The 275,945-nt window shown below is 38.0% G+C and overlaps 4 protein-coding genes, 1 non-coding gene and 2 pseudogenes across 7 annotated transcripts; 3 read left to right on the forward strand and 4 right to left on the reverse strand.

The window, feature by feature from the left end:
* Positions 1-2,554: 2,554 nt before the first annotated feature.
* Positions 2,555-31,234, reverse strand: AAMDC (adipogenesis associated Mth938 domain containing). Its single transcript, XM_065937195.1, has 4 exons — positions 31,098-31,234; positions 23,266-23,415; positions 4,513-4,608; positions 2,555-2,729 (listed from the first exon to the last, which is right to left on the reverse strand). The coding sequence occupies exons 2-4, from the start codon at positions 23,395-23,397 to the stop codon at positions 2,589-2,591; spliced, it is 369 nt and encodes a 122-aa protein (XP_065793267.1). The 5' UTR covers positions 23,398-23,415; positions 31,098-31,234; the 3' UTR covers positions 2,555-2,588.
* Positions 31,235-31,414: 180 nt separating this feature from the next.
* RSF1 (remodeling and spacing factor 1) lies at positions 31,415-179,598 on the forward strand. Of its 2 annotated transcripts, XM_065937197.1 has the most exons (16): positions 31,415-31,807; positions 87,029-87,120; positions 115,135-115,227; positions 116,140-116,345; positions 127,358-127,512; positions 145,448-147,192; positions 148,911-149,117; positions 151,006-151,110; positions 152,339-152,418; positions 157,938-157,992; positions 158,998-159,107; positions 163,392-163,459; positions 164,997-165,204; positions 166,752-166,972; positions 169,141-169,329; positions 172,052-179,598. In XM_065937197.1, exons 1-16 carry the CDS (start codon positions 31,621-31,623, stop codon positions 172,612-172,614), a joined length of 4,284 nt encoding a protein of 1,427 aa, XP_065793269.1. In that variant the 5' UTR covers positions 31,415-31,620; the 3' UTR covers positions 172,615-179,598. The 2 variants fall into 2 exon arrangements, with proteins under 2 accessions (XP_065793269.1, XP_065793270.1); XM_065937198.1 differs by lacking the exons at positions 31,415-31,807; positions 87,029-87,120; positions 115,135-115,227; positions 116,140-116,345 and having other exon boundaries at positions 127,392-127,521.
* Positions 127,530-133,076, forward strand: LOC136169443 (ubiquitin-conjugating enzyme E2 N-like; annotated as a pseudogene).
* Positions 179,599-190,552: 10,954 nt separating the features above from the next.
* Positions 190,553-209,451, forward strand: CLNS1A (chloride nucleotide-sensitive channel 1A). Of its 2 annotated transcripts, XM_065937200.1 has the most exons (7): positions 190,553-190,744; positions 196,905-197,041; positions 201,572-201,673; positions 202,542-202,649; positions 203,789-203,962; positions 207,000-207,088; positions 208,681-209,451. In XM_065937200.1, the coding sequence occupies exons 1-6, from the start codon at positions 190,620-190,622 to the stop codon at positions 207,065-207,067; spliced, it is 714 nt and encodes a 237-aa protein (XP_065793272.1). In that variant the 5' UTR covers positions 190,553-190,619; the 3' UTR covers positions 207,068-207,088; positions 208,681-209,451. The 2 variants fall into 2 exon arrangements, with proteins under 2 accessions (XP_065793272.1, XP_065793273.1); XM_065937201.1 differs by lacking the exon at positions 201,572-201,673.
* A 4,486-nt stretch (positions 209,452-213,937) lies between these two features.
* On the reverse strand, positions 213,938-232,685 carry AQP11 (aquaporin 11). The gene is made up of 3 exons (XM_065937202.1): positions 231,742-232,685; positions 223,690-223,806; positions 213,938-220,943 (listed from the first exon to the last, which is right to left on the reverse strand). The coding sequence occupies exons 1-3, from the start codon at positions 232,358-232,360 to the stop codon at positions 220,864-220,866; spliced, it is 816 nt and encodes a 271-aa protein (XP_065793274.1). The 5' UTR covers positions 232,361-232,685; the 3' UTR covers positions 213,938-220,863.
* A 22,998-nt stretch (positions 232,686-255,683) lies between these two features.
* Positions 255,684-256,241, reverse strand: LOC136169844 (dynein axonemal light chain 1 pseudogene; annotated as a pseudogene).
* Positions 256,242-262,460: 6,219 nt separating this feature from the next.
* On the reverse strand, positions 262,461-262,567 carry LOC136170039 (U6 spliceosomal RNA). Its single transcript, XR_010663499.1, has one exon. It is a non-coding gene; the product is annotated as a U6 spliceosomal RNA (small nuclear RNA).
* Between the last annotated feature and the right edge of the window lie 13,378 nt (positions 262,568-275,945).

Here is a 275,945-nt window from a genome sequence, read left to right on the forward strand (position 1 = left end):
ATGACAAGACTTTTCTCAGGAACCGCTCAAGCTAGGAGAAATTAAGTGTGGGTAGAGCGAGGGCTGTGCACGCAACTTACAGATTGAATCAAAGGGTGTGTGACTAAGACATGGGACTCAGTATAGTGTCATGGAAAAAGAGCTTCTCTCCCAGTTCTTCGAATTTCCAGCACTGACCATGCAGAAGAGATTCAGAAGTAGGGGCTATTGCAGGTTTGATACGAAGTTTAATAACTTCACTGCCAGGTACTTCTGTCTTTTAAAAAGTTTGTACTAAGTTATGTTTAATGTAGAGACAACTCACTTAGGAACACCTAATTACACCCACACCTAATTCAACACCTACTGGAGCTGTCTTGTCTTACATTTGACAAAAAAATAAATTCTTTTATCTCATCACCCAGAAAAATAGTCTGAATTTTTATCAGATATAAAAATTTCTCATTATATGTATCTTGCTTTCCGAGCTGAGGGACCTGGGATCTAGAAAGACCCTGTCATCTGACACACGGTTGGTTGTGGAAAGGGCACTGAGTATGACCTTCTTAGACTCTAGGCTGGGTATTAGGTCTGTGAGAATCTATCTCCTATGGATCTCCTAAGGTGGTAGAAAGAGATCAAGACACAGCGTTGGATTCTAATCCTGCCTTTGCCACTTTCTTGCTGGGTAAACTTGGAAGGATCACTTTCCATGGCAATCATCTCAGCTCATGTTTTCTTGCCAAGCCACATCTTAAGTTGATTGGCTGTCCTTAGGTCGGATGCCCAGTGTGGCCAGTCAAGTGACAGGATCATGTGGAGCAAAAATGAACTTTCCGGGCCGTGTCTTCAACAAGGGTGGGGGTGGAGCAATTTTATTCAGCTATGGCCATGATCGATAGCATACCTAGTTAATGTCTGTTGAAAAGTTCCCAAATATTTGGTGAATAAATGAACCACTTGTTCTTTAAGACCTGTGTTACATTCTTAGTGATGTCTCCCCTAATCTTCCTCCTATTCTGGTAGGGTAAGTTAGTCCCCATTTGTGCCACCACTCGATGTTATAACTATTATAATGTTAACACACTGTATCATTGTCTTGTTTATTTCTCTCTCAGGTAACTCCTGAGGGCAGGAATTATGGCTTACTCATTCCTATACCCCTATTATCCAGCAATAATTGGTCATAAGAATATTAGTTAAAGACTTTGAGTAAATGAGTATGAAAGAGAATTACTGAATAAATGAGTGAGTGAAAAGAGTAGATAATTCCTTTGGGCACCAGCGTCCTAGAAATCTATGAAATAATAAGCTGCTATATTAAGAGCCATAAGATAAAACCAGTTAGCTTTACACAGCAGCCCCCTTAAGAGAAAGATAATGACAATGGTTTCAGTTTATTGAGTCCTTAGTACATGCCAGGCAGAGTGCTAAGACTTTCTGTGAATTACCCCACTTAACACCTGTGATGACTTCAGGTACTAATATTATTCTTATCTGACATGAGAACAGTGCAACACTGAGAAATTAAATAAATGCCCAACCAATGAATGGCATTGGAAGCCACAGGTCAAAGTCAAGGCTATTGGACACCAAAGCCAATACTCGTAACTTTTATTTTCAAGAGGGGGAAAAATGAAAAATAAGGCAATGCTGATAACTATTAATAATTCTATTAGTCTACTGTAAGGTTTTGGAAAGGTCACTTGGTATTTAATAGAACCAAGGCTATCCATGCCAGTAAGGGCCACTAGAAGGCATGTAGTCCAGCTCCATCATTTTATAGTGAGGGAATCTGAGGCCGAGAGAACTGGCAAGATTCAGGTTTAGTTAGTGGAACAGCCTGTCTAGAACCTGAGTGTCAAGGCATAGGTCCTTTCATTGTTACTGAAGTGTTGCTTCAGGGCTCTGCTCATGTTATTGCACAAAGAAATTTTCCCTTTCCACATATCTGAAATAGCCCCATCACTCTTTTTCTTATCTTTATTTTTCTTTAAACAGCTTTATTTTTATAAATAACTTTAAAAATTTTTTTTATTTTTTATAAATATATTTATAAATATGTTTATTTTATAAATAAAATAGCTTTATTTTTCTTGAAACAGATTCTATTTACAATAGGTATTTGCTCACTTATTTATTTGGCACACTAGAATAGAAACTTGATGAACGTAAGACTTTTTATTGCTGTTTCTTTGGAACTGTAGCATTGCCTGGTATACAAAGTACTTAATAAAATTGGTTGATGACTAAACATTCCAAAGTATCAATTACAATATGATTTTAATGTACTGAAACTTTGGCTTTCAAACTTCACATCAGAAGGCTTTCTTCATTTTTGGCTTTATTTTCATATATGCCTTTTTTTCATTTACTTCTGGCCTAACATTTACCACAGTATTAAACTTTGGTAAACATCTGTCTCCTCTGTCCCCGCCTCCCCGCCCCCTAGGACAGGGGCCTTGCCTGAGTCATACATGCATTGCAGAGCCTAGCCCAGGACCTGGTACAGGCAGCTGTTCCAAAGTGCTAGGGAGGCTGGAGTTTAGAGTGGTAAGAGTGACAGTCACAGGCATCATTGTTTAGTGATTTATTCTTTTAAGGCTCCATCAGCAGGTGGAATGGAAGACCCCTCCCACCCTGATGCCTTGGGTAACCAAGGCATTATACTCCTTCACTGCCTGCTCTGTCTGGAGGACCCGCACATCAATGCCTTTTTTCTTGAGGTACTCCACGGTTGATGGGGGTACCTGGGAAGAAGGGAAAAGATGAGTAAATCAGGGTGAAAGGCCCCCAGGGTTTCCTTTCCTGCTGTGAGGCACATATATTCCGCAGAATCGGACACTGACAACGGACACTCCCCAGTCCCCCAGCATGTCACCAGTCCAAAATTTGGCAGTGAGCCCAAGGAGTCACAGTGTCTTCTAAGAGGTTGACAGAAGTATCCTGCAATATGTGCACACAGCTCAGGTGAAATGGAAACTGGAAAGAGCATGGATTTTGGAGCCAGACAGTCTTGAATTTAAATCTTTACTAGCTGTATGACTTAAGTAAGTGAATTAAATATTCTGAGCCTTTTTTTCCATGTGTGTAAATAGAGGTAATACCACCTAATTCACTGGGTTTGGTATGAGAAAAATTCAGCTAAAGTATGTAAAATGTCTAGCATGTAAATGTTAAATGTTTGAGTCAATCCAACCTAAGTCTAAATTCTAACTTTGCCATGCAGTAACCAAGAGACCTTTTGAAAACCTGTCATTGCAATTTCCTCCCCTATAAAATGGGGATAATAATACTTAACACCACAAGGTTGGTGTGAGGATGAAGTTTTATGAATGTACATATACTGCAGCTCAAATGTGCTCTCAGGTCTTTCTTGATCACCTCATTTAGAACAGCCCTCAGAAGTCACCATTTTCTTCACAGCATTTACTGTGATCTGAAATTGTCTACATCTTTATTATTCATGAGGCCACGAACCTTTTTTACCTTATTGTCCCCAGAAACTCAAACAGTGTCTGACCCACAGAAGGTGCTGAATAAATATTTGTGAATGAATTTATATAAAAGATTCTCAATAGTGGCAGCTATTACTGGATATTTTCTCAACTCTGACTTGTCCTGAATATTATTTTAAATAGATTTTAATTCAACTCTGTTAGAAGGAACTCTCAGTGAAATGTTTTAAAAATGTCCTATATTACTTTTTCATATATTTGAACAGTTTTATATTAACAGTAGCCTTATGGATAGGAGTCATTTTAATGGAGGGGGAAAAAAAAATAGATTAAAAAATAGAAAGGCACCTTCATCAGTAAGGAACTGGACTTTACGACATGTCTATAAGGGACAGAATGAAGTAGATCTCTATAAACTTATGTGAAAGGCTGTCCATAATGCAATAACAAATGAATAAAAAGTTGCAGAACAGTCTATACAGTGTGATCCTGTTTATGTAAAAGCATGGATGTCAGTATGCATAAGTGAGTATATATTAGTAGATGTGTAGAGAGAATTGGCGCAGTTACATGTACATCACATGTGACTAGGAAGGGGGATCTTTCACCTTTTTAATACTACATTTCTGTGTTGACTCTTTTCCACAACACGCATGTATTATTTCTGTAAGTACAATAAAAACAAACTTTTTTCTGAAAAGGGGAAAAAAAACTTAACTTCAATGTGCCCAAGAAAAGAAAAATTTTAAGTACTGTAAGTAATGGAAGATACTATAAAACTCTGAAGAGCCAAATATTGATAGCTATAGAGCTTAAGAAATTTCCAAGATTGAGGAATTTCTAGAAAATGGTTGAAAACAACACCAGCCTTTGGTTACATCGAGACTGGAGAGTCCAACCATGATGAGGAAGAGTAGGCTCAGCCACTCCTTCATCCTGGGCCATCCACTGGCTCAGCAAAAATGGGGGTGCATGATACATAGATTGAACTTCCAAGAGAAAGGACGTATCTCTATGGTAAAGATCCGAGAGATTACTGAAAGTCCTCAGGAATGCTGCGCTCCCCAATACCAACCTTTAAGGCCTCACTCATCCCTCGGCCAATCACAAGGATCTGCACACCCTTCTCCACAACTTCCTCCACGTCTGCAGGCTGCACACCAGGAGAGTGCTGGATGTGGAAAGAGAATGTTCATCAGCTGCCAACTTTTCAGATCTTTCTTTGCAGTCAGCATTCATTCACTGAAGAAATGTTTACTGAGGTTTACTCTGCAGGGTATCACCTGGGCCCTGGGAATAACAGAAGCTGCCCTATGGAGCTCTAAGTCTAGTGAAAAAATGTGGAAAACTGCAAAGAAATTTCAGTAGTTTTACAAGTGCTACAAAGAAGTAAGTTCAGGGTATTGTGAGAACATAGAGAAAGGGAACCTAATTCAGACTTGGAGAGTCAGGCCACGGGGTCAGGGAAGACACCCCAGAGGAGGTGACATTTAAGTTGAGATGGGCTTTCCTGATAGCGCAGTTGCTAAAGAATCCACCTGCAATGCAGGAGATCCCGGTTTGATTCCTGGGTCGGGAAGATCCGCTGGGGAATGGATAGGCTACCCGCTCTAGTATTCTTGGGCTTCTCTTGGGACTCAGCTGGTAAAGAATCCATCTGCAATGCAGGAGACCTGGGTTCGATCCCTGGGTTGGGAACATCCCCTGGAGAAGGGAAAGGCTACCCACTCCAGTATTCTGGCCTGTAAAACTCCATGGACTATATAGTCCATGGGGTCACAAAGAGTCAGACATGACTGAGCAACTTTCACTTAAAGGAAAAACAGGAATTAGCCAGGTTAAAGGACATCAGGGGAACAAGGCCTACCAAAGACAGGGAACAGCGTGAACTAAAAGGCTCAGGGGAAAGAGCAACCTAGTGAACTACAAGTAGTTCCGTTTGACTGGAGTGTGAGTGATGGGTGAATGGAAGGAGAGGGAGTGGGGGGAGAAAGCACGTGCACACACCATGCCAGAAGTTGGAAGGTGCCATTCTGTTTCCGTGTGCTGAGCTGATTTCCTGCTTAACTCCAGGAAGACTTGGACTGATGCCTTAAAACCCACCAATACCTGTCACTCTGTAAAGTCTTCCCAGATTCTCCCAGGGGTTTTAAGGTAAGGTTATTAATGAACATTAAGCTAACATTAGAGGATGGTGGCTTCTGAACTGCTCCCACATCAGCCAGGGGGATACAGGAGTTAAAAGTTTGGTAAATACCAGCCCACTACTGGGGAGTGAATAAATATGAGTGGAAAACTGTCATGGAAGATTTGCTGTTCTAACTGCATTTTGAAGTATGAGTCGGAATATGCCTTGAAGCGGTGGCTGTGGAAGGGGTACATTCTAATCATAAGTTAGAGGTAGTTTAGAAAAGAGCTGCTAAAACACCAAGAGGACAACAGATTTGCCAAAGACAGAAGAGTTTTTCAGTCTAGAAAGCTTTAGAGGAGATAGGATTGAAATTTATAAAGGTATAAGAAGAACAAATAAGTATTTTTAAAATTAAATCTTGAAATAATATCTTACATGTTTATAGTTGCAGTTTTCATAAAACACCTATAGAAATTATTCCATGTGCTCTGCATAATAGCACAAAAGCATCTATTCTCCTTGTATAATTGATAAAGAAACTAAAGATCACAAAATATATACCAGATGACACAAATCACTAAGTACTAGAGTTGGGACTTGAACAGAAACAAGTTAACCTTCTAGTTTAAGGCACTTTATTAGAATACTATAAACTAAGGAGCAACTTTGTTGAAACTTGAAAGAACTAATCCTAATGACCACATGTTGTGGGGGAAGGATCAGTAGGATGAAATGGGAGATTGGGATTGACATATACACACTACTGTGTATAAATCAGATAACTAGTGAGAACCTACTGTGTAGCACAAGGAACTCTACTCCGCCCTCTGTGGTGACCTAATGGGGAAGGAAATCTAAAGAAGAGTGGATTTATATTTGTGAATGACTGATTCACTTTGCTGTACAGTGAGAAACTAACACAACACTGTAAAGCAGCTGCGTTCTTGTTGTTTACTCACCAAGTTGTCTCCGACTGTTTTTCGACCCCATGGACTGTAGCCTACCAGACTCCCCTGTCCATGGAATTTCCCAGGCAAGATATTGGAGTGGGTTACCATTTCCTTCTCCAGGAGATCTTCCCAACCCAGGGACTGAACCCATGTCTCTTGCATTGGCAGGTGGATTTTTTACCATTGAGCCACCAGGGAAGCCCAAAGCAACTATACTCCCATAAAAATTAATTTAAAAAGGAAGATGTGATACACGTATATACAATGGAATATTACTCAGCCATAAAAGAATGAAATAACATCATGTATGACAATATGGATGGATCTAGATGGTGGTATCCTTAGAGAAATAAGTCAGAGACCAGTACTATATTATTTTACTGATGTGTAATCTAAAAACATGAACAAACAAAACAAATAGACTCAGAATAAACAGAGTTGTCAGAGGGGAGGTGGTGGGGGAGATGAGTGAAATAAGTGAGGGGGATTATGAGGTACAAACTTACAGGGACTACCCTCGTGGTCCAGTTTCTAACACTCTGCACTCCCAACACGGGGCCTGAGTTCCATCCATGGTCAGGGAACTAGATCCCACATGCCACAACTAAGACCTGGCAGTCAAATGAATAAAATAGTTTTTAAAAAATAACTAGAAGTGAACTGTCCTTCGGTAAAGGACATTTAAGAAAAACCTACAGCTAAACATTAATGTTGAAATATTAAACATTTTCCCTAAAAGAGTGGACAGAATAATTTACTTCCTTATTATCTCATTTTTTTAGTTTTCTTTTTGGCAATACTGCACAGCCTATGGGATCTTAATTCCCTGACCAGGGACTGAACCCGAGCCCTCTGCAATCAGAAGTCGGATTCTTAGCCAGTGGACCAGGGAATTCCCCTTATTATCTCTTGGACCTGTCCATTCCTCTCTGTCTCTCCTGCCACTACCCTGGTCTAAGCTGCCATTACTTCTTATTTAGCCTATTGCAGTAACTTTCTAACTGGTGTCCATAAAACCACTTTGGCCCTTTCCAATTATCCATTCTTCAAGTTGCTCTAGAGGAATTGTAGGGCAAACTGTAGCTAGAGGAATCTTTGCAAAACACAAAACCATTCAAATGTCTCCTCTGCTTAATAGCATTCAGTGGCTTCTCCTTGCTCTTAGAATAATTTCCAAACTCCTTAACATGGTCCATCTGTAAGTTCTCAGCTGTCCCACCAGTCTGACTACATATGACTTTCTTCATGTTCTAGCAGGAAAACAGTCTGGCATCTTCTTAAATATGTGCTTATGTGATTCAGCAATCACATACCTGGGTATTTATCCTAGAGAAATGAAAACTAACATTTACAGAAAAACATGTACATGAACTCACAGCAGCTTTCTATGGGTGGGGGGCATTGTTAACTCTTATTTCCTAGTTAGAAGCAAGATATCTTACTCTAGATTTTTTTCTAGTTTTACTGAGATATAGCTGATAAATAGTACTGTTTAAGTCAAGGTGTATAGCATATGATTTGACTTACATGACATGATTACCATAGTAAGTTTAGTTAACATCCATCATCTCATATAGAGACAAAAAATAATTTTTTCTTTTGTGATGAGAACTCTTAGAATTTAGTCTTAACTTTCACATATATCATATAGCACTGTTAACTACAGTCATCTATAGAAGCTTTATTTGTAGTACTCCCAAACTGGAAGCAACCCAAATGCTCAGGAACAGATTCTGTTATAATCCAAGAATGGATTACTACTGAACAATAGAAAAGGAACAAAGTATCAATACCTATAGGCTTCCCTGGTGGCTTAGATGGTAAAGAATCCACCTGCAATGCAGGAGACCTGCGTTCCATCCCTGGGTTGGGAAGATCCCCTGGAGGAGGGCATAGCAACCCATTCCAGTATTCTTGCCTGGAGAATCCCCATAGACAGAGGAGCCTGTTGGGCTATAGTCCATGGAGTCGCAGAGTCATATATGACTGAGCGACACAGCACACAAAATGTACTATGCTGAGTGAAAAATGCAAGTCCCAAAAGACTATATACTGTATGATTCTATTAGTATGACAAATGTAACACGTCTATTAGGTAAACTGGCAAAATATTAATAAGGCCTGTATATTAGATAATAGTACTGTATCAATGTTAATTTCCTGATTTTCATCACTGTGTCGTGAGAAAGTCCTTGTTTTTCTTAATGTCCTTTACCTAAGGACAGTTCTCTTCAAATTTAGTTAAATACCTGTGTGTATTTACTCCTAAATAGAATACCTACAACAGTTCAGAAAAAAGTGTCTATTGGAGAAGAGGATGATAAAATATGATAAACTCTTGGAGAAGGAAATGGCAACCCACTCGAATATTCTTGCCTGGGAAATCCTGTGGACAGAGGAGCGTGGCCGGCTACAGTCCATGGGGTTGTAAGAGCTGGACACACTTAGCGACTCAACCACCGCCATCATCCGATTCCATAACTGGATATCAGATTAAAATAAAGGTTTATATCTATAAAAATATGATAAACTGTTAACATTTGGATCTGGGTAAAGTGAGTTTTTTTTTTCCTGCCTGTACCACACGGCATGTGGAACTTCTCTGACTGGAGGACCTGGGATTGAACTTGTGCCCCCTGGAGTGGAAGCATGGAGTCTTAACCATTGGACCACTGGAAGAGTCCAAGAATTCTTTCTAATATTCCTGTAGCTTTTTGTAAGTCTGAAATTATTTCCAAATAAACTTTTTTTTTTCTTAACTATAGGTAGGTTATAGATGAGCAGGAAAAGAACATATATAGGCACACAGATGTTCTCACTGCTTCCTGATTTATTTAGCCAAGGAAACAACGTTTAGCAGAAGCCAGGTGGCTACACAAAGCAGGAGCAGATGCAGCACATCCTTGCTGGCTCACTCTCTGTCTCTTGAGTCCCTGTGGGGTGGAGCAACTACTCCTGACACTGTTCACTCAGCCAGTGAGTGTTCCAGAGCAGATAACATAGCCAGGCTCTCACACTAATACCTTTTTATACCTTGACTGACTTCATCAACATCTTCCTAAGGAATTAACACTAAGACTTAAGAGAGTATCAGTGTTGTAAATTAGAACAGCTGCATGTCAAAGTGAACCAAACTGATGAGCAGCAAGGCTACTTCCTCACAGTGGGCAAAGATGCAGAGCTAGTGCCCAGGTGGCTCTGAATAGTGTCTCTGCCTCCAGCTTGCCCTGTTCTCCACAAAGAACAGAATAGACCAGGGATTAGAGTCTCTATTTCTGAAGTAATTTAGGTTTATACATTTTTAAAAGGCAAAAAAAAAAAAAAAATGGGGATTTTTTTTCACTTGATTACAAAAAAAGTGAAAGTACTCGAACAGTTGTGTCTGACTCTACGATCCCATGGACTTGTAGCCCGCCAGGCTTCTCTGTCCATGGAATTTTCCAGGCAAGGGTACTGGAGCAGGTTGCCATTTCCTTCAGGGGATCTTCCCAACCCAAGGATTGAATCTGGTCTCCTGCATTGCAGGCAGATTCTTTACCAACTGAGCTACTGGGGAAGCCCCTGATACTGGTTCTTAAAGAATGTAGAACAATTGGATTACATGCTCTTTCTAGTTCCACAGCTCTGTGATCAATCCTAGAACCATCCCGAGCTGAACAGTTACGATAGAAAGAACTTAAAATGTTTGTTCTGGGACAATGACCAAGGTAAATATTTAACAGAATTATTATTCAGAGTTGGAGAGCTTCACTTGCCTTAAGTAAATGCATTTATCTGAAATACTGAATGATTCCTTCATTTAACAAAGAATAGCATCTATTCTGAGGAGCACATGATTCCTAGGCTGTCAGAGCTGACCGTGCTAGTATAAGGAAACAAGCCCACTGCTCAGTGAAGTGAAAGGTCATAAAAGAGTGCAAAACTGTCATCCTTTGGAGATTCAGAGACTAGGGACAGCAGGAGCCCATCAGGGTTGCAGGATCAGTGGAACCCAATTTGGCTGCTGCGTGCTTTACTGCAGGCTCAGGGTGAAATGTACAGGGTGACATGAAAGATAACTGCAGCAGCCTGTGGCTCCAGGCCGTGGCGAGTGATTACTCACAGCCTTGTGCAGAGGCCTGTGACTGCAGCGTCAGCCTGTCACTGAGCCATCCTCTTTCTGCCACCAGCTCCCCCTCTGCTTCATCCAGTCTCCTTGGGCAAACCACTAAGGCTGTCTTCCTTCAGTGAGTGTCTGACTTTGTTCCTCTTCTTTAGGAGGCTTTCTATAACATGTTGATGTTATGGAAATTTTAATTGTTTTCCCTTGGAGGAAAGCTATTAGTATCTTTTCATGTGTCTGTTGGGCTCTCTTTGTGGCTCAGCTGGTAGCGAATCCGCCTGCAATGTGGGAAACATGGATTCAATCCCTCCCAGTTTGATTCCTGGGTCAGGAAGATCCGCTAGAGAAGGGATAGGCTACCTACTCAGGTATTCTTGGGCTTTCCTTGTGGCTCAGCTGGTAAAGAATCCTGCATTGTGGGAGACCTGGGTTCAATCCCTGGGTTGGGGAGATTCCTGGAGAAAGGAAATGCTACCCACTCCAGTATTCTGGCCTAGAGAATTCCACAATGCAATATCATTTTAGATCTGTCAGAGTGGCTGTTATCAAAAAGACAACAAATAACAAGTGTTGGCAAAGATGTGGAGAAAAGAGAACCCTGTACACTGCTGGGAATGTAAATTGGTACAGCCACTATGGAAAACAATATGGAGGTTCCTCAGAATATTAAAAATAGAAATACCATATGATCTAGCAGTTCCACTTCTGTGTATTTTTGCAAAGAAAATGAAAACACTAGAAGAATGAAATCTTAACCATTTGTGACAACATGGATGTACCTAGAGAGTATTAAGCTAAATGACATAAGTTAGAAGTCAGACAAAAACAAAGACTAAATGATTTCATTTATATGTGGAATATAAAAAAAAACAAATGAGCAAGCAAAACAAAAAACAACAAAAAACAGAAATTAGACACAGAAAATAAACATGTAATTGCCAGAGGGGAGGTGGTAGGGGAGATCAGTGAAACAGGTGAGTTACAAAATAAATGAATCATGGGGATAAAATGTGCAGCATGGGGAATATAGTCAATAATATAAAAACTTTGTAAGGTAACAGTTACTAGACTTATTGTGATCATTTTGTAATGTATAGAAATATGAAATCATTATGTTGGGTACTTGGAACTTGCATAGTATTATAGGTCAATTATACATCAGTCAATAAATCTGTGTACTGATAGACTAAAGAAAGATGACAACAAAATGCAGTGCATGAGCCCTCATTGGACCTTGGGTTGGAAACAAAAGCCAGCTACAAAAGATATTATTTTATTGGAACAGTTGTTATAACTTGATTATGAAGTTGATATTATTTTGAATTTCTTGAGTGTAACATTATGTAAGGCAGAATGCCTTTGTTTTATTAGATATAAGCTGAAGTATTCAGAGTTATGTGTCATGATGTCAGTACTTAGTTCCAAATGATTCAGCAAATACAGTTATTCAGAAAGAGAGAAAGATACTGAGAGACAAAAAAAGCAAATGTGCCAGAATATTAAAAACTGGTAAATCTAGGCTGATGGTTTACAAGTATTTATTATTTTTTTCAAATTTGTTATATAGGTTCAAAATATTTCAAAATAGAAAAGGGGGAAGGAGAGATTCAACATAGACTTTCCATGTCACCCAGGTTTAGAAGGCAAATGGGAAAACACAAGCAAAACAAACACAAAAGCAGAAAGGGTTAGGGACAGTTCAGCTCAACTATATTTCCTTAGGTAGCCATGTCCTGAGCACAAGAACCTTTAGTCTGGTCAAATGGACAAGACTTAGAATTATGTTACACTTTATACCTATTGCCTATATTATATATTAAAATAAAACCACAAAATCAGCAATAGTTATAATTATTGAGGACATTTTGGGGGAAATGAAAGTAGACTGTATACTAGTATATCAAGGAGAATATCCTTAGTTGTAAGAATGATATTGTGGCTATGCAAGAGAAAGTTTATGTTTTTAGGAAAGAAATGCTAAAATACCTGCCATGTACACTCAAATGATTGGGGGGGAAATGTGTGTATTTGTGTATCTGATGAGAGAGAAAAAACAAACATGGCAAAGTATTAACAACTTGAGGATTTTGAGAAAGGTTGTCTAGGTATTTATTGTAAGTCACATGACTGTTCTGTAAGTCTCATTTAAAATTGAAAGGTGCAGTAAAATCAACTATATTTCAATTTTAAAAAATCAGAAAAATAGCTTAAAGTTTCCACATTTCCTTTGGTTCTCTTCGGGTGCCTGCTAATTGGGTTTGGCTTTACTTATTTATTTTTGGCTGTGCTGGGTCTTTATTGTTGTACTCGTGGCTTTCTTGAGTTGACGTGAGCGGGGGCTACCCTCTAGTTGCTGCAGTGCTCAGGCGTGACTGCGGAGGCTTCTCTTGTTGCGGAGCATGGGCTCTCAGGTGTGCTGGCTCGGGAGTAGTGGCAAGGGGCTTAGTCGCCCCGAGGCATGTGGGATCTTCCCAACTAGGGATCAAATCCATGTTCCCTGTATTGGCAGGCAGATTCTTAACCATGAGACCACCAGGGAAGTCCTGGTTTTCTTTTAAATTTACATTTTTGTCCTATCTTCCTCCTTGCCCCTTTTCAGCCTAACATAAATGAAAGACATATGCATGTTTCCACATAGAAAACTCTTCTCCAATAAGACAGTTATTGGTTTAGGATAGAAATGAGTGAGGACAGTATGTAATAGGAAAAAAGTATAGGCTTTATAGTAAGACTCAGGTTCAAATCTTGGTTCCAAAAATTACTAGTGGTGTGACCCTGGAAAAACTATATTTGACCAGGCACTGCATTAAATAACAGCAGTTATTTAATGATTGGTAGAGATTGGGGACTAGGTGATAGTAATTATTATTTTGAGGACACTGGTTGAAGACAATAATTTTTTTTTATATTTCCATTCTGCAGTTACTATATAATCTGCTCCTACCCCCTTTAAACTGATCAAAACAAGGAATCACAGCGTTAACCTACCTCAGAGGGAATGTCACAAAGTGTAAAAAAGATTTTTAACAACATTTATTATGAAGAATTGAATGCAGCCAATGTTTGCTGAGCCCCTCCTTTGCAGGCACTGTGCTAAGTGCATAGCTCCTGCCCTCAGGGAGTTCACCACTTCATGAGGGAGGCAGGTAAATGCCCCCTCAGTACCACACAGCTGATACAACCCAAACACTGAGAATGGGGTAAGCAGCTCATTTTCACAAGGACTGTCAGGAAGTGCTTCAGAGAGGAGATGGAACAAAAGCTAGGAATTGAAGGATATATAAGATTTCAACAGGTACAAAGGGGAGTAGTTCATTTCAAGTAAAGGAAATGGTACTAGCAAAAGTACGGAAAATGAAAGATTATGGTAGGTTTGTTAAGAGAGTAGGTATTAGGTATGGAATAGGTAGGCCTTTACATGTGTTTTATGAACTATAGAGAATGAAATTGAAAAAAAAAATTGGAACTGTATCACTTTTTTTTTTTTTAATGGCCCTAAACCATATCCTGAGGAGTTTTTGCTTAGTTTTGAGGTTTAGGGAAAGCCTTGGAAGTTTTCTAAGCAGAGCAGTGACACGACTGGTTCATGTCTTAGAAATTATAATAGAAGACAGACCTCAAAAACATAGAATAAGAGGCAGGAGAATCAGGTAGGAGATTCATTCCACAGCCCAGGTGAGAGCACTGGGCACTAAGAGGGAACAGATTTGAAAGAGTTTGCCAAGGCTGAATCAACAAATATACTTCGTTGGATGTGGTGGAGGAGAAAGCTGGAGAAATAAAAATTGTATCTGATATTTCTCTTCTAGGTGACTGTGTAGATAGTAATTCCATTAATGGAATTATGGAAAAACATACAAGAAAGTTCCTAGATATTTTTGGGGCAGGGGGGGTGGTGGTAAGGAAAAGGAAATGAAATCAGCTTTGGATATGTTTGGCTTAAGTTACCCAAGGAACAACTCATATGCAGATGTATAACATGTGACTAGACATTCTGATAGTTTGGATGACTGTTCAGCAAATATTCACCCCTTTTGCCTTCTTACTGTAGGTAGAATATACTTCTATGTCCTACTGACATGGAAATTTTTATCGGTGAACCTGAGGCAAGCAAAGTCTTGAAATATACTTACTCAGTTAGCAATTATTTGTGAGCTTCAGATAGTCCCATGAAGAAAGATCAGGTCCTGGCTAGCTCCCTGGTCCAAGGTGGATAAGAGACAGATGGAGCACTCAGCCAACGCGCCAACTGTAGCTGGGGGTAGAGCTACTCCAGCTTGGTCTATAAGCCTGATAATAAATACTTACTATTGTTCATCACTAAGTTCATTAAAAAGAACAGCTGAACAAAGGAGTTCCCTGGTGGTCCAAAGGTTAGGATTCTATGCTTTTGGTGTTGTGGGCCCAGGTTCAATCCTGGTCGGGGACCTAAAATTCTGTAAGTCGAGTGGTGCAGCCAAAAAAAAAGAATAGCTTAGCACTACTACTGTATATTTAGAGTATAAAAAATAACTAGAGATAATACTTCCATCAGTTCATGGTATAAACAACTGAAGTAGTCCAAAGTAATAAGAAATCCCCTAAACATTCCTAGGCTCTTAATCCCCTCAAGGATTCCTTATTAAGCAGCATCTGATGTACAAATCAGAGTGTTTCTAAGACTTTTAGAAGTAATTTGATCATTTATGTAGTTATATTGGGAGAAACTAATAGTGTAGAGCACTGTTATGTGCTAAGCATATAATTTTCTGGTAACGAAGGAAGAAAAGAAAATTTTAGAAATTACAAAAAATCAAGTATCTCCTATGTGACAGGTACTGTGGCAGATGCTTTACAAAGATGAACATATTTAGTATTCAAACCAACCAAGTGAAATATATTATTTTCCAGGGCCCATCCTCAAGACATTCTGATTTAGTAGTTGGGAGGAGTGAGGGAGATCAGAACATGCCTTTTAAACAAACCTCTAGATGATTCTGATGTAAGAGATCCATGAATTACACTGAGAAATACTGAGTGGGAGAAAGAATGAATTTGCATGATGGCAAGTGGCATGCATTTTTAAAATTTATTCTTCCCAACCCATGTATTACTCTTTCATCAACCCATAACAAACAGACATTATTATCCTCCATTTTGAAATGGTTAAACTGAGACACAGTCAGGCTATATAACTTGGTTAAGGTATCTAGCTAAAATGAGACAGTGCCTGGACCTATACATTTAAATATTTGCTATAAGTCTCTATCTAGATGCCCTAATGTAAGTTCAAACTCAACATATTCCAAAGAATTACTCATTTTTTCCACCCAGCCTCTGTCTCAAACACAAACATACCTGTTCCTCCTCTTCATATACCCAGTCTCAATAAAGGGCACAACCATGTACCCATTTATCCATGCCAGACTTCTTTTTTGCCCGCTAAATCTAATAAACTGCCTTATTGTGCAAATTTCACCTTTTAAAGTTTTTATTGAAGTATAGCTGAATTACAGTCTTGTTTTAATTACCACTGTACAGCAATGTGATTCAGTTATACATATGTATATACATGCTTTTTCATATTCTTTTCCATTATGGGTTATCACGGAATACTGAGCATAGTTCCCTGTTCTATACAGTAGGACCTTGTCATTTATTCATTCTATATATACCAATTTACATCTGCTAATTCCAAACTCCCAATCTGACTCTCTCACCTTCCTAATAGTTTTCAAATTTGCTGTTTCATAGCCACCCACACTACTACTAACTTAACAATATACAGCTTCATTTATTGAATGCCTATACCATATCTAGCACAGTACTTGAATTCTTAGATCAGCTCTATGAGGTAGGTAATATTACTATCTCCATTTTATAGATGAGAACTCTGAGGTGTAATAAGCTTTGATTTGATGTCCTTTTGCTCCTATGCAGATGAGTTCTAGTCAACACCTCAGCTTTTCCTCTCATCTTTCCTAGTTCTTCTCTCTTCAACTAGTACTAGAACACCTCCTCTTATGTATTCAGCTGACAGATGAAACTTAACAAGATGAAAACTAAACCTACAGCAAACTTTTCCCATTTTGCTATTATCAACAATGGTACTGTCACAGTTTTATAGTCTTTAACGTTAAAGTTATAAGAATCATGATGGAGTAAAAGAAAGTTAGAATCTGACCTGAATTTACCATTTGATTTCATATTTTTCTAGCTCTGTACCTCTGCAAGTATATAACCTCTGTGCTTACTAAGCTTCCTTAAATGCAGAATGAGGTTAAAAGTAATATTAACTCATGAAGTCTTATATGGGAAAAATACAGTATATGGTGTTAAATCCATGTTTGAAGAAAAAAATCTCTCCAATGTGGTACACTCATAAATTGGTACTCCAATATATCTTAAATGCATAGTCTGGAAAATCATTGTCAGTCACATCAATTTCCTGCTTCAGTATCTGAAGTGGCCATGCCTTGTCCACTAAATAAATGTAAACTGAGCTCTGCAGACACCGCCAACCATACCACTGTCTACTCTTACACCTCTCTAGCTTTATGAAACAATTCAGTGGAGTCATTTGGTTCACAAGCATTATAGCTTCTTACTCCTCAGCCTTCTCTTATTCTGTCCCTTCTATATCTCAAAGCCCTCCCATTCCTTTTACCAGTCCAGGTATATTCCTAAGACCCAGGTAGGTAATAAACTAGGTGTCTGGATCACAACAATGAGTGCAAGCAGTTCAAAATGAAGGCTCCACAATGAGACCACTAGGAGGGGTGAACTCACAATATAATTGAATTCCGTACCTCCCCAGGTACACCACCCACAAAATGGAGAATAAATATGTTACACATCTTTACATACAAAAGTGAGAGTTCTGAGTGCCGTGTAAGGCCTTCCAGTCCAGGATTCCAGCACCATGAAGAGGACTTGGTTTTGAAGGTCAACAGGACTTGAACACAGAAGTGCCTCAAGATTGAGAGAAATAGAAATTTCACCCTTAAAGGGTGTACACAAAATTTCACACATACTGGGGCCAAGGGCAAAAGCAGTAATTTGATAGAAGACTGGCCCAGACCTACCTGCTGGTTTTGGAGGGTCTCTTGGAGAGTGGGGGGAGGGAGGCCCTGGGGACAAAGACCCTGGTGGCAGAAACATCAGGGAATATTCATTTGCATGAGCTCTCCTGGAGGCTGATACCTTCACACATCAAAACCTGGTCCCACAGAACAGCCTGTAGGCTTCAGTGCTAGGATGTCTGAGGTCAAGCAACAGACTGACTGGGCACACGGCCCCACCTCAGCAGACAGGTGCTGCCCATAGACTTCCTGACCCACAGGACATGCTTCTAGACAAAGCCTGCACACCAAAGGGCCAAGAGCCAGCTAACTCTCTAAGGGGCAGACATCAGAACTAAGAAAAACTAGTCAGTCCTGCAGCCTGCAAACTGAGTCTGTAAATGCAGGCCAGACACTACTTTGGGACCAGCTGGCCCCTGGCCCTTTAGAGTGGAGTGTACTTCTGGGACACAGGATTTATCCTATAGAGGGCCACTTTTTTCCCAAGGTAGAGAAACATAACTAACCTACGACGTACTTAAAAATACAAATAGCAATGTAGAAAAAATGAGGAGACAGAGGAATATGTTTTGGATGAAGGAATAAGATAAAACCCTAGAGGAAGAATTGAGATAAGCAATCTACCTGAGAAAGAGTTCAGAGTAATGATCTTAAAGATGATCAAAGAACTTGGGAGGAGAATGGATGCACAGAGTGAGAAATTAGAGGTTTTTAACAAAAAATTTAAAAATGAAAAAACCAAACAATTAATAAACAATAACTAAAATGAATAAATAAAAATATAAAAACAAAACAAAACAAAACAAAAAGAATTTGGAGTACATCTAAAAACAAACAAACAAAAAAACTAACTAAAATGAAAAACACACTAGAAGAAATCAATAATAGACAAAATAAAACAGATAAATGGATCAGTGAGCTGGAATACAGAGTAGTGGAAATCACCACCACCAAACAGAAAAAAGAAAATGAAATGAGGACAGTTTAAAAGACCTCTGAGACAACATTATACCCACTTATTGGCATTATAAGGGTCCCAGAAAGAGAAGAAAGAGCCTGAAAAAATATATGAAGAGATAATAGCTGAAACCTTTCCTAACCTGAGAAAGGAAAGTCACCGAAGTCTAGGAAGCAGAGTCCCATACAGGATTAACCCATAGAGGAACACACTAAGACATATTGTAATCAAACTGACAAAAATTAAAGATAAAGAGAGAATATTAAAAACAAGGGAAAAGCAACAAATAACATACAAGGGAACTCCCATAAGGTTATCAGATTATTTTTCAGCAGAAACTCCATAGGCCAGAAGGAAGTGGCACGATACACTTAAAGTGAGGAAAGAGGAAAAACCTACAACCAAATAATAGTCTACCCAATGAAGCTCCTGTTCATATTCAATGTAGAAATCCAAAACTTTACAGATAAGCAAAAGCTAGAAGAATTCAGCACCAACAAACCAGCTCTACAACAAACACTAAAGGAACTACTCTAGGCAGAAAGAAAGGCCACAACTAATAACAAGAAAATTATGAAACGGAGAAGCTCATTGATAAAGGCAAACATACAATAAAGGTAGGAAATCATCCACACACAAAGCTACTAGGGAAGTTAAATGGACAAAAATAGTAAAATTATTTGTATCCACAATAAATGGCTAACAGAGACACAAAACAATGAGATGTAAAATATATAATATCAAAAAAAGTAATTGTGGGACCTCCTTGGCAGTCCAGTGATTAAGACTGCACTTCCACTGCTGGCGGCACGAGTTTGATCCCTGGTTGGGGAACTAAGATCCCACATGCGGTGTGACATGGCGAAAAAATTAAAAAAACACCAAAAAGTAATTGTGAGGGGAGGAGAGTACAAATGCAGGTTATCTAAAATGCATTTGAAATTAAGAGGTCAACAATTTAAAACAAGCATAGATAAATAGATAGATAGATAGATAGATATGGGCTTCCCAGGTGGCGCTAGTGGTAAAGAACCCGCCTGCCAGTACAGGAGACAAGAGATGTGGGTTCAACCCCTGCGTTGGGAAGATCCCCTGGAGAAGGGCAGGACAACCCACTCCAGTATTCTTGCCTGGAGAATCCCATGGACAGAGGAACCTGGTGGGCTGCAGTCCATAGGGTTGCTAACAGTCAGACATGACTGAAGTGACTTAACAGTGTGTGTACATATATATATAAATATATAAAAGCCTTACAGTAAACAAACATCTCTGATATACACACAAAAAAGAAAGAGGAATCCAAACATAACACTAAAGACAGTCATCAAATCATAAGAGAAAAGAGCAAAAGAAGAAAGGGGAAAAAAGACCTCACTAACAAATCCGAAACAATTAACAAAATGGTATTAGGGACATACATCAATAATGAGCTTAAATGTAAATGAACTACATGCTCCAATCAAAAGACACAGACTGGCTGAATAGATACAAAACAGGACCCATATATATGCTGCCTACAAGAGACGAATCATTTCAGATCTAGAGACACATACAAATTGAAAATGAGGGAATGATAAAAGGTATTCCATGGAAATGGAAATCAAAAGAAAGCCAGAGAAGCAATACTTATATCAGAGAAAGTAGACTTTAAAGCCTGCTGGGATTTCCTTGGTGCTCCAGTGGTTAAGACTCTGAGTTTCCACTAAGGGGGTAAAGATTTGATCTCTGGTTGGGGAACACAAATCCTGCATACCACGTGGTGCAGCCAAAAAATAATAAAAATTATAAAAGTAAATAAATACTGTTAGAAGGACGTAATAATCAAAGGATCAACTCAAGAAAAAGAAACAACAAATTTAAAAACATAGGTATTACTCAAAATAGGGACACCTCAATATATAAGGCAAATGTTAACAGACATAAAAGGAGAAATTAACAATAACTCAATAATGGGGTCTTTAACACATCCCACTACCCCATTCTCACTTCTGTGGTCACCTTGAATAGCAAAAACCTGGAATCATAGTGAAAACCCCCAGTTTTGCAATCACCCAAGATAGAATAATGCATTAAAGCTTCTTCAAACACCCATTCCTAGAAAACTGTCATTATTTAACCCGTCTGGTGGTTCCATGGAAGACCCCACTCATAGACTTTACTTGATCTAAGTTGGAGCTCACCAGTGCAACCCATCTTTTCTCCTGGAGAAGGTTGTCAAAAACAGTCAGAGACAATTGTTTAGCAATGCAGCTGCCTGAGGCAGTAGACGACAGGGCAAGTGAGAGGTTCTAAAAAACTAACACGAAAAGAATAAAAAAATGAGATGTTTATAGGAGGCTTTGAAAAGCTCAGATATGAACCTTGGTATTGAAAAGGCCATACACATGTCCAGGGTTGTGCATATGCCCAGAAATGACCTGAGAAGGCCCTAAGGTCACAATCCTGGGTAACTTTGAGAGTCTTCATAAGCAAGGATCAAGCAGAATTTTAAACTGTCTGGCTAAATGTTGACTGCATACCCCAAATTGCATACAGAGCCCCTTAACCCAAAGTAGAACCCTTGCTGGTTTCAAGCATATAAGGAAACTTCTGTCATTGTTTTTCAGGAAAACATATTTAAAGAATTAAAGGATAGTGTAAGAGTGTATCTAAAAAAAAAGAAGAAGAATGTATCTAACTAGAGAATAACAATAAACAGAAATCATTTTTTAAAGGAAATTCTAGAGCTGAAAAGTACAATATTGAATGAAAATTACACTAAAGGGGCATAACTGTAGGCAAGAATCAGCAAAACTGAAAGATACGTAAATTGAGATGATCCAATCTGAAAAAAGGGACAGAAAAATGAATGAAAACAATGAACAGAGCCTCAGAGACCTGTAGGACACCAAAAACCTCTACGAAAAACACACAGAAAGCCCCCATAACATACTCCTAACAGTTTTCACAGATGAGGAAAGACAGAAGGGGCAGAAGGAATATTTGAAGAAGTAATTGGTGAAAATTTCCCAAATTTGATGATGAAAAACAATCTACACATTTATGAAGTTCCATACATTCCAAGCAGTATAAACTCAAAGAGATCCGCATGTATTGATAGATGTTATCATAGTCAAGTTGTCAAAAGCTAAAGAGAATTTTGAAAGCAGCAAGAGAGAAGTGACTTGTCAAGTTCAAGGAAACCTTAATAACATTTGATTTCTCATTAGTAATCAGTAACATCAAAAAAAGTGGGATGACATTTTCATAGTATTGTAAGAAAAAGACTGTCAACCACAAATTGTATATCCAGCAAAACTATCCTTCAAAATGGAAGGATCAACTTCCATCATTAGAGCATGAGGAGCTCCACTACCCACGCTTAAAATTATTAAAACAAACAAACCAAAAAACAACCTAAAAAGATTTTTTTTTAACCCCAATCATTCAAACACTATGGAAAGGGGCTTCCCTGGTGGTCTAGTGGCTAAGACTCTACCCCAGTGCAGGAAGCCCTGGGTTCAATACCTGGTCAGGGAACTAGATCCCACATGCTGCAACTAAGAGTTCCTACAACCAAGATCCTGCACAGCCAAATAAATATATAAATTTTTTTTTAAGACTTTGGAAAGGCCCAAAGAGGAAAGAGCAAACTAAGAAATAAGTATTTAAGAAAAAAATAGAAATATTTGGTAGGAAAGGTGAGAATCTGATACTTTAAGAAAGACTGCTACCTGCCTCCCCCTCCTAGTCCATTGAGGTGGAAACTCACTTCAGTTTGCTACAGTCAAGGGCTATTCCTTGTCTGTGCTACCAGCTATAAGACCTTCTTCCTGGAAGAATCAGTATATCAGTGCTTCTGATACTGCCTGCAGCTATCTATTGCTGAAGCCAAGTCCCATGTGAGTGTGGAGGTGAGTTGCAGGTTCCCTTCTTTTAACCAACCGCCACTCACAGAATGGAGACTACTTTGAGCATGGTACACTGAGAATACTGGAGGATGTGTAATATAATGGAAATGCAACTTCAAATCACAATGAGATAACACTTCACATTAACTAGGATGGTGTAATAAAAGCAAAAGCCAAGCAAATAAGAGTAAGTGTTGGTGAGGAGGAACTTAGAAAAATTGAAACCATCATACATTCCTAACATCTATAATGTAAAATGGTACAGTTAATTTGGAAAGCAGTCTGGCAGTTCCTCAAAAGGTGAATCAGAGTTACCATATGACCTAGAATTTCCAGTCCTAGGTATGTACTTAAGAGAACTGAATGAATTTGTTTATTTGAAATGTCTAGGATAGGTACATCTAGGGAAACAGAAAGTAGTAGTTGCCAGGAACTGGAGAGAGGGAAGAAAGGGGAGTGACTGCTAATGGTTATGGGCTTTCCTTTGGGATGATAAATATGTCCTAGAGTTAATAATGGTAGTTATGGTACAGGTTATGACAAAAAGTCTATTGTATTTCATATTTTAAAAGTTTAATGGTGATATTAATGGTATGTGTATTATATCGAGAGAAAAAGAGAGAGGGAGAGAATGAAAGAAATAGTTACTTTTCACTTGGAACTTGGTCATTAAGGCTTAGGAGTTTGGAAATTACTTGGCCAGCCTTACAGTTTCAACCAAACACTAATAGCTTACCTCAGTTCCTGTTTCTCTCCAATCCCAATCCCGACTTCCCCCTGGCCACACTTTGCAGTCCTTATAGATTTTTGTAGAGCCTTGTACTTTCATTTGCCCCCATGAGAGCGAAGAAATTTCAGGGGATGACATAAGGAACTTAACTGAACTCTGAAATTAAAGGAAAAATATAATTAATCAGTTTTAAAGTAAGTTTGAAATAGCTCCAAAATACTGGAGCTATACTATAAATAGAATATATTTTAAAATATAATGCTATATACAAAATATAGTAAGCCCTGGCCCTCTATGAGTTAAGAAGCATCTTTCTTTCCCATTTATGTGGCTGTCACTTCTTCTGTAAAGGCCTAAAAAAGTAAAATGTTATTCTTGGGATCTTGATTCATTCAACCATGGAAACTAGATACTACAATTACCTCTCAGACTCTGGAGGGAATTCTCAGGATATTTTTTGAAAGATAAAGGTGAATGGACTTCTCTGGTGGTCCAGTGGTTAAGACTCCACACTCCCAATGCAGGGGGCATGGGTTTGATCCTTGGTCAGGGAACTAAGATCACACATACCATACCATGCAGCCAAAAAATTTAAAAGTAATTAAATAAAATTAAAGGTGGAGATTTACCTCAGCATGATGGAATGAGGAGGTTGACAAATCCTTTCCCCCAAAGGAAGGAGAGCCGGACAAAAATGTCAAAATAATGATTTGGCACTCCAGAAATATAGACATACTTCAAACTGAAGAAATGCCTATTTGTGAAAACTAATGAATTTCAGATAAGAACAGTAAGATATTTTGTTGTTCTTGTCTGGGAGTACACCCATACCCCTATATCAGTTCTGTTGGCTTAGAGGTTCAACTTGACTGGGGCAGGACATGAAAACCAAGTCTTGCTGCTAAGGCAGAGGAAACTTACTTGATTTAGAGCATAATCAGTTAACCTGGTGATCTCAATGGCAAATAAACATGGATGGCAGGTGGCTCTGCTTCTACATTACTGTGAGCCTATTTGGAGCTAACAATTGGATTGTCAGACTAGGCCAGGATTGAAAGGAATTCCCAAAGGTGATCCAGCCCAAGGGTGCTGGATAAGCTTTCTAGTATCCAGAGTGGAACAAAGGCTGTGAGCATATGCATCAAAGACAGGAATAGGCCTAAATCATGGAAATGTCTGGGCTAATGGAGCCTACAGAACATACAAAGTGAAGAGGTAATGGGGCTCTGGAGGACTCAGAAGAATATGAGTACCAGGAAGGAAATGAAAACGGCCTGAACACTGAATGTACTCCCCAGCACACACTGATTAGATCAGTGGAGAGGGTAACTCTTATTGGCTTGAGATGTTTGAACACAATTTTTGATTAATCTTTGGCTGGACACTATGCTATACAGGCACATAGGAGACCCCTAGGAAGCCAAGATTAACAATGAAAACAAGGGGAATTCCCTGGTGGTCCAGTGGTTAGGGCTTGGTGCTTTCACTGCTCGGGCCCAAAGTTCAATCCCTGGTCAGGGAGTTCCAACAAGCCGCATGGCATGACCAAAAAAAAAAAAAAAAAAGAAAAAGAAAAAGGGAAAAAAAAGAAGAAAGAAAATAATATCCCAACAACATGAATGACACAGCTGACATTCAGATGGTGACTGTTCGTGAAGTCGCGTTATAGGGAACAAAAGTTGAAGCTGAAAGGCTCCTACTGTATGAACGCTGGGATTTCTTATGCAAATTGGAGATGGTAGGGGAAGAGGGAGCCTTCGTGATTGGGCGTGAAGAGGTACTGACTGAAGAGGAACTGGCCGCTACAATCAAGGTACTGTGCATGCCTGCTGAGGAGTTCAGAGAATTTAAAGACCAGAATGGATGGGAAGATGATAAAAGCAAAGACGACAGCCTGACAATCACAGATATCCCCAAACTCAAAGCATCATGGAGACAGCTTCTTCGGGATAGTGTTTTGTTGACCCTGCAAACCTATGCCACAGACTTAAAAACTGAGCAAGATTTACTCAACAACAAGGTTTATGCAGCACTTAGCTGGAGGGAACAGCAAGCCTTTCAGGTGCGTTACGGTCAGAAGATGATTCTACACTGGCTGTTGGAGCTGACATGTTAGCAGGCTCCCTTCTGCCTGAAGGAGTATCCGGAAGAGGAACTTCATGCTAAGCTGGTATGCACTGATGCTTGGAAAGAAGTAAAATTTGGATCTTCTGCTTTGTGTTTTGTACTAATACCAAAAGGAAAAGTAGCGAAATTGTTAAACTAGGATGAACTCCAAGGTAAGAGTGACATGCCGAGGACTGGGAGCAGCAGACTTGTGAATCGCTGCTGTTAGGAACACTGATCAAGTTTGTAGCTGTTTTGTTGTCAAGTTTGAACCAAAGCAGAAATATGATAGTGATACACTTTGTTGTAGTCTAGCATTTAAGAACATGGAGTTTGAAAGTAGACCTGGTTCAAATCTAGGTAGGTCTATTTTGAGCAACCACTTTCCCTTTTTTAAAAAAACTGTTGGAGGATTTAGTAAGCTGTTACTGGGACTCTGAGCAATTATTTTAATTCCTTAGCAGCCTAAGATACCAGTGACATACAAGCCCCCACGTAAGATTTCTATTTATCTTGTATATTCAAGTGGGATAAATATAAACTATGTACCTAGAAAAAAAAAAGAAGAAAATAAGAAAAAAAAAGAAAGAAAACAAAACAAGAAAAAAAGAAAAGCCCTTAATATAGACTTCAGTGGCTACACATTCCAAGGGAGACAGAATTCCAGATTTAGTTTAGGCAAGTGACTAAACAGAACCAAACTAAGAACAACAATGTAGGGGAAGAATCCAAATTCAGACTTTCTATAGCACAGGGAATCATAGCCATTGTCTTGTAATAACTGTTGGTGGAGTATAATTTGTGAAAGCACTGAATCACTATACTTAAAAACTAATGTAATGTTTTAAAAATTATGGTGACAATGACTCAATGAATATAGAATCTCAATAAAGAGACATTTCAAAAAAGAATCATCTAGCATTGATAAGTATAGTAACGAAAAGGGGCTTGTATCACTCAGGGTTCTCCAGAGAAACAGAACCAGTAGACCATATATATTAACAGATTTATTTCACAGAAGTGGCTTATGCAGTTGTGGGCGCAGGCTGGCAGGTTGCTGACTCTTAGGCAGAAATTGTCACTGCAGTATTGACGTGTTACTTCTTCCTCAAGAAAACCTCACTTTTCCTTTAAAGGTCTTTCAACTAATTGAATGAGGGCTTCCAAAAGTACTGAGGATCATCTCCTTTATTTAAAACTCAATTAATTGTAAATGTTGACTAGATCACAAAACACCTTCATAGCAGCACCTAGGTTAGTATTTGTTTGGATTAACTGAGTACTATAGCCCAGCCAGGCTGACACACAAAATTAACCATGTCTACCACTTGTTTCCCTGGTGGCTCAGAGGTTAAAGCATCTGCCTGCAATGTGGGAGACCTGGGTTTGATCCCTGGGTCTACTCCAGTATTCTTGCCTGGAGAATCCCATGGACGATGGAGCCTGATAGGCTACATACAGTCCATGGGGCCACAAAGAGTCGGACACAACTGAGTCACTTCACTTTCACCCCTTGTTAATTTGGTACCTCATACCTGTCCTTAAACTGTATTTAATCTACAAATAAAGACAATAACAAATGATATTTCTACCTAATATTAATAACTACTAATCCATTTTTAAATGCATTATATAACAAAGGACATAAACACACTGTTTTTGGTTCTATGGGAGGAAGACATAAGTTTATAAAACATGATTCTTGATGAACAGTTAATATTACACTAGAGAGAGAAGACATGCAATTAACTATAAAATTTTCTCTTTTTTTTGAAACCAGGAAGGGTGAAACCTTCAACTCTGTTGATCATTTAAAAAACTGTTTAGGATATTCTGGGTTCCTTGCACTTCCATATTAATACTAGGACAAATTTATACATTTCTACAAAAAAGCCAACATAATTTCTCTTTCAGTAAAAATAATCATTTCACCTGAGAAATAATTCATCAATTTCATCCATGCTTTTAAGAAGTAAGAATAGACAGATGCTAACTCTTAAGAAAAAAGATGGTAAGACACTTCCAAAAGTGATTCTTCAATGAATAGAATTCTATGCAACAGAGAATTCAGTTATCATTAAGAGAAAGAAACAGAAAATGGCTGGATTAAATCTTGTTTATATTACTTCTTATTTTCATATATTTTCCTAAGAAACTATTTTGAAGAACATGAGATTCTTACATCTGTTGATACTGGCTTTTTCATTACATATAACACATACTTTTAAAAGTATTGTTTTAAAAGTGAGTTTTAACAAACCTAAGTAAAGATCCCCTGGATAAGGGAAAGGCTACCCACTCCAGTATTCTGGCCTAGAGAATTCCATGGACTGTATAGTCCATGAGGTTGCAAAGAGTCAGACATGACTAAGCGACTTTCACCAAGTAAATTTGTTCATCACCAACTAGGAATTCCCAAACTGGCTCTATGATCGAATCCAATTCACCTCAATATACATTTGACAGGCTTATAATATCTGTTAAAAAAAATTGTGCAACAAATGCAAAGATAGTATGTTGGTGAGATGGAAATATGTGTAAATTATTCTGTTACAAGGCAGATTCTTATCAATGTAATTTGAGAAAATTGAAGGCTAAGTCATTAAATTTTAAAATTAAAGCATAATTATATTCAATTAAGTGCAGATATTATTGAGTTCAAAGACTTTCACAAATGTATAAACTTGCCAAACATGATACCGAATGTACCTCGAAATTTCCCTTGTGCAACCTTCTAATCAATCCCCTTCTAAGATCAAAAGTAGCTTTTAATTTCTGTTCCCACGTATTGGTTAGACCTTCATGTTGTTGAAATTAAGTACCTACTCTTTTGTGTCTTTATTCTTTCACCCAGAATGCTTCTGGGATTCATGAATGTTGTAATATGTATCAGTGTGTATCAGTCTGAGCAGTAGTCTGTTGAAAGATTATATCACAATTTACTTACCCATTCTTCTGATGAGCATTTGTTGTTTCTTTTTGGTATTTTGAATAAACTGGTTATTAATTCTGAATGAAAACTTAAGTGTTTTTTTTTTTTTTCCTTCCCCATAACCCACAAATTCTTTTGGCCCAAGGAAAGAAGAGATGTGGTATTATGGGTGCTTATTATTTATTTTTTTCTAAGAATAGACTTAGTGAACATCTGACCTAAACCTTGCTTTGTAATGAAACATCTCTTATCTTTTGGGTGGATATAACTTTTGATGCCCAAGGACTTTGTTCTAATGCCAATCTTGATTAGAAAAGGCAGAAACTCTAACCTTATTTATCAGGCCCCCCTTGAGTAACAGTGTCAGCATTGAGAAGAGAAAAAATTATATAAAGCTGTTTTTTGAAAGCTATTTTTACAATCCCAAGAGAGCAGGTAAGGTGCTGGAAAAGCTGAAAGTGAAGAAATAGGAAAGAGGCAGGGGTAGTGTTATTAAATGATATAAGTCTTTCTTTTGGTTTGAAGGTTTTTCTCCCCATCAAAATTCACTCATAAAGATTCAATTTTATTTAATATTGTGTACCTGCCTTTCATTTAAGGTCAATTAAGTTATGATCTTATGAAGATTTTTGTATCTTTGCAAAACTGATGAGTTCAGGAGCCCAGGTAGAGTTTGAGAGTTTGAGTTGGGAGTTTGAGAGTTCTATCAATATATTTTAGTTTTTTTTTTTTAAATTGAGGTATCATTGATGTATAGTTTTATATGTTTCAGGTGCACAACACAGTGATTCACAATTTTTAAGTTATACTACATTTAAATTCACTATAAAATACTGGCTATATTCCCTGTGTTATACAATGTATGTTTTAGTTTAGTACTGTTTCATTTTGGTGTTGCTTATAACATTTTACCACACATTAAATTAAAACTTCTCTTTTGCTAGGATAATTCATCACCATAGAAATATTCCTAAAGTGAGACTTTTCTTTTTTAAAAAACTTTTTTATTGTGGCAAAATAGATATAATATAAAACTTAACATTTTAGCCATTTTTAAGCACATAGTTCAATGGCATGAAGGACAATCACATTGTTGTGTAGACTTTATTTAATCAGTACTTCTTAAACTGGAATTCTCAAGAGTATTTGTAAATTTTAAAAGAACATTTTTTTCCTTTAAAAAGGGTTGGTATATTATTCAGGATTAAGAATCAGTATTCTAGTTAATAAATTCCTCTTATAATATAAAATTTTTCTTTGTCTTGATAAATGAGAATTCTTTCCTTAGTTAGTAGTCTGACATAGAACGTTATGGTTTTTCCCTTTTTTACCTAGAAATGTGGAAAATTTAATTTTTAATGTGGTAATCATTTTCTCTGTTCCCAATATAATTATTTGCCTATATATTTCTTTTTTTGTTGTTCAGTTGCTCAGTCATGTCTGACTCTTTGTGACCCCAAGGACTACAGCACACCAGGCCTCCCTGTCCTTCACTATCTCCCGGAATGTGCTCAAATTCATGTCCATTGAGTTGATGATGCCATATATTTCTTTATTTTCCTTTTAATTATAAATTGTCCTATGATTTATATTATACTTTGAAATTCTTTTATTAAGTAGATAATATATAAATTTTAAATGCACACTGCAATTTTTGGCTCAAAGTAGTAAACTATCAATTACAAACAACTGAATTCAATCTAAATTTTAGGAATTTTCTTCAATAGTAGCAAGCAATATTTTTTAAGTATTTACAATGTGACAGGGGCTTCCCTGGTAAAGAACCTGTCTGCAATGCAGGAGACCCCGGTTGGATGCCTAGGTTGGAAGATCCACTGGAGAAGGAAATGGCTACCCACTCCAGTATTCTGGCCTGGAGAATTCCCTGGACAGTTCATGGGGTCGCAAAGAGTCAGACACGACTGAGCGACTTTCACTCACAATGTGCCAGGGCATTGTGCTAATCAATTTATTGTGAATTATACAGTAAAATCTTATGATGTAGGTACTACCGTCACCGCCCCCCCCCCCCAACTTCAGAGGTTCAAAGAAATGAAAAAATCTTCCCCCATGTCGTGAAGTGGTTCTGTTAGGACAAGTCTTGCTGTACTCCAAGTCCAGACTCTCAACCATAATGCACATTATATCCCAAGCTGCATTCTGCTTTGCATTACTTATGGTTTTTCTGAGCTTCTTTGTGGGAACCTCTCCCACAAAGAAGCTCACTCCTTCTCCCAACGAAGCAGAACTCTGTCTTCTAACAAACTTTTTGCCCTTGCAACAAATTTCCTACCAGGTGCAGTGCAGTCCTAGTCCACCCTCGATCTTGGTTCCGCTACAGATATTGCTCCCTAAGATCTCAGTCCTTAACAGGGCCCCTCGCCCTTCACCCTGGCAAACTCAGGAGGGCCCAATCCTCTCAAACGTTGCTCCCTGAGAAGAGCCTGGTCCCTTCAAACCCCGGATTTCCTACCACGGCCCCAACTCCTCAGACTGGAGATCCCGGCAGAATCTCGTTCCATCAGGCCCTTGTCCCCCAGTTCTCAGACACTGCTTTCAAGCAGGTGCAGTACTTGTACCTCAGCAAACTTCACAGAGACTCCTTCATTACAAAGCTTCCATCCCAATTCCCAACTCAGGGCACGTCTCTACTTTTCCCCTCTCCAATTTTTCCTCAGAATCGTTTTTGTGTGTGTTTTTTTTTTCTATTCTGCTCTTTTTCTCCTCTTTATTCGCTCTCCTCAGCTTCCCGACCATCTGGTGGCCAGTTGCAGTCCCACGAGTGGCCCCCCAAACTTACCCGACACCCTCCGAGGAGCGGCGATCTCAAACCGCTCAGCGCTTTACCTTTCACCTTTGCTCAGGCGGTCTCCGCTAGACGCTCTCCCCCCCCGACTCGCCCCGCCCGGAAAAGAATGTTTCGGCCAGTCTTCAAGCGAAGCTCCGCCCCTTCAAGTCTATTGGTCATTGCCCCCCAAAGTCCCGCCTCCCGAGCTTCCAGCCCCGCCTCCCTGCCCCGCAGCCCTTGTTTTCATTCCCCCTGTCACACGAGGCAGTGGCAAGCCCGAAGTGGGAGGAGCGGGAAGAGGGAGGAAAGTGAAAGGCACGGAGCGCCTCTCTTTCCTCCGTCTGACTGGGTTCTCGACTGCTCTGGACCGCCGTTGTATTGTGGGATCGCGGCGCCGTGCCTGAGACGCCCGGATCCGCAGGGGCGCCCACTTGCTAGCGCCTCCTGTCGTCTGTAAGGTTGCCCTGCTGTTCCTCGGCACCCCAACTCCCCTCACCCCCCCATCGCCTCCTCCTCCTCCATCCTCCAGTTCAAAATGGCGGCGGCGGCGGCAGCGGCGGCGGCGATGGCTCCTCCGGGCTGCCCGGGTTCGTGTCCCAACTTCGCCGTAGTCTGCTCTTTCTTGGAGCGCTACGGGCCGCTGCTTGACCTGCCTGAGTTGCCGTTCCCGGAGCTCGAGCGGGTGCTGCAAGCTCCGCCGCCGGACGTCGGCAACGGAGAAGGTAAGCGAGGGGGCCCGAACGCCCGGCGGGAAGCGGCCCTGGCTTGCTCCTTCTCTCTGCTCCCCACAGACACCCCGGGCCTCCGCGGCTCTGTCCTCCCGCTGAGGCGCAGTTCCGCGCGGCCCGTCTCCTCCGCCCAGCCCCCGGGGGTCTCGGGCAGTGAGGAGGCGGGGCGGAGGCCCCGTAGGGCCAACTCCGCCCGTCGCCCAGCAGAGGTGGGGGCGTCGTGGTCTGGGTCTGGGCTGGGCGCGGGGGGTGGGGGGGATCATTGTGCTGGTCGGCCGCACCCGGGGCTGCTACCCCGCGGTGTGGGCCGGGTCCCTCACCCCTTCTCCCTCTCGGTGGCGGAGGAAGGGGAGCGCAGGTTCCGGCCAGCTTTGCGCTTTTCTCCTCTACCCCTCCCTCGCTCCCTCCCCTCCTCCCACCATCCTCCCTACTATCTCGGGGGAGGCTGGGCTCGTCTTCTCTGGGCGCCCCTTTCTCTCCCTCCACCTGGGTGGGCGGGGGCCAGAGGACACTTCATCTCTCCCTCCCTCTAGTGGGAACTCCCCCGAGAGAGAGTCGGCTCAGGTCTCCTTTCCCTTCCCCTCCAGGGCCGCTTTAACCCCCAAAACTCCTTCCTATGAGTCGGGAGGTTTGCTGCTCCTTCAGGGGAAGGGGGTCCTCTAACATTCTCACTTTGCGGGGGTGGTGAAGTCGCTTTTGCTTCTCCGCTTTGGTGGGCAGAGGGTTAATTTCTCATCCCCCATAGTTTTCCTCCTCCTGCCTCCCCCCTCCCCCCCCCCCCCCCCCAAATAATAGAAAAGCATCTTTCCACTTTTCCAGTCCCTTCCCCCTTCATTCTGGCAGTAAGGCTTAGGGGAAGAAGTCGCCCTCCCATTTGAAGGGTAGGGTGGGGTGTTTAGCATGTAGGATGGAGGAGGGGCTCAGACGGAGGGGGAAACAGTTGAAGAAGGTGCTTGTTGCTCATGTTTCTCTCTCTGGTGCCGCCGGTCTATTATTGGTGTTCGCAAGTGGTGCTCCTTCCACATAAGGCCACCGCGCGGGTGCAGGGCGCATGCTCCGCCCGGCCCATTGAAACTTCCTGCTGCTGCTTGCTGCTGCTGGTTCTTTTCGCTGGAGCATCTCCGCGCCGCGCCTGCTGCCTTCAGCCCTCACTGAGCGCGTACACTCACTCCCTGTTTATTCCCGATCTTTCCTCTCTTTTTCAGAGAAGGGTTTTTTGTTGTTGTTGTACTCTGAGCATAGCCTTTATCTGGGAACAGCCCGTGGCTGAAGAAGAAACGTTGTCCAAATAGGTCCTTTTTTCCCCTTTTTTATGCGTATTAGGTGGCCACAGTGTGGACTGGGTATTGTGCAAAACAGATAGCTATTTCCTTTTCAAGAAATCCGGGTGTTTTCAATTCTCCATGGGAATGGAGTTTCTGTTAATAGAATACATTTACATTGCTAGGGAGAGCCCAAGTGTGAAGTTGTCCAAAATATTACCTAGAGAGTAAATTATGTTGTGGCTACCAAAGACTCACATGAATACAACAATTATGGTACAGGCAAATATCTCTCCTTACCTGCCCAAATCTCCTCCACCATTAAAAAGCTCCGGCCAGCAAAAGGTTACATTATATAAAGACTTCTTGCAGAATTTCTTAAAAAGTTAAACTCCCCAATATAGTAGTTACGATTTGATGGTTATCAAATTGTATTTACATTTTTTATGGAAATAGTCATTTTGAAGGACGTATGCCTTGTAAGTTACTTTTAGGATATCTTGGGAAATGATGGTAATGTACCTATAAGAAAAATGTGGGAATTTGAGGAAAGGGATTGCTGGTAACTTGTTTTTGGAATATATGATATTTCAGCCAAGTTGAAATGCAGGCATAAATTTTATGTCATGGCACTGTATTTTGGGTGGTATATAAGATTGCTTGACTCTCCATTCCTTATAAGTGTTTTGGCCTCTGCATTTGGCTTTTGTTAGAAACAAGAAAAAAAATATCAGGGTCAGTCTAATACTTCATGTTACTTTCTAGCTAGTATTGAATAGTGGGTGACTAGCTAAGTTAAAAATGAGAAATAATGCACGCCAAGAGAATATACCAGTGGGTTCAGCCACGCATTATTGTTGGTAAAGTTTCAACTATGATAATAGATTTTGTCATCAGTTGATCTAAGAATAATAATCAGTGTCACACAATTCAAGATACTTGGGAAGTGAAGTCTCTGCAGGTGAAATGCTGTGCAGGGAGGTGATTTCAGGCCTTTAGTGATGGTTAACCTACTTGTAATAATTGATAATACTGCTCCAACTAAGAATGTTTGGACAGAGTCTTGGAGAAGGAGTTGTGGTGTACTAGAAAGAGTTAAAAGACATTGGATATAGTTGAACTAAATGTTTTGCTGATTATCTCAGGACAGCTGAATCAGCCTCTTGAATAGTGTAATATTAATATGTAGTTTGTGGGGAAAATTACTTCATTTCTGTGGACCTTGGTTTCTTGAGGAAATAAAGTTAGTATCTGAGGATCAAATGAAATGTTCAAAAGTCCTTTCATAAACTAAGTACTTATATATATATATATATATATATATATATTTTTTTTTTTTTTTTCCCCCTACTACACACCGTATGTATTCTATTTCCCCTACCAGGGATTGAACCTGGGCACTGTAGTCAAAGTGCCAAGTTCTAACCACTGAACCCCAGAGAATTCCTGAAATACTCTTGTGTTACAAATTTTATTAAAGGTATTTATGAGGTAAAAGACACAAAAGTGCAGTTGGACTGAAAATGTTAATTTTTAGCATGTGGTGAGAAAGGACTTTAAGCACAGTATAATGTTGAGCTTTTGTGCTCTTGGGAGATAGTCTTTGTTGTAATCAAAGGAATTTTGCTCTGTATACATTTTAATATTCTTAAAAGGCAGTTCTTAGTGCTGTTGAAAGAATCCTGTTGTATAAAACTTGGTTTTTTCTGGTGTGATTATACCTTAAAAAGTTTGTAAAGTATACTCTTCTGAGTTGCCAGTTATTTTTCACCTAGTCATTTATTGTGGTAGGTATATCAACACCATAACATCTTTGGAGAAGACCATTTCTCTATATTGTTCTTATTTAGGCACTTTATGATCTTTCCCTTAAGTTTTTGTTTATAAGTCTTATTTTGACATTATGGCTTCAGCTTAGAATGCTTCCTTTATCCCCTATAGTGTCAATTATTAATTTTTATTTTATTTAAAAAATATTTATTTATTTGGCACACTGGGCCTTAGTTGTGGCATGTAGAATCTTCACTCTTCATTGTGGCATGACGGATTTTTAGTGGCATTTGGGATCTAATTCCGTGACCAGGGATTGAACCCAGTCCCCTTACATTAGGAGTGCAGAGTTTCAGCCACTGGACCACCAGGGAAGTCCCAAATTTGGTTTTATAAACTACTTTTTTAGTCTTAAGGATATAATAATAGCTACCACTTACTGAACATTTACTGTGTGCAAACATCTCCTTATTCCTTATAGCTACACCCTGAGGTTGGTACTGTTATTCCCATTTGGCAAGTATAGAAACTAAGGTTCAGGAGGTTGATTCAGCTGTTCAGTGCCCAAGCTTATATAGTTTTCACTAGAATCTTATTTAGATTTCATAGTGATATTAATTAGAATAGGAAAAGGGTGTGCCAACTGACACTGTAGCCCTCCCAGTTCTTCGTCTAATGTAACCCTCGCAATTCGGTGCTCTGTATGGACTTCACCAGCGTCCTCTTGATGAGTGGTGGTTGATCCGGGGGTATGAATATGAATAAAAGTTGACATTGGCTTTGTGGAATTACCAACATCCTAGGCTCCCCAGTATATTCCCTCTTCTCCAGAGGACTTTCTTCTTCAAGAGGAAAATATACTTTTCCATCCTTTAAAGGTAGTCTTAGTATGGGTACTGATTGAGAAGTTATATTTATCTAATAACAGTATTCTTACCTGGAGAATCCTGTGGATGGAGGAGCCTGGTGGGCTGCCATCCGTGGGGTCACACAGAGTCGGACACGACTGAAGCGACTTAGCATGCATGCAATAACAGTCTACTAAGCTGTGTATGTATATGGTTGACTGGGTTATTGTAAAGTACTAAATAAGTTGAATAATGAGGTTTTTGGTTTGTTGGGGTTTTTAAGTTTTAATTTTTAGAGCAATTTTAGGTTTGATTTGTGTTTTGAGTTTTTTTTTTTAATGATTTGAAATTGGAACTCTTGTCAAAATGTCAAGTATTTATAAAAGGATATACTTTTTTTGTTTTAACTAGAGTTGTGACTGTAACTTAATATGTTCTCTTCTGTTAGTGATAACTGAATTGTGTGACAGTAGTTTTTAGGTTCATTCATAAATTAGAAAGATGACTTTACTGTAACTGGAGTCACCATCTGTTACTTTGAGCAAAAGATCTTACCAGGTACATGTGCCAGGAGTTGCATGGATCCACAGTGGTAGACTGTTGGTGGTAGCATTGCTGGAACCAGAGCCTTCTTTGGTTGAAATGTCCAGTTTCAGTTCTTCTACCTTTGAAAGAAGAGATGTTCTTCATTATTAGAGGGAAAGAGAGAGAAGTATTTCTTCTTCATCATTTTTGGTATATCACAGAGTTGAGGTAATCGAAAGTTATAGAGGATTGGAGAGAGGTTGTTGGTCTTGTCCCAGAACTGGAGGTACTAGGGACAGAAGGAATTTTCTGGCTAAATTAGGCTTGTTAATGAAAACTGACTTTCTTGTTGTTTTAATTACTAAGAAGTTTGCCTTGAAATTTATCTGTGTTTTTAAATTCTCAGTAAGGAAGACAAGCATTTATTAGCTACTACTTTTGCTTATATGTGTAGTGAATATTTGCTATATTTTAATTACAGTAATCATTATGGTGATTATTTATTTTGAAAAATACCCTCTTTTTTTTGGCCACTCGGCTTGGGGGATTTTAGTTTTCAGACCAGGGTTTGAACCCAAGTACTTGCCGATGAGAGCATAGAGTCCTCACCACTGGACTAGGGAATTCCCTATGGTGATTATTTAAAGAAAAAAATGAAACCTTTCCTTTTTAAAAAATTTATTTATTTTATTTTTGGCTGCATTAGGTTTTTGTTGCTGGGTGTGGTCTTCCTCTAGTTGTAGTGTGCGGGGTCTGCTGATGCGCGGGCTTCTCTTGTTGCGGAGCACAGGCTCTAGGTGTAGCAGACTTCAGTCACTGGGTGTGTGGGCTCAGTGGTTGCAGCTCAGCGGTTAGGGTGCACGAGCCCAGTTGCTCCACAGCATGAGAAGTCCTCCTGGACCAGGGATCGAACCCATGTCCTCTGCGTTGGCAGATGGGCTCCCAATCACTGGACCATCAGGGAAGTCCTGTACTCTTCTTTTAAGGATTTTCTAGTCTAGTAAGAAGTAAGTAACAAAACTGAGATTGAGTTACTAACACCATTCAAATACTTACTTTTTTTCTGTGGGATTTTATCAACTGAAGTTAGTAGTCTATGAATTCTAGTCTATAAGTTAATGGACTGAAATTATCTCTGATAACTTTATGGTGAGATGTACAGTATCATACAGTGTGGAAAAGTTGGAAAAATTCAGACCCAAAGTACATGTTAACATGAATCATGTATTCAAGAAAGATATTTATATGTGTTCCTGGATTTAAAATTTGTTTGACTCTATCCTTGGTGGTTATAGTCATAATTTTTTTTTTTTTTAGTAGTCTTAATTTGCTGTGTCTGAGTATTTTTCATTTTATTTTTGTTGTCTGTTTTTACTTTTGTGACAGATCCCATTACAAAGGGTATCAGTGTGTTTTCTACTTTTAATTTTAGAATTTTTGAAATATCTATTGCTTGAGAGAATAATCTGGAGTCTCATTAAAAAAAAGGATTATAGATTCTTTCAACAATTGTCAATTGATTATGTACTGTGTGCTAAATGCACTATACACAGGTGATACATTAATGAGCAAAATAGATAAGATCCTTGCCCTTATGGAGCTCACAGTTAGCAGCAAAGATAGACAATGAAGTAATGATTTTTCTTTTTTTTAAGTTATTGTATGGGCAAATAAGTATACTGTATATGCTGAAATGATTCATATTTTTCATGAACTTTGTTATACAATTTGCTTAGCTTTGTATTTATCCTCTTTTTTTTCTGTATTTGTACAATTTTATCTTAGTAATTTTCTGGATGGTGTGACTAATAGGTTTTTATTTTTCTTTGTGTCTTGTATTTTTCCACATTTCACTTTCAGTGCTAATTATGTATGTCTTCAGTAACCACAGAAAAAATATTTAAAAGTAGTCTTATACCAGAAGTGAAATGGATGAAAGTAGTCAAAAGGTATAAAATTCCAGTTATAAAATAAATCATGGAGATACAATGTATAAGATGGTAACTATAGTTAATAATACTGTTTTATATGTTTGTAACTTGCTAAGAGAGTACATCTCAAAAGTTCTCACTGCAGGAAAAAAATTTATAACAATGTGGTGATATATGTTAGCTTTTGCTCATTGCACAATATATATAAATATTGAATCATGTTGTACATCTGAAACTAATATAATGTTGTATGTCAATCATGGGCTTCACTGAATGGTTCAGAGGTAAAGAATCCACCTGCAATGCAGGATCCGCAGGTTCGATCCCTGAGTCCGATCCCTGGGTCAAGAAGATCCCCTGAAGAAGGAAATGGCTACCCACTTCAGTATTCTTGCCTGGGAAATCCCATGGACAGAGGGGTCTGGCACGCTATATATAGTCCATGGGGTCACAAAAGAGCCAGACACAACTTAGCAACTAAACAGCATGTCAGTTATATCTCCAAAAAAAGAAAAAAAAGAATTAAGAAAACTAGTCTTATAAGAGGCTTTATCAAAGAAAAAATCAAGTTGTTGCTCTATTTACTTTTAATTTTGAATTATCTCCCACCATGAATATTACCATCATCCACCCAAATCTCCCAAGTCTGAAGGTATGAAAGGTGGTTTCACATCTTTAATGCCTTTTCTTCATCCTCCTATCTGAGTTGAATATTCTTCTCCCTTTCCTTTCCTGCTCACTGTACTCCTGCCCATCATTAATCTGATCTTTAAGGACCAAATATACATGTGTAATTTATTCTGCTTCCTTCCTCTCTCTCTCAAGTTAACCATTTCCATCTTTCTACTCCACATGTACCCTATATTCACAACACTTTCTGCACATGGTCTAGCCTATGAGACTCTTAAGTTTCTTGAGGGCAGGGGTAGTGTTTATGAGGTGAATAGTTTTTTCCAAGTTTATTATAAGACCATGTTGTGTTCTAAAACTAAATCTTGTTTAAAGTAAACTTTCAAATAAGCATTTACCCACCGTATGAGAGGGGGCTTCCCTGATAGCTCAGTTGGTAAAGAATCTGCCTGCAGTGCAGACCTGGGTTGGGAAGATCCCCTGGAGAAGGGAAAGACTATCCTCTCCAGTATTCTGGCTTGGAGAATTCCATGGACTGTATTGTCCATGGAGTCGCAAGGAGTTGGACACGACTGAGTGAGTACGAGAATGACACTCTTTCCATTGATAGTTGGAAAGTGAATGCCATATTGGTTAATGATAGCACTTGAGTTAACCAGATTCTGTGTCCCACTTAATTAGATGTAGTATTTAAAATGAATGCATACAATTGGAAGTTAAAGCCTAGTCTGTGATAGTCTAATGCAGGAGTGGACCAGTTCAGTTCAGTTGCTCAGTCATGTCCAATGCTTTGCAACCCCATAGACTGCAGCACGCCAGGCCTCTCTGTCCATCACCAACTCCCGGAGCTTACTCAAACTCATGTCCATTGAGTCAGTGATGCCATCCAACCATCTCATCCTCTGTCATCTCCTCCTCCTCTCACCTTCAATCATTCCCAGCTTCAGGGTCTTTTCCAGTGAGTCAGTTCTTCGTATCAGGTGGCCAAAGTATTGGAGTTTCAGCTTCAGTATCAGTCCTTCCAATGAATATTCAGGACTAATTTCCTTTAGGGTTGACTGGTTGGATGTCCTTGCTGTCCAAGGTATTCTCACGAGTCTTCTCCAACACCACAGTTCAAAAGCATCAATTCGGCACTCAGCTTTCTTTGTATTCCAACTCTCACATCCATACATGACTACTGAGAAACCAAAGCTTTGACTAGACAGACCTTTGTTGGCAAAGTAATGTTTTTGCTTTTGAATATGCTGTCTAGATTGATCATAACTTTTCTTCCAAGGAGTAAGCATCTTTTAATTTCATGGCTGCAGTCACCATCTGCAGTGATTCCGGAGCCCCCCAAAATCAAGTCTATCACTTTTTCTATTGTTTCCCCATCTATTTGCCATGAAGTGATGGGGCTGGATGCCATGATCTTAGTTTTCTGAATGTTGAGTTTTAAGCCAGCTTTTTCGCTCTCCTCTTTCACTTTCATCAAGAGGCTCTTTAGTTCTTGTTCACTTTCTGCCATAAGGGTGGTGTCATCTGCATATCTGAGGTTACTGATATTTCTCCTGGTAATCTTGATTCCAGCTTGTGCTTCATCCAGTCCAGCGTTTCTCGTGATGTACTCTGCATATAAGTTAAATAAGCAGGGTGACAATGTATGGCCTTGATGTACTCCTTTCCCTGTTTGGAACCAGTCTGTTGTTCCATGTCCAGTTCTAACTGTTGCTTCTTGACCTGCATACAGGTTTCTCAAGAGGCAGGTCAGGTGGTCAGGTATTCCCATCTCTCTAAGAATTTTCCGCAGTTTATTGTGATCCACACAGTCAAAGGCTTTGGCATAGTCAGTAAAGCAGAAGTAGATGTTTTTCTGCAACTCTCTTGCTTTTTTGATGATCCAGCGGGTGTTAGCAATTGATCTATGGTTCCTTTGCCTTTTCTAGATCCACCTTGAACATCTGGAAGTTCACGGTTCACGTACTCTTGAAGCCTGGCTTGGAGAATTTTGAGCATTACTTTGCTAGCATGTGAGATGCGTGCAGTTGTGTGGTAGTTTGAGCATTCTTTAGCATTGTCTTTCTTTGGGATTGGAATGAAAGCTGACCTTTTCCAGGCCAGTTGGCTGTTTTTGTAAATGAAGTATTATTGGTTAATGGCCATGTTAGTTTGTTTACATATTGTTAATAGTAACTTTCACACTAAAGTGTCAGAGGTGACTGATAGTGACAAAAATGTGTAGTCTACAAAACCTCAAGTATTTACTGTCTGGCCCTTTACAGGAAAAAAAAAAGTTGTAAATGAAGGTAACTCTCAGACGATTTTCTTTGTGTTTGAGAACACTTTTAAAACCAGAATAATTGTCTTGTGAATGAAAAATAAAAGCAGTAGTTTCCTCAATATTTATGTAATTTTACACACACCTTTTTTACTGCTCTTCTCTCTTAGGTTAGGTGAATCTAAAAACTTTTCTGGAGAATTCCCTGATAGTTCAGTGGCTAAGACTCCACTCTCCCAATGCAGTGGGTCCTGGTCAGGAAACTAGATTCCCACATGTCACAACTAAGAGTTTGCATGCTGCAACTAAAAACCCTGTGTGCCTCAACTAAGATCAGGCACAGCCAAATAAATATTAAAAGCTTTTCTGTTAACAGGTTGATGAAGACATTACATTGAATTAAATTCTTTCACCCAAGGATAGTCATGGCTTCCTTGATCTAATTATCCTAAGGGAAGGCTGGGACACGGGCCAAGTGACATAGTGATGGCAGTAGGCTTGAATTGTTAGAATATTGGTGTTAACACTGGCTTCAAAGTTCAAGTGTACTGATTTAAGATCTGATTTGTTATAATAGCCAGGACATGGAAGCAGCCTAAATGTCCGTCAGTAGATTAATGGATAAGAAAGCTGTGGTACATATACACAATGGAATATTACTCAGCCATTAAAAAGAATACGTTTGAATCAGTTCTAATGAGGTGGATGAAGCTGGAACCTATTATACAGAGTGAAGTAAGCCAGAAAGAAAAACACCAATACTAACGCATATATTTGGAATTTAGAAAGAAGCTGGTGATAACCCTGTATGTGAGACAGCAAAAGAGACACAGATGTATTGAACAGTCTTTTGGACTCTGTGGGAGAGGGCGAGGGTGGGATGATTTGGGAGAATGGCATTGAAACATATATATTATCATATGTGAAATGAATTGCCAGTCCAGGTTTGATGCATGAGACAGGGTGCTTGGGGCTGGTGCACTGGGGTGACCCAGAGGGATGGGATGGGGAGGGAGGTGGGAGGGGGGTTCAGAATGGGGAATACATGTACACTCATGGCAGATTCAAGTCAATGTATGGTAAAACCTATACAATATTGTAAAGTAAAATAAATAAATAAATAAATTAAAAAAAAAAAAAAAGATCCGATTTGGAGGTAGAGACCCAGATCTTGGTGAGGATAAGCTTGGGTGAACAAAGATGCCATGTTCTTAAATGGGAAAGTATGTACTGACTGAAGGTAGAACTTAAAAGATTTACTTAGGTTACTTAGGGCACAGAGGGTTGGGGAGAACATACTGGAAAATAGCCTACTTACTAGTGGGTGATTTTATGTGTCTTTAAGAATCAGTATTTTACAGGGAAATTAACAGAGTATTGGTTGTAAAACTTTGGCATTTGAAATTCTGGATGTATCAGGAAATTTACTTTGATACTTTCCTGATCCTTTTGTCCCAAGTGTCCTCACAGTTGGTTCTGCAAATAAATATGTACCATTTCCTCACTGTTTAAATGTTAGAAGTCTTTTAGGAAAAAAATAATTAGATAGAATGAATTATTCCAAATTGTAATCTGTTTTTTGTGTTTGGAGTTTTGGTATATAGCAAGATTGTAACACATTGAAGAACTTTGTCAAATCAGAAATATAATGGAGCTTCATTTATACTCCCATGAAAGTCTTACCAAGCTTTACTTTATTAGAATCATAAAATAAACATCTCCAGTCATACTATCTTGGACTGGCTTGTGAATCCAGACATTCTATAATATTCCTTAATTTAGAGAATTTTTGTTCTATAAATTTTAACTGATCAACTGGTTTGTCCTTGTCTTGCTTTCTGCCTTGATGACCCTTTCATTTTGTAACCTATCTTCTTTTCTTACATTTATCTGATTTGATTCACCATGATTTCTGTGTCTCATCCTTTTTCTTTCCTATTTTCCCATATTTTGGACCTCCCTTTCAACCTTAATTATATTCTTCATTCATGTCTTTTATAGAAACAAACTTAAAGTATTAAAAACAAAGACAAAGGGACTTTGGAGTATGCACCTTTACCATAATTTTATAGGTAAAATGTCTTTAGTAATAATGTTATAGTTATTAAAACTTATTGTTGAATCAGGCTTTCTGCCAAGATTATTTAAGCCTTATAACAACTCTGTATTGCTATTATATCGCTACTTTTTTTTTTTATTTTTATTTTTTTTTTATTTTTTTTTTTTTTATATTATTTTATTAGTTGGAGGCCAATCACTTTACAACATTTCAGTGGGTTTTGTCATACATTGACATGAATCAGCCATATAGTTACATGTATTCCCCATCCCGATCCCCCCTCCCACCTCCCTCCCCACCCGACTCCTCAGGGTCCTCCCAGTGCACCAGGCCCGAGCACCTGACTCATGCATCCCACCTGGGCTGGTGGTCCGTTTCACCATAGATAATATACATGCTGTTCTTTCAAAACATCCCACCCTCACGTTCTCCCCCAGAGTTCAAAAGTCTGTTCTGTATTTCTGTGTCTCTTTTTCTGTTTTGCATATAGGGTTATCGCCACCATCTATCTAAATTCCGTATATATGTGTTAGTATACTGTAATGTTCTTTATCTTTCTGACTTACTTCACTCTGTATAATGGGCTCCAGTTTCATCCATCTCATTAGAACTGATTCAAATGAATTCTTTTTAACGGCTGAGTAATATTCCATGGTGTATATGTACCACAGCTTCCTTATCCATTCATCTGCTGATGGGCATCTAGGTTGCTTCCATGTCCTGGCTATTATAAACAGTGCTGCGTATATCGCTACTTTTGCATTATGGATAAAGCAACTGAGTCTTAAAGAGCGGTTACTTTACCACTTGCCTGAAGCAGTAATTTGCCTGAAGTCACACATTATTAAGGAGTTGGAAAAAAATTTGGTACAAAGATAGTTTATGATGTCGTGGGAATTTAAAAACAGGTAAATCTGGCTTCAAAGCTCTGGTTATTGAAAACTGTACTGTCCTCTCAAGTAGGATCTTAGGGTTGTAATGTGATCTTTAGTATCATGGTTGTGGTCTGAGCGTTTACACTTAGGCTTCTGAGTCAGATTATAGCAATGATTTTCTACTCATTTATACTTTTTTATTTTGGAAAGTTCCAATTTATTAGTGTGAACATTATTATAAAATTTGTATTTTAATGAGTTACTGAAATAAATTGAAAGTTAAAAAATACAAATTCATAGATAACGATTGCTTGTCCTGAACATGAATTTATTTCCTGAACATCTATTTATCATTGCTTAAGACAATGAAATAGCCTTAGAGATACATCTGACCTTTGAGCAACATGAGCTTGAATTATGTGGGTCCACTTACATGGGGATTTTTTTTTCAGTAGTAAATACTACCATACCGCGTGATGCAGGACTGGTTTGAATCTGTGGATGGAGAACTGCAGATACGGAGGAGTCGTGGATGTGGAGCATGCATGTACGTTCTCAGTCCTGTCTGACTCTGTGTGACCCTGTGGACCATAGCCCACCAGGCTCCTCAGTCCATGGGGTTCTCCAGGCAAGAACACTGGAGCAGGTTGCCATTTCCATCTCCGGGGATCTTCCTGACCCAGGGCTCGGACCTGCATCTCTTGTGTCTCTTGCCTCAGCAGGTGGATTCTATACCACTGTGCCACCTGAGAAACTCTGTGGATATGAAGAGATCATTATAATTTATATTCAGATTTTTGACTGTGGAGGGTCAGTGCCCCTAACCCCCATATTATTCAAGGGTCAACTCTTAATTCTCTTCTTGGACCTTTTAAAATTAAGATTCCATCTCCTGTAGCTGTAAGCATGTCATCAAAAGCCTTCAGGGTGGATTCCCCTACTGTTACAACTTCCATTTACCCTAAATAAAGAAGTGGTCTTATTTTTTCCTTCTATCTCAGTGGTATATTATAATTAGGTGATTTAATTAACTATTTCTGACTGCTTATTAGAATCATCTGGGGAATTATTTTGAAATATACTGATGCCTGGACATTACCCCATGCCAGTAAAATTAGTCTCTGAGTATTGGGGTTCTAGCATCAATGATTCTTTTTTCTTTTTTTTCTTGTTTTGGCTGTACATGTATCTTAGTTCCCCAACTAGGAATTGAACCAGACCCTTGGCAGTGAACGCCCGGAGTGTTAACCACAGAACTGCCAGGGAAATCCCATAGTCTCAATGATTCTAATATGTAATAAAGGAATGTCTGTCCTCACCTATTTGTCTTGGTACTTTTCTTCAAATTTTGTCTTAAAGTCTATTTTGTCTGGTATTAATATTGCCTCTCTTGCTGTCTTTTGGTTACTGCTTCTCACAGAATACATACTTTTTCATTCTTTAAACCTTCTTGTGTCTTTGACTGTACAGGATGTCTCTTGTAGACAATGTGTATTTGTATCATGTTTTCATGGTCATGTTTTTGTGAATCTAGAAATGCAAACAGTTACATATATACTGCCCTAAGGGAGGAGGTACTTTGATAATATAAAAGTGCAAATACCTTACTTTTCCAGAGATATCATAACATCACCATAATTATGAAAATTTGGACGATTGAATAGGAGATGGAAAAGCATTCCAGATAGTAAACAGCATGGGAAGAGGCATGAAAGTGTGAAGTAATATGGTATATCTAGGAAACTTTAGGCATTAGCTTTCCAAAAGATTTGTGGTTGAGGAACTTCCAACCATGTGAGAAAATCACATTGGGAAATGAGTTATAAGCTTCTTACAAGTAGTTTTTTTTTCTTTAAAGTAAAAAAAAAAGTGCATGAAATAAAGGCAAGATGTCAGTGACTTAGTATCCATAAAGAATTAATTTTGCTCTCTTCACTTTGTCCTAACATTATTCACTTGTTTCTAACTTAACACTTAGCATATAGTAGATGCTCAATTGTTGGTTGAATGAATAAATGTCATGTATGTCAAGTAGGTAATGATGACTGTTTTGATGTACTTTTAGTTTTTCTTTTTCTTTGCTTGCTAGAGATTTGTCATAGTGTAACTCTCCTTTTCATTTTGGGTATTGCTTATATGGATAGATACACTTGACTCTTGAGTGACATAAAGGGATTAGGGATGCCCACCCTCAATGTGGTGGAAAGTCCACATGTAACTTCACAGCTGACCAGCTGTCTCTATGTGGAATTCCATGTTGGCGAATTCAACCAATCACATATCATTAAACCATCTGTAGATGGTATAGTAATGTGGTGAAAAAAATATGTTGTGTAGGTGGACTCATGCAGTTCAGACCCCTGTTGTTCAGGGCCCACTGTACTGCTGAATCCCCCTCTATCCACTTGTTTCCATTCTTCATTTTTTTTCCTTTTTCTTTCTTCCTCTCTTCCTCCATTCCTTCCTCCCTCCCTGCTTCCTTCCTTCTTTCCACATTTCCCCCAGATCCTCTCCATCTTGGGTATTATTATTATTATTATTTATTAATTAATTTATTTTTTATTTTTTGCTTGTAGGAGTCTAGTTCTCCAACCAAGGATTGAGCCTGGGCCCTTGGCAGTGAGAGCACAGAGTCCCTGGACCTCCAGGGAAGTCCCTATCTTCGGTTTTATAATAGTACTTTAGAAGCCTGAGATGGAAAATCTTTGTGTAATCTCTCAGTTCTTTTCTTAGGATATGTGATTGTACAAGATTGTGAGTGCATGGTGAAGCTTGTATTAACCTCTGTCTTCTAAGCTTATTAATGTTTATAGGAATCTTCAGAGTATAGTTCCGAAATCCATATTTCTTTTTTTCTGAAGACATCTCAGGGAAAAGTCATCTCTCTTCTGCTATTTACTTAAAAAAATTTTTTAGTCCTATTTCTCGGAATCATTTTATATCATCTCCACCAGGGGTAACTCGAAATTCTTACTTGTAAAACTGCAATTTTTTGAGTTGTTGAAAGGCAGTGTGGAGGCTTGAGAGTAGGAAAATCAGCTAGAGAATTTTATTTTACTTATTTATTTATTTATTTAGGCAGTGGCTGTGGGGAGTGAGAAGAAAGGCCAGATAATAGATGTGATTATAGATTTGATAAGGATTTAATGATCAGATTATTATGAAGGATCTTCGAGTAAAAAGATCTTTTGGTCATGTGTGCCTCTTTGAGATCCCTTTGAGCCTATAGCCTACTGGGTTCCTCCGTCCATGGAATTTTCCAGGCAAGAGTATTGGAATGGGTTGCCACTTCCTTCTCCAGGGGATCTTCCTGACCTGGGGATTGAACCCAGGTCTCTTGCATGGCAAGCAGACGCTTTACCCTCTGAGCCACTAAAAGAAAGGGAAACCCAAAAAGATCTTTTGTATGACTAAAAAATGTTTAGTATGATTCCCAGGTTTCTGAGTGGGTAATTGATAGTTTCATTATTGAGGAAATGGCCAAAAAAGCCAACAGTTTATGTGGGGATGGTGTGATTCCCTATTTAAAAAAATTCAGACTTCGTATGTGAGCACTATTTGAAGAACTAGCCATGTTAATTTTATAGCTTACTAAAAGCTTGTTCTGGAATAAACAGATTATGGCAGTATAATTTACTTTATAGCTCTTTTTTGTGATATATTTAAGTTGCTGTATGTATGTTAAATATACATTTAGCATTTTGTTAAGGACATTTTTATAGAATGCCTTATTTATGTACTACAATAATTAAAATTAACTTTATTAAACTGGCTTGGCATTGATGCCCAATTAATTGTATTCTCTTTTAAGTAAAGCTTTCTTTAACTGAGTCTGTCATTTTCATTTGCAAAAAAGCTTTTGTTTTAATATTAGCGATTACTGTGTTCTGCTGAGTAAAGATTTGTTAGTTGTTAGACAATTCTCTTCTCCCCTCCCCACAAGTAAGCAGATGGAACTTCAAATAAATTGAAATGCCGTTCTAAATAAATATATTAAATATGTAGTGTGGGTTGAGTCCGTTATATAGATGAGGAGTACTTAAATAAATGTGTCCTTTATGTTTATAGTTGATGAGTCATTCTTGATTAATCTTGAAAGATTCTTTAACAGAAATTTTAAGTTGAATTCCATTTTAGGAGTGATCTTTGTTCAACTTTTACACGTGCTGTTAGACACCATGTGGTAATTCAAACCTGTATTATTACTTGAGTCTGGTCTCACACCTTTTAGTTAGTGAAGGATGACAGTATCATCTTGAAAGGCAAAATGTTACCCCTTGAAGAAATTATGAATACTTCTTAAGCTAGAATTACAATAATGTAAACAATTGTATCTAAAGGAAATTGATGTTGAGAGTTTTTTTTCCATTCTCTCTACGGTTGATACTTGAACAGAGTAACTTGCTTTAATAACTCAAGCAATGTAAAAATCTTAACAGGCTTCCTCCCTGACCATGCCTTTCAGTCCCACAACCAACCTGCCGTGTTTTAATTACGTGGGATTTTAGGTCCGTATTGTCATTCATTTATTTATGTTTCTCAACAGTTATTTAGACTGTGTGTTTTAGTAGTTTATTTACTCACCACTGTTTTTGATTCCCACATTTTTCCTCTTACATTCATTCTTTTGTTGTAGTACATTCTTTTCAAACAGGATTTCTAAGAAGTGAACTTGAGTTCTTGCATGTCTGAAAATATTTTTATTTTGTCTTCTGTTCTTACTGGCAATTTAAATTGAATACAGTATTCAAATAATTTCCCCCCAGAACTCTTTTTATCTTTTAGCATCCACTGTTACTGATGAGATATCTGCCAGTTTGATTCTTGTTCCTTTGTGAGTTTCTTTTTCTTCTTGAAAGTTTTTTATAATTTTTTTCTTAGTCCTCAGAGCTCTAAAATTTTTTAGGATGTGCTTTTTTCTTTGTTTCCTTGCTTTTTTAAAAAAAATTATTTAGGTTGGTGCAAAATATTACAGTTTTACGCCATTAATTTTAAATCATTAAAACTAGGCTCAAACACATTTTTATTAATCAAAGTAGGAGCTGTTACAATCAACACATTTTTGCCGATGAGAAATAAGTTTGTTTATTCCTGTAATGTAAAAATCTATGCTTTGGGATTTGATGAACTCTTGGGTAGTATTTTCTGCCTCCTCCTGGTTGTGGAAACGTTTTTCCCTGAAAAAAGTTGTTAAGGTGCTTGAAGTTGTAGTCAGTTGATGAGAGGTCAGGTGAATATGGCAGATAAGGCAAAAAACTTCATAGCCCAGTTCGTTCAACTTTGGAAGGGTTGGGTTGTGCCATGTGCAGTTGGACACTGTCATGGAAAAGAATTGGGCCCATACTGTTGACCAGTGCTGGCTGCACACAGTACAGTTTTTGGTGCCATCTCATTGATTTGCTGAGTGTTCTCAAGTGTAATGGTTTCTTTGGGATTCAGAAAGCTGTACCGGATCAGTCTTGCAGTAGACCACCAGACAGTGACCATGACCCTTTTTTGGTGCAAGTTTGGCTTTGGGAAGTGCTTTGGAGCTTCTTCTTGATCCAGCCACTGAGTTGATTATCACCTGTTGTCATATACAATCCACTTTTTATTGCACGTCACAGTCTGATCGAGACGTGGTTCATCACTGTTGCATAGAAGAAGAGAAGATGACACCTCACAACGACAATATTTTTGATTTGTGGTCAACTCACGAGGCACCCCCTTATCGAGCTTTTTCACCTTTCCAGTTCGCTTCAAATGCCAAATGACCATAATGGTCTATTTTGAGTTCTTTGACAACTTCTCACGTAGTTGCAAGAGGATCAGCTTCAATGATTACTCTCTGTTGGTCGTTGTCAACTTCCAGTGGCTGGCCACTGCGCTCCTCATCTTCTAGACTCTTCTCTGTTTTGCAAAATTTCTTGAACCACCACTGCACTGTGTGTTTGTTAGCAGTTCTCAGGCCAGATGCGTTGTTTACGTTGTGAGTTGTCTCCGCTGGTTTATGAGCCATTTTGAACTTTAATTAAAAAAATCTTTAGAGTTTACTTTTTGTCTAACATCATTTCTGTAGTCTAAAATAGATATAAAATAAATAATAAGTCATTAGCAAAAATACATAAAATGAGAAATGCACATTAAAATGATGTATACCATAACTACATTTATTTAAAAATGTATTTTTTTTTAAGAAGAATATATTTCGATATTATACAGCTAAGTTCAACAATGCACAAATTACTACAGTTACTTTTGCACGAGGCAGTATTTGTATGGTTGCACCGAGTCTTCATTGGGGCACACTGAATCTTTGATCTTTGTCGTGGCAAATGAAATCTTTAGTTGTGGCATGCGAAATCATTAGTTGTGGCATGTAGGATTTTTTCAATTACGGCTTGCGAACTCTTAGTTGCGACGTGTGGGCTCTAGTTCCCTGACTAGGGATTGAACACAGGCCCCCCTGCATTGAGAACACAGATTGTTAGCCCCTGGACCACCAGGGAAGTCTCAGTTTTTAAAGATTCTTTGTACATGATCCTGTTGTTTGTAAATGAAGACAGTCTTACGTCTTTGTTTTCTATCTGCATATGTTTGATTTCTTTCTCTTCCCAGAATCACATGTAGAGTCATGAATATAAGTGGTAGTTAAGGATGTTCTTGGCCTGAGATCATCCTGATCTTAGGGGGAAAGCATTTAGTTTTTCACCATTGAGTATGTTGATAACAGATTTTTCACTATGCCCTTTCTCAGGTTGAGGAAGTTCCCTTCTATTTCTAGATCATCAGAAGTGGATGTTGGATCTTTTTTTAAAAAAATTTATTTGTATTTAGTTGTTGGTGTGTTGGGTCTTAGTTGTACCATGTGGGATCTTTATGCCAGTATGCAGGATCTTTGGTTGTGATGTGCAGGCTCTGGAGTGCATGGACTCAGCAGTTGTAGCATGTATGATCTTAGTTCCCCGACCAGGAATTGAACCACTGGACCATGAGGGAAATCCCTTTTCCCCATCTATATGCCATAAAGTGATGGGACCGGACGCCATGATCTTAGTTTTTTGAATGTTGAGTTTTAAGCCAACTTTTTCTCTCTCCTCTTTATCAATTACCCTTTTATATATTTGCTAAAATTGTGTTAAGAAACTTTGCATCTATATTCATGAGGGATATTAGTATGTGGTTTTCTTTCAATATGTGTTTTTCTGATTTCGATATCAAGATAAAACTAGCCTCATGGGAGGAATTGGAAAGTATTTCCTCCTTTTCAGTTTTCTGAAATTATTTGTATAGAGTTGGTATTCTTTAAAACTGTGGCTCAATTTACCAATTAAACTATCTAGGTTTGTAGTTTTCTTTATGGGAAGGCTTTAAACTACAGATTTCATTTCTTTAATAGATATGGATTATTCATGTTATCTGTGTCTGTTTGGATGAGCTTTGGTAATTTGTTTCTTTCAAGGAATTTTTCCACTTCACTGAAGTTACAAAGTTTATCAGCATGCATTTGCTCATAGTATTATATTATCTTTTTCATGTCTGTAATACATCTCATTCCTGATATTGTTAATTTGTGTCCTTCTCCCTCTTGCCTCAGTCTGGATAGAGGTTTATCAATCATTTTAATTTTTCTCAAAGAACCAGCTTTTGGTTTCATTGATTTCTGCTACTTATTGTTTCTTTTCCTCTGCTTGTTCTGTGTTACATTTGTGTTCTCTCACCTCCCACCTTTTTAAAGTAGGACTTTTATTTTTTTTCTCTCATGTAACTTTCACTTATACAGGCTTTATAACTGAAAGCATTATAGTTTAACATCTGTGTGCACTACGGAGTATCAAGTCTATTTACCATCTATTACCATACACTCAGGACTACCTAGGTGATGCAGTGGTAAAGAATCTGCCTGCCAGTGCTGGAGATGCGTGAGATGTGGGTTCCATCCCTGGGTCGGGAAGATCCCCTGGAGTGGGAAATAGCAACTTGCTCCAGTATTCTTGCCTGAAAAATTCAGTGGAGCCTGACAGGCTACAGCCCTTGGGATCTCAAAGAGTCGGGCATGACTGAGTATGCACACACACACACACACACACACCATAACAGTTGACCCCCTTCACCTATTTTGCCCACCCCCCTGAATCACCTTTCCCACTGGTAACCACTATTCTGCTCTGTCTGTGAGTTTGTTTTTGTTTTATTTTGTTTGTTGGATTTTATTTTGTTTCAGATTTCACATATGAGTAAAATCATAGTATTTGTCTTTGACCAACTTCACTTAGCATAATGCCCTCAGAGTCCATTCTTGTCACAGATGGCAAGATTTCCTTTTTTATGGCAGTGAACATAGGGATGTATCTTTTTTTTTTTTTTTTTTTTAGGGATGTATTCTTTTTGAATCAGTATTTCCATATCCTTTAAAAAATACCCAGGAGTAGGGTAGCTGGGTCATGTTGTGTTCTATTCTTAAGTTTTTTAGGAAATCCATATTATTTTCTATACTGGCTGCACCAATTTACATTAAATTTTTTTTTGTTTTCATTTTTTGCTCTGTCTGGATGAATTCCATCGTTTTTCTTCTTACTTACTTACTGATTCATTTTTCTACCTCATCCAGTCTGCTGTTGAACCTAACATTTCATTATTATTATTATTATTATTGGTTCAATTATAACTTTTTATAAAAATTTTGTTTGGTAGTTTCTTATATTTTCTCTCTTTGTTGAGGTTCTCACTTGTTCATACCTTCTTCTTCCAAGTTCAGTGAGTCCCTTTATGAATATTACTTTGGACTCTTTATTGGATAGATTGCTTACCTTTATTTCGTTTAGTTCTTTTTCTGAGTTTTATCTTGTCTTGTGATTGAAACAGACTCCTCTGTCTCCTCATTTTGCCTGATTCTCTTTGCTTGTGTGTATGTTAGGTAAATCAGCTACCTCTCCCAGTCTTGAAGGAGCGGCCTTGTGCAGGAGACGCCTTATGGTGCTCAGAAGTGCAGTCCTGCCTGCCTTCAGATGCTGGTGCTCTGGGTACCCGCGTGGGGGCTGCTTGCGCCCTCCTGCGGTGTCAGGGTTGAGCTGCTGCCGCGCCGCACCCGTCGGCGGCAGTGGTCCTGAGAATGACTGTGGGGTCTGGCTGCCAGGTGCTGGTAGGAGGGGTTTCCATCTGGCTGGCTTTCAGGCCTGGAGGAGGCACAAGAGAAATGGGGCTCTTGGTGGGCCATGCCCACTGATGTTAACAGGTAAGATCAGTGGTCTCAAACTTTTTGGTTAAAAAAATTTTTTTTGGTCCCAGGGACTGGTTTCATGGAAGACAGTTTTTCCATGGAATGGAGTAGAGTGGGGGAAAGGGGGTGGAGGGTGGGGGGTGATGGAGGTGGTGGTGGTTCACGAGATAAGGTGAGCAGTGGGGAGCTGCAGATGAAGCTTTGCACGCTGGCCTGCTGCTCACCTCCCTCCGTGCAGCCAGGCTTCTAACAGCCGCAGACCGGTACTGGTCCTTGGCCTGGGGACTGAGGGCCCCCGGTTTAGATGGAGGTTTCCAAAATGGCTTCCGCCAGCGTCTTCGTCCCTAGGAAGCATCCCGAGTGGTTCCTCTCAGATGCTTCAAAATTAGTAAGTAGATCCCCTTCCCCGCTGGCCCGGGTCTTTTCAGGCTTGTGTTTATGCACTGGTTTTTCAGTTGACACAGTCTGTGTGCAGTCCCCTTAGGAGCAGCTTTTTGTTGTTGTTCATTGTCATTCTGTCGTTTTCCTGGACATATTCCTTGTTTCCTGTTTTTTTTTTTTTTTTTAATTGACTGTGCTGGGTCTTCATTGCTGTGTGTGGGCTTTCTCTGTTTGCAGTGAGCTGGGACTACTCTTCATCTCTGGTTCGTGGACTTCTCATTGCGGTGGCTTGTCCTTGCAAAGCCTGTGCTCTAGGCATGCGGGCTTCAGTGGGCCCAGTAGTTGTGGCTCACAGACTTGGTTGCTCCTCAGCGTGTGGGATCTTCCCAGACCAGGAATCAAATCTATGTCCCCTTCTTTGGCAGGCTGGACGCCTAAGGGAGTCTTTCTTGTTGGTTTTTAAAGCCAGGTGTTTGGGGGGCTCCTCTACTCAGAATCTGAGGGTTGGGATGCCCAATGTGAAACTTAAATCCCTTGCTCTTCAGGGAAAATAGCCATACCTTTGTGATCCTTCCCAGTTGTGGATTGTGGGTGAGGTGTGGTTTTTCCTTTGGAGTATCTGTTTCTACCCGTGTCACTGCTGTCCTTTTATCCTTTGTTATGGAGATTCTCTCATCTAGTTTTCAGGTCTCTTTCAGAGGGAATTATTGTATTTAGTTGTGGATTTGTTGTTTCATGGGAGGTGAGTTAAGGATCTTTCTGCATCGTCAAATGGAACCTGAGCTCCTTCATTTGCTGTGTTTTAAAAATTTTAGTTGAGGTATAGTTGACATACAATATTAGTTTTGTGTGTGCAGCATAGTGATTAGACATTTATATTCCATTTTGAGATGATCACTGTGATAAGTCTAGTTACCATCTATCATCATTTAAAGTTATTATAATATTGCCTGTGTTCTGTATTCTGAATGTTATATCCCCATGACATTTGTTTTATCACTAGAAGTTTGTGCCTTTTGATTTTATTTGGCTGCACTGGATCTTAGTTGTGGCATGCGGGATCTTCTGGTTGCAGCTTGCAAACTCTCAGTTGCGCCATGTGGGATCTGGTTCCCTGACCAGGCACCTGCATTGGGAGTGCAAAGTCCTAGCCACTGGACTATTAGGGAAGTCCCTACTGTATTTTTAACATCAGATGCTGTAGTTTTCCTCTCTGAAATTTTTATTTATGTCTTTTTAAAGAAATATTATCCATGTTTTCATTTAACACATTCAGTCTTTGCTGTAGCTTCTTGAACCAATGTATTACAGTAACTTATAATCATATAATACCTATTCATGTCCCTGTCTATTCATTCTATTCTTTGAGTCACTTCTGAGTCAGATTTAATTGTTCTTTTCTTCTTATGATAGGTTTAATTTTTCTGCTTTCGTTTTTGTGTCTGGTAATTTTTGATTTGATACTAGACATTGTTAATTTTAACTAAGCTAGATGCTAGATATTTTTGTACACTTGTTAATATAATAGTCTTATTAAACTCGACATGATTCAGTTACTTTGAAATTTTATTTAATATCTTGCTTCTAAGCTTTTTAGGTGGGACAGGATATGTGTTTATTGCAGATTTTATTTTCTTCTGACTGATGCAAGACTCATTTTTCTGTAGTAAAATAGTAAATATATTAGGCCTTGTGAGCTATTCCATCTTTCTTGCAGCTACCTATCCCTTCTGTTATAGTTTGTAAGCAGTATACTCCATAGGGAGTATTTAAAAGAATGAGGATATTGTGAGATTTATTCTTGACACTGTAATTTGAATTTCTTTCTTTTTTTTTTTTGTAATTTGAATTTCATCTAGTTTTCAATTGTCATGAAATATTACCACATGACTTTTTTTTTTTAAGATTTTTTAATAATGTAAAAACTATCCTGAGTTCTTGGGCTATACAGAAGCAGGTGGACCAGATTGATCCATGGGATATAATTTACTGACCTCTTCTCTAACAAATCCTACTTGAAATATGACCTTTTTCTATTTTGGCTACTGGGGACATATAAGACTTGTATGGGTGCCGGGCACATTATTTTCTCTAGTCCTTTTAGTGATTCTTTACCTCACCTTGGGTAATTTCCTCACATATGTACACTGATCAGTACTTTGCTGAAGACTCAGAAAGGGCTGTTTGCAGATTTCCAGAGTGGTCTCTGCACCTCTCACCTCTTTGGTCACTGCTCCATGAGTGCTAATTCCTATCTCCAATTTGACTTTTGACTCCCAGCCTCACCTCTTTAACAGGGAAATTGCCAGGTTTTGACCGGGTCCTCTCTCTTTGCCCCAGAAATAACTGGGATGATTGCAGTGTTCATTGTTTTTGTTTCCAATCTTTTATGTATCACCGTTCACTGTCTTTTCTCACCTCTTGTGTGATGTCTTGAGTGCTGCTGTTTTATATATTCTGTTCTGTTATTTGGTTGTTTCAGGTAAATACAATTTCTGCTGCTCCATGTTAATTGGAAACACCAGCCTATTATTTTTGCTCCCTCTCTGGTTTTTTTGTTTGTTTTTTACTGTCATTTTAAGGGATTTGTGGAGAAGGGACAGCCCACTCTCTTGGTGCAATGTACCTCCATTATTTTGAGAATTAAAATATTGGGACCTTTCATTTCCCAAGTGTGCATATAGTGCCTATTGCATGTTAACCCCTTTTCTGGGTCTTATGAATAAAATTTTAAAGGAACTTCCATTATAGGCAGTCTCCAAAATTAAATAGTGAACACAGTGTCTATCCATGAAATAAGGGATTTGTGGAGAGGGACAGTCCACTTTCTTGGTGTAATGTACCTCCATTATGGATTCCTTATGGATTTACTGGCTTGAGTGAATCATAACCAAAGGTCCACAAATTATTTATTTTTAAATGCCAATTTTAGATTTAAGTAAATGCATAGCTACTTGTCCAAATGCCAGATAGGCTAAAAATGATATTGTATCTTTGCTTTTTCTTTCTTTTTATGGTTTTATTCTCATTTGTTTATTTTTTTTTAAAGATTACTGGCATATAGTTGATTTACAATGTTGTGTTGGTTTCAGGTATGTAGCACAGTGAATCAGTTCTCAGGGTTTTTTTTTTTTTTTTTAAGACTTTTTCTCCTTATAGACTATTACAGAGTACTGAGTAGAGTTCCCTACGCTATTTGGTGTTTCATTATTTTTTGGTGTTTTTTAAAAGTCAGTTGTTTGTATCATTGTTTCTGTATGAAATATTTTCAACTCACTATAGTAATATGTTTGTCCCATATTGATCAAATATTATTATTGATAGTTAATAGTAACTTTTGCTAAGTAAAACACAGGCAATTTTAATAAATTCAGTTTGTCAAACCAAATCTCTTAAAACATTTGTGTTGAAAAAAAATGGGATGCAATGTGACACAGAGTGAAAACGTGGTGTTTAGTGTCAGCGCTGGCTCATAATATTAGATTTGCCACTTGATATTTATATGTCTTGGGCAAGTTATTTATTTATTTGTGAGTCTCTTCATAATAGTGACAACAATATTCATCTTTAAAATTGTTTTAAGGATCCAGTGTTCCCTCTTGCTTTTTTTTTGGGAAATTTCAGAAACCAACATATGACACCCCTATTGTTTCCTTTTAAGTAGTTGGCATGTAAAAAATAGATCCATTTATAATTTATTCTTCTTTGAATTTGTATGGTCTGCTCAGATATATTTATCATTAATTTTTTTTCAAAAAATTTGGAATTTCTTCTCTGACGATAATGGAGCAATAAGGAGTCTTTACTCCTTTGTCACAAATAGTTGGTAAACTGGACCAAAATATATGAACCGCCTCTTATTAGATATTACACCAAAGGCAGAGTAGGATTGTGGCCCCTGAGAGGGGGGTAATAAAGAATATGAGTTCTACAACTACCGTGGCTGTCTGCCTGGAAGCAACTTTGGAATTGAAGAAGCAGGGAGGGGAAGCCTAATGATCCTGTAAGCCATGCTCAGTTGAGGAGGCACAGACTGGATTTTGGCAAGGCTTGGGCAGCTACAAGTTGCATGGTAAGGTTCCAAAAAGATAGGAACTGTGCAATCAAAGGAACTCCAAGGGGCTTCCTTGGTGGCTCAGTGGTAAAGAATCCATCTGCTAACGCAAGAGACACAGGTTTAATTTCTGATCTGGAAAGATCCCACATGCCACAGAGCAGCTAAGCCCTTGTGCCACAACTGCTGAGCCTGGGAGCCACTGCTGCTGAGCCTGTGCGCCGCAGCTGCCCAGGCCCCTGTGCCCTGGAACCTGTGCTCTGCGACCAGAGACGCCGCTGCGGCGAGAAGCCTGCGACCCGCAGCTAGAGTAGCCTGTGGAGCATGGAGACCAAGCACAGCCATAAATAAATAAATAAAAATTTTTAAAAGCTCCAAAAATCTTTTAAAAAAATAAATAAATAAATATTTTAAAAGCTCCAAAAATCTTTATATGGGCTACCTTGAGTCTTTAATGAATACTAGGTTGTGAATGCATAAAGTTAAACTCTGTAAAGCCAGACAGTGAACATCCAGTGAATTAGTAGCAGAATATTTACCAAATTTATTCAGGAGACATTTAACTCTGACCAGAGTGAAGGATCTTTTGGCACACCCAAGACATTCAGTGGCGAACCCATTGGATTCGTCATGTTGTAAAGATAGAAAAGTCCTCAGGGGGGTGAAATAGATGTCTAAATAATAACCTGCTAAAACAAAGCCCAACTCTCTGATGGTTGCCAACACTCAAAAACAACAGTGTGACTCATATTTTCCCGCATTTAAGCAGAAATTCCTAGACATTGCAAGAAACATGTCCAAGGTAGTCTATAACCAGGAGAAAAGTCAGTTCAAAGAAATAGATCCAGAAATGAAAGGGGTGATGGAGCTAGCAGACAGCTATAATATAAATATATTTATATTAAAAATAAAATGTAAATTAATAATAGCTAATTGTAACTAATAAATGTAAACAAAAATATGAACATAATGGCTGGAGAAATGGAAGACATAAAAAAGAACCAAATAGAACTTCTAGGAGGAAAGAAAGGGTTATCTGAGGTAAAAAGTTAACTGAACAGATTTAACAGTAGATTGGACAGAGCAGAACAGACCAGTAATCTTAAAATGTACCAGAGAAAAAGAGCTGAAAATAGTCAGTAGCTCATTGGTCTGCGGGATACCAGGTAAGTTCAGCAAAGTGTATTTGATATTCTCAAAGGATGGAACCAAAAGTATTATAAGAAGTAATGGCTCAGAATTTTCCAAATTTGATGAAAATGATGAACTCATAAGATCCAATAGTCTGAACAAACCCAAAGCAGGGTCAGTTCAGTTCAGTCGCTCAGTCGTGTCCCACTCTTTGCGACCCCAGTGAATCACAGCACGCCAGGCCTCCCTGTCCATCACCAACTCCCGGAGTTTACTCAAACTCATGTCCATCAAGTGGGTGATGCCATCCAGCCATCTCATCCTCTGTCGTCCCCTTCTCCTCCTGCCCTCAATCCCTCCCAGCATCAGGGCCTTTCCAATGAGTCAACTCTTTGTATGAGATGGCCAAAGTACTGGAGTTGTAGCTTCAGCATCAGTCCTTCCAGTGAACACCTAGGACTGATCTCCTTTAGGACGGACTGGTTTGATCTCCCTGCAGTCCAAGGGACTCTAAAGAGTCTTATCCAACACCACAGTTCAAAAGCATCAATTCTTCGGCGCTCAGCTTTCTTCACAGTCCAACTCTCATATCCATACATGACTACTAGAAAAACTGTAGCCTTGACCAGATGGACCTTTGTTGGCAAAGTAATGTCTCTGCTTTTTAATATGCTATCTAGGTTGCTCATAACTCTTCCTTCCAAGGAGTAAGTGTTTTTTAATTTCATGACTGCAATCACCATGTGCAGTGATTTTGGAGCCCCCAAAAATAAAGTCTGACACTGTTTCCACTGTTTCCCCATCTATTTGCCATGAAGTGATGGGACCAGATGCCATGATCTTAGTTTTCTGAATGTTGAGCTTTAAGCCAACTTTTTCACTCTCCTTCACTTTCATCAAGAGGCTCTTTAGTTCTTCTTCACTTTCTGCCTTAAGGGTGGTGTCATCTGCATATCTGAGGGTATTGATATTTCTCCTGGCAATCTTGATTCCGGCTTGTGCTTCTTCCAGTCCAGCGTTTCTCATGATGTACTCTGCATATAAGTTAAATTAGCAGGGTGATAATATACAACCTTGACACACTCCTTTTCCTATTTGGAACCAGTCTGTTGTTGCATGTCCAGATCTAACTGTTGCTTCCTGACCTGCATATAGGTTTCTCAAGAGACAGGTCGGGTGGTCTAGTATGCCCATCTCTTTCAGAATTTTCCACAGTTTATTGTGATCCACACAGTCAAAGGCTTTGGCATAGTCAATAAAACAGAAATAAATGTTTTTCTAGGACTCTCTTGCTTTTTCGATGATCTAGCAGATGTTGGCAATTTGATCTCTGGTTCCTCTGGCTTTTCTAAATCCAGCTTGAACATCTGGAAGTTCACGGTTCACGTATTGCTGAAGCCTGGCTTGGAGAATTTTGAGCATTACTTTACTAGCGTATGAGATGAGCGCAATTGTGCGGTAGTTTGAGCATTCTTTAGGGTTGCCTTTCTTTGGGATTGGAATGAAAACTGACCTTTTCCAGTCCTGTGGCCACTGCTGAGTTTTCCAAATTTGCTGGCATATTGAGTGCAGCACTTTCACAGCATCATCTTTCAGGATTTGAAATAGCTCAACTCACCGAAATCAGATTGATTATATTCTTTGCAGCCAAAGATGGAGAAACTCTATACAGTCAGCAAAAACAAGACCAGGAGCTGACTGTGGCTCAGATCATGAACTCCTTATTGCCAAATTCAGACTTAAATTGAGGAAAGTAGGGAAAACCACTAGACCATTCAGGTATGACCTAAATCAAATCCCTTAGGACTATACAATGGAAGTGAGAAATAGATTTAAGGGGCTAGATCTGATAGACAGAGTGCCTAATGAACTGTTGACAGAGGTTCATGACATTGTTTAGGAGACAGGGATCAAGACCATCCCCATGGAAAAGAAATGCAAAAAGGCTAAATGGTTGTCTGAGGAGGCCTTACAAATAGTTGTGAAAAGAAGAGAAGCGAAAAGCAAAGGAGAAATGGAAAGATATTCCCCATTTGAATGCGGAGTTCCAAAGAACAGCAAAGAGAGATAAGAAAGCCTTCCTCAGCGATCCATGCGAAGAAATAGAGGAAAACAACAGAATGGGAAAGGCTAGAGATCTCTTCAAGAAAATTAGAGATACCAAGGGAACATTTCACCAAAGATGGGCTCGATAAAGGACAGAAATGGTATGGACCTAACAGAAGCAGAAGATATTAAGAAGAGGTGGCAAGAATACACAGAAGAATTGTGCAAAAAAGATCTTCATGACCCAGATAATCATGATGGTGTGATCACTCACCTAGAGCCAGACATTCTGGAATGTGACGTCAAGTGGGCCTTAGAAAGCATCACTATGAACAAAGCTAGTGGAGGTGATGGAATTCCAATTGAGCTATTCCCGTTCCAAAGCAGGGTAGATCCACACAAAAATACCGTAAGAGCAATTTCTAAAAACATCGATGTAAAAGAGTATATGCAGCCAAAGGAAAAGACATATTATATAGAGAAACAATAAGGACTTCTTGTCAGAAACTATGTAAACTAGGAGATGATGAAACATTTTATGTTTGGGAAAGTTTCCTTTGAAAACAAGGGTGAAATAGAAACATTTTCTGCCAAAATTATAGAATTTGTTACTAGCTAGTTGAAAGTTACAATAAGAAACAGTCTTTCAGATAGAGGGAAAATGGATCAGATGCAAGCTTAGATCTGGACAGAGAAATGATGAGTGCAAGAAATGATAAATATATTTGAGTATAAAATACTTTTCCCCTAATTATAAAGATAATTGACTGTTTATAAAGAAAAGTCATAAGTTTTATGACATTTGTAGAAGTAAAATGTATGATAAACAAAGTATTAAAGATGAGAGCAGGGAAATGGAAGTACACCACAGTGTTGTAAGGGTAGCAGGTGTTCACATTTTTTGTGAAGTAAGAGGTATCATTGATGGTACAGTCTACTGAGTTAAAGATGTATATTGTAAAACCCAGAGCAACCACTAAATATTAAAGAAGTATGCTGTTCAGCTAGATATGAAATTAAATGCTAGAGTTTGTCAAGTTAATCCCAAAGAAGACAAGAAAAGGTGGAAGAAAGGAACAAAGAAATGTTGGCATATATGGAAGATAAATGGTAAGATTGTAGATTTAAAACCAATTATATCAATAATTGCATTAAATGCAAATGATTTTAATCAGGGTTTGACAGACTTCTTTGAAAAATCAGATATTAAGAATGTTTTAGGCTTTGTGATCAGTACAATTTCTCTTGAAACTCTTTAGTTCTGCTAGTGTAGCAAAAATCTAGTTAGTTGTCCAGTCATGTCTGACTCTTTGCAGCCCAATGAACTATAGCTCACCAGGCTTCTCTGTCCATGGAATTCTCCAGGCAAGAATACTGGAATGGGTTGCCATTTCCTTCTCCAGGGGATCTTCCCAACCCAGGGATTTATCCCTCTTCTCATGCACTGCAGGCAGATTCTTTATGGTCTGAGCCACCAGGGAAGCCCCATAGCAAAAATAAAAGTAACCATAGATAGTATATATATTAATAAGTATGACTGTGTTTCACTAAAACTTTATTTATATATACACTGCAATTTGAATTTCATGTAATTGTTATGCATTGCAAAATACTATTTTTTTCTTTGATTTTTTTTTTTACTCCCAACCTTTAGGAACTGTAGAAGCGTTCTTAGTTCACAGGCTGCACAGAAACAGATAATGGGCTGCATTTGCCTTCTGCCCTGTTGTAGTTTGCTAACCCTTGGCCTAACCTGCTTTCTCCAGTCTGGTCACCACTAGCCACCTGTGATATTTAAATAAAAATTAATTAAAATTAAATAAAAGGAATTGTCAAGACCCAACTGTATGCTACAAAAATCCAGAGTTATAGGTGAAAAATAAAAAGAATAGACAATGCTATACTGTGTAAAACTAATCACAAGAATGCTGGAATAGCTATACTAATATCAGAAAATGGAAACTCTAGGACTTGGACTATAATGTTGCAAGAGTTACTTTGTCAGGGAAACGTAATGATTCTGACAGTGTCTTTCCCCTGCCAATAACAGAGGTCTAAAATATTGGAAGCAAATTGACAGAGTTGAAAGATACATATACAATCTAAAGTTAAAATTGGAAGTTTCAATACTCCTGTCAGTAATTGATAGTGCAACTAGGTAGGAAATCAGTCCTAATATGGGACATGAATAGTGTTGTCAACAAACTGGATGTTACTGACATTTCTCCACATGGAGAAATGCATGCAAAGATGCATTCTTTGGAAATGACCGACAACCTCAGATGTTGGCGAGAATGTATAGCAACTGGCAATCTTAACATAATAGTGGTGGGAAGGTTGAATGGTACAACCATTTTAGCAGAACGCTTGTGAGTTTCTTATGAAGTTAAACCTACACATACTGTGTGGAGTGCATGTGTGGTCAGTTGTGTCCCACTGTTTGCGACCCTATAGACTGTAACTGGCAACGCTTCTCTGTCCATGGGATTCTCCAGGCTAGAATGCTGGAGTGGATTGCTATTTTCTCTTCCAAGGGATCTTCCCGACCCAGGGATCGAACCCATATCTCGCATCTCTTGCATTAGCAGGCAGATTCTTTACCACTGTGCCACCATACTATACATGAGGTCAGTTCTCCTGTCTACCCAAGAGAAATAAAAATGTTTGTCCACACAAAGACTTGTACACAAATGTTCATAGCAGTTTTACTTACAATAGCCTCAGACTGGAAATAACCTGAACATTCATCAGATGATTGAGTGAACAAATGTGTTCATAGAATGGGATACTACTCATATTAATAAGATGTGGACTGCTAACATGCAAAATGTGAGTGACTGTAAAAAACATTATGCTGAGTTTAAAAAGTCAAACAAAATGAGGACATACTATATGATTCCATTTGTGTGAAACTCTCTAGAATAAAGACAAATGTATACTGACAAAAAGCAAATCAGTGGTTGCCTGAGGCTAAAAGTGGGGTCATTGACTCGGAAGAAGGTCACAGGGAGACCCTTTATTTAGTCTTATTCTCTTCTGGTTTGTTTGTTTGTTTGTTTGTTGCTTATCTTATTTTGTTCTTATTGCATTAGGAAATTTAATCATTCATAAAAGACAGTTTATGATTGGCAACTTGAAATTGATAGTGTGGGTAGAATTGATTGGTTGGTATAAACGCACTTTGGCAACATTCTGTTTGCTATGTTTCCTTTAGAGGTTTTAGAAATATATCTGTTTTTCTATCTGCTTCTTTAAGTATGAGCAAGAAGTGTGTGTTATTGTTTATTCGTTTGCTAAGCAGTCAGTTCCTTGGGTTATGAGAAGAGTATGTTTTTGAATAAATTATTTTAAAATTTTGTTTTGTCAAAGTATAGTTGATTTACAACATTGTGTTAATTTCTGCTATATAACAGTGGTTCACACACACACACAAACACACACACATTCTTTTTCATATTCTTTCCCGTTCTGCTTTGTCGTGGGATATTTAATGTACTTCCCTGTGCTGTGCAGTAGGACCATGTTGTTTGTCCATTCTGTATATAATAGTTTGCATCAGCTAATCCCAGACTCCCAATTCACGCCCCACCCCCGACAACCACAAGTCTGTTCTCTGTGTCTGTGAGTCTGTTTCTCTTTTATAGGTAAGTTCATTTGTGTCGTATTTTAGAGTCCACATATAAGTAATATCGTATGTTATTTGTCCTTTTCTGACTTAACTTCACTTAATATGATAATCTCTAGCTCTACCCAAGTTGGAGAAGGAAATGGCAACCCACTCCAGTTCTGTTGCCTGGAGAATCCCAGGGTTGGAGGAGCCTGGTAGGCTGCAGTCCATGGGGTCGCACAGGGTCGGAGGCGACTGAAGTGATTTAGCAGCAGCAGCAGCTACCCATGTTGCTGCCAGTGACATTGTTTCATTCCTTTTTTATGGCTAAGTAGTTTCCATTGTATATACGTAGTACATCTTCTTTATCTGTTGATGGACGTTTATGTTACTTTGTTTTCATGTCTTGGTTATTGTAAGTAGTGCTGCTGTGAGGACTGGAGTGCATGTATCTTTTTGAATTACAGTTTTTTCTGAATACGTGCCCTGAGGTGGGATTGCTGAATCACATGGCAGCTCTTTAATTTTTTGCGGAACCTCCACACTGTTTTCCGTAGTTGCTGTACCAGTTTGCATTCCCACCAACAGTATAGTAGGGTTCCCTTTTCTCCACACCCTCTCCAGCATTTATTATTTGTAGACTTTTAAATCATGGCCTTTCGGACCTGTGTGAGGTGCTACCTCACTGTAAATTTTGATTCACATTTCTCTATTAAAATAAAAATTTTTTAGTCCATATCATCTTTTCATTGAACAAGTGTTTATTGAACGTATGGTATGTGGTAGGCACTGTCCTAGGTGCTGAAGATAGAGGCGTACTTAATGTGGGATAGAGGTAATCGGAAAGGCATTTATATAATACAGTGTGAATTATACGTAGAATAAGTAGAATAGTGTTCACCAGGTGCACTTAATCCTGATAAAAGAATAATCAAGGAATGGATAAAGATATGGATGGATTAAGATATGACAACCAAACAACTTTGAGGATGAAGATGAGGTGAGTTGATAATAGAGGGAACAGCATATATGGAGGTCTAGATGCTAGAAACAGCATGGAATATTTGGGTGTTTCATAAAGTTTAGTTTGGTGGCTTTGTTGAACCTCTAAACCAGACTAATAACTGATTAGTCTGGACTGCCTGTTATATGAGAAAAAATAACCCTATATTTTTGAAGCCACTCTAGTTAGGTTTTCTGATACTTGAACATATCCATAATCAGCAGAGTGAGACAACATATTTAAGTTAAAACAAAGAGATGGATGAGATAACTTAGACTAAAGAAATGAAGTCCTAAAATAGAACCAGCTTTCAAGGAAAGTGCAGAAGTGAGCCAACAGATGAATCCAATACAGGACAAAGAAATAAGAGGAGAAATCAGAAAAGCGGTGTCACAGGATGGCCAGGTTTCAAGAATGAAGTTGTGGGCACTGCTGTCATATGCTGTCAAATAAACAAAGACTATAGCATCCATCTTTGCGTGAAATATTTCCTTGGTATCTCATATTTTCTTGAAGAGAACTCTAGTCTTTCCTGTTCTGTTGTTTTCCTCTATTTCTTTGCATTGATCACTTAGGAAGGCTTTCTTAACTCTCCTTGCTGTTCTTTGGAACTCTGCATTCAGATGGGTATATCTTTCCTTTTCTTTTTCGCCTTTCACTTCTCTTTTCTCAGCTATTCAGAAGGCCTCCTTAGACAGCCATTATGCCTTTTTTACATTTCTTCTTGGGAATGGTTTTGATCACCGCCTCCTGTAAAATGTCACGAACCTCCATCCATAGTTCTTCAGGCACTCTGTCTATAAGATCTAATCCCTTAAATCTATTTGTCACTTCATAAGGAATTTGTTTAGGTCATACCTGAATGGTCTAGTGGTTTTCCTTGCTTTCTTCAGTTTAAGTCTCAGTTCAGTTCAGTCACTCAGTTGTGTCCAACTCTTTGCAAACCCATGAACCGCAGCATGCCAGGTCTCCCTGTCCATCACCAACTCCCAGAGTCCACCCAAACCTATGTCCATTGAGTCGGTGATGCCATCCAACCATCTCATTCTCTGTTGTCCCCTTTTCCTCCTGCATCTTTCCCACCATCAGGGTCTTTTCAAATGAGTCAGCTCTTCACATCAGGTGGCCAAAGTATTGGAGTTTCAGCTTCAGCATCAGTCCATCCAATGAACACCCAGGACAGATCTCCTTTAGGATGAACTGGTTGGATCTCCTTGCAGTCCAAGGGACTCTCAAGAGTCTTCTCCAGCACCACAGTTCAAAAGCATCAGTTATTCGGCGCTCATCTTTTTTTATAGTCTAACTCTCACATCCATACATGACCACTGGAAAAACCATAGCCTTGACTAGATGGATCTAATGTCTCTGCTTTTTGATATGCTGTCTAGGTTGGTCATAGCTTTCCTTCCAAGGAGTAAGCGTCTTTTAATTTCATGGCTGCAGTCACCATCTGTCGATTTTGGAGCCCAGAAAAATAAAGTCAGCCACTGTTTCCACTGTTTCCCCATCTATTTGCCATGAAGTGATGGGACCAGATGCCATGATCTTATATTTCAGAATGTTGAGCTTTAAGTCAACTTTTTCACTCTCCTCTTTCACTTTCAACAAGAGGCTTTTTAGTTCTTGTTCACTTTCTGCCATAAGGGTGGTGTCATCTGCATATCTTAGGTTATTGATATTTCTCCCAACAATCTTGATTCCAGCTTGTACTTCCTCCAGCCCAACATTTCTCATGATGTACTGTAAATATAAGTTAAATAAGCAGGGTGACAATATACAGCCTTGATGTACACCTTTCCCAATTTGGAACCAGTCTGTTGTTGCATGTCCAGTTCTAACTGTTGCTTCCTGACCTGCATACAGGTTTCTCAAGAGACAAGTCAGGTGGTCTGGTATGCCCATCTCTTTCAGAATTTTCCACAGTTTATTGTGATCCACACAGTCAACGGCTTTGGCTTAGTCAATAAAGGTCTATATTTGGCAATAAGGAGTTCATGATCTGAACCACAGTCAGCTCACAGTCTTGTTTTTGCTGACTGTATAGAGCTTCTCTATCTTTGGCTGCAAGGAATATAATCAGTCTGATTTTGGTGTTGACTATATTGTGATGTCCATGTGTAGAGTTGTCTTTCGTATTGCTGGAAGAGGATATTGCTACGACCAGTGCATTCTCTTGGCAAAACTCTGTTACCCTTTTCCCTGCTTCATTTTGTACTCTTAAGGTGAAACTGGCCTGTTATTCCAGGTATCTCTTGACTTCCTACTTTTGCATTCCAGTCCTCTCTGATGAAAAAGAGGTGTTTTTTTGGTGTTAGTTCTAGAAGGTCTTGTACATCATCATAAAACCATTCAACTTCAGCTTCTTCAGAATTACTGGTTAGGCGTAGACTTAGATTACTGTGATATTGAATGTTTTGTCTTGGAAATGAGCGAAATCGTTCTGTCATTTTTGCGATTGCATCCAAGTACTGCATTTTGGATTCTTTTGTTGACTGTGATGGCTATTCTATTTCTACTAAGGGAATCTTGCCCACAGTAGTAGAAAAGGGTCATCTGAATTAAATGCTGCCATTCTGGTCCATTTTAGTTCATTGATTCCTAAAATGTTGAGGTTCACTCTTTCCATCTCCTCTTTGACAACTTCCAGTTTACCTTGATTCATGGATCTAACATTCCAGGTTCTTAGGCAATATTGTTCTTTACAGCATCGCACTTTTACTTCATCACCAATCACATCCACAACTGGGCATTGTTTTTGCTTTGGCTCCATCTCTTCATTCTTTCTGGAGTTATTTTTCCTGTATTCTCCAGTAGCATATTAGGCACCTACTGACCTGGGGAGTTCTTCTTTCAGTGTCCTATCTTTTTGCCTTTTCATGCTGTTCATGGGGTTCTCCAGGCAAAAATATCAAAGTGGTTTACCGTTCTCTTCTCCAGTGGAGCACATTTTGTCAGAACTCTCCACCATGACTTATCTGTCTTAGGCACAATAAAGGACAGAAGCAGTTTGAACCTAATAGAAGCAGCAGATATCAAGAAGAGGTGGCAAGAATACACAGAAGAACTATACAAAAAAGATCTTTATGATTCAGATAACCATGATGGTGTGTGAGCCATCACCTAGAGCCAGACATCCTGGAATGTGAAGTTGAGTGGGCCTTAGAAAGATAGTGGAGGTGATGGAATTCCAGCTGAGCTCTTTAAAATCCTAAAAGATGATGCTGTGAAAGTGCTGCACTCAATATGCCAGCAAATTTGGGAAACTCAGCAGTGGCCACAGGACTGGAAAAGATCAGTTTTCATTCCAATCCCAAAGAAAGGCAATGCCAAAGAATGCTCAAACTACCACACAATTGCACTCATCTCACACGCTAGCAAAGCAATGCTCAACATTCTCCAAGCCAGGCTTCAACAGCCAAAAAAACATGTACTTCTGCTTTATTGACTACACCAAAGCCCTTGACTGTGTGGATCACAACAAACTGTGGAAAATTCTTAAAGTAATGGGAGTACTAGACCACCTGACTTGCCTCCTAAGAAACCTGTATGCAGGTCAGGAAGCAACAGTTAGAACCAGACATGGAACAATGTACTGGTGCCTAGTTGGGAAAGGAGTACGTCAAGACTGTACATTGTCACCCTGCTTATTTAACTTATATGTGGAGTGCATCATGAGAAACGCTGGGCTGGATGAAGCACAAGCTGGTATCAAGATTGCTGGGAGAAATATCAATAACCTGAGATGTGCAGATGACACCACCCTTATGGCAGAAAGTGAGGAGGAACTCAAGAGACTCTTGATGAAAGTGAAAGAGCAGAGTGAAAAAGTTGGCTTAAAACTCAGCATTCAAGAAACTAAGATCATGGCTCTGGTCCCATCACTTCATGGCAAATAGATGGGGAAACAATGGAAACAGTGACAGACTTTATTTTCTTGGGCTCCAAAATCACTGCAGATGGTGACTGCAGCCATGAAATTAAAAGACGCTTACTCCTTGGAAGAAAAGCACTGACCAATCTAGACAGCATATTAAAAAGCAGAGATATGACTTTGCTGACAAAGTTCCATCTAGTCAAAGCTGGTTTTTTCCAGTAGTCATGTATGGATGTGAGAGTTGGACCATAAAGAAGGCTAATGGCTGAAGAATTGATGCTTTTGAACTGTGGTGTTGGAGAAGACTCTTGAGAGTCCCTTGGACTGCACCGAGATCAAACCAGTCAATCGTAAAGGAAATCAGTCCTATATGCTCATTGGAAGGACTGATGCTGAAACTAAAGCTCCAAATCTTCAGCTGCTTGATGTTCAGAACTGACTCACTGGAAAAGAATCTGTTGCTGGGCAAGATTGAAGGCGAGAGGAGAAGGGGACGACAGAGGATGACATGGCTGGACAGCATCACCAACTCCACGGACATGAGTTTGATCAAGCTTGGGAGTTAGTGATGGACAGAAAAGCCTGCGTGTTGCACCCTATGGGATGGCAAGGAGTCGGACACCACTGAGCAACTGAACTGTAACTGTAACTTTATAAGGGACCCAGTCTTAGTAAAGCATTCACTCTAGGAAATTTTATTTTTCTTTTTAAAGTGTGGAAATTAAGTCAACAGTTGTACTTTCATTCAGTTAGATTAGATTTTGTGCTCATAAGAACTAAATACTGAGATAATGATAATTCTATAGCAGTAGTGAAGAGTAAGAGGTGAGGATGTTAGTTTTTCAACATAGCTGAAGAGTCTCAGTGAAACACTTTCAAAAACATATTTAATATCTCAGCTATCCTGAACCTGTAGGAAGGAAGGATTCTTTAAACTGAGATATTTGTATGCCTTTTGAGTTGTTTCTAAACTCTTTGAACATACTTACGTACATTTTTTTTTCATTTATTTTTATTAGTTGGAGGCTAATTTCGTGGGTTTTGTCATACATTGACATGAATCAGCCATGGAGTTACCTGTATTCCCCATCCCAATCCCCTCTCCCACCTCCCTCTCCACCCGATTCCTCTGTAGAGTAAGCCAGAAAGATAAAGAACATTACAGCATACTAACACATATATATGAACATAGTTACATAAATCTTTATGTTTACATTTTCTTAGGATGTCCATAGCTTTCATTCAGAATTAAGAGGTTGTCTTGTGTTGCATTTCCCTGGCAGCAGACAAAACCGTGAGTGCAAATAGTTTATTTGGAAATTGATGCCAGGAAACATCAGTGGGGAGAGTAGTGGAGTGATCCTGGGAAAGGGGAAAATAAGCCAATATGGAATGTGTTTTATCAGCAACTAGAACTAAATTTTTCTGTTGAGGTAAAAGACAGTGTCGATAATATCTCACATTGATCCCACCAGAGGAGTTAAGGAGCTCTGCTGGTTACTGGTTTAGGGATGCTCTCAAGAACACTTAACCTAACTAATAAAAATAAATGGAAAAAAAGGAAAAAAAAAAAAACAACAACACTTAACCTTCCCGCCTTGTAGTCAGAGAGAAACCCTCATGTGAAGACTTGCACATGCTTGCAGTTTGACCTGTACTCGAATCATGTAAGTGGTGAGGGGTTCAAGGTGAGGTGCTGCCAGCATCTGCTACAGAGGTAACAATAAAATCCAATTTTATTTCTTGGTTAATTGAAGATTTTTTAAAAGATAAAAAAACTATTAATTCTTTAATGTCACAGAATTCCCAGTTTTTAAGTGGTAAGATTATTATGCTTATTTTTAAATAGTCCTTATTCTTTAGAGATACACAGTGAAATATTTGTGGATGAAATCATACCTGGAATTTGCTTTAAAATAACACATTGGGGTGAATCAGGGTTGTCTGAATGGTTAAATAACCCATGAGACACTGTCAGAAAACATGCCCTGTTGTCTTTTTCCTTAAATTGTAACTATCAAATGTTAATATGAACAGATCAGTGCCTTTAGAAATCTTTATGCAGAACCTGTTTTTTATGGGTTATGTTTTGCTGATGTTTCAGTGGAACATACTTAAATCACCAGCATTTTATTTAGACAACCTGGTTTAGTTATTAATAATTTTTAGTAGTCAGCTGGCTGGCCCCCAAATAAGGTGTCAGCATTTGCTTTAAATAAGACATGATCACCATCTGGTGGTGAATAACAGTAACTTTGGTTTGTATATTGCTTTATGGCTTATAAAGTGGTTTCATATACATTTTCCCATTTGTTGAAATAATTGTAGAAATTACAGTGAATTCATTTTGTTATGCTTTCTGCCAAGATTTATGAACCTGTAAGATGACATAGTATGTTACTTATATAGCTACTTTTGCTTGTCGAATGAATGTTGACTGAAAGAAAAGTATAAATTGATCACTTGTTAGGAAGGAATGAAAATAACATAAATTTCATAAAGGAATAGAATTCTTTTAAGTTCATATCTGCAGAACTGTCTTTAAAGGAAACATCAAACTGATTTCCTAACACCTAAAACCATGGTATTGAATCGTAAAGGCATCTTTTAGTGTGCTTTTAAGTTTTTAAATTCTATGAAACATACATGATGTGAATAGAAATTTGGTACTCGGTAGAGGTCTGGTGTTAGGAAATCACTATATAGGTATTTATTTAGTTAAGTAAATTAAGACTATATGACATCAAAGAGTTTGCCTTTATTTTCTTTCTCTTTTCCTGTTTATGCTTAGTTCTTAGTCTCTCTGAATTATAAAAATTTGGGATAAATGAAAACAATTTTTTAGCTAGTGTGCTTGATTTTTTGCTTTATTTATTATAAATGTTAAAACTATAATGTAATTTCCCCCATTATTTTGTTTAACATTATAGATAAAATCAGGTCTTGTGGGTTAGGAAAGCAATTTACAACTTGGCTTTGGTTTCAGTGGATACTACCGATTTTGCAGGTTGAGCATTGTCTGAAGGTGGTGTTCTTCATTTTCAGTAACAATGCTTGCTTTTGAATTCTAAAGCACAGTGTTTCTCAACCTTTTTTTCCCCATGATCACGTTTCTGAAGAGAAAAGTTTAAAATTAATTTCTCCCTAGCAAGAGAAATTAAATGCTAAGGAGTAAGATACTGTCTCATAGGGTTAAGTTGTGGAGAACCATAAACCATTATCTGAGATTTTTTTACCCTCCTCCAGGACCAGTTTTTGCACTCTTGGTTGCAGTATTGCTCCCATTGAGATTATATTGAGAATATATATATTACTGCCATTGAGAGTATAAACTGTAGTGAACTTTACTTTTATAATTGTAAATTTTCCAGAAAGCAATTTGGAAGTGAAGTGATTGTTTCAAAAGTTTTTGTTTGTTTTAAATAAATCCTTATTCATTTGTTTTTGGCGGCCCTGTGTCCTCCTTGCTTTCTCAGGCTTTCTGTAGTTAGAGTGAGCTGGGACTACTCTTCATTGCAGTCCATGGGCTTCTGATTGCAGTGGCTTCTTTTGTTGTGGAGCACAGGCTCTAGTGTGTGGGGTTCAGTAGTTGTAGCGCGCAGGCTCCAGAGTTGTGGTTCACTGGCCCTGGTGCGAGCTGGCTTCAGTAGTTGAGGTGCTGGTGCTCAGTAGTTACGGCACGTGGACTTAGTTGTTCTGTGGCATGTGGAATCTTCCTGTACCAGGGATTGAACTCATGTCCCTTGCATTGACAGGTGGATTTCTATCCACTGCATCACCAGAGGAAGTCCTCAAAAGTTTTAACTGTAAAAATGGATAGGAAAGTAGCAACAGCTGTCTTGGTTGCACAACATTGTGAATGTAATTAATGGCACTGAAACGCACACTTAAAATGGTTAAGATAATTTTATGTTGTTTGCATTAAACATTAATCGTATAACACCCCAACACCCATTGATTTTTCTGCATTTTAAGAGGATGAACTGTATGGTATATAAATTACATCTCAATTGGTTCAGTTCAGTCGCTCGGTGTCCAGTTCTTTGTGACCCCATGAACTGAAGCACGCCAGGCCTCCCTGTCCATCACCAACTCCTGGAGCCTACCCAAACTCATGTCTATTGAGTGGATGATGACATCCAACCATCTCATTCTCGGTTGTCCTCTTCTCCTCCTGCCCTCAATCTTTCCCACCATCAGGGTCTTTTCAAATGAGTCAGCTCTTCGCATCAGGTGGCCGAAGTCTTAGAATTTCAGCTTCAGCATCAGTCCATCCAATGAACACCTAGGACTTATCTCCTTCAGGAAGGACTGGTTGGATCTCCTTGCAGTCCAAGGGACTCTCAAGAGTCTTCTCCAACACCACAGTTCAAAAGCATCAATTCTTCGGCGCTTAGCTTTCTTTAGAGTCCAACTTTCACATTCATACATGACTATTGGAAAAACCATAGCCCTGACTAGACGGACCTTTGTTGGCAAAGTAATGTCTCTGCTTTTTAATATGCTGTCTAGGTTGGTCATAGCTTTCCTTCCAAGGAGTAAGCGTCTTTTAATTTCATGGCTGCAATCACCATTTGCAGTGATTTTGGAGCCCCCAAAAATAAAGTCACCCACTGTTTTCACTGTTTCCCCATCTGTTTGCCATACAGTGATGGGATTGGATGCCATGACTTTAGTTTTCTGAATGTTGAGCTTTAAGTCAACCTTTTCACTCTCCTCTTTCACTGTCATCAAGAGGCTCTTTAGTTCCTCTTCACTTTCTGCCATAAGGGTGGTGTCATCTGCATATCTGAGGGTATTGATATTTCTCCCTGCAGTCTTGATTCCAGCTTGTGCTTCATCCAGCCCAGCATTTCTCATGATATACTCTGCATATAAGTTAAATAAGCAGGGTGACAATATACAGTCTTGACGTACTCCTTTCCTATTTGGAACCAGTCTGTTGTTGCATGTCCGTTCTAACTGTTGCTTCCTGACCTGCATACAAGTTTCTCAAGAGGCAGGTCAGGTGGTCTGGTGTTCCCATCTCTTTCAGAATTTTCCACAGTTTATTGTGATCCACACAGTCAAAGGCTTTGACATAGTCAATAAAGCAGAAATAGATATTTTTCTGGAACTCTCTTGCTTTTTCGATGATCCAGTGTGTGTTGGCAATTTGATCTCTGGTTCCTCTGCCTTTTCTAAAACCAGCTTGAACATCTGGAAGTTCACAGTTCTGTTGAGAAATGGAAGAGTGGATAGGGAGGAGTAGTAATAGTCTTTCTGTTGTCACAGCAGCCTTTTAGCTGAATTACATTTTAGAAATGTTTAATGCCTCAGAGTGCATAGGCAGGAGCAACCCAAGATAAGAACCCAGATACTGAGCTGTGCAAAAAAGTGCTTGATTCATAAGTTAGGTCTTCTGAACCATTCCTCCATCCATTTGATACTTTAAGAAATGTTACAGTGAGGCTTGGATTGGAAGGCCAGATATCTGGGATTTTCCTTCTGCTCTCTTTGATCTTAGACAATTACCATCACATCTTAGTTGCTAAGTTTTCTAGTTTATCAGAGAGTGTACTTTCAGTTCAAAAATGCTAAATCCTATGATTACTGCTGTGTTATTCTAAGGCAAATAAATGCCTACCTCAATACTTAGATTTGGACATTGAATATTAGAGCTGGAAGTCTTTAGTTCACCTGGTGCAACTCTATTTATAGATGAAAAAATTGAGGTTTGCACTTCTTGACTCTTTCTCGTGCTTTTCATTACATACATGTAACACAGTTTTAAAGAGCACTTAGTTGTGTATTAAGTGCGAGCTTCCCTGGTGGCTCAGACAGTGAAGAATCTGCCCACAATGTGGGAGGCCTGGATTGGATCCCTGGGTTGGGAAGATCCTCTGCAGAAGAGAATAGCAGCCCACTCCAGTATTCCTGTCTGGAGAATCACAGGAATAGAGGAGCCTGGTGGAGGGCAGTCCATGGGGTCGCAAAGAGTCGAACACAACTAAACAACTGTTTCTTTTGAGCATTTGAGATGTTGAAGAATATGAGAAATAAGACTTGGTGGTACACGTAAATTTATTTGACTTTATTATTAAATATCTATGTGCACATGTTGCCTTTCTAAATCCTGACTAATCAAAAAGTTGTGGTTTCTGCTTTTAAAAATGAACAAATCAATAGGAATTACATAAAAGACAGATAAATTACAGTCACTTTCTCAGATTAAGATTGGTGAGGGTACTTGTTAGAAATTTTGAAATTTTCAAGATTTTGCAATTTTCCTTGATGGTACTTGTCTACATCTTTTTTACTACCGCCTTAGTCCATGCCATCATTATCTTTTTTGTTTGTTTGTCTGTGCCAGTTGCAGCACACAAGATCTTTGATCTTACTTGTGGTATGTGGGATTTAGTTCCCTGACCAGGGATCAAACCCAGGTCTCCTGCATTGGGAGCATGGCGCCTTAACCATTGGACCACCAAGGTAGTCCTGCCATCATTATCTCTTGCCTGGAGTATGGTAGTAGCTTCCTAATTAGTAGTATCCCTCTTCCCCTCACCGTGCAGCTCCGTTTCATTCCTGAGAACAATCAAAGTAATCTCCATAGCCCCTGTATCTTTTTAAATATAAAATATAAAACTTATAGAAATTTAAAAAGGTTGTATAATGAAGTTTCACATGCTCATCGCCAAGGTTCGGTGAAATTTCGTAATTTTGTGTCATCTATGACTCTGTCCTCTGTTGCCTAGGTTATTATGAAGCAGACCCCAGACACAGAGAATCCTTTAAAAACTTAGGTCAGGGGAGTTGCCTGGTGGTTTACTGCCTCAGACTCCCAGTGCAGGGGGCCCAGGATCAATCCTTGGTCAGGGGTCCCACTTGCCACGACTGAGACCCGGTGGAGCCAATTAAATAAATATTTAAAAAGCCAGAAAGCTTAGATGAGGAAGCTTTCCTAAATCCCTCCCTTGATGTCTCTTTACACTCAAAATCGAAACTCTCCGTGGCTCCCAAGGCTTTTTTAGAGAATGACCTTTGCTTACTTCTTCAGTGGCATTGTGCACCGTTTTCTCTTTCCTACCACGTGGCATGGTTTCAGTTGCCACAGAACTTCTCTACAGGCATTCCCATGTGCCTGGCGTGTTCTTCCCTTCCTTGGCTTAATTGGCTGCTTCTTTATGGTATTTTCTCAATTAGACAGCCTTTCACTGATGGTTTTATCCTGAGTAAAAATGTTTCCCTAAAATGTTGACAGTGCATTTAGGTGAAGGGTGTATTAGTCTTTCAAATTTTTACTAGATTTAAAATTATTGGAAGAAAAAATATTGAGGGAAAATCCCTCCTCCTCCTTAAATACTTTGATATCACTGTTTCTCTTAAAATTTGTTTTGAATCTTTCTCGCCTTTCTTCCCTACCTATCCCCTCCTTCCTCCCATGATTATTTAATTGATTAAAAATAAAAGAGAAAAGGGAAATAGTATTATCTGATGAGAGAGTTGGAGGCATATGTTATTGGAAGCCATTGCCTCAAGTACCTTAGACTCCCTCTGCAAGGATGCTGTTTGTTAAGGAAAGAGGAACCCTTTAAAGATGGTGAAGGTGGGTGATGATGGCTCACTTCATCTTACCTAGAGGCCTTTGCTCCCCATACACATCTACCTTCTTTAGGACGAAATGCTGAATGCTGGTTATCAGATCTCCAGTCATGCTGATGTTTGTAGTAGTAGATACACTGGCTGCTTTGTCATCACCAACTTGATGGACATGAGTTTGAGTAAGCTCCAGGAGTTGGTGATGGACAGGGAAGCCTGGCGGGCTGCAGTCCATGGGGTTGCAAAGAGTCAGGCACGACTGAGTGACTGAACTGACGGACTGACTACTTTGTAGCAGAGATGTTTTCACAGTTTTGATTCTGGAATAATCTAAGCCATGTTTGGTGTGTGTCTCTACCTATATCAAATCAGTGGTATGATTCTCAATGAAACCCAAAACCTAAATGGAGCATTAGATACCCCATGGTTTGTCTGCCTATGTAAGAACTATTCTTGGATTTTTTTTTTTCCCATTATGGTAATCACTTAGTGATTTATATTACCTGGCATCTGGCATCTTGCATCTCTAAACTAGCTTTTCAGATAGTGACCTGAGTTACAGTTCAGTCTTGAGCCATTATTATTATTATTTTTAATCTTCAGAAAACTTTAGGACGATTGATTAAATGAACTTTTGAAGATAGGTATGTAAAAACATAATAGTTATTTCGAGGATCAAGTGGACTGTGGGACCAGTTTCATTATGTCTAAAACTGTGCTCCCCCAACAGAGTTTATAGAAACTGGCATTAAGTAAAAGCTTTTTGTAAGCTTATACTTAAATCCCTGTATCTGAAATCAATGTCCTTTTGTCAGTGGCCTACATAAAATCAACTGTTTTGTGACTCCAAGTGTGTCTCTGTTTATAAGCATAGAGGATGTTTAAGTAAAAGACTTCATTGAGAAATGAGAAGAATTATGTCATTTAGTTATTAAGAGCAACTGTAAATTTCTACCATTAAAAAAGCAGAATTGTAAATAATAAAACTAGAAATAGAGAAGCAGCACCATTCATGAGGCTTGGTGCTGGAAAGGTGCTTAGAAATATGTCAGCTACAGAATGTCTTTGGGGAGTGGATGAGTAATATGTTCTGGGATTCTGCCACTTACTGCTGCTTCCATACCTGCATCGTTTTGGCAGACCCTCCATGAATTCACACATCACCTGACCTTTTCTTTTGCTTCAGAATCTTTCACCTTCCTGAGGCCTTTTGAAAGAAACAGGTCTGTTAAAGGTCATGTGTCAAATCTGTCATGTGCAAAGTCTGAGACTTAGTTCAGTTGGGACAAAATTTGTAGTTTTCAGAATGACTTGAGTCTGGTTAATAGATAATTCTTAGAAGTTGATAATTCCTAATGTTTCCAAAATTAAGTTATTAAGAAATGTTCCAGGTGACAAATAAGTGAATTTACAGATTGTCAAAGTGTGTGTTAAGAGAATGATCATATGTTTAAAAAAATATGATTGGTAATTTATGGCTGTGCCAAACTCTAGTTACTTGCCTCATGTGGCTGTTTAAATTAATTTAAAAAATCACTAAAATTAAAAGTTAAGTTCCATTGGGAAAAAAATAAAAGTTAAATCTTTTCGTTTTATTAGCCACATATCAAGTACTAAATAGGCACATGCAGCTAATGACTACTGTTTTGGAAAGTGCAGATATTGACAGCACTGTTTTAGAAAATGTGAAGTATGGGAATTGTAATATTTTTAATTTAACTATTACCTTGGTTAATTTTTCTTTTGAAATTCTTGTCTGTTTCTTATCAACAGACAAGATATTAAGAGCTACAGGTGTCCATAAGGTTATTAATCTATCAGTTATGTTTGCAGCAAAAAGTATAAGTAAATTGGATGTTAGATAGACTTATTGTGATGATCATTTTGCAATAATTTTTGATATCAAATCTTTATGTTATATACCTGAAACTGAATGTAATGTTATATGTCAGCTGTATCACCACAAAGGAAATAAGTAGATTGTTAGTAAATTATGGGGTTTTATAGTTATAAATTTTATATATTGTAAATTACAATTTATAAATTTTAGTTTTAAATACGCTTGCTCTGTGTGATCCACTGCAGTAGCACTAGTTATATGTGGCCCCTGAGCACTTGAAATGTGGCTGGTGTGAATTGAGATGTGCTGTAAGGATGACATGATAATGTTCTGAATACTGAGTATCCTCCAAAAGTGTACAGTGAATGAAAACAGTCAAAAGTTACAAACTTAACAGCTACAAAGTGAGCATGTTATAGGAAGGTAATATACAGCATAGTGACTACAGTTAATAATGCTGTACTGTATATTTGAAAGTTACTAAGCCAGTAGAAACCACAGTCACAGAAAACCAACCAGTCTGATCACATGGACCACAGACTTGTCTAACTCAGTGAAACTGAACTATGCTGTGTAGGGCCACCCAAGACGGACAGATCGTGGTGGAGAGTTCTGACATAAAGTGGTCCACTGGAGAAGGGAATGGCAAACCACTTCAGTATTCTTGCCTGGAGAGCCCCATGAACAGTATGAAAAGGGAAAAAGATAGGACACTGAAAGATGAACTCCCCAGGTTGCTAGGTGCCCAATATGCTATTGGAGATCAGTGGAGAAATAACTCCAGAAAGAATGAAGAGACGGAGCCAAACCAAAAAGCAACACCCAGTTGTGGATGTGACTGGTAATGGAAGAAAAGTCCGATGCTGTAAAGAGCAGTGTTGCATTGGAACCTGAAATTAGACCCATGAATCAAGGTAAACTGGAAGTGGTCAAACCAGGTGGAAAGAGTGAACATCGACATTTTAGGAGTCAATGAACTAAAATGGACCAGAATGGCAGCATTTAGTTCAGATGACCCTTTCCTACTACTGTGGGCAAGATTCCTTTAGAAGAAATGGGGTAGCCATCATAGTCAACCAAAGAGTCTGAAATGCAGTACTTGGGTGCAATCTCAAAAACGACAGAATGATCTCCATTCGTTTCCAGGCAAACCATTCAATATCACAGTAATCCAAGTCTATGCCCGACCCATAATGCTGAAGAAGCTGAAGTTGAACAGTTCTATGAAGACCTACAAGACCTTCTAGAATTAACACCCCAAAAAGATGTCCTTTTCATTCTAGGGGACTGGAATGCAAAAGTACAAAGTCAAGAAGTACCTGGAGTAACAGGCAAATTTGGCCTTGGAGAACAGAACGAAGCAGGTCAAAGCCTAACAGAGTTTTGCCAAGAGAATACACTGGTCATAGCAAACACCCTCTTCCAACGACACAAGAGAAGACTCTACAGATGGTCAATACCGAAATCAGGTTGATTATATTCTTTGCAGCCAAAAATGGAGAAACTATACAGTCAGCAAAAACAAGACCAGGATCTGTCTGTGGCTCAGATCATGAACTCCTAATTGCCAAATTCAGACTTAAATTGAAGAAACTAGGGAAAAGCACTAGACCATTCAGGTATGACTTAAATCAAATCCCTTATTATTATGCAGTGGAAGTGACAAATAGATTCAAGGGATTAGATCTGATAGACAAGAGTGCCTGAAGAACTATGGATGGAGGTTTGTGACATTGTACAGGAGGCAGTGATCAAGACCATCCCCAAGAAAAAGAAATGCAAAAAGGCAAAGTGGTTTTCTGAGGAGGTCTTACAAATAGCTGTGAAAAGAAGAGAAGTGAAAGGCAAAGGAGAAAAGGAAAGATATACCCATTTGAATGCAGAGTTCCAAAGAATAGCAAGGAGAGATAATAAAGCCTTCCTCAGTGATCAATGCAAAGAAATAGAGGAAAACAATAGAATGGGAAAGATTAGAGATCTCTTCAAGAAAATTAGAGATACCAAAATTATGTCCATCTTTGCATCTTTTCATGCAAAGATGGGCACAATAAAGGACAGAAATGGTATGGACCTAACAGAAGTAGAAGATATTAAGAAGAGGTGGCAAGAATACACAGAAGAACTATACAAAAAAGATCTTCATGACCCAGATAACCATGATAGTGTGATCATTCACTTAGAACCAGACATCCTGGGATGTGAAGTCAAGTGGGCCTTAGGCATCCCTATGAACAAAGCTAGTGGAAGTGATGGAATTCCAGTTGAGCTGTTTCAAATCCTAAAAGATGGTGCTGTTAAAGTGCTGTATTCAATATGCCAGCAAATTTGGAAAACTCAGCAGTGGAAAACTCAGGACTGGAAAAGGTCAGTTTTATTCTAATCCCAAAGAAAGGCAATGCCAAAGAATGCTCAGACTACTGCACAATTGCACTCATCTCACCTGCTAGCAAAGTGATGCTCAAAATTCTCCAAGCCAGGCTTCAACAAAAGTATGTGAACCATGAACTTCCAGATGTCTAAGCTAGATTTAGAAAAGGCAGTGGAACCAGAGATCAAATTGCCAACATCTGTTGGATCATCAAAAAAGCATGAGAGTTCCAGAAAAATATCTATTTCTTCTATATTGACTATGCCAAGATCATGGCATCTAGCCCCATCGCTTCATGGCAAATAGATGGGGAAATAATGGAAACAGTGACAGACTTTATTTTTGGGGGCTCCAGAATCACTACAGATGGTGACTGCAGCTGTGAAATTAAAAGATGCTTGCTCCTTGGAAGAAAAGCTAGGACCAACCTAGAAAGCATGTTAAAAAGCAGAGACATTACTTTGCCAACAAAGGTCCATCTAGTCAAAGCTATATTTTTCTTGTAGTCATGTATGGATGTGAGATTTGGACTATAATGAAAGCTGAGCACCAAAGAATTGATGCTTTTGAACTGTGGTGTTGGAGAAGACTCTTGAGAATCCCTGCACTGCAATGAGATCCAACCAGTTCATCCTAAAGGAAATCAGTCCTGAATATTCATTGGAAGGACTCATGCTGAAGCTGAAACTCCAATACTTTGACTACATGATGTGAAGAGCTGACTCATTTGAAAAGACCCTGATACTGGGAAAGATTGAAGGCAGGAGGAGAAGAGGACGACAAAGGATGACCTTGTTTGCATGGCATCACCAACTCAGTGGACACGAGTTTGAGTAAGCTCTGGTGATGGACAGGGAGGCCTGGCGTGCTGCAGTCCCTGCAGTCGCATAGATTCAGACAGGACTGAGCGACTGAACTGAACTGAACTGAAGCAGGTAGATCTTAGAAGTTCTCATAAGGGCTTCTGTGGTGATCCAGTAGTTAAGAATCTGCCTGCCAATGCAGGGGACACAGGTTTGACCCCCTGATCTGAGAAGTTTCCATATGCCACGGGGCAGCTAAGCCCATGCACCACAACTACTGAAGCCCTTAAGCACTGGAGCTGGTGCTCTGTAACAAGAGAAGCCACTACAGTGAGAATCCCGTGCACTGCAACTAGAGAAAGTCCACATGCAGCAATGAAGACCCAGCTCAGCCAATAAATAAATAAAAAATTTTTTAAAGTTCTCAGAAGAAAAAAAATTATAACAGTGTATGGTGTTGAGTGTTAACTAGATTTACTGTGGTGATCATTTTGCAGTGTAAGAAATATTAAATCGTTATGATGTACACCTGAAAGTAATATTATGTCATATGTCAATTATACCTCAACTAAAAAATAAGTAGGTAAAATGTCAAGTAAAAATGTAAAAATCTGAAATTTTAAATGACAATAGTATGTTGAAATAATCAGTTATATAGTGTTAAATTTTATAATTTAACATAAAATATTAAAATTAATTTTGACCTATTTTTACTTTTATGAATGAACTACTGGAAATTCTGAAATTGTGTGACTCATTTTGTATTTGTATTGGATAATGCTGTGAAAGAGCCAGTGCTTTAATAAGGAAGGCAAGTAATATATAATCTACTTCTATATGCCTTTATCAAGAATGAATATATTTGTGAAGTGAGATGAAATCATATTTATATATTTATTTTTGTCCTTTTGGATTTTTTAAAATAAAATTTATTTTGACTTCTTTAAAAATTTAAAAAATTTTATAGGTACCAATTGTATCAAAATTTTTTGTGATTTCATTTGTCTGTAATGTGGAAGATATGCATCGAACACGAGTGCAGAGCTTTTATTCAACTGATAAATGAGTGATGAAGATAATAGGCATAGGCATTCCAAGGACAAAATGTTGCTGGAATCATTGTAAAGGTATCACAGAGACTTTGGGGGCTTTTATTGACCAGACATTAAAAGATAAATATGATGCAAGTGGCAGAAAACAGTAAACTAGAGCGCTTGAATAAAGTCAAGATGGGTTGTGTACTGAGTATGCTTAGTGGATACTGAACAGGCCAGAATGATTTGAATCAAGGATTTTAGTGTAGAAGAGAGAGAGGAGGATTGGAGAATTAGGTTGAGACTGAATGTTGGGACTCTGAGGCCTTGGTGAGAAATCTGAATGAGTTTATTAGGGGCCATCAGAGATATTTATGAACTGGAAGGTGGCATGGAAGCAGTACTTTTTCTTTTTTTCTGTAGATTGCTTTGGATACAGCAGAGTATCCATAACTGTTTTTCTGAAGTGAGAAGATGCAATGATATCCTGGAGAAATCGGGGGAAATAGGGAGCAGGTTTGAGATGTTGAAAGGTACTACTGCGTTTGGGGAAAAGGAAAAAGGAGCAATTGAGACTGACCTTGGATCCCCAAATATCATGACAGAAATGAAAATAAAGGTATTTCAGCTTTATATGATGTTTTGTGTTTTTAAAACTTTAAGATGGCCAGTTCAACTCTTTATTACAGATGAGGAATTTGAGAATCATTGTTGAAAGAACTTGGCCAGGGTCATGGTCTTCTTAAGTACTAGAGCTAAGAATTGAGCCCAGGTCTTTTCCTGATCTGTTGTCATTGGCATGTACTCAGTTGCCTGTCAATGCCTCCGTTTTTCTGGACTCTTTCACTTTGTGCAGCCAATCCCTAAGTTTTGTTATTTCTGTCCTAAATATATCTCAAGTCTCCCCCACTTCTCTTGGCACCACTTCTGCCTTAGTTCCGGTTTCTACCATCTTTCTGGATTGATAGTTTCCAGAATTTATATCTAGTCTCTTCCCTGCATACCATTACTTAAAACAAATAAGCAAATAAAAGCAATATGTTTTCCTGCAGTTCAGTTTTTGAGAGCTTTCTAAATTATAGAGCATTCTCTTGTATCTTTTGAATAAAATGTAAACTTTGTAGCCTGGCCTTATAAGGTTCTACATGATCATGCCCCTTACCTGGGTGCTTCCAGTTCCATGCTCACTTTGTTTTTCAGCGTTTTATGTCTTATTACTTTGGTAAGCAATGTCCTTCCCCCGTTTTCTCCACTGTACCCTCAGTCCCATACATTCTGGTCTTGCCTGAGTTTGATTGTCAGTTTACTTGTTTCTAATCATCCCCCCTGTGCTTCTTCCCCTTACCTCCAGCTCACCCACTGTTTACCCCTCTGAGAAGAGTCCTTCAGGTAGGTCTATTAAAGGTAGCTACTATTTCTTGCTTACTGATATAGGTGGACTCACAGACATTTGTTGAATGGGAAAATGTTTTTATACTTAAGGGTCATTTCAAGTTAGAAGTGACTTTAGTGGAGAATAAAGAGTCTGAAAGAATAACTGAAAAAAAAAATTAGTCACCTTTCAACCTGTACTTCAGAGCCCTTGTATACTGCAAGGTGTTATGTGTTTCACAGAAAAAGATTCCGTGACCAAATATATTAGAGAATGCTGCAGACTATATCCAAGATAGGAACATAAGACTGCATGTAAGACTATAATCAATAAAGGCTTCAGGAAGTTCTATAGTAAAAATAAGTATATATTTTTTGATACAGCATTTTCCTAATATATTTGATTATGGAAACTTTTTAGATAGAATAAATGTAATTTCTCCTAGGTTACTAGCAGTATTTGGGAAATGCTAAATGTATGTGTCTTTTATTTCCCTCAGGTCTAATTAATACATTTATACCACATAATCAGGCTCATGCCCAGAGGATATTTGGAGGAACTCTGGTTCTTTACATAGTTGAAAGGGAAAACTTTAGGGAAGATATCAGTTCAGTTCAGTTCAGTCGCTCAGTCGTGTCCAACTCTTTGCGACCCCATGAATCGCAGCACACCAGGCCTCCCTGTCCGTCACCAGCCCCCGAAGTTTACTCAGACTCATGCCTATCGAGTCGGTGATGACATCCAGCCATCTCATCCTCTGTCGTCCCCTTCTCCTCTTGCCCCCAATCCCTCCCAGCATCAGGGTGTTTTCCAGTGAGTCAACTCTTAGCATGAGGTGGCCAAACTACTGGAGTTTCAGCTTCAGCATCAGTCCTTCCAATGAACACCCAGGACTGATCTCCTTCAGGAAGGACTGGTTGGATCTCCTTGCAGTCCAAGGGACTCTCAAGAGTCTTTTCCAACACCACAGTTAAAAAGCATCAATTCTTTGGCTCTCAGCTTTCTTTATAGTTCCACTCTCACATCCATACATGACCACTGGAAAAACCATAGTCTTGACCAGACGGACCTTTGTTGGCAAAGTAATGTCTCTGCTTTTTAATATGCTAAGTTGGTCATAACTTTGCTTCCAAGGAGTAAGCGTCTTTTAATTTCATGGCTGCAGTCACCATCTGGTGATTTTGGAGCCCAAAAAAATGAAGTCTGACACTGTTTCTACTGTCTCCCCATCTATTTGCCATGAAGTGATGGGACCAGATGCCATGATCTTAGTTTTCTGAATGTTAAGCTTTAAGCCAACTTTTTCACTCTCCTCTTTCACTTTCATCAAGAGGTTGTTCCTTGATGAAACAAGTTTTTTTTTTTAGTTCCTCTTCACTCTCAGCCATAAGGGTGGTGTCATCTGCATATCTGAGGTTACTGATATTTCTTCCAGCAATCTTGATTCCAGCTTGTGCTTCTTCCAGCCCAGCGTTTCTCATGATGTACTCTGCATATAACTTAAATAAGCAGGGTGACAATATACAGCCTTGACGTACTCCTTTTCCTATTTGGAACCAGTCTGTTGTTCCATGCCCAGGTCTAACTGTTGCTTCCTGACCTGCATGCAGGTTTCTCAAGAGGCAGGTCAGGTGATCTAACATTCCCATCTCTTTCAGAATTTTCCACAGTTTATTGTGATCCACACAGTCGAAGGCTTTGGCATAGTCAATAAAGCAGAAATATAGCTATCTTCAAATATTTGAAGGTTCTATTAAAAGAGGAATTGAAAATATTTTCTTTGAAACTAGAGAATAAGAGCAAGAACCAGGGAGAGGAAGATGTAAGTAGGCAGAGGTTTTACTTTGTATAAGGGTAACTTTCTAATAATTAGAATTTTCTAAGATTGAGTAAATGTTCTGTCCCTAAAGCTTGTCAAGCAAAGATTTATAGGGATGCTGTAGAGGAGTTTAGCACATTAGGTAAGTAATAGATCAGAAGGGTAGTTTTCTGCAATAGTTTGAAAACGATTAGGCTCTTTTTCTGAGATATCTATCAATAGGAATTTATATTCATTCATCCCTTTCTAATTCTGTGAATCCATGTCTTGGTTTGCAGTCTCAGTCAAGAAATCAAATATGAGAAATATACAGTAGAAATTTTAATTGTATGGTTAATTGCTTTTACTTGATTTTTTTTTTAATAGACTTTATTTTTTAGAGCAGTTTTAGATTCACACAAAGAAATTCAGCACAAAGTATAGAGAGTTCATATATACGGTCTTTCCCTAGGAATATATTAATAAAACGTCTCTCACTGTCCATATTCCACAGTATCATGGTACATTTGGTAAAATGAATGAACCCTACGTTGATACGTTATCACCGAAATGTCTACATTTAGAGTTCACCACCACCCCCCCTTTTTTCCCCTATTTTTTTGGCTGTGTGCAGCGTGTGGGATCTTAGTTCCCCAACCAGGGATCAAGCTGCAGTGGAAGCATGGTGCCTTAGCCATTGGACCACCAGGGAATTCTAGAGTTCACTCTCAGTTGTTGATGTTTTGAAAGATAACGTGAATATTCTTCCTTATCTTTAAGAAAGTGGTTTTTAGTTGTTTCTTATCCTAGTGTAGTCTTTTCGGATTTAGAGTTCTAAAAGATAACTAGATCAACATCTGTATTGAAAAAGTAGTCATCTTTCAAGAAAGTTCTTTTTTTTTTCAATAATCTCATTAGAAATGTTTTATTTTGCTGACTAACAGTATTTTTTCTTCCTTTTAAGTACCTAAAGAATTGGTGGAGCTCCATTTGAAACTGATGAGGAAGATTGGTAAATCTGTTACAGCAGACAGATGGGAAAAATACTTGATCAAGGTAAATATTTATAAATCACCTTCTCTGAAAGATTATTCTATCTAGCATAAACTGATGTTATGTTTCATAATGTGCTCTGACTTTTAAAATGTTCTCATAAAGTTGCAAAATATGAACCAGAAATCCATATGACTACTATAACTTTTGCAGCAACTATGCACTGGTCTAGAGTCCTAAAGATTTTAGAGAGTTACATATCTTTTGTGCCAAACTCTGTGCTCAGGACTCTTCATGTTTCCTCTCAGCTGTTCCTTAAAATCACCCTAGTCAACTTAATTAAGGTACAGACAAGACCCAATAAAGTTGTCATTTTCCTTTGAGATCACATAGTATGTGTCAGTTCAGTTCAGTCGCTCAGTCATGTCCGACTCTTTGCGACCCCGTGAATTGCAGCACACCAGGCTTCCCTATCCATCACCAACTCCCAGAGTTTATTCAAACTCATGTCTATTGAGTTGGTGATGCCATCCAGCCATCTCATCCTCTGTCGTCCTCTTCTCCTCCTGCCCCCAATCCCTCCCAGCATCAGGTTGTTTTCCAATGAGTCAACTCTTCGCATGAGGTGGCCAGAGTATTGGAGTTTCAGCTTCAGCATCAGTCCTTCCAATGAACACCCAGGACTGATCTCAGCTCTGCTGTTAACAAACTTTGGGTCCATGGATGATCTGCTTTTGCCCCCCTTGTATCTCAGTTTCTTCATAAAATGTGGAAATTAGAACAAGATGATTTTAAAACCCTTAAGTTTTATGGTCATAACCACAGATTCTGAGTGTTTTTTTAATTGAAATATATTCACATAGCATAAAATTTGCTCTTTGAAAGTATGCAGTTCAGTGTTTTTTAGTATATTCATAAGGTTGTGCAACCATCACCGTTATCCAAAACAGAACCTCTTCATTGCCCCTAAAAGAAACCCTCATACCCATCTGCAGTTACTTCCTCCTTCCCTAGTCCTTAGCAACCACTGATCTCTTTTCTGACTCTATGGATTTGCATATTCTGGAGGTTTCATATAAATAGAGTTACAGTTTGTAGCCCTTGTGTCTGGCTTCTTTCCCTTAGCATAATGTTTTTAAGGCTCATTTATGTTGTAGCATGTATCAGAACTTTGTTCCTTTTTGAGCCTGGTTAATAGTCTGTTATGTGGATAATACTACATTTTATCCATTTATCAGTTTATGATATTTGACTTCTTTCTGTCTTTTGGCTATTATAAATAGTACTGCTATGAACATTTTTGAACAAGTGTTTTGGTAGATGTGTTCAATTTTTTGAATATTTATCTAAGGGTAAAATTGGTAGGTCATATGGTAATTTTTTAACTTTTTGAGAAACTACCAAACTTTTTCCAGAACAGCTCCAATGATTTACATTTCCCATAGGAACCTATAAGGGCTCCAACGTTTCCACATCCCTCCTTACCAATACTTGTTATCGAATGAGTGATGTTATTCATCCCAGTGGAGATGAAGTGCTACCTCGTTGTGGTTTTGATTTGCATTTCCCTTAATGTTTAAATGCTGTTGAGCCTTTTCCTCATGTGCTTGTGTGTCTTCTTTGGAAAAATGTCTGTTCATATCCTTGTCCATCTTTTAATTGACTGTCTTTGTTTTTGAGTTTTTTTTTAATATATACTGCATACTAGACACTTAACAGATTTATGGTTCACAAATATCTTCTCCAATTATGTGTTATCTTTTCAGTTTCTATGTAATGTCTTCTGATGCATGGAAGTTTTAATTTAGATTAACTCCAGTTTTTTTCTTTTGTGGCTAGTGCTTCAGTGTCATATATAAGAAGTCATTGCCCAGCACAGGATCGTGAAAATCTAATCCTATGTTTTGAGAGCCTTTATACTTCTAGCTCTTAAATTTAGATCTAACCCATTTAATTTTTGAATATACCCTTAGATAGGAGTTCAGCTATATTCTTTCACACATGGATATCTGTTTGTTCTGTTATGATTTGTCAAAAACATTATTTATTCCCTCACTGGGTTGCCTTTACATCCTTGTAGAAAGTCAGTCGACCATGAGTGTGAGAGTTTATTTCTGAAGTCTTCATTCTGTTGACTTTCATGTTGTTATTTATGCTAGTACCATATAGTCTTGGTTGCTGTGGTGACTCAGACAGTAAAGAATCCACCTGCAATGTGGTAGACCTGGCTTCGACCCCTGGGTTGGGAAGATCCCCAGGAGGAGGGCATGGGAATCCCCTCCAGTACTCTTGCCTGGACAATCCCCATGGACAGAGGAGCCTGGTGGGCTGTGGTTCAGAGGGTCACAAAGAGTTGGACGTGACTGAGTGACTAAGCACACAGCACACTCATATTGTTTTGGTTATTGTAGCTTTGTGGCAAGTATTTAAATTGTTTATCTTTTACAAAATTGTTTTGGCTATTCTACGTCACTTTCATTTCCTTATCCTTAAGCTTATCCTTGAGGATCAGCATCTGCGAAAATGCCAGTTAGAATTTGTATAGGGATTGTATATAATTTGTTGATAAACTTGGGGAGTATTGGCTTCTTAATAATAGTAAGTTCTCTGATCCATGAACATGAGATGTCTTTCAAAATATGTAAGTCTTCAATTCCTTTCAACAGTATTTTGTGGGCGCTTCCTTGGCCACCCTGCACTTCCAATGCAGGGGCATAGGTTCAATCCATTGTTAGGGAACTAGGATCCCATGTACTATGTGGCGTGGCCTAAAAATAAGTAAAATTAAAAAATATATATTTTGCAGTTTTCGAACTCTGGTCTTAGACTTTATTCCTTAGCATTTTGCCATTTTTGATAGTATTGAAAATGGAATTTTCTTAATTTCATTTTCATATCATTCATTTCTAGTGTTGTGGAAATACAACTGATGATTGTATATTGATCTTATATGTTGCAACTTTGCCAAAGTCATTTATTAGCTCAAATAGCTTTTTCTATAGTAAATTCCTAAGATTTTCTATGTACATGATTAGGTCATCTGCAAACATTTACTTCCTCTTCAGTCTGGATGCCCTTTATTTATTTTTCTTGTGTAATTGCTTTCCTGGAACTTCTAATACACTGTTGGATGGAAATGATGAGAGCAGACATCTTTGTCATGTTCCTGATCCTCGGGAGAAAGTTTTTGGTCTTTCAGCTTTTATTATGTATGTATGTTATTTGAGGGTTTTTCATTGATGTCCTTTATCAGATTGAGGAAATTCTCTTTGCCCCCCTGGTTTGTTGAGTATTTCTGTCATGAAAACTGTTGGATTTTGTCAAGTGTTTTTTTCTGCATCTATTGAGATAACCACGTGAATTTTGTCCTTTAATGATCTGTAGTGTGTTACATTGATTAGTTTTCACATGTTGAAACCTTGCAATCCTGCATTCAATCCTATTTGGTCATGGGCCACGATCTTTTTTATATGTTGTTAGGTTTGATTTGTTAATTTATTTTAGAAGATTTTTGTGCCTATGTTCATAACAAATCTCGATTTTCTTTTTCTTGAGGTATCTTTGTCTGGTTTTAAAATCTGGGCAATGCTGGTCTAATGTTGAATTGAGAAATGTTTCCTCTGCTTTTATTTTTTTTATGGATGTTTGTAAGGTATTAGAATTGAACAGTGAAGCCATGTGGGCTTGGGCTTTTCTTTGTTGAAAATTTTTTTGTTTGTTAAACCAGTCTTTTTAATTGTTACTGGTTTATTCAGATTTGTATTTCTTGTTGTGTCAAGTTCAACATTTGTGCCTTTGCAGGAAACTGTTCATATTATTAGATTAACTGTTTTGAAGTGAAGTTGCTCAGTTGTGTCCAACTCTTTGTGACCCCAGGGACTGTAGCCTACCAGGCTCTTCTGTCCATGGAATTCTCCAGGCCAGAACACTGGAATGGGTAGCTATTCCCTTCTCCAGGGGATTATCTGTTTTATTGGCATACAGTTGTTCATAGCATTCACTTACAATTCTTACTTTTCCAAAGTCTGTAGTAATGTTCCTCGTTTCTTTCCTCTTTTTACTGATTTAGTGTTCTCTTTCTTCCTGGTCAGTCTAGTTAGAGCTTTGTAAAATTTTATCTTTTTAAGAACCTACTACTTTTGGTTTAATTGAATTTCTCTGTTGTTTTTCTGTTTGATTATTTTCTTCCTTCCACTTGCTTTGTGTTTAGTTCTTCTTTCCTTAAAGTGAAAGTTTAGATTATCAGTTTGAGGTATTCCTTTTTTTCCAATATATTTATTTTCAGCTCTTCCATCTAATCCCTGCTTGGCTTCATCGTATAAATTGGCACATTGTTTTTTATTTTCATTCATTTCTAAGTATTTTCTCTTTTCCTTTCTGATTTCTTTTTTGACCTATTGGTTATTTAGTAGTATGTTGTTTCCACGTTTCTGAATTTCCCCAGTGTTTTCCTGTTTTTGATTTCTAATTTCATCCTATTATGTAGGAGAACATGCTTCGTCCTTTCGTATTAAAAAATAATTTTTCTACTTAGATATTTATAGGGATTTGCTAACTTCATATGTATGTTTACTATCCTTTTTTCCCCCTGATTTTTAAGACTTTTGCTACCCTGTAAAGTTTATACACACATACACACTCTTATATATAAATGTATATTTTCCCTTATCTTTTTTGATATGCTAATGTCGCTACTATTTTATTTAAATAACTATAAACTCTCCATTAACTTTTTTTTTTAATTAAAATATTTTTTGTTTTGACTCTGCTGGGACTTTGTTGCAGGACATGGGCTCTCTCTAGTTTTGGTACTTCTTGGAAAAGACCCTGATGCTGGGAAAGATTGAAGGCGGGAGGAGAAGGGAACGACAGAGGAGGAGATGGTTGGATGGCATCACCGACGCAATGGACATGAGTTTGAGTAAACCCCAGGAGTTGATGATGGATAGGGAAGCCTGGCCTGCTGCAGTCCATGGGGTTGCAAAGAGTCGGACACAACTGAGCGCCTGAACTGAACTGGGTTTTGATACATGGGCTTCTGATTGCGATAGCTTCTCTTGTTGGGGAGCATGGGCTCTAGGGCACACGGGCTTCAGTGGCTGTGGCATGCGGGCTCAGCAGTTCTGGTTCCTGGGCTCTAGAGTGCTGGCTCAGTAGTTCTGTCATGTGGAATCCTCCCAGACCAGGGATCAAACCCGTGTCTCCTGCACCGGCAGGCAGATTCTTTTACCACTGAGCCAGCAGGGAAGTCCCTATCCAGAGTTCTGATGTTAAAAAATCTGTGCTCCCTTCTTGGTTTCTCAGCACTGTTGATGTCAGGAGACTTTTATCACTTGTCCGAATCTAAGCTGATTGATCTGTAAATCTGGGGAAAATGCAATGTTATTAAATATTAGCATTCATCTTTCAGAATTGTGAGAATTTAATGAAATAACGTATGAATGGACTCAAAACTAATGTCTGACGTTGGCTTCGAGAAGGAGACTGTTAAAGATGATATATTCTGAAGATACTATCAAAACTTATATTATTACCTTGTTTTTAAGATATATAAAAGATATGTTAATGTAATTCAGTTAATGTTGTTCAGTTGCTAAGTTGTGTCTGACTCTTTGCTACCCCCTGAATTGCAACATGCCAGGCTTCCCTGTCCTCCACTATCTCCCAGAATTTGCTCAAACTCATGTCTAATGAGTCAGTGATGCCATCCAACCATCTCATCCTCTGTCGTCCACTTCTCCTCTTCTCCTTCTACCACACAACAAAATCTCTTAACATGTTTACTGACCTGGTAGGTTGTTTCTTAAATTCTGAAGGCAAAAATAGATGGCTTTATATGAATCACAAAGACAAATGAAAATAAGCTCAACATGGAGGTGTCTTTACTGTAATGACTCTATGGAATCTTAGTTGTATTCTGTTCGTTGCTGTCTAGGCCACTTTATTTAGTCTTCACATTTTTATGGCCTTAAATACAGTCCTTTAGAAAAAAAGGAAGGAGAAAGTACCTTCTGTATGTGAACTCAACGCAAACTCAGCAGGAGTAGGTTCATAGATGGATATCCCCATTTTGCAGATGACAAAACTGGAATTGCCTTTTAAAAAATGTCTGTCCTTCATGAGAATTCATGAGAACTAGACCTTGTATGCCTTATTGACTTTCATATACATCAAAAGCCCTCAAATTATGGCCCTCTGCCTATTTTCATAAAGGTTTGTGAGCCAAGAATATTCTTTTACAAACAACATTTACAATCAGTTTCTTGAAAGAGTAAATACTTTGAATTCCAATTAAGTCAGCTATTCTCCACCCCCAAATAATTCTCTGCATCTCATTAGTATATCTGAATTACAAAAATTGTACAATTATTAATTATTAGATATTACACATAACATAATGTATATATACTACCTAGTATATCACATATAGTTATTGTATTTTAAATTTCATCAAAGAATATGTGGAAATGTTTTCTCTCCTTACAGAGATGCCAGTAAAAGATTCTTGACTTAACCTCTTGGCCTGCAAAGCCTAATATTTACTGTCAGGTGCTTTACAAAAAAAGTTTGCTCACCCTTGATAAATATCATGCATAGTACAGTGCTTGACACATCGGTGCTTAATAATTATTTGCTGAGTAAATGAACTGTGATTATAAATAACTTTGCAAAGGACACAAAACTAAGTTACCAACCAAGGTTTTTCTGACTTTGTAACCTTAAAAGCAATGAAGTTTTCTTTATGGGCAGTAAGAAAGAAATCGTTGTTTTAAAAATGAACCTTATGATTATTTGTGTATATTTTTTTCTTCTCTAAATCATCAGGCGTGGACATTTTATATGAAACCTGATAATAGTATCAATACTGGGTATAACTGATCAATATTTGATAATAAAGTTTATGTAAAGTTATAGTTTTGCTAGAAATATAATTTAAAAATCAAAGTACAAGTTTTTCTGTGGCCAAAAGCTGTATAAGGAATTTTAGCCATTCTTCTCTCTACATTGTTAAGAGTACTGTTGATAGTCTAGAGAAGAAACTGGCACATGATAGCCAAATCCAGGTAGCTCCTTGGTTTTGTAAATAAACTAATATTTGACATTGCTCCTATTCATTTACATATGATCTATGACTGCTTTCAAGCTGTACAGTGCAATGGTCAGTGATCTGTTTAATGGACTATATGATCAACAAAGCCTAAAATACTATCAGCTGTTTACGGGAAAAAGTTTTGACACCTGGCCTAGAAAGCACATTAACATTAACCATCTATTTCTCTATTTCTCTTAGTTTTGTTCTTTATGAAATTTGAATACCAGAAAGCCACTTGGTATTCATCTGCTGGATAGATAAAAAGGACAAGGATGAGTAAAGAGCATATCTGTACTTGCTGCAGAGCTGCTTTTGCCTGTTTTTCAGTATCTCTCATATTAGTTATCTGCTGGTTCATAAGCAGATTGGAACAATGTCTATCTTTTGGACCACCATTTACCCAGCTCTAAGCATGTGGAGTGACTGAACAAATGTATTTGTATGGAGTCGCTAAGTAATCAGTTTCCTTAAAAGTCGATTGCTAGAAAAAGTTTTATCCAACACTGACTCCCAAAGCTTTAGTCTACTTCAGGCTTTTACACCAGATTACACACATCGCCATTATATCCTACTGACTGCCTAGTGAACTGCTTCTTGTAGCAAAATCAAACTCAACATGTACCAAAAGCCAAATTATCTTATTCCTTGATCTTCTCATACATATTGAATCCATGATGTATTCATATCCCCACCAACATCCTGACCTCAAACCATGATTCTGGCATATTAAACACAAAGGTTTAAAAGTAGCTGTTATATCACTTTAAGAGTTATTTAGTGATTCTCTTTCTCTTAAAAATCTAAACTCTGTCATAGCATTCAAAACTCTTAATGATTTAGCCACTTTCTTTAGCCACATCTAATGGCAGTCTCTCTTGTGTACCCTGCTAGTTGACTCATATTCTGTGTCATTCATGGAACATGGGATCTTCTTCATTCCTAGAGTATTTGCATATACTGTGTCTTCTGCCTAGGATGCCTTCGCACAAACCTGTTTGCTTGTCAAACAGTTACCCTTTAAATATAACCTCAAGTATTAACTTTCTTCTTGAGACCTTTCTTTTCGCAGGAAGACATTCCAAATGTTCCTCCGTGGATTTATGTGTAACTCCATTATAGAAATTACCATATATTTTTTATTGCATGTACACTATGTACCAGGAACTGTGTTTAATACTTTCCTTACATAGCTCGCTTTTGAACTAAATATTATCCTCCTCTTATGCACAAGGTAGTTGATTTTGAGAAACTGAATAACCAGACAGATCTCACATTGCTAGAAATGGCAGAGCCAGCATTCAAGCCCAGGGCTTCCTGAATTTAGTGCTTTAAAATACTGTTGGTATTGCCCCTTATATTTGTCTTTGTTGTAAATTATAAGCATCTTGAATGCTTTTTGCAGCTTTTATACATCAATGTTAGGTGAATTAATTATTTAAATTATTTCAAGTTTCTTTCACTTGACTGCTAATAAGATTAACTCCGTGTTTACTTCTTACTTCTATTTATTGGTTACATTAGATATTTTTCTAGTGGAAATTTTACTTTCCCTGTTAACATGGCTTTTGATCTTTTATCTTTCTCAAAGTGATACTGTTGTGCATTTGTATTATGGAGAGCAAATTCTGTTTAAATCTAGAGCTAATATCCATTATCTGTTAGACCCTGGTCTTTGGCTCATAGCAGATGTTACCAATCTAAACTTTTCCTCCAACCCTAGTTTAGCAGACTACACTGCTACCACAAATCAGTCAGCAATGGCATGTTTGCCGTGTCTTGTTGTGTTTCTCTTAAACAGTTAACTGAGACCTGTAGAATGAGCAGAAATTTGCTAGGAAATTACCGATAGTTTGACTTCACTATAATATGGAGAATGGCAGTGAGTGGAAGCCTAGGGTTCATGTGAAAGAAAGTTACTGTAGTAATTCAACCAACCAATTAAGAGGCCTGAATTAAGGTTTTGGCAGTAAGTATGGAAAGAAAGGGCTTCCCTGGTGGCTCAGATGGTAAAGAATCTGCCTGCAATGCTGGAGTTGCAGGTTTGATCCCTGGATCAGGAAGATCCTCTGGAGAAGGAAATGACAACCCATTCCAGTATTCTTGCCTGGGAAATCCCATGGACAGAGGAGCTTGGCGGGCTATAGTCCATGGGATCGCTAAGAGTTGGACACGACTGAGTAAACAGCAGCAACATGGAAGGAAAAGGATTTAGGTGAGAGCTATCAATATTTGGAAGGTAGAGTCAGTAAGTCTTGATACCTGATAGCGGCAAAGAGAGGTGTCTAGCAGCTCACCTCAAGAAGGGCATTCATTGTTGTGCTCTATCCTGGACTTGCTAACATATATGCTCCAATATCATCCAGTATGTAAAGGAACCTGAAAATCTAGCTGGTGACTTTTAAGGTGAAGTTACCCTCCTAAAAATAAAGAAATCTAGTTAGTAGAAATTTAAAACAGCAGTTCTGCAAAGATCTGTTAACCCCTTAGTTGGATTGACCTTGGCCTTGTTGGGCTTCACATTGCTTTTACTTGGTGAGTCATAAAAAAACTTCTCTGGCAGTAAACTCTTATGCTACCATGAAACTCCTCTGTTTGCTGTGATTGCTAATGACTTTAGATACCACATGAGCAAGTTAAGACATCTTATCATGGATAAACAGATATGTGCCTTCAAGAAATTCAGTACCTGTATGTCTGCTTTTCTGCCACCCTGCCTCCTGCTCAAACGCAGCAGTAAAAAGGCCCTAAAAGTAATAGAAAAGCTAATTTTTAATTAATTATCCTTTAAAGGAATTGATTTCCTTTAGCTCTGAATTATTTCTAAGAGACAAATGGTAATTTATTACTGCTATTTTTCTTCAGTTTTGTGATTTCTTCGGTGCATGCCATACCAGTGATTTAGAGACAGTTTTTCAGTGAAAAAAGAAATACTGTCACACTGAATGTAGTGATCAATGGATTTTAAAAGGCTCTTGATTTTAAGAAATGTTAAAATGTGAAAATAAATATGTTTATTTGGATAAGCAGAGTATTTCCTGGTGTTCAGTACTAGAGGGATAATGACATTTAGTAGAAAATAACCTAATGTGTCTTTTCTGGGGTGTCTATCTACCACTCAACAGAAAATTAACCTCATTTGTCCCTCAAAAGTAAAGGGAAGATAATACATAATCGCAGAACTCTTTGGAAAGTGATTAAATTAGATAATGGTTCTTGTTCAGTCACTCAGTCGTGTCTGACTCTTTGCAACCCCATGGATTGCAGCATGCCAGGCTTCCCTGTCCTTCATCATCTCCCAGAGTTCACGCACACTCATGTCCATCGAGTCAGTGATGACATCCAACCATCTCATCCTTTGTCGTCCCCTTCTCCTCCTGCCTTCAGTCTTTCCCAGTGTCAGGGTCTTTTTCAAATGAGTCAATTCTTTGCATCAGGTGGCCAAAGTACTGGAGTTTCAGCTTCAGCATCAGTCCTTCCAATGAACGTTCAGGACTGATTTCCTTTAGGATGGACTCGTTGGATCTCCTTGCAGTCCAAGGGACTCTCAAGAGTCTTCTCCAACACCACAGTTCAAAAGCATCAATTCTGCAGCGCTCAGGCTTCTTTATGGTACGACTCTCACATCCGTACATGACTATTGAATAAACCACAGCTTGGACTAGATGGACCTTTGTTGGCAAAGTAATGTCTCTGCTTTTTAATATGCTAATTTTGTCATAGCTTTCCTTCCAAGGAGCAAGTGTCTTTTCATTTCATGGCTCCAGTCACTGTCCGCAGCAGTTTTGGAGCCCAAGAAAATCAAATCTGTCACTGTTTCCATTGTTTCCCCATCTATTTGCCATGAAGTGATGGAATGGGATGCCATGATCTCCATTTTTTGAATGCTGAAATTTAAGCTAGCTTTTTCACTCTTCTCTTTCACTGTCATCAAAGAGGCTCTACAGTTCCTCTTTGCTTTCATAAGAGTGTTATCATCTGCATGTCTGAGGTTATTAATATTTCTCCAGGCAGTCTTCATTCTAGCTTGTGCTTCATCCATCCTGGCATTTCACATGATGTACTGTACGAATAAGTTAATAAACAGGGTGACAGTATACAGCCTTGATGTATTCCTTTCCCAATTTGGAACAAGTCTGTTGTTCCACGTCTGGTTCTAACTGTTGCTTCTTGACCTGCACACAGATTTCACAGGAGGCAGTTCAGGTGGTCTGGTATTCCCATCTCTTTAAGTATTTTCCACAGTTTGTTGTCATCCACACAGTCAAAGACTTCAGTGTAGTCAATGAAGCAGAAGTAGATGTTTTTCTGGAATTCTCTTCCTTTTTCTGTGATCCATCAGATGCTGGCAATTTTATCTTTGGTTCCTCTACCTTTTCTAAATTGAGCTTATACATCTGGAAGTTCTTGGTTCATGTACTGTTGAAGCCTAGTTTGAAGGATTTTGAGCATAACCTTGCTAGCATTTAAAATAAGTAGTTTTAACATTTGTTGGCATTGCCCTTCTTTGGGATTGGAATGAAAACTGACCTTTTCCAGTCCTGTGGCCACTGTGGAGTTTTCCAAATTTGCTGGCATATTGAGTGCAGCACTTCGACAGCATCATCCCTTAGGATTTGAAATAGCTCGGCTGGAACTCCATCACCTCTACGGCTTTGTTCGTAGTGATGCTTCCTAAGGCCCACCTGATTTCACACTCTAGGATGTTTGGCTCTAGGTGACAGCTGAGTGATCATACCATTGTTGTTATCCAGGTCATGAAGATCTTTTTTGTATAGTTCTTCTGTGTATTCTTGCCACCTCTTCTTAATATCTTCTGCGTCTGTTAGGTCCGCACTGTTTCTGTCTTTTATTATGCCCATCTTTGCTTGAAATATTCCCTTGATATCTCCAGTTTTCTTGAAGAGAGTCTTTCCCATTCTGTTGTTTTCCTCTATTTCTTTGCATTCATCACTGAGGAAGGCTTTCTTATCTCTCTTTGCTATTCTTTGAAACTTTGCATTCAGATGGGTATATCTCCTTTTCTCGTTTGCTTTCGTTTCTCTTCTTTTCTCAGCTATTTGTAAGGCTTCCTCAGACAGCCATTTTGCCTTTTTGCATTTCTTTTTCTTGGGAATTGCTTTTTTACCTCCTCCTGTACAGTGTCACAAAACTATGTCCATAGAGCTTCAAGAGTTCTATCAGATCTAATCCCTTTAATCTATTTGTCATTTCCACTGTATAATTAGTAAGGGATTTGATTTAGGTCATACCTAAATGGCCTAGTGATACTCCCTACGTTCTTCAATTTAAGTCTGAATTTTGCAAAAAGGAGTTCATGATCTGAGCCACAGTCAGCTCCTGGTCATATTTTTCCTGACTGTATAGAGCTTCTCCATCTTCAGCTGGGAAGAATATAATCAATCTGATTTTGGTATTGACCATTTGGTAATGTCCATGTATAGAGTCATCTCTTGTGTTTTTGGAAGAGGGTGTTTGCTATGACCAGTGCTTTCTCTTCGCAAAACACTGTTACCCTTTTCCCTGCTTCATTTTGTACTTCAAGGCCAGACTTGCCTGTTACTCCAGGTGTATCTCTTGACTTACTACTTTTGCATTCCAGTCCCCTGTGATGGAAAGGACTTTTTTTTTTTTTTTTGGTATTGGTTCTAGAAGGTTTTGTAGGTCTTCATAGAACTGTTCAACTTAAGCTTCTTTGTCATTATTGGTTGGGGGATTGAATCTGGGTGTCCTGCATTGCAGGCAGATTCTTTGTAGTCTGAGTCAGCAGGGAAGCCCATTTTGTCAATAGATACCTTTAATCAGAATGGCAGTTTCAGTAAGGCTCATTGCTTTTATTCCTTAGGCAGCTTGTCATCTATTAGGAAGTCATAAGGACCATCTTTTTTCATTTGTTATTTTGGACATATTTTGACAAGGGTTAGATAGTTCTATATGGCTTTTATTATTCAAAAATAAGCTAAGGTTGTTATGTTTCATTTTTTTGGCCTTTGTTTATTAAATTGTTTTTCTTTTTAAAATTGAGGTATAATTCATACAACATAAAAGTTTCTGTATTAAAATATATTAATTGATTTTTAGTATATTCATTATGTTGTCCAGCCATACCACTATGTAATTCCAGAACATTTCCATCACCCCAAGCAGAAACTCTGTACCCATTAGCAATCTGTTCCAGTCACAACCCCTTCCTGTTCAGATCCTAGCCAGCTCTCACTCTCCTTTCTGTCTCTATGAATTTGTGTGTTTTGAACATTCCTTATGGGTGAAATCATAAAATGTGTGGCCTTCTGTGTCTCCTTCATTTAGTATAATGATTTGAAAGTTTGTTATGTTATATATAGTATGTATTAGTACTCCATTTCTTTTGATTGCAAAACATTCTTCCATTTTATGGTTAATACATTTTACTTATCCATTTTCAATTGATGGTTATTTGGATTTTTTCACCTTTTGGCTATTAGGAATTCTGCTATAAATGTTGATATAAAAGTGTGGCCATGAATTTTTCTCTTCTCTATGTACCTAGGAGTGTATAAAATTGCTGGGTCATATGGCATTTTTTTTTTGAGGAACTGCCAAACTGTTTTCCATAGTCACTATACTATTTTACATTCTCATCAGCAATTTATGAGGGTTTCAGTTTCTCCAAAACTTACATTTTTGTTACAATGATAAGAGCTAATATTTGAGAACTTAATATATACTAGATCCTATGGTATTTTACATACAGTATCATTTAATTCACAGCACAAACTAGATCATGGAGAATGAATAACTCCCAAAGTCACATAAATAGTAGATGAGGAAGCAAGGATTGAACATAGGTTTGTCTTGTGCCACAAAATGAATACGTAACGCTCTGTATATTGGAAAGCATTTTCATGCTTTTAACTCTGCAAATATTCTTTAAGGAGTATCATTTACTCATTCTTCCCTGGTGGTAATGAGTCCACCTGCAGTTTGGGACACCTGGGTTTGATCCCTGGGTGGGGAAGATCCCCTGGAGGAGGGCATGGCGACCCACCCCAGCATTCTTTCTTGGAGAATCCCCGTGGACAGAGGATCCTGGCGGGCTATAGTCCATGGGGTTGCAAAGAGTTGGACATGACTGAGCAACTAGGCGCACACACGTTTACTCACGCTCAGTGCGTCAGTGGCCACGATTTACCATCATGAGTGAACTGCATGTGGTAATGTAGTAAGAGCACCGGATTTCTAACCGGGAAAAACCTGAACTCTGCTGATTACTAGGTATGTAAGTTTAGTCAGTTCTTGTGAAAGTATGTGTGAATTCTCTCAGCATAGTACTTATCAAATAGTTGGAACCCAGCAAATGTTGTTTAAATATTAAAAATAAATTGTCAGGAAAATAGTAAGAGTTTTACTTCTTTTCTGTGTCTGGCATTCTTTTGGAAATTGACAGAAACTTAGACCAAATTATTTATATTTGTAGATACAAAATTGTTGAGTTGCATCTGCTTTAGTTTTTCTTCTGAACTTCAGGTGGTCCAGTGAATGTTTTGTGTTGATAATAAATCTGAAGACTTTTCCAGTCAGAAGGGATCAGTGCCTTAATTATGGCTGGGAAATCTTCTGTGCAAGCGTGCCCTTGTAGTAGACTTCAGAAACCTGCTTTTCCCATCCAGAGGTTTTTTTTTCCCCCAAGTGTGCACACTTGTATTATTCAGAACCTCTCCATGGTATACTCAGAAGTGTTGCTCCTTTACCTATAACTCTAGTATTAATGTGTTTTGAAAGAAGTTGTGTAAAAATAGCGATTAATCAGCATCATTAGCCATTGAAGAAATGAAAATTAGAAGCACAGTATTACTTTATACCTAATAGGGTAACTCTTAAAGGAAAATCATAAATATGATGAATTTGTGGAGATGCTGAAACTGATGGGAATACAAAATGGTGCAGCTGATGTGGAAAACCATTTGGCCCATCCTTAAAAAGCTAAACAGGACTTTCCTGGTGGTCCAGTGGTTAAGACTGTGCTTCTAATACACGGGCCACGAGCTCCATCCCTGGTCGGGAAGGTTCCACATGGTGTGCTGTACAGTCAAAAAAGAAAAAGCTAAACATATAACTACTGTGTGACCCATCAGTTCTGCACCTCGCTGTATACTCAGAAGAACCGAAAACAGACTCACAGACACTTGTATGCCAGTATTTATTGTAGCTTAATCCATAATAGCCCAAAGGTTGACACTACCCAAATGTCCATCAGTAAACAAAATGTGATACATTCATACAATGCAATATTTTTCATCCTTAGAAAGGAAAGAACTTCTTATATTTGCTGTCACATGGGCAGTCCTTGCAAACATTATGCTAAGTAAAAGAAGCCAGACACAAAAGAACATATATTAAAGTAGATTAGAGATTATGAGGTGCTACAGAGTGGGAGGAGAATTGGGAGTTAATTCCTTAAAACTTAAAGATCTTCTGTTGAAGGGAACTCCCTGACAGTCCAGTGATTGGGATTCCACCCTTTTACTGCCGAGGGCCTGGGTTCAGTCCCTCGTTGGGGAACTAATATCCCACAAGCCAAGTGGTGTGGCCAAAAGAAAGTTTTTGTCTGGATAATAAAAAAACTTTTGGAAATAAGAAATATCAATGATTATACAGCATTGTGAATGTGATTGATTAAGACCACTAAATTATACACTTAATGACTAAAATGGTGAATTTTATGTTTATATACAAAAATATTTCTCCATATACTAAATTCATATATATCTCCACAATATATAAAAATGCAACAGTCAGGGAATTTTCTCTTGATCTAGCAGTAACCTTAACTTCAACATGTTTACTATCATATTGTGTACAGATCTAATAAGGCAGCCCATTCAGTATAGTATAGGGTTTGTTGTTTAGTTGCTAAGTCGTGTCTTGAGTCTTGCGACCTCATGGACTGTAGCTTGCCAGGCTCCTCTGTCCATAGGATTTCCAAGGCAGGAATGCCTGGAGTGGGTTGGCATTCCTCCTCCAGGGGATCTTCCCCACTCACAAATCAAACCCACATCTCTTACATCGCCTACATTGGCAGACAGATGCTTTACCCCTGAGCTGTCAGGGAAGCCTGCTGCTGCTGCTGCTAAGTCGCTTCAGTTGTGTCCGACTCTTGTGCGACCCCATAGACAGCAACCCATCAGGCTCCCCCATCCCTGGGATTCTCCAGGCAAGAACACTGGAGTGGGTTGCCATTGCCTTCTCCAGTGCATGAAAGTGAAAAGTGAAAGTGAAGACGCTCAGTCGTTTCCTATGTACCTTGCAAGTTTTATTTACATATTGGGTATTTTAAATATATTTGAAACAAAAGTATCTTGAAACAATATTTACAGTTTGAAGAACACTGATCTACTTCCTGCTGCTGCTAAGTCACTTCAGTTGTGTTGAATCTTTGCAACTCTATGAACTGTGGCCTGCTAGACTCCTCTGTCCATGGGATTCTCCAGGCAAGAATACTGGAGTGGGTTGCTGTGCCCCCCTCCAGGGGATCTTCCCGACCCAGGGATTGAACCCACATCTTCTATGGCTCCTGCATTGCAGGTGGATTCTTTACCACTGAGCCACCAGGAAAGCCCAGTCTACTTCCTAACAGCTCTTAATTCTCTTTGTTTTCTTCTTGTGTTCCAGTTTGTTCTTGTTGTGTTTTTCTGGGTCCATTTTCAGGTTTGCATTTATATATGTAGCTGTGGCACCATGAAGATCTGATTAGATGTCTTCCTAATCTCATCAGTTTTTTTAGCAAGATAACCTCCATTTTACAGAAGACCCTGAAATTGAGAGAGGTGATTTACCTTGACAGGATCACACTGTTGATAGAGCCTGGATTTGAATCTCAATCTATTTTATACTAAAACCTTATTTCCCTTCCTATGTAGATTATTGATAAAAAGTAGATCTCTTGGAAAGATGAACTTAACAATTATACTCTTTCCACTTGGGTGTATTTTAGGTATATGGTTTACTCTTATCTATGAATATAAAATCACTATGATAGAGATTTGATTTTTCTTGCTGGATTTTTGCCAGAAACTTTCAAGGTACCTCTTACTACCCTTCAGAATAGACTATTGAGAGTAGCTTCTCAAATTTTTGACTTGTGTAAATGTGCCATATTTGTAGGTTAACAGATTCCAGCTGCCTATCCAACTGAGTCCCTTTTGCAAGAGTTGTAGCATCTTACTTATCCTGATGTCAATCACAGTGTCTAACATACAGCAAAATACTGATAAAGAACTATTTATCCTTTTTGTGGAATAAACCCATTAATTGATACATGACTGTGCTCTTGTCACTTGGGATTTTGGTATTCTTTTGATTTTTAAAACCACATTGCTTGAGAAATCTTGCCATTGAAATATATCCAGTATATATTTTAAGGAATGAAAGAATCTTCCATTCTATATGTTACTCTTAATATGCATTGTTATAGGCAGTATTCCCAGGTAGCTCATCAAAATAGTAAGTTGACTCTGTAGTTGTATCAGAGATTACTGATAGTGTAAATATTTAGTGTCCACAGTCAGTAAGATCATGAACCTGGGAGATACTGTAGAAAATAGAAAGATGATCAGACTTTGTTTTGCTTTAAAAAATCTTGTAGCTTTATGGGCCATCCACCCCAAATGAAGTAATATTTGTGAACGGTCTATTGTAAAGAGTAAAACATTTACTATATAATGTATTAAGCATAAAGCTTGTTGCTTTTGTAAGACACATGCACTAACGGAATCTGCCTTCTCTTGAGTATCCTCTGCAGGGTTATTAGGCCAAGCTTCATCACCTTTTCTGTGAGTTATTGCAAAACAGGCTTTAGTGGGTCTCCTTGACCTTGGATTCTCTCCTCCTGTCTTGCCATAGTGCAACAGAACTGTTTTTCATCAGTACTTCCGAATGCTTGTTGAGTCCTCATATTTATGAGCAATGGCCTACTTTCACGGCCTTGTCTCTTCCCACTCCCACCCCTCAGCACTCATGATTTAGGACTCGAAGGGCTCGGCATAAAGAGCTCTCTTATTCGCCTTCACGTTGACAGAACATACCAAAATGTTCACAGCCCCATTGGTTATCATATTCTGTTCTGTTTCTTCTTGAAGTACTATTTATTTACCTCCTTTTCTGGTAGAACCTCATTCATCCTTCAGGTCCTAGCATAAATGTCACCACTTGAATAAAAGTGTCACACCTTCATCCATTGCCTGAAGGGTTTCTGTCCTTTATTTTCATAGTAGTTCATAGCTATACCAGTTTCTCAGCTTGTAGATGACTCAGTGACTGCTTCTCCCCTCTAATTACTTGTTTTCATGACTTTCTCTGAATTCTGAACTTCTCAGCACAGAGACTGTTAATTCATCTTTGCTTTTCTAATACTAAATGTGCTCAGTAAATGTTTCATTTAGTCGTCTGGAAAGAATATTATATATAAAATAGTTGGACATATTTACATATTTGGTCAGGGGTACTTGGTGAGGTTTAATTTGAGTGTAATAACAAAACTACATGATTTCTAATTCTCAGTCTAGCCTTTGTTCATAATATGGTTGGTGAAAACTGACCTAATTGGTGTCTTAAATATATTACTGATTTCACTATAAATCACTAGAGATACTTATTCCTATTTCTCTTATTTCTTGGCTAAAGCACAGAACCTCCTAAGAATAATAGTACACACATGTAAAGACTTATGAGAATTGACTGAATTAATATTTTAAAGTGGTTGGAATAGCACTTGGCGTGTGGTAAACACACAATAAATGTTAGCTCTTGCTCTTCTAGTCAGGAGTTATTGATGGCTAATTTAAAATAATAATTTTTTAAATTAAGGTAAAAACATCATTTTTGTACGTCTTTTGTTTATTCATTAGATATTTGTTTTGTGCCTGCTGTGTATCTCATGCTTTGTCACACCCTAGGGATAAAAAGATGACTTCTCAGAGCTCAGCCAAAAAATTCTTCTCGACTCAGACTTGAAAAGATTTTAGTGAAAACTGTACGGGATGCAGTGGAAAGATCTGAACCGGAGTCATAGCTTCAGTTTTGATACAGACTCAGTTTAGTCACTAAATTTGAGAAGGACATTTCTTAGATGTATATAATAGGTACCTAAAACTCTGTAGGTATAAGACATCTCTTTTCCCTCAAGTGTTCCTGTATACCTTCAATAAAAGCACTTTTATCCTTCCATTTGTTCAAGTCAAGGAATTTAGATGTCACCTTTGAGTTTCCTTTTCAGTCACCCTCCACATCTGTTCTTTCCAAAGTCCTTAAAGTTCTTCCTTCAAAATACAGCTGTTTGCTTTTTTCTGTTCCCACTACTACACCATAGTCCGTGTCATCATTGTCTCTTCCTTTAAAAGTTTTGTAGTTTCTGTTCTTTCCCCTCTGCAATCTATTTTACACACAGCAGCCATTTTTGAAACATATATCTGATCTAATTTTCCCCCATTAAAAATCGTCTCTTCATATTAAAACCCTCCTACACTGTGGGGGCGGGGGTGGGTGAGCAGGGTGTAAATTGGTGCAGCCACCATGGGAAACAGTAAGGAGGCTCCTTTCAAAACTAAAAATCGAGCTACCATATGATCCAGCAGTCCCATTCCTGGGCATATACATGAAACTAACACAGTATTTTTTTTTTTTTTATTAAAGTATCGGTGATTTATAGTTTTGTATTGTTTCTTGCATATAACTGATTCAGCCATAGTCTTCATATTCTTTTGGTTATCTTAGTCTTACATATTATGGTCCATTGCAGGATATTAAATATAGTTTCTTGTGATACACAGTAGGACCTTGCTGTTATTTTATATATAGTAGTTTGTATCTGCTAATCCCAAACTCCTAATTTAGGAGTTAATTAAATTAACTGCTAACCTGCTAACCCCTTTGGGCTTCCAGATGGCTACACAGACATAGAGAACAGACTTAGGGACATGGGGCCAGGGGAGGAAGGAGAGGGTGAGATGTTTGGAGAGAGTGACATGGAAACTTATATTACCATGTGTAAAATAGACAGCCAGTGGGGATTTGCTGTGTGTCGCAGGGGACTCACACCTGGCCTCTGTAACCCAGAGGGGTGGGGTGGGGAGGGAGGTGGGAGAGAGGGGACATATGTGTACCTGTGACTGATTCATGTCAATGTTTGGCAAAAACCAACACAATTTCTGTAAAGCAATTATCCTTCACCTAAAAAGTCAATAAATTAAAAAAAAAAAAAAGAATATTGATCTATAAAAAAAGAATCCACCTGCCAATGCAGGAGACACGGGTTCCGTCTCTGGGTCAGAAGGATCCCCTAGAGAAGGAAATGGCCACTCCAGTATTCTTGCCTGGAAAATCCCATGGACAAAAGAGCTGGACAGGCTACAGTCCGTGGGGTTGCAGAGTCAGACGGGACTGAGCATGCATGTCATCTGCTTTGGTAACCGTGAGTTTGTTTTCTGTGTCTGTGAGTCTCTCTCTGTTTTGTAGATGAGTTCATTTGTGTCAAATTTTAGATTCCACATATAAGTGATGTATCCTATGGTATTTGTCTTTCTGTTTCTAATTTCACTTAGTATGATAATCTGTGGGCCCATCCACGTTGCTGCAAAATGACATTTTATTCTTTTTGATGTGTGAGTGATATTCCATTGTATTGTATATGTAATACATGCCACATTCTTTATCAATCTGTCGATGGACGTTTAGTTGCTTCCTTGTCTTGGCTATTGTAAACAGTGCTCCTGTGCACATAGGGTGCATCTTTTATAATTAGAATTTCCTCTGGATAGATGCCCAGGAGTGGGATTGCTGGATCATATGGCAACTCTATATTTAGTTATTTTAGGAACCTCTTTACGTTTTTCATAGTGGCTGTACAAGTTTACAATTCCATCAGCAGTGTAGGAGGGTTTCCTTTTCCCGACACCCTCTCCAGCATTTAACACAATATTCTGAACCACTTATTCTACCCACTCTTCAAAATGTAAAAAATCCTCCCATCGCATTTGAAATTAGATTTTAATTTCTTACCCTGTCTTATATAATCTGGCCTTTGGTTTCCCTTTCTTTTTTTCTCCCCCTTATTCTGCTTCATTTACAATGATCTTTTTTCCTGGTTTTGGATATGTCAGACCTCTGTGCCAGCTTGTTTCTTCTGTCTGAAACGTTCCTACACCAGGTCTTTCTATGGCTGATTTCTGTTTATCAGTCATGTCTCAACTTTTTGTGTCAAATGTAAGCTTTTTAAAATGAGGCCTTGCCTGAGCACTAAAGCTTTTCTCTCTCACAGTGTTCTGTTTTGTCTGCACTTGATATTCTCTTATTTTCACCCATTTGACTACCTCCTAGAATATAAGCTCCATCGTGGCAGTTTGGTTGTTTTCTCTACCGTGGTGTCCCAGCTCTTTGATTAGTTCCTGCCGTAGAACAAGTACTCAATAAATATTTGTGGAATCACTGGATAAATGAATCTCTTTAGACTTCATGTTTTTAAATTGTAAAATAAAGATTTCCATCTGATTGATACTAAGGGGCTCCCTCATCAAAGGTAAACAAAACCAAACACTAGTTAAAGGCTGTAATGACAGATTTATTCAGTAAGTACTCTAGTAGATGGAGCTTGAACTCAATTTCAGTTTGCCCAGAGGTGGCTGGTATTTTAAAGGTAGGAAGAGGGAGTTGGGGAGATGGTAATGAGAGAGTAAAGGAGTTGAGCTGGGTTAGGGAAATAAAAAATTCACAAAAGCCACTTATGAGAGTTGGTCTAAGTCAGCTTGATTAGGCCTTTTGTGCCTGCAACTTCTTCAATCTGATGATTACATACAAAAGGATTGGTTTTCAGGTCCTTGAGAAGGACACACCTGTCCTGTAGGACATATATATATATGTCTCAAAAGTTTAGAGGAAAGATTTACAATTAAGTTTGTTTGTTTTAAAAGTAGTTTAGGGGGAATTCCTTGGCAGTCCAGTAGTTAGTACTTGTCATTTTCACTGGGATGGCACAGGTTCAATTCCTGGTCAGGGAGCTAAGATCCTGCAAGCTGCCTGTCATGACAAAAAGGAAAAAAAAGAGAGATTTAGAGGTCCTCCTGGATCTGATCAGATGTTGGCTGGAGCAAACAATAAATCCTTTTGGCAACCTTAACTTTTCTAGACAACAATGAAAGAGCAGGGGTGTGTCCTTAGGCTGATAGAAGCCATTCAAGTGTTGGTCTAGTCTCTCAGTGCCAACATTTGGATGATCATGCTGAGAATTTTGTGGTTTTTCTACACTCTTCCTCCTTTTTAATACCTCACCTTCGTTTTTAAACTGACAAAAAGAGAAGAATTACTGGTGCTCCCATTGTGTATATGAGTCTAAGATTAATATGTTAATGATCTCACTGAGATAAAGTCTGTGTTTTTGCTGAATAGGCATGTCAAATCACCTTTCTTACACATGTTAAGCTGCTGTGAACTTTTAAATGCCCCCCTCACCCCCTACCCCTTATTTTCCGTTCTCAACCTTGTTTATTCTCTGTAGAAGTCAAGAAGAATAGACACAGGGAGTTTTGGAATGACAACGGGCAGGCAGCCAAGAGACCTCCCATGCTGAATGGCATTCAACCTTGTAGGCATGGAACATTGATTTTGTGTGTGTATCAGAAAGACTGTTCCTTTAGGGGGAAACATACAGGGGGAAACAAAAAGACATGATCACTCATTAACACATTTAGAGAGAATCAAACTTAAAGCCAGTATTATGGAATGATAATTTATGGTGATAAATGTGGATGTTTTGGATATTGGAATATTCTCTAAAGAGGAATTGCATGCAAAAGCAAACTATATAGGCTGCTTGGTTAGAATCAGATGAAACCTGGGGAGTTAATGTGAATTACCAACCTAGTAGGGATCCCTTTGCTTCAAGGTCCCAAGAATAACTGTCTAGACAGTCTCTAATAGACAAAGCTAGTTTCTGGTCCTCTAGGCAAACTATGGCCCCTGTGTCACATCTCGCCTTTCTGCCTGTTTATGTATGGCTTGAGAACTAAGAATGGTTTTTATATATTGAAATGGTTGGGAGAATGGTTGACATACGAAAATTATATGAAATTCAGATTTCCTTACAAATAAAGTGGTATTGTAAATTGGTATTGCTCACTCATTTATGTATTATAGAAAATACTGCTTTTCCTGGAATGTGATGTCAAGTGGGCCTTAGGAAGCATTAGTACGAACTAAGCTAGTGGAGGTGGAATTCCAGCTGAGCTATTTCAAATCCTAAAAGATGATGCTGTGGAAGTGTTGCATTCAATATGCCAGCAAATTTGGAAAACTCAGCAGTGGCCACAGGACTGGAAAAGAAGGGCAGTGATAAATGTTAAAACTGCTGCACAATTGCCTTCATTTTACACGCTAACAAGGTTATGCTCAAAATCCTTCAAGCTAGGCTTCAACAGTACATGAACTGAGAACTTCAGGTGTATAAGCTCAATTTAGAAAAGGCAGAGGAATCAGAGATCAAATTGCCAGCATCTGTTGGATCATAGAAAAAGCAAGAGAATTCCAGAAAAATATCTACTTCTGACTGTGTGGATGACAACAAACTGGAAAATTCTTAAAGAAATGGAAATACCAGACCACCTTACCTGCCTCCTGAGAAATCTATATGCAGGTCAAGAATCAACAGTTAGAACCAGCCATGAAACAATGGACTGGTTCAAAATTGGGAAAGGAGTACATCAAAGCTGTGTATTGTCACCCTGCTTATTTAACATGTAAGCAGAGTACATCATGGGAAATGCCAGGCTAATGAAGCACAAGCTGGAATTAAAATTGCCAGGAGAAATATGAACAGCCTCAGATATGCAGATGATACCATTCTAGTGGCAGAAAGTGAAGAGGAACTAAAGAGCCTCTTGATGAGGGTGAAAGAAGAGAGTGAAAAACGGGCTTAAAACTCAACATTCAGAAAACTAAGATCATCACTAGCCCAGGTTGGATGCATGAGACAAGTGCTTGGGCTTGGTGCACTGGGAAGACCCAGAGGAATCGGGTAGAGAGGGAGGTGGGAGGGGGGATTGGGATGGGGAATACATGTAAATCCATGGCTAATTCATGTCAATGTATGACAAAAACCACTGCAATATTGTAATTAGCCTCCAACTAATAAAAATAAATGGGAAAAAAAAAAGAAAGCTAGAAACAGTGACAGACTTTATTTTTGGGGCTCCAAAATCACTGCAGATGGTGACTGCAACCATGAAATGAAAAAACGCTTGCTCCTTGGAAGGAAAGCTATGACAAACCTAGACAGCATATTAAAAAGCAAAGACATTACTTTGCTGACAAAGGTTCATATAGTCAAAGCTATGCTTTACCAGTAGTCATGTACTGATTGGGAGAGTTGGACCATAAAGAAGACTTAACGCGAAAGAATTGATGCTTTCAAACTGTGGTGTTGGAGAAGACTTTTGAGAGTCCCTTGGACTGCAAGGAGATCCAACCAGTCCATCCTAAAGGTAATTAGTCCTGAATATTCATTGGAAGAATTGATACTGAAACTGAAGCTCCAATACTTTGGTCACTTAATGCAAAGAAACAGTTCATTGTTAAAGACCCTGATTCTGGGAAAGATTGAAAGCAGGAGGAGAAAGGAGATGACAGAGGATGAGATCATTGAATGGCATCACCAACCCAATGGACATGAGTTTGAGCTAACTTTGGGAGATGGTGAAGGACAGGGAAGCCTGGCATGCTGCAGTCCATGGATTTGCAGAGTCAGACATGACTTAGCTTCTGAACATGACTTAGCAACATGACTGCTTTTGCAGTGTAACAGAGTTTAATAGTTGAAAAAGAGGCCATGTGGTCACAAAACCTAAATTATTTTGTTTGTCCGTTAGAAGTTTGCTGACCCCTGATGAGATTATTTAGTCCTGCATCAGAATTATTTAAGTGTCGTTTGTAGCACTTTTTACATTTGCAGCATTTCCTTCGTGGTGGCAGTGTGCTGTGCTCAGTCGCTCAGTCCTGTCCCACTCTTTGATACCCCATGGACTGTATGCTGCCAGACTTCTCTGTCCATGAAATTTTCCAGGCAGGAATACTGGAGTGGGTTGCCATTTTCTACTCCAAGGGATCTTTCCAGCCTGAGGATGAAACCCACACTCTTGTGTCTCTCGCAATGGCAGGGGTATATTTTACCACTGCATCCCTGGGAAGGGAGTAAAAATAGGTTATGGCTATTTGGGCAAATATGGCTATATGGGCCTTGAAGGGAGATCTTCAAATAGCAGAGTGTAAGTCCTGATTGCTTAAAGAAACTGAAAATGAATAGCATGTTTATCTCTGAATAGCAGCACAACAAAGGTTTTACACCCTGAACACTGTAAATGAAGGTCAGTAAATTGAAGCTAAATAGTGCAGATGCAGAGGCCTGTATCTTAATTATCTCTGTATCTATCTCACTCTCTCCTTCCCTTTCACACAGTAAATGATAATCAATAGTTGTTCAGCTGTGTTTGCTATCAGTGATGCCATGAGCCATTGACTGTGCATTGGTGGCTAGGTTGTTGGTTACACTTTGGAGCCGTATCATTCTCAGCCCCTCTGGGTGAAGTTGAGCTTCCCCACACTCAGCTTTAGCCTTCAAAGTATTTTAGGGGTGTGGTATACAGTAGAGCACTCAAGAAATGCTTCATCCAAGTTACAAGCTTTAGTCTGTGTTGTTGACTGTTCCTCTGATTTTTTTTTTTTGATTGAGATATTACTGACATACCATGAAAGTCACTCTTTAAAAATATGCAGTCCAGTTTTTTAAGCATATTCACAAGTATGTGAGCTATCTTAATAGTAGAACACTGTCTTAACTGTAGAGCATTTTTGTTACTCTAAAAGGAAGCTCATTAGCAACCACTGTTCCTCCCTCTACTTACCCACTAGCAATTTTGTCCATATGGATTTGACTCTTGTGGAAATTCTATATATAAACACTCCAAAATCTGTGACCTTTTATATCTGATTTTTTTTTTACCTAGCATTATGTTTCTAATATTCATCCATGCTGTACAGTATAGCAATACCTCATTCCTTTTCATGGAGCATAAAATTCCATTGTATTTATATTCCGAATATTATTTTATTCATTCATCAGTTGATGTAAACTTGGGTTGATCCCACCCTTTGGCTATTATAAATAATATTGAGATGAACATTTGTATAGTATATGTTTTCATTTTTTTATATGTACATACCAAGGAATGGAACTGCCAAGTCATGTGGTAACTCAGTGTTAACTTGCTGAGGAACTGCTAACCTTTTTTTTTTCTTTTACAAAGTGACTGCTCTAGTTTACATTGCTATCATTTGCTATTTTCCTTCTTTTTTATTATAGCTATCCTAACATGTAGAAGTAGTATTGCAGTGTGATTTTGAGTTACGTTTCCCTAATGACTGAGGACATTGGTCACCTTCTTCCGTGCTTTATATATATTCTTTGGCAAAGTATCTGTTCATATGTTGACTTTTACTTTTGTTATAATCACCTGAGGGTCTGCCCTGTGTGGTATTCCAGAAAAATTTCCTTCACTCTGTATGTCTCAGTATTTTTTCTCTGCTAAATGCAGTGCTGTAGCAATTAAAGGAAGTATGGTATTCCAGAGAATGGAGAGATCTTCGTTCCTTTTTGCCTTTATTTTTATTTTTTTTTTTCCTTTTTGCCTTTAAAGATCTTCCATTATAGAGTTCCTGGGCATACCGCTTGCTTATATTTTTTCTATCCTGACAATGATCTCCTGCAATTCTATTACACAAGTTGGTTTATTTATTTATTTATTTTTTATTAGTTGGAGGCTAATTACTTCACAACATTTCAGTGGGTTTTGTCATACATTGGCATGAATCAGCAATGGAGTTACATGTATTCCCCATCCCTATCCTCCCTCCCACCTCCCTCTACACCCGACTCCTCTGGGTCCTCCCAGTGCACCAGGCCCGAGCACTTGTCTCATGCATCCCACCTGGGCTGGTGATCTGCTTCACTGTAGATACTATACATGCTGTTCTATTACAGAAGTTGGTTTTAAAAAAAAAGACACTGGTACAGGAGAGTAAAAGAATAACCCTCCCGGGAGGGCCAGCTTAGTTTTATTCCTAGGTTGAGATGGTTATGTAAGCAGTCTAACTTGCCTTTTTGTTTTTCTCCTCCCAGCCTTTCTAGCCAGTTGCCCAACCAGATAATCTTGTGCCTTTCATTGATTCTTGTCCCTGGGCCTTCATTATACTCTTTGCTCCTTGGATTGGAAAAAGTGTGAAGTTTGTAGGCACTTTATGTCATTTTTCATGTCTACTTCACGACCTTTAAGATCAGTATTACTACTGCTCCCCTTTTATTGCTGAGGAAACTGTCACACAGAGGTCATAGAGCCCGTGGCATCTCTCCTTACAAGTGTAATGGTTATCCAGATCTTCTTTCTTCATCCTGTTAAATTGTCTCTGGTTTGCTTGAAATGTTTGTGTGGAGAGAGAAACCTAGAAATTTAAGTTAATGCCACATTATAGAAGCCAAGCAGTGAAATCTTTACCCATAATTAGGAGGACTTCGAGTTGGAGAGTTACTTGAATAAAAATGTGTCTGCAATTTGGAATGTTATTTTTAGCTTGCTTCTAGTCTAGGCATAGAGATGAATTATTGTTCTGTTGGAGAGGTGGAATCAGATAATTACTTGCATTTGGGAAACTGCCACAAGAGTGTATATAAAATTCTTGAGAGCTACAGAGGTCATGCTTACCCTGAATGCAGTCGTCATTTAGTAGTAGTGGTCAGCGCTTCTGATATATTTAAATAGTAGATATTTCAGAGTGTGATTGGATTGGACTGTGTATGGCATAAACTTTTTCCTTTATGTAGTAACAAAACAGTTAACATAGTTGTAAAACAAAACTACCAATGTAAATAAAAATTGCCTTTCTGTATTAAGACTTTAACTTTCTCTTGACAGATATGCCAAGAGTTTAATAGCACCTGGGCATGGGAGATGGAGAAGAAAGGCTATCTTGAAATGAGTGTTGAATGCAAGTTAGCTCTCTTAAAGGTAATAAATTTATTATTTGTTAAAATTATTTTAATTAAAAAATCACTTTGACTCCTTCTGGTTGAATTGGGAAGCAACTAGAAAGTAGAAATTTTTATTGTTAGTGGAAAAGGACAATAGAATTTTCTTTTTTTTAATTGATTTTTTGGTGATAAAACTTTTCTTTAAATTACTATTTTTGGTTGTTTTTCAATACACACTTATATCTAGGTTTAATGATTTCTGCCTGTAGGGATAATGGCAAAGTTACCCTAGATTAATTTTATGCATTGTCGGCAGCCTTCAAAATCATAGCTAACAAATATGGTAAACTGTGGTTAATCTTTCACTGATTTACTAAATCAAAGATTCAGGGAAGAAATCTGACTTTATATACACTAGTCATATATAAAAATTTTAATAAAAAGTTAGTTCATCCATTTTGGTGCTGGCAGTATGAATTTCTTTTTTTTTTTTTAAAGATAATTCTCCAGAGGCAGTTATCAGTCAGACTGCCTTTGGTAAAAATTATGTATGTCTCAAGCTTTCAAAAATAGACAGCCATTTCAAAAACAAAGTTCATCTAAAAGCTTTAAGAGAAAGTCATTGAAAATTTTATACCATGAACCAGTTTGGGAGACTTTAATACAAACACTCAGTGCTTTAGAATATAACTTAATTTTTGGGTCACTGGTTGTGTTAAACCTATAAATTTATGTAATACTAAAATTATATGTTAAATTAGAAATTTGTCTTTTAAAATTGGTTATTATAAAATAAGTGTACAAAAGAGGAGCGAGGAAAGTGAAAGATGGACAAACATACTCTTTGTCTTCTTATCCCTGAATCAGTTTCATGGTTGGACATAACACATTTATTGTGATGAAAAAACATTTATGGGGTAATTTGAATCATGTTGTGACTATTTTCCAGTACCTCTGTGAGTGTCAATTTGATGACAATCTCAAATTCAAGAATATTATCAACGAGGAGGATGCTGATACCATGCGTCTCCAGCCAATTGGCCGTGACAAAGATGGCCTCATGTACTGGTACCAGTTGGATCAAGATCACAATGTCAGAATGTACATAGAAGAACAAGATGATCAAGATGGCTCTTCATGGAAATGCATTGTCAGGTATCTTCCATTGGAACTTTTTTTTACATTTATTTGCATGTTTCTTACTTTGATCTCTTCTCTACCAGAATATAATCTCTGAGGCTTGGTGATTCTTTTCCATTTATGGGGTTAGGAATTTCTAGGACCTAGCCTAGTGCCCAACACAATACACATTGGAAACACTTAATTTAATTATTTGTCAAATAAATAAATTCATTTAACAATATGTCCACTAGGACATATACCCAGTACTTTAGGGAGGTGGAACCCAAAAAATAATGATGCATAGGTAATATGCACAGAGAAAACCATTGTTAGAAATATAAGAAAAACACAAATATATTTTATATATATATATGTATCTTTTTACTGTGTTGCATAGCTTGTAGGATCTTAGTTTCCTGACCAGGGATTGAACCCAAGTCCTTGGCAGTGAAAGCATAGCATCTCAACCGCTGCATCGTCAGGGAATTCCCAGAGAAACATTAATTGATTTTTATTTAGCTATGTAGGTTTCTATTAGGCATTATTTGTTTATTTTTCTTAAATTTGTCTAATTCATGTGACACATATTTTCATGTGAAAATATACTACATTTTCAGTTTTTCCTATGCATACATTTCTTTAGTGAGGTCTGAAGAAATCTGAGGAACATTATGCTTTTTTGTGCTAATCCATTTTTTAAAATCTTGATTTCTTATGTTTGTATTGATAAATATATTTAAATGGAAACATTTAATTTAATATAAAACTTTGAAATAAAACTTAAAAAAAATTGATTAGTGACTCTCGGATTGTTATTCAGAATCTTTGTGTCTCCAATTTTCTGTTTTTGCAAATTAACTATTTAGAATTTGTTGTATTAATTTCCACAATTTATATTAATTTTGAAAATATTATAGGATTTATAACTAGAGTAGGGAGAACAAATGGATATATATCCAGTGGCTTATGAAGACTCTTTTAACTTTAACTCATCTTTGATTTTGCTTGGATTTTAGCAGATTTTTGTTAGTGGTCATTTTTAATGTTTTGAAGAGAAAATTCTAGAAATTCATAATATTGGTTTGGGTCATGGAAGCTGAAGTTTTATTCCCTAAGAATAAACTTTGAATGAGCTCTTGGGGGATTGTTTTTTGACCATACTTTCATCATATTATTATAAAATATATTATTATATATGATATATGATATAATAGCATCATATATAAAATATAATATAAACCATATAATATGGTTTTCCATATAGTTAACTTACTAAATTAAAATAAAGTGGTCCTGAAATAAGATGTACTCACCATCTCTCCCTGTGAATACATACATTAAATAAGGTTCTGTTCATGATGTTTTACCACCATTCTACTGTTTTCTTTATTAAACTTGCATAGTTGTTTGAGACAACTGCTTTGTGGAAGAAAAACTTACAACAGAGAAAAATTATTATGAGTATTATTAATCAGTCATATGTACTTTTAAACAACTGCTAGTATATGATGTTTTAAGTAGATAATATCCCAATGCATGATGTAGGAGAAAGACCATAGATTTTATAGCTAATAAGTGAATCTGGTTTCCTCTGCTTATCATCTGTAGGAAGATTGCTTAATTACTCTCATACTCTTTCCTAAAATGAAGTTGGTAATACTTCCCCAGGAAAGCTGCTCTGAGGACTATAAGAGAAGTCATACTAGGGCTGTATAGTACATGTGCGATAAAAATTTGTTCCTTCTCCTAACCTTTTAAATTACTGCATTTTCTTACAACTTCTAACCCCAAAGGCTGAAACTTAGTTACTTCATAAGAGGAATGTTTATCTGCAGGAAGAGAAAAGGACAAATTTGCCAGCCAGCTTTTTCCAAATATGTAGTAATATTTGGGATCCTTAATAACACTTTGGGTGTATTGAGTCTGATTTCAGGTAATTAAAGGCAGATTCTAAAAACTGATTGTCACACTACTGTTCCTTAAAGTCATAGATTTGAATTGCATGCCTGCTTGTGTAGTAGACACTGTGCTGAGCAGTGGGGGATGTAGTGGTGAATAGTACAGCTCTGGGATCTCTGGATGATCTTCATGCACCTGTGGAATTCCTTATATTGTAAGCGGTAGCTCTTCGTTTTATTTAATGTGTGTATTTTCTAGGGAAGTATCATAGTTTTGATAAATTCTTGATAGTTCTGTGACATGGCATTTCAGTTAACTTTAACTTAACATACTAGTACTATTTTGGACAAATGTAATGAGCTTTTTTCATCCATATAAGTCTCATATTTTTGTGAAGGTTGAATGTGAAAAGAATTGTGTTACTATTCTTTGTTGTTTATTCACTAAGTCTGACATTCTTTTGTGACCCCTTGGACTGTAGTCCACCGGGCTCCTCTGTCCATAGAATTTCTCAGGCAAGAATATTAGAGTGGGTTGCCATTTCCTTTTCCAAGGAATCTTCCTGACCCAGAGATTGAAACCGCATCTCCTACATTTTAGGTGGATTCTTGACCCCTGAGCCACTAGGGAAGCCCTATTATTCTTTTCTTTCCTCAAAATTGAGATCTTAGTGGTCACTAAAATACATTAGGTACCCCAAACAATGTAGGACATCATTCCATTTGTCACTGACAAGATTCTTCCTGGAGTATAGTATTTAGAATTGGATGTCAAACTCTTAAGAAGAATATCAATATAGTAGAATGAGTTCTTTATGGAAGGAACCACAAGAAAATGATTTAATAAACTGAAAATACTTGATCTAGCATAAGTTTAGGGAGCTACAACTATCTGTAAACATTTAAGGAATTGATTTGCGTAAGAGTATTTCTTTCAAGAACTCAACCTGCATCAGTGGATATAAATTATGAAGTAGTAGAACTGAGTTTATGGAGGTGAGAACATTTGTTTGTTTAATATTGCAGAGAAATAATTGTTGGAAGACTGATAAGATGCTATCAAAAAACATTTTCTAAACTTGCAGGTTTCAGTCTTTTTCAGAAGATAGAAGAAGGGAGAATAATTCTGAATTTATTCAATGAGGCCAGTCTTACCAAAACCAGGCAAAGATATTACAAGAAAAAAATTATAGATCAGCATCTCTAAGGAACATAAATATAGAACTTTTCAAAAAATATTAGCAAATCAACAATGCATAAAAAAAAAAAAAATATATATATATATATATAATATGACCAAGTAGGATTTATCTCAGGTATATAATACTGGTTCAATATTTGAAAATCAGTTTTCACAAATCAGCAGGGTAAAGAAGAAAATATCACATGATCATGTCAATACATAACAGAAAAACCATTTGATAGACACCAACACTGTTTGATGATTAGAAGTCTTTAGTAACATAGGAAGAGACAGAAACATCCTTGATTAAAAAATTGTACTGGAAATTTCCTGGCAATTCAGTGGTTAGGACTCTGCACTTCCACTGCTGTGGGCCCAGGTTCAATCCCTGTTCAGGAACTAATATCCTGTGTGACTGCTAAAAAAGACTGATTTCCTATGGAGGCAGAAGATAAATCCGACACAAAATTGGAAGGTTTCCAATACTTGACTTTCAACAAAAGTGAAGGATCATCTAAAGGATTTGTTAGTTGAGTGTTTTAAATTATTTTTTTTAGAAGCTACCAAAAACCTACATGTAGCATCTATTTAATGAAGAGAAACTTGAAGTTTTTCCTATGATTAGGAACAAAGCAAGGGTATCTACTCTCTCTCTTCCTTTTTAATATCATATTGGAAGTTCTAACTAGTGCAGTAAAAAAAGGAAATAAAAGATATACACATTGGGAACAGAGAAATAAAGGTTGTTGTTTGCAAATGACATCATTTGTAGAAAATCTAAAAGAAACAACCAAAAAATCTCCTGGAACTAGTTTATTGTTATTACAGTGTTGCAGTACAAAAAAATTAATACACAAAGGTCAATCACTTTGATATATAACATCAGCGAATGTATGATATCTGAAATTAAAAGCACAGTACCATTTACATCAGTGCCCCTAAAGCTGAAATACCTAGGTGTAAATCTAACAAGAATATGCACAAATCTATATGAGGAAAGAAAAGCTAATGAAAGAAATAAAGAATTCCGTTATTCCATGTTCAAATGTACAAGAACACTTAATATTGTCATGATATCAGTTCTTCTCAACTTAATCTGTAGTCACTGCAATCCCAATCAAAATTCCAACAAGTTATTTTGTGGATATCAATAAATTGACTCTAAAATTTATAGGCAAAAGACCTATAATACACAGTGTTATAAAAGAACAAAGTTGAAGTACTGACCTTACCTGAGTCTGTGCCTTTCTATAAATCTACCATAGTGAAGAATCTAGTATTGGCAAGAGAACAGACAGGTACATCACTGAGACAGAATAGGGACCATTGAATTAGAAGCGCACAAATATAGTCAACTTATGTTTGACCAAGAAACAAAAGGAATACAGTGGAGAAAAGATAGTCTTTACAAATTGTCTTGGAACAGCTGGACGTCCACATTCAAAAAGCTGAATCTAGACACACACCTTTACAAAAATTAACTCACAGTGAATCACAGACCTGCATATAAAATACAAAACTATAAAACTCCCAAGAAGAAAGCATAGAAGAAAATCTAGATGACTTCAGGTTTGTTACAGTACCAAAGGTGTAATCCATCAAAAAATTGATAATGAACTTCATTAAAATTAAAAACGTCTGCTCTGTGAAAGACACTGTCAATATAATGCAAATATAAATCACAGAATGGGAGAAAATTATTTACAAAAGACATATCTGATAGAGCACTGCTATTTAAATTATTATACAAATAACTTTTAAAGTCCAACAATAAGAAAACAAACAGTCTGATTTAGAGTGGACCAACGACCTTATCAGACAGATGGCAAATCAGCACAGGAAAAGATATACCATGCCCAGTGTAAATCAGGGAAATGGAAATTAAGACAACAGTGAGGTATTGCTAGACACCTACTACAGTGACTAAAATCGAGAACAGGTTTCCCATTCGCCTGCAATGCAGGAGATGTGGTTTCCATCCCTGGGTCAGGAAAATCCCCTGGAGAAGAAAATGGCAACCCACCTCAGTATGCTTGCCTGGAAAATCCCATGGACAGAGGAGCCTGGCGGGCTCTGGTCCATAGGGTCGCAGAAGAGTTGGGCATGACTGAAGGACTAAACAACAATAACAAAGTCGAGAACACTGATAACCCCAAATGGTGGTGAGAATATAGAGCAACAGGAACTTAGATTCATTGCTGATGGGAATGCAGAATGACACAATCAGTTAGAAAGATTGTTTGGTGGTTACTTGCAAAATTAAACATCATCATATGAACCAGCAGTCATCCTCTTTGGCATTTGCCCAAAGATGTTGAAAGCTTATGTCCTTACAAAAACCTGCACATGAATGTTTGTAGCAGCTTACTCAAACTTGCCAAAACCTGAGAACAGCCAAGATGTTCTTCATTAGGTGAATGGATAAGCTACAGTGTATCCAGACAATAGAATATTGTCATCTAAAAAACAAATGTGCTATTAAGCCATGAAAAGATAGAGGAAATTTAAATTGTGTTACTAGGAGGCAATCTGAAATTAACTGTATGATTTCACCTATATGATGTTTTGAAAGACCTTGTATGATAATGTTCGTAGCATCTTTGTTCATAATAGTCCTCATATATGGATTATTACTTAGCATTAAAAAGAAATGACCTATAATGCATGCAACTCTGTGGATTTGTTGCTAAGGAATTATAATCTGTGAGAAGTCAAAAAGTACATACCATTTTATTTAAGTTCTGGAATTAACTCATGTACGCTTACAGTGTTCGAAACTGATTCCATTTTGCTTTTGGTGGAGGAGAGGAATTGAGTAGGACAGGGCAGGAGGGGTTTTGGGATGATAGTAATATGGATTATACAGGTATATGCATTTGTCAGAACTGATTTGCTGAACACCTAAGATCTGTTTATTTCAAAGGATGTAAATTATACCTCATTAAAAATATTTTAAATATTAATAAATATTTCATAGTCATTTTCAAAAAGCTGTTTCCTAAATAGTGTACAGAGTTTTCATGTACACATAATTAGGAAATCTGTCAAGGCATTTCTGTGATTAATATAGCACAGAGTTTGAAAATATGGTCTCTGAAGTCAGACTGTCTATAATTCAGTTCTGCCTTTAATATATACTAATTAACTCTGATCATAGGCAGATCATTGTATCTTTCTGCATGTTCTCACTTTCTTAGTCTAAAAAATGGGGGTAATAATAGTACTTATTTAATCAGATTATATTAGAATTACATGAACTAATTCATGTCATGATTTTGGAGTAGTGCCTGGAGCATAATAATCACTCACTAATGTTAACTTCTGTTATTAATATACTCCTATCAATATCATGCATTAATGCCTTCTTTCAGTTTCTTGACCCCCTTAGATACTGTTGTCCTCAGTTTTCTTCCTTTTTATCTGCTCAGTGATATGAAACTATATGAGAAAAATGGAATATTATTGGTGAATAGTGGTATCATATATTACAGACATCTGCTAAAGACTTGCTGTATCACTCTCCTGGGCTCTGAAAGGGAAAAGACTTAATGCCATTCCTAAGCTTTCCATATTGTTGGAGGGAAATAGGAAATGATAATGTAGCGTCATAAATGTGGTCTGTGATGGAGATTACCCCAGTGTGCTGTGGAGGATCCAGATATCTAACCCATACTTGGCAGAAGACGGTGCTTATGCTTGGCTTTGTTTTTTTGTCTGTTTTTTTTTTTTTTTTAATTGTGCTACCAGATCAATTGCTTCTGAACAGCTGCTTTTGTTTATCCCTACCAATTCTAATTCTGAACATCCCTTAAGAAAAGTCATATTCTATGTTATAATAATTAGAGTGATATGTTCCATTTCACTTAAGTCTAGGTTAACTGTAGGTACAGATAGTTTAGAATCTGTCAAAATCAGTCAGTCTGCCCAAAACTTAAGCTTCTAACCTTTCCACTGCCTTATGTTTCCCCTATCACAGTTAATAGCATCCATGTTTGCTTGGATCCAAACCTTGGGAGGCACATTTTCTTTTTCTCTTACTTCACATACATCCTATCAGCAAATCCAATCAGCTCTCTATGTAAAATGTATCCAGTGTTTATATGTTCCTTTTTCCTTACATGCATCTCCAAGCCACCATCACTTTTAAAAAAATACAATTCAGTGATTTTTAGTATATTCGCGAAGTTATGTGATTATCACTATCATCTAACTTCAGTGCATTTTCCTTACCCCACAAAGAATCCCCACACCCTGTAGACTGGCAGTTTCTCTCCATTCTCTCTTTCTCCAGCTTGTGGCAGCTGCCAGCCTACTTTCTGTTTCCCAAAATTGCCTGTCCCAGACATTTTATGTACATAGAGTCATACAATGTGGCCTTCATGTCTGGTTTCTTTGAGATAGCATAATATTTCAAGGTTCATCTATGAAGAATCAGTACTACATTCCTTTTTATAGCTAAATAATATTCTGTTCCATGGATGTACCACATTGTATTTCCATTCTCTGCTTGTCTTTGAAACTTTGAACTTTTATTTTGTATTGGGGCATAGCCAATTAACAATGTTGTGGTAGTTTCAGTTGCACATCTGGTTGTCTTTGAAATAATAATTGTGGAGTTAGTCCAAAACACACTTTGGACTGAAGAAAAGTGTAAACACCTGAGATCATAAGAGAGCATGATTTAATACGTCTGAATGAAGAAATGTTTTAAAGAAAATAAAGCAATGGAGAGGAGGAGGGCAAAACAACTGAATTGTTAGAATCCACAGACTCCTTTATAAGGTCCTATAGAGGACCACTGGATGACTTCACGTGTAAATTTTAGCAAACCATTTTTTGTTTGTTTGTTCTGTTGTAATTAATTTTTAATGGAGTATGGTTGTTTTATAATGTCATGTTAATTTACTCTATACAGCAAAGTGAGCCAGTTACGAATTCCACCAAACAGAGCGATGTTAACACCTTTGCTTCTGAAACTATTGGAGAAAATTGCAGAGGAAGGAACATTTCCAAACTTATTCTGTGAGGCCAATATCATCCTGATACAAAAACCAGATGGGTATCATAAAAAAAGGCCAGTATCAATAGGCCAGTATCATAGACCAGTATCAGTGATGAACACTGAGAAATCCTCAGCAAAATACTAGCAAATTGAGTGCAACAAATTAAAAGTCTTAAGACTCCACACTTCAACTGCAGGGAGCATGGGTTCAATCCCTGGTCAAGGAATTAAGGTCTCATATGCCTCATGGCACAGTCAAAACAAATAAGCTGATAAACATTATGAGGATCCTACACCATGATCAACTGGGATTTATCCCAGGGATGCAAGTGTTTTTCAGTATATCTAAATCAGTCAACATGATACATGAACCACATTAACAAAGAATAAAAGCCATATGATCATCTTAATAGATGCAGAATGCTTTTGATAAAATTCAATGTCCATTTATGATAAAAACACTCTAGAAAGTGGACATAGAATGAGCATCTTAACATCATAAAGGCCATACGTGACAAACCCTCAGCTAACATCATACTTACTGGTGAAAAGCTGAAAGCATTTCCTCTAAGATCAAGAACAAGACAAGGATGACCACTCTCTCCACTTTTAATCAACACAGTTTTGGAAATCCTTACCACAGCAATCAGAGAGGGAAAAGAAATGAATTCAAATTGACAGTGAAGAAATTAAACTGCTACTGTTTGCAAATTATGTGATGCTATTCATAGAAAAATCCTAAAAATGCTACCAGAAAACTACTAGAGTTCAACAGTGAATTTAGAAAAGTTGCAGAACACAAAATTAATATACATAAATCCGTTGGGGTGTATATACACAATGGAATACTACTCAGCCATAAAAAGAAGGAAATTTTCCCATTTGCAGCAACATGGTTGGACTTGAAGGGTGTTATGCAAAGTGAAGTCAGAAAGGACAAATACTTAATGATACCACTTATACGTGGAATCTAAAAAATACAACAAACTAGTGAATAAGGCAAAAAAGAGACGACTAGCAGATACGGAGAGCAGACTAGCGGTTACCAGTGTAGGGGGAGGTACAAGCTATTGGGTGTAAGATAGGCTCAAAATGTGTTGTAAAACATGGAGAGTAAAACCAGTATTTTGTAATAACTGTAAATGGAAGGTAGCACTTTAAAATTACGTTAAAAATAAAAGGTTCTGTAAAAAGTGGTAAGAAATGTGGATGTAATTTTATATATATTTGTTAAAATTTCCTCCATTCCAACTTAGGGCTTTTAAAAATTATTTAACATGCTAAATCTAATTGTAAGCTTGAAACAGGAGAAATCCAGATGGGTAGTTTTCTGTTTTTAATAAGATAATGGCTTTATTAAGTTTGCATTTTAATGTAATAGACAGGTTAAAAGCCTTTAGGAGAGTTCTTTAATCAACTTTTCTGCACATTTTTTTGTTGCTTAGAGTACTGAAAGTAATTGACATGGATTTTCTAGCAAGTATTGGCATGCTTCTAATGTTCAAAGCTTTTAAAAGAAGGTATAGTGAAATACTTCAATGTATTTTTCAGTTTCCAGCATGACCTCAGAAAATAACAAATGGATTGGGGCATTTATACATATGAAATTCTCATTGAAATATGATAATAATAACATTAAGTGGATAGAGGCTTAGGTTAGAAGCAGATTGGGCTAATGAAGTTCAAAAATGGAAACTATTTTTGTTTTTTGTAAAGTGGGTATAGTACCACACAATCTTGAAACATCATCTGATATGACCTACTACTATTAGATAATTAAATAAGTCTAAAACTGTTCATTTTATTGTGTATGCTAATGTGATAGTTATACTATGTATAAACATATAGTTATTCCCATGCACAATATTTATAATGTGTGTTCTTTCTGATAGACAATGGCAAAATGATTGTGCTTTTAATTTCTGAAAGATGTTTGTCACTGGCAATTTTTTACTTTCTTTGGAAACCAATTTAATAATACTTAAGAGAATCTAGTCTTACATAGATAAGGAAACTCAGGTCTATTGAAGATATATGACCTGTTCAGGGGTACATAGTCATTTGGTTTAGGAACAGGGATTCTATTTATTCATTAAATATTTTTTAGAGCCTACTTCATAAGACAGTCCTCACTTTCAAACAGTAGTGTTTAGCTAGAATGGTGGTGGAATTGAAAAGGGAGGTGAAAACAGAGGATAGAGGACATATGTGGCATGACAGATAAAAAAACAAATAATTTCATCTGGATACTAACTACATAGAATTAAGATGTGCCTGCACAGTCCTTTGATGACACAGATGGGAGGATCTTATATTTTTATTCAAATTGAATTTACTTTGATTTTGTACTCCTGAGAGATTGCATCATATTTAAAAAAATTATCAAACTTTGGTTTTTGTTTAATTTTGTTCCTACTATTCTTTTTAACCAAAGAGATTTGAATTGTCATTCTAATAAAAATATAGTCTAAGATTTCTCGTTGGCGAACAGTTTATTTTAATATGCATTCATTCCTAATACTTAATTTTAAAATTTAAGGTTAGTTAGGGTTAGCTGTACTAGTGTTTTGGATGTTCTTAATGTGTTTTTCTTTTTTAAATGTTAATTTCTAATAGGTGTTATTCTGAAATCATTTTAAAACTGAAGAAAGATATTTTTAAAAATTTATATAGTATAGTTGATTTACAGTGTTGTGTTAATTTCTTCTGTACAGCAAGGCAACTCACTTATCCATATAATATTCTTATATTCATATTCTTTTCTATTATGCTTTATCATAGGACGTTAAATATAGTTCCTTGTGCTATGTAGTAGGACTTTGTTGTTTATCCATGTTTTATAAATTAGTTTGCACCTGCTAATCCCAAACTCCCGTCCTTCCCCACCCTTATTGGCAACCACAAAGCTTAGAACAGGAGAAAGATTTTTATGCTGCCTTCTGTTTTGCTTTTTTTTTTTTAGAAATCGAAACGAGTTGGCTGAGACTCTTGCACTCTTGAAAGCACAGATTGATCCTGTACTATTGAAGAACTCGAGCCAACAAGACAGCTCTTCCCGGGAAAGTCCCAGCTTAGAAGAAGAAGAGACTAAAAAGGAGGAAGAAACAACTAAACAAGGTTTTTTTTGTGTGTTTTGTTTTTCTTTGTTTTGTAATTTCTTCTCTTTTTCCACTCTTCTTCCCACCTATATCAATTTAATTTCCCTCAATTTGAAAAGTTTTAACTCTTCCTGTTAAAGGAAGTAGATTTTTCTATCATTTAATGAAAAAGAAAAAGAGGCAAAAAACCGTTGAGTACTTTGGTCTTTTATACTGAACATTTAAAAAATTTACATAAAAATGTTCCAGTCATCAAAACATGATATCTTTTACTAATTTAAGAATACAAAGAATATTAGTGAACTTTAAAAAAAATTATTGTGGTAAAATATACATAACATAAAATTTTATCATTTTAACCATTTTTAAGTGTTCAGTTCTGTGGCATTAAGTTCATTTGTATTGTTGTGCATCTGTCACCTCCATTCATCTCCAGACTTACATCCTCCAACTGAAACTATGTACCCATTAAACACTAACTACCCTTTTCCCCTCCCCTTAGCCACAGGCACCCATCATTCTACTTTCTGACTATGAATTTGACTAACTCTAGGAACCTCACTTCCGAGAAATCATGCAATATTTGTCCGTTTGTGATTGCCTTATTTCACTGAGCTTAATGTCTTCAGTATTCCTCCATATTGTAGCATGTATCAGAATTTTTCGTTTTTAATGTTGATATTCTCTTGTGTGTGTCTACCACATTTTATCTATTCATCTGTCACTAGACACTTAAGTTTCTTCTACCTTTTGTCTATTATAAATAATGTTGCTATGAAAGTGGGTGTACAATTTTCTGCTTGCACTTCTTTTGGGTATATGCCTGGAGTAGAATTTTTGGATCAGATGATAGTTCTGTTTTTAATTTTTTGAGGATTCGCCATATCGTTTTCTACAACTGCTGCACCATTTTACGTTCCTATCAGTTCTGCATAAGGGCTCCAATTTTTTCACATCCTACTCATCACTTGTTTTTTTTTTTTTTTTTAAATAATAGACATTCTAATGATGTGAAGTGGTATTTATGGTTTTTTATTTGCATTTTCAAAATGACCAATGATGTTGAAGACTTTTTCATGTTCATATTACTATGTGTTGTTTGGGAGAGTATTTAAGTCCTTTTTTAAGTAAGCCCATTTTTAAATCGATTTTGTATGTGTGTGGATTGGTTTTCTTTTTTTGTTTTGGGTCACCCTTAGCAAATTCTTAACTCTATGATAATTATAGCTTGATTTCCTGATTGACTTTTTTTAATACAGTTAACTGAGCAGATCAAATCCTAACCTTTTCAGAAGATCAGAACCAAGTCCTAAATTTTCTAGAAGCAGAGAAACCAATTGAAGTTTTGTCTAACATCGTTTGATTAATACTTTTTCTTGATAACATACCTTTTAATGACAGGGTATAGAATTTGCTCTCTTTATTGTCCTTTCTTCCTCTACTTTTAGTTTTCCTTTACTGTTTCAATTAGAACCTGAAAATAGTATGTTCTTACCTTGTTTGCTGCTTTGAGGAAACTAATCATAAAGTCATCCCCTAGCTGCAAGCATTGCATAAAACCAAGTAATTTTGCCTTTTAATGTAGGGTATAATGTTTGTACATACAAATATTTCTTTTAGCAAAAATCCTGATTATTCTCCTTTTACTAGTGATTATATGATTTAAAATATCTTTGGTGGTTTTAATCATGAGCCATATTTCTGATTTGGCAAATTCTTTTCTATATCCTAAAATTCAGTTTGTGACTATATCAGTAAAACTTAATAATTTTTAAAATAGTCAACCCACTTTTGAATTTTCAGATTTTTTAAAATTGAAGTTTAATTGACATACAGTTTTAGATTTGTTTCAGGCGTATAACATAATGCTTTGACATTTGTATTTGTTGTGAAATGATTACCTCTTTTAGAAAGCAAAGAGGAAAGGAAGAAGAAAAGAAAACCCTTTCATGGTTAGAGAAACTGTTGAAATTTTCTTTTCTGATTAAATTTGTTATGACTAGAATCAGCAGGTGAAAATTTAAGTTGTCATTCATAATTTTTGGAAAGTGTCAGTGGCATGGTTTTTGACTCTCTATAGATTCCCCTATAATAGGAACATATTGATAGCAAAAGTAAAAAACTGTAGTATCTGAAACTAAGATCTTAACAGAACTTGGATACTCTGGGCATTATGACTTCTCAAACCTCTCCAGCTGAAGATCCCTTCCAGAACTAAACTCCACACAGAGCTTCATGCAGTCTGCTGGGAATAGGATCTAAATTAAATAGAACAGGGACAGTAGAGACAAGTTTTTTAAAAAAAAGATTCAAATGAAAGTATAGGAGAGGTCTAGAGTTATATAATCTCATAAAGTAACTCACTTTAGTTTTTAATATGAAAAATGCAGAGCTTGATAGCAGTAAAATTAGGAAAACTCTCTACTTGACATAAAAATGACTAACTAAAAAAGATCAAGACCAAATCCCACAGAATTATAATAACAAAAGAAAATAAGAAGCATATGAACATCACTGCAGAAATGAAAACTTAACCAAAAGGCATTCTCACTAACGGTATGAAAACGCTAACTGAAGAGGTGGCAGAGTTAACGATTTTTTCAAAAATCCATAAATAATATCTGAGTCAACAAACACAAGAATTAGTGCCCTTAAAAAACAGCAGATGACCCATGCCTGAGGGAAGCGGAGCCGGATACCAGACAAGATGGCCAGGCTGCCCCCACAGGATTATTAAGAAAACCCAGCGTTTGCTGGCAGAACCAGTTCCCAGCATTAAAGCAGAACCAAATGAGAGCACCGCCCGTTATTTTCATGTGGTCATTGCCAACCCTCAGGATTCCCCCTTTGAGGGAGGGGTTTTTAAGCTTGAACTGTTCCTTCCAGAAGAATATCCAATAGCAGCCCATAAAGTACGTTTCATGACCAAAATTTGTCATCCTAATGTAGACAAGTTGGGAAAAATATGTTTAGATATTTTGAAAGATAAGTGATCCCCGGTGCTGCAGATTCGCACAGTTCTGCTATCGATTTAGGCTTTGTTAAGTGCTCCCACTCCAGTTGATCCATTAGCAAATGATGTAGCAGAGCAGTGAAAGACCAATGAAGCCCAAGCCCTAGAAATAGCTAGAGCATGGACTAGGCTATATGCCATGAATAATAATTTAAATTGATTCGATTGTCAAGTGTATATCACTTCTGTTCTGCCAAGACTTTTCCTTTTTTTGTTTGCATTTAATGGATACAGTCTTAGAAACTACAGAATGAAAACCCAGGCATCTTCAATCCTTTGGTGATTAAATGCACATTAGCAAATCTATGTCTTGTCCTGATTCAGTGTTGTAAAGCATGAGCAAAGGCTACGTCTGGATTGCTGCAAACCATTTAAAAGCAGTGGCCCCTCTCTGCTTTTATTCATTTCCCATCATGGTTTAAGTAGAAAGCACTGTGAATGAAGGCAGTTGTTAAGGTTAGCTGCAGGGGTGTGGGTGTTTTTTACATTTTTTTTTTTTTTTTTTTTTGGTGGGTGGGAAGGTAGTTTTATTTTAATTTTATGGGCTCCTTTCCCCCTTTTTATGGTGATCTAAGTGCATTGGTTAAAATCAGCTAACCATTTCTTTAGAATATGCTCTCTAGCCAAGTCTAACTTTATTTAGATGCTGTAGGTGGACAAGGTTGATTGTTTGAACCAAAATGGGAACATTAAACAGACATCACAGTCCTCACTAATAACATTGTGACCTTACTGTCAAGTGTAGAATCTTCCCTTCAAGAAAAAGCTTGTGACCATTTTGTATGGCTTGTCTGAAAATTTCTGTAAATCTTATGTTTTAGTAAAATATTTTTTGTTACTCTAAAAAAAAAACAAAACAGCAGATGGAATGTTGTGTGTTTTTTAAAAATAAAAGCAAGTCAATGAAGGTTTGAGAAAAAGAGATAGAGTTGAAGATATGCAGTAAAAATCCTACAGAGGTCCATAAAAAAGAAAACCAAAGCAAGGAAGCAGACCAAAATGCTAAAGACTATGCTTAACATAACTTATTTTTTTTAATTTATTTATTTTTAATTGAAAGTTAATTGCTTTACAGTATTGCATTGGTTTCTACCAAATACCAAACATTGTTTCTACCAAACATCAATATCAGACTGCCATGAATCAACCACAGGTTTACCCATGTCCCCTCCCATAACTTCTTGAAATAAAAAAAAGAATGTAAGACTACATATTTTAAAGACACTAAAGACCTTGGAAAATCAACCCAGAAAAACCAGCATCAAGACATATTCTAGTAAAACCCTTCGGCTTTGAAGAAAGTACTTTGGCAGTCTTGACAGAAAGACCAGGTGACTTATAGAGAAAAGAATATCAGACTGCCATCACTATATTTGAAAGCAAGGCCTTATGCCAGAAGAAAATGCTATAACATATGTAAAGGGGAAAAATGTGAACCAGGGATTTTATGTCTAGCCAAAATGACTTCTAGATCGAGACTGCATGTAAACTGCTATCAGTGTCTAAGATCTATTTTCTTTGAGTCCTTCTATAGGAATCTTCTAGTGAATGAGCTTCAGATAGCCAAAAAGACTAACAAAACCTCAGTGGTGGGTGATATGGAAATAAATATAAATATATTCATTTGTATGGCTTAATACACACACACACACACACACACACACATATACATATACACACACATATATTTCCTACCTCTGTTCATGAGAGGAATCTGAGAACAATGATACCCCAGTAACAGTGAGCACTCTTAACCTCAAGATTTTCATTTTAAAATATCATTTTCTACTAAAAGGAACTAGTGCCCCATAGAGCACTATTAGCCCTATTTGCTAATTGATTTAGGGGATGGGCAAGAAAAATACAAGATAAGCTAGAATATTTTAGAATGCCAGAAATTAAGGATGTACTCAGAAAATAATTTGAGCATCTCAGTGGGACCCAGTGCTGACTGGAAAGAGCTCTCAGTGGTGAAATCAGAACTGTTTTAGCAACAGATTTATGCAGCGATAGATTTTAAATCTATGACTTCGCATTTCTGTAAGTTCATGATTGAGTAAATAAATACATAGAGAAGGGATCACTTTTCCCTGCAGGTGAATATCAATTCCTTCTACACAGCAGGGACTACACTTTCCTGCAGTGTGGAATGAATGAGAGAAATAGAAATTTACAACTAGGGAAATACTACAATAGTGAGTGTCATAGGTGAGATCTCTGATAGACATTAAAATGAGTGGGTAAAAATTTATGGAGAAACAGTATATTAGCATAATCTCCAAGTGTCTTTCCCATGACAGTTACCTATTACAAAGAGGGAAATGGTTAACTTTACAGTGGAATCAATCACCAGCTGACACCACCTTAACCAAATGATCAAGGTATCTACATCATCATGTACCCTCTGGTATAATGCATAGCATCTCTTTTGTGGAATTTTATAAAAAAATGTGTACCTTAATCTAAACTTGAAAAAACATCAGACTGAGAGGTATTCTGCAAAATAACTCAAGTTCGGGAAAGAATGAGGAATGGTCACAGATTGGAGGAGACTAAAGAGATCCAAGAACAAAATGAGACATGTATCCTCAAACAGAATGGATCTGGCAGGGGAGGGGGGGATCTGGCGAAATTTAATCACATCTGTTTAATAGTGTTTTACTAATTTCCTGGTTTTGAGAAGTGTGCTATGAGGGCACAAGTTGTTAACTTAGGGGAAACAAGGTGATGGTGTTCTTGAACTATTTTTGTAAGATATCTGTATGTCCAAAACTATTTCATAATAAAGATTTGATAAAGAATGTTGGGTGAGCATTAATTTAGTAGTTTGGGAAGATCCCCTGGAGAAGGGAATGGCTACTCACTCCAGTATTCTGGCCTGGAGAATTCCATGGACTATATACTCCATGGGGTCGCAAAGAGTTTGACACCACTGAGCAACTTTCACCTCGCTACATGTAACTAAATGACAGATAAAGCAAAGAACATATAGCCTTTAATAACTTTGTATTTGAACAGTGGAACTATAAGACAAAACAAATGGAGAAAAAATGGGAAGAGTACGTACAAAAACTTGTGGCCTTTACATTAAATTACTTTGATGATGGTGGTGGTGTTATTCTGAAAAGCTGCATAATATGTGTGAAATGTTATTGTTATTCTAATTGTATCATTTGTGATATTCTTGAAAACCAAGATTCTCAGTGTGGGAAAAAGAAATAAGATGTAAAATAGAAAGTTAAGGAAATATTGTTATGAAACTCAAGGATTATTTTTATTATTTTCTAGCTCTGTCTACTGAAAAGACCTAAAAAACAATGGCCAACCCAGTAGCGGTGAGCATCCTTAGCACCCAGATTATGGTCTTGAAGTACAACTTCCCATTAAAGTAAATCAAGGCTTCTTGGAAAAGTGGCTTATTCCAGTTCTGGGGTATTATGAGCCAAGAAACATCCTGTCATTCCAGGTAGTAAAGACTCTTATTATCAAAGTCATGCCAAAAAACCCTCAAGAGCCAACTTAAAGAGGTTTCCGCTGTCTAAGGTAGGACAAGCATCATAAAGATAATAGCTATAGTGAATGAAAACACATTGAAGAATATATCTTATATATATATATAGAATGTATTTTACATTATATATATATATATATATATATACACACACATATATATATAACTTGATTTATTTTTGCCCGTGCTGGGTCTCTGTTGCTGCGTGGGCATTCTTTACTTGTAGAGAGTAGGGGCCTACTCTCTAGTTGCAGTGTGCAGGCTTTTCGTTGTGGTGGCTCCTCTTGTTGCAGAGCACAGGCTCTGGAGCACAGGTTCAGTAGTTGTGGTGCGCAGGCTTAGTTGCTCTGCAGTATATGGGATCTTCCCAGACCAGGGTTTGAACCTGTGCCTCCTACGGTGGCAGGCAAAAAGACTCATTACCACTGAGCCACCAGGGAAGCCCCATTGAATAGGTCTTAAATCTTGATACAAATTTCATCATGACACTAATAGAAAAATTTGAAGGATACCAGTGGGGACCAAATTATTAATTTGAAACCTGTTAAGCAGAAAGAATTAAGCTTTCATCCTGCCTTTTCAGTATGAACTATACCACTGTAAAACAAAATAATACATTAGTAAAGCTTATTTTTATATAATTTATAATCACTGATGAAAGATTGACAGAATGGGAATATCATCATTTTGCATTCCCTATTAAGGAAAGGTTTTTTTTATTGAGCATTAACATCTCTTTTAACAACACAAAAGGATGATTAAACAGTAATGCCTCTTGATAATGAACATACCTCCACCATAGTACTTTTATCACAGAAATTCTGTGGTATCCTGTGGTAAACGTGAATCTGCTGAAGGCTATAGATTAAAGTGGTGATTTACAGGAGAAAAAGAAGAAAGGCATATGGGAATGCACTCAGCAAAATCCAGATATTGCAGATTTGCATCACCATCAAATTTCTTGATTTGGTGACTCAAATAAATTGAAAAAAAAAGGGGGGGGGGTGGAAGAGCAAGAGTAGATTAAAGACACCTAAAAAAGAATAATAAACAGGTAAAACTAAACTATAAATCAAAATAAGGAAGTGATTAATGTAAAACTCGAGGTAATAGTTATATTTCTTGATGCCTTTGTCAGATATCTACCATGTAATTTTTAAATAAGTTACAGAAGGATTGGCACCAATTTGTATCCCTTTAACATGGAATAAAATGATAGTTCCCTGGTGGCTCAGACAGTAAAGAATATGCCTGCAATGCAGGAGACCTGGGTTCGATCTCTGGATCAGGAAGAGCCCCTGGAGAAGGGAATAGCAACCCACTCTAGAATTCTTGCCTGGAGAATTCCATGGACAGAGAGGAGCCTGACAGGCTACAGGCCAAGGTGTCACAAAGAGTTAGACATGACTGAGCAACTAACACAGAAGTGTGAGGACAACTCCTATTTGTCATTTGATGCAGAGCAGTAAGATATCAAATGATAATTTCAATATTATGAGCCCAGGAAACTGCTACACCTCATCAGTGAATACACAGAAATCTGTTGCATTTCTGTACACTAACAAGTCAGAAAGTGAAGTGAAGGAAAGAATCTCCTTTACCACTGGATCAAAAAGAAAAAAATACTTTATTCCTTAGGTAGGAATAAACCTACCTAAGAAGGCAAAAGACCTGTACTCTGAAAACTATAAGACACTGATGACAGTAATCAAAGATGACACCAAACAGATGGAAGGATATATTACACTGTGTTCTTGGATTGGAAGAATTGATATTGTCAAAATGACTATACTGCCCAAAGTAACTATACTGCCCAAGGCAATCTCTCTGTCAAGTTACCAATGACATTTTTAACAACTAGAACAAAAAATTTTTTTAAATTTGTCTGGAAACATAAAACATCTCAAGTAGGCAAAGCAATCTTTGCCTAATGGAGCTGGGGTTATCAGGCTCTCTGATATCAGACTATCCTATAAAGTTGCAGTCAGAAAAGTTGTGTGGTACTGGCACAAAACCAGAAATATAGATCAAAGGGACAGGATAGAAAACCCAGAAATAAGCCCATGCACCTATGGCCAATTAATCTACAAAAAAGGAGGAGAGAATATACAGTGGTGAAAAGACAGTGTCTTCAAAGAGTAGTGCTGGGAAAACTGAACAGCTTTGTGAAAAAGAATGAAATTAGAACACTCCCTAACACCATACAGGAAAATAAAATCAAGGTAGATTAAAGACCTTAATGTAAGACCAGATAATATAGAACTCTTATAGGGAAAAAAATAGGCAGGACACTTTTTGACATAAATCACAGCATTATTTATTTGGATCCACCTTTTAGAGCAATGAAAATAAAAACAGGGTCATCCTTGACAGTTGAGTGGTTAAGACTCTGCGATTCCACTCTTGGGGCAACATAGATTCAGTCCCTGATCAGGGAACTAAGGTTCTGCATGCCATCCAACATAGCTGAAAAAAGAAAAGAAAAACAAAAATAAATGGGACCTAATTAAACTTAAAGATTTTGCACAGCAAAGTAAACCATAAACAAAATGAAAAGACAACCCACAGAATGGAGAGGGGGAGTAATATTTGCAAAAGATGGGCAGCTAATGAGGGATTAATCTCTATCTGTACAAATAGCTCGTGCTGCTCAATATCAAACAATGCTGGAGAAAGTTTTGGAGAAAAGGAAACACTCCGGCACTGTTGGTGACAGTATAAATTGATACAGCTACTATGGAGAACAATATGGGGGTTCCTTTAAAAAAATAAAAATAGTATTTGATGCAGTAATCCCACTCTTGGACATATATTGGGAGAAAACCATTATTTAAAAAGATCCATGCACCCCGATGTTCATAGCAGCACTATGTACAGTAGTCAAGACGTAGAGGCAACCCTGAATGACCATCAACAAAAAAATGAAGATGCAGTGTATACAATGGAATATTACTCAGCCACAGTAAAGAATGAAAAATGGCATTTACAGCAACACGGATGGACCTAGAGATTATCGTCCTAAGTGAAGTAAGTCAGAAAGAAAAGGACAAATACTATGTGATATCACTTATATATGAAATCTTAATAATGCAAAAATGAACTTACTTAAAAAACAGAAACAGATTCTCAAAAAAGAAGCTTCTGATTAACAAAGGGGAAAGGCTGGGGGTGGGGGATATATTAGGAGTTTGGGATTAACATATATACATTACCATATATAAAATAGATAATCAGAGGGGACATATTGGATAGCTTAGGGAACTCAATATTCTATAATAACCTAAATGGGAAATAGTCTGAAAAAGAATAGTTAGATCATGTGTATATGTGTTACTGAGTCACTTTGCTGTAAACCTGAGTCTAACGCAACATTGTAAATCAATTATATTCCAGTATAAAATAAAAAATTTAAATAATAATTTCAATATTTTGAGCACCTTTTGGGAACTGAAGTCTGTCATTGTCTTAAAAATGGTGAAATTCTTTTCCCAAGAAAAAATTCAGTTGCAGAAATAAATTCCTTTCTTAGGTATGGGTGATATTTCACCTGTAATATTTCATTCATTTTCAGTCAGTAAATATCTATTAAGGACATGCTGTGTGTCATACACTATTCTTGGTACTAGGAATAAAACTGAACAAAACCAATCAAATTTTAACCTTTGTGGTGCTTACATAGTAGTATAGGGAGATAATGAAGAAGATGAATGAATAAAATCCTTGGTATGTTAAATGACAACAGGGAGTTATGGAGGTGGAATAATTTAGGGGGAAGAGGTGGTGTAATTTTAGATTGGGAAGGAGGATGTCAAAAAAGGAGTCACTGAAAAGGTGATACTTGAATAAGAACTCAAGAATCTGAGAGAATAAGCCATGCAGGTATGTTGAGAATTTTAGCTTTTAGTCTGAATAAGGTGACATGACCTTAAAGAGCTTTTATTATTCTCTTGATATAATCTCCTAACTGTTCTTATTTCTGTCCTTGATTTTCTTCTGTTCTCCATACTGTGGCCAATGAAATCACATTAAAACAAGTGATATGGTGACATTGTTTAGTAATTAGCCTCCAATTAAAATAAATAAATTAAAAAAAATAAAGTGAGGGCTTTAGCCATTTTGGTTAAAAAAAAAAAAAAAGCTCTTCCTTCTTAGGCTGGAGGGCATGGGATCAAACTATAGGTTGGAGGATTAGCCGTAGCTTAAAATAGTGTCACTTTTTTTAACAGGTGTGGGTTTACAGGTCTAATGATGTAAAGAGCTTCTGTCTCACGACTTCTGTCTGAAATTGAAGACAGGATCATCTGGAAATTGGGACATGGCCGAAAAATTAGAGTATTGAGGAGAGTAAAAAGGAGTGAAATAGCTGTTGCTAGAAGAAGTACAGTAAGGTTACTGAGTGATATTGAGTTTTCCTTTCTGTATCCTCAGTAGCGGACACAGAGCTCTGCTTATGGTATGTTTATTGTGAATTAATTTTGAATGTATGACACAAGATTCGAGTTGCGTTGCTCTACCATCATTTGTTGCTTAAGCTCTAATTGACCGTCTTGCAAAATGTTCAGTCTATTTTACTCAGGTTGATATACTGAGTGAGCAGAAATGGTTTGAAAGATACTTAGCAATACCATTTTCAAAAGAGCTATGTACAGGAACTTACCTCTCTGGTGGTTCAATGACTAAGACGACTCTTCTCAGTGCAAGGGCCCCAGGTCCGATGCCTCATCAGGAACTAGATTTCACATGCTGCAACTAAGACCCGGTGCAAATAAATCAATATTTAAGAAGAAACAAAATAAGTTATGTACGTATGTCGTTTTAATGACAACTCACTAGGCTTCCCTGGGGCTCAAATGGTAAAAAATCCACCTGCAGTGCAGGAGACCTGGATTCAATTCCTGGGTTAGGAAGATCCCCTGGAGGAGGGCATGGCAACCCACTCCAGTATTCTTGCCTGGAGAATTCCATGGACAGAGGAGCCTGGCGGGCTACAGTCCACGGGGTCACAGAGTCAGACACAACTGAGTGACTAAGCAGAGCACCAAGAATGGGAATAGTGTAACCAGCTATACTTGTATTTGTCCAGGTTTGTCTCAGTTTTAACACAGCAAGTCCCAGGTCCTAGAAAGCCCCTCAGTCCTAGTTAAACCAGAAAGCATGGTGACCCAAATTGGATTGCTTATCATTTATCTGATTATAAACATAGTCCATGTTCACTGTGGAAAACTTGGGGAAGTATAAAGCAAAAAAGTAAAAATCAGTGTCGCATGACCAAATCACAGCACCACTAAGGTCTCTTTCCAGTCTTCATTTTAGGCACAGTTGCTGATTTGTTTATTTATTAGAATTGATATGGTAAGTGCAGTTTTATATCCTATTTTAAAAGTACATATATTTGTGTATTTATTTGGCCGCGTCAGGTCTTCCTTAAAACACTCTGGCATCTTTTGTTGTAGCCTGCGGGCTTAGTTTCTCCACGGCATGTGGGATCCTAGTTCCCTAGCCTAGGATCAAACCTGCGTCCCTTGCATTGTAAGGCGGATTCTTAACCACTGACCACCAGGGAAGTCCCTGTGTCCTACTTTTGTACTTCCATTCTTCTTTGAGAACTTTCCCATGGCTTTAAAAACTCTACAGAAGGAAGTTCCAAGTATGAAGCAAGCACTTAACAAACATTTATTATTGACTGGCTATGCTAGTTTATGCTAAAAGCCCCAGTGTATGAACACATTTCTTTCCCTATTTTTAGAGACTTTGAATGTTACAATAAATAGAAACTTTGCAGGTTGGTTTGATTAAAATCATATTGCTTTTTAAATTTTCATTTTGTTGATTACTAGTAGAGTTTGAACATTTCATCTTTTGTGAATTCTCTGATCATATCATGGCTTATTTTCTTCTAGGACCTTTAGTTTTTTTCTTGTATTTTAACTAGTTTTTTAAGTAAGTATATTTGTTAAATCTTTCTTCAATGCAGTATTCTTTAGAATCTGTTAAATGTTATGTTCTTCCCAAATCTCACTGTGTAAGTTAGTCAGATAAACTTTGAAGGATTTGAAATTAAATATTATCATATAATCTACCCTAAAGACTTTCTGTTTATAAAGGTTACATCTTAAAATGTTTTGATATAATTTATCAACATTTGTCTAGAATTTGTTGCCATCTCAGTTGTGTTCAATACATTCAGGAGGTGTTTGAGTGTCTTACTCCAAGTAATAATCCATGATTCTTCACAGAGTAGTGTTTATTACACTAGTAAGGCAGAGATTTATAAACCAACAGTTGTAATTCTGGGTAATAAGTAATGCTATAAAAGCCTATATAAAGCAAGACACAAATGCAGAAGATACAGTGGTTAATTCTTTGTAGGGGAAACACTCAGGTAAAACTAAAATTGAGTGGTGGCGTTTGAGCTTGAAGGATGTAAGATTTTCCGAGTAACATATATAATAATAAGTAACAATAGCAATGCCTACATTGAGTGCACCCTTCTGTAATCATTAACAACCCTAGGAGTTAGTTATTTGACATTTTAATTATTTTTCAAAATGGGAAAATATGAATGAGAAGGTAAAGAAAAATAGAAATGGCCCTCTAGGCAATGTTGACTGGTTAAAAATGATGATTGCTTAAGGGAGTTTTCTGATGTGACTAAAGATTGTGGTAAGAAAGAACCAAATAATGTATTATCATCATCATAATGGCTCCCAAACTATACTGTGTAAAGTGGTTTTCAGGCTCCATTTTAAAAAAAACCTTCATAACAGTTCCTTGAGTTAGGTATTCTGACTTCAGTTTTAAAGAATCCAAAGAAACTTAGATTAAGATAATTATCCCAAGGTCTCATGACTGGCCAATATGTAAAGTAGCAGGAGAGCATTTAAGTTTTCTCTGGCTCATAATCTTAATTTTAATGAACTATTTTAAATAAACAGATGATAATATGAAATATTTAAATATTTTTAAAATTTGCTTTTAAGTTTTAAAAACTTATAGAAAAGTAAAACATTTCCCTTTCCCTTCATTTTCCATTCCATTCCCCCTACCCTTATTTTCCAAGCAGTGCCACAATCATGTCAATCATGTGAATTTGCTAAATATGTTTGTAGCCACATCAACATATAGCATTATTTTATGCATTTCATAACTTCTACAAATGCTATCATACCACCTGTACTTTAGCATATTGCTGTTTCACTCATCTTTCTGTTTTTGAGATTTATCCATATTGATCTTTATAAATTTCGTTTCTTTTGTTTGCTCTGTAGTGATTATTCATTTTTCTGTTTGAGAGATATTATTTCTCATTTTTCCCTTTTATATCAGTACTACAGCAAATATTTATGTACATATTTCTGTTCAGTTTTATGTAAGTTTACTTTCTTTGAGTAGAATTGCTAAACTATAGAGTGTATTTCTTCAAGCTTTAGAGTAGATATTTCCAACTTGCTCTTTACAGTGTTTATGTTAATTTATACTCACTATAAGTATATAACATTTGAGCAGAATCTGAAATCACTATACTGTTTTAAAACTTCTCAAGTCTTGTCTTACAAGAAAAGAATTATAAAGAAATCAGAGCATCAGAGATTAGTTATTCCTTATCACTGAATAGATGACAAGCCCAATATATATTAAATGATATAGATTAATTTTGGTGAGTATGGGAAAGAAAAAGTAGTAGGAACCAAAAGTAAGAGGAAAGGAAATCAGACAGGGTTGTGTTTGGCTACATGTTTTTTCAAATGGAATTTTTTTTCTTTTTTTAAAACAAATTGAGAGATTTTTAAAAAAATTCTGTAGTGCTTTACAGTTTTCAAAAGTTTAACACACATGACTTCACATAATCCTATAACAACACTTTTTTCTGCTCTATCCCTATGTTGTACCACCCTGCTTTCCCCCCCTCACTGGTACACTGATTTGTTCTATCTGCGAGTCTGCTGCTTTGTTTTATTCAGTAGTCTGTTGTATTTTTTTTAGATTCAACGTAAGGGATAATCATACAGTATTTGTCTTCCTCTCTCTGACTTAATTACTTCATTTAGCATAATGCCCTCCAAGTCCATCCATGTTGCTGCAAATGGCAAACTTTTATTCTTTTTATGGCTAAGTAGTATTCATTACATATATTTACAGCATTTTTTTTCAATGTTATATTATGATCTGTTTTATCCATTTATGTGTTGATGGACACTTAGGATGCTTCCACACCTTGGCAGTTATAAAGAGTGCTGCTGTGAACATTGGGTGCATGAGTCTCTTCAGATTAATGTTTTTGTTTCTTTCAGATACATACCCAAGAGTGAAATTGCTGGGTCATAAGATATTTCTGGGCCTCCCAGGTGGCTCAGTGGTGAAGAATCCTTCTGCTAATGCAGGAGACATGGGTTCAGTCCACGGGTCAGAAAGATCACCTGGAGGAGGAAATGGCAACCCACTCCAGTATTCTTGCCAGGATAATCTCATGGACAGAGGAGCCTGGCGGGCTACAGTTCATGGGGTTGCAAAGAGTCGGACATGACTGAACAACTGAGCACACATGGTATTTCTACTTTTAGTTTTTTGAGAAACCTCCATACTGTTTTCCAGAGTGACTGCACCAATTTACTTAGCCACCAATAGCGTACGAGAGTTCCCTTTTCTTCACATCCTCACCAGCATTTGTTATTTGTATTCCTTTTGATGATGCCCATTCTGACACGTGTGAGGTAAATTTTTTTCTTATAATAAAGTCATGTGGTAAGCACTCTAGGTCTGGTTAAGCAGCTCCATAAAGCCATCAAGTACCCTTCCTAGTCTGCCATCCTTAGCATGTGGCTTTGATTGTTCCCTTTCCAGGTATTGTGTGCAGACTCTGGACAGAAAGAAGGGGAAAGGGCAGAAGGCATAGGTCAACTGAACCCTGTAAGTCTTACCCAATAGATTTGTTTATGCGTCTCATTGGCCAGAACTGGTTCAAATGACCCTTAGCTTTAAGGTTTCTGCAGAGGCAAGTACTTTCCTGAACAAAATCAGAATTTTAGTAGTAAGAAAGAAAATAGATACTGCATAGGCAACTAGCAATGTCCTTCACTGCAATTTACATGAACATTCAATGTTTCATTATATAGTGATTCTGGTTGGGACGGGTGGGAGAGCACATAGTAGATGATTAGTAAATATTTGTTGAGTAAATGAATGAATGTGCTTTAGAAACCCAGAATAGGTTAACAGTTGTCTTGAATCCCTTCAGGTTTGTCAAGCGACATTGGTTCTGCATTGTGATTTTGGAGGGAATTTTTCCTTGAGTTTTGGTACTTCAAATTTCATGTCTCTTAAACTCATTTGCATCTTCCTTTACAGTTTGCTTTTGACAAAACTTTGTTGAAAATGCTTATATAACTAAATGACCTTTTTACCAATTATGATAGTGCTTAAAGTTTCATTTTATGTCGTGGTTTTCCTCTCTTCAGCTTTAGGGGTACACCCATGTGATCTACAGGAGCTACAGTTGTAATTGTTGTTATGTTTTTCTCTTGTAAGAGCTAAGCCAAAAAAATATTGAATATTTTGGGACTAAGAGAAATACAAGTCAGTGAAGAATAATTATTGAGGTCACTTAGTCAGCTTCTTTGTTTGTACATGAAGAAGTGAGGATCACTGAGTTTGTAAGATATTCAGAGATACACCACTAGCTGAATTAGGATTACTGAACCTAGGAGTCTCAACCTAATGCTACTTACTCTTCATTTTATTTTGTCATGTTGTTACTCAGATCAGAATCAGTTTAAAGGACTTAATCATTCACCTTCCCAAAAGCTCAGTGTCATTTTGCCTTTGGTGAGAGTCTCAGTGAGATCCTGAGTTGCTTTTTGAACCAAATATATTTTAAAAAGATTAAATTGTGTTCTGTATTTCTGTATACTCTTTGTATTAAGCTAAAGTTATTGATAAAGATGGTTATATTTTAATCGTTATCCAAGATATTTCTTGAATTAGATTTTTCTGATACACCTAACCAGTGTTAATACATAGGAATTTACTGAACCTGCTTAATAAGTGGGAAACAAAGACATTCAGACTAGATCATTCCTGCCATGCCTTTAATTTTCCTAGTGACATACATATTTTTAAATTAGTGTATGACCATGTAAAGAGGGTGGAACAGTACTCTTAATTTCAGGTTCTCAGTGGTTATCAGCAGTTCTTGAATTTTTTTACTTGCAGTTATGATTGAACATAAACAAAATGGGTGATTTGTAATAAAAATACTTCTTAAAAGTAATACTGAATTCTTAGTTTAAAGAAGTCTTTATCTCACTTCTCTCCGTTACATTTTATTTCCATGAAAACTTTGAAACTGTCTGCTGTATCAACTTGGCAGGAATCTGTTCAGAAAAAGAATTTTAATTCCTATCTTGGTAAAACTTCATTTAAAATCAAAGTTTTCCCATTGCAAGGGTAGCGTGAGGGAAATATAGGTAAAATTAGTACTTAATGAATTCTGAAAACATGGCTCAGATTTCCTTAGCACAAGTTTAAAACATATATGCCTTGTCTGTAATCTCATTCAAAGATTATGTTATTTACTAAATATGACTTTCATTATACTTAAATTTGCACAGTTAGGTACTCTGTAAAAGTTGTAAATATATAGCGAATAAGGTAAAAAGAGGAGTTAACAGGTAAACATAGTTTCTTTGTGATATATTAAATTCTGAAATGTTTATTAATGGCATTTGATAAAGTAAGTTGTAATATAATCACATTAAGGAGTGTTACACAGTTAAGTCTAATTCTCTGAAGACATCTCATGTCATAAGAAAATGCTAATGTTTCAGTGAGGAAAATGGGGCAGCATGATTCCAACTTTGTCAAAAATACATAAAACTAGAAGTATTCTCAAATAAAATACTCATTGTAGGTATTCAGATTGTGGGCATATTTTCCATTTTCTGTACAGAATTGTTACTTTTGTAACCTGATTAAAGCATAAAACATTTCTGCACTGCCTTTTTCATGTTTCCTCAATGAAATGAAGTGCTCTATAACTTGTAGAGAACAGTTGTCAGTTTTTAAAACAAATATGGTCTTTTAGAAATATTTTATTATGATGTATTCTTAGTTTCATAGTTTTGAGCCATCACTTGAGCTTGAATAATTTATTTGAGCTGTATAAGTATTTGTATTTCATTGAGAGCGTTGAAGGTAAAAGTATAAAGCAGAACTCTGTCTTTCTAAATAACAGTTTTTTAATATCTAAAAGTTGTACTTCAGAGTTTGGTATTTTCTTTACTGTCTGATTTCATCTTTTATTGTCAAATGTCCCGTGACAAAAGCCACCTCTTCTAAGAAAGAAACTTCAAATGGAAATATATTTTATGTTATGCCTTATACATTTTATAATCTTGAATGCTTAGATTCATGTAAACTTTTTCTTATTTTTAGAGGAACAGAAAGGAAGTGCAAAGATGAAAAGTGAAGAGCGGCCAATAGATTCAGAAAAATGTTCTACACCCAGTGCTCTGGAAGAGACTACTGTGAAAATAGAAAAAGAAGATGAAAAGGAACTTGTAAAACTGCCAGTCATAGTGAAGCTAGAAAAACCTTTGCCAGAAAGTGAAGAAAAAAAGATTATCAAAGAAGAAAGTGATTCCTTCAAGGAAAATGTCAAACCTGTAAAAGTGGAAATGAAAGAATGTAAAGCAGATTCTAGAGATATCAAAGGTAGTATGGAGAAGTTAGAGCCTGAGAGGCTAGACTTTGTTGGCAATGTTAAATCTTCTCAAGAAATTACTGAAAAGTCTACTGAAGAAACCGAGAAACTTAAAAATGACCAGCAGGCCAAGATTCCACTAAAAAAACGAGAAATTAAACTGAGTGATGATTTTGATAGTCCAATCAAAGGACCTTTGTGTAAATCAGTTACTCCAACAAAAGAGTTTTTGAAAGATGAAATAAAACAAGAGGAAGAGACTTGTAAAAGGATCTCTACAATCACTGCTTTGGGTCATGAAGGGAAACAGCTGGTAAATGGAGAAGTTAGTGATGAAAAGGTAACTCCACATTTTAAGACAGAACAGATGGAGACAAAGTTTTATGATACAAAGGAAGATAGTTGCAGCCCCTCTAAGGATAGAAGTGTCATCATGGAGGGAAACGGAGCAGAGTCTGTAAATTCTGTCATTGCGAGTGTAAAAATAGGTGATCTTGAGAAAGAAGTGGTCCCTTTAGGGAAAGATACAGATAATTCAATATCAGTCTTAGAGACCCAGAGTCAGAAAGAGCACATAGAGGAAACTGGTCCTTCAGAAATGGAAACCTCTCTTGAGACTGCTGACATAGCAAAGGATCTCTCTTTAAAAACTGCCTTATCTACCACTGAATCCTATAGTATGAGAGTTGAAGAGAAGTCTCCCAAAAGTAAAAAGGATAAGCGCCCACCAGTCCTCGAGTGTCTTGAAAAGTCCAAAAAGACTTTTCTTGATAAGGACACACAAAGATTGAGTCCAATACCGGAGGAGGTTCCAAAGACAACTGTAGAATCAATAAAGGCTGGGTCTCCTGAGGCAGCTGAAACTTATCCGTCATCTAACGTGACTGTCCACTGTGAGAAGCTAGCCTCCGAAGTTGAGTGTCAGAATACAAGTTCACTTGAAGGTCAGTCCCTGGAGAAAGTAGACCCAGAAATTTTAAAAGTAGATTCTGAATCAACAAAGGTAGGAGTGGATAATCTGGACAATGCCCAGACCTCTGGCACAGGTGATTCTTCTGAGACAAAGGGTTCTATGCAAAAAAGCAAATTGAAATATAAGTTGATTCCTGAAGAAGAAAACACTGGCTCAGAAAACACAGAGATAACCTCAGAAAGGCAGAAAGAAGGCATCAAATTAACAATTAGGATATCTAGTCGGAAAAAGAAGTCAGATTCTCCTCCCAAAATTTTAGAACCAGAAACCAAGCAAGAGAAGACAGAAAAGGAAGAAGAGAAAACAAATGTTGGTCGTACTTTGAGGAGGTCTCCAAGAATATCTAGACCCACAGCAAAAGTGGCTGAAATCAGAGATCAGAAAGCTGATAAAAAAAGAGGGGAAGAAGATGAAGTAGAAGAAGAGTCAGCAGCTTTGCAAAAGACAGACAAAAAAGAAAATTTGAAAAAAACAGAGAAGGATACAAATTCTAAAGTAACCAAGGTAAAATTTCTCCTACTCTGAGCCTTAGTTTTTATTAGAAATATTTGACTCTTAAGTGTTCGTAGCTTTTTGCTTTTGGCTAAAACAATTCATTCAAAGATAAAACAGCAACAACAACAACAAAAGCCTTTCTTCCTATATCTGAGATGTCGTATTAGGTATCTCCAGACATTAAATTTCATCTTTTAAACTTTTTCTCTGTTATAGGCAGTATAGAAATATATTCTGTTTGTAAGTTCTACAAGTAATACCTAACTTGTAACATTTGAAGAATGAAAATTTCTCATAAACACCATTAACAGTTTGGGCTGCATCTCCTTCATTCTTTTTTCCATATATTCATGTCTGTGTGTGTAAATATTTCCCATGCACTTAAAAGATAAATTCATTTTTCTGTGAGTTTTTCACTTAACCACGTGTGTCTGAACGCTTTCTGTATCAGTAGATAGAGTCTGCTTTCAGTTCTTGATGCCCACATAGTGTTCCGTAGTGTGGATGTGCCTCAGCTTATTTAACTACCCCCTGATTGATTGACATTTAGGTTGTTTCCAATTTTTCACTGTTACAGGCAATGCTGCATTGAAGATCCTTTTGGACATGAGTGAGTATTTCTTTAGAATAGAATCCTAGAATTGGAATTACTGGGTCAAGGGACATATGTATTTTAAGTTTTGGTAGCTTTTGCTTCTTTACTTTCCGAAAAGGCCCCATTAATATACCCTCTCATTGCCAGTGTTTGAGAGCACCTCTGTTTCCCCATTTCAGTTATTAAGTCTTAGAGCCAGAATTTTTTTTCTTCTTCTATGAGCCTCTTATTTTAAGCAAAATCTTGTACAAGTCTTTAGCTAGCCTGTGGAGAATTGTTATAATTAAAGTGCTGCTTTTTTTAAAAAGTGCTCCTTTTGTTTTTGATTTATTTAAGTGATAACATTGTTCTTAATTGTAAGTGGTCCTTAGTTCCTTTAAATACTAAATTTTTATTTTAAAAAATTTCCTCCTGTTAGAGTTATTTTGGTCTTTGATGAGGACTTAAACTGTAGGAGTGAACTGAAATATGACTTAAAATATTGTGAAGCCAACCAGTAGAAAGCAGTTCCCAACATTATAACGTTAATCTCTGAATAATATATTTTTTAAGTTTGTCAGAAATTTCTATGCAGTTCTGATCCATTTCTCTGATATGAGAAATAAATTTTTAATATAACAATGTGTGAGAATATAGTCAGTGTTCAATTATAGAGCCTTTGAAAAGTGCATGACCTTTGACCCAGAATCCTCTTCCAGGAATTTATCCTAACCACAGAGGTTTGTGTAAAAATTTCATATTTGCAAGGATACATTGTTTATGAAGGTGAAAAAATGGAAAACTACCTAAATGTCTGTGTAGTTGTGGATTAGATGTGATGGCATATATCTAAAATACACACACACACATACACACACACACACGATGTTAGAATATTTTATCACTAGGGCAATATTTAATAAGACAGAATGTTCATTATAATTCTCCCCTCCCAAAAAGTAGAAAAAAATAATGGAAATATATACCAAAATTTAATAGTAAGGATATCTGTTGATGAAACTACAGTAATTTTTCTTTTCTTCTTTGTATATTCACTAAATATTCCACAATGCATATGTAATCAGAAGTGTGTTGTTTTTCTTTTTTACATTGTTATTACATCATATTGTCCTAATCTTTTATTTTATACAAGGTAAAGCCCAAAGGCAAAGTTCGATGGACTGGCTCTCGAACACGTGGCAGGTGGAAATATTCCAGCAATGATGAAAGTGAGGGGTCTGACAGTGAAAAATCATCTGCAGCTTCAGAAGAGGAGGAAGAAAAGGAAAGTGAAGAAGCCATCCTAGCAGATGATGATGAGCCGTGCAAAAAATGTGGCCTTCCAAACCATCCTGAACTAGTACGTACCTGATCTGTATGGACAGAGTTCAGATTATTGCCATGCTATGGTTGTCGGAAACAGTTTAACTTATCTTTCAATTTTTTGTGTGCAAAATCCTTTATTTCTGTTCTCAGATAATAACCTAATTCTAGGGAGGATCAGGATCTTGCTCTCATTCTTACCTGGCTTTGTAATGATGTTTCCTCCACTTAAGCATGTGCTGTTAGTGTCTTCTCACAGATCAGTTAGTTTATTCAAACATTCCTATTCTGTTTTTTGTTTTTTTTTTTTTTTAAAATGTTGTTCTTTCCCTTTAAGTTACTTTATAATGATATTTCTGAAGTGGCAGCTTCAAGTAAGTAAGACCTGAAGGGCTTGTTGCCTTTCTGTAAAAACATGTAAATAAAGTCAAATAGTAACCCAGTAGGGCTTTAAACTTTAGAAATGGGTAGTTCTAAAAAAAAATTTGAGAGGATAATTTTAGACCAGATATATTCAGAAAAATAGTGACAGATTTACATGGAACTTTCTTATTTGGAAAGTAAGTTCTTCAGAGATTGCCTAATTCAGAAAACCCAGTTCCTGACCTACATATATATTTTTGCAGTTTATGAGTGCTTTCTAAAGAACCTGTTGAAGAAGCACTCTTGTTATGCCCAGCTGTTCTGTTTTGAATAGATTGGACTTTGAAAGCAAGCTCTACCTATATGAGACATAAAGATGCTTCCACATAGGTAGAGTTGTATAGAGCAGATACAAGTTATGTAAAGTTGCTCAGCACAGCTCCTGATACTTGTTGTGTGCTGAAGTAAAGCTATTTGTGGTTTAACTTGCAGTTTTCTTCCTAAATGTGAAAATCCTATCTGGAAACTAAATTAATCAGTGAAGTTTATCATATCTCAGTAGTTTCAAAGGGTTTAAGGAAAAGATACAGCTCTGAAAAGAACAGATGTCAAAATTACACTGAGAAGATCCTTCTGAATATTTTTATGATCTTCAAACTGTAAAAATTAAGTCAAGATTTTTAAGTGGAGAAAGGCAAAGAGAAGATTGATGATAGTGGTCTTTTCTGCCCTCTAAATCAAGTAAAAATCAACATTTGTATTGTTTTCCTACCATTTCCTAATTTTTTTTTTAAATTGAAAGAATGCATTTTGACTAAGGAGGGCATGGCAACCTATTGCAGTATTCTGGAGAATCCCCAGGAACAGAGGAGCCTGGCGGGCTACAGTCCTCGGGGTCACAAAGAGTCCCACACAACTGCGTTAACTAGGCACACACTAGGTGGTAATAGATGACAATGACAAAGAGGTGTGAAGAATTGAGAAGTAAAATGAAGCAAGCAGAAATGACATCCAGGAGGTGGAGAAAGTTGCACCTTTTTTAGAACATACGTAGGATTTTTATTCGATTGTCTTAGTAACTGCTCTGAAAATCCCATTTGCTGGTTACTGTGCCAGAGAGAATGACATTGGAAACTGAAGATCTGAAATATGGTTTAATTTCATATGCTGGATATTTCAGGATAATCTTCAAATAAAAATCCCAAGCCACTGTTGTGTGTTGAGTGGCAGGGGAATGATGCTGGATTAGACATGCTTCTTGGGAACTTCCTTGATGGCCCAGTGGTTAAGAATCCCCCTTGTAATGCCGGGAACGAGGGTTCAAACCCTGGTTAGGGAACTAAGATCTCGTAAGCTGTGTGGTATGGCCCAAAAACAAATAAAAAAAACCTGTTAGATTCCTAATTGAGGGGTTTTATTATTATGCTTTATGCAGATAAAGAGTATAATATAGTATATTTCTTAGTATCATGCTAAGATATATAGAAATGTCTTTATTTTAACTTGTGTTATTGGATATTACCCGTAGAGATAGGTTGACATTAATCTATGGTTTATTTCAGATCCTTCTGTGTGACTCTTGTGACAGTGGATACCACACTGCCTGCCTTCGCCCTCCTCTAATGATTATTCCGGATGGAGAATGGTTCTGCCCCCCTTGCCAGCATGTATGACAGCCCAGCACAATTCTGGTTTTCCAGTCTCTGCTTTTATATTCAAATTAACCTTTCTTGACAGCCGCTAAACATTTTAATCTTCAGTTTATAGATATTGTTTATCTCTTCTTTAAATTTCTATAAAAGTAGAAGCTGTTTATTAACAACTGCCTTTTATTAGTATCTTATAGGTCTTCCCTTTATTTTCCCCCAAAGCAATTCTCAAAGGACCTCTTGTTTTTAAAAAATTGTAATCTCTGGTTTATTTTTTCTCACATTTGTTAAAGGCACAACCACCTCTCCCCTCCGTGAGGATAATATACAAGGGAAGAAATAAGTTTCTTCCTATTGTTTATCCCTTTGTTTCATCTTCTTTTTCATTTCTGCCTCCCTTCTTTTTGTCAGTTTTATAGATGATGTTATAAATTATGGACCATTATGATGGTACTATGAATAGAATCTTGGATTCTGTTTCTGTCATATCTTGATTCAGTGGATTTCTTTTAAAACCTGAAGAGCAGAATATTTTTTTATTCAAAAGGTCCTTTCTCTCACAAGTCCAGTCTCATTTTGCTTTAAAATTTGAAAATTCCCTGGTGGTCCAGTGGTTTGGACTCTACTTCCACTGCAGAGGTCATGGGTTCAATGCCTGGGCCGGGAACTAAGATCCCACAGCTGTGCAGCATGGCTCAAAAGAAATCCCCAAGAGATGGCGGTCTTTATTGCATTTTTTTAGTTAAGTGGAATTATTTGACTTAGCATCACTCTAACAATTACATTCTTCAGCTCTATTTTGACCCAGTAACCATTTGTCATGATTTTGTAAATTTTTTTTCCATTCTCTTAAAAAAAAAAGTGATTGGTACCATTGTATTTTGTTGGATATGTAGCGTTCTTCCTTAAAAATGCCTTAATATTTATAAAGTTTTTTTAATCACTGTCATGTATATATGCTGAACCAAATGTTATTTTAAACATTAATTACTGCCAGCAAGATAGGCATAGAATATGTTTCTTGACAAAGCTGTAAGTTTCTTTAACGTGTGTGTTACTTCAAAGATACCTTGCTCATCTTCAGTTCAGTGGATGAACTGTATTTAATTAAATACAAGCAACATGTCACTGTTTTCTCTGTGGGCCCTTATTAGCTGTCTTAGCACTGCAACTTTAGCTAACAGGCAAGAGACAAGTGATTGTGAAAAGGTGTTTAAGATGACACTCATCTGTTTTATGTTTTCAGAAACTACTGTGTGAAAAATTAGAAGAACAATTGCAAGATTTGGATGTTGCCTTAAAGAAGAAGGAGCGTGCTGAACGCAGGTACTTTGATATGTGTGTTAATGTTTCACTTGGGAATTTGACATCAGAATTATCTTCCAGTATAGACTAATGTGTCTGTGTAAAGCAGGGATTGGTAAACTCTTACTTGTGGGCCAAATGTGGCCCACTTCCTGTTTTCGTATTGCCACCTAAGCTTGGGTCTTTTTTTGTTGTTTTTAAATGATTAGAAAAAAATCAAAACAAAAGTCATATTTCATGGCACATCAAAATTACATATTCTGATTTCATTGTTCGTAAATAACCTTTGCCATGCTCATTGTTTATATGTTATCTGTGACTGCTTTTGCACGACAGCTGCAGAGTTGAGTAGTTGCAACAGAGACCATATTACCCAAGCCTAATATATTATCTGTCCTTTTACAGGAAGTTTGCCAGTCCCTGATCTAAAGTTTTTGTCATAACCTACTCTGAATAAGTATTGGCCCAAGTATTGTGGAGGACATGTATCTAAATATGTAGGGAGTTCAAGAAAACACAAAGAATTGGTCTACAGTTTAGTTTCCCATGGCATCTCTTTGGGTGGGTAGAATTAACATTGGTGAAATAAAGAGCTTACTGACTGTAAGCAATGGTTCCCTTTCCAATATGCCCCTGCAGTATGGTCTAAAGCAGACAGACCATTGCAGTGGTTAGAAGAAGGCTCCTTGGAGGAGGTAAGATTGGAGTTGAGCCTAATCTTTACAGGAAGCTTATAGTCAAGATGGTAAGTTCGTATTTATTGATAATTTTATGTACCTTTTTTGATTAGTCTATTGCTAAACATTCATTCTTTCCTATCGTGTTCCAAACTGAAGAGAAAAGATGAATAAAACAAAGCTCTTACTTACCTGGAGCTTATCTTCTACGTATGAACCAGTGATGCGAATAAGTAGACAAATTGCGGTACCTTTAGAGCAATATTGGAACATTGTGGAGGGGCACTGTAGTTCTCCAAGAGCTTGGATTATCAGGGAAGTCCTTGGAATGTAACTGGAGGTTATACAGACTGACATGCAGAGAAAGGGTATTTCAGGCAAAGAACACAGTAAACGCGCAGTGTGACTGTGAGAGTAAGAGTGGGGGGGATGAAGCTGAAAAGGAGACTGAGGCCGGACTGTGAACAGCTTTGCCGAACTGGCTGGGAAATCTGAGTTATTCTCTAGATGCGGTGGGAAAGCCATCAAAGGAGAGATACGCATAATCAGACGTTTATTTCAGAAAACAATACCCTGGTAACGGCAAGAAGGAGGAATTAGCATTAAGGCCATTGGAATAAAGTCTGTGGGAGTCAGTGAGACCCGAACTAGATCAGTCATCATGATAATAAAGTAGAGAGGTTGAAGAGAATTTTCATGGTCTTAATCAGTAGGACTCGATGCCCATGTATTCATGATATGAGAAAAATCTAAGCAGTGTCTCTTTCATTCATTGCTACTTTAATTTTTACTGCTATCACATAGTATTACCCTGAAAAATCTAGTTTGCCTTCAGGCAGTCTGCTCATTCCATAATCCACACACATTACTCTGTACAAAGGTGAACATTAAAAATGGGTTCAAGGACTTCCCTGGCAGCCCAGTAGTTAAGACTCAATGCTCCTAATGCAGGGGACATGGGTTAATCAGTTGTCTAAATACCTTTATATTTAGGAACTCTTACTGATAGTCCTGTATATAGTTATTAAGACTGTTTTGATGTGCAAATTGCTCCTGTCTTAATTTTTGATGGGCTTCCCTGGTAGCTCAGATGGTAAAGAATCTGCCTGCAATGTAGGAGGCCCGGGTTCGCTCTCTGGGTTCGGAAGATCCCCTGGAGAATGGAATGGCAACCCACTTCAGTATTCTTGCCTGGAGAATTCCCCGTCTGAGGAGCCTGGCAAGCTATAGTCCATGGGGTTGAAATGAGTCAGACATGACTGAATGACTAAACACACTAATTTTTGACACTGGAAGAGATCAAATTAAAGATGCTTCAAATTAGTCATAATTAAAAATTGGACTCAGTCTTCTTGAAATCTACCTGTCCTTCTGAGAAATGAGCAGTTTTCTCATGTTCTGAAGCTGATCTGACATAACATTGTAGATAGCTAATAGGCTTATTCTTTAAGGACATGGAAGAAAATGGATTCTTTCTAAAAGCCAAGAATGTAAACCACTAAGAATTTGTCTCATACTCACATCGTATCTGTTTGTCCTTTGGAAGCTTATGATGCTTGTCGGGTTTATATGTGGAAAGATCAGTGAGCATTTACTTTTGCCTCCTATACTTTAGGATATGCTGCTCTAGTTAAGAAATACTTTAAATTTTAGAAATTTATGTTAAAATGTGCCATAATATTTGTTTACACTATTGGTCTCCCATTTTCTAGTTCATCCAGTTTCTTTTCTCTCCTTGATAATCCTCTTTACTTGGTTTTTTTTTTTTTTTTCTTTCTCTTTACTTAAATGTTATCCTTTAAGAGGATATCTGTAATTGTGTGTGCCTTTAGATCACACACTAAATCCTATTTGAGAGACCATTCTGACAAGGCAGGTTAACCGAATTGTTACTGTTGTTTGCTAATTTACTCCCAGAATCTGTTTAACATAGCCTTCATTGTTTATAGCTCCTAATGTATGTTTATATTAGAAGCTCTAAATAGCAAAATATGTGTTTCTAAAGTAAATAATACATTAACTATAAATTCCAGGGGACTTCACCTAAATAGTGAGCATTTTTTTTTCATCCAGTTTCAGATCTGTGCAACAATTTCTGTAGCATTCATCCTAACAGCCTGGAGCCTTGCTTACTGTCTGTGTCACAGTGCTAGAGCATCTTTCCCCTTGTTTGTGCTTTTAGTCAACATATATTGAACATTTATTGAGCACCTACTTTATTCTAGGCAGTGTAATCAAAATGAGGTATATAGTATATGGCTCTGGCATGATGAAAAAGAAGGATGTGTCAGTGAGTAATTAGTAACTAGCCAGCAACTGTCTATAGAACTGGAACTATGATGCTTTGCGATGTCCGATGTTTCAGAAATCCATGCAACTGATTTGTAAACATCCCTTCTAGGACTGGGTGCCAGAAATTATTGGGAATTCAAATAGCTCTGTACTTCCAGAGTACTGTTACTAGTGCTTTGCTAGCACAGAGTTGGATTTAATCAGGGTTGGCATTTTCCAGGTAATGTAACAGAGGGAAGGAGAGAAAAAGACAAGGAATTTGAAAGTGTATGCAAAGGAGTATTTATAATGATGGACCATGAAGTCTAAGCCAGGTAAGGGGGAAAGTAAGGATACAAAGGGAGTGCCAAACAGTGACTAGAGAGTAGGGTCAATGGATGGAGGTTCCCCTGGAGTCAGGGAGTTGTCAGCATCAGTATACCAGAGGGAGTCAGCTGGAAAGTGAGTCAGTAGAAACCAGAAAACAGGTTCCTTGAAATGGAAATCTTAGAAGGCGTGTGGTCATAATAAAGTCTGAGCCCAATATGATCATTGAGCTATGTGGTGAGATGGAATGGAAGATGTAACTTTCCATAAGGTTCAGTTCAGTTCAGTTCAGTCGCTCAGTCGGGTCCGACTCTTTGTAAGGTTACTGAGCAAGAAAATGCTTTTGAGGAGAAATCATACCTATCTTTAAGATCTTACTCAGATATTAATATTACCACCTATTTAATGTCTTTCCAAATTTCTCAGCTCTTTAGACAAAAATCTGTTCCTTTTTCACAGTTCCATTATACCTGTTCATAATGGAGTACAGTCAGTTGGTAAATAATTGGGAGGGCAAGAACCATGTCTTATTTACCTTTGGATTTCCAAGTCTGACGTAAATCATGACCTAACCTGCAGCATGACTATGTTTTTTCAGTTGAGTTGAGAAGAGAAATAATGGTCAAGTGAAAATAAAGCTTTTGCAGTATAAAAGAGGGAATTGATATCACAACAAACTTGGTTAGAAACATGTCAGACATTTTTAATAACAGCTGAAGTTTTAACTTATCCATGTAGCCCTCCCTGTTAATTTCAGCTAGTACTGTTCTTCCTTTCCTAGTTTTTAGTTCATTAACTGTACTGTTTTTTTAAAAATGGGTCTTGATTAAAATAATTTTATTATTTTTATATGCCAGTTTTTATTTAATAGTTTCATACATGTGTACTAAGCTGTTTCAGTTGTTTCCCACTTTTGCGACCCTATGAACTGTAGCCAACCAGGCTCCTCTGTCCGTGGGATTCTCCAGGCAAGAATACTGGAGAGAATGGCTATGCTGTCCTCCAGGGGATCTTTCAGACCCAGGGATTGAATCCTTGTCTCAGTCTTGTCCTGCATTGGCAGCTGGGTTCTTCACAACCGGCACCACCTGGGAAGCTTCATAACCTGTCTCTAAAAAGACTATAAAATTCTTGTTAGTAGGGCCCAGAGTTTATAGGGCAGTAAAGGCTATGTTCTAAAGAACCTACACAACTGGATTATTAATGTCCTATGTAGGACATCACAAATGGAAGAAGAGTGGTTAATATTATGTTTCTGTTTAATAGAACATACAGTGGTATGTGTATGCAAGAGCTCAGTTGCCTTGGTGAATGGAATTAACTGTCAGAAAACCAGAGAAAACTACTGTTATATACAGCAATTTTTGGTGTAAAACTTTTTGAATTAAGATCAACAAAGGTTTCTTTGAAGGGAAATTCTGGAAGTATCTTTAGTGTTCATAAATCTACATTTCCTGGAAAAGTCTCAACTGGCTTTGAAGATATGTATTTTGTAAGCATCCTATATAGTGCAGAGATGTATAACTATGTTGCTGCTTTTCTTCTCTGCAAACAAGAAGTGAATGGGCTTAGAATCTTTCACATACAGTGTTGCTGAGAACTTCCAGCATAACAAAGATACAGTTTGTCTGATCAGAGTTGGCATTTCATCTAATCACTTCATCAGTGAGTCACAGCATGGCTCTTTTCATCAAATTTCCTTGTTTATTTCATTTACAAGGTTTATATTGCCTGTTATCAATCACTTCTGTAACTGAGATTTTCATACCTTTAGAAAGTTTTGTGCCTGCCACAGATACCAATACTATAAGTTTCATGGATATTAACTAATATGTTCATGACCTAGCTTCTGCTATTACTGTAAAGTTGTAATTTTAGTATTATCTATGTTAGTAATGTTTTCATAAGTTTTACTTTTAGCAAATCTCACTTTGTATGCTTTTTTTTTACTAACAATATTTATTAATATCCCTCTGTCAGCAGAATTTTGAAAACAACCTTTAGAAATAGTCCAGATTCATAGTTCATGTCAAACAAACTTGTATTCTAAATAATTTTAACAAGCCACATTAACATGAAATGCAAGAATACAGTATAAGATGAAGTAAAATGAAGTTTAAAGAAAAAAGTTTTACATTTCATATCTCTAGGAAGTCCTTTAAGCCAGACTATTCAGAGAAATTACCTATATGCTATTAAAAATAATTGCATTAGTATGTTCCAAAGCTACATTGTTATTTCTTTTGTCATTTTTTTTTTTTAAAGGAAAGAACGCTTGGTGTATGTGGGTATTAGTATTGAAAACATCATTCCTCCACAAGTAAGTTTCTGCTTTACAGTATTTTTAGACAGGAGACTGCCAAAAGTGTTCTAAAATTTAACTTACTTTGTTATATGAGTGGTTTTAAATATATAATATACCAATTTTATTAAAAATGAAATTTAGCACTGTCAAAAAAATCACCCATTTCCTTTATGATTGAAATTATGTGTGTACAGATAGCCCCCAAATGTAACATCACATCTGAAACAAGTTTACAGCTCACCTCTATTGGGTTTGTGTTCTGATTTTTTACCCTAAATTGGGTAATTTATTTTGGCTTCTTTATGTGCTGTTTATGTAAAGTGACTAAAAAATGGTTCAGGGATATTTGGTTTTTTATTTCCCAGTTTTGGGGGTTATCAGAAACTCCAATTTGTGTTCTTACAGTTTGGTTTATTTGAAGGGATATTATTGTTTTGCATTTATTAATCTAATTTATAATTAAGAAAGGTATCTCATGAGTGAAAATATATGTGACATGGTTTTCATTTGAAATGAAGACAGTCTATGGCCATACCACCTTGAACGCACCCGATCTTGTCTGAAATGAAGACATTTTCTTAATTTCAAATGCATTTTCATTCTAGGCTTAATTAAATCACACTGAAAGCACCTGTCTGGTTAGTTATTTTTCTGGAGCACCATGTCCCTTTCTTTTTCTAAATCCATTATTTCATTTATTCAGCATATCTATTGACTATTTTATGTGTGTTAACTTTAGTTATTAGTAGGTAGATTTCATCATGATTGTTTTAAAAGAGGTAACTATAAACTCACAAAAGCATAAGTTTGATGCAGAAGTATTTTCATCCTTTGATCCACCAGTATTATTTTTAATCTCTATACTGAGTGTTGCCCTGTTTAGTTAGTTTTGAGGCAACCGTTTGACTTTTTTTTTTAACCTTTCATATGTGCTGCCTAGATGGACTTTAGAAAGCTATTAATTCCAAGGAACTTTGTTCTGTCATAATAACCTGTATATTTACTATATTTTTAAACCAGGAGCCAGATTTTTCTGAAGATCATGAAGAAAAGAAAAAAGATTCAAAAAAATCCAAAGCAAACTTGCTTGAAAGGAGGTCGACACGAACACGGAAGTGTATAAGTTACAGGTATGAAATCTGGAAATGAAAGAGTGGAAACTGTTTTTAAAACAACCTTGCTGTTACCATTACAGTAATCATTAGAAGTTATATATGTATTTCTTATTCACTGTCTTTAGAATCAGAATTTTAGAGCAGCCAACATCATCTTTCCCAGATGTCTCCATGCTGTCCTCTTCTGTCTGACATACTTTGCCCGATTTCTGTAGCTCTGGGGAAGGACTGGCGCCTTTAGCAAGGCGCAGAGGCCCTGCGCAGTCCACCCTGCCCTGGCCTCTCAGCCCCACTTCACCCACGTTTTTTCCTCACTCTCAACTTAGCCACTGCGTCTGTTCAGTCCCTTTGTACAGACTGATTACTCTGCCTTGAAATTCCCTTCTATTTTTTTAACCTTGTTAAATAACAACCTTCTCTTAATCAAATCCCTCTATTATACGCCCTCATAGCAACCAGTTCTCCTTGAGAGTACTTCTGTAGTTGTAACCATTGTGATTTTTATTTTTTGATTAATATTGCTCTCCTGCACTTCACTGTTAACATGAAGGGAAGTACCATGTCCGTGTCCTGCGCCCGTCTGTTGTTTACAGCTAGCATAGTGCTCCGTCAGTGCCTACTGAAAGACTCGGTTAATGCAGTCTGGTTTACCATCTGTCTTCAGAAATGCACCACAGAGAGACTTCTCCATGGTCACTGTTAGCAGTTAAACCTGGACTAAAATCTTATCTTCTAACTGTTTGTTCATCTAATGTTCTCTCTACTGAACCACCCTGTCTCACTCAAATAATAAGTAACTGATATTTTAATTATTTTAGACCATTGTTACACAACAACAAAAGTCCTTGAATAACTGGAGATGAGAAGCAAAATTGACTTTATAGAACTTTGAGCTTGCTTCCTGTTTATAAACTTTCATCAGTTATCATGAAAGAGTTCCCCTTGTGTAGTTTCTGTTGTTACTGTTAAAACTTGTAAAATGCATTAGATCAGTAAGAGTAAAATCCTTAATGTTTATGGGAATGGTGTCTGTCTTATTCTTTTTAAAAAAAGAAAGACTTTGAAAAAGAAAAGGTACCTTTTTTTAAATAAAATTATTATAACTAGTGAAGTCAAAATGTAATGGAAAGTTCAAGTGTTAGAGTCACTTCTACTATAACACAACCAATACATTCCTAAAAATTGCCATTGTTGCAGAATCGAACAACAGAAGCCATAGGCATTATGGAAAATATGGTGTTAGAGGCAAACAAAAATTTCATTAGTGACACATTAAAAAACATATATGTAAATGGCAATACCGTTTGACACATGTTAAATGGTTAAGAGATAAATACTACAATAAACAATGACATTTTATGTTGAAAAAGCCCTAAAGCTTGTCTGCAGAAGTGGTTGTGGGGAGAGTTGCAGTTTGTAATTTATTATATAGCGGCATGAAGGATTTTTTAAATCAGCCAGAAAGTTTTAATACTAGGTGCAGATGGTTGTAGCTTATAGTACATGTAATGAGATTAGGTAGCCGGTAGATATTTATAAGGTTTGTGCACATGTTTGTCTTGTGTATTCCTATGCAGCTGGTGCAGTTTTCTGTATTTACCTAGTGTTTCTGATGAAGAAAATTACATATAAGCAAGTATGAAATACATGTTATGTTTGAAGTATTTCTTAATACATCAGTCATGTTGAAACAAATTTACATAATCAGAATAAGCAGCATAGGAGAACTACATTGTTCATCTGAATGCAGAGTTCCAAAGAATAGCAACGAGAGATAAGAAAACCTTCAGTGATCAGTGCAAAGAAAAAGAGGCAATAGAATGGGAAAGACTAAAGATCTCTTCAAGAAAATTAGAGATACCAAGGGAACGTTTCATATAAAGATGGGCACAATAAAGGACAGAAATAGTATGGACCTAACAGAAGCAAAAGATATTAAGGAAAGGTGGCAAGAATACACAAAAGAACTGAAAAAGATCTGCCTTTTCTAAATCCAGCTTGAACATCTGCAAGTTCACGGTTCACTTACTGTTGAAGCCTGGCTCGGAGAATTTTGAGCATCACTTCACTAGCGTGTGAGATGAGTGCAGTTGTGTAGTAGTTTGAACATTCTTTGGCATTGCCCTTCTTTGGGATTGGAATGAAAACTGCCCTTTTCCAAAGCTGTGGCCACTGCTGAGTTTTCCAAATATGCGGACATATTGAGTATAGCACTTTCACAGCATCATCTTTTAGGATTTGAAATAGCTCAAATGAAGTTCCATCACATCCACTAGCTTTGTTTGTAGTGAATCTTCCTAAGGCTCATTTGACTTTTCATTCCAGGATGTCTGGCTCTAGGTGAGTGATCACACCATTGTGGTTATCTGGGTCATGAAGATCTTTTTGTACAGTTCTGTGTATTCTTGCCACCTCTTCTTACTAGAAGAGTTTATTAAGGATAGAGTTTAGATGACATTTAAATGAAGAGTAAAGCTAAAAGCAGAAGCAGGACTATGAAAGGGTCCATATCATATCTAGACTACGTAGTTGACAGAGGGTCCTCTTTCCTTGAAAACAGTGAAGATAAAGTAAAGTGTAGGGTGTTGTGTCCAACAGCTTATGCAAACTCTGAGTCTGAAATGTAAATCAAAACTTTTTATTTGTGTTAAAAGTGACTTAGATCCTCTAGTCAAGGGTGGGTGTTTCTTGCTTATTAATATAATTTCCTTTGTTCAAAGGTTCTGATACTCTCTGAATTTAGAAAACACAGTGTCTCAGTAATAAGGTAGTAGTAGCTCAAAGAAATAGGTTGTTGGGGGCACAGTTTTGAGGGTGTTCACTGTGGCCCCCTTTGCCTGGCAAAGTAATAAAAATTTTCTACTAAAAAAAAAAAGGAAATAGATTATTATGACCCTTTACAGCTGCATCATGTCCTTGGGAGAATTCCCGTTTTTCCATTAACTTTGCATCTGGCTTGATCTGTATCTCTTCTTCTAGCCTGATGAATACATGGACAGATTTTTTTCTTTCTCAGAATTTCTCTTAAGAAAAAGCTCAGCTACATCTACAATGATGTTTTTCATAGCATTATATGAAAATATTGGAGGTATAGTGTTGCATTTAAAAATATGTTGTAGAAGAAGAGTTCTTAGCCTGAAACTTGTGAATCCTCTGAAATATGTAAAATTTTATGTTTCTATAAGTATATATATTTTCCTAGAAAGGAAGTCTGAATTTCTCAACTCCAAAGGGCAACTTATTTGTTTAATAGTCTCATCTGTGTTGTTAATCACTGGGTAACTTTAATCCAATGCTATCCAGTTTACTGTGGTTATGGGAATGTTCTATTTCTTTGTTGTGTGGTATGGAAATCAGTAGCCATATGTCACTGTTGAGCAGTTGAAATATGGCTAGTAAGGAACAGCATTTTTTATTTTAATTAAATATAAATAACCACCTGAGCCTAGTAATTACTGTGCTTAGCATAGTCTTCAACAAGTCCCCATGTCTTTTCATCACCTCAGTTCTAAAGTGAAAGGAGCTTTGTATGTGAAAAAATCTTAGGAATCATCTAGTCTTGTTTTTTTTCTTTAGGTAGAAGAAAAAGCCCTTTTGAGAAAAAGTACTTTGACCTAGTTTTAAAATTTTGACTGTCTGTATAAGACTTTCAGTAATAATGATAATATAATAATTGAGAGCAACAATAATATATTCTTCACACTTAGTATTATTTTTCGAATACTAAGTTTGTTCAGTTTACTCTGTCATATGATTTGTATAATTGGTTAGCAAACTATGACCTGTGGGCCAATCCAGCTCATTATTGGTTTGTGTATACCGCATGGCCTAGGAGTGGTGTTTATATTTATAAATGATTGAGAAAACAAAACAGAAGGAGAAAAGTATTTGAAAATCACATGAAATTCATATCACAGTGTCTAAAAAATAAAGTTTATTGGAACACAGTTAAATTCATTCACTTTTTGTCTGTGGCTGATTTTGCACTACAGTGGCAGAGTTGAGGAGTTAGTACAAAGTATTTACTATCTGGCCCTTTAAAAAATACTTGTTGATGTCTGGTATAGATACTCTTTAAAAGTAAAAGAACAGCAACTTAGAATTAGATGCTAATTTATAAAACTCTATTGTACCAAAGAAATTGAAATTAACAGGAGTATGGGGTGATCTAATCCAAGTTCCACAGCCCTAAAATAGCAGAGAGCAGTTTCATATTCTGGCCTTTTTTACTTTAGAGGCAATTTTCCTAGTCCTAGTATGCCAGGATAGGCTATAATGTGATTGTTGTATGTATTCTAGATTTGATGAGTTTGACGAAGCAATTGATGAAGCTATAGAAGATGATATCAAAGAGGCTGATGGAGGAGGTACGTGTTTATCATTCTCTTTTCTTCATCGCACTTGGCCAGTATGTTAACTAAAATCTCTGATTAAAGAGCAGTAAGCAAGCGTATTTTCTCATTCTCCTCAATGTGTATCACGATCACTACTGATGTTGACTGAGATTCAAAATAATCCGTGGACATAGTGCCAATGTGTAGACTCAGAGCATACTAATTGTTTTAAAAGTGTGCTGTGCTTCATTGCTCAGTCTTGTTCAACTCTTTGCAACCCCATGGACTGTACCCCGTGAGGCTTCTCTGTCCAAGGGAATTCTCCAGGTGAGAATACTGGAGTGGGTTGCCATTCCCTCCTCCAGGGGATCTTCTCAACCCAGGGATTGAATCCAGGTGGATTCTTTTCCCTCTGAGCCACCAGGGAATCCCAGTTATTTTAAAGGTAGTATTATTTTATAATCTGATATGAAATAGAATTCTTCATCCCTAGATTAAAAAATGTACTTCTGCTTCCAAAGAGAAAACTTTATCTTTGCATTTTTAAATGACTGCTGCTACAGTCACAAAAATCAGTAATTTGAATCTGTTTTCAATTAAAAGCTAGTTTATTAATTTCATAGTCTTTAATGATTAACATTAAAGTAGAAGTATTTGAAGATAATTAAAGGGCTATATAGGGAATTCCCAGTACTTCAGTGTGGAAGATGATTATTTCCATTTGGTTATTATGAAAACTCCTACAGGGATTAGTAATAAGTAGGCTGTTTGTAGTCAAACTGAAGAAGTCACTAGCTTTTCCAGACATCTGTGCCTTATTTACATCTTTGCTGCTGAATTCTCACTTTCTTTGTCCGGCAAACACAGTTTAAAAAAAAAAAAGATTGGTCTCTTTCTAAAGCTATGTCCATAAAATGACTTTCAAGAAGAGATTCTTGAGTGACTGCTGCTAATAGGTATGAGGTTTCTTTTGAGGATGATAAGAATGCTCTGGGTTTAGTGGTGATGGTTGCACAGCTTTGTGACTATACTGAAAACCTACTCATTATATACTTTAAAAGGATGACTATTCTGTGAATCATATCAAAATTTTTTTAGGACAAAGTTCTCTACATAGTGAACTTCTGTTTAGTAGGATGTTGTTGTTGTTTAGTTACTAAGTCGTGTCCAACTCCTTTGTGATCCCATGGACTATAGCCTACCAGGCTTCTCTGTCCATAGGACTTCCCAGGCAAGAATACTGGAGTGGGTTGCCATGTCCTTCTCCAGGAGATCTTCCTGACCCAGAAATGAAACCTGCACCTCCTGCAGTGGCAAGAAGATTCTTTGCCACTGAGCCACCTGGAAAGCCCCATTTAATAGGATAAACAAATGTAAAACTTTCTTGAAAACTCTGTCAGTTAAACCTGTGAGAAAATTACATAGCTCTAGGAAGAAAATGAAGTCAAATGAAAAAGCTGCTAAGGACAATCTGTAGATATTAAAGGGAAACTTTTAATAAACATAGAGTTGTCTTTCTTTCTCCTTCCCTCTCTTCCCCTCAACCCTACATCCCTGCCCCTGGACTCAGGAGTTGGCCGAGGAAAAGATATCTCCACCATCACAGGCCACCGTGGAAAAGACATCTCTACTATACTGGATGAAGAAAGAAAAGAAAATAAACGACCCCAGAGGGCAGCGGCTGCTCGCCGGAAGAAACGCCGGCGACTGAATGATCTGGACAGTGACAGCAACCTGGATGAAGAGGAGAGCGAGGATGAATTCAAGATCAGTGATGGGTGCGTGGTCTGTTGGTAGATCCCATTCCCTAGGTAGAGGCTTGAACAGTGCTTCCAACCAAACTTGGCTCTGCCCTGATGGGGCTTTTGTTCTGCATGTAGACGGTTTGTTTTCAGGGTACTTAAAACAGATTCAACAATGCTGATTTTGGCTCTTTCTAGATTAAAATGAAGTTTTAGGGGTGTTTGGGGTTACAAGGAGTCGAACACAACTGAGCGACTGAACAACAACAACTATTTATTAATTTTTTGACCAAGCCATGCAGCATGTGGGATCTTAGTTCCGTGAGCAAGGGTTGAACCCATGCACCTTGCGTTGGTTCCCAGTCAAATGTGAAAAATGGACAGGTATAAGTAATTAGAAACTATTTTCTGGTGACCTATAGGGGTTTGGGTTGGGGCATGTAATTCTGTACTGAATTCCTTCTATACTGTCAGGAAGCTTCTCTACAGTGCAGATATATGGAAGGAATACCACAGAGTTTCTCCTGTCAGATTGTTAGTGGAGAAAACAAACATATAAATCACAGAAAAGTCCTGCATGATTGCTACTGAAACATAAGTCAGGGTACCGAAGAGGGCCATATCAATCCAGGGAGGTCAAGGAAAGCCTCAAGAGTGGAAATAAAGCTCTATCTGAAATGTGAAGAATGAATTGGGCAGATTGATGAATTGGGAATTAGAAGCAGTATAGAGAAAAAAAATATTCTAAACAAATCCTGTCCAGGGCAGCCAGGCACAAAATGTCACAGAATATTTAGGAAACTCCTAGTTTGTCAGGATAAAAAGAATTAAGGTAGCAGCAGAGATTGCCCTGCTGGAGATGTAGCCAAGGCATAAAAAGAAACCAGATGATGGAGTTTTGTGTTTGTCCTGCATAAGAATGATGAAAACCCACTGAAGAGTTTTAAATACCAGACTAATATGAGGTTTATGTTTCAGAAAGATTCATCCTTGAATTCATTGGTAGGATTTATTGAGGGGAAATGAGCATATAAATTAAAGAGACTTTGGGGAATTGCTGTAGTAGTTTAGATGGGATATGAGACCCTGAACTGAGAAAAGGTATCAGGTTTGAGATATCTTTATGAAGTAGACTCAGGAGGAATTAGTCACTGATAATGAGAAATGAACAGGGAAAAAGAAATTGGGATAAATTCCAAGTTTCTGTCTTGAATTACTGGATGGGTGATAGTACCAAATACCAGGCTAGGGAACAGAAGAGAGGAGTAGGCTAGGAAATAATGAGTTCATTTTTGGACATGTCGAATTTGAGGCACATGGAGTACTTCCCAAGAGGCAAAAGCAATTTATGTACAAAAATCAGCATCAATTGATATTCATAACTCCTTCTAAAAAAAAAAAAAGAATGGGTGCATAACATCTCTTCATTTTATAAACAGGGAAATTGATCCAATGACCTAGATATTTCCATTAAACATTGCTTAATAATTTCACTGGGCTTGTTAGAATTCGAACTCAGAACTCCGAAATGGGTTCATGGTTTTAAGTGTACCATCATAATTCATCCGGTTTCTCTTGGATAGGTCTCAGGATGAATTTGTTGTATCTGATGAGAACCCAGATGAGAGTGAAGAAGACCCACCATCTAACGATGACAGCGACACTGATTTCTGTAGCCGAAGACTAAGGCGACACCCCTCCCGGCCCATGAGGCAAAGCAGGCGTTTGCGGAGAAAGACCCCAAAGAGAAAGTGCTCTGACGATGACGAGGAGGAGGAGTCTGAGGAGAACAGCAGAGACTCTGGTAAAGATAATTCATATCCACAGCTCACTAAGGAAATTCTCGTAACTTCTGGAACTAAAATTTCTTAAAATAAAATTCCATTCAATTGTAATATAAGCTGTCTGATGAAACTTTGTGTTCTATTCTTAAAAACTCGCCACTAATTAAATCTTTCACATAAAGCACATCTGAGAAGACAGATAGGACAGATGTGTTCACTTCATGCCGAACTCGTTTACATTCATGATGAATCCTTTGGTGCCGTGTGCTTCCAGGCCTTCACCTCCAGAGTGTTTCTTGGGAATCGTTTTTAATAATCTCAGAACATTTTTCCTCAGATGTCTAGCTGTTAGAGAAAAATCACTAATCATCTCTAACATTTAGATAATAATCAGTGATTTATTAGTTTTTATAAGTTATCAGTGGTTGATGTTATTTATAGCTATGCTTATCCCTATTAATTAAGTAAAGAGAGGCACGACAGATAAGATGCTCCAATGGATTGGCAGATAGGTAGCTGTCATCTTATTGAGGAAATGCTACAGACAGGAGTATTATATCCCAACTCAGGCCAGGCTTGTGGAGTTTTTTGTTTTGTTTATGTTTTTTTCTAAACCTTTTGAGTAAGTGGAGACATCAGACCCCTTTATCAGTGATTATTTGCTGAAAACAAGAACATTTTCTTACATAACCGAATATAATACCAAAATGGGGAATTTTTATATTGATAAAATACCATTAACTTATCAATAGTACACATTCAGATATTATCAGGTACCCCAATATTGTCCTTCATGTAAATATTTTTTTCTGGTTGAGGATCCAGTTCAGGATTACGTTATGCATTTATTCATGTCTCTTTGGTCTCCTTTTATCTATAATATTCCTGAAACGTCTTTGTTGACCACAACATTTTTTTAAGAATACACACTAGTTATTTTGTAAAATATAACTCATTTGGTTTTATGTTTCCTTGTGATTAGATTCTCGTTATACATTTTTGGCCCGAATATCACATAATTAATGTATGTCCTCCAAGTCTCTATTATTTTCTCTTTGTAATTAATAAGTAATTCATACAAGATATTTCAAGGCTATAAATACCTTGTTCCTTATCAGATGTTGCACCCACTAGCTTTAGCATTTGTTGATGATTTTCTAACTCCTTCCTTCCTATTTATTACTTACTGTTCTGTAAGAAAGAGCTTTCTGTTCTGCCCTGTGTATTTCTTTCTTTGGTATCAGTATGGATTTAATGGATTCTTATTTCAGTCTTATTACCATCACTATTTTGACTCAGTTTGTCCTAGATTTGGCCTTTAAACTGTTGGCTAGCAGTTTTTGAATATTTGAAATCCATTAGAGAACAAAACTAGATGTGATGATTCAGTGAGATGTGTTAGCGTTCCTGAAAACTACTCTGACATGTCACAGCCTGATTTTGGTTTATTGATCAGAGATGACATGACAGCAACAGTGCTATCTAGCAGTGCTTTGGGAGTTAAAGTGGCCCTGTGAGTTGTATTCAGCAGCTTTTAATTCCGCATGGGTAAAAGCCAGAAGTGTAACCCCAGCTGTGTACTTGAAACAGGCTCATCAGTTTTCTGTGGTTAGAAAGTTTGACCTCTGCAGTGCATTGTGATGCCATGACTGTAGCCATACAGCTGTATTCGTAGGAACAGCAGGTTATCATGAGGCAGAACAGTAACCATCCACCAAGAAGAAAGGTTGTGGCAGCCATGCAGCCAACGGGGTAGCTCCAGGTTGTATGAGATAAGATTTATGAAAAACTTTTTTTTTTTTTTTTTTTTTTGGCTGTGCCACAAGATCTTAGTTCCCCCACCAAAGATTGAACCCAGTCCCTTGCCAGTGAGAACACAGAGTCATAGCCACTGGACTACCAGAGAATTCCCAATAAAACATTTTTTAATCTTGAGGTTAACTGCTAGTATGATATATTTGTGAGCTTTGGCATTAAAACTCCCTTGAGATGTACTTGTATTATTAAGAAGAAAATTGGAGGTTTTATAAAAGTTAACTGTTCATTTAAAAGTTATGACTGAACTCTGGGTAATAGCTTTATATTTTTATAAGGTAAACTAACATTTCTGTTTGGTGGAATTGAAAATTAAGATTTGTACTTGACTTCTTTTTCCTTTCTATCCACCCCCCCTTTTTTTTTTAAACAGAAAGTGACTTTAGTGATGACTTTAGCGATGATTTTGTAGAAACTCGGCGAAGAAGGTCTAGAAGGAACCAGAAGAGACAAATTAACTACAAGGAAGATTCAGAAAGTGATGGTTCCCAGAAGAGTTTACGACGTGGTAAAGAAATCAGACGAGTTCACAAGCGTAGGCTCTCTAGCTCAGATAGTGAAGGTAAGGAATAGCTCTCCAGTTTACAGACATTAGGACAAGGCAGCAGTACAGATTTTAAAGTGAACTCACGATGATGATTCTGTACCATTTCTTAGAAATTTAATATAGCCCATAGTTTCTTTGAGATAAAACCCATTATTTTATGCCTGGTTAGCTTGTAGTTCAAATAACTGACACTTGATAAGATACTAATTTTTTAAGTTCTTCATTGTAATAATTAAATTCTTCATTGAAACTAGAAAAGTGTCAGAAAATTGTGATCTGTTAACAAGATTTCTTTTGCTTCCTGATAATTTATGGCCTTCGTTTTGAAATAACCTCCTCTGCCCTGAATAGCTGAACAGTTGCAAGCCAAGAGGGCCCACTGTCTCTCTTCACCTTGACAGTGAGCTTTAGTCAGTAAACTTTTATTTCTTAATGGCTTTAACTGTGCACCATACCAGAATTACAAGTTCTAAAATATGAATTTGTGATGTCCAGTTAGTCTTTGTAGTTATTCTAGAGTTCTTCTCATTTTAAATGATTCTAACCTTCACCTTCCCCCCTTTCCTTTTTATATATTTAATTCTCCATTGTTTATGATCTGTATTGAAGATAATTTGCTTTCATAGATCCTTGTCAATTAAGTTTGAGTCCAAGCCAGGAGCATAAGGGAAAAAAATGTTTGGGTAAGGGAGACTAAAGAAGGGAGGTAAACATCTGGGTGAATGTGTGTCTCTTCTTGTGTCATTAAAGACAAATAGAAATTCATTAATTCAGCTGTTAAAAATAAATGCTTAATGAACTAGTCACTGTCCTAGGCACTGGGAATAGAACAGTGAAAAGAATAACCAAAAATATAGCTTCCTTATGTAACTCTTATTTTTGTTGGGGGAAGAGAGACAATAACCATGACAAATAAGTAGATATATTAGGTGGAGATAAGTGCTGTGGAGAAAAGTAGAAAGGGGAGGGTTGGGGAAGTAGCTGGAATTTCAGATAGAGTACCAAAGGAATGCCTCCCTTAGAAGTCAGCATTTGAATAAAGACCTAAAAAAAGAGTTGATTCCCACCTGTGGTGAGTGGGGACTGTTACCCAAAGGTGGGGTCTGGGTACTCACCGCACAAAAGCCAATAAATAGGCCAGGTTGGTGGAAAGCAAAGTTTGCTTTATTTCAGATGCCAGGCACTGGTGAGAGGTGGAAGCGGTTGGTGAGGGGTGGGAAGGGTGGACATCTGTTGAAAGACTGACTCCCCTCCTGATCAGCAGGGCATGAGAGCTTTTATAGGCTGAGGGAAGGGGCTGCATGCAGAAACAGCACAGTCAACTCAAATTGGTCATCAGTCGTCTGACCAGCATCCTCTTGGTTGTTTTAGGTACAGTTAATCTTTAATTCCAGGGTTGGTTTATTCTATTTCTCTGAAGCCAGTTCTTGGGATTGTAGCAGCTCATGTCACAACTACAGTCTGGTCATCGTTAACTTCTTCATCTGGGGTTTCAGTATCTGTAAGACAGCTCACAGGATGAGGCCCAGAAAGTTATCTATAGCCCTTGAGAAGTAACTAAAGGTCCTTGACTATGCTTAATGACTATTTTATTATTATTTGATCTCCTTTGACTGTTTTTCTTTGTTTCTGCATTTTCTCATTTCTATGATTAAACTTATTCTTTGACTAAAGTTTTCCACAGAATTTAGTCTGTGGAAATGCAGGCAAAAGACATGGGGGGCAAGGACCATAGAGTCTTGCTCCGTTTAGTACCATGTTGGATAGATAGATAATGCAGTAGGCCATTGTATAGACTTTGGACTTTATTCTGTGTGAAATGAGAAATAATTGGAAGATTTTGAACAAAGGAGTGATATTACCTGACTTAAATTTTCATATGGTATCTATGTTATGAGTAAATTAAAGGGCATAGGGAGGGAATCTAGGAGTCTAGTGGGGGGTCATTAAAATAGGCCAGGTGAGAGATGATGGTGGGTGAGACTGGAGCAGTAGCAGTAAAGGGGTGAAAAGCAGTCAGATTATGGATATCTTTGAGTATAGCCCACAGAATTAACTTAACTGTTGGATTAGGTGGGAAAAAGAAGGAAATCAAGGATGACTGAGTGATTAGAAGAATTGAGTTGCCAGTAACTAAGACGGTAGAGACCAGAATTGTGCAAGGTTGAGGATGAAGTGTCGGATCTTGGTTCTGCCTGTTTAGAAATCCAAGCATAGATGTTGAGTAGGCAGTTTGATACATGAGCCTGGAATTTAGGGATTGGTTGCCTAAAACAAATGTGAGAGTCACCATCAAATGGGTGGTATGCAAATTCATGAGACCAGGTGAGATCAAGTACAGACAAAAGAAAACATTTAAGGGCTACCAAGGACATTTAATAACATGGAAAGAGAGTGCAGTATTTCAGATGCATTGTTTAGTTTTAATTTTCCCTTATTGGTTCTCTAATTTGAGGGTTAGTGGGAAGGAGTTTCTTAGTTTGTGACCAACCTGTCTTTATTTAATTTAAGGATTTTGCTCTTTCCTAAAATCATAGATAAAGTATACTGTGAATCATATTGGGCATTCTTGTGAGAATGAGAAGAGACAGAAATGAGGCCAGTTACTGAAGGGAAATATTTATGTACAAACAAGTCTGAAAGTAGGACATGGGATGAATATGGGAGGAAGAAGAGGATTACTTATATCTGTTAATGGTTAACTGTGCCAATGGCTTAAATGTGCTGTTTATTCTAGAGAGCTATATGTCCAAGAACTCTGAAGATGATGAGCTAGCTAAAGAATCAAAGCGGTCAGTTCGAAAACGGGGTCGAAGCACAGATGAGTATTCCGAAGCAGATGAGGAGGAAGGTAAACCATCCCGAAAACGGCTACACCGGATCGAGACAGATGAAGAGGAGAGTTGTGACAATGCTCATGGAGATGCAGATCAACCTGCTCATGACAGCCAGCCCAGGGTCCTGCCCTCAGAACAAGACAGCACCAAAAAACCCTATCGGATAGACAGTGATGAGGAAGAGGACTTTGAAAATGTAGGCAAGGTGGGGAGCCCGTTGGACTATAGCTTAGTGGACCTACCTTCCACCAATGGACAGAGTCCGGGCAGAGCCATTGAGAACCTGATTGGCAAGACAGCTGAGAAGCCTCAGACCCCCAAGGACAGCAGCACAGGCAGTGCGAGCCTGGCCCCCAATGGGACGAGTGGCGGGCAGGAGGCAGGGGCACCCGAAGAGGATGAAGATGAGCTTCTAAGGGTGACTGACCTTGTTGATTATGTCTGTAACAGTGAACAGTTATAAGACTTTTTTCCATTTTTGTGCTAATTTATTCCACGGTAGCTCTCACACCAGCGGGCCAGTTATTAAAAGCTGTTTTATTTTTCCTAGAAAACTCCACTACAGAATGACTTTTTAGAAGAAAAATTTCAACAGACCCTGAAGTCTTTCTGTGAAGTGACCAGTTTTGAACTTTGAAGATAAATAATTGCTGTAAATTCCTTTTGATTTTCTTTTTCCAAGTTCATGGTCCTTGGTAATTTCAGTCATGGGGAAAAAAAAAAATCTTATTATAACAACAAAGATTTGTATATTTTTGACTTTATATTTCCTGAGCTCTCCTGACTTTGTGAAAAGGGTGGATAAGAATGCATTCCAAATCTGTGAGGGCCCAAAACAGAATTAGGGGTGGGAGAAAGCACTTGTGCTTTTAGCTTTTTCATATTAAATATATATTATATTTAAACATTCATGGCATAGATGATGATTAACAGACTGTTTAAAAGTTCAAGTCCATATTGTTGCAATTTAAGAATTGTAGATAACATCATACATAAGTCATTTTAGTAACAGCACTCATGAAATCAACTTGTTTACTATTGAAGATAACCACACTTAAAAAGAAGAGACCGATAAAAAGATACCATCATAAAAAACTGTAACCTAAGTTTCTGTTATAGCGGAGTTTCTTGTTTTTAAAAAAAATCATCTGAAAAGCATTTGTATAGTGAAATGTATAATGAAGCTTTGACAACCAGGTTGTGCTAATAGCAAATTTTTTTAAACAGCTTTATGCAGTGGTGATGATGTGGCCTTTAATATGCCATCATGGAGAGTTATTAGTGAAATGAGTATGGTCTTTCTTAAGGCCCAAGTGGACTGTAAACTTTGCAGATAATGTAACTCTTGTTTTCTGGCCACTTAATATTTAAATATCTGAATTATCATTTTCAAAGAAATACACCTATACATAACATACATGAAGAGATGGATGCTAAGCTGACTGCAGTATTTTAGCACATTTGAAGAAGGGGAAAGGATTTTCAGGTGAATTTTAACTGGTCTATTCTTGCCCTTAGTATCTACTTCAAATTGAAGTCTACAAACAAAGCAGTTCCTTTGGGAGGTTTTTAGTTTGAATTTTAGCATGTGTGTGTGTGCGTGTGCGTGTGTGTGTATGTGTATGTGTGTATGTTAGAATTTCCTATCTGCCTGGATATATTAGCAGGGTTTGAATGTAGTTTTGGCCATTGGCCATTAGACCTCTATTAAAATTCATTAATAGTCACATGACCAACATAGAGTTGATTGAAAACCACCAATATACTTAACAGCTATATCCATTTCAAACATCTCAACATTTTAAAGAAAGATAAACCCTTTGTTTCAAGAAAATAGGGGTTTGTAACTAACTAAATATCTAACATGTAATTGACACTAAAATATGAACTTTGTCTTAGTTTCTGTTTCAGCTGTAAAATTTCAGGCAGAGCCATAAGTAACGTTGTACAGAGTGTAGCACTTGTGATTAAACCTTGCCTGTCAAATTCTGAAACTTCCAGCCATTACTTCTGTGAATACTTTTGCCCTGGGATTGGGTTTTCTGTTTCAAGTGTTGTGTCTGTTGCCGGCAATGGACACACCATATCTGCTGCTGGCCCAAGGAACTTCATTGATTTTTCTTTGCAAATTAAGCATTCTATGTGCTAGTCAATGAATAATAAAGCACTTCTCTTTTTTATTATTAAAAAGCTGGCATTAGACTTGCATTATAAATACCTCTAGAAACTTCACACTCTTTCTTTTCCTCCCTTCACAGGTGTTGCCCTTAAATCTTATCTTTTGGCCTTGAAAGTTTATAGCTGTTGTTTTCCACTTGTTGGTTCCTGTTTGTTTGTTTCACCTTAGTTCTGTAGTACCTGCCCATTAATATTTTTGCTTTGATTCTAGCAGTGTATATGTATCTGTATAAAAAATAAAATAATGAAAGCAGCCTAAAAATAGGATGCACCAGTAGCATGTGGTTCCAAGCAAGTTGTGATTTTTATTTTGAGACAATATTCCACCAGAAGGGAGTGAAGGACTTATATTCCCAGACAGTAAGCAGGGCTATGTAAGGAGCCTCATTCACTTACCAGGCCTGCTTTCTGGTTAGGTTTGTCCCATTTATTTGAAAGTCAGTTAAGAATGTGAGCCTTTTAACTATATAAAACAGGAGGCAATAGAAGGATTCCTATTAATGCATGGTAAGTGGTTAGAATGTGCAGGTGGCCTATCCTGCCCCCCGTCTTCTGCTACCATTTTAGTCCTGCAACGGGGAAAAGCCACTAAGGTATAGAAAATCCCTCTCTCTACCTCCAGACACACGAGCTTCTGCTTCAACCTGTTCTCTTCAGTTAAAGCAAACGACAAGAAGTGTTAAATGGGTAGGTTATTTATTTTACAGGATGCCTAATGTGAAATAAGTTCTTTTTACCCTTCTGCCATAGACAGCAAAATGTTAATTTTTATCTTAGTAAAGACTGAGTATTCCATTTAGCAAATGTCTCACTGACATGGGTTATGATGCCACTTTTGCTGCCTGTTATTTACCAAACTTGAATTAAGTGTTTGTGAACTCAGTAGTGAGTGTTTCCTTTTGAATTCCCCTTATATTCTGATTAAATCGATTAACTTTGCTTCATCTACAGAGAGTACAATCCAAGCACCTGATAGTTACAAGTTATCATGCAGATAGGTTAATCATGGCTGATGAAATGTTGAACAGTTCACAAACAGTTCTGCTGCTTGGTGTTTAGATTCATTCCCTCAAAGAGTCTTGTGTTTGCTGAAATACCAACTCTGAACATGCTTTGAAGAAGTTAAAAAGAACAAAATATAGGAAAAAGAGAATGTTCTATATCCAAAGACATAATTCAGTCATTAGAAACGGTCCTAATTCAGACATTAGGACTGCTGTACAGGGAAGCAGCAATTCATCTAGGGTTTAGAACATCTTGGATTCTTGTAATTAGAGTACTGACCATGGATTTAGGCTCCCAGTAGCTGCTATGTAATAATAGAACCCCTTAATACTCTAAAGCCCCTTTTTGGAAGTATAAATCAGACTCCCAATATCAAACTCCACTATAGCAAATGTATTAAGGAGAGATGTAGTTTAGTACTCAGAATATTTAGTTTGCAGTTTCTGTAAAGGTTGAAAAACTAGCCACATTTTCACAAAGCAGAAACTTTGAATTGAAATTTGTGAAAACTCAGACTGAAAATAAAATGTTTTTGTTTTGTAGACATGTGCTGATGAAATAGTGTTCCGTGTAAACATTTTCTGTTGTTGGCACAGTACTAGAGAATGATGGCAGAGATATTTTCAAGAATATACCTGATTTATTAAGGATGGATTTCCTTGGCACATCTTTTTCCAGTTGGTCAAGGCTCCAGATTCTGAGAATAAAAAGGAGTTTCTTTTAGAATAAATTCATGTCTGATTTTTTTAAAATGACTGCCAAAGAATCAAGGACTTCAAATGCTAAAGAAGTTGTTGGAAAAAAGATTTTTAAGCAAATTAACAGCACATTACGAACTCCAGTTTTTACTTTTCGATTGATGGAACCTATCCCATGATACACAAAAAACATATATAAAGAAAAATGTAGGCCTGCTTAGAGTTTAAAAAGGGGAAATGTTAGCTATTTTTAAGTGGGATTGATGGAATTTTCTCTGTCACAAAGAATTCCTTTTTAGCCTATGTTTGTGGGGATAAGAGGTGTGAGCCATTCTCTAGTCCTACTGTACAATTGAAAGGAATCTAATTGAATCTACAAGTTTAATATTCAGAAAAAGTTGTGAACTCTGCCCTTCACCAACAGTGAACAAGGTCCCTGATTTCATGGCATCGCCTCACAGCTATAGGACAAGTATTCAAAAATCCAGATCTTTTTAAAATGGAATGAACATATATATGTATGTATATATATATATAAATTAATATGTATATACATATCTTAGATGTTAGAAGAAATAAAAATGAACCCTTTGAAGTTATTTGACACAAGAAAAAAAAAACATAATTGTAACTGATGTGAGATTATGAACATAACTTAATTATAGAAAGCTTAGAGAAAAATAGTGAAGTTCCTCTTCTTGGTTTAACATCCTGGTTCTCCCAGGAAGCAAGAATGCCAAGACTGCATACCTTCTGTATCTACCTAGTCCTCTGTTTAATATCTGTTATTAAGCCTCCTCAGAATAAAATCCATTCCTATTTTATCCACCATTCCCAGTGTGTACCTGTAATCCTGCCTTGGAAGTGGCAAGCTAACTGCTGATACTTCATTGTTTTATACCAATCCTGAAAGACAAGAACTTTTATTATCAATGTATTTAAACTGAGTTATTTTGTTGTATGTATACTTAATAACTTGTCTTCAGAATATTTCACTCTTAAATTATCATTAACATTTTTTTGAGTGCGGAGAATTGCTAAGTAGCTATATAACATGTATGAAGATAGCCATTCCCCAGAAATCAGTCATTATAAGCCAAAATGTACTGTGCTTGGTATGTAACTACCCTAGACGGTACACTCAACACTTAAAAATTCATGCAAACCCTCTCAGAAATTGATTAGAATATGATTTCTATTAGTGGATTTTCTTTCATTTTGCTTATGTAAGGTCAATTTTTTTTTTTTCATTTTATATTTATACCATTTCACTCTGGGAAGTACTGAAAACCCAATTCTGGCACGTTGTAGTCATTTCAATTAATAAAGATTTTTATTTTAATAACTAAGATGTCTATCCTATGCATAAGTTATATGAGAGGGCATGACAAATTATTAGACAAGTAGAATCTCCTTAGACATTGTGAATGAGGGAAAAAAAGCATTTTTAAAAAAAAGCATTTTTTTTTTTTTTTTTTGCCAAACCGGTACAAGCTAGAAAATGCACTAAGGACTGAGTGACCTGCCTTGTTCATTTGCCACTGGATGATGTAAGTTAAGAATGGAATTGTTAGCCCTAACTATATATTTTCTTGACTTTCATCAGTTTCTAAAGAAATCTAATTTAAGTGTTTGGGGTTTTGTTTGACGTGTATTTATTGAGTTCTGGTCTTAGACCAGGAGCTAGCTGCATGTCACGTTTATTGGATGGCCAAGAACACAGTTATTGGGAGACAATGGCTCAAAACCTTCTGAATCATTTAACTTATTTTGTATGTTGCAAAAGAAAAAAAAGTTTATTTTGCTTGAGAGTCACATTTTTATAACTGTACAGCTTTTAAGGGATGGGAGGTGGAAAATACCCTAAAATAGGATGTAGATTTTTACAATTGTGTTTATGCTAGAACATCTACAGGTGCATTATGTAATTAAACCTAAAATTGTTTAAAATTTTGTGCCATGGTCTTTTTCATTCTGCCCTTTAGCAGAGCTGGTGCATGTCAATACTGCTATATGGACAAGCCTTGAAATTAGGCTAATAACCTGTCTCCAAAGCTTTAAGATCATTGCATGAAAATTACACACACACACATACTTAGACATCCATACATAGATCTAGTTTATTTTAGTGTAAATGGATTTTCAATTTTAGAACAGCTATTATAACTCAAATTTGGCAGTTAATGATATTTTCTTAAAGTGTGATTTTCGTGATGCTTAACTAGGGTTTTCTCAATGTTGGTCTGGTGTTGTGTTCTATTATGAAAGTAACGTCTTGATCATGGTGTCTGAGTTGTAGCTTGCCCAAACCTGCCTGGGGTTTTTCATACACCTTGAAAGGGTGTACCCTGTGCTGGGATGGGGGGATTGGGAGCGGAACACAGCTTTGTTTCTTTTCAATCTGTAAAAGAAGTAAAAACTAGAATTGTTCGATTTGGTTCTTGTAGACTCAATTCAGTAGACTTAATTCCACAGGAATAGTTGTCTGCTGGAGGCATGGCAGGAAGGGATATCAGATTCAAAGTCAAATTCCCTTCTTATTTGATAAATACTTTGAAATCTTATAGAGTTGTTAATTATAGCAGTCTTTTACATGGCACATTTTTGATAAGTTATATTGATACCTCTGTTTAAACACCAGTGCTTTTTGCCATCTGATAATGTACCATTCTGGTTTCTCACTTTTGTAGCACAAGTGTATTCTTGTAAAGAATTAAATTCATAACTTCTACCTAAGTTACCTTTATCTATTTCCAGTTACTGTGGGGTGTCAGTTTCTTTGCTATCCTCGTCTATTCAGAAATGAAGCTTGGGAATCATGAATTTCCAGGCAAAGAATATAAATCCCAGATAAGAATTTGTAGATGGTATATGTTAGATTCCCATTTAAAACTAATAGCTAGGATCCAGGGAGTGTTTGATCAAAATGCCTCTTGGGTTTTCAGACATGCTTATATGAAATGCTTTATTTTCCTATGCATAAAAAATATTCCTAGATACGTTCTCAGAATGCTTTATTTTGTTTCTAGGAGATGAGTGCTAAAGCAGACTCCAAGATTAACATAAAACTCTTGAGGTAATAAGGAATGTGGTATTAGCTAAACAGAAGCTGGCATGCTCTCTGCCACATAAGAGATACTGCATGTGTAAGGGGGGGAAAAACATGAAAACTGGAAGTGTGATTCCAATAACGCACAAAGTAAATTTTGTGCATAGAAAATACGGGAATTCCTGGTAGCTTAAAGCTTCAGGGGTTAACTGCAGTGTATGAACACCTAGTGTGTTAGAATTGCAGTGCATAGTTGTTTGAATACAATATTCCTTGTAAGTGACAACCAAAATATGTTGTGGCTCGTGCCAATATTTTTGTTAATGAAATGTTCAATGTCTCACTACAGTCTGATCAGAACTCTTGGTGTTATAAGATAGGCCTAAAAGCTATTTTATGGCTACTGGCCTAATTGTGTAACTTTTTTCTTTCAAAATGTTTTATTATAATACTTCTGTCATTTCTTTCACTTAATATATGTCAATTGTCATAATAAAAAATTAAATAATTTGATGTATTTAGCATGATGTGTTTGCAAATTTAGTTTATTTTAAACTTTGTAGCACATAGAAAGCTAAGAATTTTCTGTAACTGTTGATGAAGATTGAAAGTTTTTATCACCCCAGAATAGATGAACTGTTCTCTTACTATCTAGAAAGTAAATTTGCAAGTGCATCAATTTTCCCAAAATAATTGTTATAGCTGTTTGCCAAGGATGTGAATTATAGATATTAGAGAGCTATTCTTGATTTCTATCTTCAGCCTCTGGAGAACTGACACATTAAGAGGCCTTGGACTTGTTTTGTGTTGCCCTGTGAAAGCGCGGAACTAGACCAGAGGGCAGAAGCCATAAGGCAAAAGTTTTCCATTTATTTTTTGGAAGTACTTTTTTACAGAGTTCTTTAATAACTTGGGAGCAAATTCTCACCAATCAGGGATGTTTGGGTTTAGGTTGAATTGCCATTTGGTGGGAGTTTAATAGATAAACACATTTTAAAAGGGGTTAGACTTCTAATGGGCCCTTCCAAATTCTCAGTATAATTCTCATCTATAAATGTTGGATTTCATAGATTTTCCTTACTCTTGAAATACAGTAGAAGTCACAACAAATTCATTTTTTCCCCAACCAACTAGGAGAGTTAATTATTTGCAGTTCTGATACAAAATACTGATAAAACTAGCAAGTAAAGAAACTCTTGGATCAGAATTTCACTTAATGAAGTGAAAACTTATTTATGCTATGCTGGCAAGAAATGATTGGCTACAATGCTTCTCAGTGATTTATTTGAAATGTTCACTTAAAATTGGTTAAATGGAGGTGAGGTGCTGTGTTTGAGGCCAAGGGTGACAGTCCTGTGACAGACTTGAGAGTGTTCAAAGCTCCTTTCTGGAGCTGAGAGTGGTGTCCAGAACATGACTGTCAGCCCACATCCCTTTCAGGCTATGAGACCAGAGAATATAAAAGAGTTCTTTGCTTTTGAAAACTGAGAATTGGTCTTCTCTACTGTGATCATTTAGTAGTTGTAGAATTACAAAAAGTAATGAAAATATTCTAGTGAAACTAAATGTTGCATGAGGTGAATGGTTTGTGTCATTTTGATTCTTTAGTCACTTTGCATAAGCTCTTTAAGGTCTTAAAAGTCTAAAATGGAAAAACACTCTAAGGATATGTGACTTCATATTTGTGATGTTAGTTTTGCACATAAAGTCATATTCCAAAAGCAAAGTTAACGAGGAGCTTACTAGTTCATGGTATAAGTCACTCTTTAGTATTCCTGTTGACCGTTTCAGAGCTACTTTATCCACACAAGCATCCGTCCTCCTCTCCAGCCTCCAAGGAACAGATCTCACCTCTGTTTTTGCCATATCCCCTTTGCCTGTGTCCTTGATCTGACCCCTTCCCTGTGGCCTCCTCTGGGTCTTCCTATCTCACTGATTCCTCTCTGTATTCTCTCTATATATACAAAGATCTCCCTTATGGAAAACAAGGGTCATCCTGTCTCCCATTTAATCTGCCTCTCAATTATTTCCTCCTTGACTAGCAGTCTTTAAAATAAATGGATTATTGAAATGTTAAACTAAATTTGAAAACTCTGAATTGTCAGAAATTTCTAAGAGAAACTCTGGGACTAGTAGGCTTCTCAGGAGCATACTTGAACTCTATCATTAGGAACAACTGTTAGAGCTGAAACTTATAATAGGAAAGAGAGTCCTCCCTCTTCCCTGCACTTGTTTCTTGTTTTTCTGTTGAAATGAAACGACCATTTTCTTTTCTCTTTGGCATTATTGCTTGCTAGTGGAATGCCAGTAACTATACCATAATTTCATGCAATCAAATAGCTTTTACTCTATCATTTGGAGCCAAAACATTAGAGGAAGGACTTATTAACAATGATAGAACCCTATTTAGAACCTGTGCTGTCTCTAATTTGAACCCTAAAAGTATATTTTACATATTTTAAGTCTAAAATTATTTTTTAAAAGAATGAATTTTGAGGGTAACTAGGGCTTTCCATGGAGAAAGAAATGGCAACCCACACCAGTATTCTAGCTTGGAGAATCTCATGGACAGGGGAGTCTGGTGAGCTACAGTTCACGGGGTCACAGAGTCAGACACGATTGAAGCGACAGCATGGCATGGCACGGCAGGGCTTACCCCCATCAAGGAGAAGCAAGCTGGCTCAGTTCTAGAAAATCAGAAAGTTAGCTTCATGTTCAGACTGCTTGAGAAGGCAGGCAGGGCTGGAATTTTACTGAGAGATTCCACAAGTAGAAACAGATAACTGCCAAAGAAGCAAGGATAAAAGGTAGGGACCCACAGCCAGAAAAGGCATATGGGAAGAGGAGAGAAGGCTTGGAAGCAGTCTGTGTGTAGGATGATTGTCCTGTGAATTTAATAATACGGATTTGCTTATGGAATAATTGTAAATTTTATTTTAAAACCTTTCTTATTGTTACTTTAAAATTTATTTATTTTCGGCTCTGCCGGGTCCTTGTTGCTGTCTAGGCTCTCCTCTCGTTGTGGTTGCCATGCCCGGGCTTTGACTGTGGTGGCTTCTCCTGTTGTGGAGCACGGGCTCTAGGGTGTGTGGGCTCAGTAGTGGGGTTCCTGGGCTCCAGAGCACAGGCTCAGTGGTTGTGGCACAGGGGCTCAGTGGCATGTAGGATCTTCCTGGACCAGGGACTGAACCTGTATCTCCTGCATTAGCAGGCGGATTCTTTACCACTGAGCCAAAAGGGAAGCCCTCTTCTTGTTTTTTTTAATTGACAATAATTCACATGCCATAAAGTTCACCATTTTAAAGTGTACAATTCAGTGATCTTTAGTATATTCACAAGGTTGTCATCAGCCCCCAAAATAATCCCATCTTATTAGCAGTCATTCACCATCCCTTCTCCAAGTCCTTGGCAACTACTAATCTATTTTCTATCTATAAGGATTTGCCTGTTCTAGATATATGATACAAGTGGAATCATACACTATGTGGCCTTTTGTGTCGGACTTCTATTTAGCATGTTGCATGTTATCATCTATATTTTAGAATGAATCAGTACTTCATCCCTTTTTATAGATGAATAATATTCTATTCTGTGGATATACCACATCTTATATATCCATTAATCACTGGAAAGATATTTGGATTGTTTCCACTCTTGGGCTATTATAAATAATAAACATTTGTGTACAAGTTTTTGTGTGGACATATGTTTTCAACTCTGTCAAGTAAATCGTTTGCCCATTTAAAAAATATATTTATCTATTTTATTTATTTGGCCTCACTGGGTCTTGGTTGCATCATACAGGATCATGCGGAGTCTTTAGTTACAGCAGCATGTGAACTCTTAGTTGCAGCATGAGTTCCAGTTCGCTCAGGGATGGAACCTGGACCCCCTGAATTGGGACCGCAGAGTCCTAGCCACTGGACCACAGAGAGGCCCCTCATTTGCCCATTTTTAAATTAGGTTATCTGTCTTAATTGTTGGGTGTCCTTTATGTACCCTGGATACCAAAGTGAAAGTGAAAGTCGCTCAGTCATGTCTGACTCTTTGTGACCCCATGGACTGTATGGACTGTAGCCTGCCAGGCTCTTCTGTCCATGGGATTCTCTAGGCAAGAATACTGGCGTGGGTTTGCATTTCCTTCTTCAGGGGATCTTCCCCTCCCAGGAATATAACCTGGGTCTCCTGCATTTATAGGCATTTACCGTCTGAGCTACCAGGGAGGTCCATCTGAGATACCAGACCCCTGCCAAATAAATGATTTGCAAATATTTCCTCCAATTCTGCAGGTTATTTTTTCACTTTCTTGATGGTGTCCTTTGACATAAATTTGATGGCATCCAGTTTTTCTGTTTTGTTTTTTGTTTTTGCTTTACTTGCACTTTAGATGTCTTACCTAAGAAACTGTTGCCTAATGCCGTGTTACAAAGATTTGTGTTTTATAGTTCTAAGAGTTTTATAAGTTTATCTCTTATGTTTAGATCTTTGAGATAAAGATCAAAATTCATTTGTTTGCATCCAGTTGTACCAGTATCATTAATTGAAAAAATTTTCTTTCCCCCACCAAATTATATTGGAATCCTTGTCAAAACTTAATAGACCAAAAATGTAGAAGTTTACTTCTGGGCTCTCAATTTGATTCCACTTATCTATATGTTTATCCTTATGCCTGTATTACAGTCTAATTATAACTATGTAAAAAGTTTTGAAATCAGGAAGTGAGTCCTCTAACTTGACTCTTTTTAAATTTTTTTTTTTTTTTTTTTACTATTCTAGGTATCTTGAATTTTCATATGAATTGAAGGCTCAGTATATCAATTTCTGTCAAAAAGCCAATTGGAATTTTGATAGGGATTACATTTAATTTGCAGATCATTTGTTTCTTAACAATAAGTCTTTTAATCAATGAACATGATTAAAATAGGTGTGTTTCCTTTTGTTTTAGGTTTTTTTTTTTCAAGAATATTTTTAGCTTTCTATGTAGTTTTCTATTGTTAAATATATTCCTATGTATTTTATTCATTTTGATGCTACTATAAATGGAATTTTTTCTAAATTTTATTTTTAGGTTGTTCATTGCTGATGTATATAAATGTTGTTTTTGTTCTTCAGTTGCTAAGTTGTGTTGGACTCTTTGTGACCCCATGGACCACAGCATGCAGGGCACCCCTGTCCACCACTATCTCACGGAATTTGCTCAAATTCATGTCCATTGAATTGGTGATGTTATCTAACCATCTCATGCCATCCCCTTCTCCTTTGCCTTTTATCTTTCCCAGCATCAGGGTCTTTTCCAGTAAATCAGCTCTTCCCATCAGATGGCCAAAGTATTGGAACTTCAGCATCAGTCCTTTCAATGAATATTCAGGCTTGATTTCCTTTAGGATTTACTGGTTTGATCTCCTTGCTATCCAAGGGACTCTCAAGAGTTTTCTCCAGCACCACAATTCAAAAGTTTTAATTCTTCAGTGCTCAGCCTTCTTTATGGTCCAACTCTCACATCCATACATGACTGCTGGAAAAACTACAGCTTTGACTATAGCTTTTTAATATGCTGTCTGTTTGTCCTAGCTATCCTTCCAAGGAGAAAGCATCTTTTAATTTCATGGCTGCAGTCACCATGAGTGAAAGTTGCTCAGTTGTGTCCGACTGTTTGTGACCCCATGGACTATACAATCCATGGCATTTTTCAGGCCAGAACACTGCAGTGGGTAGCCTTTCCCTTCTCCAGTGGGTAGACCTGGGTTTGATCCCTGGGTTGGGAAGATCCCCTGGATTAGGAAATGGCAACCTACTCCAGTATTCTTCCCTGTATCTAGAATAAATAACTCCTACAACTCAACAATAAAAAGACAATCTGTCGATCCAGTGGCTAAGACTCCTCACTCCCAATGTAGGGGGCCCAGATTCGATCCCTGGTCAGGAAACTGGATGGAATCACCTCCACTCCTGCTTTATCTTCTCTGTCTTTGAACTTCTCGCCCTCAAGTCCCAGTTCTCCATGAAGTACTCTCTGGATCCTTATGCAGAGCAATCCCATGGCAGCTGGGGCTGTGTGGACTTCAATACCACACTTACCACATGATTAAATCCTTCCTGTCTCAACCGGAAGACAATGAGGCCTCTGGGTTCATTGAACCAAGACCAGTTTGGAGGCTCTTCAGTTCAGTTCAGTAGCTTAGTCCTGTCTGATTCTTTGAGACCCCATGGACTGCAGCATGCCAGGCTTCCCTGTCCATCACCAACCCCCGCAGCTTGCTTAATTTTAAACTCAAGTCCATCGAGTTGTTGATACCATCCAACCATTTCATCCTCTGTTGTTCCCTTCTCTTCCTGCCTTCAATCTTTCCCAGTATCGGGGTCTTTTCTAAAGAGTCAGTTCTTCACATCAGGTGGCCAAAGTATTGGTTTCAACTTCACCATCAGTCCTTCCAATGAATATTCAGGACTGATTTCCTTTGGGGTGGACTGGTTTGATCTCCTTGCAGTCCAAGGGACTCTCAAGATCTTCAACAACACAGTTCAAAAGCATCAATTCTTCGGCGCTCAGCTTTCTTTATAGTCCAACTCTCACATTCATACATGACTGCTGGAAAAACCATGGCTTTGACTAGATGGACCTTTGTTGGCAAAGTAATGTCTCTCTTGTTTTTTGGTTTTTTTTTTTTTTTTAATGTCTCTGCTTTTTAATATGCTGTCTAGGTTATTTCCAAGGAGCAAGTGTCTTTTAATTTCATGACTGCAGTCACCAACTGCAGTGATTTTGGAGCCCCCCAAAACAAAGTCTGTCACTGTTTCCATTGTTTCCCCATCTATTTGCCACGAAGTGATGGGACCAGATGCCATGATCTTAGTTTTCTGAATGTTGAGTTTTAAGAAAACTTTTTTGCTCTCCTCTTTCACTTTCATCAAGAGGCTCTTTAGTTCTTCCAGCCTGGCATTTCGTGTGATATACTCTGCACATACGTTAAATAAGCAGGGTAACAATATACAACCTTGATGTACTCCTTTCCCTATTTGGTACCAGTGTGTTGTTCCATGTCCAGTTCTAACTGTTGCCTCTTTACCTGCATAGTTTTCTCAGGAGGCAGGTAAGGTGGTCTGGTAGTCCCATCTCTTTAAGAATTTTCCACAGTTTGTTGTGATCCACACAGTAAAAGGCTGTGGCATGGTCAATGAAGCAGAAGCAGATGTTTTTCTGGAACTCTTGCTTTTGTGATGATCCATTGGATGTTGGCAATTTGATCTCTGGTTCCTCTGCCTTTTCTAAGTCCAGCTTGAACATCTGGAAGTTCATGGTTCATGTACTGTTGAAGCCTGGCTTGGAGAATTTTGAGTATTACTTTGTTAGCGTGTGAGATGAGTGAAATTGTGCAGTAGTTTGAACATTCTTTGTTATTGCCTTTCTTTGGGATTGGAATGAAAGCTGACCTTTTCCAGTCCTGTGGCCACTGCTGAGTTTTCCAAATTTGCTGGGGTATTGAGTGCAGCACTTTCATAGCATCATCTTTTAGGATTTGAAATAGCTCAACTGGAATTCCATCACCTCCACTAGCTTTGTTCTTAGTGAGGCTTCCTAAGGCCCACTTGACTTCACATTCCAGGATGTCTGGCTCTAGGTGAGTGATCACACCATCATGGTTATCTGGGTCATGAACATCTTTTTTGTATAATTCTTTCATGTATTTTTGCCATCTCTTTTTAATGTCTTCTGTTTCTGTTAGGTCCATACTATTTCTGTCCTTTATTGTGCCCAACTTTGCATGAAATGTTCCCTTGGTATTAGTAATTTTCTTGAAGAGATGTCTAGTCTTTCCCATTCTATTGTTTTCCTCTATTTCTTAACATTTGATCACTGATGAAGGCTTTCTTATCTCTCCTTGTTATTCTTTGGAACTCTGCATTCAGATGGATATATCTTTCTTTTCTCCTTTGCCTTTCACTTCTCTTCTTTTCTCAGCTATTTCTAAGGCCTCCTCAGACAACCATTTTGCCTTTTTGTATTTCTTTTTCTTGGGGATGGTCTTGATCACTGCCTCCTGTACAACGTCATGAACCTCTGTTCATAATTCTTCAGGCACTCCGTATATCAGATCTAATCCCTTGAATCTGTTTGTCACTTCCACTGTATAATTGGAAGAGATTTGATTTAAGCTGAATGGTCTAGTGGTTTTCCCTAGTTTCTTCAATTTAAGTCTGAATTTGGTAATAAGGAGTTCGTGATCTGACCCACAGTCAGCTCTCAGTTTTGTTCTTGCTGACTGTAGAGAGCTTCTCCATCTTTGGCTGAAAAGAATATAAGTAGTCTGATTTTGGTATTGACCATCTGGTGATGTCAATGTGTAGAGCCTTATCTTGTGTTGTGGGAAGAGGGTGTTTGCTATGACCAGTGTGTTCTCTTGGAAAATCTCTGTTAGCCTTTGCCCTGCTTCATTCTGTACTCCAAGGCCAAATTTGCCTGCTACTGCAGGTATCTCTTGACTTCCTACTTTTGCATTCCAGAGGCTCTTACAGTAGTTTAATTAAGAGATGACACGGCCTGAAGTGGGCAACGGTAGGGGAAGAGTGAGGTGTCACTTGACTCCTGAGACAGGAGTTAAGAAGTGACAGGATTGGTTGATGGGAGGCATTAGAATGTAGTCCCTGGAAGGTGTAGGCTGTGCTGCCCACCAGCTTAGTTTCTAAATCACACTCTGCCACTTTACTGGCTATGGACCTTGGGCCAGTTACTTCATCCTTCTTACCTGTTTTCTTATTTGTAAAATAGAAATAATGACAGCACTTATTTCTTAGGTGTGTGGTGAAGATTAAACTAGTTGAGACAAAGTGCCTGAAACAGTCAGTACCCAGCACATAAGCCCTCCATAAGTGTTAGTTGCTATTTTCCTGTTAAAATAATAATAGATATGGTTGTTATTATTACTGTATTATTGGATATGAAGAGTAAAAGAGATTAAGGAAATAATGATAAATTCCAGGTTTCTAATCTGAGCAACTCAATGGAATGAGGTATTTTTTCAAAAGATGGGACATTGGAGAAATAACAGAATTGAAAGAGAAAACTGTAAATTCAATTTTTTTTGTGGCCACACCACACAGCTTTTGGAATCTTTGTTCCTAGACCAGGGAATGAACCTGGGCTATGACAGTGAAAGCCTAGAATCCTAACCACTAGAGTAGTGGGGAACTCCTGTAAATTCAACTTTTTTCATGAAGACTTTACTTTTTAGAGCAGTTTTAGGTTTATAACAGGTTAGAGAGGATGGTACAGAGATTCCCATATACCCCCACTTCCACACATGTGTACCCTCCCCATAATCAACATTTGTTACAACTGAAGAACCTACATTGATGCATCATTGTCTCCCAAAGTCCATAGTTTGTAAGTTCAGTTTTTGATAAGTTGAATGAAAGGTGCCTGTAGCACTTCCAAGTGGAGATGTCTAGCAGGCTATAGTATATAAATATTTTTAGTTCATTAGAGAGTTCTGGGATGGAGATACAGATTTGGGAATCATCCACACAGGGTAATTCAAATCATGGGCATGGATAAGCTTGCCAAGTCAAGCGTTTAAGGCAGCAGCACAGTGGTTAATACTGTTCAAGGTTCTTTCTCTTCTCTTTAGGAAGCATATTAGTGATCTATTGCTGTGTTTACCCCAAAACTTAGTTACTTAAAAAAACCGCTATTTGGGACTTCCTAGTTGGGCTTCCCTGGTGACTCAGGTTAAAGCGTCTGCCTGCAATGCAGGAGACCCGAGTTCGACCCCTGGGTCGGGAAGATCCCTTGGAGAAGGAAATGGCAACACACTCCAGTATTCTTGCCTGGAGAATCCCATGGAGGGAGGAGCCTGGTAGGCTACAGTCCACGGTGGCAAAGAGTCAGACATGACTGAGCGACTTCACTTTCACTTTCTTTGGTGGTTCAGTGGTTAAGAACCCACGCTTCCGCTGCAGAGGGCGCAGTTTTTAATCCCTGGTTGGGGAACTATGGCAACCCACTCCAGTATTCTTGCCTGAAGAATCCCATGGACAGAGGAGCCTGGTGGGCTACAGTCCATGGGGTCACAGAGTTGGACACGACTGAGCGACTTCACTCACTCACTTTGGGGAACTAAGATACCTGCTTGCCCCGCAGGTACCAAAACAAAAACAAAAGACACACCCAAACCCAACAGCTGTTATCTCACAGTTTCTGTCTGTCTGTGAATCTGACACAGTTGAGTTGGGTTCCTCTGCCTCAGGGTCACTCCCAAACCTGCAGTCAAGGTGTCAGCCAGGGCTGCAGGCATGTCAAAGCTATAGGAGTACAAAGTACGTTTAAAAAAAAAGATGAAAAATCCAACAGATCCTACTTGTGGTTACAGTCTGTAACTTCCAAGGCTAAGTTAGAAGGGGCCATGCAGCTTCTGCCAGTCTCTTTCTTGGGATGCTCAACTTCCACACCCAGTTGCCAAGCTGTGAAGAAGCTCAGGCCACAGGGAAGGAAATGTAAACGTGTTCCAGCTGATAGTTCCCACAGAGGTCCTGACATCACCGTGTGTCTGCATGTCAGTAAAGAAGCCTCAGTCAGGCTCTCAGGATCTATTCCTACTACTTTCCACTAGTTCTCGTTTCAGCTCCATCTTTGCCATAAAGTTGTCACAAAGAGGAAATGAAGAAATAGTAAGGGTAAAGAGAGGAGCCTGGCGGGCTACAGTTAGTAAGGTCGCAAAGAGTCAGACACAACTGGAGCGACTTAGCACGTACGCCTTGAACGGAGCCTGACACTTAATACCCGGTTACCATTAGCAACTTTTATGATTATTTAAAAAGCTTTTATTAGCTCTTAATACTTTGCTTTTCAGTGTCTAATGAAGAAATAAAGAATTCCAAATCTAATGGATTAATTATTTTCCTTTCAGCGCCCCATATGCTTGCTGACATAACTAGCTCTTCACCCAGGTTTAATTACCTCTTTGCGCTCATTTGCACATCTGATACGGGGGATATGTGGATCGTGTACTAGGACGGCGTTAGGACCTAAACTGATGTCTGGGGCGTGGCTGTTGAGATATGAACAAGGCCTAGAGGAGGCGGCCGCAGGTGAGAAGAGCCGAACCCACTTAGGAGACCGACTTGTACATCAGTGTGGTCTCTCATTCCTATGCAACCTCAGGCAATGGACTGCCTGCCTTACCGTTCCGTTTCCCCTTCGGCAGAAAAAAGAAATTTATTATTTCCTGTGCTTCCTCTCTAACAGGGTTGCTGTGACGATCCCGAAGTAGGATGTGGGGAGAACGCTCCGTTATTCCAAACCTGGAGCCTTAGAAATGCGAGGGAGAAGGGAAAGGCCGTAACCTGACAAACTCAGTCCCCTCAAGCCTGTGAGAGCTTGTCCTAGAACGTCTCATTTCTGTGGTACACGAGCTCGAATTCCGGGGCCGGCTAAGTTACTCTTCCGGGGGAATTGCTACCGCTTCCGGGGCGGGCCGCGGCGAGAGGGGTTTACGGTGCCTCAGCCTGCTCCTGGCCAGTGTCTCAGCGCTCCTTGCAGTAATGAGCTTTCTCAGAAGTTTCCCTCCGCCCGGGTCGGCTGAGGGCCTACGGCAGCAGCAACCAGACACCGAGGCTGTGCTGAACGGGAAGGGCCTCGGTACCGGCACCCTTTACATCACTGAAAGGTAGGGTCTCTGTTTCCGAGGGCTGGCTTCCTGCGCGCCTCGTCCCTGCCGGGCGCGGGCGGTGCGGAGTAACGTGGGGGAGACGGAGACCTCTGAGGCCGTGGGGCGGGGGAGCGCGTGCCCCGCTTTGCCTTGGAGGTGCCTCTGCTGAGGAGAAGACTCGTGTGTTCCAGTGTCCTCTCCTCGGAGCCTTCCTGTCTCTTCGTCAGACGGTGTTCGCCTCATTCATTGTGCTTTCTGCCCACCTGTTTACTGGAGACTGCTTTTTATTCAAGGTCTCATTGTAAGGTTTTGAGTTTCCAGGCCCTGAGTGAAGAAGAGTCATCGAAGTGCCTGCCTCGTCGATGATCAGGAATGGGAGGTGTTGCCCTGGGTAGGATATGTAGGTTTAGTGCAAATTGTGCAGGATTTTTAAAGCTTGGTTAAGGGGGTATAGGTTTTCTTCTGTAGGTGTGAGTGGGGAGAGGAACACCTGCAACCCCACGCTGGTTGGGGTTGTATCCAGAGGGACTTAACTCTCATTTCCGTTCCTAGAAGGAATTGCCCTTTTATTTGGGTACCTGGAGCATTTTTTACTTTCATAGACTCGTTTTACATGTTGAGATTGTAGAAGTTCTCATTTCCATGACATATGGTTCCATTCATCTTCAAGCCAACAGTCATGCATTCAGTCTTTCCTGTCCTTTACTTCTCTCTGTATTCTGTATCAGTTTTGTCTGCAGCCAGAGAAAATTCCCTGCTTTTAAGAAGTCACATGATTATGTTGGACCCACACAGATAATCCAGGGTAATCTCTCTCTTTTCTTGTGAACTGATTAGTAACCTTAATTACATACACAAAGCCCCTTCTGCCATGTAACATATTCACAGATGTGACACCAGGAGATGTGAGAGTCATAGGGGCCAAAATTGTCCCTGCCACAGCAGGCACAAAAAGGTGTAAAGAACCCCTTGGTTTCGAAGGAAATCTAGTCATTGAACAAAGCTTAGGTTTCTGGCCAGTCACAGATAGGAAATTTGGATGTGAGGAAGGTCAAGTTTGGGGTAAAGTACAGATAATGAGTTTGGTCTGCAAATGTGTGGATTAGTTGCACATATGAGCATATCTCTTGGGAGAGTTGTGTTAAAGATGGATAGATTAGATACTTGAGAAGAGATGGCCAAGGATAGAACCTTCAGAACACGTCTACACAGATATGTTATAGAAGAAGAGACTTGAGGAAAAAGAGAGGAGTGGTCAAATAAAATCAAATCTTAAAAGCACCTGTTGGGTATTGACAAAAAGACCTTCAGAGATCTTGCGAGAGCAATTTCTTTCAAGGCGTGGAAAGTGGAACACAGATATATTCTTAGCCCCTACACAGTCCCCCTTTTCTCCATGACTTCCCTGTGTATTGTCTCTTGTATAATATAAATCCTATTAGGGGAAGGTCCTATACTTGTGTTTTCATTTGGATAAATTTTAAAACTAAAGAAAAGTTGCAAGTGTTGTAAATAGCCATAGCTCCTTCACAGAGATTCATCAGTTGTTAACATTTGGCCACATTTATCTCTTTTTTTTTCTGAGCTTTTTGAGTTGCAGACATGTCATCACTTCACCTATAAATACTTACACTAAAATGTAAGGATAAGGACATTCTCTTGTATAACCATAGTGAGGAAGTACAAACTCCTTTTAAGCTCTTAACTGTTTAAAAAATTATTTATTTTCAACTTTTTATTAACATCTTTTTCTTTAAGGAAGTATTTTCATAAAATATACATACAAAAAATATGAATTATAAATAGATGGTTTAAGGAATTATATTTAAACTAACACCTGCATAGCACCTCAAGGTTAAGAGTAGAATATTACCAGTACCTTGGACGCCGTTTTTCATCCCTCTTTACTCATTATTAGCCTTACCTCTTTGGATTCTTGCCCCTTTTTGTTCTTTCCCACCTAGCATTTCCACATCTTTTTTTTTGTTTGTTTTTTTTTTAATCTGCGTTGGGTCTTCCTTGCTTTGTGCATGCTTTCTCTAGTTGCGGTGAGCGGGGATACTCTTTGTTATGGTGTTCAGGCTTCTTGTTGTGGAGCACGTAGGTTTCAGCAGTTGAGCAGGTGGGCACGGGCACCAGTAGTTGAGGCGCACAGGCTTTTTGGCCCATGGCGTGTGAAATCTTCCTGTTCCAGGGATCGAATCTGTGTCCCCCGCACTGGCAGGTGGTTTCTTATCCTCTGTGCCACCAGGGAAGTCCCCGTATCTTGATAGAATCAAGATCTCAACAAACTGGGAATGCTTCGTAGAGGATGTGACAAATGAGGATTGACAGCCAGGTAAATGAGGTGGGTCTTAAGAGGAAACATTCTAACTAGAAGAAACAGGATACTCAGAGGCAAGGGTGAGAAACAGTATTATGTGTGCCTGGATATATATTGTGTGTTCACACACACACATACGCACAGTCAAGCAGTTCTCTTATCTGAGGGGCCAGTGGAGAAAAAGTGGAAATGTAGTAAAGCTGGAGAAGGAGCTTTTCTGATGCCTCAGTGGTAGAGAATCCACCTGCCAGTGCAAAGGACACGGATCAATCCCTGACCCAGGAAGAGCCCACATGCTGCCGAGCAACGAAGCTCCTGAGCCACAACCGTTGAGCCTCTGCTCTAGAGTCCGGGAGCCACAGCCCCAAGCCTGTGCACCCTGGAACCGGTGCTCCGCAGCAAGAGAGGCCATCGCAATGAGAAACCCACGCACCGCAACTAGAGAAAAGCCTGTGCAGCAACGAAGACCCAGCACGGCCAGAAATAGAATAAAGCTGGAGAAGGAGGGAGCCATGTTCATGAGCTTAGCTTATAGCCTCAAGACTTTGTGATAACTACTTGAGAGTTTTAGGCAAAGAGGAACAGGGTCTGATTTGTTTTTAGGTAGTTTTTCAGATGTAGATTGAGAGATTTAGAACTCTTTTGGACTTATTTTCAAAGCTTAGTTTTCATAGGAATTTGACTTTTTGTCCAAATGAAGAAAGGAGCAGAGGCATGAATCATTCAAAATAGATCATTTGAAACAAGTGAAATAAAATATTTAAATTAAAAATAGGTAATTTAAACTTATAAGTAATGCTCTTTTTATATTTATTCCCAAATCAATCTTAAACCAGATAATTAAGCCAACCTAAATTCAAGACCTCTCTTACCTTTCTGTCCTGTCTTTTCCCCCATGCCAGGAATAAAGTACACTGTTAATTCTTGTGCAGAACCATTGGCCGGTAGCACAACATTTCCCCTATATCTTGACTGGCTTCCCGATTCTTGTTTTTCCCTTATGTGACTCATGGTTTCTTTGGGACTGGATATATACTGGTGGCTCAGACAGTAAAGAATCTACCTGCAATAGGAGAGACCTGGATTTGATCCCTGGGGTGGAAAGATCCCCTGGAGGAGGGCATGGCAACCCACTCCAGTATTCTTGTCTGGAGAAGCCCCATGGACAGAGGAGCCCGGCATCAGTGGGGTCACAAAGAGTCAGACACGACTGAGCAGCTAAGCCCAGCACAGGGTATAGTTAGATAGTTTGGTTTTGAAGAGCTTTTCTTCTAGAATAAATGAAAGGAAAATAAAAAATCAGAACTTAATAATGAGAGTAAATGTTGCTTTTGAATGAAACTTTCTTCTGTTCTGTTGAGTATATAATCCATGTTCCTGTATAAGATTATGAGCACTCCACAGGAAATGCTCTGGTGAGATAGCATTTGTTCTGCCAGCAGTAAGGAACTACAGAGCAATTATTATGTGCTTTTTAAAGTGAAAGGAATAATTTATAGGCACTGAGTCTGTGCTTGTTTTTCAGCTTTTCCATCTCCTAATTGAGTCATCAAAGAAAATTTTGTGGCTCTAGGTATTTCAAATCATTTTTGATACTGAAATTTGGAATACACCTTTCTGAATTATGATAATGCCAGGGGATTTCTGAGGTGAGAAAAAGGAGTTTATTTGCTTTAAATAATATAGTTTTAATAAGGAACTGGCAGTACTTCTGTGATGCCTGAGCACTATTTCTTCTCCACACTAAGAAGAAAGCAGTAGTGGAAAGGCCCATAGAGCACATGCAATCTCACTGCAATAATAAAATCTACTTCTTTGGACCCAATGGGATGAGTTATTCCAGAGCTTTTACCACTTTAAAAAGCTTCCCAGTTTTTCATTTTCAATAAGTGTGTTGAAACCTTTCCCAGTGACAGTGATTTTTTTTTTTTTTTTAGTGTACAGTTCCTCATGTTTTAGTGTGTTTACAGAGTTGTACAATTTTCACCACAATCTAATTCTGCCTTTGCTTTTATAAGTGAGAGTCAAGTGTTAGACACTTGTATTGTGCTGTTAGCCATTGATTTCCTTTAGGGGGATTGAGGTGTAAAGCTCAGCCTCCCTTACATTGAGCATGAATGCTCTCAGACTGCTGTGCTCTCATTGTTCCCACACAAGAAGTCCTAGGTTCTACAATTGTGTTTGTTTTTGCTTCCTTAGATATCAGACCGCCAGGCTTGTTACATTTGTATAGACTATAGAATGATATGGGGGTTTTATTGCATGAATCTCTTTTTAAAATAAAAGCTTCATTGACCTAATTTACATAGCATGCAGCTCATGTATTTAAGTGTGTGTGTGTGTGTGTATGTGTGTGTGTGTGTGTGTGTGTGTGTGTGTAGGACTGCCCTGGTGGCTCAACAGTAAAGAGTCCGCCTGCAGTGCAGGAGCAGCAGGAGACCTGGGTTCAGTTCCTGGGTGGGGAAGATCCCCTGGAGGAGGTCATGGCAACCCACTCTACTATTCTTGCCTGGAGAATTTCATAGACAAAGGAGCCTGGCGGGCTACAGTCCATGGGGTCACAAAGAGTCAGACATGACTGAAGCGACTCGGCATGCATACATATAGTAATATATAGCATACATGAATATGTTATATATTAATAAATAGTTAACGTATAACAGAGTTGTGCAGCCATCAACACAGTCAGTATTATTTATTTTTAATTTCTTACTTATTTTTTGGCCATGCTGCACAGCCTGTGGGATCTTAGTTCCCCGACCAAGAATTGAATCTGGGCTCCAACACTGAAAGCACCAAGTCATAACCACTGGACCACCAGGGAATTCCCGACACAATTTTAGACTATTTTCATTGCCCCCCAAAGAAACTGACACCCGTTAGTAGTCACTTTCTATTTTCCTCCAACCCTGGGCAACCAGTATAGTGCATTAGCTTTTATTTTATTAACATTTTCTGTGGGTTCTTAAGCATCTTTTTTGTGACTTTTTTTCCTGCTAAATGGTGTGGTTCCAGATGGGTGAAATATTACCAAAAAAATCAACCAGTCCTTATTCAAAACTCAGTGTACTGATTTTCCTGATACTTTTCCTCTGCTTAAGCAATAAAATATTTGCATTGACCACTTTTGAGGGATAACTAGACATTGCTTATTTGTGGCTTTCCCCTTAAGTTGTAAAATAAATGAAAGGCTCCATAAAGTCTGCTTTTCAATGTGATGATTATTTTCCAACTTGTGTTATTACAGCCATTTCATGTGTATGTTATTTAGTGTAGGATTAGTGGAGAAATTAGTGCTTCTTGGGTATTTATTGCATATTTACATGCTAAGCACTGTGGCAGTGGTTTTGAAGAATGTTAAAACTTCATCCAGTAACTCATGTTCTGTCCGGATACATATAAAATTCATTACACAGAGTTAGGTGCTCAGTAATATATTACTGAGCCTAAGTGCAGTTTAGGAAAAGAAGAGATCATTATGCACTGGAGTAATCGAAGAGAGGGTTTATGGAAAGACTGGGACTTACCCAGACAAAGAAGATTTGCCAAAGCAAAGAAGATGCCAGAAGACATTCCAAACAAGCATAAAAAGGCATAGAAACACACATGTGACTTAAGAAAAATAGCATTTCAAATCTGTTTGGATATTTAGATAGGGGAAGGTGAACTATAACAGAATTGTCTTAAAGAAACTAAATTCCTGCTGCAAATTTTCTTTTAGGAAATTTCTAAACAATATGCTTGAATTTATTCACATATATATTAATATGTGTCCAGGCTGAACCTTTATAAATGTTAGGACATCAAATTAGGATTTAATTTCCCCAAATAATCCACTTAACACATGTTTTTCAGCCGCCTGTCTTGGTTAGATGGCTCTGGATTAGGATTTTCCCTGGAATACCCCACCATTAGTTTGCATGCAGTATCCAGGGATCTAAACGCCTATCCACGAGAGCATCTGTATGTTATGGTGAATGCCAAATTTGGAGGTATGTATGGTATAATTTAATCTTGAGCTTCCTTTGGTAGTATATTTTATTTATTTATTTTTATATCAATAATCACTTTATTTTATTTATTTATTTGTTTATTTATTTTTAAATTTTTTATTTTTTTTCAGTGGGTTTTGTCATACATTGATATGAATCAGCCATAGAGTTACACGTATTCCCCATCCTGATCCCCCCTCCCACCTCCCTCCCTATATTTTAAAAAGCAGTCACTGATGATAATGTAGTATTCAAGCCATTCACTTATTTTGGATAATACTTTCTTAAGCAAAATTTCAGCACAGTAAAATAATTTGCACACTGCTTTTTACTTTCTACATATTAATAGTTGCACTTAAAATTATTTATCTTTTATGCATTTGCATTTCTTGTTTCTCCTCTTGAGTTTGTTATTGTTTCTCTGTGTAAAGGCATTTATCTTTAGCACCCTTAGAGGCTTGGATCAGTATGCTTCCCTTCTAAGAGTTTAGGATAGAACCTGTTTTGTTTTGTTATAGAAATAGTTCTTAATGGTGGACATATTGCCCTTTCCCGACATTTGGCAGTTACATTTTGTCGTGGCATTTTTGTCATCACTAGAGGTGGCGAGGAGTGCTACTGGCATCTAGTTAGAGGCCAGGGGTACTACTAAACATCCTACAATTCCTAGGACAGGCTCCCACAACAGAGAATTGAATTAACCAGTCCAAATGTCAGTAGTCTCAAGATTGAGAAACTCTATGGTACAAGATTCCCAGGTCTTGCAGATGGAAGAAACAAGAGAGTCATAAAAATCTAGTGTGGTTGATGAAAGAAGAAGTAAGAAAGATTTTAAAAATCCATTTTTTAGACTCACCATAATGAATTCCCTGATCGCTCAGTGGGTAAAGAATTCGCCTTTAAAAAAAAAAAAAAGAATCTGCCTGCAATGCGGGAGACCTGGGTTGGGAAGATTCCTTGGAGAAGGGGAAGGCTACCCACTCCAGTATTCTGGCCTGGAGAATTCCGTGGACTGCATAGTCCGTGGGGTCATAAAGAGTCAGACAGGACCGAGCCACTTTCACACAGAGTTTCAAGAATTCTGGGTGAGAAACAAGCTAGGCATGAAATAAAAACTTGTGCTTGATTTTTTAAGTATAACTAAAGAAGTTTATATAGTATATTAGTTTAATATGTTCATCCTTTGTGAAAATGAATAACTTTGGAATTGAAAGACTATTGTTACATCTTTAGTAAACTTTTGATTTGAAGATAGTACTTTGCTTTTCTTTGAAATAGCATGTAAGAAACAATGCCATGAATTCTCCTGTTGAACTATTGCTCCTCCAATTTGGGATTTTAGTATGGTTTCAGATACAAGATGAGCATTTATATTGTGTGATACTAATTATTTAATAATTTTTAAGACTTTTGGCACACCTTCCTCATTAAGTGATAATGACTGATTTAGCGATTTGAAAATATTTTTGGTGGGACATTTAAAACTCTTGCCATTGGGAAGTGTCCAAAAGTAGATAAAAATCTAGTGGAGTTTGAAAGAGGGTAAGGAAAAGTAAAAGGCTGTTGACCTTGTGTTGTAGTGAGACTTCCAGATGAGGTGGCCTCAGACACAAAGTTCACTTTCCATCTAAGTAACTCCAACTATGATTTTATAACCAAGAGTTTATATGTCATGTTGAGTTGAAAGCTTTCATTCATTCATTCATATACAAACATTACATTTTATTTATTTCTATTTATTTTTATTATTTATTTATTTATTTATTTGGCCATGCTACAAGGCTGGTAGAATCTTAGTTGCTTGGCCAGGGATGGAATGCAAGGCCCTGGCAGTGAGAGACCCGAGTTCTAACCGCTGGACTGCCAGGGAACCCACCCTCCCTGCACCTACCACCCATGCTCCCCGCCCTTTTTTTTGCCCTTCATTTGTAGGTGTGAAACTTTAGAGATACTCTTGTTAGTCAGTTTTAAATTCTGGTGTGACATGCATTGGCATTAGGCATGTCAGAAAATAAAGTTAGGTCGGGTTTGAATAAAGGTAGCTAAAAGGAAAAGCACTCTGAATAAGAAAACTGTGTCATTAACTTGGTAGGCAAGTCATTTTCATCTCTCTGGGCCTCCATTTTATCCAGAATAATTAGGGCATTGTAGTAATTTTTAGTTTTTAAACCTGGCTGCACATTAGAAACACTTTGGGAACTTGTTAAAAATACAAATTTTGGGAGCCCCAAACTAGGTAATAAGGATTTGGTAGGTTTGGGGTAGGTATTTTAAGCATTTATTCTGTATGATTATCTCCTTGAGATAGATGGAATTAAAACTCTTACTAAAATAAGTAAAATTTTTCTATCTTACTAGGGAGTAGTTTTTTCCCATTACCTTTATTTTAATACTTCTCCATTTCTATTTATCTGGAACTGCATTTTTACAAGTTACACAGATGTGGATCCTGTTTTTCCAGCCTTTGGTCCTCTTGTCCCGATTCTTCAAGCCCTATATATATATTTTTTTTCTTTTTTTTTTTTTTCCCTGTTTGGCTTACCTCCATTAACCACTAAAGTGGACCATCATCTTATTGTTGAGAACATTAAATTATTTTTTAAATGACTAAAATACATTCCCATTTCTAAAATTTTAGAAACGTTTAAGAAGACAGAGTATGGTGGTCACTACTGTGATCTAGTATGAGATGATTAATGATTGTCATAGTGGTTTTTTTCTCCTAATTGTAAAAATGCTGTATTACATTTCTCTTTACTGCCTTAAGATAGATACCTGTAGATATATAAAAGAAGGTGTTAATAGTGGTTATTTCTAGGGAGAGTACTAGAGGGGTAGGGACTGTTTACTTGGAATCCATCTTGACTCCTTCCATTATTTTTGTACCAGCTTGAATTTATGGTTTGAAAAGTGATGTCCATTCAGTTATAGAACAATAGTTATAGTATGATACCATTTTTTAAAATGCATTGAAAAAGTTTGGTAGTACCATAATGTATTCAACTACCAAGAATTTTTTAGAACTGTCCAATATTTTTGTATTTTACTATTCTACAGAAGACACATCTATTTTATGTAACAATTTAATAACATTAGAAACAGGACAGAAAAGTTCTATTATATCTGTTACTTAAAGCTTCTAATAGTGGTCATTTAAAATTTTGTGTTTTTTGCTTATCTGTATTTTTTCATTATTCAGTGAACTTGCGTGACTTATAAAAATAAAAGTTAAAAAATATATAGTGGATACCCCCTTATTAAAAAGTTCTTAACATATATTGTCAGCATGCTTTCCAGAAAATATATACTTTGAATGCCTTTCTGCTTTATCTCCACCTATATGGAGAATTAACATTTTTTCAAAATGGCAGCTGTAATATGCTAAATAAAAGTTGTATTTTTAAGATGATTTGTTGAACATGTTTTGGTGGTTTGGGGGTCTATTTGTTTTATTCACCTTTTTAAAAAAATTATGAAATAATTCATATGTTGAAAAGTTCAGAATATATTTTTAAAATTCTCATTATTTAATATCCAATGTAAATTCTAACATTTTTTCATAATTAGTCTAAAAGAAATAAAATTACATTAATACTATGGAAATCTTTTTTTATATCCATCCCCATTTCATTCGTAATTCTGTCTCCAGAGTTTTTCTTAAAGATGATGTGTGTCCTTCCTGTCTATGCTTTTAGATTTTTACTGCGTATATATATACCCTTAAGCAATATAATGGTTCTCTTTTGTGTTTAGAACTTTAATGTAAATGGTATTATATATTTTCCAGTGAGCTCTTTCACTCAATTTTATGTTTTAAAATTCCTTCATTTTGATACATATAAATCACATTTATTCATTTTCACATGTTATCTACTGAACATAATATGATCAAGTTACAATACATCTATTTCCTTTTTTTAAATTAACATTTATTTCTTATATTTTCTATAGTACATAAAGTGCTTCGGGGAACATTCATGTACTTAGATGAAGAGTTGCTGGATAATAGGATATATACATCTGGACTGATTTTAGCAATTTCCACTTTTACCAGCAGGATGTGCTGGTTCTCTTTATTGAACATTTGTAGTTTTTTCTTGCCAACAGACTTTATTAATTTATCTTTTGAGTCAGTTAATTTTTATGGGCCTTAGTTTTCTTATCTGTAAATTGTTGGTGGTGAATCACATCAGTGGTTTACAGACTGCTGCTGAACCCATTGTTTCTTGGTGAAAGAAACAGACATGACAGTGAAACTCTAATTGTTAGAGGTCTGACTGTTTGGGTTTCCTCACCCCTGCCATGATGTTGGGGATTGGTATCCTTAGAACCTCAAGTACAGTGTGACTAGATCAGAGAGACTATCCAGAGTCTTTTTTTAGCTCTAAAATAACCATGTTTTAATAATTGGGAGTAAAAAAAAAATGCAATATTTAGATGTATCAATAAACATCCTTTAAGAAATTCTTTTAAGATTCTATTTTTAGGCATAAACATCATTAAAAAGCTGTTTTTTAATACACTTTCTAGAAGAATCAAAAGAATCGGTTGCTGATGAAGAAGAGGAAGATAGTGATGATGACATTGAACCTATTGCTGAATTTAGATTTGTGCCTAGTGATAAGTCAGCCTGTGAGTATTCTGTAGAGCTGGTTTTTTCCCCTTTAAGTATCAAGCATTCTCTCTATCCCCTGCCCCCATCTCTCTCTCTCTCTCTCTCTCTCTCTCTCTCTCTCTCTCTCAGTCCGGGGATCGAACCCATGTCTCCTGCGTTGGCAGACGGATTCTTCACCACTGAGCCACCAGGGAAGCCCTCACTCTCGTTACCTCTGTTCTATTGCTTTTTCTTCAGTTTAGCATCTGTAATATCGTTGAGGACCAGATACCTATTAATATAAAGATTGTGAATGTGGTGAGTGTAGTAGACACCATGTTCCTGGTGTGTTTTGGGAATGGAAGAACTGCTATTTATGGACTTGGTGCTGTTGACTGTGAATCTCACTGGATAGAGGACAGAGGGCTCATGGCAACTCCAAAGTGGATGATGCCAGGACACCTGGAAAGAGCGCCTCACCCTGATGCCAGCAGTCTGACCAGGACTCTGATGCTTTTTCTTGGAAAATCCAACAAGGCGTGAAGAGATCTCAGTAATATTTCAGAAAGACCTCTTATACTATTTTATGGCTTGTCCATTGCCGTCAAGATTGATTTTCCTTGAAATTTGGCATTTTTGTAAATACTGTGACCCTCTATACCTCTTGGAGAAGGAAATGGCAACCCACTCCAGTATTCTTGCCTGGAGAATCCCATGGACAGAGGAGTCTGGCAGGCTACAGTCCTTGGGGTTGCAAGAGTCAGACATGACTTAGCGACGAAATCACCACCAGTATACCTCTTGTCTGCTCATTAAATTTATTTGCCCTGTTGGTTGTCCTATTATATTTTTATTGTACATTAATCAGAAAAAAATTAATGAGAAATTTTTAATTTTCTTGTTCAGTGGAGGCCATGTTCACTGCAATGTGTGAATGCCAGGCTTTGCATCCAGATCCTGAGGATGAAGATTCAGATGATTATGATGGAGACGAATATGATGTGGAAGCCCATGGTTAGTGAAGTGGATTTTTTTAAGTGTTTGTGTATGTATTTAAAACATTTGTGTATGTTTTTATTTTATGTGTGTATGTGTATGTGTATATTTTATGTATAAAATGTATACAAATACATTTTAAACATGTATTTGTATAGCATATGGGATTATGTTTCTTTGTATCTCTGTAGTATCCATGTAACTTGGTTTTTAGTAAAAGTGAGTGGCACAATTCATCTCTCAGTCAAGTTAGAAAATGTTACAGGAGTCCAAAGCTTGAGCACAAAACATAGAGATATGTTTTCTTCCCCCCTCTGGGGGGAAAAATTAGAAATAAATGGAAGGAAAGACTATGATAAAATAGTGGGTAGTTGGGAAAATCTTTTTAAGTTGATGAAGTTGCTCTCAGAAAACAAGCCTTCTCTCTCCACCTCTTGGAACCTGTATCATCTACATCTTTAATGTATTCCATAAACCTCCTCATTGCCAAGGTGATGTCTTTTTCCCAGAACCATATTTCATTTATCTAAGATTATCTCCCTTTACCTCCCCGGAACAAAATACAGTCACTAGCTTGGTATAGAGTCTTGTTACTTGAGGTGTCTGCTGTTCTCTTCTCTTTTCTCATGGATACCAGTTTGGCTCCCTAAAGCTGTTGCCTCCACATGTACTACCTCCTGGCCTGAGACAGACTCATTTCTGGAATTCTGCTTATAGTATCTAAATACATCCTCATCTTTGCTGAAGTTTCAGGGTAATTTAGTTTTTAAATCCTGTTTGTATTTTCCAGAATTTCTGATGTTTTAAAAGCAGGATGCATTTTGATCAGGAAAAAAGACTTGTAAAATTCCCACCTTGGGATAAAACTCTGTAACCTTAGGAACACCCTCTTTTCCTTCTAGTCCCTGGACATTTGATTCTTTGGGAATTGCTATATACTGGCTTGTTATCTCTTAGAATCCCTTCTCATCTTAGAGAGTAGAGACATTTTCTGTATATCTTTGTCTTCAATAGATGGCTGATGTGTGTATGTTGAATAAATGTTGAGTGTTTTCCTTGAAGCCTCTTTTCACTGTGCCTTATCTTCAGTAGATGCATTATTGATTGTCTTTTTTCCCCCTGTTTTAAAATGGCTTAAAAGCTTTTTATTTATTTAGAACAAGGGCAGGGGGACATCCCTACATTTTATACCTATGAAGAAGGATTATCCCATTTAACAGCAGAAGGCCAAGCCACACTGGAGAGATTGGAAGGAATGCTTTCTCAGTCTGTGAGCAGCCAGTATAACATGGCTGGAGTCCGGACAGAAGATTCAATAAGAGATTATGAAGGTGAGTACTCAGAATTAATTCTTTATGGTGTAGGAAGCAAATGTAGAAATACGTAGAATGGGAATTATATGTAAATTTTTAAAAACTTTTTTCCCTAACTTGCAAAAATTTGTAAGTTTTGTATTCTTTTGATTCAGCCTTTATCATTTGTTCCCTGCCAGTCTAATACTGAGTGCTGTGGATTTTTCCTTTATATGACTTTTCAGATCTCTTTGCTATAACTACTGCCATGCTCCAAACATAGGTCCTTTTTTCCTCACACTAGATTTATAGTAGGAAATTTTTTGCCTCAAATCATCCTTTCCTCCACCTCACTGTGCCATATTAATCTTATGAGAACACTCGGTATCATTGATATTCACCATATAAATTCTCTCGGGCTCTGGAGAGACACCTCTGTCTTTGTGCCACTTGTCTCCAATCTTGTACCTGCTACCCTCATGAAAATATTCAGGTAGTGTTCTTATGTCTCAAATCCTGATGGAAGCACATTATATGTATTTACTCATTTAATCCTTCAAGAACCCTCTGGTAGATGTTGTTTAGCCGCTTCAGTAGTGTCTGACTCTCTGCGACCTTATGGGCTGTAGCCCGCTGGGCTCCACAGTCCATGGGATTTCCCAGGCAAGAATACTGGAGTGGGTTGCCATTTCCTTCTCCACAGTAGATGCTGTTACGATCCCCATTTTATAGATGAAGAAACTGAGGCACAGAAAGGTCACATACCTAGTTTGCAGTCAAATAGCTAATAAGTGGTAAGGGGATTAAGTAAGCTAATGTGTAAAAACAACCTGCCAGATACTATTATGAGCATTTCTTGCATCCTCTATGTATTCAGTTCAGTATTTTGTATTGCTACAGAATCTTAACACTTATAATTTTTAGCGATGCAGAATGTTCTTAAAGAGGATTGTCATAATTTTTCTTCTGTTGATATTTACGTTTCTCTCATAATGTTGTGATCATTATCTCCATGCACATAGCGTTCTGCCCTGAGGGTGCTGAAGCTCTGGGATATTTAATTTGGAATAATTTAGGCTGTGGGTCACGTTACTGTTCGTCACGTCTCCTCTCCGTTTTAAGCCCTACGTGGTGAGCCTCTCACACGCTTTAGGGCTAGGTGACTCAGGTGCTCTCTAGTGCTGTGCTAGAGCTGAAAGAATTCAAGATGCATCTGTTTTTACTACAGAGATTAGCTGAAGAGTACCCTTGGACATTAAAAAACCTTTCATCACTGAAGGCTTTTTTTGTTGTTTTTAATTATAGAGCTTTTTATTTAATGCTTTATAGCAACTGACTTTAAGGTCACAAACACTTGTTCATAAAGTGAGATGATTGGACTTGTATTCCTAAGCCTCACTGGCATATTGAGTTGCCTGTACATAAAACTTCTTCAGCTTAAATCATTTGCTGTCTTCTTAAGTTCTGGGTACCCACATCACTCTTGTTTCCACTTATTTAGTTTGACCTGTGCAATTTCTTTTTTTAAATTTATTTTTAAAATAATATATTCACAGTATGCAACGTGATGTTCTGATAAATCCATAGTGAAATTTCAACTGGTGGCATTTCAGTGCTTCATGTGTTTGTTTATGTAAGAGGTATTTGTTGAGCTACTGTGGCAGGTAGAGAGAATACAGGAGTGCCTAAGGAAGATGCAGTTTTATCTATCAATGGCATTCTAGTGGAGAGAGAAAGAAATTAACTAGTTAGGTAGTTATAGTATATTGTGATACAACATTTGAGATAAAGGGGAAGCTTGAGGAACTATGGAATCAGAGGCTGGACAGTCAGGGAGAGATTCAAACTTCATGGAGTAAGTGACATTTAAGCCAAAGTCTGAAGATAAATAAAAATGAACCAAGTGAAGAGGGATTACATACAGTTTGGAGAGAGAGGCAGGTCAGGGTGGCAGTCATGTGTGAAGGATCAAGAGACCATTCAGCTTTGGGGAACTGAAAGTTCATTATATCTGGACTTCTTGAGTGTGAAAGGTAGCTATTATAGCAACAGATAAAGGTGGAATAGTGAACTGGACTGTATAGTAAAGGAACTTGAAAGCTGTGTTAAAGAATGTCAACCTGTGTTTAAGTCAGTGGGAAGCCATTGAAGAATTTTAGTTTGATTAGTGTTTCAGAAGATGACTCTGGCTGTGATACAAAAAATTAATTGCAGAGGGAAATACTAGAGGAAAGAAGAGAAACCCTGTTATGATTTAAATTAGATGAGAGATAGTGGCCTAATTAGGGAGTGGCAGTAATGTCAAAAGACTGAACAAATTTGAGAGGTATTTAAGAGATAGAAGCAACAGAAGTTAGAGATATGGTAGGGGTTTCTGGGTTGGGCAAGTAAGAAGTATCCTTTTGGAAAGGGATGTATTTTCTATGTGGAAAGATGAGTTAATTTTATATAAGTGTTTTATTTGTATGTCCTGCTGAATGTCCAGGTGGTGGGATGCCAGTGGGCTGTGGGCAGAAGCCAGTTTGTGGTGGGCTAAAGAGTTGAGTGTGAGTAGGAGGTGAAGAAGTGGAGAAAACAGCTTTAGACAGCTCTTTCCAGAGGGCTTTTTTTTGGTTTGTTCTTCCCCATCTTTTATTTTTTTAATGAGATTAAAAAAACAGAGATAAGTAAGAATCTCACTTTACTAATTTATTTCAGTCTTTTCTATTGAATTATGTTGTAAGCTTAGATAGTACTTCATGCTTTAAAAAAGAAGTCACATGGTAAAATACCTAGCAGTTCTGTGAAGAGTGAAAAATGGATGCTGACTGCATTTGAAAGTCCCTGCCTGGAGTTCTTTCAGTGCTGAGACTGAGAGTTGCAAAGTAAAAGTGAAATAGATAGACTAATTTTAACTTGGCCTCAATCCACAGGTGGCATTTTTCTTAGTCTGTTCTTTGGTAGTTTCAATTTTCAAGAGAAAGAAATAGCAACTCTTACCAGCAGAGGGCGCTAGCTTCCTTCTGGTTGAAATCTAAGCTGACTTCACTATGGGAAGTGCTTAGTAGACTTGCTCAGTGGTTAATTTTTTTTTCAGATGGGATGGAGGTAGATACTGCACCAACAGTTGCTGGACAGTTTGAGGATGCAGATGTTGATCACTGAAATGATGGATGCTGCTTTAGGGTGAGTATTTTCTCCCCTGTCACTGAACATGAAAATCATGTGAAACAATTGATTTTTATTTTTAGATTTGAGGAGAACTCTAACAAATTAGCAGTTGTGGGAAAATGTTGTTTAATTCATTTATGAAATTACTTGAAACTATATAGTTTTTGCCCCTAAGAAATCAAGATCTGCCAGTATGGGTAATGTTCAGGTTAACTTTTACTGAGCACTTACTAGCTGCCAAGCACTTTGCTCAGCATTGAGAGAACATGGAAGGATAAGACACTGATCTTCAGTGAGTCAAGAGAAGGACATTACCCTTTGTTGAAAAGCAGATCTCTCCGGTTGACTCATGTGGGAGTAGCAGGATTTGAGGTCATGTCCCGCTCTGCTCTTAAGTCAACTTTTCCCACTTACAATATTTGAAACCTTAGCATCTCATCAAAAACACAAAACAGATTTGCTGCAATAATTCACAAAGCAGATTATTGCTTTTGTGAATATAACATCTTATAGTAACCATGAATTGTGATAATGAATCTCAGCTTTCCTCTCAGCTGCTGCCAGTGCAACTATTAGAAAGTAACCTTAAAAGTTCTGTGATTTATGTCTCTTCATTGGTAGCCATATCATCTAAAATCAGCAGTGTCTCCTCTACAGTTAGATTAAAGTATGTGTTAACATTGTTGGAGTTCTGTTAATATACATTTTCAGATTTCACAGTTCTGGATATCAATATTTCACTGTTGAAATAATACTTTATGGGAAATCTTTCAATACCAATATGTCTTTTTCCCTTATTGCTGAGATTCTTATTTATCACGTTCTTTGGATTTCTTTCAGTAATTTTTGTTAAAACTGGAAAACAGATTTTTTGATCTGGCTTTAACATATTTCTTCTTGAAATGGGACTATTCAAAGAATACCAACTACTCTATTAATAAGATGGAGAAACTTATTTTGTATGTCACTAATGGTTACACAAATGGAATGTTACAGCATTTTTCTGGTGAGAATTCTTAAGATTCTTTGTAATACGATTTTTATGATGAAATAACTGTAAAATAGCCACAAACTTTCTAATGAGCTGATAATTTGTTTTATGTTCATTTTGTGCTACAGCTGGAGCAAAGAGAGATTTTTAGTCATAAAGTTTATGCAAGTTCTTCATCTGGATAATGAATTAATTATTCAGAATTAATTTTAATTAATTAATCTTAATTCCAAACAATGTCTGTAAATTTTTAATCATTTAAAATTAAATTTGCCTTTGAGCCGAGAATAAGAAATAATTCGAGTATGTAGGCGGATATTAAAAATTTCAAGATAATGAAACTAAGACCTCTCGATGCACAAGGTAGAGTGGGGGGGAAGGCACATTTGTGGTGGAATCACGGCTCCACCATATTACCAGCTCTGTGCCTTCAGACAAGGAGTATAACTTCTACAATTCTCAGTTTGCCCTTTGACAAATGACGATGATAGTAACTCCCTGGCAGGATTATTGCAAAGATTGAGATATAATATCTGTCAGTCCTCTGGCACTCATGACTAGGCAGTTAATAAATACTAGCTATTAGTATAAACACTGTAAACCTTTTGTTTTTCAGATTCTGCTCATAACTGTAGGAGAGAACTTGGTGCCTCTTCCACTGTGGAGTGGGTGTTGATGAAAGTCTTTTTCCTTCTCCAAAACTTACCTGAACCAGTTCTTTCTTGAGACAGAGTATACTGAGACAAGAAGCTGTCACCAGCACAGGAAACTATGGCCTTTATTACAAAGGTGGATTAACTTAACCAGGAGGGCCATTTGTAGTTCATGATTTACCCCAAGCCTTTGTGTCTAGGTGTGCCCTGAGTAGGCCTGTGATTCCCACCTTCACTGTATGCGTCCTCAAAGCCTAGCAGGACTAAGTGGTGGAAATGCACTGGCCTTTGAAGGTGCAGGTAGGCTGCGTGGGAAAGAAAGGCTGAATCTAAACTGTACTCCTTAGGGCCTAAGGATACCCTTAACTCCTTAAAAAAAAAAAAAAAAAAAAAACAGAGGTCTCAGAGAAATCCTGATCTCTGCACTTTCCACAGGGATAAAGGTCTTTGTACTAATTGGGGACCCAGGTCAGTTAACTCTAGGGAGCCTCTTCAGAAATAGCCCAGCCACACGTACTCCCACTGACACAAGTGCTCCTGCCTAGCCTTTGCTTCTTTCACCGTGTTTCATCACTCTGTTCTGTTATAACCGCTTAGGTTGTATCGTTTCATTTCCAGCCTCTCAGGTCAGTTTCTGTAAAAGAACAAGCGAAATTGGGATGAAGTTCTCAAAGTATTTCAGATAATTGTTTTGTCTTTGTGATAGCTTAACAAATAAATTTAGGTTTTCTATATTATTGTGCTCTCATTCTTGACTAAAACTATTAATGAGAAACATTTTTTAAAAAATTCGTGTTTTGACAAAAAACGAGATTCTTGTTGGTCTTTGACTTTTGTTGAGAACGTGAACATGGAATGAGTGAGAAATGTATAGGTCTTCTGAAAGACAGGGCAAGGTCGTAACACATTGCAGAGGGATTTCTGCTTCTTCCGTTTGAATCAGTGATTTCTCATAGCATACTTTTAAACTCTCAGTTTTCAGAGATACCTCTCAGGCTGATTTATAATTACAGGTTTATACCTGGACTTTATGACCAAAAAAATAGATTAGAAAAACTCTTCACAATTACCTGACTAACTAGTGACTAAACTAATTTGTCACCACTAAACCCAGTGTTCTTTTCAGCACTTTTACTTGGTTTCCCTCATCTTGCACGGTAGACTGGAAAAACTAATATTCTTTCTTCTGACCAGACTCTAATAAATACTGAATTTGTTAAAACAAGCAAGTAAATGGCCACTTTTTACAGAGATTTTCTCTGTACTGTCCTGGGTTCTTCACATGCACTATGTGTATAATATTCTTAACCACCTTATGAAGTATAGGTGCTTTTATGATCCCACTTTAGGGATGAGGAAACAGTTACAGAGAGAGGTAAAGTAATGTTTAAGGTTATATAGATAGGGAGCTGTGATTTTTAAGCCTGTGCTCCCAAATACCATACTGCCTTACCATCTCATCTACTGCAGCTGAAAGGAAGCACATTTTCTCTTTACTGCAGGGTTTTCAGTGTTAAAATTTCAGTGGACAGCACAGGAAGTTCCCAAATTTCTCTGCTAACAGTCTCAGTAGCACTCATGATTCTGTCCTAGACATTTATCCATTCTGCAGTAAGCAGTTCATGTATCTCATGGGCTCTTCCTAGAAATTCTATTTGAATTGCTTTTTAAAGTCATGCTTACATACTTGTAGTCATGACTTTCAGTGAAACATTAAGTGCTCTTTGATAACACGTCAACAAAACGCTGAGGTCATGTGCACCGTTTCCTGTAGGCGCTGCTGTGGTCAGCGTGGTACTGTGGATAAGGCAGTCAGCTAAGATGCAGGAGATGGAGCATCTAATTCTGACTTGGCAGACAGTATTTAACCCCTCTGGACCTACTTCCTCATCTTTGTAAAATAAGAGGATTAGACTTTCAATGTCTGAATGACTTAAAAAGATTGAACTGTAACATTCTGTATTGGTAGGAGCTGTACCCATAGCTTTGGGAAAATAAGAGAAGGTGAGAAGAAAAGATCAGATCAGGCTGTTTTAAAAAACTCATCACTAAGCCAACATTTCATGGTGCTGTAATCTTTAGTCCATTAAATGACCTTAAACCAACATTTCTTGATTCTATTTGAACTTAATTTTAGGGTTGCTGGAATTGGTTTGTTTCCTATTTCTTGAGGTAGAGAAAATGTAAAGAAAAGACATAGACATTCTCCCCCTAAAATATGAGCCATCTAAAATATCCTTAAGGCTAGTTAGTGGTCATCTGTTCTAGATTCTGTTGTTTAAAACATAAATCCATTTTCCCAGTGGATTTCTGCCTTCCTTAGATTACTTTGTCAGATATTGATACTTTTCTTTAAATGTTTGTTGATTATGTATTTTGAGATATTGTTGGGATCTTTGCTGGTATTGTTGAAGATGAGAGATTATGCACAGATGATTGTAGTATGTAGCCCTTTACTTCTGGAAGACAAGTGTGATTACTCATTGCTCAGAGATTTTAGATATTTAGATAAAGTATTATTTATTTGCAGTATTTCAAATAGAATCACTCTATAGCTAATTCTCATACAAATAATGTTTTTCAAGTATTTCTAGGATGGGTGAATCTGGTACCACCTTCTGTGACTTATCATTGAGTCACTCAGTCATGTCTGACTCTGCAGCCCCATGGACTATAGTCCACCATGCTTCTCTGTCCATGGAATTCTCCAGGCAAGAGTACTGGCATGGGTTGCCATTTCCTTCTGTTAATTCTAAGAAAATCCCTTCTGAGACTTCTAATAGAATTGTTGCCATCCCATGACACAGAAGGTAAAATTGAAAAATATTTTCATTAGCATATTGCTCTGTCTACTCTTATCTATGTAGATAAAAACCAATATCTAATGTGGGGGACTTAATAACTTCAGATGAGAAATCAGAAAAACTTTTGGGGAGAGCAGTGGAACTTAGAATTGTTTTTAACAATAATTTTAAGAAGATAAATAGAAATATATAACTTGGGGATGAGGCTAAATAAAAGTGAATAAGGCTAATTCTTAGGATTTTATTTTTGGATTATTTTGAAGTTTATATGAATCACTAACAGCAGTGCCTGAAAGATGATGCAGTAAATGGTAATTATTACCAATAGTAATTAATTCTTTCCATAACAGAAAGAAGTGCCTACAAATACAATGTTAACTCACCTTTTAGAATACATCTGAGATGCCTGATATTTAAAATTCCACTGAGCTATTAAAAGAGATGTGATAAAACTATGCATTTTTTCTCAAAGGACCTTCAGGCCTTCACTGCAAGTCTGTACTCTCGCTCTACAAACAAGTCCATTATACTTGAGCGTCTAGTTTCTTTTGCAGGCAACAGATTAAAAAGGAGAAAAGGGTGGTTGCATCAGGCATATCAATTGCAGTGGTAGTAAGTAGCAGACAGAATTAGGAAGAAAAGCAAATACATATTACCCCAAAATACAACCTTCATAGTGTATAATGCAAATATATATGAGATAGTGTATAAATTTATGTTCATAAAAGTATGATCAAAATTACTAGCCTAAATTCTGGTTGTAAATCAAAACTGGCTAATTTAAGCAGAAAAAAAAAAAAGTATTAGAAGGCTATTTGGTAGCTCACGAAATGGACGTGAAAGCTGAAATAAAGCAGGCTCAGGTAAAGGTTAGGGACTCCAGCTGGTTTACGTAAGATGTGATTCCTCTGGGTGTTAGGTTGATTTAATTGTTTTGTGTCTTTGAGTGACTGACCGCAAGATCCTGATTGGCACTCTGTGTTGCCAGAAAACAGGAATATCTGGCTTGTTCAGCTTCTGTTGTGGAAGGGCACTGCCCCTGCCCAGATTCTCACAGTGGTGGATTATCCCAAATAGAAAAGATCCTTGGATACTGGCTTGCAAAATTTATAGCTGGGCTTCCCTAGTAGCTTAGTGGTAAAGAATCTGCCTTCAGTGCAGGAGATAAGGGTTCAATCCCTGGGTCAGAAAGATCCCCTGGAGAAGGAAATGGCAATCCACTCCAGTATTCTTGCTTGGGAAATCCCATGGACAGAGGAACCTGGTGGGTTACAGTCCATGGGGTTGCAAAAGAGTCAGACACTGAGGCTTAGCAACCAAACAACAACTGCAAGCCTAAACCTTAAAAAAAAAACTTTATAAATTGGGGTTGTAAGTATACTATCAAGGGTGAAACAGACCACCAGCCCAGGTTGGATGCATGAGACAAGTGCTCAGGGCTGGTGCACTGGGAAGACCCAGAGGGATGGGATGGGGAGGGAGGTAGGAGGGGGGATCGGGATGGGGAATACATGTAAATCCATGGCTGATTCATGTCAATGTATGGCAAAAACCACTACATTATTATAAAGTAATTAGCCTCCAACTAATAAAAAAAAAATGGGGGTTGTATTTAATTAAAGTTAAGGAAGATTTTTATAAAAACTGAGGAACATACTGTTTGTCAAAGTTTATTTTTTTAATTAAAATATTTTTGGCTGTGGTGGGTCTTCGTTGCTTTGCAGGGGCTTTCTCTAGTTTTGGCTCTACTCTTCACTGCGGTGCAAGGGCTTCTCATTTGCCGTAGCTTCTCTTGTTGCAAAGCATAGTCTGTAGGGAAGCCGTGCAGTAGTTGCAGCGTGCAGCTCAGTAGTTATGGCATGTGGGCTTCTTTGCTCCGAGGCATGTGGAATCTTCCTGGACCAGGGATCAAATCTCTGTCCCCCATATTGGCAGGCAGATTTCTATCCACTGTGCCACAAGATAAGTCAAAATTGAAAGTGCGCATAAGTCCTCCAACTAAAAAAAAGATCCAGACCACTTGCTGAGTATACAAATAAAATGCCCATGAGAGACCCAAAAACTTCACTTAAAGGAATTTATTTAAAAGATAAATTTTCACATTAGGAAAAGTCTAAGCACAAGGATATGAATAGTATCTTTATTTGTAAAAGACGGAAAATAAACTCAATGTCTATAATTAAGCCTGAGTGAACTATTTTTTTTAATTTATTTGTTTTTGTTGGAAGGTAATTACTTTACAGTATTGTAGTGATTTTTGCCATACATTGACATGAATCAGCCATGGCTGTACATGAGTTTCCCCCCTCCCCCTGTCCGAAACCCTCCTCCCACTGAGTGAACTATTTACAGTACCTCTGTACAATGGAAAACTATATCCCTTAGAAAAAAATGGACCCTGTGTACCAATACTCGGTAAGCTCCAAGGTCCATTAATTACGGTGGGGATTATATGTGTCATGTGCATATACATGATACATGAGAAAGTTATTTCTCGGAGAGGTAGGGACAGAGGTAGGAGGGAAACTTGAATTTTTTTCCCTGTTCATGAGTTGTCTCCCCTCAAAAAGATGAAGTCCTAACACCCAGTGCCTTGGAGTGTGACCTTATTTGGAAATAAGGTCTTTACAGAGGTAATCAAGTTAAAATGATGTCATTAGGATGAGCCCTAATCTAACATTACTGGAGGGTCACATTCTTATCTGAAGGGAGAATTTGGACACAGAGATGACACGGGCAGAGAGAAAGCCATGTAAAGATGGACTGCTGTAGTGAGGCGTGTACAAGCAGAGGAATGCCTGAGTCTGCCAGAGCTAAGAGAAAGGTCCAGAATAGATCCTTCCCTAGTGCCTTTAAGAGGGGTCATGACTCCTGACGTCTTGACCTTGGACTTCTGACCTCCAGTGTGAGAAAATTTCCCTTATTCTAAACCACCTCGTTTATGGTACTTTGTTATGGCGTTACCAGAAAACTAATCTGTCCCCCCACAGTTGTATTTATTTTTAGTTCTACCAGTTTATTGCTACCAACCCATCTCCCTCAACCCTCAGGCGCACGTGCTCAGTCATGTAACCCACGGACTGCAGGCCGCCAGGTTCCTCTGTCCATGGATTTTTCCAGGCAAGAATACTGGAGTGGGTTGCTATTTCCTTCCTCCATGTATTTTTTTTTAATCTGAGGAATAGGGATCTGGGCTTCATATTGTCATTTATTTTTATTTATTTACTTGGCTATGTCAAGTCTTAGTTGTGGCATGTGGGGTCTTTGTTGTGGCTCACAGGCTTCAGATCTCACGGGAGTTCCCCCAGTGGAGGGTGGGATCTTCATTCACTGACCAGAGATTGAACCCCCATCCCCTGCATTGCACAGTGGATTCTTAACCACGGGACCACCAGGAAAGTCCCTGTGTGTCAGTTTAGAGTTTAGAAACAGTTTAGAGTTTCACAAAATTAGAAAATTTATAACTGTCATTCATTGTTTAAATGCAAAACTCTGCAGGTAAAGGAAAAGTTAGTTATTACCTAATATTATAAATAATTTGTGATGAAATATCTTTGGCATATTAATAAGACTTAATGTTACCTAGAGAATATTATGTCTAGTGAAATAATCAGGAAAAAAACATATTGTATGATATCACATATGTGGAATTGAAAAATAATACAAATGAATGTATATGCAAAACAGAAACAGATTCACAGATAAAGAAAACAAACTTGTGGTTACCAAAGGGAAGAAATGGAGGCAGAACAAATTTGAGATCAGATTAGTAGATATGAGCTATTAATGTCACGTAAAAAGTAGATAAGCAACACGGACATTGCATAGCACAGGGAATTATAGCCATTATCTTGCAGTAACTTAATGAAGTATAATCTGTATTACAATCACTATGCTATACACATGAAAATAACATTGTTCTCAACTATACTTCGGGAGAAGGCAATGGCACCCCACTCCAGTACTCTTGCCTGGAAAATCCCATGAACGGAGGAGCCTGGTAGGCTGCAGTCCATGGGGTTGCTAGGAGTTGGACACGACTGAGCGACTTCACTTTCACTTTTCACTTTCACGCTTTGGAGAAGGAAATGGCAACCCACTCCAGTATTCTTGCCTGGAGAATCCCAGGGACAGGGGAGCCTGGTGGGCTGCCGTCTATGGGGTCGCACAGAGTCGGACAACTGAAGCAACTTAGCAGCAGCAGCAGCAGCAACTATACTTCAGTTTAAAAAAAGACTAATGTAACACATACCAACATAACTCACATACAATTAAAGCTCCCTTTGTAACCACTATCTCAAATAGTGGAATAACCACTGTCTCAAATTTGGTATTTATTCAGAGGTAACCAGTATCCCAAATTTGGTATTTATCATAACTATGTGTTTGCATTTTTGCTCCATGTGTATATATCCTGTAAACATTACATAGTATTGGGTTGCATGTTTTGTAACTATTACTAGTTGAATCTTTCTGCCGTTTTTCCTACTTAGCACTGTAATAGTTGCATTAAGTCCAGAATGGGCAGGGACTTCCCTTGTGTTCCAGTGGTTAAGAATCCACCTTGCAATGCAGGGACTGCGGGTTCAATCTCTGATCAGAGAACTAAGATCCCACATCCCATGGAGAAACTAAGCCCACATGCCTCAACAACTGAGCCCGGTAGAGAACCCACAAGCTGCAACTGCTGAGCCCTCACACCACAGCTAGAGAATGCATGTGCCACAGTGAAAGGTCCCATGTGACAAAGATCCACATACCACAACTCAGGCCAGATGCAGCCAATAGAGATGTGTCCAAAGAGATGTCCTTTTTGTGAAGTTTGATACAGGCAGCTCTCTAGCACAGCTCATTTATTCTCGTGATGGGCATTTAAGATTCCAGTTATTCATTATTAAAGCAGTGCCGCAGCAGATATTCCTATGCATGTCTTACACTTGTATGCATGTGTGTGTGTTTGTTGCAGTAGCTTTCATTTCATTACATCTGCAATAAGTACCTTTCTGACCAGCAGGACTCACAAATGTTAATTTCTGCTAATCCCCCCCAAAAAACATCATTTAAAGTACGTAAATCTTAAACTCTGCTAGATTTTGCTAAACTGTTCTCCAAAACGATTGTGGCTATTTAGAGTAATAGTTTCCACCATTAGGAAGTAAGATTAATTCCTTCTCTCTATCCTTATCAATTTTTTATATTGCCAGCCTTCTGAATTTCTGCCAACCTGATGAATATGAAAATAGAGTTTCATCATGATTATAGTTTCCGTGTTCCTGATTATTCGTGAGATTGAACACCTTTCTGCTTTGTACATTTGACTCTTTTATGGTTTTTTGCCTAATTTTTTTTCTTACTTGTCCGTCCCTTATATATTCTAGACTCTCCATAATCCTAGTCTGTGACATGTCTTCATTTTGTTTATGGTGTCTTTTAAAAGCAAGAAGTTGTGGAATCTTGTGTGCGTTTAAAAGCAAGAAGTTGTGGAATTATTCCTTATGTAGGATGCTGTCAAGTGTAGTAGCCCTAGCAGTCTAATACAGTTTTGCTATAGCGTGTTTTTAAATAATGTGAACCAGCTCATGAATGATTGCTAAGATAGGGCAGTACTGTCCATATACCCAGAAATCACACTGATTCACATGCAGTTTTTCCCAGCACACTAGTGTTTTACACCAACAGTTTTGTAATAGTTAAATCAGTCTGAAATCTGCCTTTCAGTCTGAAATAGAGAGGTGTTGCATGATTTGATTGCTTTAATAGGATCACGCAATAGAAACATGAAATTATTGCAGTAATTTGGGCAAGAGTAAGTAGATGGAGGCTTGACAAAACTATGCTGGTAGGCCATAATGAAAAGTATGAAAGCCTACTACCCTAGAAAAACACATGTGCACAAGGATGTTTATTGAAGCATTGATTTAATATTGAATAACTACAAATGCCACCAATAGAATGGATACACTCTGCAATTTGAATTAACTAGAGCTGCATGTATTGAGTTATATATTAGACAACAAAGTATAAATGTTGCACATACAGATGGATATGAGTCTGGAGTTCAGGACAGTTGTATAAGCTGGACATAGAAATTTGGCAGTTATGATACAGTTGCTATAAAACCACAAGATTGGGTAAAATTACCAAGGGAGTAAGTAGAAATAGAAAAGATCTCAGAGGACTGAGCCCTGGGAAGCTATCATATAGTTTGGAGGAAAGGAGGAAGAATAAACTAAGAAGGCAATGATTTGGGGGAAGTGAAGTGATTCACAAGGAGAAAGCAATAAACTAGCAAATGCTGCTGATAGGTAAGAAGTATGAGACGTTGACTTAACAACATTAAAGTCATTTATACCCTTGGCAAGAATTTCAGTGGAATGGTGGAGTTGAAGGCCTGACTAGAATGCTTCAAGAAAAAAATGGGAAGAGGAAAATTGAACTTTTTCAGACTCACATCATCACATCTGCTTATCTAACTCTTCTTCTGCCCATATATTCTTCCCCTCTGTCTTGTTACTATGAACCATCTGTGTGTGCTTCTAGCTAAGGCCTGCCCCTTCAGTTGCGCACTTGCTTTTATCTTCTTACCTATTAAAAACTGAACCTGGGAAGTCTCCCCTCCCTTTCTGACATCATCACTTTCTCTACTGCATCATTCCTCTCAGCATGTAAACATGCCAATATCTTTCCTACCTTAAAAAAAGAAATTCTTGATCCAATTTCCCCCTTTAGATACCACCCACATTTTCTTTGTTTATAGCAAAAGTCTTTGAAAGAACTGTCCTACTGCTATCCAGTTTTTCTTGTATTTCATGTATGGAGGCAGGCATGGAATAAGTAGACAGTTGGAATTAATTATATTGTGATTAAGCCATGTGAGTATGAGGATTTAGAGGAACAAGGGAATTAAGATTCTATGTAAGAGTGTAATTTAAGCTGCTTCAGAAGAAAGTAATTGATAGGGGAGAGAGATGTGAAAAGGTGGTAGTATCAATGGACCCAAGTTCCCCATGGGGGTTCACAGTATCATTGGAGATAAAGAAAGTAGGGTGAAGTGAGCTGGAGAGAGGGGTTAGTGGTTGGGGAAAGAGGTGTTTGAGGTCAGAGAGGAGTCTGAGTTATTGGTAATGACAAGCTCAAGGTTATGACCAAATTTGTAGCTGAGGCAGAAGAGAAAGGAAAAATTACTGGAGAGCCTTTCAAGTTCAGCCAATGAAGTGGGAGGCCAAGATACTGGAAGGATCATCTTTGTAAGTATTGAAATTACCAGCAAATGTAACTGGAGTAGTGTAGAGAATGAGTGAGAAAGGAACTATATTCCCAAAAGATCAAGAAGGAATTGAGGGGGTTGTACAGGAGACAGAATAGATACAGTAGATAGAATTGCAGTAAGGAGTACCTAGGTAGAAGATGGCATGGTCTGATGACGTTATTAATAGAGGCAGCAGAGAACAGAGCTAAGCTACCGTTTGAGAGGGCTGCAGGGGCAAATCATGTCATCAGAAGTTATAACCTCTAATTCTGAGAAGTGAAGTTTAGAGAGCTGGGTATTTTCACAAATTAATACTCAGTTTTCTTAAACCACAGTCTCATGATAAAGACAGATGAATTTTTAAAAATTATGTATGGAAAAAGCCATGAAACAAGTGAAATTCAGCTTCATGTTTGGAAGACATAGGGAGTGGCAAGGGATTATTTTAAAGGGACCAGTCTTTTTTATTTATTTGGCTGCACTGGGTCTTAGTTGTGGCATGCGAGATCTTTAGTTGAGGCATGTAGGATTTAGTTCCCTGACCAGGGATCGAACCTAGGCCCCCTGCATTGGGAGGTCAGAGTCTTAGCCACTGGACCACCAGGGAAGTCCCGGGACCAGTTATATTGTGTGGTTGTGATAGCAGAATTCAGGCCTAATGCTGACTCATCTTTTTTATTTTTTTCAAGAGAAGCTAGAACTGTGGATTTTTGTGTTTTAAAAAAATATTACAAATGCTAACTTGTTTGAAATACTGTGCAGATCAAATGAAACATGTCAGAAATTCCATTTAGCCATTGTTGCAATTTTATGAACTCTGCTTTTTAAAATAGAAACTACTATGTCTGTGTTTGTTAAGTTCAAGAGTCAAAGTCCATGACCCTCAAACTGGCTGCCTTGTTGGGTAGTCTGCAGCTGTTGAGTTCAGTCTGCACGTTTATGGAGAGTGACTATCACAGGCCGATCATCAAGCAGCACTTAAATCACCTGGAAGTTTATCAGTTGCTTAATTGATTATTACTCAAACAGATCTTATTTCATCCCCCCACCCCCACCCCCACTTTTTCTTTCTTTTTGCTTTCATTTCTAACCCTGATGATGGAATTCCTTTGAAGAAAAACATACTTAGCCTTTAACGGCCTGAACTTTAATAAAAGAAAGCTTCTAATAGAGGAAAACTTGAAGGTTCTTTAAGCCTGAAAAAACAGACTGTAACATTATAAAATTTTAATGTTTCTTCAAAATCTTCAGTGTTCCTTTAGTCTTAATGATGACTGAGAAGATATTTTTGTATTGAAGTGGAAGACTAAAGATGGTATTTGACTGTGTTTCACCTTGGGCAGAGCAGTAAACTCCCTTCCAGACTTAGTTTCCTTATCTATAAAACAGATATTAAAAATACATGCCCTACGTACTTCATAAAGTAGCTGTTACAATCAAATGAGAACGTGAAAAGCTTAAACTTTGTATGAGTGCTTTAGTAAAGTCTGTTAAAGAATGACAGCTTGCCTAAAGCTTCTGAAATTGCCTATTTAGAGAAAATATTTTAGATTAGAATATATTTAAAATTCAGGAAACCCCTTGAGTATCAGTAGATATCTACTTCTAATAGCAACTTTCCTATCGAAAGATGACACTGCTGATGGTATCATTGTTCGAGGTAGTGGCTGAAAAGTATCCCTGTCCAGTTCTGTAAGCATGACTGGTTGTACTTTGGTTAAAAATCTTGCTCGTTCAGATGACACCTGATACACATACTCTTTCTTGGTCCCACCATCATCTTCCCTTCCCTTCTCACTCTGTACTCAAGTTTTTCATCAAAATTAACAATTATCACTTGAGATTTATACTTAATGTAGTCTTTTCTAGCAGCATTTAATACACTTGAAAGAACAAGCCTTAACTGAGCAACACAGGATACTTCATTTTCACAGTAATTTTTTTTAAGTTCCAGTGATGAAAACTCTAAGGCAGCTTCTTCAAAGGAGGATAATAATGACGAATCCAGTGCAACCAGTGTTGAATATTAGGTGATAAAATCTTTATCACATCCAGCTTGACTGTCCTGTAATTGTCTGAGTCTTTTAGAATAGTTACTGCTTTTTATTAGTTGTGTGGTTGTCATATAGCCATGGGAGGAAAAAATTGAACATCAAAATCATCAGCAATATACCTGAAAGACAAACAGTAAATAGTAAAATAAAACAATATAATCTTTAAGAAGTTTATGATCCATGGTTATAATTTAAGATTATATATAATTATTTACCATGAGATTTGTAGAGGTGTGTTTAAAAGATTAGCTACATCAGTTCTACATAAAATGTGCAGATATTTTATTTATTTTTGGCCATAGCACATGACATGTGGGATCTTCGTTCCCCAACCAGTGATCAAACCCATGCCCCCTATGGTAGAAGCACTGAGTTTTAACCACTGGACCACAGGGAAGTTCCATCATGTAGATATTTTAAAGTCTAATATTCTCACATGATTTTTCTTCAACCATGAATCATTAAAAACAGTACATACTTGGAAAAACCAGTAGGATCTAAATAATGAATTCAAAGGATAAATAGAAAGATCTGGAGTTCTGTTTCTAGCTCCATTACTGACTTGCTAAGTGAGAAACTCGACTTGGGTCCCCATTTTAATCTCAACCATTAATAGCTTTTAGAACTGTATTAAGCAAAGTTTCTGAAACAAAAATTTCAGTTGACATTTTAAAACTTGTATATAAATATGCTTTTAAAAATCACATTAGTAAATTTTCATTTTTGAGGTCATTTCAGATAAATCTAGCATGTGTATAATAGGTAATTTAAAAACATTTTTATATTAAAGATTTAAAATTTTTCAGTGGGAAACAGAGACAGAGGGGACTTAGCCATGGGACTCAAGTCACTGTCTAAAAGAGAAGTCTGTGGCGGTTAATGGTTTTATCTTAAGGTGTGTAGGTTTAAAGCTCTCTTGTTGCTCAGTCACTAAGTTGTGTCAGACTCTTTGTGACCCCATGGATAGCATGCCAAGCCTCCTTGTCCTTCCCTGTCCCCTGGAGTTTGCTCAAATTCATGTCCATTGAGTCAGTGATGCTATCTAACCATCTCATCCTCTGCCGCCCCCTTCTCCTTTTGCCTTCCATCCTTCCCAGATCAGAGTCTTTTCCAGTGAGTTGCCTTTTCCCAGGTGGCCAAAAGTATTGGAGCTTCAGCTTCAGCATCAGTCCTTTCAGTGAATATTCAGGGTTGATTAAAGGTAGGCTTAATGCTCTAAATCAGTTAAACTTAGATTAAGAATGTGTTTTTACCACATGCAGATTTGATAGTTTACTCCTGTTTGATAAGAGGAAATTAAGGTTTGGCTAATATTTGGATAACTTAACAAAGTTTTAAAAGATGAGTCTGTTTTGCAACCAGAAGCTTTAGATTAAAAAAAAAATCAGAATCAATCTAATTCACAAAATTTGACATTTTCTTTATAAAGTTAGAGCCAGAAAATAAGATATTACGTTTAAAACTTTATAAAAATGGAGTTGCAATTTTATAGAATCAAACAGAATCTACTAATTTTCATTATATGAAATGTATAAGCTAGAGAATTAATTCTATATACACCCTTATAGTCACATTTCTAACATCTTATTAATTTGGAGGAGGTGGCAGGGTGCGCCTGGGTTCAATCCCTGGTCAGGGAACTATATCCTACGTGCTGCACCTATGAGTTGGCATGCCACAACTAGATCCCATATGCCATGACTGGAAAAAAGAAGATCCCACATGCCATAATGAAGATCAATGATCCCATGTGCCGCAACGATGACCTGGTGCAGCCAAATAAATAAATAAAAAATTAGTAGACCTGTCCAGTTAGTGACCTTTTTAACTTCTTTGTGAACTTCAGTGACCTTTTTTTACTTCTTAAAAATCAAGAACAGATAATCTATCTTTGAAGAAGTTACTGGAAAACACTAGTAATGAATAGATGAAAAAAAGTTACCTTTATTAGCAGCTTAAAATACAGTTTCTTTCTGATATTCTTCATGTTTAATATAGATGTTACTGAGCATAACAGATGCTAAATGTGAGGAAAATTCCTAAATGATAGGACTGGAGGGTGAATGGGAGGAGTAAAGTGTCATGGCTATTCAAACCTGTTATGCCAATGTTTTCTTCTGTAGGTACCCTCCCCTCCCTGTGCCCTTTTTTTCCCCCCCACAAAAATGAGGAACAAGAAACAAAATGCAAACTGTGGATAAAAAGAAGAATGAACTAATAGAAGGCCAGTTATCCTCATATTCATTTACAGCTGTGAATTACAGTCAGGCTTAAAACAGATGATTAAACAAAATCAAGAAATGCTGATAACTTATATAAGGATATGCATATCATGATTACAGTTATTTTGTAACTTTTTTGTGTTCTTTGACCTATTTGAGAAGAAGAGTTTTACATATCTGACCCAGATAGAAATAATGGGAATGCAATTTGTGGAAAATTTTAAAACTACATTTATTATAGTTCTGTATTGTTTCATGAAATGCTCTTTGACAAAATGGGTCAAATGAGCCAAATAATATTTTATCTGGAGCTCACAAACTTGAAAAACAAATTCCTTTAGCAAAAAAAAGATTATTTTTTAATGGAAGTAATCCTCACTTCTTTGCCCTCATATCTGAGAGCATATTAAAGAGAGATTAAACTTCAAACTTACTATCCTTAACTTGTTTCTTTGAAGACAAAAGCAGTTTTAAAGGATACTGCACAAAATAAAATGTTATTTTGGGCATAATATTTCATACCTTTTTTGTTTTCTTTTTTGTTCCTACTCTGGCTTTGAAAATTGACATATTACAGTGACATTCCATATCGTATTTTAGTATATTCTAATCTTTTCATCATATTGAATAAAAATATACTTACCTAAAGAAGGAGAGAGCCAATATACTATAAAAAACTGAAGGAATGCTTCATCAAAACACTTGAAATGCAGTGAAAGTGCCAAAGTTGGATTAAATATAGCTCCTGTTAGACTTCCTCCTGTAATACATATTAAGCAGAATGATACCAAACCATATATCTTACATTTTCTTGTAACTAGAAATACAGGAATTACTAAATAAAACTTTTATTTTAGGTATTTAAGTTTTCTTATTCTGTAATTTTCCTTTGAAGAATCACCTGGAATATTATAGAATATAAAAATAGATTATAGATTATAATATGCCAGGTGGAAAAAAGGCAGGAGGACAAATGACATTAAGAATTTTCATCCAGTGCTTTTCCTATAGTATATTATGAAATACACATTGAAAGTTAACCTGCTCTGTTAGTATTCCTACAGTTTTATAAAACAGATTTGGCTGCCCTTAACATTCATCAACTTGAATTAATAAAAATATAATGAAAATGTTGTTAAAATGGGCACAATACCCCAGGATCCTCTTGAAAAGAAATAACCTTGGTGTTGAAACAAAAAGTAAAATAGACCAAAGCATTATCATTGATTCCACTTTTACTTGTCAACAGAGCCCTAAAGAAGTGACTGTGAATGGTATGTGAATTATACCTCAATAAAGTGGTTACAGAAAAAAATTTTAATAAAAAAGAAGTGACTGAGTAATCATGAAAGATCAGCACAAATTCTAACTGTTGCCTGCTTTTCAGGACTTAGGGTCCAGCTTTTCACTCAGGGTCTCTCTCTGAGATGGGGCCCAGGAATTTTATAGCTGTGGCCACACAGCAAGTGAGGAAAAGCGAAAGAGGTTGGACTGACTGTCCAGTGGTACTCACCAAAACTCTGGCTCAGCTTTTCAGAACATACCCTGATTGTATCCCTGAGATAGAGACATTTCTGGTGGTTGTTCCATGTGGAAGCTTGAGCACACTCATCTGCCTCTAACTTAGCCACAGCAACAGATCAAAGATCTTTACAAATTTTACATGGACACACGCCACAAGAGCATGTTAACTGTTTTTATAAAGTGCCGTGAAGTAAAATTGGAAATTAAGTGACCTTTTCATAAGATTTCACTCTTGACAGGCTGAAAACCTTGAAGCTGTGTTGAGATAAAGATGTTGAGAAATGAACTGAGTTCACTCCATGGCTAAGAGTTTTTTCCTAGCATTCCAGCCCCACAGCACAATTCATATTCATGCCTCAGCAATTATAAATGACATCACATCATGGACCTTCAGAACTACTCTTGAATAGTCAAATCCTGGAATGTTAAGCCTGCAACTGCCAGGGGCCAGCAGAATTATTTGGTTAGTGTGTGGTCATTTCAAATTAATGCCACAAAAAATTATTGAGTTCTTACATTCTGAACACCATGAACAGAAAGGTAAGAACTCACACAGATCTTTCCACACAGGCTATACAATAAAATATAATGTAATATGTGCAGTGATAATACAAGTGACCTGTGATTTTTTAAGGCATTTATCAATAGACAACCATTACCTTCATAATTAGTTTGCTTCAGTATTGCCATTAGGTCTTTGGTGTTTTTATTAGGTCTAAGAACACTACCAGTTGGTTTTATACCACTCTAAAACCCCAGTTACTTCATACTCTTTGTCTTCTAATCCTCCCATCACCAGTTCTGCTCAGTGTAACTTGGAAGATGCTGCTTCTCCTAAGATGCACAAGTCTGTTCCTCTTTCTTGAGTATGGACTGGTTTTGCAACTTGCATTAACAAATAGAATGCAGCAGAAGTGATGCTGTGTGAATTCTGAATGTGAGGGGCAACACTGAATTCTAGGTTCCGGTCTCAATAAATCCATCATTGGCTTCTACTCCTTGCTGTGTTGGAACAATGTGCTGACCATGTACATGAGTTGGTCTAGGCTGATGGAGGATGAGAGGCCACAAGGAAAAAAACTGAGGTATCTCAGATGGCTGTTGGAACCAACTGCTGGACACACTAGTGAAGCACCTTTGCTTTTCCAAAGAAACCAACTGTCCAGCTATATGATCTCAGGGGGATTTCCTATCTAACCCACAAAATCATGAAAAAAAATTGTTATTTTAAGCATTAAGCATAAGTTAACTGATTTAGAAATCCATTGTGTCAACAAAAGGTCCAAAAGATGGCATTGGCTTTGATATTTTAGGCTGGATTATTCTTTGTTGGGGTTGTCCTATGCACTGTGGGATTTTTAGCATTCCTAGCATTGACCCATTAAATGTCAGTTGCATATTCATCTCCCCCATGTAACAAACAAAAATGTTCCCAGACGTTGCTCAAATTGTTCTGTTGAAAAACCACTGTCCTAGAGAATTACTGGTACCTGTATACTAGTAGACACAAGGTTGTTTATTTATAATAGCAACAAACTGGGAAAAACCTAAATTGTTCATTCATAAGAAAATAGCTAAATAGATAACTTTATTATTAATTTGGAATGCTGTTCAGTATTCAAATAATAAGAAAGATCTCTTTACTAACACAGATATCCAAGATAGTATCATTGAACCACACCACTAAAAAAACATAAACTGCAGAAAGTAAGGTATGATTCATCTTAATATGAACTCACATATAATTGTTTCTGTAGGGTCCTATCAATATGTATAATAAATGTATGTAAGAGTTTGGAAGGACATGCACGCACAGAGGACTATACTGGTGAGAAGAGGAGGCAGGGAAGGAAAGGGGACTGGCATGAAGGATGGTAATCAAAAGGCATTGAGAGTCTCATTGGGAAAAAAAAAGAGTCTCATTGGTAGTGTTTCCATTTTTTACAAAAAGAACACATTCATGTATTTTGTAGTTAAATATGAATTATTTAAAAAGTAAGAATTATCCATCAGGCACAGAACTTGGAGAAAATGACTGAAAAATTAGTTACTATGTATTGATGTCTGGAGGGAAGAAGCCATAACACCTGTTGAAGAAGAGGTATCAACAGGGAGATCCAGCTGGCTGCTAAGAATCTCAGAGGACAGTGTGAACTTGGTGAAATTAGGACAGTCAAAGGACGGAGTTCCAAATGTGGTAATTATAGGCACTTACGTTTCTCAGTAGTCCTAAAGCAAATCAAACTCTCTGGCAGAATGACACTAAAATCATGCAAGTCTTGTATATAAGCTAGAGTGTCAATTAACTAATTTATAAATGGAATCTATAAATGGAATCACCCTTTCCAGTGACCAGACATCTGTGCCAGTTACTGTGGGAAGAACTTGAAGTACATTATTTTTCATGATAGTCTGAAGCGATAGTGTTATTCTCCATTTTAAGGATGAGGAAACAGACCTAAATTATCTCTCCTAAGGACACAGTCCAACTCCAAGAGGCTTATGCTCTTTACCACTGTATTATACTGGCATGAGAAAAACAAAAACAAAATAATTTGTCCCTTGTTTGAAGCTGTTTTTCATTTGTAGATTGGAACCTATTTCATATGGTGGTTATATTAAAGGTAAAATATACATAAAGGACTTAGCTTCTTTCTTTGACAAATAATCTATCCAAATTCTTCATGACTTAGAAGGATTCCAAAAGCTCCTGAATGGAGTAAAAGTGCAGTTACCTTGGACATTTTATTAGGCTTATTTTGGAAGCTCTTATACATAAAATATGGAATACCCAGATATGTATTATTTCTTTTGATTTTTTTTAAGTGAATAGACTATTTTCTAAAAATAATGAGTATTTATTTGTAACAGGTGACACTATACTAAGTCCTGGTTATATTTCATAATGAATAAAACAGTTTTAGTCTCTGTACTCATAAAGCTTACTGTCTGGTGGAGGAAGACAGGCATTACGTCAGAAAACAAGTATATAACGAAAAGTTCTGCAAAGGAAATGAACAGGGTACAGTAAGAAAGACAACCTACTTGGATGTGTAAAATAGATTTTTTCCAATATCTAATTAATTTATGCAGTTCTCTCTTATCCTAGTCATTGAACCAAATTCTCCCCAAACCTAAATCTTCCTAAAGGAAGATTTGCTTGAAATTTGCATTAATAGTTTTATAGTTCTAATATGTTAATAAATAACAAAGCTTTTTCTCTATTTGGGAAGCCAATAAATACATAAGTGTTAAAGGCATCAGTGGCCTCCATCTGCACAAATGTGCAGCGTGCTAAATCAATAAATATGCAATCAGATGCTTAGTCACTGGCTATCCAAGGAGCCTGTAGCTATGTTGCTGAACAGTTATGTTCTATTAGCTTAAATAATCCATTCTTTTGAATATGACCTGTATTAGTGACTTCTGGGTATCCTCAAATGCAAGTGATTAAAGAAATATCCCAAGATGCAACTTAGCCAAACCAGTACTAATATTATCTTGGTGGTGGTGGTTTAGCTGCTAAGTCGTGTCCAACTCTTACAACCCCATAGACTGTAGCCCGCCAGACTCTTCAGTCCATGGAATTTCCAGGCAAGAATATTGGCATGGGTTGCCATTTCCTACTCCGGGGCATCTTCCCAACCTAGGGATCAAACTCATATCTCCTGCATTGCTGGTGGTCTCCTGCATTGTAGGTGGATTCTTTACTGCTGAGCCACCAGGGAAGCCCAATAGTATTTTAGAAGTTAAAAAGAGAGAGAGAGAGACTGACATATTGAAGTAACTTGTAACAGTTCCTGACTTAGCTAATGCTTCCCCTGCCTTCCCTTCCCTATCCGTTCTTAACTCCTTCCTGCAAAGTCCTCATGTCTGCCTGATGAGATACACACTGAGCTAGTCCTAAAACAGTTCACTCTATTTAAATAGCTCTGACCTAAAGTTATGATTTATATCCATAGAAAATAATGGGGAGTGATATGACTTAGTGCAGCATTTCCCAAATTATGTTCTCTTCTACTACACACTCCTAGACGAAAGTATTCCTATATTTGAAAAACTGTTCCATATCTTTCTCTTGGAGTTTCATGATAAACAGTAGCATAGTAAAACTCTGTGAGTCTTAAATTAGAAAATCTGTTTAATCCAGTGTTTGCTAAGTTTATTTGGTAACAATCCTTTGTTAACTTAAATTTTGTTACATTATGGTAAAATATAACATATGCCATTTTAACCATTTAAAAGTGTATAGTCATGGCATTGGTTATAATGTTCAACCATCACCACAATATCTAAAATTTTCCATTGCCCAAAACAGAAACTGTACCTATTAAACAAAAAAATCCCTATTCCTCCTTGCTGCCCAAGCCATGGTAACCTCTATTCTACTTTCTGACTCTATGAATTTGCCTATTCTGAATATTTTATATAAAGTGAAGTCATATAACATTTGTCTCTTTGTGTCTGGCTTATTTTGCTTAGCATAATGTTTTCAAGGTTCATTCCTATGGTATTTATCAGAACTTCATTCCTTTTCATGGCTGAACAATATTCAATTGTATGTATATATTTTTGTTACTTTTTAGAAGCATGCTGTAGAAATGCTGATAATAAAATGAGTATAAGCTTTAGTATAAATCTGAACCATGGTTCCAGCTCATTCTATTAATAGCTGTGTGGTCTTGAACAAGTCACTTTACTTAAAATGGGAATAGTATATTTATTCATCAGTGGGTTATTGTAAGGATTAAATACCAAAACTCATAAGTTTCCTATATGCTTGCACATTGCCCAGTGAATACTCTTATCTCCCTTATTTGGCAGAAAAGGAACATCATAATAATCAATTTCTGAAACAACAATAAATAATTGTTAGGTTCTGTCCCTGCAGTTTTCATCACTGTCCAGTATGGTACTCACTAGCCATGTGTGGCTAGTGAATACTTGAAACGTTGTTATTGTGACTGAGGAATATTTTAGTTGATAATCACATGTGACTAGTGACTATGATGAATTGACCAGCAACATCTAGACTGGAGCAGTGATTCTCAGTCCTGGTTTCATATTGGGATCACCTGGGAAAATTTTAAATCTACCATTGCTTAGGCCCCTTCACACAGCAGTTAAATCTTATTTTGTTTTTTCCACAGCAATTAAATCTTAATCTCTGTACCCAGATATGAATATGTTTAGAACACTCCCCAGGGAGTGTTTTATGCAGAGGGAATGTTGAGAACCACTGCTCTAGTGATCCTTTCAGTCTCTCCTCCTCCTCCATCAAGTAGTAGCCTCATTTCAGCAATGTCGATGTCAGTAATTTGAGGGGAAGGAAAAGAACGTTTCTGGATATCTTAAATTGTTATTTTATGGGTCTTCCAATAACTCTCCTTATATTTATGTATAATTTCAAATATTACCTTCTCTCAAAATCTTTGTTACTTATAAAATAGATACTGGCTAATATTATATACAGTATTATTGTTGAAATTATAAATAGGTATTAACGGTACAAAAACAGGAAGAATACCAACTTATAGATTATCAAGAGAGGGATAAGGAACTCTGTATAACATTGTATTAATTTAAAACTTTTTTTTTGGCTGCCCCTGTGGGGCATGTGGAAGTCTAGATCCTCCAACCAGGGATCCAACCTGAGCTACCCTCCAGCTCTGCAGTGGAAGTGAGGAGTATTAACCACTGGATCAGCAGGGAAGTCCCTTAAACATCTTTTAAATGTTTACCACATCTAATTAAAGTACAGAGCTAAATTGTGGCATAACTTTTTCAAGCGATGATTCTGTTCATATACAAGGGATGTTTCTGCTTTAGTCCAAACTTAAAATTTTAATAAGCAACTACTCACCAACCCCTCAAATATGCATATATCCTTCCTTCTTTCCTATACCACTTATTTCCATCTGAGTCTACAAAAAGGATGGTACTAGATTTTAAAGAAGGTGAAATGGATTGGAAAGTCTTTCATTTTACCTAGGAAGTTGAGCATATGTTTAAAAGTCTTTATCTTAAGGTTTGTTTCTACTCATAGTTTCCCTTTCAATGGGCAGAAGGCAGAGTCTTACTACTAATTCTTTTTATTAGATGTCTACCTCCAAAACATTTTACAATTCAGATATAGTTCTAGTGAAAATATTCTGTTATGGTCATTTAAAATGATGTGCTTCATCATTGCTTTTCAAATTTCCCTATCCTATTTAGAATATTTTCCTGTCCTATTTAAAATATCCACTATATCTGAGATCTGTCAAGGTAAACATGATTCACAAAAAATCAAGCAGATTTCTCAAGAATTATTTTTTTTCTCAAGAATCTTTTTTTTTTTTTAATTTGAGAATTTTTTATTGATCACCCTATTATACATTAAAGAAAGAAAGTGAAGTCACTCAATTGTGTCCAACTCTTTGTTACCCCATGGACTATAGCCTGGACAAGCTCCTCTGTCCATGGGATTTTCCTGGCAAGAATACAGGAGTGGATTGCCATTCCTTTCTCCAGGGGATCTTCCCACCCCAGGGATTGAACCTGGGTCTCCCGCAAAGAATTTTCTTGATAATTATTTTAAAAAATCTTTGATTTCAAGCAAGTTCTGATTTTAAAACACATCTTCCTTGATAGGCCATTAAAAGTTCATTTCAGGATGAATTAGAAAGGAAATAAATGATTTTAAGTAATTTTGTAGTAAAATAACTAAGAAATAGAACTATAGAATTTTACTTCCCACTCTTACTACTAGCTAATCATGTAGCTTGTGCTTTAAACTGGAAGGAACTTTTGCAACCCAGGATCATTTTTCAGCAAGAGCCTCAGCAAGGATCTATATACCAAGTGGGCAAGAGGTAGCTGATGTTATCTTTCCCCTCTACCATTACAACAATCCCTCTGTAGGATATTTGAACCCTTGGCAGTATCTCACATGATCTCTGTTTCAGCACAGAAGTAGCTTTCTCTAGGTGTTAAAAAGTAAGCACTGAAGGGAGGATCGATAGTTGGACCCTATCGGTAAAGAATGAGCTGCAAAATGATTAGAATTACGGAAATACCAATATTGACATCAAAGAAGCGTAGTAGTTTCGAAAGTATCCTGGCAAAGAACTCAAGAGTCTCAAGTCATAGAAGCTGCGGACGTGCCCAGTGTTTTGTGGAAATAACAAACCTGCATAGACCAAAAAGGTGATGAGTGCTGACAGCAGGTGGATACGAAGCTTGGTTCGGACCTCCTGGAAGTGAAGCAAAGCGCTGTGGAAAATAAAGGAGCAGACAGCCTCTATGATGACCGCTTTGGGCAAGTCCACTTGAATGGGATTCCTGCAAACGAAGCTCCTCTCGCTGACGTGATACTTGGTCAGCCCCAGGCTCCACAGGGCGCCCATGCAGTACCTGCTGCACAGGGCACCGATCAGCTGAGCTAACAGTCTAATCGCACCCGTCTCAGCGGACATTCCCCCCAGCATCATCTGCATCATCACGCCGCACGGGTTGCTGGAGGTGCCCACCAGAGTCAGGCCATGCACCAATGAGAAGAAGTAGATTAGCGTCAGCGGCCAGGTGGGGTGAAGGGGTTCCTGCTCACTCAGCAGTTGTAACTCATGAGTGCAGAAGCAGAGCTGGAAGGTGGCCAGAAACTCCAAGACGAAGGCGTGGGCCATGGGCCCGTTCAGCTGCTGCCGGGTGACCACGCGGGCTAGACCCATGAACAGCACGATCGATAGCATCAGCCCCAGCGAGGTGCAGGTATCCCGCATCTCGGGCCAGAGCCCCCGGAGCGCGGTCATGGCTCTCTCAGCACCAGACGGGGCTGCCTGCTCCGACTCGGCAGGAGGCGGTCTCTGGGCCCAGTCCTAAGTCCTCAGCCCCGCCCCCTCCTCACGCCCCTCGGGGCGGGCCGACTCCAGACCAGCGGGAGGCCCTGGGGGTGCCACGCGGAAGGACTCCTCCCCATTTCGCCGGCTCTGCGCTAGAGTTTTGTTGCCAGAGCCGGGGAGGAGGGGAGGCGACGGGCCGCGAGGAGAGCTCTGCCAGGGCACCGTCTGAGGGGGCCAACAGCCAGCAGAAGACAGACTCACGCCCTCGCCGTTTCCCTCAGGGACTGGAAGCGGGCGCGGGTGGGACAGGGAGCGGAGGGACGGCGCGCGTCCGGAGGCCACTGCGCATGCGCGCGACGGCCCGTGCGCCCTTGCGAGAGGCTAGACTTGGGCCCCGGGGTCCCCGGCGCTGAGCTGGAAGGCGCGCGCCCCCTGCGTCTTAACAGGTGCTTTGACATGAGAACTTTGAGGGTTTTACTTTTCAGCTCTTAAAACTGTAAAGCTGTCAAGCTGCAATCCAGACCCCCTAAAGAGCTTTTCTGCCAACCACCTCATTTTTAATTTCTGGGAGGACTGAGAAGGCGAGAAGCGGTGGAGGCCGGGGGTGGGGCGGCGTGGGCAGGGTGGGGCTGGGTACTGGTTTAAGGGGCGTGGCTTTCACAGAGAAATAAGGTTTGGCCTGTGTGAAGAAGGGTATGCCACTGGGTTAGGTGTTTTGTTGTTTTTTTTCCCCACCTGCCACCTGTAACGTTTACCTCAGAAGGTTGTGGGTCACACGACTCACCTCGTGGATTTGTTAAAAAAAAAAAAAAAAAAAAAACCCGAGAGGCACCATGGCACAGAGCTTAGGAGACAAAAGGTGGTCAATAAGTTCTAGCTTAAAGTTGAAAGACCGGATCTTGCCACCGCTTTCCACTCCCAACAGCTCGCCCATTTGGGATGGCCGCGTTATGGGTGCAGCTGGGAGGGAATGTCTGCGATTCCTCAGGCCTGGCATCTACCGTTCCTGCGTGTGTGCTAAGTCACTCAGTCGTGTCTGATTCTTGGCGACCCCATGGGCTGTAGCCCGCCAGGCTCCTCTGTCCATGGAATTCTCCAGGCAAGAATACTTAAGTGGGTTGCCATTTCTGTCACCAAGGGAGCTTCCCAACCAAGGGGTTGAACCCGCGTCTCTTAAGTCTCCTGAATTGGCAAGTGGGTTCTTTACCACTAGAGCTACCTGGTATTCTGCAAAATGGGCTTTCCTGGTGGCGCTAGTGGTAAAGAATCCACCTACAACGCAGGAGACCCAGGTTCCATTCCTGGATCAAGAAGATCCCCTGGAGGAACACATGTACACCCATGGGTGATTCGTGTGAATGTATCGCAAAAACCACCACAATATTGTAAAGTAATTAGCCTCCAATTAAAACAAATTAAAAAAAAAGAAGAAGATCCCCTGGAGGAGGAAATGGCAACCTACTCCAGTGTTCTTGCTTGGAATAGAGGAGCCTGGCGGGCTACAGTCACTTAGCACACATAGGTATCATGGTTTAGCTGGGGGAGAGGGGTGCAGATACCTCTGCACTCTCCAGCTTCTGTCCTGCCTCCCCCAGGCTCTGTTGACCACAGGTCCCCATTTCTTAAGGTTGGAGAGACGGGAGAGAGAAATAAAAATGAGGGGACTAATTAACCCGAACTTCAAGTGATAGAGCACTTGGGAGGTATTCTTGGCGGTTCTCCTCAGCTTTGTTTCCCTATCTCAATTTGTCCGTTTACAACTAGTGAAAGTTCTCTTTGTAACTGTCACATTTTCTGTGGTGCCGATAGATATTCCCTGAATTAGAAAAACAAATCATTTCAGAAAACACACCAACTCTGTAGACAAATGAGGTCCTTTCCTCTTTCCTGTGTTTGTGTCTGACTGGGAAACAATTTAAAGTAAATTTAAACTTATTGTTTGGTCACTGCTGTTGAAAGAAGTTGCTTTCAAATCACGTCTGTGAGTATAACCCTCTCATCTCTCCCCTTTACTAGAAGTCACTTGACTTTACTGTGGATATATTTTGATGATTTTAAAAATATGCACAATGTGAGAATTGTGAATTAAGTTTTATTTGGGGAAAAGTGAAGGCTATGCTCAGAAGACAGCACCTCAGACAGCTCTGAGAAACTGCTCTAAAGAGGCAGGGGAGCGTCAGCATATATGTGATTTTGGTGAAGAGGGGAATACATGCAATCAAGCACATATTTTTTGTCTAAGGTTTCTGCTGGTCAAGAGGAGCAGTCATCACCATGAAGGATTTTAATGCTTTTGTAGATATGAGGAGATATAAGAATTGGGCTCATAATATCTGCTCCTGAAAATATCTAACTATCTGAAGACCCTTTCTGCCAGTTTTTCCCTAAGCAAAGGGTGCCTCATTTTTTCTCGCCACCCTAAACTTTCAGGAAGTGTTGAAAATGAGCAGCTGTATTAGCACATGATTTAATTCTTATAGAGATAGATGGCAAGTGCCAATTTGTAGTTGCCAATTTTGTTTACTGCTCTGCTGATAATTCACTTTTGCTAGCAAAAACCATGTAGAAAACTAGTCTTTTGGACTTTATTAGAAATTATAGTAACATTATAATATACATCGTTATTTAAAGGACTTTGGTCATTGTTTTAATTAAAGAACAAGACCAAAATAAACCCAATCAATTACTTGTGATTGAGGGTTTCACATCATATGAGTCTCTGTTTTCAGAAACAAGAGGTCACAAATTAATCCACCCCATTTCCTTCAGCATAAATGTTTGTTGATATTGAAACCGTTCATTTCAAGTTGGGACTTGAACCCATGTGCTGGGACTCCAACCTGGCCAAAACCCAGTTTGGGGACACTACCTACATGACCAGGACTCGAACACAGCCAAAACCCAAGGTCTTCCAACTAAGACCAGACACCTTGTTTCAGGACTTAATGAAACTCAGGTTATTGAAGTCTCATTGCAGAAAAAATTCAGTGAGAGACAAAGTGATAGGTTAGAAGTGGATTTGATTACAGAGAAACACTCCACAGACAGAGTGTGGGCCATCTCAAAAGGCCAAGAGTGGTCTTGAAATATTGTCTGGTTAGTTTTTCTAGGTTGGGTAACTTCATAGGCTGATGAGTGGGAGGATTATTCCAGCTATTTCAGGGGAAAGGGCAGGGATTTCCAGGAACTGGGTAGTTGCCCACGTCTTGGCTGTTGATGTTTGGCCTCAGACCTGTCATGGCACTGGTGGGTGTGTCGTTTAGCTTGCTGATGTGTCATGAAGAATGTATACTGAGGCTCGAGGTCTAGTGGAAGTTGACTTGTTAGCCATCTTGAACTTGTTTAGTCCCTCAGTCACGACTGACTCTGTGACCTCATGGAGTGTAGCCCACCAGGCTCCTTTGTCCATGATATTTCTCAGGCAAGAATACTGGAGTGGGTTGCCATTTCCTTCTGGGAATCTTTTGTAGGGGATCTTTTCAATCCAGTGATTGAACCCATGTCTCCTGCTGCTTCTCCATTGCTGGCAGATTCTTTACCTCTGTGCAATCACACTCTGTCATTCTTTTACAGATTGTGCCTTGCCCACTTTCCTTCTATTTCAGTATGGGTGACAGAGCTGCATCTTGCAGACTCAGATCTCAAAATCCCAGTTCCAAGACCAGTGTCTTCGTGAGAAAGAATGACTCTACCATAGATTTGAAAATTAGGAGAGTCTGGCTTCCTCAGCAGTGTTGGCCACATTTTAACCACTTTGTCTATGCAATACAGTAATAATGAGAGGCAGAAAGTACATAATACTACGTGTGGTGAAAGCACTGGATTTACTATTTGAAAATGAAGGTCTGCATCTTTTCTGTACTTATTATGAGATCTTGTGGAAATTGCCAAATCATTAAACTTCTCTGAGCTTCAGTTTCCTCATCATAGTAGTATGGTAGATAACTAAGGGTTTTGTTGTGAAGGCTGAATGAGACAATACAGATAAAGTGCTTGTAAAGAGTTATTACAAATTTTTTTATTGAGATATAAGTCACATACCATAAAACTCACCCTTTTGAAGTGTACAGTTGAGTGGTTTTATTCTATTCATGAGGCTTCCCTGGTGGCTCTGACTGTAAACAATCTGCCTGTCATACCAAAGACCCGAGTTCGATCCCTGGGTTGGGAAGATAACTTGGAGAAGGGAATGGCTACCCATTCCCGTATTCTTGCCTGGAGAATCCCATGGACAGAGGAGCCTGGACAGTCTAGGAGGTTGCAGAGTCAAACATGACTGAGTGACTAAGACAACATTCTATTCACAAAGTTGTGTAACCATCACAAATTAGTTATTTTGAGTGGTGATTCTTAGAAATGAAGTCCTAAATTTATAATGTGACAGTCTCTATAATCTTTGCCATGAGTTATTTAAATAAAATACGAAACAATTTTGTCTTATTATACATTAAGGAGTCTCAAAGAGTTGGACATGACTGAGCGACTGAACAAGATTTTATACATTGCTTCCTGTGTGTAGAGGAAATGAAACCATGAGAGGCCCTGTGGAGGTCTTGGATATGGAGGCCTGTTTCTGTCCCTCATTTCTTGTAGGCCAGACTCCAGCTTCCATGACCTTCCTTGAGTCCCAAGGGCGGATTGCAATAGTTGCTAATCAAGGGAGGAGCAGTTGAGAAACCACCTGAGGCAAGAGTAAAGGGAAGATAAATTTGTTGAGAAACTGATAGTCTGCCAGGCTCCTCTATCCATGGAATTTTCCAGGCAAGAATATTGGAATGGGTTGCCATTTCCTTCTCCAGGGGATCTTCCCAATCTAGGGATTGAACCCAGGTCTCCTGCATTGTAGACAGATTCTTTACCATCTGAGCCACCAGGAAGCATTATTATAAAACTCCTGATCAAATCCTTCTAGGTTGTGACATGTTTTTCAAGGGAGAAGCCTGCTATGTCCCCCTTTGCCTAGCAAAGTACAGTAAGTCCCCCTACATACAAACCTTGAAGTTGCAAGTTTCAAAGATATGAACATGCATTTGCATGCCCAGTAATGTAAGTTAATTCACATGTCTGTCATGCATGCGTCCTCTACAACTTGTTGTGCTTTTGTGTACTTTATAATATTGTGTAAAGTACAGTAGTACAGTAACTTTATTTCAAGCTCAGAACGTCTGGAAGCAAGAGGGAAGATAGAATTGAATCCAGTAAGGAACCAGAACCTGTGCCATCAATGTCAGACATGAGTGAAATTACAGTTTATCCTACATCTATTGCTGAAAGTCCTTCAGCTCTACCATCTCCCGCCTACTCTTCTCCTCCAGTCAGTAACTCTTCTTTCCTGTCCATTCAATGCCACTGCTGTATGCAGCTGTACTGTACTTTTAAAGATACTGTAAGATTAAAAATGTTTATTTTTTGTGTTGGTTTGTTTTTTATGTATTATTTGTGTGAAAAGTATTATAAACCTATTACTATACAGTACTATATAGCCAACTGTGTTAGTTGAGTACCTAGGCTAATTTTGTTGGACTTAGGAACAAATTTGACTTAAAAATGTGCTCTTAGACTAGAACTTGTTTTTATGTAGGGGACTTACTGTCATAAAGCTGTCCTTTTCTATTTCACCCAAAACCGTCTCTGAGATTTGCTTAGGCACCAGTGTATAGAGAAACTGAGCTTTCAGGTCCAGAAATCCAAAACATAACTTTAGAGAAGTCCATAGCAATAATTGGGCTTCTCTGGTAGCTCAGCTGGTAAAGTATCTGCCTGCATTTCAGTTAACCCCGGTTCGATTCCTGGGTAGGGAAGATCCCCTGGAGAAGGATAGGCTACCACTCCAGTATTCTTGGGCTTCCCTGGTGGCTCAGACAGTAAAGAATCTGCCCGCAATGAGGAGACCTGGGTTCAATCCCTGGGTTGGGAAGATCTTCTGGAGAAGGGCATGGCAACTGACTCCAGTATTCTTGTGTGGAGAATCTCCATGGACAGAGGAGCCTAGCGGGGTACAGTCCATGAGGTTGCAAAGAGTTGGACATGAATGAATGACTAAGCACAGCACATAGCAATAATTGAATCTTAAAATGGAAAATATCTGGTGTTCTATTACATATAATTAATTGTCTGTGAGATCTTTTTGCTTCTACCTCAGTGATATGTTATCAAAAGTAGTCTATCCTCCTGTTTCTTTCTTTCTTTTTTTTGACTACACTGCGCTCCTTGTGGGATCCTAGTTCCCTGACCAGGGATCAAAACTGTGTCCTCTGATTCTTAACCACTGGGCCACCAGGGAAGTCCCTTGCTACTGTATTCATCTGCTGAGACTGACATTACAAAATACTACAGACTGTGTGACTTTAACAACAGATGTCTATTTTCTTACATTTCTGAAGACTGAAAGTCCAAGTTCATGGTGCCAGGGTTAGTTTCTGATGAGATCTCTTTTCCTGGCTTGTAAATGGTGACCCTCTTACTCTATCCCCCCATGGCTTTCCTCTGTAGTCTCATTGAGAAAGAGAGATTTTTGGTGTTTTCTGCTCTTCTTGAAAGGACAGCAGCTCTGTCAGATTAGGGGTCCAGCCTTATCACTTCATTTAACCTTAATTACCTCTCTAAAGTCCCTGTCTCCAAATATAGTCAGACTGGGAGTTAGGGCTTCAACATATGAATTTTGGGCTGGAGGGGACACAGTTTGGTCTATAATAGCTACTGAGGAATGACTCCTGCTTTGTGCTTCCATTTTCTCTATTTAGCAGGGGTCCCAGCTGGTGCCTACACTGTATCTCCTTAGGATTCAAGCATTGCTGGAGGACGGATGGAGCAGGACTTTAGGACTCTGTATGTGGCTCCTGGAGTATCTTAGGAAAGAAACCATCCTAAGAGAGAGCTGAGTCGCCAAGCCTCATTCAAGGATGTGACCCACTGTCAGAAAGGAGAAGAAATGGTGAAAGGATCATGATCTCTGTCATTTAGATTAGCCTCCAGCTCAACTTCCATGGATTCATGCCTCTGTCATAAGGTAAAAAGGCTACAATTGAAAAAAAGTTCCAACTAAATAGAAACACCCATTCAGTGGAATACTGTTCACTGAGAAAAAGGTCTGAGCTATTCACAGTAGCCAAAAGGTAGAAGCAACCTAAATGTCCATTCACAGATGAATGGATAAGCAAAATGTGGTATAAACATACACTGGAATATTATTGAGCCTTAAAAAGAAAGAGAATTCTGATGTATGCTACAAGTTGGATGAACCTTGAGAGCATTATGTTAAGTGAAATACACTAGTCACAAAAAGACAAATACTGTAAGATTCTGCTTATATGAGGGACCTCGAGTAGTTAAGTTTATAGAGACAGAAAACAGAAGGGTGGTTGCCAGGAACTGAGGGAAGAAGGAATGGGGAGTTATTGTTTAATGGGCATAGAGTTTTAGTTTTGCAGGATAATGAGGATTCTGGAGATGGATGGTGGGTTGTACAACAATATGAATGTACTTAAAACCACTAAACTATGCACTTAAAAATGGTTAAAGTAGTAAATTCTTTTTTTTTTTTTCTCTAATTTTTTGTGGCTGTGATAGGTCTTTGTTATGGCACACAGGCTTCTTGTGGATCATGGGCTCTAGAGTGTGTAGGCTTCAGTAGCTGTGGCCCTTGGGCTCTCTAATCATGGTGTGAGGCTCAGTAGTGTGGTGCACAGGGTTAATTGCTTCATGGAATGTGGGATCTTAGTTCCCTGACCAAGGATTGAACCTGCTTACCCTGCATTGGAAGGCAGATTCTTAATCACTGGACCACCAGGGAAATCCCAAGATGGTAAATTGTATGTGTATTCTACTACAATTAAAACAAAAAAAATTTTTAAGAGCTGATCTGTCAAGCTAAGATAAGACATGGATGAATCTTAAATGTATACTGCTCAATGGAAGAATCAGATCTGAAAGGCTACAAAATGTATGATTCTACTTATAGGACATTTTATCATTTAAAAAAATATATATATATATTTATTTATTTGGCTGTGTTGGATCTTAGTTGCAGCACATGGGATTTTCATTGTGTCATGTGGGATATTGTTGCAGTGCATGTATCCTCTAGTTGTGGCACATGGGTTTAGTAGTTGTGGCCTATGGGCTTCATTGTCTGTGTCATGTGGGAGTTTAGTTCCCTGGCCGGAGATTGAACCCAAGTCCCCTGAATTACTAGGCAGTTTCTTAATCACTGGACCACCAGGGAGGTCCTTGTAGGACATTTTAGAAAAGGCAAAACTATTGAGACAGAAAATAAATTAGTAGGGATCAGTAGGCATTCAGTGGGGAGGAGGGTTGAATAAGCACAGAGGATATTTTACAATGGTGAAACCACTTTGTGTAATACTATAATGGTGGATATATGATACTATGCATATAACCTATAGAACCTTTTAAAGTTTGTCTTACTTATTTTTGGGGCCATACTGCGCAGCATGTGCGTCTTAGTTCCCCACTAAGATCAAACCTGAGCCCCTGCACTGGAAGCATGGACCCTAACCACTGGACTGCCAGGGAAGTCCCCCATAGAACTTTAATATATGCAAATTTTTTAGTGATTTAGGAGACTGGAGGATCCCAAGATGGGATAAAGAATGGGATGAAATAACCTAACTATATTATAAATCTATGAAACAATCTCACTGAAGGGAGTGAGAGAAACCTAAGTATTAATAACTTTGGAAGTAAATGAAGTTTTTAAAATTAAATGCAAAAATAAAAATGCCATACATCAGCATTATACTGTAGTTGAAAAAGCTGTGTACCAATGGTGGTGTAATTTAACAATTCCGAATTATAAGTATATTGCAGTTGGAGATATTAGTATGAATTTGTGTGCAACTTAATGTAGATACAAATGGTTACATACAGAAATAGATATGTGTGTATGTATATGTATACATATATATATATATATTTATCTGTATATAGGCCATATATATACATGGGCTTCCCTTGTGGCTCAGCTGGTAAAGAATCCTCCTGCAATGTGGGAGGATTTGATGCCTGGATTTGATCCCTGGGTTGGGAAGATCCCTTGAAGAAGGGAAAGGTTACCCACTCCAGTATTCTGGCCTGGAGAATTCCATGGACTCTAGAGTCCCTGGAGTCTTAACACTTAATATAAAGAGTTGGACACAGCTGAGCGACTTTCACTTCACTTCATATATATATTGGTTAGTATACACACACGTATTTCTTTACTCTGTTAGCTGAGAGGGCCTAGAAGGTAGAATACCCCAACAGCCATGCACCTAGTATCCAGGTCTTGGTTTCTAATGAATGCCATGCTCCAATGAAAGCAACCAGGGCTCCTTGGAGAAATGATTGATTTAAAAACTGGAGTAGGAAATATACAAGAGCATCTATAGTACCAGAACATCTTGTAGTGCCAGAGAGTAAGAAAGTCCTAAAAAAAAAAAAAAAAAAGATGGAACTATGTCAAAGCGACACAATAGCCAACTGAAGGAGCTGGCCAAAACTAGACCTTTTAAGCAATACAATAAAGTAGTAATGGATTATAACTCAAAAAAAAATTAAATGTCTGTAAATCATACTGATATCATGTATATAATTGAATAAATAAATAAGTGGGAGAGAATATAAACATCTCCAGTCAAAAGAATTCCAAATAATTTTATGTAGATACTAGATACAAGGAGACTAGATATAGCTCCTCACTTGTTAAGTGTGGGTTGTGCTTATTGATTTCCTTTCTAAGAGACTAGTCTGGAAGACAGGGGAATGGGGAGGATGGGAGAGCAACTTTGCAGTGGAGAAATCTGACAAACACTACCTCAACCAGATGATCAAGGTTAATCTGAACAATAATGTCATGTTGGTAGTATTGATATGATGTAATGACAATGGCACTTCTTTGGTCTTTCTTCCCAAAACATTTAACTCCAGTCTAATCATGAGAAAAACAAGACAAATCCCAGTTGAGGGACATTCTGCAAAATAGTTGACCAGTACTCCACAAAGCTGTCAAGATCATAAAAAATAAAGGGAGTCTGAGAAACTGTCATAGCCAAGAGGAATCTAAGGCGATACAATGATGAAATATAACATAGTATCTTGGAAGGGATCCTGGGACAGCTAGAGGACAGGTAAAAATTAAGGAAATATGAATAAAATGTGGATTTAGCTAATAATAACATATTAACATTGGTTTGCTAATGATGACAAATGTTCCATATTACTGTAAGATGTTAATAACAGGGAGAACTGAGTATGGGGTATATAGGAACTCTCTGTACTATTAATATATTTGTATGTAAAGGATAGATTTTTATTTATTAAAAATAATTAAATATCACCACAAAATAGAGGTTGCTCTTGATTATTTTTAGTGGAATTGGAACATCAGGAAGTTTCAATAGAGTTTGGAGCTGACACTGGTGATTTTGGCAATGGTAAGAGAAGGTGCACAGAAATAGAGGAAAACAACAGAATGGGAAAGACTAGAGATCTCTTCAAGAAAATTAGAGATACCAAGGGAACACTTTCTGCAAAGATGGGCTCAATAAAGGACAGAAATGGTATGGACCTAACAGAAGCAGAAGATATTAAGAAGAGGTGGCAAGAATACACAGAAGAGCTAACAAAAAAGATCTTCATGACCCAGATAACCACGATGGTGTGATCATTCACCTAGAGCCAGACATCCTGGAATGTGAAGTCAAGTGGGCCTTAGGCAGCATCACTATGAACAAAGCTAGTGGAGGTGATGGAATTCCAGTTGAGCTATTTCAAATCCTAAAAGATGATGCTGTGAAAGTGCTGTGCTCAATATGTCAGCAAATTTGGGAAAGTCAGCAGTGGCCACAGGATTGGAAAAGGTCTGTTTTCATTCCGATCCCAAAGAAAGGCAATGCCAAAGAATGTTCAAACTACTGTACAATTGCACTCACCTCACACACTAGTAAAGTAATGCTCAAAATTCTCCAAGCCAGGCTTCAGCAATACATGAACCATGAACTTCCAGATGTTCAAGCTGGTTTTAGAAAAGGCAGAGGAACCAGAGTTCAAATTGCCAACATCTGCTGGATCATCGAAACAGCAAGAGAGTTCCAGAAGAACATCTACTTCTGCTTTATTGACTATGCCAAAGCCTTTGACTGTGTGGATCTCCACAGACTGGAAAATTACTCAAGAGATGGGAATACCAGACCACCTGACCTGCCTCTTGAGAAACCTGTATGCAGGTCAGGAAGCAACAGTTAGAACTGGACATGGAACAACAGACTGGTTCCAAATAGGAAAAGGAGTATGTCAAGGCTGTATATTGTCACCTTGCTTATTTAACTTAAATGCAGAGTACATCATGAGAAACGCTGGGCTGGATGAAGCACAAGCTGGAAGCAAGATTGCTGGGAGAAATACCAGCCACCTCAGAAAAAGTTGGCTTAAAGCTCAACATTCAGAAAACTAAGATCATGGCATCTGGTCCCATCACTTTATGGCAAACAGATGGGGAAACACTGGAAAGAGTGGCTGACTTTATTAAGTCACTGCAGATGGTGACTGCAACCATGAAATTGAAAGATGCTTACTCCTTGGAAGGAAAGTTATGACCAACATAGACAGCATATTAAAAAGCAGAGATATTACTTTGTCCACAAAGGTCCGTCTAGTCAAGGCTATGGTTTTTCTAGTAGTCATGTGTGGATGTGAGAGTTGGACTATAAAGAAAGCTAGTGCAGAAGAATTGATGCTTTTGAACTGTGGTGTTGGAGAAGACTCTTGAGAGTCCCTTGGACTGCAAGGAGATCCAACCAGTCCATTCTAAGGGAGATCAGTCCTGAGTGTTCATTGGAAGGACTGATGTTGAAGCTGAAACTCCAGTACTTTGGCCAACTGATGGGAAGAGCTAACTCATTTGAAAAGACCCTGATGCTGGGAAAGATTGAAGGCAAGAGGAGAAGGGGACAACAGAGGATGAGATGGTTGGATGGCATCACTGACTCAATGGACATGAGTTTGAGTAAACTCCAGGAGTTGGTGATGACAGGGAGGCCTGGCATTCTGCAGTCCATGGGGTTGCAAAGAGTCGGACATGACTGAGCAACTGAACTGAACTGAACTGTGAAGTCCTTAATGACTGTTTAGAAAGGAAAGACCTTAAGCAGGACTTTACTAGCCTAGATGCAGGCACATGTGGGCACCAGCAACTGCAGAGTGCTTTGGGTAGGTGCCAGAAGCCTGTTTGCCCTTTAAGCCTTAATTGAAAGAATGGGGTTTCTATTTCTGCAGAGAGCAAGAGCTACAGCAAGTTGGAAAAAATTATGAAGACAGGTGCTCTGCAGGTGTGCTTGAAGCTTCACAAAACTTTTTGGGAAAAAATAAGGCAGTTTTTGGCTTTTCTGTGGAATGAATGGAAGCAGAACCAAAGAAGCACTGTTTTGGAGCTACTGTTTCAGCCCTTTATTGAAGGATGCTGTTGCCTGAAAAACAGTGTGCTTATTGCTATCTATAAATCTCTTTAAAATCTGTTAAATGCAAAATATAAAAATCTATAAAATACACACACACATATACACACAGTAAATGCAATTTAATAACTTGAGTCAAAAGTGTATTTTTTAAAAATAAAGCTTAAAAACTAAGTTAATAGACAGATACCAGAAACCCTTGTCACTATACCTAATCTATAAGAAATATAAACCTCAACCAACTGGTTTTTCTACTTCCTTTTGTCTTAATGATGGGACTACTGGTTTGAACATGTGCTTAAATTTCTAGTATTGGATTTAACTGGACCAACTTGATTTTTGTCAGGATTATAAACTGTTTGAATTCTAGTTATGGGAAATACCTCTTTCTGAATTTTACTCTGTATAACTTCCCTTTCACTGTTCCCTTTCTTATGCTCAACTAGCTATTTCGTCTTTAATCAACTTCTCTTACAGTGTGTATTGTGGTGGCTTTTTCTCTGTTAAAAATGATATTTATGTTTTTCAGTAGGAGTAATTCTTCCCTTGTCCCTAGGTGGTGAATAGAATCTGACTTGATCTAACTGGGCACCCCCTACCCCCACCCCAGAGCAGATCTGGCTCAATGAAGATTATGGACAGAATGTCTAATTAATAGGCTCTTATCACCATGGAGTCTTCATTCATTCAATAAGTACTTATTAAGAATCAGTAGGTGCCAGCCAGTCTGCTAGCAGTGAATAAATACTATCCTTTTCCTTTTGGTGTTTAGCTATTGAGAAAGAGAGGGTACTATTAAAGAATGATAAATATTATGCATATTAGGTTAGAGGTTAGAGGACTATTATGCTGTCATTCCTAAGAGTATGTTTTAATGTTTGTTTTTTTTTTTTTTTTGAGGGAGTGATAAACTCTTTGAATCTTATCAATGTCCTGAACATTTGCCCCAGAAAACAAAAATATCCCCCAGATTTACCAGTAATTTCAAGTTGTTCATGAAACCTTTGAAATCCCTTTATGAACTCTGGGTTTAGAATTCCTACTCTAAATGATAAACACCAAAATTGAATGAAACCAGAAGCGGACATTCTAAGAAGGAAGGGAAGATGGATTACATACTTAGGAGTGGCAGCAGCAAGAATGAAAATTGAGTTTCTACAGCTTTATCTTACATGTGTTATCACCAGCTAGCATATGTAATAATTCATGTTTCCAGGAGTCATCCACTGCTGAGGACCCAATACCCCACTAAGGGAATCTTGGCCTTCCACTCAGTGAACCTTGGCCTCCCGTAGAAGGAGCTACCAACTCATTCACCTTTGCTCTAGTGTAGTAACAGTAAGACAGGTGGTGAGAGGTGCTATAAAGCAGAGTAGAGTGAAGGGGATGGAAAGTTGCCTGGGGTTTTGTGTCCTTGTGCTTCTTTATATAGTTATATAGAACATCAAGGCAGTTGTCTCTGATAAGGTGATGTTTGAGCAGGAGTTTATAGAAGTGAGGGATTAAGCCGTGTGAATATCCAGGACAGCCTTTCAGACAAGTGGAGCAGCAAAGGGAAGGAGGTCAGTGAGCAGAGCAGGGTGATCTGAGGAAGTGGGAGCCTGGTGGGCAGTGAGATCAGGAGGGAGCTGAGGTGTGTGTGTCAGGTTTCCCAGGGCTGGAGTGAGAGGGTCAGAGTCAAGGGATAAGCAGTATCTGAGTGTTCCAGGCTCAGGATCATAAAGTGCTTTTAGTAATGGGAAAATTGCTCAGCTAAACCCAGTTGGGGGGTGTTTTGGGATGGCTGGCTGGATAATATAGAGAGGTTTAGCAAGCCTGACCTTACCTCGGTAAGGGTTAACTAATGGACACTTGTGTGTGTGTGTGTGTGTGTGTGTGTGTGTGTATGGGGGGGTGGCTATAGGGTAGAGTCAGAAACAGAAAGAACAATGGAGAAAATACTTATGAAAGTGAACAGAAAACAGAAGACTGAGATATCTTAAGTGGGAAGAGCTTAGAAATCAAGGAAAGGGGGTACTCTTTTGCCCCCTTCTGATGCCTATGTCAGAAGCTTTCTCTATCTCCTTTATACTTTAATAAAACTTTATTACACAGAAGCTCTGAGTGATCCAGCCTCGTCTCTGGCCCCAGATTGAATTCATCTCCTCCGGAGGCCAGGAATCCCGTGTCTCATCGTTCAGCAACAAACCTTTCATCTTGGGGGCTCGTCCGGGATCCTTCAGGACAAGATGGGCCTGATAATCTATGTGAGCCTACTTCTGCTGACTCCAGAAATCCTGAGTCTGCCGTTTGATCCTCAAGACAATGCCTTCCTGTCCTGGGCTCACTCTTATGCTGCATTCCACAATCGGTCTAACTGCTGGGTCTGCGGAGCACTCCCCGCTTCATCGGTGGAAGGCTTCCCGTGGTGGACATCTCCACTTCAAGGAAAAGACTTTCTCCAAGTTTTCGAATACCTTTGACAACAATCACATGTGATGCCTCTTCTTCGTCTGATGACATCTAACAACCCTAGAATGGACTGGTGCAATACTCTGTACCTTAACTATGGACATAATGTGACTTTTCATTTTGATTTTAACTTGGTTTAATGACTATTTTGCCTTACATCTGTAACTGTATAATGGGGTTTTCTAACCATCTAAAAGCTTTTAATTTACAAATAGTTGTCCGAGCTCCTATGAGTGCCACAGCCTCCTCCAACTATTACTTGGAGCCCCTGGCTCAGACATCCTCACTATGAGGATTAGGAGAATATGTTGCCTCACCAATTTAGGGACAACGCCCGTTGTCAGCTCGGAAGCAGTTATGGAATGAGAACGATGCCCCTTTTCCCTAGGCAACATAATTCTCCTAAAAGAAAAGGGGGGAATGAGAGTCATTTCCTAGGCAGGTTGATAAGAAGTCTAGGGGTCCCCAAGGAGAGAGAGGTCTGGGATATTCAAGGAGGAAGAAAGGACAAACTTTTTTACTTTTTTTCCTCTACATTCTTTAGGATTAATGTATCCTGCCTGAGGACAGTCTTTGGATTAAACCCTCTGGCTAATTCTGTTATCTTAAAATGTAAATTATGGGAGTGGGTCTGGTGAGGTCTTTGCAACTTCCAGACATTCTTTGGATACATTGGAGAGTATATAACTCCATTGCTAACACTAGAAAAGGGGGTACTCTTTTGCCCCCTTCTGATGCCTATGTCAGAAGCTTTCTCTATCTCCTTTATGCTTTAATAAAACTTTATTACACACACACACACACACACACACACACACACACACACACACAAAAGAAATCAAAGAAAAGGAGAAGGCTTGGGAAGAGGGGGAGGGAGTAATGAACTAATATTTTTCACATGGCCACAATTTGCCAGGATCTTTACATTTATATTTTAGTTTTTTTAAAACGATACTATAAGTGTTTTTGTCCGCATTTTACAGTTGAGAAAATCTCAAACCCAGAAAAGTTGAATAAATTGATCAAGGTAATAGACTAGTGGCAAAGAGTAGGAGAGGATAACTTTATTATTTTGTCTTTAGTTTGTATTATTTTCTTTTGTTGCTGTGTTTATTCATTCTTAATATTATATTTGGAGAAACAAATTGATGTTACAGGTAGAAAGATAAAAGAAGGATGGCAAAGTGGCTGGTGTGTTTAGAATTTTATCTTGGGTAATCCTCAGTCTTGGACTATATGTTTGGCCTTACCAAAAAGGCCACAAGATGGCAGCATCTTGCTCATTGGTTTGGGGGCCACTCCTGCTCCTGTAGCCAACTGTTGCAGTATAAAAATATTGAATAAAAAGTAATACATCAGTTATAGATGATATTTAGAAACTGACCTATCTTAACCAGAAATACTTGTTGAGAAATAGTGTATAAGTTCCCAAGTTCCCAGAAATACATCCACTGATAGGCATTAGGATCTTGACATTTGCTTATAAGTGGGCAGGATTAAAAGAAACTATCTCAAATGTTGTGTAGGAGTTAATGTGAAACGGTAGAATGTAGCAGTCAGTTTTCCACTGAGATGTCAGAGATCTCTGTTAAAATTCTATCTCCTACCTTTAGCTGTGTGGTATTGGGCAAATGAAAATTTTTCTGAACTTATTCTTCGTCTGTAAAACCCCTACCCCTTAGGTTAGATAACACATAAAGAGCTCTTGGTAAAGTGCCTGACATTACTCAGTAAGCAGTAGCCATTATATAATATCTATCTATCTATCTATCATCTGTCACAGAACTAGCATTACCCCAATACAGTCATGTGCTGTGCTGAGTCGCTCAGTCATGTTGGACTCTTTGCGACCCCGTGGGTCTTTGCGACCACCAGGCTGCTCTGTCCGTGGGGATTCTTCAGATAAGAACACTGGAGTGGGTTGCCATGCCCTCCTCCAGGGGATCTTCCCAACCCAGGGATCAAACCTAAGTCTCCCGCATTGCAGGCAGATTCTTTACCAACAGAGCCATCAGGGAAACCCAAGAATACTGGAGTGGGTAGCCTTTCCCTTCTCCAGGGGATCTTCCCAACCCAGGAATTGAGCCAGGGTCTCCTGCTTTGCAGGCAGACTCTTTACCAGCTGTGCAGGCTATAGTACATTTATTTATGATTGCACATACTTTTAAAAAATATTTTTTCTTCCAGTTTTATTGAGATAGAATTGACATATAATACTGTATAAGTTTAATGTACAGCATAATGATTTGACTTCCATATATCATGAAATTATTACCACAATAAATCTAGTGAGCATCCATCATCTCAGAGCAATACAAAGCAAAATATTTTTCCCTTGTGATGAGAATGTTACTGAACCAAACCCAGGTCCACTCATCCATGTGCTAACGTCAATCTACTGATACCAGTTGTGGTGAAGGAAAGTGCAGTTTTATTATAAAGGCACCCATATAAGAAGAACAGGTGGGTGGAGCTCAAAACCCCCAAACTCCCCACTGGGTTTCAGTTTCAGGAAACCATTTTTAAGAGCAAGGTGAGGGAGGGGCATTTTCGGTTGTATGATCAGCTCATGCACAGTTCTAGTTGGGTGATGGTGAGGTAACAGGGTGGTGTCACAGGGGTTAACAGTATCAATCCTTAGGCCTAGGCCTATGTGCTCATGGTCATCAAGTAGTTAACATCTTCCATTTGGTAGGGATTTTTCACATCTGTAAAACAACTCAGGAAATGTACATCAGATTCTATTATCTTAGTACTTCAGAGAGGAGCTAAAGCAGAGGATATGGAGGAGAGATTTGCTCCCAGGAAGGCCCCATATAATCCTGCTTGGTTACAAGAATTCTTAGGAGTTCTCTCTCAATAACATTCATATATAATACACAACAGTGTTAATTATATAAGTCATGTTATGCATTACATACCTAGTAATTATCTTATAACTGGAAGTTTGTACCGTCTGACCTTCATCCAATCCTGCTTGTCACATCGCCCAGCTCTGGTAACCACAAATCTGATCTCTTTTTCTAAGAGTTTGTTTATTTTTGAAGCATAATTGAACCCATATGTTAGTTCCTGGGACACATGTAGTTATTTGCTATTTCTATGCATTACAAAATGATCACCACGAAAAGTCTAATTACGATCTGTCACAATACAAAGATATTACATAAATATTGATCATATTCCCCACAGTGTACATTTCAGCCCAGTGACTCAGTTTGAAACTTTAAATTTGTACCTCTTAATCTCCTTCACCTCTTTCACGCATCTCCCTACTTCCCTCCCTTCGGGCAACCACCTGTTTGTTCTTTAGATCTATGAATCTGTTTGTGTGTGTGTTTTTTAAATAACACAATTTATTACTGTTTTAAAACAAGTCTCACAAAATAACATTCAGAAACTCAACATTTCTAAATTTAACACAATAAGTTTAGTCATAAAGTCATGCTACAAAATTCCTGCATATAAAAGATTATTAATACCAAAGTATTAATACATGTTAAAATGCTCTTCAGAATGGAGAAGAATGGAGTCTTTGGTTCTAGAAGCCAAAGACTCTGGAATGATGCTTGTGACCATGACTGACACCCTGGGAGAAGGAGCTGCATATATGTATATTCTCTATGGCTACGGACTCACTGGTCTTTTGATGAGATTGATCCCTCTAGGCAATAGCACCTCAGAGGCAGGTACCCTGCTGATCAAAAAAGTGAATAACGTCTCACCCTTGTAACATTAGCCACAACTTAATCTAGCCAACATCTAAATTAATTTTTAAAAGCTAGATGTAGGAAAGATAACTCACAAAGTTTCCATTCTGAGTAGCAGAATTCTACTTAATAAATCCCCTAGAGGGATGACTGTTGATGTAGCAGACATGGAAGATGACACTAACTAGGGAAACAGGGAAACCCTGACTCTGATTATGCTGACACACAACTGCTGCTCCAGTGGGCTTAGAACGAGCAAGAATGAATTTTAATTTTCTAATATCCACATGCAGGCTAGGTGTTTATCCATCTGCCCTTTGAGAGTACTTTCCAGCAATATCCAGTTTATTTTAAAGTGCAAGTCTACTGTAAAATAGCTTCTTCTCCCCCACCTCCTTGTTAAATTTGCTAGATCATAATTTGATTGGCTGGTTCCCTTCTAACTAGCCCAATATGGGAAATTAACTAGAATCCAGTTATGACTCCTCCAAATGTCAAGTGAAAATTTATCTTAGGTTAGAAAAAGGTAAGACTCAGTCTAGTTGTTCATTTTTTTTCTTTGTAGTCATTGGTTGATAATAAGGCAGGAATGGAGAAATAAATGAAGGATTTCTAAAAGCTCAGTGATTTAAAAAAAACATACCTTTAATATTTTTTTGATTGCACTTTATTTAAAAACACTCATACTAAAGTGAAGATAAAGGAATATGGTCAAGTTAGGTGTGTTAGAAGCACCAACCCTGCTACACTGAATTTGTTTTTACAGATATATTAAGCAGGCCAAATAAAGAAAATGCATGCCAAAGGAATTGCTTTCTGCTAAAAGATAACTTTCAATTTAACGGTTATTTTTCTCCCTTTGCCAGTATTTACAGTGTAAGATCTTTGTGAACAGACAATCAGATTGCAGTTAGACAATCAGACTACTCATGATTGATACTTTGACACTTCCTCCCAGTTTTTTTTTAAAGTTAATGACTTAAACCAACCTTTCTAGGCCCTATGCTTTTTCCATTTAGTCCTAAGAAATATCCAGCTGGAATATTCAACTCAACTTATACATCACCAACTCTGAGGATAAGTTAAGAGTTAAGATTCATTTCTTACTCCTCCTTATTCCACTTTAGAGGTATCAGAAGAAGTATCTATTCAAGTCAAAATTTCTCTTTCTACAGAGGAACCACATTAACATGTCTTATACCACCTCTATTTGTGGAATGGATCCAGTAACCATACCAAGTTACCAGCCAAGTTGTCTTGACCAGACATTCTTCTGGTCACATGCAAAACCACTGTCTACACCAGCTACTTTCATATATAATTACCAAATTTTATACAATATTTTTCTTATTTAATGACTGCTACAGTCTATAAAATTTGTGCATTATTGGACAATGAATGAATCAAGAACACCTAAAGAATGATGATCTGTTTTCTAAAGTATACTCAAAATGTTAAACTTCAGAGGCAAAGCAAAACTATCATAAAGTTGGATTCTGTTGATAGCAAGGAGAGGTAGGTTAATACTTATTGTCCAAAAATAAGTAAGAATGTTAAACAATAAAAGTGGAGACTCTGCTGAAAAACATAAGTTGAGCCTTCCAGTCCTGAATTTCTAATGTTGCATAAAAATTATTAAAAAGAGCATTACAAAAGAAAACACTAGTGTCTATTTCCTTCCATCCATGATTATCAAATACATCACCCTCTCTGAAACAACTCAGGTAGCATATGATTACAGACTGAAAACAAATGGACTTTGGAAAAAGGAATGTTGCTACAAAGCACTGGTTCCTAACCAGGGGCGAATCTGTCCCACCCTTATTTCCCAGAGGACAGATGACGATGTCTAAAGACACTTCGGTTGTCACAACTTGGGAGAGTATTCTACCGGCATCTAGTGGGTAAAAGTCAGAGGTGCTGCTAAACATCCCATACTACAAAGAACAGCCATCCCCCGCAACACTATCCAGCATAAAATATTAATAGTGCCAGGTTCAGAAACTCTGGTTTAAAGGAGCAAACTCCTGTTTAGAAAGAACACAAAAATCTTTCAAGACCTGACTAGGTAATACAAACATAAACTTAGAGTTAGGGAATATAGGAAAGCTGAATTCCTCAGTAGGCTATAATAAAATTTCCTGTGAAGAATTAAAATACTGTACCGATTCCCTGGTAGCTCAGCTGGTAAAGAATGTGCGGGCAATGTAGGAGACTCTGGTTCAATCCCTGGGTTGGGAAGATCCCCTGGAGAAGGGGACAACTACCCACTCCAGGATTCTGGCCTGGAGAATTCCATGGACAGAGAAGCCTGAAGGGCTACAGTCCATAGGATCACAAGGAATCAGACACAACTGAGAGACCTTCACTTTTCACTTTCACTGATTCCATCACTACAGGAATAGAAGAAATTGAATGATCCACTAAAATGGCATTATGCTTTAAACAAGGAACACAGAGAAGAATCCATTCCAAGTAGGTCAAATATCTAATCCAAGAAGAATAAACAAAAAATATTTACTATCAGCTAAATTGGCAGCAGTAAAGGATGACATAAAGAATTATTTGAAAGAATATTCTGAACTTCTTCATATACCTTATCTTTTGTTTTCTAATGACATGAATTCTGGGTCTGATTCTAAGAAAAGGATGCACAGAAGTCATTCAAATATTTGTTGAGTGAAACTGAATTATAAATTTTGTGTGAAATGAGTACAAAAAAGCACCTTACTCTTCTCTGAGAACTACCAGTGATTAAAAGACATTAAGAGAAAAGAAGATAAAGCAATTAACCTCCAATTAATTTTTTTTAAAAAGGAGAAACAGAAAATTGGTTTCTGTACTATAGAATTAAAAAAAATCAACAGTGTAAGCCATTTTATAAATAAATTCAATATGAAGTCATTCATTCATTCCCTATTATATTCACTTCCAGCATAACTTTTGAAAATACATCCATGCATAGCAACATGGCTTCAAACTTACCTACTAGATGAAGTACATCTAGTAGTACATAGCAAAGTACAAGAAAAGAAGATCATCTTTCCTCTTAGTTTATGGGCCTTAAATATCACCAAGGGTAATTCTCATTGTCTATGTTTCAGAAAAGAAATATCCAAAGGCTCTGACTGTATAAGCCAGTCAGAGCAAAGATTTCTTCCTATCAAACTAAGGAAGAGCAAAAGTAAGCTAAAAATGTACTAGAGTTTTATTTAGAATTGATTGTCAAAGCAGTGGTCCCTTTTGATCAGAGTGATTCAGAGAAATCATGTAGTTCCTACTTAAATGATAGCTGAAAACTTCTGAAAGCCAGGACTGCTTTTGTTTCTTTGACTGGTTTTACACATGTAAATGGGGAAATATTAATAGCAACCATTAATAGTCTCTGGTTGAGGGACTTTCGGCACAGTTTGGCAGAGGGCTTCTTGACTTCTTTTTTGCAATCTATTAGTGACTCAGTCACGGACTAGTATGGACTTCATCTGGATTACTGACTACCATATCTTGCATTTTCCAAAAACAATTTTTCTTATATGATAATTTCTAAACTCTGCATCCAGCTATTGCTTTGCAGTTCTGAGGTTAATTCACCTAGTATCCCTCACAGAAGAGGCAGTCTTTAAAAATATTGCCATTTGCCTGGGATTCTGTAATGAGACGTCTCTTTTCCTTCCACAGCCATTTACATAATTCATTTTTAGAGCTGTTTTGACTTTTTGAAAGGTACCAAATTCAGTCTTCTAAGTTCTATACCTTTACAACAATTACTTCTTTCAACATGAGAGTCAATAGGCCAAAGTTATTAGGGCAAATTTTTGAAAATATGAATAGTCAACATTTAGGCTAGGATTTCAAATATAACTACTCTTTATATACATTTCCTTATTTAACAAACGAGGAACTATAAACCAAAAAAGTTTGCCTAAGATCAGGTCCACATGTGTAATAAGGCCAAAGTATTGGTCACCAGGGTGATCATGACAGTCATTTTAACCACTGACCTGGATCACAGAACAACTGGCTGATGGTGCGCAGGACTTGAGTGGACATGCAGGTCAACACAATGTAAATTCCAGTTGACAATGTACACACTTGTGGAACAAAAGATAAGTAAATAGAACATGGGCTATAAGGCCATCAAGGTACTAATTTTTCCTTTTATCACCCTAACTTTTCCAATTCAACTTTGGTGTCTTGATTCTGCTGCTGTATTTCTAAGAGGAACTCTTTCCAAACCAAAGGCATGACACATTTGTTCTTCTGAGTCTTAAAGAGATGAACCTTCAGGAAAGATAGACTACAGATTCAAAAGATAAGTATATATATTTAAGTGCCTAGCCTAAAAAAATCTGAACAAGCTGAATAAAGCAACACACTTATTCTTTTGTTGTTAAAAATGACCGGACTATAAAGGTTTTCGTAGATGGGGCCACACAGTATGTAACTGGGATTGAAGGAAAAACTGAAAATGTACAGTTTCTAGAAAGAGAACTAGAATATATAAGGTTGGTATTATTGTTGTGGTGGAGAAATACTGAATAGGTTTAAGAGAATAAAAGATAGGAACGAGAGGTTTAAGAACAATTTGTCCCACACAGAATCTTTAAAATAGACAACTATACAAAACTTATCTATTCTAACGACATTTAAATAAGTTAACACAAAATGGAAAATGTAGTGTTAGTTATCTTCTTCCTCATCTTCTTTAACTACTGGGGTGCCATCTAGCTTTTTCGGTTTGGGCATTCTCTTGGTTGCCTCTTCAATCCAGTTCTCCTCAGCACAATGTCTCTCTTTCAAGGGATTGCCTACAAACACCAGGCCTTCTAGGCATGGCAGTTCTGCCAGCTTCACAAATTCAGCCCAGTCTTTCACCAGGTTATTAGACATGTAAAGAATCTTCAGTTTCTTCATTACATGGGTCCCTTTCAACTTCTCAATAAAATTGTAGGAGATCCACAGTTCTAATGTGTCCCCTACTACTTCCAGTTCATTTAAGTTCTTTGTGTTATTTCATCCTGAAGACAATATTTTTTAAGTTTTTTAAGTCATTCAGGTTTGCAATTTTTCAGTGCAGTTTGTAGTCAGTGAAAGCTTCTCACAGGACAAGGATGTGTCCATGTTCTCTACAGGGGGAATCTGGGCATACAGCTTTATCTCTCTGGCTTCAGATGGCTTCTGTCTGGTTTTCTCTTCCCCTCCGGCTAGTGCTTCTTTGACTGTTGTTGCTTTTGCCATTCTGGCAGTTGCTACTGTCACTCCTGTTTGTGTTTTGTTCTGTTTGTTCATTTGTTTCATTTTTTTAGTTTCCACATATAAGTGAAATCATACATTATCTGCCTTTCTCTGACTTATTTGACTTAATATCCTCTAGGTCTATCCATGCTGTTGCAGATGATAAGACTTCTTTCTTTTTTTTAAGGACTGAGTACTTTTCCACTGTTATTGGGAGAGGGTGTTTGCTATGACCGATAAAACTCTGTTAGCTTTTGTCTGGCTTCATTTTGTACTCCGTGGCCGAACTTACCTGTTACTCCAGGAATCTCTTGACTTCCTACTTTTGCATTCCAGTCCCCTATGATGAAAAGGACATCTTTTTTTGGTGTTAGCTCTAGAAAATCTTGTAGGTCTTCATAGAACCATTCAGCTTCAGCTTCTTTGGCATTAGTGGTTGGGGCATAGACTTGGATTACTGTGATATTGAATGGTTTGCCTTGGAAACAAACTGACATCATTCTGTTGTTTTTGAGATTGAACCCAAGAATTGCATTTCAGACTCTTTTGTGTGAGGGCTACTCCATTTCTTCTAAGGGATTCTTGCCTGCAGTAGTAGATATAATGGTCATCTGAATTAAATTCACCCATTCCAGTCCATTTTAGTTCACTGATTCCTAAAATGTCAATATTCACTCTTGCCATCTCCTGTCTGACCACTTTCAATCTATCTAGATTCATGGATCAAACATTCAGGTTCCTATGCAATATTGTTCTTTATAGCATCGGACTTTACTTTTACGAACAGATACATTTAATCAACCCTGAATATTCATTGGAAGGACTGATGCTGAAGCTGAAGCTCCAATACTTTGGCCACCTGGGAAAAGCTGACTTATTGGAAAAGACTCTGATCCTGGGAAAGATTGTAGGCAGGAGGAGGAGGGGATGACAGAGGATGAGATGGTAGGATGGCATCACCAACTCAATGGACATGAGTTTGAGCAAACTCCAGGAGATGGTGAAGGACAGGGAAGTCTGGTGTGCTGCAGTCCATGGAGTCACAAAGAGTTGGACATGACTGAGAGACTGAACAACAAAAAATTTTCTGCTATATCTTTATCCATTCTTCTACTGATGGGCACTTATGTTTGCTTCCATATCTTGGCTACTGTAAATAATGCTACAATGAACATAGAGGAGCATATATCTTTTCAAATTAGTGTTTTCATTTTCTTCAGACATATACCCAGAAGTAGAATTGCTGGATGATATGGTAGTAATAGTAGTGTTAGTTGCTCAGTTGTGTCTGACTCTTTGCGACCCATTGGACTGTTGCGCGCCAGGCTTCTCTGTCCATGGGATTCTCCAGGCAAGAATACTGGAGTGGATTGCATTGCCTTCTCCAATTTCCATTCCCTTCTCCATATATGGTACTTCTATTTTTAGTTTTTTGAGAAAACTTTATACTGTTTTGCAGAGTGACTGCACCAATTTACATTCCCAAGAGTGCACAAGAATTCCTTTTTCTCCACATTCTCACCAACTTGTTATTTGTTGTTTTTTTGATAATAGATGTTGACATGCTGAGAGGTATGAGGTGATATTTCATTGTGATTTTGATTTGCCATTTCCCTGATGATTTGTGATGATTTTATCTGCCTGTTGGCAATCCTTCTGTCTTCTTTGGAAAAATGCCTATTGAGGTTCTCTGTCCATTTTTAATCAGGTTGTTTGTTTTTTGATGTTGAGTTGTATGAATTCTTTGCATATTTTGCACATTAACACCTTGACAGATAAATCATTTGCAAATATCTCCCCTCATTCAGTAGGCTGTTGTTTTGTTTATAGTTTCCTTTCTTGTGCAAAATGTTTGTGACTTGGTGTCATCACATTTGTTTATTTTTTGTTTCTCTTGCCTGAGGAGACATATCCGAAGAGATACTACTAAGACTGTTGTCACAGAGTGTAGTTCCTATGTTTTCTTCCAGAAGGTTTATGGTTTCTGGCCTTACATTTATGTCTTTAATCCATTTTAATTATTTTTGTGTGTGGAGTGAGAAAGTAGAGACTGCATCAAATTTAAAAAAATTTTTATGGTAAAGGGAATAATTACAAGAGTGAAAAGGCAATCCATGGAATGTGAGAAGATATTTTCCAGCCATTCATCTGGTAAGAGGTTAACTTCCCAAATACACAAGAAACTCCTACAACTTGGTAGCAGAAAAATAACCCGAGTGAAAAATAGGAAAGAATTTTAAAATATATTTCTCCAAAGAAGACATGTATATGGCCACAAGGTATATGAAAAGGTACTCAACATCACTAACCATCAGGGAAAGCAAATCAAAACCACAATGAGGGACTTCCCTGGTGGTACAGTGGATAAGAATCCACCCGCCAGTGTAGGGGACACAGGTTCCATCCCTTGTCTGGGAAGATTCTGCAGAGCAACTAAGCCTGTGTGCCCCAACTACTGGAGCCCGTGCCCTCGAGCCACAGCTACTGAAGCCCGTGCGCCACGGTGGAAGAAGCCACCACAGTGAGAAGCCTACACACCGCAGTGAAGAGCAGCCCCCACTCACCACAACTAGAGAAAGCCAGCAAAACCAAAACAAACAAAAAAACTACAATGTGATATCACCTCACACTTGTTAAGATGGCTACTGAAAAACAAACACAATCGCTCAAAAGATTAGTGTTTGTGAGGATGTGGAGAAACTGGAACCCTTATACACTGTTGCTGGGAATTTAGATGATCCAGCTATTACACTCTGGGAAATACTTTAGATATTCTTCAAAAAATTAAATATAAAGCTACCACTGGTGTGTGCTTGCTCAGTCATGTCCAGTGCTGCGATCCCATGGCCTGTAACCCAATGGCCTGTAACGCGCTAGGCTCCTCTCTCCATGGGATTCTCCAGGCAAGAATACTTGAGTGGGTTGCCATTTCCTTCTCCAGGGGATCTTCCTGGGATCGAACTTGTGTCTCCTGCATTGGCAGGCGGATTCTTTACCACTGAGCTACATGGAAATCCCCTAAAACTACTGTATTATCTAGTAATTCCTTTTCTGGGTGTATATCCAGAAGAATTAAAATCAAGATCTCAAGGAGATGTTTGCGCTGTCATACCTGTTGCAGCATTATTCCCAGTAGCCAAAATATGAAAACAAATGCCCACCAGCAGATGAATATACAAAGAAAATGTAGTATATACATAGAATGGGTAATTATTCAATCTTAAAAAAGGACGGCCTACCATTTGTGACAACATGGATGAACCTGGAGGACATTATTCTAAGTGAAATATGCCAGTATTATAAGAACAAATACTGTATTGTTGTTGTTGTTCAGTTGCCCATGTCCGACTCTTCATGACCCCATGAACAGCAACATGCCAGGTCTCCCTGTCCCTCACCATCTCCCAGAATTTGCCCAAGTTCATGTCTGTTGCATTGGTGATGCCATCTAGCCTTCTCATCCTCTGATGCCATCTTCTTCTTCTGCCCTCAATCTTTCCCAGCATCAGGGACCTTTCCAATGAGTCAGCTGTTTGCATCAGGGTGGCCAAAATACTGGAGCTTCAGCTTCAGCATCAGTCCTTCCAATGAGTATTTCAGGCTGATTTCCTTCAAGATTGACTGGTTTGATCTCCTTGCAGTCCAAGGGGCTCTCAGGAGTCTTCTGCAACACCACAGTTCGAAGACATCAGTTGTGCTCTGCCTTCTTTATGATCCAAGTCTCACATGACCTTTGGGAAGATCATAGCCTTGACTATATGGATGTTTGTAGGCAGAGTGATGTCTCTGCTTTTCAACAACCCTTATATGAAGTACCTAAAATAGTCAAACTTGTAGAATCTGAGGCTAGAATAGGTTGCTAAGGGCTGGGAGAAGGGGGAAATAGGGAGTTATTCAATGAGTAAGTTTCAGTTATGCTAGGGGAATAAATTCTAGAGACCTACTGTACAACATAGTACCTATAGTTGTCGGCACAGTATTGTGCATTTATTTATGCACAGTATTGTGTATGTTAGGAGGATAGACCTCATGTTAAATATTCTTACCACACACACACAAATAGGTCCCAAGGAAACTTTTAAAGGTGATGGGCATGTTTGTTACCTTTATCTTGGTGGTGATATCATTTGTTGTTGTTCAGTTGCTAAGTTGTGTCTGATTCTCTGTGGCCCCGTAGACTGTAGCCCACCAGGCTCCTCTGCCCTTGGAATTTTCCAGGCAAGAATACTGGAGTGGGTTGCCATTTCCTGCTTCAGGAGATCTCCCTGACCCAAGACTCAAACCTGTATCTTCTAGCATTGGCAGGCAGATTCTTTACCACTAGTGCCGCCTGGGAAGCCATGTTAAAGAATACTTTGGAGAACTTACACAACTAGTTATCAAGACTTACTATGTTGTTGTGGTGGTTTAGTCGCTCAGTTGTGTCCAACTTTTTTGCAGCCCGAAGGACTGTACCTCGCCAGACTTCTTTGTCTGTGGGATTTCCCAGGCCAGAATACTGGAGTGGATTGCCATTTCCTCCTCCAGGGTTCCTATTTCCCAGGCAAAAATATTGAAGTGGGTTGCCATTTCCTCCTCCAGGGGATCCTTCCGACCAGATATGGAACCCACATCTCCAGGTCTCTTACACTGGCAGGCAGATTCTTAACTGCTGGGCCTCAGGGGAAGCCTCAGTAACATCATGGGTGTATGCATGTGTGCGTGCATGGCCTCAGTTGTGTCCGATTCTTTGCGACCCCATGGACTATAGCCTGCCCATCCTCTCTGTCCATGGGATTCTCCAGGCAAGAATAGTGGAGTAGGCTGCTTTCCCATCCTCCAGGGAATCTTCCCGACCCAGGGATTGAACCAACGTCTCTTACACAAGAGGGTTCTTTACCACTAGCACCTCCTGGTAAACCCCCATGGGTGTATGCATATTTCCAAACTAGAATACATTAAATATGTATTTAATACATTTAATATGTATTTTTTAATTTAATTAATTTATTTGGCTGCACTGGGCCTTAGTTGTGGCATGCAGTATCTTCGATCTTTGTGGCAGCATGTGAGTTCTTAGTTGCAGCATATGGGATCTAGTTCTCTGACCAGAGATTGAACCATCTGGTCCCCCTGCATTGTGAGCTCAGAGTCTTAGCCACTGGACCACCAGGGAAGTCCCTGAATGCATTAAATATGTACTTCAATAAAGTTATGTTTTAAAAAGTCCACTGTCTGGAGTCCCAGCACCGGAAGTTCAGATTTAGCTGGTCTGGGGTACAGTATGGTCATTGGAATTTTTAAAAGCACTCTAGATGATTCTGATACTTGGCCAGGGAGAGAAATGACTGACATTTCACTTCACGTATGGGAAAGAGAGACTCAGAGAAAGTGAGAGTGACTTGTTTTAGAAATGAGATCAAGAACTGAAACTGAGGTTCAGTTGACTTCTAGTCTTAGGTGCTGTTCTAGCACATAACATGCCTCAGGCTCACTTATGCTTCTATACAATCACTCTGTCCCAGTCAAATTGTCTAACATTATATTCCCTGGACTCTCCAGGTCCACCACTGTGTCAAATCCACAGCAATACAAGCTGCCGTTGGAGTGCTTATTATGTGCCCAAACTAAGCAAGTAAAATTACGTGCGTTATCTCTAATCTATACAACAAGCTTTCAGGGAAAGCGTGAGTATCCCCTCTGCTGGAGGAAGAATCAGATGCCAGAGATTCTAAGAGACTAGCTGCAGTCGTGTCTGGGGAGGAGAAGCCAGAATCTGACATGAGTCCATTGGACTCTGAAGTCCAGGCTCTTGAACACACTCGCTGCCATCTGTTGCAACCCTGCCTTGCTCTCCTGTGTTATTTCTCCATTAAGAACCAGTTCTCGTGTCAATCCCTCTCTGAAAGCCCTCCCTCCCATGTTTTCATTTATTTATCTATCTTTGGCTGCACTGTGTTTTCACGCTGTGTGTGGGCTTTCTCTAGTTGCCATGTGAGGAATACTCACTGTGATTGGCTTCTCTTCTTGCAGAGCACTGGCTCCAGGGCAGGTGGGCTCAGTAGTTGCAGCTCTTGGTCTCTAAAGGACAGGTTCAAAAAATAAATAAATAAATAAGTAAAGCACAGGTTCAGTAGTTGTGGCATTTTGGCTTAGTTACCCCACAGCTTGTGAAATCTTCCCAGACCAGGAATTGAACCCCTGTCCCCTGCATTGACAGGCAGATTTCTTTTTTTTTTTTTTTTTAATATGGAACGCTTCACGAATTTGCGTGTCATCCTTGCGCAGGGGCCATGCTAATCTTCTCTGTATCGTTCCAATTTTAGTATATGTGCTGCCGAAGCGAGCACGACAGGCAGATTTCTTAACCACTAGCAGCAGCAGCAGCAGCAGCAGCAGCAGACCACTAGGGAAGTCCTCACCTCGTTTTTATTTATTCAATTTTCATGATCACCCACATTAGCTATTTCGTGGGTCCACCTCACAGGGTAACTTGTTTGGTCACATGTGTGACCTGTTTCCTTCTTGAGGATGGAAGGAGAAAGACCTTCCTGTAACTGTGTTTCTGTCTTGGTCCTGTAGCTGTGTCGAGATATGGTACTATTGCATGATCATGATATTTAGTTTTCTGAGACTCCTCCCCTGGGACTATCTGGAGACAGGGAGTACCTGTAGGCCCAAGTAGAGTTGAAAATTTGAGCTGAGAAGGAAGAAAGCTTTCCATGGGCTCAGATTTGTAGTAATATTTACAAATAAGCCTCTAGGTGTCAGTAGAGTCTCAAATGAAATCAAAACCTCAAGCTAAAAGGAGTGTTTCTCATCTTAATCACCAACCTAGAGCTAGAATTCCCTAACATAACAGCAACCATGGCAACATCCTTCCCAGCCCAGAGAATGGTAATGAGGAACCTATCGTTTCTGAGGCAGCCTCTTCGGTGTTTGGGCTTCCCAGGTAGCTCTGTGGTTTAAAAAAAAAGAAAAAAAATCCGCTTGCCAATGCAGAAAAGGCAATAGATTCAGGTTCGATCCCTGGGTCAGGAAGATCCTCTGGAAGAGGAAATGGCAACCCAGTCCAGTGTTTTTGCCTGGGAAATCCCATGGACAGAAGAGTCTGGTGGGCTACAGTCAACGATGAGATTGCAAAGAATCTGACGAGACTTAGTGACTTAGCATACACTTCAATGTTTGGACAGCTTTATTAAACTACTTTTCTTGATTTTTGTGAAACTGGCTCTAGCTTTGACTGCAAAGTCCAAAGACCTGGAGAGTATGTGTCTTGCTCAGAGAAGCCTCCTTTGTACTTCTGTTCTTTCCAAGGCTTCCTCTCCAAGATAGCCAGATCCTTGCTTAGCAAAACCCATTTTTTCTGCTCAAAAAAAAAAAAAGAAAGAAAAGAAAAAAGAAAGAAAGATTATCACTGTGCTTTCTGGTCCCAATTGTAGTCTTTGGAAATATACAGACCAAACTCAATATCTTTTCTGCTAGGAATCTGAAGACAGAAATTAAACCATCCATCCCTCTGTCTATTAAACATCTCTTTACTGGGAACCCACAATGTGCCAGGCCCTGAATCTCCAAGTAGCCAAATAATAAGTGGGAAATGGTATTATTAATGACCTGGTAGTTAACTTAATCACAGGTAGGTCGAGTTTTTTTATGATGGATTTATGAGCAGGGAACGGAGAGACAAGGCAACTAGCACGCACTAGTCATGGACTGCCTACCAGGCAAGGTGTTAGGAACTTGCTGTACTTTCCATGTATTATTTAAGTCTTGTGTGCATGTGTGCTCAGTCACTCATTCGTGTCTGACTCTTTGCAACCCCTTGGACTGTTGCCTGCCAGACTCCTTCCACAGGATTTTCCAGGCAAGAATACCAGCATGGGTTGCCATTTCCTACTTGAGGAGATCTTACCGACCCAGGGATTGAACCTGTGTCTCCTGTACCTCCTGCATCAGCAGGTGGATTTTTTACCACCTATTAACCTATTTAGCCTATTTACTCCTTGGAAGGAAAGTTACGACCAACCTAGATAGCATATTAAAAAGCAGAGACATTACTTTGCCAACAAAGGTCCGTCTGGTCAAGGCTATGGTTTTTCCAGTGGTCATGTATGGATGTGAGAGTTGGACTGTGAAGAAAACTGAGTGCCGAAAAATTGATGGTTTTGAACTGTGGTGTTGGAAAAGACTCTTGAGAGTTCCTTGGACTGCAGGGAATGGAGTCAGTCCATCCTGAAGGAGATCAGTCCTAGGTGTTCATTGGAAGGACTGATGCTGAAGCTGAAACTCCAATACTTTGGCCACCTCATGTGAAGAGTTGACTCATTGGAAAAGACCCTGATTCTGGGAGGGATTGGGGGCAGGAGGAGAAGGGGACAACAGCAGATGAGATGACTGGATGGCATCACTGACTCGATGGGCATGGATTTGAGTAAACTCCAGAAGTTTGTGATGGACAGGGAGGCCTGGCGTGCTGCGATTCATGGGGTTGCAAAGAGTCGGACACAACTGAGCGACTGAACTGAATCTATTTAAATCTTACCACTGTCTTATGAAGCAGGCATCTTCCTTCTTATGAAAAGAGCATATTCATCCTTATGAAGTGGGTTATATATATCTCCCCTTTTAAAAGGAAGATGCTAAGGCTTGGAGAGCCTAAATAACTTGACCAAGGACACAAGGCTTCCCAGGTAGCACAGTGGTAAGGAATCCGCTTGCCAATGCAGGAGACACAAGAGACGTGGGTTCCATCCCTGGGTTGGGAAGATCTCCCAGAGTAGGAAACAGCAACCCGCTCCAGTATACTTGCCTGGAAAATTCCATGGGCAGAGTAGCCTGGCAGACTACAGTCTGTGGGGTCTTAGAGAGTCAGATGTGACTCAGTGACTGAGCATACACTCAAGGGCACAGCTAGAAAGAGGTGGAGCTGTTCTCCAGATACAGAGCTCCCCACCACACTGCGGGCATCGTGTGGAAATCCCTCAGAAGGCTGAAGGGACATCAGAGACCCTTCCTGTCCTGTGTTAGAAATGAGTACTGCTTTAAATTAAGTTTTCAAATTTTGAACACAAATCCCTCATTTTGTCTGATTAAAAAAATTTTTTTAAGTTTGCAGAGTGATTTTTTTGTTGTTGTTTTCTATAGAGGTCAAATTCCCTGTCAGTGCTTTCCCATCATAAATTTGGACACATGACAAAACATAAAAGAAAAAAAAAATCAATTGTATTCCATTCTGTGGACTGGCCCGCCAGGATCTTCTGTCCATGGGATTCTCCATGCAAGAATTCTGGAGTGGGTTGCCATGCCCTCCTTTAGGGAATCTTCCCAATCCAGGGATTGAACCCTTATTTCTTATGTCTTCTGTGTTGGCTAGAATGTTCTTTACCACTAGTGCCACTTGGGAAGTCCACCCATATGTGTCTGTATATTTCAATTGTAAACCCTTAATAAATACAGGCTATTATTATAATTCCAAATGCTTTATGTTTTAATTTTTCCACTCAACCTTATTTAAGGATCATTTACCCATGTTTCTATGTAGTTTTCCTAATGATGACATTTAACAGCTACCTAATAGTCTATGAATTTTCATTATATTTTAAGGCCTTTAGAGGTGACATTCAGGGATTACTGACAAGAAATGTTTTCTCTCTTTAATTCATTATTTAGACAACCCACTTAAACATGGCTTTAACTTTTTTTGTAGTATCCATTCAATGTGTTACACACTCAAGAAGGACAGGGAAATATTTTTTTAGTAAGCAGGACATTTTCTTTTTGGTTTTAGAAGGCTTTTTTTTTTTTTTTTTTTTTTTTTTACTTAAAATCAGGTTTGTGGTATTGGTATCCCAGGATAATGGTCATGAGTGTAATTGGCGTATATTTCTTCTCAAATCTTGACTGTCCTGATCCATGCTTCTGCTGACTGAAGCCTTCAGCTGAAGCTTCTGAAAAACTATTTAGGCTTCACTTAGTCAGTTGCTCTTTAGGGCTTTGCTTTGTGGATTCTTCTTGGTAACTGCTTCTTGTTCTTTCCATGCCTAGTGTTTCTGGCAGCAGGTCAAACAATGGAGACTGCTGTTTGTTTTTGGTTTATGTGTTTGTGTGTGTGCACAAATGTGTGTGCAATCTTAATTGTTTCTTCCTGCAGTCTCTTTTTAACTGCTTCATCTTAAAGACTGCCAGAGCCATCAGGAGAGAGAACTGGGATGGGATCAAAGTTAGAGTGTTTTCTAGCCAATACCGTAGAGTCCTGATTATCTCTAAGGCTTGTAATGGGCAGTATTCCCAGACCCAGGATGGATGGGGAAGCTACTGTGGGCCTCTCTTCTCATGGTTTCCAGAGGGCTGCCAGGCCTCCTGAAGGACTGGACCTGTCAAGTCCTGCTTCTTGATCTGCAAATGAGTTTTCTCTAGGTTTTATCTAGTTTAGATAGGAGAGAAGAAGATAAAACTTTGGATATCTTCATGCAAACATGCTTCATCAAAATCGAAGAAATATTAGAAAATTTCAAACAAATGATAGCATGTTTCTTTTTATCTTAAAACGAGCAGGATTCTTCTCTGGGCTGAGTCATGTTAAACACTTCAGCCAAATGGAACTTCAAGAGGATGTTGACTCAAAGTGTTGACTGTTCCTGAGTAAAAGGTGTCCATGTGTCATTTTGCTGAGAGCTAATTTGAACCCTTTGCACTAGAATATGGGCATGAAGGAGCAAGTCACTTAGGTGGTACGTGAGCCCAGCTCATGGTCCATTCCTCCTATCATATGATGGCTTTGTAGTTACATACTCAACATTATGTGTGCATTTTATGGGGGAAATAGATGATAGATGTTATATGACTGCTTGGAGGTTCTCAAAGTTCTTGGATTTACCTGTCAAAAGTGACAGGTCCATCACTCCACAGTCTACTCAACTATTTCATGGTGCTGTGACTTTGGTTCTGGTCTTCATAATCCACCTATCTTTCCCCATAGCCAACTATTAAAATTATGTTTAACAAATGTATTACCTCTGTCAGTGAACTTCTTCCTCATTATTTTCTACTTAACAATCTCTCCGTATTTTGACCTTCTTAGAATTTTATTTGTGCCTTTTCTTGGCACTAATAAAATTTGTACTTTAAAAGCTTTATATGACCCTATATATTAATGCTCTGTGCACTTTATCATATTTTTGCCTCTGAGATTATATATTTTCAGTGTAAATCTGGATCTTATTCATCTGAGACTCTTTCCCCCCACCACCCCCAGCAACTGCTCTACTTTACAAAGCTCAGGACACTACCTGCCACATGACAGGGGCTGGTAGATACTGGTTGAGTTGACTTGGGCTAAAGGCTGGTTCTGCTATAGCAAAGTAAAGAAACATAGTGTGGATGATGGATTTTGCTGGATGTTACAACTACCTTAAAGAATTTTTTTTTTAATTGGAGGGTAATTGCTGTTGTGTTGGTTTCTGCCACATGAATCAGCCATAAGTAGACATATGTCCCCTCCTCTTGAGCCTCCCTTCCACCCCCCACCACCATCCCACCCCTCTAAGTTGTCATAGAGCACCTGGCTGAGCTCCCTGGCTACAGGTACTTTTAATAGTTACTTATAGATAAAACTCGATTGTTATGTTCTTTGGATAACCTGGCCTGAGGAAATATGTGAGCTCAGCAGTGATCTAATATTAATGTTTATATCCTTTCCATTTTATGAAAGTGAAAGTCGCTCAGTCATGTCCGACTCTTTGCGACCCCATGGACTATACAGTCCATGGAATTCTCCAGGTCAGAATACTGGATTGGGTAGACTTTCTCTTCTCCAGGGGATTTTCCCAACCCAGGGATCATACCCAGGTCTCCCTCATTGCAGGCAAATTCTTTACCAGCTGAGCCACAAGGGAAGCCCAATAATTTGACAGTTTTCTTCCTGGTCTAGTTCTACCTTTCTCAAACCAAAATGCTATTCATGCTGTTACAGTGCCCTCTTTTTTATTCCCTTTCTCATTTCATTGTGTTGAAATGTCAGAAAACAGAGCATACGCACTAAAGATTCTGTTGGTTCGAGCGGTCCAAATGGAAAGTTGATTTAAATAGTTTTTTCCTAGTTAATTTACCAATTTAACAACCATGTCTTAGCCCAGATTCTCTGGATCATAAAGTCTGGGGTCAAAATTAAAGTGCTAATTCTTTTTTGGGGAGTAGGGACAAATTTAGGAAGGTAAAACTGAAGAAAAAGCATCAACCAATGCAGCAAGATGTGTTACCTTGCTGGCACTGCTTCCATCAGGCCATGATGAGAAATAAAAGGTATCTTAGCAGATAGATTCTTTGAGCCACAGTGATTCTCTGTCATGGTCACAGAGAGGAATCATAATCTTTTTTAAAAAAATATTTGTTTATTTGGCTTCACCAGGTCTTAGTTACCACATGTGGGATCTTTGACCATTGTTGGTACATGTGGGACCTAGGGTCCTGACCAGGAATCAAACCCAGATTACTTGGATTGGGAATACATAGTCCTAGCCACTGGACCATCAGGGAAGTCCCAGAAATAATAATCTTGAAAGAGTCTGTGGAAGGGGAAGACTAAGAAAAATGCCTCTATTTACCTTATTCTCTTCTCCCATTTCCTATTTGTCAAGGTTTGCTTCACAACAGGATAACTCTTCTATACTTATAATATGCAACTTCTATGGTGCATCATCTGGCCTATTGACACCAGTTCCAGAAGCAAGATTCCATGCCCTTGTGGTATGGTAACTTGTCCTGAGAGTGAGGGAGCAAACCAGTGCAGATGGGAGGGTGAACAGGCCATTCAGTCTGGAGCTCCAGTTTTGACTCCAGGGAACTGGGCAGAGGCAGCAGCAGTCCAGGAGGTAAGAGGTGCCTTTGGAAAGTGATTGAAGGGTATAAAGCAGTGCATTTTACACAAAACAGTCAGATTTCACCTTCAACTTTCTACAGCGTTTGCTTTGGTGGAGGTCCTCAAGGAGGAGTTGGCAAATCCAGAGGATACTTACTAGCTTCTATCTTACTGGAAAATTTTGTTCCATTTGACAGTATTAGCCACTTTCTCCCTGAAAGTTTATCCTCCTCTTTCTTTTCCTGATTAAAAGTAAATTCTTTTCTTACTTTTCTGGTTGTGTCTTCTTAGAGACATCTTCCTTCTCCTTTCTCTTAAAATTACATATTCTTTGTGGATCCATTTCCAGCCTTCTTCTTGTATTCTCACTCTCCACACTTATCTGTCTTCCATGATAACCACCAGATCAATATCTGCGTCTCAAATATCTCTGCTCCAGATCCATGATGGCTTACCTATCTGTACCTGGGTGTCCAACTTGAACTCATCCTTTATCTCCTCCTCCAATCCCACCAAACCTACCTCATCCTGGTAAATGTCACCAAACTAAGAACCTAGTGATTTTCCTGAATTCTTTTCCTTACTTCAGATTTCATATCCAATCAGTCACTGTTGATCTTTCATCTTAAATATCTTTTAAATCCAGACCTCTTTTCTGTTTCCACTGCCACTGTTTTATTTCAGAACTGTAATCACCTCCTAAAATATTTCATCTGCCTTTGATCTTGCTTCCTTGCAATCTACATTTCAAACCTGCTATTATAATTTTAAATGACAAATCAGGGACTTTGCTGGTGGTTCAGTAGCTAAGACTCCACGTTCTCAATGCAGGGGGCCTGGGTTGATCCCTGGTCAGGGAACTAGATCCCACATGCTGCAACAAATAACTTGCATGCTGCAACTAGAAGATTTCGCATGCTGCAATCAAGATCAGAGATCCTACATGCCTCAAGTAATACCCAGCCCAGCCAAATAAATAATAAGTACAGTTTAAAAAAAAACCACTAAGATAAAATAACCCCTTCTTGGATCACAGCCTTGTTGTAGAGAAGGGACTTGTGTAACTTCAATGAAGTCATGCAGGGCCACCCAAGTTGGACGGGTCATAGCGAAAGGTTCTGACAAAATGTGGTCCGCTGGAGAAGGGGATGGTAAACCACTCTAATATTCTTGCCTCAAGAACCCATGAAAAGGCAAAAAAGTACGAAAAGGCAAAAAGATATGACATTGGAAGATGAGTCCCCAGGTCAGAAGGTGTCCAGTATGCTACCGGGGAAGAGTACAGGGCAATTACTAATAGCTCTAGAAAGAATGAAGTGGCTGGGCCAAAGCAGGAACAATGCTCAGTGTGGATGTGTCTGGTGGTGAAAGTAAAGTCCAATGTTGTAAAGAATATTGCATAGAAACCTGAAATGTTAGGTCCATGAATCAAGGGGAAATTGGATGTGGTCAAGCAGGAGATGGCAAGAGTAAACATTGACATCTTAGGAATCAGTGTACTAAAATGGATGGGAATGGGCAAATTTAATTCAGATGACCTTTATGTCCACTACTGTGGGCAAGAATCCCTTCGAAGAAACGGAGGAGCCCTCACAGTCAACCAAAGAGTTTGAAATGCAGTACTTGGGTGCAATCTCAAAAACAACAGCAAGATCTCAGTTTGTTTCCAAGGCAAACCATTCACCATCACAGTAATCCAAGTCTATGCCCCAACCGCTAATGCCAAAGAAACTGAAGTTGAATGCTTCTATGAAGATTTACAAGACCTTCTAGAACTAACACAAAAAAAGATGTCCTTTTCATCACAGGGGATTGGAATGTAAAAGTAGGAAGTCAAGAGATACCTGGAGTAACAGGCAAATTTGGCCTTGGAGTACAAAATGAAGCAGAGCAAAGGCTAACAGAGCTTTCTCAAGAGAATTCACTGGTCATAGCAAACACCCTCTTCCAACAATACAGAAGGTGGCTCTTCGCATGGACAACACACAGTTGGCCAATACTGAAATCAGATCGATTATATTCTTTGCAGCTGAAGATGGAGAATCTCTGTACAGTCAGCAAAAGCAAGACTGGGAGCTGATTGTAGCTCAGATCATGAGCTCCTTATTGCACAATTCAGATTTAAATTGAAGAAAATAGGGAAAGCCACTAGACCATTCAGGTATGACCTAAATCAAGTCCCTTACAATTACACAGTGGAGATGATAGATTCAAGGAATTAAACCTGTTAGACAGAGTGCCTGAAGAACTATGGACAGAGGTTCATATCATTTTACAGGACGCAGTGACCAAAACCATCCCAAAGGAAAAGAAATGCAAGAAGGCAAAGTGGTTGTCTGAGGAGGCTTTGAAAATATCTGAGAGAAGAAGAGAAGCAAAAGGAAAAGGAGAAGGGGAAGGGTACACCCAGCTGAGTGCAGAGTTCCTGAAAATAGCAGAGAGACAAGAAGGCCTTCTAAAATGAACAGTACAAAGAAATAGAAGAAAACAATTGAATAGGAAAGACTAGAGATCTCTTAAAAAAATTGGAGATATCAAGGGAGCATTTCATGCAAGGATGGACATGACAAAGGACAGAAATAATAAGGACCTAACAGAAGCAGAAGAGATTAAGAAGGGGTGGCAAGACTATACAAAAAAACTATACAAAAAGGGTCTCAAATGCCTGGATGGTGTGGTCACTCACCTAGAGCCAGACATCCTAGAGTATGAAGTCAAGTGGGCCTTAGGAAGCATTACTACCAACAAAACTAGTAGAGGTGGTGGAATTCCAGCTGAGCTGTTTCAAATCCTAAAAAGATGATGTTATTAAAGTGCTACAGTCAATATGTCAGCAAATTTGGAAAACTCAGCAGTGGTCCCAGGACTGGAAAATGTCAGTTTTCATTCCAATTCCAAAGAAGGGCAATGCCAAGGAATGTTTAGACTACTGAACAATTGCGCTTATTTTACATGCTCAGAAGGTAATGCTCAAAATCCTTCAAGCTAGGCTTCAGGAGTATGTGAACTGAGAACTTCCAGATATGCAAGTGAGATTTAGAAAAGGGAAAGGAACTAGAGTTCTAATTGCCAACATTTATTGGATCTTAGCAAAAGCAAGGGGATTCCAGGAAAATATCTACTTTTGTTCATTTACTATGCTAAAGTCTTTGACTATGTGAATCACAACAAACTGGACAATTCTTAAAGAGACAGGATTACCAGACCACCTTATGTGTCTGCTGAGAAACCTGTATGCAGGTCAAGAAGCAACAGTTAGAACAGGACAAGGAACAACAGACTGGTTCAAAATTAGGAAAGGAGTACATCAAGGCTGTATATTGTCACCCTGCTTATTTAACTTCTATGCAGAGTACATCATGCAAAATGCTGGGTTAAATGAATCACAAACTGGAATCAAGATTGCCAGGAGAAATGTTAACAACCTCAGATAGACAGATGATACAACTCTTAATAGCAGAAAGCAAAGAGGAACTAAAGAGCCTCTTGATGAAGGTGAAAGAGGAGAGTGAAAAATCTGACTTAAAACTCAACATTCAAGAAACTAAGATCACGGCATCTGGACCCATCACTTCATGGCAAATAGAGGGGGAAAAAGTGGAAGCAATGACAGATTTTATTTTCTTGGGCTCCAAAATCACTGTGGATGGTGACTGCACCCATGAAATTAAAAGACGCTCCTTGGAAGGAAAGCTGTGACAAACTTAGATAGCACATAAAAAAGAAGAGGCATCGCTTTGCTGACAAAGGTCCATCTAGTCAAAACTATGATTTTTCTAGCGGTCAGGTATGGATGTGAGATGGACCTTAAAGAAGGCTAAGCACCAAAGAACTGATGCTTTTGAACTGTGGTGTTGGAGAAGACTCTTGAGAGTCCCCTGGACAACAAGGAGATCAAACTAGTCAATCCTAAAGGAAATCAGTCCTGAATATTCATTGGAAGGACTGATGCTGAAGCTGAAACGCCAACATTTTGGCTAACTGACATGACTCATTGGAAAAAACCCTGATGCTGGGAAAGATTGAAGGCAAAAGGAAGAGGGAATCGCAGAGGATGAAATGGTTAGATAGCACCACTGACTCATTAGACATGAATGAGGGAGTCTGGTGTGCGGCAGTCCATAAGGTGATAAAGAGTAAGACACTACTCAGGGACTGAACAACAACAACAGCAAAGATAAAATGAAGATTATTTGGATTACCATCACCGAAAAATGTAGGAAGCATAAAGGATGATGAAAGTGAAAGCCTTAGTCATTCAGTTATGTCTGACTCTTTGCGACTGACCACATGGACTGTAGCCACCAGCCTCCTCTGTCCATGGAATTCACCAGGCAAGAATCCTGAATTTGGTAGCAATTCCCTTCTCCAAGGGATCTTCCAGACTCAGGGATGGAACCCAGGTCTCCCACATTGCAGGAAGATTCTTTACCCTCTGAGCCACCAAGGAAGCCCATAGATGATAGATGTGGTGGTTATATAAAACATAAAACTTTTATATAGCAAAATTCACCATAAACCAACTTAAAAGACAAATTACATTGGAAAAAAGTATCCTTTACCAAAGATTTGTATCCTTAATGTTCAAAGATCTTTTTCAAATCAATAACAGAGAAATGTGATATGCAACTGAGCAGGAAATGTATTTTACACAAGAAAAAACCTCAAATGGCCAATAAACATAAAAAGTTAAACTTCACTGTTTAATGCAAATTTTAATTAATTTAATTTAATTAATTAAATGCAAATTTAATCCATAAAGAAAAAAATAAGGATAAATATATGCACAATTAACAAGAGTTTGGAGATTCAAACCCTTTCAAACATTGTTGGATATATAAACTTATACAGGGAATACCCTGGTGGTCCAATGGTTAAGACTCCATGTTTCCGTGGCAGGAGGTGGGGGGTTCGACCCCTGGACAGGGAACTGAGATCCCAGAGGCCATGTAGTGTGGCCAAAAAAGCCCCCAAAGCAAAAAACAAACCAAAAAGAGAAAAACATAATAATAAAACTCATGCACACAGTTTAAACAAACAACAAAAAAACCATATATGACAGGATTTACTGTTTAGTTTAAGAATGCTGTTGATACTTCGAGGAATGTAGAGCAAAGAAATAATTAAGGATAGTACATACATATAATAATAAGGATATAAAATATATATAGGGTATAAGAAGGATAATAAGGAAAATATATATAGTATATAACATGGCAGTATGTATAATAATAAAGAATTATAAACAACTTAAATGTCCAAAAACAGAGGATGTGTGCAGACATTTTAAAAGATATAGAAAAATATTTAGGAACAAAAGATATTTAAGGAATATTATTTAAAATAACAAAGTAATAATGCAAATGCAGTTGGTAGGGGGAAAGCAGTTATCATTTTGACAACCTGACACTAGAGTTCAGATAGGGAGGGACTGTTTTGATTTAGTAAGATAACTTCTCTCTTTGTGATTTAGAATAAAGCAAAAGATGCATTAACTTGCAAAAGAGAAAGGGAACTGGAAATGACCGCTCTGGAGTTTATAACTAAGGGAATTGACTTTGAAAAATGGAAAAGACATTCATTATCTTCTCCAGGAGAGAACTGGGCAGCTGGTGCTACTGTAGTACCTCTGGAGGGTTGGCCAGTGGGAGTTTTCCAGCGATGAAAGTGACTAATGGACTCTTAAAAGAACTCCTTTCTAATATGCAGTTTCAAGTTATTCTCTATGTCAAACTTCAGTGTAAGCCATTTTTTCTTGCTCCCAAATCTTCCCTAAATGTTTGCTAACACACGACCTTGTTTAGGCCATATTCTTGGGGGGGGGGAAAGGGTTGTGGAAATGTAGACGGGACATTTCACACCCAGCAGGTGAAATAAGTGGTGGAGATCAAGGCAAAAAAATCAGAGTTAGAGATAATCAGAAGAAACATATTCCCACCTCCACCTCCACAAAACCCCCAGGAACTCTCAGTGATATTGGTAGAGACTTGGGTTTCATGCCCACTCATAAGACAGAGGTTTGAGCAGAATTTTTTTCCATCTTAAAAGTTGGCAAGACCTGTAAAGTACATGGGGAGAGGGAACTCAGAGGAAACAGTTTAGAAGGATACAGAGCATAAAAAGTTACCTAAAATGCTAAATTATGAACAACATTTTCCTCTTTTCTCACTTGTATTTTGATACTTCTATAATGAATCCATATTACTTTTATAATTTTTAGAATAAAAAGTATAATGAGGGATGGGCTTCCCTGGTAGTCCAGTGGTTAAGAATCTGCCTTGCAATGCAGGGGACACCAGTTTCAATCCCTGGTCTGGGAAGATCCCACATGCTGTGGAGCAACTAAGCCCATGGGCCACAACGACTGAACCCATGCTCTGGAGCCTAGGAGCTGCAACTACTGGGCCCGTGTGCCTGGAGCTTGTGCCCCACAATAAGAGAAGTCACTGCTATGAGAAGGCCTAGCACGGTAATGAAGAGTAGACCCCTGCTCGTGAGAACTAGAGAAAGTCTGAGCAAAAAAACCCCCAAAAACAAAGAACAGCGATGATGACTCAGCACAGTCAAATTTAATAACTAAATAAATAAAATTATAAAAAACAGAAAAAACATGTACTGAGGGAATAGGCAAATCCACCAGAAAGCTGATTTGTGGTTGCCAGGGACTGGGGGGAGGAAGCAATGGGAAGTGACTGCTTAATGCGTATGGGTTTCCTTTCGGGGAGATGAAAATGTTTTAGAGCTAGACAGAGGTCGTGGTTGTACAACACTGTGAATGTACTAAATGCCACTGAGTTATTCACTTTAAATGATTAATTTTATGTTACATGAATTGAACCTCAACAGAAAAAAAGAAATCCACTGAGGAG

The sequence above is a fragment of the Muntiacus reevesi genome, chromosome 5 (genome assembly GCF_963930625.1).
Source record: "Muntiacus reevesi chromosome 5, mMunRee1.1, whole genome shotgun sequence".
NCBI classification, from domain to species: domain Eukaryota; kingdom Metazoa; phylum Chordata; class Mammalia; order Artiodactyla; family Cervidae; genus Muntiacus; species Muntiacus reevesi.

Coding starts and splice junctions, on each gene's coding strand:
- CLNS1A (XM_065937200.1), top strand. CDS start 190,620: ATGAGCTTTCTCAGAAGTTTCCCTCCGCCCGGGTCGGCTGAGGGCCTA. Junction 202,650..203,788: donor ATATGATGTGGAAGCCCATG/GTTAGTGAAGTG, acceptor TTATTTATTTAG/AACAAGGGCAGGGGGACATC. Junction 203,963..206,999: donor TTCAATAAGAGATTATGAAG/GTGAGTACTCAG, acceptor TTTTTTTTTCAG/ATGGGATGGAGGTAGATACT.
- AQP11 (XM_065937202.1), bottom strand. CDS start 232,360: ATGACCGCGCTCCGGGGGCTCTGGCCCGAGATGCGGGATACCTGCACC. Junction 223,807..231,741: donor CACCTTTTTGGTCTATGCAG/GTTTGTTATTTC, acceptor TATGTATTACAG/GAGGAAGTCTAACAGGAGCT. Junction 220,944..223,689: donor TTGGCTCTCTCCTTCTTTAG/GTAAGTATATTT, acceptor TTTGTCTTTCAG/GTATATTGCTGATGATTTTG.
- AAMDC (XM_065937195.1), bottom strand. CDS start 23,397: ATGTCATCCCCTGAAATTTCTTCGCTCTCATGGGGGCAAATGAAAGTA. Junction 4,609..23,265: donor GGAGAGAAACAGGAACTGAG/GTAAGCTATTAG, acceptor TTCCACATCCAG/CACTCTCCTGGTGTGCAGCC. Junction 2,730..4,512: donor GGATGAGTGAGGCCTTAAAG/GTTGGTATTGGG, acceptor CCTTCTTCCCAG/GTACCCCCATCAACCGTGGA.
- RSF1 (XM_065937197.1), top strand. CDS start 31,621: ATGGCGGCGGCGGCGGCAGCGGCGGCGGCGATGGCTCCTCCGGGCTGC. Junction 31,808..87,028: donor GGACGTCGGCAACGGAGAAG/GTAAGCGAGGGG, acceptor CTTCCTTTTAAG/TACCTAAAGAATTGGTGGAG. Junction 127,513..145,447: donor GGAAGAAACAACTAAACAAG/GTTTTTTTTGTG, acceptor TCTTATTTTTAG/AGGAACAGAAAGGAAGTGCA.